This window comes from Meriones unguiculatus (assembly GCF_030254825.1).
Source record: "Meriones unguiculatus strain TT.TT164.6M chromosome Y unlocalized genomic scaffold, Bangor_MerUng_6.1 ChrY_unordered_Scaffold_25, whole genome shotgun sequence".
In the NCBI taxonomy this organism is placed as follows: domain Eukaryota; kingdom Metazoa; phylum Chordata; class Mammalia; order Rodentia; family Muridae; genus Meriones; species Meriones unguiculatus.
In genome coordinates, this window is record NW_026843710.1 from 1790116 (window position 1) to 2078473 (window position 288358).

The 288358-nt window shown below is 38.2% G+C and overlaps 2 non-coding genes across 2 annotated transcripts; one reads left to right on the forward strand and one right to left on the reverse strand.

Moving 5' to 3' along the window:
* Positions 1-136732: 136732 nt before the first annotated feature.
* On the forward strand, positions 136733-136839 carry LOC132651822 (U6 spliceosomal RNA). Its single transcript, XR_009589381.1, has one exon. It is a non-coding gene; the product is annotated as a U6 spliceosomal RNA (small nuclear RNA).
* Positions 136840-276195: 139356 nt separating this feature from the next.
* Positions 276196-276298, reverse strand: LOC132651759 (U6 spliceosomal RNA). Its single transcript, XR_009589323.1, has one exon. It is a non-coding gene; the product is annotated as a U6 spliceosomal RNA (small nuclear RNA).
* Between the last annotated feature and the right edge of the window lie 12060 nt (positions 276299-288358).

Here is a 288358-nt window from a genome sequence, read left to right on the forward strand (position 1 = left end):
TCTGTCTTGTCTCCATTCTTTGCCTCTCTGTCCCCTCATTTACACTCCGTCTTTCACGTGGACCCTTTTCTGTTGGTAAAATGTTCTTTTGAAATGTATGCATCTTACCCTTGTTCACTCAAATGCTGATTTCTCCCCCACCACCCCAATCTCCGGGTTCAATCTGGATATTGCAATGTGATAACAGGCCAAAATAAAACAACCAGCCACTTGAACGTATGACAGGAGTCTACTGCAGAAGACATCTGAAAGACTCTACTTAGCAGTGTTTCAAAGCAGACACTAAGACTCATAACCAAACCTTCAGCAGAGTACAGGGAATCATATGAAAGAAGGGGAGTTATTATGATGGGGAAAGAATAGGAGCTCCACAAGGACCAAATATATCCGGGCACAGTGTCTTTTCTGAGACTGACATTCAACCAAGGACCATGTATGGATATAACCTAGAACCTCTGCTCAGATATAGCCCTTAGTAGCTCAGTAACCAATTGGTTTCCCATAGTAAGGGGAACAAGGACTATTTCTGTCAGGAAACAGTGGCTGGCTTTTCGATCTCCCCACCCCCCAAGGGACGAACAGCCCTGTTAGGCCACAAAGAAGGACTTTTCAGCCTGTCCTGAAGATACCTGATAAAACAGGGTCAGATGAATGGGGAGGAGGTCTCCCCAATCAGTGGAATTAAAAAGGGGAAGGGCGGAGAGGAGGGAGGGAGGGTGGGTGGGATTGGGAGAGATTGAGGGAGCAGGATACAACTGGGAAACAGAGTTAATAAAATGTAACTAATAAGAAAAAAAATTAAATTAAAAAAAAACAGAAAAAAACAAAACAAAACACCTAGCCACAATGGTGTGCAAAGGAAGGAGCCTGAGAACAGGAAAGAGGGAAAGAGTGGGAGAAAAGGGTGAGAGAGTTTGGAGAGAGACAGATCTTGGAACTACATGGAGATGAACTGGACCTAATATTTCACAAAAAGCAAGTATAATGGGTAAAATCTAAATGTTAGGAAACTATGAGGGCTTGGACGTTTAGGAAGGAGTAACTATTGCTCAGCATTGCATTTTAGGTTAACTAAATAAACCCAGTATCTATGTAGTGATTTGGTTATACAGCTGGTTAGGACTAACAGCAGCTTTACCAGAAGATAAATAGACAATACTAAATATTAATAGTCACTTACAACAAATGGCACCAAACTAACCTAAGTATCCAAACCCTTTAAATCATGCTTTATCATAATGTGGTGGAGGTAATAAGCTCCCAGTAATAAAACCCAAACTTAAAACCTAAAATATCGCAGGTAAATTACTGTATTTTTAAGAGAGAATCTTAAACATGCCCAGGAGCAAAAGACAGCCTCCTGTGGGCAGACCTGAGACTTGACAAAACTGGCTGGTGCTATAGTTTATCAGAGGGGTAAACATGGCTCCTTTATACATTGGCTATATACATGGTAAACATAAAGCATGGCTCCTTTATACTTTAGCTGGTTCAAAACTGTCTCAGATCCACAGCCATGGCAGGAAAGAAAGAAAGTGGAGGCAGATAGACCTCTAGACAGAGTTTGGCCTAAATTGCATGTAAAATAAAAAAAAAAAAATATTGCCATGGCAGAGGGTGTTTTAATCCCTTTTGGCTTCATTTTGGCTGCCATAATCATGGATCTGTTTGCAATATGTTTAATGATGTTGAGTCTTCTCCATACCTTCTTCAAGAAAGTTGAAGGAGAAAATGTGGAAAAACAAAAACAAACAAAAAACAAACAAACAAGGATTGGAATACTAAGTTACAGTGAAGAAAAAGTGCACTCCTCCAAATAATTAGATTAATAAAATTCAAAGCACTCTGCCTGTAAGACACTTGTCAGCTCTTTTTGGTAAGGGTCCACCAATTCACTAAAACATCAATAAAAATAATCAACTGGGCTTTGTTATAGCAGAAATTGGCACAACTAACCTCAACCTTAATTTTTTCTTGTCTCTTTGTTTGATTTTCATTTAAAGGCTTTGAGTTATAGTGATACTGATTTGAATATAAGCCTTTATTGCCAAACAGACAGATCTCTGAGTTCAGGATCAAGCTTGTTTACATAATATTAGCCAGAATGGCAACTCCTGCTATTTAGCCATTTGAAGAGATACTCTTAGATTCAAAATGACAAAATTTTCCTAAGGTTACCATGTAAATTCTTTTTTCTTAATAATAGATGTTATGTCCTTATTGATCTAAAGTTGGGATTCACATTATTTTTAGGTTTATGTAAAGAGACAATGTTACACTCCTCTGGAAACTGCCTTATCCTTTTAAACATGAGATACTTTAATGGGGGAAAATGTTGGTCATTCCTATGTAAAAAAAGACAAAAGAGGCTTAAAGATGGCCAAGTACTTGCCAACCTAGTTTAATCTTAAAAACTCAAAAAATATATTTATATGTTTTAAAAGTAAAATTGTACATCCCGTTTCAAAAAGAGGGAAAGCCAAAGAATAGCCAAAACCAAGGTAAAAATCCAGGTACAAGATGCCAAGGATATACTTAATGCTAAGGGTAAGTGTGTTTATATGCTAAGGCTAAGAAAGTTAAGATAAAGTTTGGCTATAAAGGCATAAATGTCCAGTCTCTATAAAAAAGGGGCAAGCCAAAAAATAGCCACTATCAATGTAAAGCCCAGGTACAAGATGTCTAGGATATGCTTAAATGCTAAAGGTAAGAGGGAATTAAAATTAAGTTTGGCTCTAAAGGCATAACTTCCCATTCTATATAAACAAGGAGATAAGACAAATAGCTACAACATATAAATAAATATAGGACTAAACCTCAAATAAGATACAAGACACCTACGGTATGTTTATATTCTGAATTAAAAGAGGAGTTTATATAAAGTTTACTTTAACATGCATTTTTCTGTTGCTCAAGGCAAACAGCTTGTCTTTCTAATGGGAGACTTCTGTAGGGAAATAGGTAGCAACTTAGCCTAATACAACAGGCACACAAGAGCCCAAAAAGATATTTTGATCTATCCAACCTTGTTTTGTTTTCAACATGATTACAATTGTATATATAATAAAAATGGTAACTTATATTGGTAATCATTTTACATGGGAACAACTCTAAAACTGAGACGTAAAAATGTGTCTCCAGACAAAACTTCAACAAATATACTCAAAATATATTAAACTAACCTTTTAATTGATAAAGATTAAATTGGCTTACAATTTAGTTTCTTCCAGCATATATCTTACATTCATATTTTAGAACACTATAATGCTTGTGAGAAATTATATGTTTGCAGAACAAAAGAACTGGACACCAAAGATGCTGGATCAAACCTGATAAAATCATTCTTCAGCATGGTGAGACATTGACACATCTGTTCCAGGATCTTGCATATTCCAGCATTCTGCCTGTTCCTGCCTCAAATGCTTCAATTGCTGTTTCTCATCAAAGCCTGCTCCCAAAATAACTTTGAAGAAAGCTACTAATCTTAATAGTTCCAGGATTGTAGACTGTTCCAAAGAGGACTTTTATTAAGCCTAAAATTTCTCAATATTCAAACACTAAACTACAAATGTTATTGCTTGATTATTTCCCCATTTTTCCCAATTTTATTTGGACCCCTACAGGATTTTTACATGTCCAAAATGTCAGCTACAAAATTTTATTGTCATTGGGAGATGTTTATAATAATGGTCTTTTTCAAAGTGATACAAGGAATATACAAGGATATCATAGGAATAGAAAAAAGGTAACTTATTGAATTTACTCAATTTAGGATTTTGTTTGTTATTCTCAAATAAGGTTATTTTTAACTCATTGGTAAATAATTTTGTTTTAGTAAAATAAGTCTGTTTTTGATACATTGGTATAGGCTTTAGTATATTGATACAAGTCAAGGTTACTTCCAATACTTTTATACTGCTATTAAAAATGGTTAGGGTATTAGGTACTGCAAGTTAATTGCTAGTTATTGTCATCTCAGACACTACTCTACTTTATCACAGGAGTATACATCCTAGGTTCAAGAGAGATAAATGATTTTGTAGGCAGATCAATTACATAAAGATAGGTAGTCTTCAAAAACTTCAGAGACCTACAGAATATGGCATTTAAATGTTCATTTATTATTTTGGAGATTCTTTCACGATGAGACAAGTCATTTCCTGGCAGCACCCTGCCAACTTGAAAGAAGATAATGAGCGTCAAAGAACCTCCATATGGAGATGGCTACAAAAGTGGTAAACAAGCCATTTGGGTAAAGAAATTACCCTTGCTTCAAAAACAACAAATTCTGCTAAAAATGGACAGGCTTAAATGCAGGACAGGTCACCTGCCAAACTCTGCCAAAATAGTATAAACAAGTTCTAAATAGTTCCTGCTTCACATATATGTCTGTCAAATATTCTGAGCCAGAGGGCTGAAGATGATGCTCCAATGTTATAAAGAGTTATGGATGACTGTTCAGGCACCATGCCATCTTTTGTCCATTTTTTATTTTTTGGAAGCTGCTAAAATGCACTTCCTATTTATTCTAATAGCTAATTTTATTTCCTTCTCAAGTCTCTGATGGGGTTGAAGACCAAATAGTTATAGTGACACAATTAAGCTTGAGTTGTTTAGAAGTTAAGAAATCCTTTCATATGGGTAATACCAATAAGGATAAAAGTTAATTTGGGTATAGAAGTTTTAACTTGTCAAGATAGATAGGAGAATCAAATAACTTTCTCCTAAGTTACTAAATACACATGGACTGGACATTTTTCATGTAGATTTTAACTAACATTTTTCATAATTTCATAATTATTATTGTATTGATAGAAAAGAAGACTTTTATTGGACTTAAAGGGGGAAATGTTGGTATAATGTTCTTTTAAATTTATACACCTTAGCCTTGTTCATGCAAATGCTGATTTCTCACCCTAAGTATCTAGGTTAAATCCAGATATTGCATTGTGATAAACAGGCCAAAATAAAACAGCTAGCCACAGTGTTGTGCAAATGGAGGAGCGAAAGGACAGGAAAGAGGGGAGGAGCCAGAGGGCAGGAAATGAGTGGGAGAAAAGGGTGAGAGAGCTGGAGGACAGATCTTCGAATTATGTGGAGATTGACTGGACTTAATATTTCACAGAAAGCAGGTATAATAGGTAAAAAGTAAATGTTAGGAAACTGTTAGGGCTTGGAGGTTTAGGAAGGAGTAACTATTGCCCAGCATTGTATTTTTGGTTAACTAAATAAACCCAGTTTCTGTGTGATAATTTGGTTATACAACTGTTTAGGATTAATGGAAAGCTTTACTAAAGATAATTATTAGTAAATATTAATTTCAGATAAAACACTTTTCATTAAGCCTGAATGATGGGTCAGTTGGTGCCTGAACAAGTGACCTTGAAAATGAGGGACAACATGAGAAAGGCTGATTTTTAGAAGCTGTGGATGCCTAAGAAAAAAATGTGCTTTGTGATGACCAGCAATTGCAGGGAGGAAGACAAGGTAGGCAGGCAGTGAAATCAAGGGGTAGAGAAATAGCAGAATGAAGTTAATGAGGAATTTAAAGTCAATGCTAATAAAAGCAAGGAATTGGGAGAAACACCTTTATCCCCTTTAGTTTGTAAATGAGGATTGTCCCTTGTTCCCAGTTGAAGGTACCATCAATCTGGGAACCTAGGAAATGGAATCTCACAAGCTAAAGCATTACTTGGGGAAATTAGAGCAGCCAAACTGGCAGAAAACAAATACTTCTAAGGTTATTTCAAATGTTCATAATAGAGCTCAAACAGATTTGTGTTGTTTGAGGGCAGAAAATAATTTTAGGAGCTAGATCGTGAGGATGAAATGGAGTCAGAGGAAGAAACTGCCAAGTCTCATAAGTCATTGACTGGCCTCTTGGTCCCTCTGCCCCAGTCGCTTTTGGTGACATATGTGCAAGAGATTTGGGACCACTGCAGGAGGATATTACTGTTCTCTTAAATAAAGTCCAATTAGAAATGGAACAAGTTCAGATATTAACTGAATACAAGAAATTAAAATTACAAAATAATAATAATAATGATAATAATAAAAATAATGACAACAATAATAATAATGATATTGGATTGTTTGAACTGGTAAATTTTAAAGTAGTTTTGACTTTTGAAATTATAAATTTATGATTTCACTTCTAAAGAGGATGCTTTGTTTTAATATTACAAATACAGTTTTTAAAAAATATATAAATGTTTAAAAAGTATGTACCATGCTTGTTTTTTGTCTTTGTCTTTACTTTTTTGTTTTTGTGTGCCAGGCTCTGGTTTTGGTTTGCTCACAAGGTCTGGGAACTTGGAGAGTTTACAATCTGGCTGAGGGAATCTAAAGGACAATCCAATTCACGAGGAAGAGATCCCAAGAGGCCCCTAAAGGTTCTACTCCTTTTGGGACATGGAGAGAGGGTCCCTCAGATCCTATTTTGTTTGATAAGGGGCCTGCTGGAGCCTGCTCTCCATCTGGAATCTTTGGAAAGGGCCAGGGGGGCTCTGCTCCTTCTGGAATCTATTTGTGTGGAGGGGACCGATGAGAGGTTCATTCCTTCTGGAATCTGTGTGACTTGTGTCCAGTAGGGGATGGTCAAGTCTTGGTATTTGGGTATTCTGGTTACTCCAATGTGACAAAGTTGCATTCCTATGTTCCTTATGTGTCTGTGTGTGTTTGTAGGTTTATCTGTAGACTTGAATATTTATAGACAAGAGACAATTTGAATCAACACCTCTGAGTTTGGTCTTGGACCATCTGAGATAATTCAATAAAACATTTTAAAAGGTATTAGGTATTTTAAAATAGTAACCCTTGAGCAGTCTAACAAAGAACTTAAAACAGTTTCTCACAACTTTGGGAAAAATAAAAAAAAAAAAACTTTGTATTTATTTTATTAGGTTTACAAAGAAAAACCAAGCCAAGCTGTTAAAGCCAATTAAACAGAAACTGCAGTTTTTACAATATATCCTGTAACAAAAACTATAAAATATTTTGTTCTTCATGTAAAAAGGCTGGAGACTCTTCAATGCAAAATGTTTGAATATGTGCTTGTACAGGAAAAAAAGGACTATAGTTCCATATTAGCCCAGGGCTATGCAGGGATATATTCAGATCATTGTTAACTATTTTATTTTATTTTTTATTTAACTCTCATTAATTACAATTTATTCATTTTGTATACCCCCATAAGCAGCTCCCTCCTCTCCTGCCAATCCCACCCTCCCTCTCCTTTTGGCATACATGCCCTTCCCCAAGTCCACTGTTAGGGGAGGTCCTCCTCTCCTTCTTTCTGATCTTACTCTATCAGTTCTCATCAGAAGTGGTTACATTGTCATCTTCTGTGGCCTGGTAAGGCTGTTCCCCCCTCAGGAGGAGGTGAACAAAGAGCAGGCCAATCAGATTATGTCAGAGGCAGTCCCTCTTCCCATTACTATGTAAGCCACTTGGACACTGAACTGCCATTGGCTACATCTGTGCTTGGGTTCTAGGTTATCTCCATGAATAGTCCCCTGGTTGGAGTATGAGTCTCTGGGAAGTTACCTGTGTTCAAATTTTCTTGTTCTGTTGCTCTCCTTGTGGAATTCCTGTCCTCTCCAGCTCTTACTATTTCCCACTTCTTACATAAAATTCCATCCACTCTGCCCGACAGTTGGCCATCAGGCTCAGAATCTGCTTTGATAGTCTGCAGAGCAGAGGCTTTCAGAGGCCCTCTGTGGCAGTTTCCTAGATTGTTTCCTGTTTTCTTCTTCAGGCTTTCAGAGGTACTCTGTAGCAGGTTCCTCAGTTGTTTCTTGTTTTCTTCTTCTTCTGATATCCACTTTGCCTTTCAAGATGGGGATCGAGCTTTTAGTTACGGTCCCCTCTCTTGCTTTGTTTCTTTAGATATACAGATTTTAGTGGGTTTATCCTATGTTGCATGTCTATATGAGTGAGTATATACTGTGTGTGTCTTTTTGATTCTGGGACAACTCACTCAGGATGATCCTTTCCAGGTTCCACCATTTACCTACAAATTTCATGATTTCCTCATTTTTCATTGGTGAGTAATATTCCATTGTATGGATATACAACAATTTCTCCATCCATTCTTCAGTTGAGGGACATATGGGCTGTTTCCAGCTTCTGGCTATTAAAAATAAAGCTGCTAAAAACATGGTTGAGCAAATTTCCTTTTCATGTACTTCAGCCTCTTTTCTAGGAGTGGTATGGCTTGATCTTGAGCAAGCACTATTCCTAGTTGTCTGAGAAAGCACCAGATTGATTTCCAGAATGGTTGTACAAGTTTACATTCCCACCAGCAGTGGAGAAGGGTTCCCCTTTCTCCACAACCTCTGCAGCATGTGTTGTCACTTGAGTTTTTTATCTTGGCCATTCTCATGGGTGTAAGGTGAAATCTCAGGGTTGTTTTGATTTGCATTTCCCTAATGGCTAATAGGGTTGAGCATTTCTTTAAGTGCTTCTCTGGCATTTGATATTCCTCTACAGATAGTTCTCTGTTTAGCTCTGTTCCCCATTTTTTAAGTGGTTTACTTGGTTTGCTGCTTTTCAGCTTCTTTAGTTCTTTATATATACTGGATATGAGACCTCTGTTGGATAAAGGGTTGGGGAAGATTCTTTTCTAATCTGTAGGCAGTCATTTTGTTTTGATGACAGTGTCCTTTGCTGTACAGAAGCTTTTCAGTTTCATCACGTCCCATTTATTGATTATTTCTCTTAGAGTCTGTGCTGTCAGTGTTCTGTTCAGGAAGTTTTCTCCTCTACCAATGAGTTCTAGGGTATTCCCGACTTTTTTTCTAGCCAATTTAATGTGTCTGGGTTTATGTTGAGGTCTTTGATCCACTTGGACTTCAGTTTTGTTCAGGGTAGTAAGTATCACTCTATTTTCATTTTTCTATATGTACACATCCAGTTAGACCAGAATCATTTGTTGAAGATGCTATCTTTTTTCCATTGTATGGTTTTGGTGTCTTTGTGAAAGATCAGGTGTCCATAAGTGTGTGGATTTATTTCAGGGTCTTCTATTCTATTCTATTGGTCCACCATTTTGTTTCTATGCCAGTACTGTGCAGTTTTTAAAACTGTTGATATATAGCACAGCTTAAGATCAGGGATGGAGATACCTCCAGAAGATCTTTCATTGTAGAGGATTGTTTTAGCAATTCTGGGTTTCTTGTTATTCCATATGAAGTTGACAATTTTTCTTTCCAGGTCTGTAAAGAATTGTGTTGGTAACTTGATGGGAATTGCATTGAATCTGTAGATTTCTTTTGGTAAAATAGCTGTTTTTACTATGTTAATCCTGCCAAGGCATGAGCATTGGAGATCTTTCCATCTTCTGGTATCTTCTTCTAATTCTTTCTTTAGAGACTTGAAATTTTTTTCATACAAGTCTTTGACTTCCTTGGTTAGGGTTACTCTGAGGTACCTTATGTCATTTGTTGCTATTGTTAAGGGTGTTGTTTCCCTAATTTCTTTCTCAGCCCTTTCGTCTTTTGTATATAGGAGGGCTACTGATTCTTTTGAGTGAATTTTATATCTGGCCACTTTGCTGAGGGTGTTTATTAGCTGTAGGAGTTCCCTGGTAGAGTTTTTTGGGTCACTCACGTATACTATCATATCATCTGCAAATGGTGATAATTTGACTTCTTCCTTTCCAATTTGTTTCCCCTTGACTTTCTTCAACTGTCTTATTGCTCTAGCAAGGTCTTCCAGAACTATGTTGAAGAGATATGGAGAGAGTGGGCATCCCGTCTTGTCCCGGATTTCAGTGGGATTTTTTTAAGTTTGTCTCTGTTCAGTTTGATGTTGGTTATAGGCTTGCTGTATATAGCCTTTACTATGTTTAGATATGTGCCTTGTATCCCTGACCTCTCCAATACTTTAAACATGAATGGATGTTGGATTTTGTCAAATGGTTTTTCAGCATCTAGGGAGATTATCATGTGTTTTTTTTTTTTTCTTTCAGTTTGTTAATATGGTTGATCACATTGGTGGCTTTCCATATATTGAACCACTCCTACATACCTGGGATAAAGCCTACTTGGTCATGGTTGATGATATCTTTGATGTGTTCCTATATTCGATTTGCAATTATTTTGTTGAGTATTTTCGGGTCAATGTTCATAAGGGAGATAGGCCTGAAAATCTCTTTTTTTTTTTTTTTTTTGTTGGTTCTTTGTGAGGTATAGTTACCAGGGTGACTGTGGCTTTATAAAATGAGTTCAGTAATGATCCGTTTCTATTTTGTGGAATAGTTTGAAAAGAACTGAAGTTAGCTCTTCTTTGAAGGTCTGGTAGAATTCTGCGCTGAAACCGCTTTTTTAGATGGGTGACTTTCCATGACAGCTTCTATTTCCTTTGGGGATATAGGACTATTTATTTGTTTTACCTGGTCTGGAATCAGCTTTGGTAATTGGAATTGATCAAGAAAATTGTCCATTTCATTTAGATTTTCAAATTTTGTTGCATATAGACTATTGAAGGAAGACCTAATGATTGTTTGGATTTCCTCAATGTCTGTAGTTATGTTTCCTTTTCATTTCTGATTTTGTTTATTTGAATGGTGTCTCTCTGCCTTTTGTTAGCTTGGCTAAGAGTTTGTCTATCTTGTTGATCTTCTCAAAGAACAAGCTCTTGTTTTCATTGATTCTTTGAATTGTTTTATTTGTTTCTAATTGATTGATTTCAGCCCTGAGTTTGATTATTTCTAGCTGTCTACTTTTTTTTGTTGTGTCTACTTCTTCTTTTTCTCTGGTTTTTAAGTAAGCCATTAAGTTACTTGTATTAGCTGTCTCAAATTTCTACTTGGAGGCACTTAGTGCTATGAACTTTCCTCTTAGCACTGCTTTCATTGTGTCTCACAGGTTTAGGTATATTGTGTCTTTGTTTTCATTGAGTTCTAGGAATATTTTTATTTCTTTTTTTATTTCTTCACTGACAAAGCTATCATTTAGTAGCAAGTTGTTCAGTTTCCATGTGTGTGTGTAGGCTTTTTGTTATTTCTGTTGTTGTTGAGGTCCAGCTTTATTACATGGTGATCAGACAGGATACAAGGAATTATTTCAATCTTCTTATACCTGTTGAGGTTTGCTTTGTGACCAACTATATGGTCTATTTTGGAGAAGGTTCCATGAGGTGCTTAGAAGAAAGTGCTTAGAATTTTTTTTGTGCTTAGGTTTAAGGTTCTGTAAATGTCTGTTAGGTCCATTTGATTCATGACCTCTGTTAAAGATATTGTTTCTTCGTTTAATTTCTGTTTAGTTGACCTGTCCTTTGTTGAGAGTGGGTGTTGAAGTCTCCCACTATTTGTGTGTATGGATCCATGTGTGGTTTAAGTTTTATCAATGTTTCTTTCACAAATGTGAGTGCCCTTGTATTTGGGGCATAGATGTTCAGGATTGTGATGTCTTCTTGGTGGAATTTTCCTTTGATGAGTATGAAGTGTCCTTCCCCATCTCTTTTGATTATTTTGGTTGACTATTTTATCAGCTATTAGAATGGCTACTCCTACTTGCTTCTTGCATCCATTTGCTTGGAAAGCCATCTTCCATCCCTTTACCCTCAGGTAATGTCTATCTTTGTGTCTTAGGTGTGTTTTTTTGTATGCAACAGATTACTGGGTTTTGTTTATGCATCCATTTTGTTAGTCTGTGTCTTTTTATTGGAGAATTTAGTCCCTTGATATTGAGAAAGATTAATGACCAGTGGCTGTTAGATCCTTTGAATTTGATGATGGGTGTGGTGTGCTTGGTTGCTTTTTGTTTTACCGTGGTGAGCTCATTTATTTCCTGTGTTTTCTTGAATGTAGCTAGTTTTCTTTGTAAAGGGTTGTATTTTCCCTTCTAGTGTCTTCTGCAATGCTGGATTTGTTTTTAGGTATTGTTGAAATTTGTTTTTGTCATTGAATATATTGTTTTCTTCGTCTATGACGAATGAGAGTTTTGCGGGGTATAGTAGTCTGGGCTGACATCTGTGTTCTCTTAGGGTCTGCATGATATCCATCCAGGCCCTTCTGGCTTCATAGTTTCTGTTGAAAGGTCAGGTGTGATTCTAATGGGTTTGCCATTATATGTTACTTGGCCTTTTTCCCTTGCAGCTTTTAGTATTTTTGTTGTTGTTGTTGTTGTTGTTCTGTATACTTACTGTATTGATTATTATGTGGCAGGAGGATTTTCTTTTCTGGTCTAATTTATTGGGTGTTCTGTCGGCCTCTTGTATTCTTATTGGCCTCTTCTTTAAGTTGTAGAAATTTTCTTCAATGATTTTGTTGAAAATATTTTCTGGGCCTTGGTGCAGGGAATCTTCTTTTTCCTCTATTCCTATTATTCTTAGGTTTTGTCTTTTTATGTTGTCTTGAATTTCTTGGACAGTCTGTGTCAGGAATTTTTTAGATTTCACATTTTCTTTGACAGATACATCTTTTTCTTCCATTGTATCTTCCACACCTGAGATTCTTTCTTCCATTTTTTGTAGCCTATTGTTATTCTAACCTCTGTAGTTCCTGCTTTCTTCCCTAAGTTCTTTCTCTCCACAATTTCTTCCTGTTGTGTTTTTTTTTTTTTTAATTTTTCCAATTCTATCTTCAGATCTTGAGCTGCTTTCTTGATTTCCTTCACCTGTCTGGCTGTACTTTTCTGTTTTTCCATCAAATCCTTCAGCTGTTTGTTTGAACAATCCACTGTTTCTTTTATTTCATTCAGTGATCTAAGAATTTCCTCTCTTAAAGCCACAAACTGTTTGGCTGCAGCTTCCTCTTTCTTTCTTTCTTTCTTTCTTTCTTTCTTTCTTTCTTTCTTTCTTTTCTTTTTATTTGTTTCCTCTGTTATCTTCTTCATGAGCAAAGATGTTAGGTCACCTTCTTGAGTTTCAATTATGCTGGGGTGTCTAGGGCTATTTGCCCCTGGATAACTGGATTCTGGAGATGCCATAATGCTCTGGCTTTTGTTGTTTTAACTTTTACACTGTCCTCTACCCATTGGACTATCTTAGGTGTTTGATGTTAGTTTCTGGTGGTTCCTGGAATCCTGTGGTGGAGAGAATCCCTTTGGCCAGAAGATGTTTTTTCCTGAAGGAAGCCTTCTCAGCTTTTTGGGTATAGTCACTGGATGACTAGTGTTTTTTAGGAGTTGCTACAGCTCACCTCAGGCATACAGACCTGGGTGGTAACTGTGTTCCTTATTAGCTGAGAGGGCTTTCCATTTCACTGGGAGAAGTCCTGGAGACAGTTGCCCTGCTTCTGGGTTTATTTCTGCAAATTTAGTGATCAGATCAGCTTTTGTAACCTGTGTGTACAGTGGTTTGGTAGGTCTGGTTGCCCCTTGGAGCAATATCTAGGGGTTGATTTCTGGGTTTCCAGTCTTTTGTAGGTCTGAGGTTGGGGCTCTGTGCCCCAGAACCGAAGAGGTAATCTTTGGTGGTTGAGTACCACTCTCCTGGAAACAGCAGGCTATCTGGGGCACAGCAGGTCCCTGGGTTGTGCCAGTCTGTGGGACCTTTTCCTGGGATATACTCGGTGACCTAAGTCCATCCTCTTGGCTTTGTTCCTTGTTCCTTGTGCGGGTTTCTCCAGACAGTGACTCCAAGTCTCTGGTGTCCTGGGGCACACAGTTCTGTCTATGAGGAGTAGTTGGTACAAAGGTCTCTGGGCTGGAGGTGTGCACGCCTGCCTGCTAGTCTGAGGGAGCTGGGTTCCCATAACTCTGTCCTCCCCACTTGGGCCCGGATCCATGATGGCTGGGTGTACTCACCTGTCTGTGTTCTGTGGTCTGCGGTTTGTGAGACTTTCCCCAGGCAAAGCCTAGGTGACCCAAGCAGCACGATTTTCTTCCTTCCCTGTGGGGCTCTCTCCAGACAGGGATTCCAAGGTTCTGTCACACTGGGGCATGCAGCTCATCTGTAGAGGTGAGCTGGGCCTCAGTGGCTTCCCATATGGCTGGGAGCTCAGTTGTGATGGCAGCGGGAACTAGCGGTCTGCCAGATCTTCCAGTGAAAGACTGGGTGACCCATGATCAGTCTTTCAACTTTCTTTCCCCATGGTGTATTCTTGTGACTGGGTCTCTGAGTCTCTGGCACCCTTGCGCCCACCAAACAGCTTGGAAAAGTGATCAGGACACACAGGTGTGTGGCTCCAGCCCCGAGACCCAATGCCCAAGTTACCTAGGATCTCTTTTGGGTTCTGGCTGGGTGGCCTGAGAAAAGACCAGACTGATTCCCTTGCGTGGGAGCCTCCCCTCACCTGGGAAACATGATTGCTGTAGTTTTAGGGCCCAGAGTTTAGTCTCATGGTCACTGCATGGAGAGTGCTATCCTGCTTAGCAGACACAGTGCTCTCCTGGTGCTGCCATTTTGGCTCCCCCACCCCCATTGTTAACTATTATATAAAATATATGCCTGGCTCCCAGTACCTAAATAAATGACTTCATGCTGTTTCTTTCTGGCCTATAGATTCATTAGAGCCAGAATAGTCCGTTTTTGCTGAGGAATACAGGCTAAGTTTAGTTCTCTGTTTAATGTTAAATAAAACTTTAGTCTTTTAATTTTTTGGTGTTAAGTTTTAATACAATATGATAGAAATCATGAGATTTGCTTGTCCCTTTATAAATTATGTTTAATTAAAAGTTTTCCTTTGGTTTTAGTTTAAAAATGCAGATTTAAAGTTATGCTAAGATTATAATTGAGTACAAGATAGACTTTTACCTAGTCTCTTTGTTGAAATTTCTTTTTTTTTTTAAAGTTAAATCTAAAATTGTAACTATAATGTTTTCCTAACAGATCTACCTAAAATTTGGTTATAAAACATACATTTGAAAAATATGACAAATTGAGATTATCACCTCCTGTTTTATAGGATGAAGTTTAGCACAGATTGATAAAGGTAGACAAAGAGTAATTCAAATATGCTGGCCTTCAGACTTGTCAGAGATCTGATAAATATGGCATTTTAACATATGTAGGCTCATATGACAAAGTCCAACCTGTTGAGGCACAAAAAAAATCAAATTAATTCAGTTTTTATAGGTGCAACTTATAGTTTTTCCATTTAAAACAAAAGTTAGCCTAATTGTTGATACTTGAATGGTATTTTCTGATGGTTCATTATCTGGTGTTTCTGCCAATGCTTATAAATTAAATATATATATATATATATATATATATTTTTTTTTCTTTCAAGTGTCTAACACATCTGCACAAATACCAGAGTCATCTGCAGTATTGGTTGTATTTCAAAGTTTTAATAAGCAGTCTTTGAACATTTTTATAGATAGTGCATATGTAGCTCAGTCTTTGCCTAGGTTAGAGACTACAGGTCAAAGTCAGATATCTTGTCAGGCAGCAATTTTACTTCTACAAATTCAAAATGATAAAAAAACTTTCCATTTGTATAGGACATTTGAGGACTCATTCTAATTTTCCAGGACACCCTGTATAAAGGAAATGCATTGGCATATAAAGTCACCAAATGCCACACTAACTCCAGAGCCTATATGAGCATAAAAATGTGCTGAATAAGCATAAAATTATGCTTCTAAGACAAGGAGACATGTTTCCTATGGGAATCCACTCTCTGGAAGTCCCTAGATGTTCCCCCTGGCCATCTACGCCAAAAAGATGTACTCTGAAAATCCTGCTTTTTCAGATGAAGGATTGAATGAGCCATTTGATTTTTTTTCTATGATTCCTGGTACAGCACAACTAACTATTCAAGGAAATATTTTTTTGATAGATTATTAAAAGCTTTAGCAAGAATATAGTAAAAGAAAAATAAATAAAAAATCAGATTTAGTATACCACTGCTAGGTATATACCCAAAATTTGCTCAAGTACACAAAAGGGATACTTGCTCAGCCATGTTTATAGCAGCTTTATTTGTAATAGCCAAAACCTAGAAACAACCCAGATGTCCATCAACGGAGGAATGGGTACAGAAATTGTGGTATTTTTACACAATGGAATACTACTCAGCAATCAAAAAGGAGGAAATCATAAAATTTGCAGGCAAATGGTGGGATCTAGTAAAGATCATTCTGAGTGAAATATCCCAGAAGGAGAAAGACAAACATGGTATATACTCGCTTATATAGACCTATAAGATATGACAAACATAATGAAATCTATACATCTAAAAAAGATAATCAAAAGAGAGGACATGTAGTAAGATAATCAATCCTCATTTAGAAAGATAGATGGTATGTGCATTGAAAGTATGACAGGTGTCTACTACAGAAGGCATCTGAAAGACTCTAACTAGCAGTGTTTCCAAAGCAGATACTAAGACTCATAACCAAAACTTCGTCAGAGTACAGGGAATCATATAAAAGAAGGGGAGTTAATATGATGGGGAAAGGATAGGAGCTCCACAAGGACCAAATATATCTGGGCACGGGGACTTTTCTGATACTGATATTCAACCAAGGACCATGTATGGATATAACCTAGAACATCTGTTTGGATGTAGCCCATGGTAGCTCAGTAACCAATTGTTTTCCATAGTAAGGGGAACAAGGACTATTTCTAATAGGAATTCAATGGCTGGCTCTTTGACCTCCCCACCCCCCAAGGGAGGAGCAGTCCTGTTAGGCCACAGAGGAAGACTTTGCAGCCAGTCCTGAAGATATCTGATAAAACAGGGTCAGATGAATGGGGACTTGGACTTAGAAAGGGGCAGAGTGGAGATGAGGGAGGGAGGGTGGGATTGGAAGGGAATGAGGGAATGGGATACAGCTGGGAAACAGAGTTAATAAAATGTAACTGATAAGAAAAAAATAAAATTAAAAAAAGAATAGAGTAAAAGAAAAATAAGTAATGAATTGGAGTTAGTATTAGAAAGCATTATAAGAATTGAAAAAGAAATAATGGGCTCCTTTTTAGGAAAAAATAGCATAAACAAGTACAGCAGGATTGAGCATGCCTCCCTTTAGTGTCTTGTTTCTAAGGAAGATTATCAATCTTTCACAAGCCATATGGGTGGATGGTTGACTAAGGTGTATTTAGACTTTAATGTAGAAAAAGACTTTGGCAGGTATTTGACTTGGCTTGGAGGACTATTACAGCTCCTGACTTTCCCCTTCACTAGTCAGTGATAATGAAATCACAGTTTGAGATTTTTGTTTCTTGTTTGGGTTGATCAGAAAGTTTCTAGGCTGAGATTTCTTGAGGACACTGCCTTATGCTTGGCTACACTTTCAAGTTAAAACATAAACTTTGTGCCCTTGGTAAAAGTTTGAATGTTTTGAAAAGCATGCCAAATTTAAGGTGCTTTCTTATGAAATCAGTATAAAATTATTAGCCTGACTTCAGTAAAATTGCAGCAAAACCAAAATCATCAAGGTGTCTCTGTCTATCAATTCATCGCTGAAACAGTGTCTTCATGTCCAGAGCCTTGTTCCCCACGGATGCAGGGAATCTGACTGGGCTGGTCCGTGGCAACCAAAGTTTATTGTTCACAGTTAAAAAGAGCCCAGGATGCCCATAGTATGCATCATCTTAATAGTCAAACCTTGAGTCTTCAATATGGATTGAGTAAGGAACAGGCCTGTAGTGTAGTCAAGTCTTACAGTACTTGTCCTCAATTTCAGCCTGTTTCTCAAGCCAGTCCTAAATGATTGTCTTCAATTCAGATATGACAAATGGATATTATTCATATTTCTGAATTTAAACAATTAAATATATATACATGAATGCCTAGATACCTATTCTGGATTTATTTTGCCACTCCTCAACCAGGAAAATCTCCAAAGAATGTTATTGCTCATTGTCTACAGGCTTTTAACATTCTAGGAGTTCCTAAGCAATTTAAAACTGAAAATAGTATAGGATATACTAAGAAATCTTTTAGAATATTTTGTCAACAGCTTCAAGTTTTTCATATGACTAAAATACCTTACAGGCCTCAAGGATAAGGCAAGGTAGAGCATGTCCACGAAACAGTGAAGATTTATTTGCAAAAAACAAAGAAGGGGGAGCTACTCCCCTGGATACCTAAGAATCATCTTAACCATGTTGTTTTCATTCTGAATCTTTAGAATTTGGATAAGCATGGTAAATCTGCCACATATAGATTTTGGCATACAGAAACCAAGAAAACTTTTGCTAAAGTTAAATGAAGGGGTCTTTTACAAAAATCAATGGCAGGGACTGGCCCCTGTACTCATATGGGGACAAGGATCTGTCTATGTTTTTCCACAGGAAACTGTTGCAGCTTGATGGCTGCTGGAACATCTGGTGCAAAAAATGGATGAGGAGTTTCCTCCTGACAATGATAATGATGTCAACAAAGACCCCTGCAGTCAAGATGACTGTTTATTGGGAGTACGTTCCTAATCCATCTCCACTACACCCAGTTTTCTGGAATGATCTGAAAGTTCTTGTTTAAGTCAACAACCTTTGGTTGCTGGGTTTTCCTGCTTTTGAAGGAACACAAGTAAAACAGACTCTTTTCAGGAATAGGAAGAGGTCATCCTCTTTGCTTACCAGAAAGAATATTCATCAGGACTACTTACCAGTCTCTCCTGACCTGGTCATAGGTCGGAATGCCTACTACTCTGAAGTTGGGTTGGCAGCTCAAGCATCCCTTTGCAAACAGATGAAGTGGAACATTGGAGGGATATTATTGTGCCTTCCTACAGGAGTTAAGAATGATAGTCTTACATCTCCAATGAGTTACCCATCCTGTGAGAAAGGTGATCAACTCACTTGATCTTGAATGATGGTTCCTTGAACAAGATGAGTTGGAGTAACACCAAATAACTACTCCTGGGACAATGACCCTAAATTTACAGTCATGGACTGTACTGGTCTATTGTTAAGGATATTAAGAACTTGGTTTCTGATATAGGGAGTCAAAATTCCTTTGTTTTAGAAAAAGCTATTAGTACTTTACTTTGGAAGATTTCAAATAAAAATTGGCAAACCTATGTATGGAAATTGGGGGCTGTGTTGGGATATATGGGCATTCTCTCTGGGAATGCAAGTACCTTTGCTAAGTTAATCCTATACTTCTGTTTGGCATGTGTTAATCTTCTTTATTTACTGCTAATTGGAAACATTATAGGAAGACATTTTAAGAACAATGATATCAATTCAATTCAATGTGTATATAACAATCTTACTAATTGTGTTAGTGCTAATAATAATACTCTTTCAGTGTTAGTTGTTAAGCAACCTGCTTTTGTTAGGATTACTGTTAGGGTTTTAATGATGAGAGATAAAATCCATGACTTAGAATCTGCCAAGAAATGTGGGTTAGAATTTGCCAATACAACCTGGGATATATTTAGTAGTCTCAAGGATGTTCTTTCCATCCTTTGACTCTGTGCTTAAATGGAGACTGACACTTGCAGGTATGGCGGGTATGGGTTTGTTGCCCTGTGCCTGCCTTCCTTGTGTGTTACAGTTCCTTCTTCAACAACTACAACACGTGCAAGTACAGTTGTATAAATTTAAATTAAAGACCTCTAACAACCCCAGTTGATATGGAGGTAAGTCAATGACAGGTCAGAGTAAAATTGTGGTTGTTCAACCTAAGTCAGAATCTCATAAAAATCACATCTGAGACCTAAATGACAAGTAAGGAAAAATGCATATTTTGCCAAACTAATACAGGCTTTCCATAAAACAAGGAAAGGGGGGATCTGAAGGATTCTGGTAATAGGAATTCTGCTTCATGGCCTTGCCAGATGCAGGTCTTTCTAAGTTCTATGTCTCAGAGACTGTCCTTGGCATTCTCTGTAGGCTGGTTGTTCTGAGCCTGAGAAGTAGATAACAAGCTCCCTACAACCTTGGGAACCACACAGCAAACTTTGTGTAACCTTGAGTGAATTCCTGGATGGCTTCCTTGTTGGAATAGATGTGTTGCTACTGTAAAAATATTTTTGCTTGTGTGCTTTGCTTTATAAGTGTTGTTTGCAGGTTCAGTAACATACTTGATTAGGAAACTATCTTGTCTCCATTCTTTGTTCTCCATTTCCACTCCCTCATTCAGTAGTACTCTGTTTGACTAGCCTGCAGTACTGGTCATGTTACCCTGTCCTTAGAGACTCAATACCCTAGGGAAACCTAGACCCTGCGTGTCTATTTTATCAATAAGAATGTGAAGGTATATTTAGTCAGTAAGTCAGTAACTGCTCAGATCAAAGTCACAATCTAGGAAAGTTCAAATCCGAGATTACAGTAGGAGACTACCTTGTCTTTTGGTACATTCCCCGTAATCCTACATCACTTTGAAGCTTCCCTACTTAGGAAGCTGTCCAGTTGAGTAAACATTAATGTTTCAATTCCTACCTTAGATTGTCACAGAGGTAAAGAGGACTAAAGGTATAGGATCTGGAAAAAGGGATGAGATAAAACCTTTTTGGTTGTCACCACTAAGAGTCAGGTTTGCATAGGATCAGAGATACTAAACACTAAGGAAAGTTTGTTCACTCATCTCCATGGAAACCTTAATATTCTCTCAAGTGCTGATTGGCTAAGAGGTAGAATGATGTGATGCAAAAGGTGAAGGGCAGTAAGTGTTTCAGGAGGCTGTTATTAAAAGGGCCAAGTGGATAGCCTGCTTGAGAGAAAACAGAACTTTCTAGTGCCCCATTCCAAAATCTTGGCTGCTGAAAGCACAAAACCCAGAGATGACAGTTCCTGTATCCAAGACTCTTAGCTCAGGAAAAGTGTCACATATTTCTTTCAAGTGTTCATTAATAAAGTTACATTTCCTTGACATGTGACTTACACATTATCACAGATTCCATTATATTTGTTAAATGCACAGATATGTCCTCAGTCAATGAATTAATACAGTGAAAATGCTCCCTGACCAAGGCTACTCTTAGAAAAAAAAAGCCTCTCATTGGCACCTTGCATATATTTTTACATAAACCATGCATGATATCACATCAGCAAGCAGTCATCTTTTTATAGTGCTATAGCAGAACTGAGAGCTTTTCATACTGAAGTACAAGTGGCAGGCAGAGAGAGGAAGTCAAAGAGAGATAGAGGTAGAGAGACATATTGAGAAATAGAGAGACTGAAACAGACAGAAACAAAGATATAAAGTGACAGAGACCAAGAGACAGAGACTCCATTCTGTCTGTTCAATTTCATTGGCACATTAACCTCAAACCACATCCTCCTATAATATAACTCCAAAAGGAATTACATTTTCTAAGTAGGTCATCCATCCTAACACTTCCCAGACTTTTCTTCAGGGGACTAAACATTTACAAAGATGAGCTTCAAGAGGGCATTGCAATTCAAATCACCAGCAAGTAGAAGAAGATGGAGAGTCTTCTAGGCTTCAAGAACAAAGTTATCCTTAAAGTTTGTCATTCAATGCAATGATTAAAGTCCCAGCAACTTCCAAGTACAGAAGAACAGGTTTGACAATCTCCTTTGGGGAAAAAGTGGAATATTTTCATAATGAATTATTTTTCAGCTCAGAAAATGACATCATGATATTTTCAGGCAAATGGATGGAACCAGGAAACATCATCCTGGGTGAAGTAACTAAAATTCAGAAAGACAAATATGGTATGTATTCACTTATTAGGTGGTTTCCTAACAGTCGGGGGATAATGTTCCAAAAGGCTATCTATTCTGAATAAGCAAGTCTTCCAGTAGGGGGATTGGATGGCAGTTAAATGAGTTGTGGAGCCAGGGCATTCTATGAATATTTACAAGCAACCCAGGCCCTTCTTATTAAAATATTTTGTCTCTGCTCTAAACTCATAGATCAGTGCTATGTTCTCAAATCCTCAAAGATGCTTCCTTGTGCATCAAATGGGATTGCATACAGAGACCCACAGTCCAATATTATGCAGAGAGAGATCTAAAAACGCTCAGCTCTACATGGGATTTCCTTATCAAATTCTTCCCCTCCCCTCAGAGTTCTAGGAAGCCTTCAGGAAAGTTGCAGGGAGAGTGTCATATGTAGAGGGAATTGAGAACACAAGGAGAACAATGTCCTGAGAATCAGGCTGTACAGGAAGATGAAGCAGCCAGATTTGATGATACCTGATAAGTAAGGTCAAGTAGAAGGGGGAGGAGGATCTCCCCTATCAGAGAACTCAAGAAAGGTCATAGGAGTAGAAGAATGAGGCTGGTTGTGACTGGAAGAAGAGGGAAGGGGGAGCAGAGAAGATACATGTAAACAAATCATAATAAATAAATAATTTGAAAAACTGTGGTTAAGGCAATGAAGTATAGAGCTCTTCTTGGGCATGGTATCAGACCTCAGCAAAGATGAACTCTTTTTTTAAGGGACTTGGGACTGAGACACTTTGATCATGTTCCAATGAGCAGATGAACAACATATACTTCAATTGAGGTAATTTAAGAAGTATGATAGCTTCTTTGGCGTTGTACCAGACTGCAGCAAAGATGAACTCATTTGTTTTAAGGGACTTGGCATGGAGACACTCTGATTATGTTCCAATGAGTAGATGAACAACATATACTTCAATTGAGGTGATTTAAAAAAAATAGTTTGACACATGGGTAAGAATTTAAACCTGGGAGCAATGGAAAAGGAGTGTAATGTATATTAAATGAAATTCCCAAATAATCAAAAAAATATGTTGACAATTTCATAATGATTTTTAACATGGTAAATAGACTCTGTAAAGGAGGGCATAGTTTGACTTTGTAAGGCATGCTTTCCAGGAACTTATAATGTAGAAGAGAATCATAGCCATGAAATAGTGGTTACCCAGCTACCTCAGACCCCAAGCTCAGGTGGCACCTCTGAACAAGCAATCCTGGCACAAACACTACTTTTAGAGAGTGTTTGTCTTGAGGACACAGCAGAAAACACAGCTGCTCTTGTGTCATGGGTATATAACATGGACTGATTTCTCTGTCCTGATGGCCTAGTTTAACTCTTAACCCCAGGACCAGGAGGATTCCTGACCAAACCAAGAGTAGGACACAGCTGCAGATCCAGCCAGGTCAGCTAAGGCAACCCTACTCAGATAGGGTTGACAACACTAGTGTAGAACAGCATCAGCTGTCAAATAATATTTTGCCCCTTAAACTTTTACTCTTCCCAATCTTTCTCTATTTCAGCCAAAACAGTCCCAGGAATTGTCTGGTTCCTTCTCTTTTCACTGCTCTTAAAGAACAGGGAACCTTAGACCATATGAGCGTATTATATTAGTAAGAATGTGAAGGTACATTTAGTGCATACATGAGTAACTGGCTAGTTCAAAGCCACAACCTGGGAAATTTCAGAACCAATACCACAATAGGAGACCACCTTGTCATTCGGTACATTCCTCTTAATCCCACATTACTTTGAAGCTTCCCTACTTAGCAAACTGAATAATTAAATAAACAGTTTCATTTCCTACCTGACATTGTCACAGAGATAAATAGGAGTAAAGGTGTGGAATCTGGATAAAGGGATGAGATAAAGGCTTGCTGGGTTTCCTAAGAAAAAGTCACCTGTACACAGGATTAGAGGTATTGGACACAGGAAAGTTTGCCTATTCATCTCCATGGAAACCTCAACATTCTTTCAAGGTGCTGAATGGGTGAGAGGGAGAATGATGTCATGCAAAAGGTGAAAGCCAGTAAGAGTTTCAGGAGCCAGTTATTAAAAGGGCCAAGTGTACAGCCTGCTAGAGAGAAAGGCTAAGCAGCCCTATGTGCCTCACTCTGGGCAGCCGAGAGATGACAGTTCCTGTGTCCAAGACTCTTAGTTCAGGAAGTGTCACATATTTCTTTCAAGTGGTCATTAATAATGTTACATTTCCTTGACAAATTACTTTCACTTCATCACAGATTCCATTATTATTTGTTAAATGCATAAATATGTCCTCAGTCAGTGAATTACACACTATGAAAATGATTCCTGACCAAGCCTACTCTTTGAAAGAAACAAAACAAAACAAAGCAAAAATATTTAATTGGGAACTTGCTTATATTTTTACAGAGACCATCCCTGATGTCACATCAACAAGCAGCCAACTTGTTGTAGTCCTTTATCAGAACTGAGAACTTTTCATACCAAAACATAAGTGGCAGGCAGAGAGAGGGAGACAGAGAGAGTGAGAGAGAAAGAGCTCGGTAGACAGATTCAGAAATATTGAGACCGAGACTGACAGAAACAGAGATATAAATTGACATTGACCAAGACACAGAGACTCCCTTCTGTCTTTTTACTTTTATTCATACATCAACCTCCAAGTACAACCTCCTATAATATAAATTCAAAAGGAATTATATATTTTAATTTTTTTTTAAATTTCTATTAATTACAATTTATTCACTTGTTATCTCCCCATAAGCCCCTCCTTTCTCCCCCTCCCATCCTACCTTCTTTCCTCTTTCTCCTTGCATGACTCTCCTGAAGTCCATTGATAGGGGAGGACTTTCTCTTCTTACTTCAAATCCTAGGCTATAAGATCTCATCAGGAGTGGCTACATTGTCTTCCTCTGTGGCCTGGTAAGGCTACTTCCCTGTCAGGGTGAGGTGAATAAAGAGGAGGCTAATCAGTTCATATCAGAGGCAGTTCCTATTCCCATTACTATGGAACTCCCTTGGACACTGAACTGCCATGGTCTACATCAGTGCAGGGATTCTAGGTCATCTCCATGCATGGTGTTGCTCTCCTTGTGGAGCTCCTATCCTCTCCAGATATTACTATTTCCAAATGCTTTCATTAGATCTCATGCACTCTGACTAACAGTTGGCTGTAAGTCTTAGCAATTGCTTTGATAGTCTGAAGAGCAAAGCATTTCAGAAGTCTTCTGTGGCAGGCTGCTATCTTGTTCCCTGTTTTCTCCTTCTGATGTCCATCTTCTTTGTCTTTTGGGATGGGGATTGAGCATTTTAGTCAGAGTCCTCTTGATTAGTTTCTTAAGTGTACAGATATTAGTAGGTTTATCCTATATTATATGTCTAGATGAGTGAATATATACCATGTGTGTCTTTCTGTTTCTGGGATAGCTCACTCAAGATGATCTTTTCCAATTTCCACTATTTACCTACAAATTTCATGATTTCCTTCTTTTTATTGCCGAATAACATTCCATTATGTAGATGTAACACTATTTATATATCCATTCTTCAGTTTTGGAGGATGCACGGGGTTGTTTCCAGGTTCTGGCTATTATAAATAAAGCTGTTACAAACATAGTTGGGTGAATGTTTTCATTATGTACTTCAGCCTCATTTGGATATATGCCTATGAGTAGTATGGCTGGATCTTCAGGAAGCTCTGTTCCTAGTTGTTTATGAAAGTGCCAGATTGATTTCCAGAGTGGTTGTTCAAGTTTACATACCCACCAGCAGTGGTACAAGTTTATAGTCACACCAGCAGTGGAGGAGGGTTACCTTTCTCCACAGCCTCTCCAGCATGTGTTGTCACTTGAGATTTTCATCTTGGCCATTCTAATGGGTGTAAAATCTCAGGGTCATTTTGATTTGTATTTCCTTTCTGGCTAATGCCATTTAGCATTTCTGTAAGTTGTTTTTCTGCCATTCGATATTCCTCTATCAAGAATTCTCCCTTTAGATCTTTTTTCACATTTTTAAATTTAATTACTTGATTTGTTGCCTTTCAACTTCTTTAGTTCTTTATATATACTGGATATTAGCTCTCTGTCAAAAAAAAAAGTCTTGGTGAAGATTGTTTCCCAATCTGTAGGCACTTGTTTTGTTTTAATGACAGTGTCCTTTGCTTTACAGAAGCTTTTCAGTTTTATGAGGTTCCATATACTGATTGTTATTCTTAGAGCCTATGCTATTGGTGTTCTCTTCAGGAAGTTGTCTCTTATGCCAATGAGTTCAGTGTCTTTCCCTCTTTTTCTTCTATCCCATTTAATGTGTCTGGTTTTATGGTGAGGTCTTTGATCCACTTGGACTTTAGTTTTGTGCAGGATGATAAGTATGGATCTATTTGCATTTTTATACATGTAGACAATCAGACCAGCAGCATTTGTTGAAAATGTTATCTTTTTTCCATTGTATGGTTTTGGCATCTTTTTCAAAACTCAATTGTCCATAGTGTGTGGGTTTACTTCTGGGTCTTCTATTCGGTCCCATAGATCCACCATTCTTTTTCTATGCCAGTACTACTCTGATTTTATAACTGTTGCTCTATAGTACAGATTGAAATCAGGGATGGAGAAACCTCCAGAAGGTCTTTCATTGTGGATGACTGTTTTAGCAATTCTGGGTTTCTAGTTTTTCCATATGAATTTGGGAATTTTCTTTCAAGATCTGTAAAGAATTGAGTTGGAAATTTGATGGGAATTGCAGTGAATCTGAGGATTGCTTTTGGTAAGAATGACATTCTTACTAAATTATTTCTGCCAACACATGAAAATGGGAGATCTGGTCCATGTTCTAATATCTTCTTCTAATTCTTTCTTTAGAATCTTGATTTTTTTTTATACAAGTCTTTGACTTGCTTGGTTAGGGTCATACCAAGGTACTTTATCTTTTTGAGGGATACAAGAACACATCAAAGATATCATCCATGATGACCAAGTAGGCTTAATCCCAGGACACAGGGGTGGTTCAATATATGTAAATCCATCAATGTGTACCACCATATTAAAATAATAAAAGAAAAATACACACATCTCCTTGATGCTGAAAAAGCTTTGACAAAATCCAATATCCATTCATGTTTAAAGTATTGGGGAGATTAGGAATGAAAGGTACATATTGAAAAAAAGTAAAAGTAATACACAACAAGCCAATAGCCAACATAAAGCTAAATGGAGATAAACTTACAGCAATCCCACTAAAATCAGGAATAAGGCAAGGCTGCCCACTCTCTCCATATTTTTTCAACAGAGTTCTGGAAGTCCTTGCTAGAGAAATAAGAAAATTGACGAAGATCAAGGGGATAGAAATTAGAAAGGAAGAATTCAGAGTATCACTATTTGCAGATGGTATTATAGTATTCCTTAGTGATCAAAAAATTCTACATGTGAAATCCTACAGCTGATGAACTGTAGCAAAGTGTATGGATACAAAATTAACTCAAAAAATTAGTAGCCCTCCTGTATACAAAAGCCAAAAGGGCTGAGAAAAAAATAGGGAAACAAAATGAATTAAATGATCTAACAAGCCCATATCTCCTAACCCTTTCCAGACATTTCCTTACTGGGGACCCAACATGTAAATTGATGAGCTTCAAGAGGAGTGTGCAATTGAAATTAACAGGAAGTGGAAGAAGATGGAGGGACTTCTAAGCTGAAAGAACATAGTTATCCAGATAGTTTGTCATTCAATATAATGTTTAAAGCCCTAATTATTTCCAAGTTCTAAATAACAGGACTGACAGTCTTCTTTGGGGAAAATGTGGAAGATTTCCCTAATGAAGTATTATTTAGCTAAGAAAATGACAACAAGATGTTTACAGGCAAATGGATGGAATCAGGAAAAATCATCCTTGGTGAAGTAACTAAAATGCAGAAAGACAAATATGTTATGTATTCATTTAAGAGGAAGTCTCTGAATAGTGGGGGATAAAGTTACAATAGGCCATCTATTGTGAACAAAGCAGTGTTTCACTAGGGGATTGAGTGGCAGTCAAAAGAGTTGTTGGGTAAGGGCATCCTACAAAAATTTTCAAGAAACCCAGGCTATTGTTATTAAAATATGTTGATCTCTTCCCTCAAGTGATAGTGCAATGTCATGTTTTGGATCCACAGACATGCTTCCTTCTGCATCAAATGAGATTGCATATACAGGCCCACAGTACAATATGGTGAAGAGAGAGACCTTAAACACCCAGCTATTAATTGGATTTCCCTATGATATTTGCCCTCCACTCAGGGAAGACTGCAGGAGAGTAGGCAGGAAAAGTGTCCTAAGTAAAGGGAATTAAGACACAAGGAGAACAATGCCTTGAGAATCAGGCCATAGAGGAAGATGATAAAGCCAACCTTGATTAGATGAGATAAGCTGAGATCAGAGGGAAGGAAGAGGGTGACCTCTCCAATTAGGGTACTAGAAAGAGAGCATAGGGATATAAGAAGTAGGGTGGGTGGGACTGGAAGGAAGAGAGGGAGGATGCAGCAGAGGAGATAAAAAGTGAGCCAAATATAATAAATAAAAATATAAGAAAATCTGTGATCAACGTGATGAAGTATAGAGCTCTTCAGGAATGATGGCTTTTTCTTGGGGGATGTACCATTGTGAGGAAAGGATAAACTCTCTTTTCTTAAAGGGACTTGGTATGGAGAATCTGGTCATCTTCAATGAGTATGTGAACAACACATAATTCATTTGATGTATTTTAAAGAAAACAAATTAATGAGACACATGGGAAGCAATTTCTACCTGGGAACAATGGAAAAGGAGTGTAATCTATATTATATGAAATTCCCACAAAAGCAATAAAAATAATATGTTGACAACTTTAATAAATGACATTAACATGGAGAAAAGATTGTGCTAAAAAGAGCATAGTTTGACTTTGTAGGGCATGCTTTCTAGGAACACATTATGTACCAGGAATCCTAGCCATGAACCTTACCCAGCTACCACAGACATCATGAGGTTAGGTGGCACCTCTCTGAACAATGGTAGTGGCAGGAACACTGTGTTTAGAGGGTTTGTCCTAGGGATATAACATGAACCCATTTTCTATCCTGAAGGAACATTTTTAAATGAAATCCATAGGAGCAGGACAGTATGTCATTGACCATTGAGTAGGACACAGCTGCCAATCCAGTCCAGTCAGCCAAATAAACCATGCTCATAGTGGTTTGGCAAAACAAGTGTGAAACAGCACCAACTGTCAAATAGTTTATTGCCCCTCAGTTCCCCTTTTACACTCACCGTTCTTTCTCTGTTTCAGCCAAACCAGTCCCAGGAATTACCAGGTTTCCATCTGTTTTCCCTGCTTTTAAAGACTCCTTAACCCAGACAAACCTGTACCCTTCCAAATTATTATATCAATAAGAATATGAAGGTACATTTAGTTAGTATGGCAGTAACTGCTCAGTTCAAGGTCACAACCTAGGAAACTTCAGATCCAAGATCACAGTAGTAGATCATCTTGTCATTTTGTAAATTCTCCTTAATCTTATATCACTGAAGCTTTCCTACTTAGGAAGCTGTCCAACTAAATAATCATTAAAGTTTCATTTCCTAGCTGATATTGTCACAGAGGAAAGCAGGAGTAAATGTGTGGGATCTGGAAAAAGGGATGAGATAAAATTTTGTTTGTATTCACAGGAAAAAGTCACACGTGCACTGAATCAGAGATACTGTGGAAAGTTTGTTTACTCATCTCCATGGAGATGAGATAATCCTCAAGATTCTCTCAGTCACTGATTGGCTGAGAGGCAGAATGATGCCATGAAACAAGTTAAAGCATTTAAGTTTTGTTGTTTTTTTTTTGTTGTTGTTGTTTGTTTTTATACATCGATTGAAGTAAGTGTTGCTCATATACTCCTTGAAATATAATCAAAGTCTCAGTGCCAAGCCTCTTAAAGAAAACTGAGTTTATCATTCCTACACACTGGCACCAACCCAAGAAGAAGCCCTCAGTACTGAAGACCCCTATAATTCATCACCTTGTTCACAGATTTTCTCATGTATTTATTTATTGTGAATTGTTCACTTTGTATCCCCACTGCTGCCTTCTCCCTATTCTCCTTCTAGTCCCACCCACACTCTTTCTTCTATCCTCATGCCCTTTTTCTAGTTCCCTGATAGGGGAGGTCATCCTCACTCTTCTATCTGACCCTAGCTAATCAGGTCTCATCAAGGCTCACTGCATCAAATTCTGATGAGTCTTGTTTATCAGGGCATTGTTTTCCTTTTGTCCTCAGTTCACTTTACTTATGAGACTCTTCCTGCCTCCTCTCCTGCAGGCTTTCCAGAGAACTGAGGGGAGCAAGAATTTCATCCTGAAATCCCTTTTAGACCTGGGTGTTTTAAGGTCTCTCACTGCATAATATAGGACTGCATGTCTCTATATGAAGTACCATTTGATATAGAAGGAAGCATCTCTGTGGATCCGAGAACATGGCACTGATCTATCAGTTGAGGGCAGAGAGCAACATACTTTAATAGCAAGACTGGTTGCTTGAAAATTTCCATAGGATGCCCTGGCACAACAACTCAACTAACTGCCATCCAATCGCCTTCCTTGAAGACTGGTTTGGTCAACATAGATGGCCTATTAGAACTTCATCTTCCACTATTAGTAGACCTCCTAATAAATGAATACATACTACATTTGTCTTTCTGATTTTAGTTACTTCATCCAGGATGATTTCTACTGGTTCCATCCATTTGCCAGAAATTATCATGATGTCATTTTCTTAGCTGAATAAATCTCTGCTATGGAAATATTCTACATTTTCCCCAAAAGAGATTGTCAAACTGTTCTTTAGTCCTTGGAAGTTTCTGGGACTTTACTCATTGTATTGAATGATAAACTTTCAGGATAACTATGTTCTTTTTTTAAATTTTTTATTAAACTTTTATTAATTACACTTTATTCATCTTGTATCCCCCCATAAGCCACTCCTTCCTCCCATTCCATTCCCACCCACCCTCACCTTTCTGCATGCATTCCCCTCCCCAAGTCCACTGATAGAGGAGGTCCACCTCTCCTTCTTTCTGATCTTATTCTATCAGTTCTCATTAGAAGTGGATGCATTGTCATTTTCCGTTCTTTTAGCCTAGAAGACTCATCTTCTTCCACTTCCTGGTAATTTGAATTGCAATGTCACCTTGAAGCTCATCTAATTACATGTTTAGTCCTCAGTGAGTAAATGTCTGGGAAGGGTTAGGAGGTATGGCCTTGTCAGATAATGTAATTCATATTGGAATTATATGATAGCAGGGTGTGCTGCGTGGTTGATATAGGAATGAAAGTGACCAGACAAAATGCAGTCCTTGTCTCTCAGTCTCTCACTTTATAACTTTTTTTCTGTTGGTCTCAATCTCTCTATTTCTGAATCTGTCACCCTAGCTCTTTCTTTCTCTATCTCTCAAAGTCTCACTCTCTCAGCCTGAAGATTGTGGTTCAGTATGAAAAGCCCTCAGTTCTGCTGAAGGACTACAACAGGATGACTGCTTGATGACATGAGATCATGGATAGTCTCTGTAAAAAATATAAACAAGGTCACAATTAAATGCTTTTTCTTCAAAGAATGGCCTCATGATATCATTCTGCCTCTCAGTCAATCAGCAGCTGAGATAATCTTGAGTCTTCCATGCCCTATACCCAGATGTCAAACCTAAACTCCTGTTTACCTCTGTGACAATCTCAAGTAGGAAATTGAACTTTAATATTTATTTAATTACACATCTTCTTAAGTAGGGCATCTTCAAAGTGATTTGGGATTAAGGTGAATGTATAGAATGACAAGGTTGTTTCCTTCTATGGTATTAGATCAGAAATTTCCTAGGTTGTGACTTTGAAGTGAGCAGTTACTTGTGTACTCACCAAATATACCTTCACATTCTTATTGATATAATAGGCTGGCATGGTCTAGGATTCCCTGGAGTATTGAGTCTGTAAGGACAGGGGAAAGAGACTGATACCAGACAATTATTGTGACTTGTTTGGATGACACAGTAAAAGATCATTGTATGTAAAAGGAGAACTGAGGGAAAATTAACTATTTGACAACTTGGTGCTCTTCCAAACTAGTGTTTCCAACCTTCTCTGAGCAGAATTGCCTTGGCTCATCTTACTGCATTGGTATCTGTGTCCTACTCAGTGGTCAGTGATTAACCCTCCTGGTCCTGGGCTTTACAGTTAAAACTGGGCCTTCAGGCCACTGAAATTGATCTGTACTATATGCCTAGGACAGAAGAGGTGCTACCTGAGCTCATGGTGTCTGAGGTAGCTAGGTAACCACTAGTTCATGGCTAGGATTCTTTGCTACCTAATGAGTCCCTGGGAAGCATACTTTACAAAGTAAAACTCTGCCCTTCTTAGCAGAATCTTATCTCCACATTAAAAGTCATTGTAAAAGTTGTCAACATTATTTTTATTGAATATTTGGGAATTTCATATAATATACATTACACTACTCTTCTACTGCTGTCACATTCAAATTCCTATCCATGTGTCAAACTGAAATCTTTTTTTTCTTTAAAATACATCAATTGAAGTATGTGTTGTTCATATACTCATTAGAACATGATCTCAATCTCAGTGCCAATTCCCTTAAAGAAAACTGAGTTCATACTTGTTGCACCCTGACACCACCATCAAGAAGAAGCCATCAGTCTTGAAGAGATCTGTACTTCATCACCTTGATCACAGTTTTTCTTATGTATTTATTTATGACAATTTGTTCCCTTTGTTCCCCTCTGCTGCCCCATCACTCTTCTCCTCCAAGTCCCACCCACACTTTTTCTCCTACTCTTTTTCTAATCTCCTGTGAGGGTAGGTCCTCCTCCCCTCTGATCTGACCCTAGTTTATCAGGTCTCATCAAGGCTGGCTGCATCATCTTCATGTGGCCTGATTCTCAGGGCATTGTTCTCCCTGTGTCCTCAATTCTCTGTACTTATGCTACTTGTCCTGCTTCCACTCCTGCAGGCTTCCCACAGCTCTGAGGGGAGGAAGAATTTCATCAGGAAATCTCATTTAGAGCTGGGTGTTTTAAGGTCTCTCTCTGCATAATATCAGACTGTGGGTCTCTGTATGCAATCCCATTTGATGCAAAAGGAAGAATCTCCATGGATGGAAAAACTAGTTACTAATCAATCATTTCAGGGAACAGGGAAGTGAGCAACTTATTTTAATAACAACAGCCTTTGTTGCTTAAAAATTTCCCACAGAATGCCCAGCCCCAAAAACTCAATTAACTGCCACCCTATCCCCCTAATGGAAGACTGCTTTGGTCACAACAGATGTCCTAGTGGACCTTTATCCCCCATTATTAGGAGACCTCCTAAGAAATAAATACATACCAGATTTGTCTTTCTGCATTTATGTTACTTCATGCAGGATGATTATTCCTGGTTCCATCCATTTGCCTGAAAATATGTTGTCATTTTCTTAGCTGAATTATTCTTTGTTAGGGAAATTCCACATTTTTCCCAAAGGATATTGCCAATCCTGTTCTTTAAAACTGGAAGTTTCTGGGACTTCAATTATTCTATTGAATGACAAACTATAAGGGTAACTATGTTCTTGTAGCCTAGAAGTTTCTCCATCTTCTTCCACACTTTGGTGATTTGAATTGCAATGTCCCCTTGAAGTTCATCTATTTATATATGGAGTCCCTAGAGAAGAAATATCTGGGAATGGTTAGCCATTTTGCCTTCTTAAAGGCAATATGGAGTTATATTATGGGAGGTTGTTATGCCAATGAAAGTGACCAGATGCAATGGCACCTCTGTCTCTTCATCTCTGTCACTTTATATCTTTTCTGTTGGTCTCAGTCTCTCTGTTTCTGAATCTGTCTCTCTAGAACTTTCTTTGTCTCTATCTGTCTCTCTCTCTCTGCCTGCTGTTTGTTGTTCAATATGGAAAGCTCTCAGTTCCACTGAAGGACTACAAAAAGATTACTACTTTCTCATTATTAGTCTGCAATAAAAAGTCAAGGAAAACATGATATTTGCAGGTAAATAGTGGGAACCACTAAAGATCATCCTGATTGAGCTATCCCAGAAGCATGGTACAAAAACTCACTCATATAGATATATAATATAGGATAAACCTACTGAACTCTGTACAACTAAAGAAAATAATCAAGAGGGAGGACTCTGGCTAAAATGTTTAATCCCCATCCCGAATGGCAAAGAGGATGGACATCAGAAGAAGGAGAAAACAGGGAACAAGTTAGGAGCCTACCACAGAGGGCCTTTGAAAGGCTGTCCTGCATACTATAAAAGCAGATGCTGAGACATATGGCCAATTGTTGGATGGATTGCATGGAATCTAATGAAAAAAGTGGGAAATAACAAGATCTTGAGAGGACAGGAGCTCTATAAGGAGAGCAACAGCACCAAAAAATCTGAGCACAGGAGATTTTCCTGAGACTCATACTCCAACCAAGGACCATTCATGGAGATAAACTAAAACCCCTACAGTGATATAGCCCATAGCCCTTCAAAGGGCTATCTTATAGTAATGGGAACAGGGACTGCCTCTGACATGAACTGTTTGGCCTTCTGTTTAATCACATCACCCAGATCGGGGAGCAGCCTTAACAGGCCACAGAGAAAGAGAATGATGCCACTCCTGATGAGATCTAATAGACTAGGATTAGAAGTAAGAGGAGGAAGTTCTCCTCTATCAGTGGACTTGGGGAGAGGCTTGCATTGAGCAGGAGGAAATAAGGTGGGATGGTGAGGGGCTCATGGGGAGATATAAGGTGAGTAAATTGTAATTAATAAAAATTGAAATAAAAAACAAAAAATACATAATTCCTTTTGGATTTATGTTATAGGAGGGTGTGCTTGGAGATTGATATGCCAATAAAAGTGACCAGACAGAAGGGAGTTTTATCTCTCTGCCTCTATCAATTTATATCTCTGTTTCTGTCAGTCTCGGTCTCAGTATTTCTGAATCTGTCTATCTAGCTCTTTTTTCTTTCTCTCTCTGTCTCCCTCTTTCTGCCTGCTGCTGTTCTGCCCAGTTCTCAAACCACCAAAAACCAAAAATTGACTGCACTGTAAATACATGAGGTTCTTTTCATTATAAATCATGGCAAGCTTCAGCTTGGGCTCACCCCCCCCCACTGCTGAAGCTGTGAGAGCTGAGCACCCATGATGAGGTTAGTTGGGTGATTTAAAAATTCTGGTCCCTCCAGGCATGCACAAGGCAGGGGTGATTCCTGCCTAGCAAGCATCTATTGGTCAAAATTCTGCATTTTGAATTGATTTGCTATAAGAAGGTCCCCAAAACATTAATGATCTGGTGTCCCTCCCTAGGGGGATGGGCCAGTTTCCTAGCAGCTGTATCTCTAGTGAGTGGGGAAAGAATGCAGTAAGGCTGGTTATTCCATTCAGGGCATTATTAGCTGGATCTCCCCAGCTAATTCAGGCCATAAACTTTAATAATAACTGCTGATTTTTAATCCTTTGGTCACTCACCATTTGTGTTTTAGTATGAAAAGATCTCAGTTTTGCTGAAGAACTATAAGTTGACTGCTTGCTGACTTGACATCATGGATGGTCTCTGTAAAAACATAAGCAAGGTCCCAATTACATGCTTTTTACAAAGATTTGTCTTAATCAGGGAGATTTTTTACAGTAGTTAGTTGACTGACTGAGAATGTATTTGTGCATTTAACAAATAATAATGGAATCAGTGATAATCTGAAAGTCACATGTCAATGAAATGTGACTTTATTAATGACCACTTGCAAGAAATATGTGATACTTTTCCTGAACTAAGAGTCTTGGAATCAAGAACTGTCATCTCTGGGTTGTGTTTTATCAGCTGCTCAGATTAAGGCATGTAGGACTACTCAGCCTTTCTCACAAGCAGGCTATCTACTTGGCCTTTAAACAACTGGCTCCTGAAACTTAGTGGCTTTCACTTGTTTCCTAACATCATTCTCGATCTCAGCTAATATGCTCCTGACAGAATCTTGAGGTTTCCATGGAGATGAGTAAACAAACTTTCCTCAGTGACCAGTATGTCTGATCCTGTGCACCCATGACTTTTCTTGTGAAACCTAACAAGCATTTATCTCATCCCTTTATCCAGATCCCTTTACTCCTGTTTACCACTGTGAAAATGTCAGGTAGGAAACGAAACTTTTATGTTTATTTAATTGGACAGTTTTCTTAGTAGGGAAGCCTCAAAGGATGTGGGATTAAGGGGCATATCCCAAATGACACAGTGATATTCTATTGTGGTCTTGGTTCTGAAATTTTCCAGGTTGTGACTTAGAACTAGCCAGTTACTCGCATACTCACTAAATGTACCTTCACCTTCTTATTGATATAATTGCCTGATAGGGTCTAAATTTCCCTGGGGTATTGATTCTTTAAGAGAAGGAAAAAGAGAAGACAATTTCTGGGACAGGTTTGGCTAAAACACAGAAATATCAGTGAGAGTAAAAGGAGAAGTGAGGGGAAAATATTATTTAACAGCTGGTGCTCTTCCACACTAGTGCTGTCAAACTTCTATGAGCAGTGTTGCCTTGGATGACCTGTATCTGCTGTATCTGCACCTGTGTCCTACTCTTGGTTCAGTCAGGAACCCTCTGGTCCTGGGGTTTACGGTTAAAATGAGGCCATCAAGACAGAAAAATGGGACCCTATTAAATGCCTAGGACACAAGAGCAGCTATGTTTCCTCCAGACAAACCCTCTAAATATATTAGTAGTGCCAGAACTGTTTGTTCAGAGGTGCCACCTGAGTTCATGGGGTCTGAGATAGCTGTTTAACCACTAGTTCATGTCTGATTCTCTGCTCCACAAGTAGTTCCTGGAAAGCATGCTTTACAAAGTAAAATCTGCCCTCCTTTTGCATAATTTTTATCCATGTTAAAACTCATATGAATTCGTCAACATATTATTTTTACTGATTATTTGTGAATTTTACATAATATACATCATACTCCTTTCCATTGCTCCCAGGTTTAAATTCCTATCCATGTGTCAAACTAATTTTTTTTCTTTAAAATACCTCAATTGAAGTATGTGTTTTTCATACTCATTGGAACAAGATCAGAGGTTCAGTGCAAGTTCCTTAAAGAAAAATGAGTTCATCCTTGCTACAGCCAGGTACCATCCCCAAGAAGAAGCCATCAGTCCTGACTGATGAGTTCTGTACTTCATCACCTTTATTACAGGTTTTCTAATGTATTTATTTATTTCCATTTGTTTGCTTGCATCCCGTCTGCTGCCCATTCATTCTTCTACTTCCAAGTCCACCCAGCCTCCTTCTAACCCTATGCCCTTTCTTGAGTTCCCTGATAAAGGAGGTCCTCCTCTCCCTTCCATCTGACCCTAGCTTATCAGTTGTCATCAAGGCTGGCTCCATCATGTTCCTCTCCAGCCTGATTCTCAGGGCATTGCTCTTGTGTCCTCAATTTCCTCTACTTATGACAATCTTCCTGCCTCCTCTTCAACAGGTTCCCCAGATCTCTAGGAGAATCCCAGTTAGAGCTGGCTGTTGTAAAGTCTCTCTCTACATAATATTGTACTGTGGTCTCTGTATGCAATCCAATCTGATGCAGAATGAAGCATCTCTGTGGATCCAAGAACATGGCAATGATCAATCAGTTGAGGGCAGAGAGCAGCATATTTTTATAACAACAGCCTGGGTTGCTTGAAAAATTCTGTAGGATGAACTGGCCAAACAGCTTAATTCACTGCCACCCAGTCCCCCGACTAGTTTGTTCACAATTACATAGCCTTTTGGAACTTCATCCCCCACTATAAGGAGACCTCCTAATAAATGAATAAATGCTATATTTGTATTTCTACATTTATTTACTTCACCCAGGATGATTTTATCTTCTTCCATCCATTTTATTGAAAATATCATGATATCCTTTTCTTAGCTGCAAAATACTCCATTATGGAAATATTACACATTTTCCCGAAAGGAGAGTGTCAGTCCTATTCTTTAGAACTTGGAAGTTGCTGGGACTTAATTTATTGTATTGAATGACAAACAAAGTTCTTTTAGCCTAGAAGTCAATACATCTTCTTCCACTTCCTGGTGCTTTGAATTATAATGTCCCCTTGAAGTTCATCTATTTGCATGTGTATTTCCTAACTGTGGAAATATCTGGGAAGGGTTAGGAGGTATGGACTTATTAGATAATATATTTCCTGTTGGAATTATACTATAGGAGGGTGTTTTTTGAGATTGATATGCCAATGAAAGCGACCAGACACAATGGAGTCTGTGTCTCTTGGTCTCTTTCACTTTATATCTTTGCTTCTGTTAGTCTCTGTCTCTCTATTTCTGAATCTGTAGCTCTAGCTCTTTTTCTCTCTGTCTCTATAAGTCTCCCTCTGCCAGCTGCTTGTGGATCAGTATGAAAAGCTCATCTGAAGTTCAGTTCATCTGAAGTACTAGAATAGGTTGTCTGCTTCCTGATGTGACATCATGGATAGTCTCTGTAAAAATATAAGCAAGCTACCAATTAAACACTTGGTCAGGGAATGGTTTCCCAGTAAGTAATTCATTGAGTGAGGACATATCTGTACATTTAATAAATATAATGCAATCTGTGTTAATATAATTGTCAAATATCAAGGACATGTGATTTCATTAAACACAACTTGAAAGAAATATGTGACACTCTTCCTGAACTAATAATCTTTGACACAGGAACTATCATCTCTGTGTCTATGCTTTCAGCTGCCCCTAATGAAGCATGTAGTGCTGTTCATCTTTTCTCTCAACAAATCTGTCCATTTGGCCCGTTCGATAACTAGCTACTGAAATTCTTACTGGCTTTTACCTGTTTCATGATATCATTCTCCCTCTCAGCCAATCAACACCTTAGAGAATCCTGAGGTTTCCATGGAGATGAGTAAACAAACTTTCCTCAGTGTCTAGTATCTCTTGTCCAGTGCACATGTGATTTTTTCTTGTGAAAACCAACAGGCCTTTATCCTGTCCCATTAACCAGATCCCACACCTTTACACTTGATTACTATATGACAATGTCAGGTAGGAAATGATACTTTAATGTTTATTTAATTGGACAGCTTGCTAAGTAGGGAAGCTTCAAAGTGATGTGGTTTTAAAGATAATGTACCAAATGATAAGGTGGTTTCCAACTGTGGTCTTGGATCTAAAATTACATAAGTTTTAACATTGAACTGAGCAGTTACTTGCTTAATCACCAAATACACCTTCACATTCTTAATTATATAATAGGCTGGCAGGATCCAGGGTTCCCTGGGGAACTGAGTCTTTAAGATCAGGGAACAGAGAATGAAACTAGACAATAACTGGGACTGGTTTCGCTGAAACAGAGAAAGATCAGTGAGTTTAAAAGGATAACAGACTGGCAATAAACTCTTTGAGAGATGGTATGGTTCCACACTCCTGTTAGTAACCCTCAATGAGCAGGGTTGCCTTGGCTATTATGGCTATATTTTGATCTTGGTCCTACTCAGTGGTCACTGAGCAAGACTATTATTCCTGCTGTTTAAAGTTAAGAATTATCCTTCAGGACAGAGAAATGGGTCTATGCTATATGCTTACCACACTGAGCAGCTGAGTTTCCTGCTGTTGTTCTCCAGAAAAATCCTCTAAATATAGTGACAAGACTGCTTGTTCCAAGATAGCACCTGAGCTCATGTCATCTGACATACCTGGGTAAACACTAGTTCATGGCTAGGATTCTCTTCTATATAATGAGTTCCTAGAAAGCATGCCTTACAAAGTCAAACTCTGCCTTCTTTTATCAAAATCTTTTCTCAATGTTAAAAGTCATTGTTAAAGTTGTCAACATATTATTTTTGTTGCATATGTGTGAATTTAATATAATGTACATTATAGCCTTCTCTATTGATACCAGGTTCAAATTCCTACGCATGGTTCACACTATTTTTTTTTCTTTATACTAAATCAGTTGATGTATTTGTTTTTCATATACTCATTGGAACATGATGAGAGCTCAGTGCCAAGCATCTTACAGAAAACTGAATTCATCCTTGGTGCATTCTCTCATCACCCCCCAAAAGAGGCCATCAGTCCTCAAGAGCTCTATCCTTCATCACCTAGATCACATTTTTTAATGTATTTATTTATTTCAATTTGTTCACTTTGATTCCCCTCTGCTTCCTCTCCTATTCCTCCCAGACCCACACACACTCCTCCTATCCTTATGCATGTTCTAGTTCCCTGATAGGGGAGGTCCTCCTCCCCCTTCTATCTGACCCTAGCTTATCAACTCTCAACAAGGATGGCTGAGTCACGTTCCTCTGCAGCCTGATTCTCAGGACATTGTTCTCGTGTCCTCAATTCCCTCTACTGATGACATTCTTCCTGTCTACTCTCCTACAGGCTTCCCAGAGCTCTGATGGGAGGGAGAATTTCATTGGAAAAGCCCATTTTGAGCTGGGTGTTTTAAGGTCTCTCTCTCCATACTATCAGACTGTGGGTCTCTGTATGCAAACTGATTTGATGCAGAAGGAAGCATATCTATGGATCCAAGAATATTACACTGATCTATCAGTTGAGGACAAAGAGCAAAATATTTTAATAACAAGAGCCTGGGTGCGCTTGAAAATTTCCATGGGATGCCCAGGCCCAACAACTCAATTAACTGCCACCCAATCCCTCTAGTGAAGACTGGTTTGGTCACAATTACATGGCCTATCGGAAATTTATGCCCCACTTTTATGAGACCTCCTAATGAGTGAAAACATACAAGATTTGTATTTCTGCATTTAAGTTACTTCACCCAGGATGATTTTTCTTGGTTCTATTTATTTGCCTGAAAATATCATGATATCATTTTCTTAGCTGAATAAATCTCCATTACGTAAATATTGACATTTTCCCCAAAGGAGATTATCAGTACTGTTCTTTATTACTTGGAGGTTGCTGGGACTTTAATCATTGTATTGAATAACAAACTATAAAGATAACTATGTTCTTTTACTCTTTTAGCCTAGAAGTCCCTCCATCTTCTTCCACTTCCTGGTGATTTAAATTGCAATGTCCCATTGAATTTCATCTATTTACATGTTGAGTCAACAATGTGGAAATATCTGGAAAGGGTTAACATGTATGGTCTTGTTAGATAATATAATTCAAATAGGATTTATATTATAGGAGGGTGTGCTTTGATGTTTATATGCAATAAAAGTGACTAGGCAGAATGTAGTGTCTGTCTCTCAGTATTTGTCACATTATATCTTTGTTTCTCTGTCTCAGTTTCTCTATTTCTGTATCTGTCTCTATAGCTTTCTCTCTGTCCCTCTCAGTTTCCCTGTCTTTGCCTGCCATTTGTGGTTCAGTATGAAATGCTCTCAGTTCTGCCTAAGGATTAAAAAAATATTACTTCTTGATGATGTGACATCATATAAAGTCTCTGTAAAAATATAAGCAAGGTCCCAATTAAGTGCTTTTTGTTTAGAGAATTTCCTTGCTCAAGGAGAATTTTCACAGTAATTCACTGACTGAAGACATATTTGTGCATTTAAAAATTAATAATAGAATCTGTGAAAATATGAAAGTCACATGTCAAAGACGTGAGTGTATTTATGAGCACATGAAAGAAATATGTAACACTTTTCCTGAACTAAGAGACATGGGTACAGGAACTGATATCTCTGGGTTGTACTTTTACGTGCCAAGATTGAGGCATGTAGGGCAGCTCAGATTTTCTCTCATGCAGGCTGTCCACTTGGCCCTTTTAATAACTGGCTCCTGAAACTGTTACTGGATTTCAACTGTTTCATGACATCATTCTCCTGATCATCTGATCAGCACCTGAGAGAATCTTGAGGTTTCCAAGGAGATGAGTAAACAAACTTTCCTCACTGACCAGTATCTCTGATCCTGTGAACATGTGATTTTTCTTGTGAAACCCAACAAGCCTTTATCTCATCTCTTTACCAGATTCCATACCTTTACTCCTGTTTACCCCTGTAACAGTGTCAGGTAGGAAACAAAACTTTAATGTTTATTCAATTGGAAAGATTCTTATGTAGGGAAGCTTTCAAAATGATTAGGATTAAGGGGAATGTTCCAAATGACAAGGAGGTCTCATACTGTGGTCTTGCTTCTGAAATTTCCCAGGTTATGTCTTAGAACTGAGCAGTTACTCACATACTCACTAAATGTAACTATATATATATATGGCAAACCAGCCCTAAGGTTACTTAGGGTATTGAGTCTTTAAGAACAGGGAAAAGAGAAGGAAACCAGACAATTCCTGGGACTAGTTTGGCTGAAACAGAGAAAAATAGGTGAGTGTAAAAGCAGAACTGAGGGGCAATAAACTATTCAACATCTGGTGCTGTTCCACACTAGTTTTGGCAACCCTGTGTGAGCAGGGTTGGCTTGGCTGACATGGGTGAATCAGCGGCTGTGTCCTAACAGTGGTCAGTGAGGAAACCTCTTGGTACTGGGGTTAAAAATTAAAATTGGGCCTTCAGGACAGAGAAATGTGTCTGTGTTATAGGCCTACGATGCAAGAGCATCTGTGTCCTGCAGACTACCCTCTAAATGTAGTGTTAGCACCAGGACTGATTGTTCAGAGGTACAACCTGATCTCATAGGGTCTGAGGTAGCTAGGTAACCATTAGTTCATGGCTAAGATTCTCTGCTACGTAATGTGTTCCTGGAAAGCATGCCTTTCAAAGTCAAACTCTGCCCTCCTTTAGCAAAATCTTTTTTCCATTTTAAAAGTCAGTGTAAAAGTTGTCAACATAATATTTTTATTGATTATGTGGGAATTTCATGTAATATACATTACACTATCTTTCCATTGCTCCCAGGTTCCAATATTTACCCATGTGTCAAACTAATATTTTCTTTTCTTTTATTGAAAATACATCAGTTGAAGTATAAATTGTTGATGTTCTCATTAGAACATGATCAGAGTCTTAGTGCCAAGTCCTTAAAAAAAAAAAAAACCTGAGTGTATACTTGACACACTCTGGCACCACCCCCAAGAAGAATTCATCAGTCCTGAAGAGCTCTATACTTTATCACCTTGATCACAGTTTTTCTTATGTATTTATTTATTATGATTTGTTCACTTTGTATCCCCTCTGCTGTCCCCTCATTCTTCTCCTTCCAGCCCACCCAGCCTCCTTCTTATATGTCTATACCCTTTCTCTAGTTCCCAATAGGGTAGTCCCCCCACTTCTATCTAACCCTAGCTTATCAAGTAGCATCTAGGTTGGCTGCATCATCTTTCTCTAAGGCCTGATTCTCAGGGAATTGTTCTGCTTGTGTATTCAATTCCTTCTACTCATGACATTCTTCCTGCCTCCTCTCCTGCAGGATTCCCAGATCTCTTAGTGGAGGGAAAATTTCATAGGGAAATCCTATTTAAAGCTGGGTGTTTTAAGATCTATCTGAATACTATTGGACTGTTGGTCTCTGTATGCATTTCCATTTAATGTACAAGGAAGCATCTCTGGATTCAAGAACAAGGCATTGATCTATCAGTTGAGGTCAGAGAACAACATATTTCAGTAACAAGAACCTGGGTTGCTTGACAAGTTATGTAGCATGCCCTGGCACCACAATTCTATTCACTGCCATCAAAACCTCTAGTGAAAGACTGGTTTGGTCACAATTACATGGCCTATTGTAAATTTATCCCCCACTATTAGGAGACTTCCTAATAAGTAAATACATACCATATTTGTCTATCTCCATTTTAGTTACTTCACCAAAGATGATTTTTCCTGGTTCCATCTATTTGCCTGAAAATGTCATGATGTCATTTTCTTAGCTGAAGAATAATCCATTATGGAAATATTCCACGTACTGAAAAAGAGATTTTCAGTACTGTACTTTAGTCCTTGGAATTTGATGGGACTTTGATCATTGTATTGAATGTGAAACTGTCAGGATAACTATGTTCTTTTACTCTTTTAGCCTAGAATTCCCTCCATCTTCTTCCACTTGCTGGTGATTTAAATTCCAGTGTCCCCTTAAAGCTTATCTATTTGCTTCTTTAGTCCCCAGTGATCAAAATCCTGGAAAGGATTTGGAGGTATGTCCCTGTTAGATAATATAATTCCTATTGGAGTTATAATATGAGAGGGTGTGCTTTTATGTTGATATGCCAAAGAAAGTGACCAGATAGGATGGAGTCTCTGACTCTCAGTCTCCATCAATTTTTATCCTTGTTTCTTTGGTATTCCTCTCTCTATTTCTGAATCTGTCTCTCTACCATTTCTTTCTCTCTGTCTCTCTCAGTCTCCCTCTCTCTGATATGTGCTGTGTTTCTGTGTGAAAAGCTCTCAGTACTACTGAAGGACTACAACAATTTGAATGCTTGTTGACCTGATATTCTGGATGCTTTCTGTAAAAATATAAGCAAGGTACCAATTAAGCGCGTTTTGTTCATAGATTTGTCTTGGTCAGAGAGCATTTTCCCATTAAGTAATTAACTGACTGAGGACATATCTGTGCATTTAAGAAATAGTAATGGAATCTATGATATGGTGAAAGTCACAGGTCAAGAATATGTGACTTTATTAATGAACACTTGAAAAAAATATATAATAATTTTCCTGAACTAAAAGTCTTGGACACAGGATCTGTCATCTCTGGGTTGTGTGCTTTCAGCTGCCCAGATTGAGGCATGCAGGGCTGCTCAGCCTTTCTCTCAAGTACACTGTCTGCTTAGATATTTTAAAAACTGGCTCCTAAAATTCTTACTGGTTTTCACTATTTCTTGACATCATTCTCCCTCTCAGCCAATCGGCACCTGAGAGAATCTTCAGATTTCCAAAGGGATGAGTAAATGAACTTTTCTCAGTATTCAGTACCAGAGATACTGTGCACATGTAAATTTTTCTTGGAAAACCGAAGAAGCTTTTATCTCATCCCTTCATCCAGATCCCATACCTTTACACCTGTTTACCTCTGAGACAATGTCAGGTTGGAAAAGAAAATTTAATTTTTATTTAATTGCACATCTTCCTAAGTAGAGAAGCTTCAAAGTGATATGGGATTAAGGGGAATGTACTAGATGACAAGGTGGTCTCCTACTGGGCTCTTGCATCTGAAATTTCCTAGGTTGTGACTTAGACCTGAGCAGTTACTTGCATACTGACTAAACGTATCTTCACATTCTTACTGGCATAATAGGCAGGCTACGCCTAGGGTTCCCTGGGGTATAGAGTCTTTAAGAGCAGTGAAAAGAGAAGGACAGCAGACAGTTCTTGGGACTGGTTTGGGTGAAACAGAGAAGGATCAATGAGTGTAAAATAAGACCTGAGGTTAAGATTTTTTTTTCATAACTGGTGCTGTTAAAAACTAGTGTTGCCAAACCTCTATTAGCAGGGTTGCATTGGCTGAACTGGCTGGATCACCAGCTGTTTTCTACTCAGTGTTCAGTTGGGAACCCTCTTGGACCTGGGGTTTACAGTTAAAACTGGGCCTTTAGGATAGAGAAATGGTACCATGTTATATATCTAGGACACAAGAGCAGCTGTGTCTCCCAGAAACAACCTCTAAACATAGTGTTAGTGACAGGACTGATTGTTCAGATGTCATCTGAGCTCATGAAGTTTGAGGTACCTGATAACCACTAGTTCATGGATAGGATTCTCTACTAAAAAATGAGTTCCTTGAAAGCATGTACTTGGTCTCTCTTTTTCTGAATAAGTCTCTCTAGCTTTTTCTCTGTCTCTCTTTGTTTCCTTATCTCTGCCTGCCACTTGTGGTTCAGTATGAAAAGCTCTCAGTTTTGCTGAAGGACTACAACAAGATGACTACTTGCTGACATGATATCCTGAATGGTCTCTGTAAATAATATAAGCAAGGTCCCAAATAAGCGCCTTTTGTTCAAAGAGTTGCCTTGGTCAGGGAGCATTTTCAAAGCAAGTAATTGACTGAGGACATATCTGTTCATTTAATAAATAACAATGGAATTTGTGATAATGTAAAACTCCCAAGTCAAGGACATGTGATTGTTATTGATCACTTGAAAGAAATATGTGACAGTGACACTTTTCCTGAACTTGTCATCCCTGGGTTGTGTGCTTTCAGCTGCCCAGATTGAGACATGGAGGGCTGCTCAGCCTTTCTATCAAGCGCACTGGCTACTTGGCCCTTTTAATAACTGGCTCCTGAAACTCTTACTGGCTCTCACTGGTTTTATGACATCACTGTCTCTCTCATTCAATCAATACCTGGGAGGATTTTGAGGTTTTCAAGGAGATGAGTTAACAAACATTCCAGTATCTCTGATCCTGTGCACATGTGACTTTTTCTTGTGAAACCCAACAAGCCTTTATCTCATCCCTTTTCCAGATCCCACACCTTTACCTCTGTAACAATATCAGGTAGGAAATGAAACTTTATTATTATTGTTTTTACAGCTTCCTAAGTAAGGAAGCTTCAATGTGATGGGGGATTAAAATGAATGTACAGAATGACATGGTGGTCTCTTATTGTGGTCTTAGATATGAAGTTTCACACATTGCAACTTTGAAATGAGCAGTTATTTGCATACTCACTAAAAATATCTTCCCAATCTTATTGATATAATAGGCTGGCAGGGTCTAGAGTTCCCTGGAGTACTGATTCTTTAGGAGCAGAGAAAAGAAAAGAAAACCAGACAATTCCTGGGATTGGTTTGGCTGAAACAGAGAAAGATCAGTGTACATGAAAATGGAACTGAGGGGCACTAAACTGTTTGACAGCTGGTATTGTCCCACACTTGTGTTGGCAACACTCTTAACAGAGTTGCCTTGCCTGACCTGGCTGGAGCAGCAGCTCTGTCCTACTTTTGGGTCAGTGAGGGAACCTCTTGATATTCGGGTTTCAGTTAAAACTGGTAATTCACGACAGAGAAATGGGTCTGTGTTATATGTCTAGGACAAAAGAGCAGCTGTCTGTTCCTGCATATGTCCTCCAGACAAATCCTCTAAACATATTGTTAGTGCCAGGACTCCTTATTCAAGGTGTCACCTGTGCTAATGAGGTCTGAGGTATTTGGGTAACCACTAGTTCATGGCTAGGATTCTCTGTTATATAATGAGTTCCTGGAAAGCATGCCTTACAAAGTAAAACTCTACCCTTATTTATCAGAATCTTTCCTCAATGTTAAAAGTCATTGCAGTCAACATATTATTTTTATTGATGATGTCGGAATTTTTTATAATATGCATTACAGTCTTTTTTTCATTACTCCCAGATTCAAATTACTACCCATATGGCACATAAAAATATTTTTATTTAAAATACATCAATTGAAGAACATGTTGTTCACATACTCATTGAAACATGGTCAGAATCTCAGTGCCAAGTCCCTTAAAGAAAAATGATTTCCCTCTTCCCGCACACTGGCACCACCCCAAGAAGCCTTCAGTCCTGAAAATCTCTATACTTTATCACCTTGATCACAGTTTTTCTTATTTATTATGATTTATTCACTTTATTTCCCCTCTTCTGCCATCTTGCTCTTCTCCTCCCAGTCCCACCAACCCTCCTTCTCCTACCCCTATGCCCTTTCTCTAGTTCCCTCATACAGAGGTCCTCCTACCCCTTCTATCTGACCCTAGCTTATCAGATGTCATCAATCCTGGCTGTATCATCTTCCTTTGAGACCTGATTCTCAGGGCATTGTTATCCTAGTGTCCTCAATTTCATGCCCTTATGACACTCTTCCAGTCTACTCTCCTACAGGCTTCCCAGATCTCTGAGGAGAGGGAGAATTTTATAGGGAAATCCCATTTAGAGCTGGGTGTTTCAAGATCTCTTTCTGCAAAATATAGGACTGTGGGTCTCTGCATTCAATCACATTTGATGCAGAAGATAGCATCTTATGGATTCAAGAACATGGCACTGATATATCATTTGAGAGCAGAGTGAGCAACATATTTTAATATCAACAGCCCTATTGCTTTCAAATTTTAGTAGGATGCCCTAGCCCAACAACTCAATTAACTGCCACTTAATCTCCCTAGTGGAAGACTCGCTTGGTCATAATAGATGGCCTATTGGAATTTTATCCTTCACTATTAGGAGACTTTCTAATAAGTGAACAAATACCATATTTGTCTTTCTGTATTTTATTCACTTCAAGCAGGATGATTTTTCCTGGTTCTTTCCATTTGCCTGAAAATATAACGATGGTATTTTCTTAGCTGAAGAATACTCCGTTAATGTAATATTCCACATTTTCCCAAAAGGAGATTGTCAGTCCAGTTTTTTAGTCCTTGGAATTTTCTAGGACTTCAGTCATTGTATTGAATGACAAACTGTAAAGATAACTATGTTCTTTTCACCTAGAAGTCCCACCATCTTCTTCCACTTCTTGTAATTTGAATTGCAATGTTCATGTGAAACTCATCTATTTACATATTTAGTCCCCAGTGAGAAAATGTCTTGGAAGGGTTAAGAGGTATGGCCTTGGTAGATAATATAATTCCTATTGTAGTTATAATATAGGAGGTTGTACTTTGAGGTTGTTATGGCAATAAATGTGACCAATACAGAATGGAGGCTTTGTTTTTCCATAAGTATAAATGCCAGGACTGATTGTTCATAGGTGCCCCCTGAGCTCATGGGGTCTGAGGTAGCTGGGTAAGTACTAGTTCATGGCTAGGATTCTCTGGTACATAATGAGTTCTTGGAAAGCATGCCTCAAAAAGTCAAACTCAGCCGTCCTTTAGTGGAATCTTTTCTCCATTTTAAAAGTCATTGAAAAAGTTGTCAACATATTATTTTTATGGATTATGGGGGAATTTCATATATTATACATTACAGTCCTTTTCCATTGCTTCCAGGTTCAAATTCCTACCTATGTGTCACATTAAAATATTTATTTTTAAAATACATCAATTGATTGTGTTTTTCATATACTCATTGGAACATAGTCAGAGTCTCAGTGCCAAGTCCGTTAAAAAAAAAAACTGAGTTTATCCTTGCTACACCATGGCAACAACCCCAAGGAGAGGCCATCTGGTCTGAAGAGCTTTATATTTCATCACCTTGCTAACCACTTTTCTTAGGTATTATTTTATTATGAATTTTTAATTTTGTATCCACTCTGCTGCCCCCTCCTTCTTCTCCCAGGATCCTTCTTCTAACCCTATGCCAATATTCTAGTACCTGAGATGTGTTGCTTGAAAATTTCTATAGTACACTTCTGGCCCAAAACTCAATTAACTGACATTCAATCTCCCTACTGGAAGACTGGTTTGGTCACAATAGATGGCCTGTTGGAAATTAATCCCTCCCTATTAGGAGACCTCCTAATAAGTGACTGTACACCATATTTGTCTTTCTACATTTTAGTTACTTCACCTAGGATGATATTTCCTGGTTCCATCCATTTTCCTGAAAATACCATGATGTCATTTTCTTAGCTAAATAATACTCCATTAGGGTAATATTCCACATTTTCCACAAAGGAGATTGTTGGTCCTGTGCTATAGTCTTTGGAATTTGCTGGGACTTTAATTGAAGGACAAATTTTCAGGATAACAATGATCTTTTAGCCTTGAATTCCGTCCATCTTCTTCAACTTCCAGGTGATATGAATTGCAATGTCCCTGGAAGCCCATCTATTTACATGTGGAGACCTAGAGAGGAAATGTCTGAGAAGGATTAGGAGGTATAGTCTTGTTAGATAATATAATTCCTTTTGTTTCCCTAATTTCTTTCTCAGCTCTTTTATCTTTTATATACAGGAGGGCTATTGATTTTTTTTTTGAGTTAATTTGTATCCAGCAACTATTCTGAAGGTGTTTATCAGTGGTAGGAGTTTCCTGGTAGAATTTTTAGTCACTCAGGCATACTAACATGTCATCTGCAAATAGTGATACCTTGACTTCTTTCTTTCCAATTTGTATTTTCTTGATCTCCATCAATTGTCTTATTGCTCTAGCAAGAACTTCCAAAAGTATGTTGAAGAGAAATGGAGAGAGTGTGCACACTTGCCTTGTCCCTAATTTCAGTGTGATGGCTTTAAGTTTTTCTACATTTAGTTTGATTTTGGCTATTGGCTTGCTCTATATTTCATTTACTATATTTAAATATGTGCCTTGTATCCTTGAACTCTCCAATACTTTAAACAGGAGTGTATGTTGGAATTTGTCAAATGCTTTTTCAGCATCTAGGGAGATTATCATTTGTGGGTTTTTTTTCTTTCATTTTCTTAAAATTCAGTTATTCATATTGATGGATTGCCTTATATTGAAGGACCCCTGCATGCCTGGAATGAAGCCTTCTTGGTCATAATGGATAATATCTTTGATGTATTCTTGTGTTAAGTCAAAGACAAAAAGTACCTTGGTATGACCCTAACCAAGCAAGTTATAGACTTGTATGTAAAAAATTTCAAGTCTCTGAATAAAGAATTAGAAGAAGATATCAGAAGATGGAAATATCTCCCATGGTCATGGCTTGGCAGGATAAACATTGCAAAAATGGCCATCTTACAAAAAGCAATTTTCAGATTCAATGCAATTCCCATCAAATTATCAACACAATTGTTTTTTTTTTCAAGAGAAAAATGTTTTTAATATAATTTTATTTATTACAATTTTTTTTACTTTGTAACCCAGCTGTAGCCCCACCTTCCTCCCCTCCCAATCCTGCCATCCCTTTATCCCTCATCTCCTTCCATGTGTCTTCCCCAGTCCACTGTTCTTAACCACTAATGTAATACTCTATCCCTAAACATTTCTGTTTTTTTTTTTTTTTTTTTGAAGCAGGACATTCTCCCAAAGCATGGTTGGATACCATAAAAAGCTAAAATGATACGCTCAGGATGCGAGGCTAAGCACTGCACTCAGGGTCAGCCGCTTTGGACCCAGAGAAGAGCATGTCTGATTGCATGCGGGTTGATGCCTCAGGTCCCGCCTCTGAGAAAAAGGTATCGGACGGGTCTGATGCTCTTTGGGTGGATGACACCTAAATGAACATCTGTACAAAGTCCCAATTTATTTCTAATATCAGAGATCAGACCTCTACTCTTGCCTGATGCATCTAAAACAAATAGGGGGAACTGTAGAGAGCTGCGGAATGCTATGCCTTAAAGATGGAGCTGGTTTCCGCCTTCCACCTTCCCGATGGTGAGTGCTCTCTGTCACGAACAACTCCACATTTGGCTAAGGCCGAGGATCTGGCTTGCTTCCATGTATGTGGACCTATCTGCATTGCCCCCGTGGCACGCCTGGGTTGGCTACCCAGAGGCTATTTAAGCTGTGGGCTGGCTTTCCCCGGGGTCCGAGGATTGTTCAATGTTCCTGAATAAACTGCATTGAAAAAAAAAAACACAATTGTTTATAGATCTTGAAAGAAAAATTCTCAACTTCATAGGGAAAAATAATAAACTCGGAATTGGTAAAACAACCTCTACCTTAAAAGCTCTTCTGGAGAATTCTCAATTGCTGATCTCAAGTTGTACTATAGAGCAACAGCAATAAAAAGTGCATGGTAGGGCATAGAAACCAAATACTGGATTAATGGAACTGAAGAGAAAACCCAGAAATGAACCCACACACTAATGAACACCTGAGTTTTGACAGAGATGCCAAAACCATACAATGGAAAAAAAGATAGCATCTTCAACAAATGGTACTGGTATAACTTGATGTCTACAGGTAGAAAAACAGCACAAAACTAAAATCCAAGTGGATCAAAGACCTCAACATAAAAACCAGACACATTAAATCTGTTAGAAGAAAACGTGGATAAGAACCTTTAACTCATTGGCAAGGGAGACAACTTCCTGAACAGAACACCAACAGCACAGGTTCTAAGAGCAACAATCAGTAAATAGGACCTCATGGAACTGAGAAGATTCTGTAAAATAAAGAACACTGTCATCAAAACAAAACAAATGCCTACAGATTGGGCAAGAATCTTCACCAAGCCTCTACGTGACAGTGGACTATTATCCGGATAGAGAACTAAAGAAGTTGAAAAACAACAAATAAAGTAATCAGATTAAAAATGGGGAACAGAGCTAAATAGAGAATTCTCAATAGAAGAACATCAAATGGCAGAGAAACACTTAAAGAAATGCTCAACTTCCATAGCTATCAGGGAAATACAAATCAAACTGACCCTGAGATTTCACCTCAGATCAAATGGCTAAGATCAAAACCTGAAGTGACAGCACATGCTGGAGGGACTGTGAACAAAGGGGAACACTCCTCCACTGCTGGTGTGAATATAAACTTTAGAAACCCCTCTGGAAATCAATCTGCTGCTTTCTCAGACAACGAGGAATAGCGCTTCCTCAAGATTCAGCCATATCACTCCTAGGCATATATCCAAAAGAGGCTCAAGTCCACAACAGGGACATTTGCTCAACCATGTTTTTAGCAGCATTATTTGTAAAATCCAGAAACTGGAAATAACACATATGCCCCTCTCCCAACTGAAAAATGAATACCGACATTGTGGTAAATCTACACAATGGAGTATTACTCAGCAATAAAAAAAAAAAAAAAGAAATCATGAAATTTGCAGTAAATGGTGGGAACTGGAAAGGATCATCTTGAGTGAGCTATCCCAGAAGCAGAAAGAGAGACATGGTATAGAATCACTCAAGTAGACATAATATTAGATAAACCTACTAAAATCTCTGCATCTAAAGAAAATAGTCAAGAAGGTCAAGAAGGAGGATTCTGACTAAAATGCTCAATCACCATCCTGAAAGGCAAAGAGGATAGACATCAGAAGAAGGAAAAAAGAGGGAACAGGTTAGGAGCCTGCCACAGAGGGCCTCTGAAAGGCTCTGCCCCACAGACTATCAAAGCAGATGCTGGGACGTATGGCCAACTGTTGGGAAGAGTGCATGGAATCTAATGAAAGAAGTGGGAAAAAGTAAGATATAGAGAGGCCAGGAGCTCCACAAGGAAAGCAGCAGAACCAATGAGTCTGAGCACATTCAGGTCTTTCCTGAAACTCATAATCCAATCCAAATATCATGCATGGATGTACTCTAGAAACACTGCACAGATGTAGCCCATGGCAGTTCAGTGTTCATGGGGTTCCATAGTAATGGGAAGGAGGACTGCTTCTGACATGAACTGATTGGCCTGCTCTTTGATCACCTCACACTGACTAGGGAGGAGCCTTATCAATCCACAGAGAATGAGTATCACACTACTCCTGATGAGATCTGATAGACTAGGATCAGAAGAAATCTCACAAGGAAGACCTAACCTATCAGTGCACTTGGGGAAAGACATGCATGGAGAAGGCTGAGAGAAGAACTTATTGGGAAGGGACAAGGGGGCAATAGGGGAATTCAAAGTGAATAAAGTGTAATTCATAAAAGTAAAATAAAAATATTAAAAATATATAATTCCTTTGGAGTTATATTACAAGAGGTGTGCTTTGAGGTTGATATGCCAAAGAAAGTGACCAGAAAGAATGGAGTCTCTGTCTCCCAGTCTTTGTCACTTTATATATTTATTTCTGTTGGTCTGGGTCTCTCTATTTCTGAATCTCTCTCTACTTCTTTCTCACTCTGTCGCTGTCTCCCTCTCTCTGTCTTCCGCTTGTGACTTAGTATGAAAAGCTCTCATTTCTGCTGAAAGACTACCACAAATGACTGCTTGCTGACATAATATCATGGATGGTCTCTGTAAAAATATAAGCAAGGTCCTAATTAAAACATTTTTTGTTCAATGATTTTTCTTGGTCAAAGAACATTTTCACAGTAAGTAATTCACTGACTGAGTACATATCTATGCCTTTAATAAATATGAGTAGAGTCTGTGATAATGGGAAAGTCACTTGTCAAGGACATATGACTTTACTAATGTCTATTTGAAAGAAATATGTGACACTTTTCCTTAACTAAGAGTCTTGGACACAGTAATTGTCATCTCTGGGTTTTCTGTTTTCAGCTGCCCAGATCAAGGCACGTAGGCTCAGCCTTTCTCTCTAGTTTGTTGTCAACTTGGCCCTTTTAACAAATGGATCCTGAAACTCTTATTGGCTTTTACTGTTTCATGACATCATTTTCCCTCCCAGCTAATAAGCACCTGAGAGACACTTGAGGTTTCTAAGGAGATGAGTGAACAAACTTTCCTCACTATGCAGTATCTTTGATCTTGTGTACATGTGACTTTTTCTTGTGAAATCCAACAAGCCTTTATCTTCCCTTTATCCAGATCTCACACCTTTATATCTTTTTTACCTCTGTCACAATGTCAGGTAGGAAATGAACCTTTATGTATACTGGATATGAGTCCTCTGTCAGATAAAGGGTTGGTGAAGATTCTTTCCCAATCTGTAGGCAGTCACTTCGTTTTGATGACTGTATCCTTTGCTTTACAGAGGCTTTTCAGTTTCAGGAAGTTCCATTTATTGATTGTTGCTCTCAGAGCCCATGCTGTTGGTGTTCTGTTCAGGAAGTTCAGGAGGAACTCCAATGAGTTCTAGGGTATTCCCCACTTTTTTTTTTCTAGCCGATTTAATGTGTCTGGTTTTATGTTGAGGCCTTTGATCTACTTGGACCTCAGTTTTGTGCAGGGTGATAAATATGGATCTATTTTCATTTTTCTACATGTAGACATCCAGTTAAACCAGCACCATTTGTTGAAGATGCTATCTTTTTTCCATTGTATGGTTTTGGCACCTTTGTCAACAATCAGGTGTCCATAAGTGTGTGGGTTTATTTCTGGGTCTTCTGTTCAGTTCCATTGATCAACCATTCTGTTTCTATGCCAGGACCATGCAGTTTTTATAACTGTTGCTCTATAGTACAGCTTGAGATCAGGGATGGAGATACCTCCAGAAGATCTCTTATTATAGAAGATTGTTTTAGCAATTCTGGGTTTCTTGTTATTCCATATGAAGTTGAGAATTTTTCTTTCTAGGTCTGTAAAGAATTGTGTTGGCAATTGGATGGGCATTGCATTAAATATGTAGATTGCTTTTGATAAGATGACCAAGCCATGACCATGGGATATCTTTCCATCTTCTCATATCTTCTTCTAATTCTTTCTTCAGAGACTTGAATTTTTTTTCATACAAGTCTTTGACTTGCTTGGTTAGGGTTACACCAAGGTACTTTATGTTATTTGTGGCTATTGTGAAGGGTGTTGTTTCCCTAATTTCATTCTCAGCCTTTTTGTCTTTTGTATACAGGAGTGCTATTGATTTTTTTGAGGTAATTTTGTATCTGGCCAATTTGCTGAATGTGTTTATCAGCTGTAGGAGTTCCCTGGTAGAGTTTTTGGGTTCAATCATCTATACTATGATATCATCTGCAAATGGTGATAATTTGACTTCTTTTCCAATCTGTATTCTCTTGATCTTCTTCAACTGTCTTATTGCTCTAGCAAGGACTTTGAGAACTATGTTGAAGAGATATGGAGAGAGTGGGCAGCCTTGTCTTGTCCCTGATTTGAGTGGGATTGTTTTAAGTTTCTCTCCCTTCAGTTTGATGTTGGCTATAGGCTTGCTGTATATCGCCTTTACTATGCTTAGATATGTGCCTTGTATCTCTGATCTCTCCAATATTTTAAACATGAATGGATATTGGATTTTGTCAAAGGCTTTTTCAGCATCTAAGGAGATTATTATGTAGTTTTATTCTTTCAGTTCCTTAATATGGTGGATCACATTGATGGATATAGTACCACCCCTGCATACTTGGGATGAAGCCTACTTGGTCATAGTGGATAATATCTTTGATGTGTTCTTCGATTCGATTTGAAATATTTTGTTAAGTATTTTTGCATCAATGTTCATATTGGAGATTGGCCTGAAAATCTCTTTCTTTGTTGAGTCTTTGTGAGGTTTAGGTACCAAGGTGACTGTGGCTTCATAGAATGAGTTTGGTAATGTTTCTTCTGTTTCTATTTTGTGGAATAGATTGAAGAGAATTGGTGTTAGCTCTTCTTTGAAGGTCTGGTAGAATTCTGCGCTGAAGCCATCCGGTCCTGAGCTTTTTTTGGATGGGAGACTTTTGATGACTACTTCTATTTCTTTGGGAGATATAGGACTATTTAGTTGATTTACCTGTTCCTGATTCAGCTTTGGTAAGTCAAATCAATCAAGAAAATTGTCCATTTCATTTAGATTTTCAAATTTTGTGGCATATAGACTTTTGAAGTAAGTCCTAATGATTGTTTGGATTTCCTCAGTGTCTGTAGTTATGTCTCCCTTTTCATTTCTGATTTTGTTGATTTGGGTGGTGTCTCTCTGCCTTTTAGTTACCTTGGCTAAGGGTTTGTCGATCTTGTTGATTTTCTCAAAGTACCAGCTCTTGGTTTCAGTGATTCTTTGAATTGTATTATTTGTTTCCAATTGATTGATTTCAGCCCTGAGTTTGATTATTTCAAGCTCTCTTTTCCTTCCTGGTGTGTCTGCTTCTTCTTTTTCATTGTGTCCCACAAGTTTGGGTATGTTGTGTCTTCATTTTCATTGATTTCTAGAATGACTTTAATTTCTTTTTTTATTTCTTCCCTGACCCAGCTGTCATTTAGTAACAAGCTGTTCAGTTTCCATGTGTGTGTAGGCTTTTTGCTATTTCTGTTATTGTTGAGGTCCAGCTTTATTCCATGGTGATCAGACAAGATACAAGGAATTATTTCAGTCTTCTTGTATCTGTTGAGACTTGCTTTGTGACCCACTATATGATCTATTTTGGAGAAGGTTCCATGAGGTGCTGAGAAGAAGGTAAATTATTTTGTGTTTGGGTGTAAAGTTCTGTAAACGTCTGTTAGGTCCATTTGATTCATGACCTCTGTCAGAGACATTGTTTGTTTGTTTAATTTCTGTTTTGTTGCCTGTCCTTTGTTGAGAGTGGGGTGTTGAAGTCTCCCATCATTAATGTGTGGGGACCTATATGTGGTTTAAATTTTATCGATGTTTCTTTCACAAATGTGGGTGCTCTTGTATTCGGGGCATAGATATTCAGTATTGTGATGTCTTCCTTGTGAAATTTTCCTTTGATGAGTATGAAGTGTCCTTCCCCATCTTTTTTGGTTAATTCTGGTTGAAAGTCTATTTTATCAGATATTAGAATGGCTACTCCCATTTGCTTCTTGCATATGTTTGCTTGGAATGTTGTCTTCCAACCCTTTAACCTCAGATAATGTCTACCTTTGTGTCTTAGGTATGTATATTTTTTGCCACAGATTGCTGGGTTTTGTTTATGTATCCATTCTATTAATCTGTGTCTTTTTACTGGAGAGTTGAGTCCATTGATGTTGAGAGAGATTAATGACCAGTGACTGTTAGATCCCTTGATTTTGATGTTGGCTGTGGTCATCAGGTTGTGTGCTTGGTTGTTTTTTGTTTTACTGTAGTTAGCTTAATTATTTCCTGTGTTTTCTTGAAAGAAGCTAATTTTCAGGGGTTGTATTTTCCCTTCCAATGTCTTCTGTAATGCTGGATTTGTGTGTAGGTATTGTTGAAATTTGTTTTTGTCCTTGAATATCTTGTTTTCTCTATCTATGAGGACTGAGAGTTTTGCGGGGTATAGTAGCCTGGGCTGACATCTGTGTTCTCTTAGGGTCTGCATGATATCCATCCAGGCCCTTCTGGTTTTCATAGTCTTTGTTGAAAAGTCAGGTGTGATTGTAATGGGTTTGCCATTATATGTTACTTGACCTTTTCCCTTTCAGCTTTTAGTATTTTTTCTTTGTTCTGTATACTTACTGTTTTGATTATTATGTGGCGTCAGGATTTTCTTTTCTGGCCAAATTTGTTGGGTGTTCTGTAGGCCTCATATATTCTTATTGGCCTCTACTTTAACTTGATTAAATTTTCTTCAATGATTTTGTTGAAAATATTTTCTGGGCGTTGGAGAAGGGAGCCTTCTTTTTTCCTCTATACCTATTATTTTTAGGTTTTGTCTTTTCATATTGTCTTGGATTTCTTGGACGGTCTGTGTCAGGAATTTTTTGGATTTAACATTTTCTTTGACAGATACATTGATTTCTTCCATTGTATCTCCTTCACCTGAGATTCTTTCTTCCATCTCTTGCAGTCTGTTGGTTATGCTTACATCTGTAGTTCCTGTTTTCTTACCTAGATTCTTTCTTTCCATTATTTCCTCCTTAAAAATTTCTTTAATTTTTTCCAATTCTATCTTCAGGTCCTGAGTTGTTTTGCTTACTTCCTTCACCTTTCTGATTGTACTTTCCTGTTTTTCTTTTAGTTCTTTTAATTCTGTTTCTTTTATTTCATTCAGTTCTTTAAGAATTTCCTTTCTAAAGCCCATAAACTGTTTGGCTGCAGCTTCCTCTATTTCTTTACGGATGGCAATATTCTTTTTGAGTTTATCTTCCTCTATGTCTTTACGTATCTTATTTGTTTCCTCTGTTATCATTTTCATGAGTATAGTTGTTAGGTCATCTTCTTGGATTTCAGTTATGCTGAGGTGTCCAGGGCTACTTGCCCCTGGGTAACTGGGTTCTGGAGATGCCATATTGCTCTGTCTTTTGTTGCTTGAGATTTTATGCCCATTGTGATATCTTAGGTATTTGGGGTTATTTTCTGGTGGTTCCTGGGGATCCTGTGGTGGAGAGAATCCCCTTTGCAGAAAGCTGCTTTTTCCTGAAGGATGTCCTCTCAGCTTTTTGGGTATAGTCCCTGGATGGCTGGTGTTTTTTCAGGAGTTGCTGCTGCTCACCTCAGGGATAGAAACCTGAGTGGTAACTGTGGTCTTTGTTAGTCGAGAAGTTTCTCCTCTCACCCAGGGAAGTCCTGAGGACAGCTGCCCTGTTTCTGGGTTTCTTGCTGTAAATTTAATAATCAGCTGCTGTGACCCAGTTGGACATCTGGAGTGCAGCAACTCTTTGGGCCTGTGTCGAGCACAGCTGAGTGATGGCGGCTTGTCCCCACTGGTCTGATAGACTTTTTCTAGGGAAGGATTGGGTGATTTAAGTCAGTACAGGTTCCTTCCTTCCCTGTGGATTCTCTGGAGACAAGGACTCCCAGTCTCTTTTTCTGCTCTGGTGTGCACTGCTCAGTCTCCGCCAGCTGGCTGGCTGCAGAAACTGCCTGTGTCTGGAGCACAGCTGAGTGATGGCAGCCCAGTCTCTGCCAGCTGTCTGGCACACAGAAACTACCTGTGTCTGCCTTTCCAGCCTTTGGGAGCCTGGGTGTCTGCCTAAACTGGGTAATTTTCCCGAGACCTTTTCGGGATGGGGGTGTCAGCTGAGTACTCTGAAATCAGACCAGCTGTTTCCCTCCCTGTGTGTTTTCACCAGAAAGCGAAACTCATTCGCTGGTGCCCTGGTGTCCATAGTTCTATCTCAGGTGGCGAATCAGGCGCGCAGGCAGGCAGGGCTCTGTGCTGGAGCCTGGGTCCCCGGCTCTGGCTCCGGGCTGGCTCCTGGGACATCCATGGAACCCGAGTCTTTTCCAGGGGATGTCTGAGTTATCTAAGGTCAGTCCCAATTGTTTCCTGTAACTTGGGGTTATCTCTCGACTGAAAATTCCAGTCTCTGATAGTGTGGTGCACATGATCAGTCTGGGACCGTGACCAGAGACACTGGCTTGTGGCTCTTGGCTGGGCCTGGGGCTGGCAGCTGGCAGCCAAGTGTCTGGCAGGAACGGGATGTCTTCCATGAACGGGATGTCTTCCACAATTTAGCCGGGTGAGTTAAAAGATTGAATCCCCCACCGTGGGGTATCCTCTCACATGGGAAACACAGTGACTGTGTTTTATGGCTGCGAGTTCTGATTGCTGGTCACTGTGCTGATCCTGCTGCTGCTGCTCAGAATGAGAGTCCTCCTGGCACCGCCATCTTGCCCCACTGGCAATGAATCTTTAATGTTTATTTAATTGGATAGCTTCCTAAGTAGAGATGCTTCAAAGTGAGATTAAGGGGAATGTACACCGAATAACAAGGTAGTCTCCTACCTTGGTCTTGGATCTCAAATTTCCTAGGTTATTACTTTGAACTGAGCAGTTACTTGTATACTCACCAAATGTAACTTCACATTCGTATTGATATAATAGGGTGATTACATGGCCTAGGGTTCCATGGAGTATTAAGTTTTTATCATCAGGGAAAAGAGAAGGAAACCAGGCAATTCCTGGGAATGGTTTGGCTGAAACAGAGAAAGATTGGTAAATGTAAAAGGGTATTACTGACGGGTAATAAGCTATTTGACAGCTGGTGATGTTCCACATTAGAGTTGCCATCATCTATGAGCTGGCTTGCCTTGGCTCTGACCTGTGTGATTAGGCAACTGTGTCCTACTCAGTGGTCAGGGAGAAACCCTCCTATTCATGGGGTTTACAGTTAAAACTGGGAATTCAGGACAGAGAAATTGTTCCATGTTATATGCTTAGGACACAACAGTGGCTGTGTTTCCTGCTGTGGTCCTCCACCCAAAACCTCTAAACATTGTGTTAGTGCCAGGACTACTTGTTTATAGGTGTCACCTGAGAACATGGGATCTGAGATAGCTGGTTAACACTAGTTCATGGCAAGGATTCTCTGCTCCATAATAAGTTCCTGGAGAGAATGCCTTACAAAGTCTAACTCTGCACTTCTTGAGAGGAATCTTTTCTCCATGTTAAAAGTCATTACAAAAGTTGTTAACCTATTATTTTCATTGATTATGTGGGAAATTCATACATACTAATTTTCCATTGCTCCCAGGTTCAAATTCCTTCCCGTGTTTCACAGTAAATTTATTTTTCTTTAAAATACATCAATTCAAGTATGTGTTTTTCATCTATTCATTGAAACATGATCAGAGTCTCAGTGCATAGTTCCTTAAAGAAACATGGTTTTATCCTTAACACACCCTGCCACGCTTCCCCCAAAGAAGAAGTCTTTAGTCCTGAAGAGCTCTATACTTCATCCCCTTGATCACAGGTTTTTTATGCATTTATTTATTATGATTTGTTCACATTGTATCCCCTCTGTTCCCCACTTCCTCTTCTCCTTCTAGTCCCTCCTACCCTCCTTCTTCTACCCCTATATCCTTTCTCTAGTTCCCTGATGAAGGAGGTCCTTCCTCCTCCCCTAGTTTATCATGTCTCATCAAGTCTGGCTGTATCATCTTCATTTGTGGCCTGATTAACAGGGCAATGTTCTCTTTTTGTCTTCAATTGCCTCTACTCTGACACTGTTCCTGCCTCTTCTCCTTCCAGGACCATTCAGTAGCCTTGCTCTACCCCTATGCCCTTTCTCTAGTTCCTTGATAATGGTGGTCCTCCTCCCTCTTCTATGCTATCCTAGCTTATCAGGTCTCATCATATCTGGCTATATCTTCTTCCTTCGGTGTAATTCGTAGGGTATTGTTCTACTTGTGTCCTCAATTCCCTCTATTTAGGACACTCTTACTTCCACCTCACCTATAAGCTTCCCAGAGCTCTGAGGGTAGGGAGAATTTCATAGGCAAATCCCATTTAGAGCTGGGTGTTTTAAGGTCTCTCTCTGCATAATAGTGAACTGTGCATCTCTTTATGCAATCCCATTTGATACAGAAGGATGCATCACTGTGGATAAAAGAAAATGGCACTCATCTGTCATTTGAGGGCAAAGAACAATGTATTTTAATGACAACAGCCTGGATTGCTTGAAAATTTCTGTAGGATAACTGACCAATAACTAAATTCACTGCCATCCAATCTCCCCAATGGAAGACTGGTTTGGTCTCAAGAGATGGCCTATTGGAACTTAATCCCCCACTTTAAGAAGACCTCCTAATAAATGAATACATACAATATTTGTCTTTCTGAATTTTAGATACTTCACCCAAGATGATTTTTCCTGGTTCCAATCATTTGCCTGAAAATATCATGATGTCATTTTCTTGGCTACATAATACTCCATTATGGAAATATTACACATTTTCCCCAAAGGAGATTGTTCATGCTGTTCTTTAGAACTTGGATGTTACTGGGACTTTAATCATTGTATTGAATGGCAAACTATAGGAATAACTATGTATATTCAGCATAGGATTTCCTCCATATTCTTCAACTTCCTGATGATTTGAATTGCAATGTATTCTTGAAGCTCAGCTATTTACATGTTGAGTTACCTGTGAAGAAATGTCTGGCAAGGGTTAGTAGGTATGTCCTTTTCAGATAATATAATTCCTATTGGAGTTATAATATAGGAGAGTTTGTTTTGAGGTTGATATGCCAATGAAAGTTACTAGTGAGAATGCAGTCTCTGTCTCTCAGTCTATGTCATTTTATATCTTTGTTTCAGCTGGCCTTGGTCTCTCTAAATATGAATCAGTCTCTCTATTGCTTTCTCTATCTTTATCTGTTTGTTTCCATCTCTCTGCTTGCTGCTTGTGGTTCAGTATGAAAAGGTATCAGTTCTGCTGAAGGACTACAACAAGAGAACTGCTTGTTGACATGACATCTTGGATGAACTCTGTAAAAATATAAGCAAGGTCCCATTTAAATGCATTTTATTTTAAGAATTGCCTTGTTCAGGGAGGATTTTCACAGCAAGTAATTCACTCTCTGAGGATATATCTGTGCATTGTCAAATAATAAAGGAGTCTATGATGAGGTGAAACTTACAGGTCAAAGACATGTGACTTTTTATTCATCACTTAAAAGAAATATGTGACACCTTTCTTTTATCTGTGAATTGTGTGCTTTCTGCTGCCCAGATTGAGGCATGTAGGGATGCTCAGCCTTTCTCTCAAGTTTGTTGTCCAGTTGGCCCTTTTAATAACTGGTTCCTGAAATTCTTATTGGCTTTTACCTTTTGCATGGCATCATTCTCCTTCTCAGTCAATCACTACCTGAGAGGATCTTGAGCTTTCCATAGAGTTGAGTAAACAAACATTTCTCAGTGTCCAGTATCTGATTCTGTGCATGCTTGACTCTTTCTTGTGAAACCAAACCTGCATTTATCTCATCCCTTTTTCCAGATCCCACCCCTTTACTCCTGTTTACCTCTGTGACAATTTCAGGTAGGAAATAAAACTTTAATGTTTATTTAATTGGACAGCTTCTTAAGTAGGGAAGCTTCAAAGTAATGAGGGAATAAGAGGAATGTACCAAATGACAATGTGGTCTCCTACTGTGCTCTTGGATCTGAAATTCCTAGGTTGCAACTTTGAACTGAGCAGTTACTCATGTACTCACTAAATGGACCTTCACATTCCTATTGATATAATAGGCTAGCAGGGTCTAGAGTACCCTGGGGTACTGAGTCTTTAAGAGCAGGAAAAAGAGAAGTAAACCAGACAATTCCTGGGACTGGTTTGGCTGAGACAGAGAAAGATTAGTGAATGTAAAAGGAAAACTATAGTGCAGGATATTCTTGGACAGCTGGTGCTCTTTCACAGTTGTGTTGCCAACCCTATAAGCAGGGTTACCTTTGCTGACCTGTCTGGATTGATAGCTGTGTCCTACTCAGTGGTCAGGGAGCATTCCTCCTGGTCCTGTTGTTTACAGTTAAAACTGGGCCTTCAGGACAGAGATATGGGTCTATGTTGTATGCCTAGGACAGAAGAGCTGTTGTGTTTCCTTCAGTGGTCCTCCAGACAAACCCTCTAAACATTGTGTTAGTGCCAGGACTATTTGTTCAGGGATGTTGTCTGAGCTCAGAGGGTCTGAGGTAGCTGGGTAACCAATAGTTCATAACTAGGATTCTCTGCTCCATAATGAGTTCCTGGAAAGGATGCCTTATAAAGTCAAACTCTGCCCTCCTTTAGCTGAATCTTTTCTCCATGTGAAAAGTTATTTTAAAAGGTGTGAATATATTATTTTTATTGATTATGTGGGAATTTCATATAATATACATTAAACTCCTTTTCCATTCCTTCCAGATTCAAATTCTAGCCCATATGTCACAATAAAAAAAATTAAATACATCAATTCAAGTATGTGATGTTCATATACTCATTGGAATATGATGAGTACCCCAGTGCCAAATCCCTTAGAATAAACTGAATTCATCCTTGCTGCACTCTGAAACCACCCCTAAGAAGAAGCCATTACTACTTAAGAGCTCAATACTTCCTCATCTTGATCAAAGTTTTTCTAATGCATGTATTTATTATGATTTCTTCAATTTGTATCTCCTCTGCTCCCTCACCTTCTTCTCATTCTAGTCTCACCCACCCTCTTTTTTTCTACTGTTATGACCTTTCTGTAGTTCCCTGATAGAGAAGGGCCTCCTCCCCCTTCTATATGAACCTAGCTTATCATGTCTCATCAAGGCTGGCTGCATCATTTTTCTCTGAAGGCTGATTCTCAGGGCATTGTTATCCTTGTGTTCTCCACTACCTCTACATATGACACTCTCTTTCCATCCTCTCCTGTAGGCTTCCTAAAGCTTTGAGGAAGCTTTAGGAAGAATTTAGGTAGAATTTCATAGGGAAATCCCATTTAGAGCTGGGAGTTTTAAGGTCTCTGTATAATACCAGACTGTGGGTCTCTGCATGCAATTCCATTTGACTCAGAAGGAAGCATCTCGGTGGATCCAAGAAAATGGCACTAATCTATCCATTGAGGACAGAGAGCAAAATATTTTAATAACAACAGCCTGGATTGGTTAAAAATTTCCATAGGATGAAATGGTCGATCACTCAATTAACTGCCACTCAAACCCCCTAGTAGAAGACTGGTTTGGTCACAATAGATTGCCTATAGGAAGCTTATCCCCCATTATTAGGAGATCTCCTAATAAGTGAATACATACCATATTTATATTTCTGCATTTTAGTTCCTTCACCCAGGATGATTTTTGCTGGTTCCGTCCATTTAGCTGAAAATATCATGATGTCATTTCCTTAGCTGAGTAATACTTCATTATGGAAATAGTCCACATTTTTCACAAGGGAGATTGTCAGTCTCTTCTTTAGACACTGGAAGTTGCTGGAATGTTAATCATTGTATTGAATGACAAACTATCAATATAACTATGTTCTGTGAGCCTAGAAGTCCCTCCATCTTCTTCCTTTTCCTGGTGTTCTGCTTTTTTTTTTTTTTTTTGTTTGTTTGTTTTTTTTTATTGAAATGTCCCTTGAAGCTTATATATTTACATGTTTAGTCTCCAGTAAGGAAATGTCTGGTACGGGTTAGGAGGTATGTTCTTGTTAGGTAATATAATTCCTGTTTGAGTTATATTATAGGAGGATGTGTTTTGAGTTTCGTATGCCAATAAAAGTGACCAGAGAGAATTGAGTCTCTGTCTCTCCATCTCTCTCAATTTATATCTTTGTCTCAAATGGTCTCGGACTCTCTATTTCTTAATCTGTATCTCTATCTCTTTCTCATTTTGTCTTTCTCTGTTTCCTTATCTACCTGCCACATGTGGTTCATTATGAAAAGCTCTCAGTTCTACTGAAGGACTATAACAAGATTACAACCTTCCTGACTTGACCTCATGGATGGTCTCTTTAAAAATATAATAAAGGTCTCAATTAAATGCTTTTTGTTCACAAATTTGCCTTGACCAGACAAAGACTCAGAAGCTGTCATCTTGGGTTATATGCTTTCACCTGCCCAGATTGAAGCATATAGGGCTTCTCAGCCTTTCTCTGAAGCACAGTGTCCACAGGGATTTTCTAATAACTCAGTACTGAAACTCTTGCTAGCATTCACCTGTTTCATGACATTATTCTCTCTCTCAGCAATCAGCACCTGAGAGAATTTTTTTTGGCTTTTTTTAAATTTTATTTTTCTTATTACTTACATTTTGTTAACTCTGTGTCCCAGCTGTATCCCACTCCCTCATTCCATCTCCAACCCCACACTCCCTCCCTGGTCTCCTCCCTGCCCCTTTCCAAGTCCACTGATAGGGGAGGACCTCCTCCCCTTTCATTTGACCCTGTTTTATCAGGTATCTTCAGGGCTGGCTGCAAAGTCCTCGTCTGTGGCCTAACAGGACTGCTTCTCCCCTGGGGTGGTGGGGAGGTCAAAGAGCCTGCCCTTGAGATCTTGTTAGAAATAGTCCAGATATATTTGGTCCTTGTGGAGCTCCTATTTTTTCCCCATCAGACTAACTCCCCTTCTTTCTTATGATTCCCTGTACTCTGCCAAAGGTTTGGTCATGAGTCTTTGCTTTGAAAACACTGCTAGTTAGAGTCTTTCAGATGCGCTCAGTAGACTCCTGTCATACGTTCAATGCACATCCCATCTGTCTTTCTAAATGAGGATTGATCATCTTACCCCATGTCCGCTCAATTGATTATCTTTTTTTAAGTACAGGGTCTTTTCTGAGACTGACATTCAACCAAGAACCATGTATGGATATAACCTAGAACCTCCACTCAGATGTAGCCTGTGGTAGCTCAGTAACCAATTGGTTTCCCAAAGTGAGGGGAACAGGGACTATTTCTAACAGGAACTCGATGACTGGCTCTTTGGTCTCCCCACCCCTGAAGGGAGGAACAGTCCTGTTAGGCCACAGAGGAGGGCTTTGCAGCCAGTCCTGAAGATACCTGATAAAACAGGATCAGATGAATGGGGAGGAGGTCCCCCCATCAGTGGACTTGGAAAGGGGCACGGTGGAGATGAGGGAGGGAGGGAGGGAGGGACTGGGAGGGAATGAGGGATCGGGACACGGCTGGGATACAGAGTTAATAAAATGTAACTGATAAAAAAAAATAAAAAAAAATTCATCATCATTAAAAAAAAAAAAAGAAATAGTCCTTGTTCCCCTTACTTTGGAAAACTACTTGTTTACTGAGCTACCACGGGCCACATCTGAGCAGGAGTTCTAGGTTATATCCATAGATGGTCCTTGTTTGAGTGAGTGTCAGTCCCAGAAAAGACCGTGTGCCCAGATATATTTTGTTCTTGTCAAGCTCCTATCCTTTCCATATCATACTAACTCCCCTTCTTTCATATGATTCCCTGCACTCTGCTGAGGTTTTGGTTATGAGTCTTAGTGTCTGCTTTGAAACATTGCTAGGTAGAGAGAAGCCTTTTGCAGTAGACTCCTGTCATATATTCAATGCACATCTCATTTGTCTTTCTAAATGAGGATTGATCATCTTCGCCCCTGCCCCCTTTCTTGATTATCTTCTTTAGGTGTGTAGATTTCATTATGTTTATCATATCTTGTAGGTCTATATAAGCGAGTATAAACCATGTTTGTCTTTCTCCTTCTGGGATACTTCACTAAGAATGATCTCTTCTAGATCCCATTATTTGCCTGCAAATTTCATGATTTCCTACTTTTTGATTGCTGAGTAGTATTCCATTGTGTAAAAACATCACAATTTCTGTATCCATTCCTCTGTTGATGGATATCTGGGTTGTTTCTAGGTTCTGGCTATTACAAATGTAGCTGCTACAAACATGGTTGAACAAATGTCCTTGTTCTGTACTTGAGCAAATTTTGGGTATATACCTAGGTGTACTATAGCTGGGTCTTGTGGTAGCACTACTCCTAATTGTCTGAGAAAGGGCCAGATTGACTTCCAAAGTGGTTGTACCAATTTACATTCCCACCAGCAGTGGAAGAGGGTTCCCCTTTCTCCACAACCTCTCCAGCATGTGTTGTCACTCGAGTTTTTGATCTTGGACATTCTGAGCCAGTATTGAGTCTAGCAGCTTTGCATTGGTTGACCTGGTTGAATCTGTGACTGTATCTTCCTCAGTGGTCTGTGAGGAACCTGCTTTATCCTAGCCTTTAAGGTTAAAATTGTTCTATCGGGACATAGAAATGGGTCAGTGTTATATGCCTAAGAAAAAAGAGCAGCTGTGTCCTCCAGAAAACTTTCTAAATGTAGTGTTAGTGGCCGGATTGCTTGTTTGGAGGTGGGTCCTGAACTTATGGGGTTTGAAGTAGTTGGGTAACCGCTATTCAATGGCGAGAATTCTCTGCTAAAAAATGAGTTCCTAGAAAGCATCAAAATCAAAAGATTTCATTGCCACTGCTCATTAAATGCTCTCCACATCAATGGACTCAATTCTCTAATAAAAAAAAAAACAACAGACTAACAGAATGCATGCGTAAATACCACCCAGCAATCACTTGCATACAAGAAACACACCTACATCACAAAGATAGATGTTACCTGAGGATAAAGGGTTGCAAGACAGCTTTCCAAGCAAATGGACCCAAGAAGCAAGCAGGAGTATCCATTCTAATATCTAATAAAATAGACTTTCAATAAACTTAATCAAAAGAGAAGGGGAAGGACACTACATAGTAATCAAGCTAAAATTCCCCCAGGAAGACATCATAATCCTGAACATCTATGCCCCAAATACAAGGACACACACATTTGTAAAACAAACATTGATAAAACATAAACCACACATAGATCCCCACACATTAATAGTGAGAGACTTCAACAACCCACTCTCTACAAAGCACAGGTCAACAAAACAGAAATTCAACAAAGAGGCAATGTCTCTAAAAGAGGCCATGAATCAAATGGACCTAACAGACATTTACAGAACCTTACACCCAAACACAAAAGAATTTAGTTTCTTCTTGAAACTCATGGAACCAAAATAGACTTTGTTTTGTGGGTCACAAAGCAAGTGTCAAAAGTTAAAAGATGTTTGAAATAATCCCTGGTATCCTATCTCATCACCATGGAATAAAGCTGGACCCCAACAATAACAGTAATATCAAAAAGCCTACACACATATGGAAAATGAACAACTTGCTACTAAATGAAAGCTGGGTTAGGAAAGAAAGAAAGAAAGAAATCAAAGTCTTCTTAGAACTCAATGAAAATGAAGGCACAACATACCCAAACTTGTGGACACAATGAAAGCAGTTCTAAGAGGAAAGTTGATAGTACTAAGTGCCTTCAAGAAGAAATTTGAAACAGCTCATTCAAACAACTTAAAGGCTCCCTTAAAAACCCTAGAAAGAGAAGAATCAGACAACACCAAAAAGGAGTAGGCTACTGGAAATAGTGAAAATCAGAGCTAAAACCAATCAATTAGAAACAAATAATACAATTCAAAGAATCACTGAAACCAAGAGCTGGTTCTTTGAGAAAATCAACAAGATAGACAAACCCTTAGCCAAGGTAACTAAAAGGCAGAGAGACACCATCCAAATCAAGAAAATCAGAAATGAAAAGGAGACATAATGACAGACATTGAGGAAATCCAAACAATCATTAGGAATTACTTCAAAAGTCTATATGCCACAAAATTTGAAAATCTAAATGTAATGGACAATTTTCTTGATTAATTTTACTTAAGAAAGCTGAATCAGGACTAAGTAAATAAAATAGTCCCATATCCCCCAAGGATATAGAAGCACTCATCAAACGTCTCGCATCCAAAAAAAGCCCTGGAGCAGATGGTTTCAGTGCAGAATTCTATCAGACCTTCAAAGAAGAGCTAACTCCAATTCTCTTCAAACTATTCCACAAATTGACACAGAAGGAACATTATTAAACTCATTCTATGAAGCCACAGTCACCTTGGTACCTAAACCTCACAAAGACCCAAAAAAGAAAGAAAATATCAAGCCAATCTTCCTTATGAACATTGACGCAAAAATACTCAACAAAATACTTGCAAAACAAATACAAGAACACATGAAAGATATCATCCACCATGACCAAGTATACTTCGTCTTAGGTATGCAGGGGTGTTTCAATATACGGAAATCTATCATGTGATCCACATATTAACAAAGTGAAAGAAAAAGTGATAATTTTTAAAAATTACCACATGATAATCTCCCTATAGGCTGAAAAATCATTTGACAAAATCCAACATCCATTCATGTTTAAAGTATCGGAGAGATCTGGTATACAAGGCACATATCTAACATAGTGAACAGCAAGCCTGTAGCAAATACTAAACTGAATGGAGAGAAACTTAAAATATTCCCACTGAAATCAGGGACAAGGAAAGGCTGTCCACTCTCTCTGTACCTCTTCAATATAGTTCTGGAAGTCCTTGCTAAAGCAATAAGACAATGGAAGGAGATCAAGGGGATACAAATTGGAAAGGAAGAAGTCAAATTATCACTCTTTGAAATGATATAATAGTGTACATGAGTGACCCCAAAAACTCCACCAGGGAACTTCTACAGCTAATAAACACATTCAGGAAAGTGGCCAGATACAAAATTAATTCAAAAACAAAACAAAACAAAACAAAGCAAAACAACAACAACAACAACAACAACAAAAACAGTAGCCCTCCTGTATACAACAGACAAAAGGGCTAAGAAAGAGATTATCTAAACAACACCTTTCACAATAGCCACAAATGACATAAAGTACCTTGGTGTAACCCATAACCAAGCAAGTCAAAGACTTGTATCAAAAAAATTCAAGTCTGTGAAGGAAGAATTGGAAGATATAAGAAGATGGAAAGATCTCCCAAACTCAAGGTTTGGCAGGATTAACATAATAAAAATGGCCATCTTACCAAAAGCCAACTACAGATTCAATGCAATTCTCATCAAATTACCAACACAATTCTTTAAAGCCCAGGAAAGAAAAATTCTAAACTTCATATGGAATAACAAGAAACCCAGAATTGCTAAAAGAATCTTCTACAATGAAAGATCTTCTGGAGGTATCTCCATCCCTGATCTCAAGCTGTACTATAGAGCAACAGTTACAAAAACTGCATGGTACTGGCATAGAAACAGAATGGTGGAGCAATGGACCCTAACAGAAGACCCAGAAATAAACCCACATAGTTGTGGACACCTGATCTTTGACAAAGATGCCAAGACCATACAAAGGTAAAAAAATAGCATCCTATACAAATTATGCTGGACTAACTGGATGTCTACATGTATAAAAATGCAAATAGAACCATACTTATCTTCGTGCAGAAAACTAGAATTCAAGTGGATCAAAGACCTCAACATAAAAACAGACACATTAAATCAGTTAGAAGAAAAAGTAGGGAACATCCTAGAACTCATTGGTACAGGACACAACTTCCTAAGAGAACACCAACAGCACAGGCTCTAAGAGCAACAATCAATAAATGGGTCCTCATGAAACTGAAAAGCTTCTGTAAAGCAAAGACACCATCATCAAAACAAAACGACTACCTACAGACTTGGAAAGAATCTATACCAACCCTTCATCTGACAGAGGGCTAATATCCTGTATATATAAAGAACTAAATAAGCTGAAAAGCAGCAAACCATGTAATCCAATTAAAAAATGTGGAAGAGAGCTAAACAGAGAACTCTCTGTAGAAGAATATCAAATGGCAAAGAAACACTTAAAGAAATGCTCAATGTCATTAGCCATTAGGGAAATACAAATCAAAATGACTTTGAGATTTCACCTTACATCCATCAGAATGACCAAGATGAAAAATTCAAGAGACAACACATGCTGGATAGGTTGTGGAGAAAGGGGAACCCTCCTCTACTGCTGGTGGGAATGTAAACTTGTACAACCAGTCTGGAAATCAATCTGGTGCTTTCTCAGACAACTAGGAATAGTGCTTCCTCAAGATCCAGCTATATCACTCCTAGGCATATACCAAAAGAGGTTCAAGTACACAGTAAGAACATTTGCTCAACCATGTTTGTAGCAACTTTATTTGTAATACCAAAAGCTGGAAAAATCCCAGATGCCCCAAGACTGAAGAATGGATAAAGAAATTGTGGTACATCTATGAAATAGAACATTACTCAGCAATAGAAAAGAAACAAAAAACAAACAAACAAACAAAAAAAACATGGATATCATTAAATTTGCAGGTAAATGGTGGGAATTGGTAAGGTCATCCTGAGTGAGCTATCCCAGAAGCAGAAAGACACAAATAGTATATAATCATTCATAGAAACATATTAATTTAGGATAAACCTACTAATATCTGTTCAACTACAGAAAGTAATGAACAGGTAGGACTCTGGCTAAAATACTCAATCCCCATCCCAAAAGGCAGGGAGAATGGACATCAGAAGAAGGAGAAAACAGGCAACAAGTTAAGAACCTGCCACAGAGGGCCTCTGAAAGTATCTGCCCTGCAGAGTATCAAAGCAGATTCTGAGCCTTAAGGCCAACTGTTGGACAAAGTGCATGGAATAATGAAAGAAGTGGGAAATAGTAAGATCAGGAAAGAACAGTAGCTCTACAATGAGAGCAACAAAACCAAAAAATCTGAGCACAAGGGTCTTTCTTGAGACTCATACTCCAACACAGTACCTACCAGGCATGGAGATAAACTAGAGCCCCTGCATAGATGTAGTTCATGGCAGTTCAGCGCCTAAGCAGGTTCCATAGAAATGGGAAGAGGAATTGCCTCTGACAAGAACTCATTGCCCTGCTCTTTGATCACCTTACCCTAATGAGGGAGTAGCCTTACCAGGCCATAGAGGAAGACAATGAAGCCATTCCTGATGGGATCTGATAGTCTTGGATTAGATATAATGAGAGGAAGTCCTCCCCTATTAGTGAAATTTTGGAAGTGTATGTATGGAGAAAGGGGAAGGAAGGTGGGAAAGGGAGGGAAGATAAAATGGGTAGGCCGGGCCTAGATTTCCCAGGGGATTGAGTCTTTAGAGAAGGGAAAAGAGAAGCAAACCAAAAACTTTCTGGGACTGGTTTGGCTGAAATAGAGAAAGATCTTTGAGTTTGAAAGAAGAACAAAAGGGCATTGAAGGATTTGACAGCTAGTGCTGTTCCACACTAGGGTTGCCAACCCTCTATGAGCAGTGTGGCTTTGCCTGACCTAGCTGGATTGGCAGCTGTGTCAGACTCATGGTCCATGAGCAATTCTCCTTGTCTTTGGTTACAGTTCAAACTAGTCCTTTAAGACAGAGAAATATGCCCATGTTATATGTCTACTACATAAGAGCAGCTGTGTTTCCTCCTGTTTTCCTCCAGACAATCTCTCTAAACATATTGTTAGTACCAGGACTGCTTATTCACAGGTGCCACCTGAACACATGAAGTCTGAGATAGCAGGGTAAACACTAGTTCATGCCTAGGATTCTCTACTACATAATGTGTTCCTGCAAAGCATGTTTTACAATGTCAAACTCTGCCCTCCTTTAGCTGAATCTTTTCTCCATGTTAAAATTCAGTGTAAAAGTTGTCAAAGTATCATTTTTATTGATTATGTGGGAAATTCATATATTATACATTATTCTCCGGTTCCGTTGCTTCCAGCTTCAAATTCATAATCATGTATCACTCTAATTTTTTTTTCTTTAAAAAATGGGTAGGCCAGGCCTAGATTTCATCCATTGAATAGATTGCATCAATTGAAGTATGTGTTGTTCATATACTCATTGAAACATAATCAGAGTCTCAGTGCAAATCCCTTAAAGTAAGCTGAGTTCGGAGGGAGCCTAGATGGTGGCGCTGGGAGAGCACTGTGTCTGAGAAGCAGGACAGCACTCTCCATGCAGCTACCAGGAGACTGAACTGTGGGCCCTAAAACTACAGCAATCATGTTTCCCAGGTAGGGGGAGGCTCCCACAGCTTGGGAATTGGTCGGGTCCACTCTCGGGCCACCCAGCCAGAAACCGGAAGAGATCCCGGTTAACACTAGCATTGGGTCTCCAGGCTGGAGCCACAAGCCTACATGTCTCAATCACTTTCCAAGGCTAATCGGTGGGCACAAGGGTGCCAGAGACTGGGAGTCTCAGTTGCAAGAAAACCCATGGGGAAGGAAAGTTGCGAGTCTGATCACTGGTCACCCAGTCTTTCCCTGGAAGGTCTCCCTGACCACTGGTACCCACCACCAACACAACTGAGCTCCAGCCGTGCATGCCCAGCTCCAGTGCAACAGAGACTGAGAATCCCTGTCTGGAGAGTGCCCCACAGGGAAGGAAGAAATCGTGCTGCTTGGATCACCTAGGCTTTACCTGGGGAAAGTCTCTCAGACCCCAGACCTCAGAACACAAACAGGCGAATATGCCCAGCCATCACGGATCTTGATCCAAGCAGGGAGCACAGAGTTATTGGGAACCCACTCCTTCAGACTAGCAGGCAGATGCACGTTCTGCCAGCCCAGAGACCTGCTTTGTACCAACTACTCCTTACAGACAGAACTATGTGCCCCAAGATACCAGAGTCTTGGAGTCACTATCTGGAGAAACCTTCACACGGAACAAGGAATGAAGCAAAGGGGATGGACTTAGGCAACCCAGTATATCCCCAGAAAAGGTCCAACAGACTGGCTCAACCCAGAGAACTGCTGTGCCCCAGATAGCCTGCTGTTTCCAGGAGAGCAGTACTCAGCTGTCATAGATTACCTCTTGGGTTCTGGGGCACAGAGCCCCAACCTCAGACCTACAAAAGACCAGGAACCCTAAGATCAACCCCCAGATACTGCTCCAAGGGGCAACCAGTTATCCCTTACAAAACCGACCAAACCATGGGACACACAGGTTACAAAAGCTGATCACTAAATTTACAGCAAGAAACCCAGAAGCAGGGCAGCTGTCTCCAGGACTTCTCCTGGTGAAAGGAGAGCCCTATCAAATAATAAGGACCACAGTTACCACCCAGGTCTCTATGCCTGAGGTGAGCTGTAGCAACTCCTGAAAAACACTAGTCATCCAGTGACTATACCCAAAAAGCTGAGAAGGCTTCCTTCAGGAAAAAAAAAAAAAACATCTTCCAGCCAAATAGATTCTCTCCACCACAGGAGTCCAAGAACAACCAGAAACTAACTTCCATCACCTAAGATAGCCCAATGCGTAGAGGACAGCTAAAAAGTTCAAACAACAAAAGCCAGAGCAATATGGCATCTTCAGAACCCAGTTATCCAGGGGCAAATAACCCTAGACACCCCAGCATAGTTGAAATTCACGAAGATGACCTAACATCTATGCTCATGAAGAAGATAAACAAATAAAGAGGAAACAAATAAAATACAAAAAGAAATAGAGGAAGTTGCAGCCAAACAGTTTGTCAGTTTGTGGCTTTTAGAGAGGAAATGCTTAGATCACTGAATGAAATAAAAGAAACAGAAGATTGTTCAAACAAACAGCTGAAGGACTTGATGGAAAAACAGGAAAATACAGTCAGACAGGTGAAGGAAACCAAGAAAATGGCCCAAGACCTGAAGTTAGAATTGTAAAAAAAAAAAAAAAAAAAAAAAAAAGCTAGAAATTGTGGAGAGAAAAGAGAAAGAACTTAGGGAAGAAAGCAGGAACTACAGAGGTTAGCATAACCAATAGGCTACAAGAAATGGAAGAAAGAATCTCAGGTGTGGAAGATACAATGGAAGAAATAGATGTATCTGTCAAAGAAAATGTTAAATCTAAAAAATTCCTGACACAGACCATCCAAGAAATTCAAAACAACATAAAAAGACAAAACCAAAGAGTAATAGGAATAGAGGAAACAGAAGATTCCCTGCACCAAGGCCCAGAAAATATTGTCAACAAAATCATTGAAAAAAAATTTCCCCAAGTTAAAGTAGAGGCCAATAAGAATACAAGAGGCCTACAGAATACCCAATCATTTAGACCAGAAAAGAAAATCCTCCAGCCAAATAAAAATAAAAAAGTAAGTATACAGAACAAAGAAAAAATACTAAAAGCTGAAAGGGAAAAAGGCCAAGTAACATATAATGGCAAACCCATTAGAATCACACCTGACATTTCAAAAGAGACTATGAAAGCCAGAAGGGCCTAGACATATATCATGCAGACCCTAAGAGAACACAGATGTCAACCCAGGCTACTATACCCAGCAAAACTCTCAGTCCTCATAAATGGAGAAAACAAGATATTCAATGACAAAAACAAATTTCAACAATACCTACAAACAAATCCAGCATTGCGAAGACACGAGAAGGGAAAATACAACCCAAGAAAACTAGCTACATTCAAGAAAATACAGGAAATAAATAACCTCACTACAGTAAAACAAAAAGCAACCAAGCACACAACCATATGACCACACCCAACATCAAATTAAAAGGATCTAACAGCCATGGTCATTAATCTTTCTCAATATCATTTGACTAAATTCTCCAATAAAAAGACACAGACTAACAGAATGGATGCATAAACGAAATCCAGCAATCTGTTGTATACAAGAAACACACCTAAGTCACAAAGATAGACATTACCTGAGGTTAAAGGGATGGAAGACAGCTTTCCAAGCAAATGGATGCAAGAAGCAAGCAGGATTACCCATTGTAATATCTGAAAAAATAAACTTTCAACCAAAATTAACCAAAAGAGATAGGGAAGGACACTTCATACTCATCAAAGGAAAATTCCACCAAGAAGACATCACAATCCTGAACATTTATGCCCCAAATACAAGGGCACCCACATTTGTGAAAGAAACATTGATAAAACTTAAAACACATAGATTCCCAAACACTAATAGTGGGAGACTTCAACACCCCACTCTCAACAAAGGACAGGTCAACTAAACAGAAATTAAACAAAGAAACAATATCTCTAACAGAAGTCATGAATCAAATGGACCTAACAGACAATTACAGAACCTTACACCCAAACACAAAAGAATTCACCTTCTTCTCAGCACCACATGGAACCTTCTTCACAGTAGACCATATAGTTGGTCACAAAGCAAACCTCAACAGATACAAGAAGATTGAAATAATCCCTTATATCCTGTCTAATCACCCTGGAATAAAAACAACAACAGAAATAAAAAAAGCCTACACACACATGGAAACTGAACAACTTGCTACTAAAAGACAGCTGGTTCAGGGAAGAAATAAAGAAAGAAAGTAAAGTCTTCCTAGAACTCAAGGAAAACAAAGACACAACATACCTAAACCTGTGGGACACAATGATAGAAGTGCTAAGAGGAAAGTTCATAGCACTAAGTGCCTTCAAGAAGAAATTTGAGACAGCTCATTCAAGCAACTTAATGGCTCACTTAAAAACCCTAGAAAATGAAGCATCAGACACACCAAAAAGGAGTAGACAGCTAGAAATAATGAAACTCATGGCTGAAATCAATCAATTAGAAACAAATAAAACAATTCAAAGAATCAATGAAACCAAGAGCTGGTTCTTTGAGAAGATCAACAAGATATACAAACCCTTAGCCAAGCTAAATAAAAGGCAGAGAGATACCATCCAAATAACCAAAATCAGAAACGAAAAGGGGGACAACTAGGAATAGTGCTTCCTCAAGATCCAGCCATACCACTCCTGGTTCCATCAATTAGCCTTAAAATTTCATGATGTCATTTTCTTGGATAAATAATAATCCATTATGGAAATATTCCACATTTTCCCCAATGGAGATTGTCAGTCCTGTTCTTCAAAATTTGGAATTTGCTAGGACTTTCATCATTGTATTGAATGACAAAGTATCAGGATAACTATAGTCTTTTAGCCTAGAAACCCCTCTATCTTCTTTTACTTCCTAGGGATTTGAATTGAAATGTCCCCTTGAAGCTCATCCTACAGGTTGAATTCCCAGTAAGGAAATGTCTGTAAAGTGTTAGGAGGTATGGCCTTGTTAGATAATATAATTCCTATTAGAGTTATATTATAAGAGGATGTGCTTTGAGGTTGATATGCTAATGCAAGTGAGCAGACAGAATTGGTCTCTTTCTTTCAGTCTCTGTCAGTTCATATCTTTGTTTCTGTAGGTCTTTGTCTCTCTATTTCTGAATCTGTCTTTCTAGCTCTTTCTCTTTTTGTCTCTCTCATTCTCCCTTTCTCTCCCTGCTGTTTGTGGCTCAGTATTCAAAGCTCTCAGTTCTACTGAAGGACTATAACAATTTTTCTACTTCCTGATGTGACATCCTGGATAGTCTCTGTAAAAATATAAGCAAGGTCTCTCTTAATCACTTTTTGTTAAAAGAATTGCTTTGGTCAGGGAGTGTTTTCCCAGTAAGTAATTCATGGAGTGAGGATATATCTGTGCATTTAAGAAATAATATTGAAATCTGTGATAATATGAAAGTCAAAGTTTATTAGTGCACACTTGAAAGAAATATGTGACACTTTCCCTGAACTAAGAGTCTTGGACACAGGAACTGTCATCTCTTGATTGAAGCATGTAGGGCTGCTCATCCTTTCCCTCAAGTAGGCTATCCACTTGGCCCTTTTAATTGGCTCCAGAGACTCTTGCTGGCTTTCAACTGTTTCATGGCATCAATCTCCCTCTCATCCAATCAGCACCTAATCATTGTGATATCATGATATCATTGTGATATCAAAATAGCAATCAGATGTCATGATGAATTTTCAAGTCATGATGTCATTTGGTGTCATAATATCACTGTGATGTCATCATAGAATTGAGATATAATAATACTATTGTGAAGTCAGAATACTATTGTGAAGTCATAACAATTGATATCATAATAAAATTGAGATGTAATAATACCTTTGAGATGTCATACCACTGTGTTGTCATAATATTATTGGAATGTAATGACAGTGCTTTTAAGTCATAAAACTATTGTGATAGCATAAAAGCATTGTGATGTTATAATACCACTTGCAGGTCATAAAAGGATTATGATGATAAAATAACATTGTGATGTCATTTTACCATTGTGATGTCATAAGTTCATTGTGAAATTATACAATATATCATCATTGCATTTTGATTTCATAAGCAATGTGATATCATGAAAGCATTGTGATGTTAAAATTCCATTTTGATGTCATACCATATTCATGTCTTAATACAATTGTGATGTGAAAATAGCATTGTGATGTCATAATAGAGTTATGATGTCATGAAACCATTGTTATATCATACTACAATTATATTATAATACCATTGTGATGTTATAATACCATTGTGAAATAAGAAGAACTTTGTTACATCATAACATCATTGTGATTTCATCCCAGTATTCTGATGTCATAATAGCATTGGGTTATCAAATAACTTCATGATGTCCTAATGCATTGTGATATCATATTATTGTGAAGTCATAATACCATTTAGATGTTATACCATTGTGATATCATAATAGCTTTGTGAAGTCATAATAGCATTTTGATATCACAATACCCTTGTAATGTAATATCATTTTGATGTCATAATAGCATTTATATGTCACACCATTGTGTTGTCATAATATCAGTTTGAGGGCATAATAGGATTGTTATGTTATCATAGCATTGAGAAGTCCTATTATCATTGCAAAGTCATATTGTTGTGAAGTCATAATAGCATTTTAATGTCAATTCCATTGTGATGTCATAATACAATCATGTCATCATGGCATTGTGATGTCATAACATAATATTGTGATGTCATAATAGAATTGAAAGGTTGGACCGTTGCTATCTTATTATAGCTTTGTGATGAAACAATAGCATTGTGATGTCATCATCACATTATGATGTAATAATAGCATTTCAACATCACAAACCCATTGTCATGTCATACCCCAATCATGTTGTAATACCATTACAAAATCATAACACCATTTTGCTACCATAATAGCATTGTAATATCATAACACAATTGTTATATCATAATATAATAGAGATGACATAAAAGTATTGTGATATCATAATTGCATTTGAAGTAATAATGAAATTGTGATGTCAAAATTCCATTGTGATATCATAATGACAATGTGATGTCATAATAAAATTGTGATGTCATAATACCACTGTACTATTATTACACCATTGTTATGTCATAATACCTTTGTGATGTCATTATAATATTGAGATGTCATGACACATTTGTGATGACATAATATATTTGAGATGTCATAATAAACTGATGTGTATAATAATAAATGTGATGTCATAGTATCATTGAGATGTCACAATAGCATTGTCATAATATCATTGTTAAGTCATAATAGCTTTGTGAATTAATAATACACCTGTGATGTCATAAGAGCATTTTGATGTCATAATATTAATATAATGTCATAATAGCATATTGAGGTCATAACCCATTGTGATGTCATAATGTCATTGTGATGTCATCATAGCATTGCGATGTTGTCATACCATTGTTGCTATAATGTTCTTTTGAAATGTATATATATTACCCTTGTTCATTCAAATGCTTATATTTAACCCTCACTTTCCATTTTCAGTCTGGATATTTCATTGTGATACTTATTCTAAGTATCTTGTCTCAATTTTGTGTAAACAGGTCAGAATAAAGCAACTAGCCACAGTGTTGAACAATGGGAGGAGCAAGAGGGCAGGAAATGAGTGGGAGGAGAGAGGGTGAGGGAGCAGAGATTGGAGAGCAGAGAGGGAGGAGAGATCTTGGAACAGCATGGAGAGAATGAATGAAAACTAAGACTTCACAAAAGGCACATATAATGGGTAAAATATAAATGTTAGAAAATGAGGATAGCTTGAAATTTTGGGAGGGAGTACCTATTGACCAGCATTGTGTTCTAGGTTAACTAAATAAACCCAGTCTCTGTGTGGTGAATTGGTTATACAGCTGTTTAGGATTAACAGCAAGCATTAATAAAAGACAAACCAATAGTAAAAATTAATTATCAACTACAATATACCATTTTGAAGCCATTATACCATTGTGATGTCATAACACTATTGAGATGTGATATCATTTGAAAATATAACAGCACTGTGATGTCATAATAGCAGTGTGATGTTATAATACCATTGGGATGTCATAATACCATTGGCATATCATGACAACATTGTTATGTCAACATACCATGGAGATGCCATAATACCATTGGGATGTCAGCATAGTTTTGTGATGTCATACTATTGTGATGTCATAATACCATTGTAATATAATGATATCATTGGGATGTTTAAACCATGATATAATAGTATTGTGATGTCATAATGCCACTGTGAAGTCAAAATTCCTTTGTGATGTCACACCATAATGATGTCATAATAGAATTATAATGTCATAATACAATAGTGATATAATAACAATGATTTGATGTCATAATTACATTGTTCTGTAATGTTATTATTGTGATATTATAATATGATTGGGATATCATACCATATGAGGTCATAATAACGTTGTAATATCAGAATATCATATTGAGGGAATTAGCCCATTGTGGAGTCATAATGGCATTGGAATTTTAAAATTCCATTGTGATGTCATTATGTCAATTTGATGTATTAATAGCTTCTTAAGGTCATAAGCACATTGTGATGGCATCATAGCATTGTGATGTCATCGTAGCTTTGTGATGTAATAACACACAGTGCAAGGACTGCTTGTTCAGAGGTGCAACCTGAGTTCATGGAGTCTCAGGTAGCTGGGTAACCACTAATTGATGACTAGGATTCTCTGCTACATAATGAGTCCCAGAAAGCATGTCTTACAAAGTCAAACTCTGTCCTCCTCTAGCAGAATCTTTTCTCCATGTTAAAAGTCATTGTGAAAATTTTCAACATATCATTTTTATTGCTTATGTGGGAATTTCATATAATATACATTACACTCCTTTCCATTGTTCCCAGGTTCAAATTCCTACCCATGAATTCACACTATTTTTTAATACATCAATTCAAGTATGTGTTGTTCATATACTCATTGAAACATGATCAGAGTCTCAGTGCAAAGTTCCTTATAGAAATCAGAGTACATCCTTGCTATACCCTGACACCACCCCAAAGAATAAGCCATCAGTCTTGAAGAGCTCTCTACTTCATCCACTTGATCAGAGTTTTCTAATATATTTATTTATTACAATTTGTTCACTTTGTATCCTCTCTCTTATCTGCTCCCTCTTCTCCTTCCAGTCCCACCCATCCTCCTTCTTCTAACCATATGTTCTTCTCTAGTTCCCTAACTCCCCCTTCTATCTAAACCTAGCTTAACAGGTCTCATCAAATCTGTATCCATCATCTTGCTCTGATGCCTGATTCTCAGGGCATTGTTCTCCTTGTGTCATCAGTTCCCTCTAATTGTGGCATTCTTCCTGCCTCCTCTCCTGCAGCCTTCCCAGAGCACTGAGAGGAGGGAGAATTTCATAGGTCAATCTCATTTAGAGCTGGGTGTTCAAGGTCACTCTCTGCATAATATCATATGTGGATCTTTGTATGCAATCCCATTTGATGGAGAAAGAAGCATCTCTGTGGATCTAAGAACATGGCACTGATCTCTCAGTTAAGGGCAGAGATCCACATGTTTTAATAACAACAGCCTGGCTCCCTTGAAAAATTTCCATAGGATGACCTGGCCCAACAACTCAATTACCTGCCACTCAATCCCCCTAGTGGAAGACTGATTTGTTCATAATAGATGGCCAAGTGAACACATACCATATTTGTCCTGCATTTTAATTACTTCACCCAGGATGATTTTTCCTGGTTCCATCCATTTGCCTAAAAATATCATGATGACATTTTCTTAGCTGAATAATACTCCGTTATGGAAATGTTCTGCATTATTCCCAAGGATATTGTCAGTCCTGTTCTCTAGAGCTAGGAAGTTGATGGGATATTAATCATTGTATTTAATGACAAACTATGAGGATAACTATGTTCTTTTAGCCTAGATTTCCTTCCAACTTTTTCCACTTCCTGGTGATTTGAATTGCAATGTCCCCTAAAACTTCTTTATTTACATGTGGAGTCCCCAGTGAGAAAATATTTTATATGGGTTAGAAGTTATGGCCCTGTTAGACAATATAATTCTTATTGGATTCATATTACAGGAGCCTGTGCTTTGAGGTTTTTATGCCAATGATAGTGACCAGACATAACTTAGTCTGTCACTCGGTCTCTGTCACATTTTATCTTAGTTTTTGTCAGTCTAGGTCTCTCTATTTCTGAATCTGTCCTAGCTTTTTCTTTCTCTGGCTCCTTCTTTCTGCCTGCCTCATATGGTTCCATATGAAAATCTCTCAGTTGTGCTAGAGGAGTACAGCAAGTTGACTGCTTGCTGAAATGACATCCTGGATTGTCTTTGTAAAAATATAAGCACTGTCGAATGAAAAGCTTTTTGTTCAAATTTTTGCCTTGGTCAGGAAGCATTTTAACAGTAAGTAATTCACTGACTATGGACATAATAATGGAATCTGTCATAATGGAATAAATAATAATGGAATCTGACCCACATGTCAAGGACACATGACTTTATAAATGAACACTTGAAAGAAATATGTAGCAGTTTTCCTGACCTAAGTGTTTTAGACATAGGAAATAACATCTCTGGGTTGTGTGCTTTCAGCTGTCCAGATTGAGGCATGTAGGGATGCCCAGCCTTTCCCTCAAGCATTCTGTCACTTGGCCCTTTAATAAATGACTCCTGAAACTCTTACTGGCTTTCACTTCTCTCATGACATCATTTTGCCTCTCAGTCAATCAGCACCTTAGTGAATCTCAAGATTTCCATGGACATGAGTATAAAAACTTTTCAAACTGTCCAGTTTCTCCTATCCTGTACACACATGACTTTTCTTGTGAAACCCAACTAGCTTTATCTCATCCCTATATTCAAACCCAACACATTTAATCCTGTTTACTTTTGTGCCAATATCACAGTAAATGACATTCCAAGGAATGTGGGATTAAGGATAATTTACTGAAAGACAAGTTGGTCTCCTAATGTGGTCGTCGATCTGAAATTTTCTAGGTTGTGACTTTGAACTGGACAGTTACTTCCATATTCACTAAATGTACATTCACATTACTATTGATATAATAGGCTGGCAAGGTCTAGGGTTCCCTGGGTCATTGAGCCTTTAAGAGCATGGAAATGAGAAGAAATAAGACAATTCCTGTGACTGGTTTGGCTGAAACAGAGAAAGATTGGTGAGTGTAAAAGGAGAACTGTGGGGCAATAAACTCTTTGACAGTTGGTGCTATTCTACACTAGTGTTGGCAACCCTTGATGAGCAGGGTTGCCTTGGCTGACTGGGTTGTATTAGTAGCTGCATCCTACTCAGTGGTCATTGAGGAAACACTTCTGATCCTGGGGTTTAAATTTCAAAATGAGCCTCAGGACAGAGAAATGGGACAGTTTTATATGTCTAGCACACAGGAGCTGCTGTGTTTCCTACTGTGTTCTTCCAGACAAACTTTCTAAACGTAGTGTTAGTGCCAGAACTACTTGTTCAGAGATCATTGGGTCTGAGGTAGTTGGGTAACCACCAGTTCAAGTCTATGATTCTCTGCTATCTTATGAGTTCCTGAAAAGCATGCCTTACAAAATCATACTCTGCCCTCCATTAGCAGAATCTTTTCTCCAGGTTAAAAGCCATTGTAAAAGTTTTCAACATAATATTTTTTTTGATTATGTGGTAATTTCATAAAACATACATCAATCTACTTTCCCATTGCACCCTAGTTCAAATTCCTACCCATGTGTCACCCTATTTTTTTCTTTAAAATACATATATTAAAGTATGTGTTCTTCATGTACTCATTTGACCAAGATCTGAGGCCAAGTCCCTTAAATAAAACTGAGTTCATCTTTGCTACCCCCTGGCTCCACCCCCAAGAATTAGCCATCCATCCTGAAGACCTCTATACTTCTCAATACTTCATCATCTTGATCACAGTTTTTTATGTATTTTTTATTATTTTTTATTTTTTATTTATTTTTTATTATTTTTTATTGTGTTCAATTTGTATCCTTTCTGCTGCCCCCTCTCCTTTTTTTTCTAGTCCCAACTACCCTCGTTCTTCTTTCCCCTTTCTTTGGGGCATAGGGGAAGAAGAAGAAAGAAGAAGAAGAAGAAGAAGAAGAAGAAGAAGAAGAAGAAGAAGAAGAAGAAGAAGAAGAAGAAGGCTACCTGATAGATGAGGTTCTCCTCCCCCTTCTATCTGACCCTACCTTATCAAGTCACATCATGGCTGGCTGCATCAGCTTCTTTTGTGGCCTGATTCTCAGAGCATTGTCCTCCTTCTGTCCCCAATTCTCTATACTTATGACACGCTTCCTGCTTCCCCTCTGTAGGCTTCCCAGAGCCCTGAGGTGAGACATAATTTCATAGGGAAATGCCATTTAAAGCTGGGATTTCAAGTTTCAAGTTTCAAGTTCTCTCTTGGCATAATAACAGATTGTGGGTGTCTGTATGCAATCCCACTTGATGCAGAAAGAAGCATCTCTGTGTATATAAGAACATGGCACTGATCTATCAGTTGAGGGCAGAGAGAATCATATTTTAATAAAAACAGCATGAGCTACTTGAAAATTTCTGTAGGTTTCCCTGGCCCAATAGTACAATTAACTTCCATCCAATCCCCCTAGTAGAAGACTGGTTTGGTTACAATTAGATGGTGTATGGGAACTTTATCTCCCACAACTAGGAGACCTCATAATGAGTGGAAACATACCATATTTGTCTTTCTGCATTTTAGTTACTTCATCAGAATGATTTTTCCTGGTTCCACATATTTGCCTAAAACTGTCATGATGTAATTTTCTTAGATGAATAATACTCCTTTATGGAAATATTCTGCATATTTTCCCCAAAGGAGAATGTCAGTCCTGTTCTTTAGTACTTGCAAATTGCTGGGACTTTAATCATTGTATTGAATGACAAGCTATCAGGATAACTATGATCTTTTAGCCTAGAAGTCCCTCCATCTTTTTCCACATCCTGGTGATTTGGATTGCAATGTCCCCTTGAAGCTCCTTTATTTACATGTTGAATCCCCAGTGAGGAAATGTCTGTGAAGCGTTAGGAGGTACGGTCTTGTTAGATAATGTAATTCTTCCTATTTGAGTTATATTATAGGAGGGTGCACTTTGAGGGTTTTTTGCCAATGAAAGTGACCAGAGTGAACAGAGTCTCTGTTTCTCTCTCTCTCTCTGTCACTTTGTCTTTGTTTCTGTAGGTCTTGGTATCTCTATTTCTGAATATGTGTCTCTAGTTCTTTCTCTTTCTGTCTCTTTCTGTCTTTCTCCTTTTGCCTTACACTTGTGGTTAAGTTTGAAAATTTCTCAGTTCTGCTGAAAGATCTCTCAGTTCTCTTTCTGTCTCTTTGAAAATCTCTCAGTTCTCTCTCTGTCTCTTTCTGTCTTTCTCTTTTTGCCTTACACTTTTGGTTAAATTTGAAAATCTCTCAGTTCTCCTGAAAGGACTACAACAAGCTGATTGCTTGCTGATATGACATCATGGATAGTCTCTGGAAAAATATAAATAAGGTCCCAATTAAACGCATCTTTTTTTTAAAGAGTTGCCTTGTCAGGGAGCATTTTCCCAGTAAGTAATTCACTGACTGAGGAAGAATCTGTGCTTTTCACAAATAATAATGGAATCTGTAATAATATGAGACTCACATGTCGAGGATAAGTAACTTTATTAATGACCACTTGAAAGAAATATGTGACAATTTAATGGAACGATGAGTGTTGGACACAGGAACTGTCATCTCTGGGTTGTGTGCTTTCAGCTGCCCAGACTGAGGCATGTAGGACTGCTCAATCTTTCCATCAAGCAGGCTCTCCACTTGGCCCTTTTATTAACTGGCTCCAGAAACTCTTCCTGGCTTTCACATGTTTCATGACAACATTCTCCCTTTAGCCAAACAGCACCTAACCTTTGTGAGGTCATAATACCATTGTGATGTCATAACACAATCATATCATAAAATAATTGTGCTGTCATAATAGCATTGTGATGTCATGATGAATTTTGATGTCACATTGCCATTGTGATATCATTATACAATTGTTATATCATCATAGCATTTTGATATGATAATAGAATTGTGATGTAATAATAGCCTTGTGATGTCCTAATAGCATTGTGAAGTTATAACACCATTGTGATAGCATATTAGCATTCTGATGTCATCATAACATTGAGATATTCTGATTTGTCATAACTTTGCGAAGTTGTAATAGCATTGTACTGTCACAATTCCATTGTGATATCATAACCCAGTCATGTTTTTGAGCATTGTGATGTCATAAGATTGTGTTGTCACATTATATCAACAGCATTGTGAATTCATAATAGAATTTTTATGACAAAATTCCATTGTTATGTCATACCACAATCATGTCATAATACCGTGAGATGTCATAATAGCATGTTAATGTCATAATACTATTGTGTAATAATAATACCATTGTCATGTCATTAAAGCATTGTGAAGTCATAAAACCATTGTGATTCCATAATAGCACTGTGAAGTCATCATAGCATTGTGATATCCTAATAGCATTGTGAAGTCATAACAAAATTGTGATGTGGTAAGAGCATTGTGACCATTTTGATGTCATCATAATATTGTGATGTCATCAAACCATTGTGATGTTATAACAGCCATTGTGATGTCATATCATTGTGATGTCATAAGAGCATTATGATGTCATAATACCATTGAGAAGTCATAAAAGCATGGCATTGACATAGTATATTGTGAATTAATAACTCCAGTGTGATAGCATAATCTCATTATGGTGTCTACATAGCATTTTGATGTTATATTAGCATTGTGAAATCATAGTATCATTGGGATGTCATAACATTGTGATGTCATTATGCAATTGAGATATCCTAATTCCAGTTTGCTCTCGTAATAGCATTGTGATGTAATAATAGAATTGTGACATCATAACAACATTGTGATATCATAATACCATTTTGTCTTCATAATAGCATTGTGGTGTCATATTACCATTATGATGTCATAACAGCATTTTGATGATGTCATAATAGCATTATTATGTCAAAATATCTATGTGATGTCATAATAGCATTCTGATTTCAGGTCATTGTGATGTCATAATGGCATTAATATATTATAATAGCAGTGTGATGTCATAATAGCATTTTGATGTTATAATAGTCTTGTGATATCATAATGAATTTTTATGTCATAACACCATTTTGATGACATAACACAATTGTTGTGTCATACCACTGTGATAGCACACCATTGATTTGTTATCATAGTTTTATGAAGTCATAATAGCATTTAGATGTCATACCATTGTTATATCATAATACCATATTGAGGTCATAATTACTTTGTGATATTATAATAGTACTGTGATAGCATAATACTATTGTGATATCATAATGCCATTTTGTGGTCATAATAGCCTTTTGCTGTTATAATAGTCTTGTGATATCAAAGTCCTTCAGGATGGCTATCAAAGTCCTTTACGATGGCGAAATAGCATTGTGATTTCATATCATTGTTATGATCTAAATAGCATTTAGATATCATCATAGAATTGTGATATCATAATAGACTTGCGATGTCTTAAAACCATTGTGATATTATAATACACTTTTGAGGTCATAATGCCATTGTGATGTCATAATACCATTTTGTGGTCATAATAGCATTGTGATGTCTAATAGAATTGTGAAGTCATAAGAACATTGTGATGTCATATCATTGTGATGTCATTATTCCATTGTGATTTCATACCAAAATTATGTCATGATAGCAGTGTAATCTCATATTAGCATTGGGATATCATGATGAATTTTGTTATCATGATGCCATTGTGATGTCATACTAGCAATCTGAATCCTAATATCCTTGTGAATTCATGCAGTTGTGAAGTCATAATAGCATTTTGATGTTAAAATTCCATTGTGATGTCATACCACAATCATCCTGTAATACTAGTGTGATGTTATAATAGCATTGTGATGTGAAAATAAACATTGAAAAGACATAATAGCATTGTGAAGTCATAATAGCATTGTGATGGCATAATTCCATTGGGATATCACAACATTGTAATATCATAATAGCATTGTGATGTGAAAATACCTATGTCATATCATAATAGCATTGTGATTTCATATCATTGTAAATCCTAATAAAATTTAGACATAATAGCATTGTGAAGTCATGATAGCATTTAGATGTCATACCACTGAGATATCATAATAGCATTGTGGTGATAAAATAACATGATGATGTCATAATTGCTTTATGATGTCATTATAGCTTTGTGATGTCATAATACCCTTTTGAAGTCATAATACCTTGTGATGTCACATAATACTATCATGACATCATAATACCATTTTTGAGGTCATAATAACATTTTGATGTCATCATAGAATTGAAATCTAATATTTTTGTAAAGTCATACCTTGGTGAAATCTTAACAGTCATAATAACATTGTAATGTCATAATTCCATTGCAATTTCATAACACACTCATTTCATAATAGCATTGTGAATTTATAAAACAATTGTGATATCATAATAGCATTGTGATATCATAATAGCATTGTGATGTCATACCACAATCTTGTTTTAATAGTTTTGTGAAGTTGTATGAGTATTGGGATGTATTGATGAATTTTAAGTTATGATGCCATTGTGATGTCATCATAACATTGTGAACTCATAACACTATTATGATGTCATAGTACCATTGTGTTGTCATGATACCATTTTGCAGTCATAACAGTTTTTGATGTCATAATAGCATTATGATGTCAAAATACCTTTGTGATGCACACTACAATCATGTTGTAATAGCATTGTTATGTCATAATTACATTTGGATGTCATGATGATTTTGATGTCATTATGCCATTATGATGCCATAATAGCAATGTGATGTACTAATATCATTGTGAAGTCATACCTTTGTGAATCCATACAAGCATTTTAATGTCAAACTTCCATTGTGAAATCATAACACAATTATATCCTAATAGCATTGTGATGTCATTATAACATTGTTATGTCATAATAGCTTTGTGATGTCATAAAATCATTGTTATGTGAAAAATCCATTGTGATGTGATAACACAATCATGGTATCTTAATAGCATTGGGATTTCATGATGACTTTTGATGTAAAAATGACTTTGTGATGTCTTAATAGTATTGTGATGTCATAATAGCATTGCGATTTATAATAACATTGTTTTGTTATAACACCATTGTAATATCATCATAGCATTGCGATCACATAACACCATTGTGATGTCATAATAGCTGTGATGTCATAATAGCCTTGTGATGTCAGTATACTATAGTGATGTCATAATGCCATTATGATGTCATAATAGCTTTGTGGTAGCATAATATCATTGTGATGTCAAAATTACAATGGGGTGTCATACCACAATCATGTTGTAATACCATTGTGATGTCATAATAGCATGGTGTTGTAATTATACCAATTTGAAGTTATAATACCATTGTGATGTATTGAGAGAAGTGTATTGTCAGAATAGCATTGTGAAGTCATAACAGCATTGTGATATCATCATAGTATTGAGATGTCCTAATAATTTAAATCATACTTCATAGCGTGAAGTCATAACAGCATTATTATTTTTTATATTCTTTATTAAATACACTTTATTCACTTTCTATACCACCTGTGTGGTTCCTCCCTCCTCCCATTCCAGTCCTTCCCTTTCTCCCCTCCCATTTCCTTTGTAAGATTCCCTGCACTCTACCCAAAGGTTGGCAATGAGTCTCAGGATCTGTTTTGGTAGTCTGCAGGACAGAGACTTTCAGAGGTCTTCTGTGTCAGGCCAGTGACTTGTTCCCTCTTTTCTCCTTCTTCTGATGTCCACCCCATAATAGTATTATAATGTCATAAATCCAAGACACTCTAAGGAGTCCTAAATAGTTTCTCCTTCACATATATGTCTAATATATTCTGAACCAGAAGGCTGAAGATGGTGCTACAATGTTACAGAGAGCTATGGGTGACTGTTCCATCAACAAATTATTTGTCAGTTTTTTGTTTTGTTTTGTTTTGTTTTGTTTTTTGTTATTTTTTTGGAAGCTGCTAACATGCACTTTCTATTTACTCTAGTAACTAATTTTATTCTTTCTCAAGTCTCTGTTGGGTTGAAGACCAAATAGTTACACTGCCACAATTAAGCATGAGTCATTTAAAAGTTAAAAAATTCTTTCATATAGATAACAGCAATAAGAATAATAGTTAATTTAGGTATAGAACTCTAAATTTTTCAAGATAGATAGGATAATCAGATACTTTCTCCTAAGTTGCTAAATACACATGGATTGGACAATACACATGATTTTACCTAAGCATTTTCATAATTATTATTTTATTGAAATAAAAGGAACCTTTTATTGGACTTAAAGGGGGAAATATTGGTAAAATGTTCTTTTGAAATGTACACACCTTATAAGCCCTTATTCATTCAAATGCTGATTTCTATCCCCTGATTTCTATCTCTCTGATTTCAATCTGGATATTGCATTGTGATATTTATTCTATGCAACCTGTCTCAAATTTGTGTAAACAGGCCAAGATAAAGCAACTAGCCACAATGTTGAGCAAGGAGAGGGGAGGAGCCAGAGTGCAGGAAATGAGTGGGAGGAAAAAAGGGCAAGGGCAGAGCTAGGAGAACAGAGCTGGGAGGGGAACTAGGAACTATGTGGAGAATGAACCAGGCCTAAGATTTCATAAAAAAAAAGCAAGTAAAATGGGTAAAATCTAAATTTTAAAAAAAATATGAGGGCTGTGAGGGAGTAACATTGGCCAGTATTGTGTTCTAGGTTTACTAAATAAAACCAGAATCTCTGTGGTGATTTGGTTATACAGCTCTATAGGATTAACAGTACTTTACCAATATATCAATATATATCAATATATATCAATATATCAATAGTAAATATTAATTGACATATACAACAGAGATGTCATACCATTGTGATGAAATAATAGCATTGTTATGTCATAATAGCATTGTGATGTAATAATACTATGTAAAGTCATAATACCATTGTATATCAGAAAATTTTGTGATGTCATAAGAGCATTATGATGTCATAATAGCACTGAGACGTCATGACACCATTGTGAAAACATAATACCATTGGGATGTGATACTACTATGATATCATAATAGCACAGTGATATCATAATACCATTGTGAAGTCATCCGGTTATGAAGTCAGAATAGCATTGTGATGTTAAAACAGCATTAGTATAATATGATAATACCATTGGGATGTCATGACATCATTTTGATGTCATCGTAGCATAGTAATATCTTAACTCTTGTGATATTGTAATACAGTTGTGATGTCATAATAGCATTCTGATATCATGATAGCATTTTGATGTCATATCATTGTGATGTTCTAAAAATATTGTGAAGCCATACCATTGTGAAGTCATAATAGAATTTTAACATCATAATAACATTGTGAAGTCATATCATTGTGTTTTCATAATAGCATTGACATGTCATACAATTGTGATGTTATAATCATCATTGCATTGTGATGCGGACATTTTGATGTCATAACACAATTGTGCTGCCAAAACACCATTTTGATGTCATATCATTGAGATATCATAAGAGCATTTAGATGTCATAATTTTGTGATGTCATAATAGCATAGAGATGTCATACCATTGTGATGTCATAATAGCATTGTGATGTCATAATACCATTGTCACTTAATAACAGCATTGTGACATCATAATAGCAATGTGATGTCATTATAGCTCTGTGAAGTCAAAATTTCATTGTGATGTCAAATGACAAACATGTAGTAATAGCATTTTGATATCAGAATAGCAATGGGATGTCATGATGAATTTTGATGTCAAGATATGTTTGTGTTGTCATAATACAATATTGTGATCACAAGTTCATTTTAATGTCATAATAGCATTGTGATGTCTTAGCAGCACTGTGATGTTATAATGCCATTGTGATGTCATAAGAACATTATGATATCATAATACCAATGTGATGTCATATTATTTTGATGCCTAATAGCATTTAGATGTCATACGATTGTGATTTTTTAACACCTTTAATTTTTTTCTTTTATTTAAATTCTTTATTAATTACATATTATTTACTTTGTATCTCACCTGTGATCCCCTCCCTCCTCCAATCCCAATCCCTCCCTTCCTCCATCCTCTGTCTGAATGCCCCTCCCCAAGTACACTGATAGAGGAGATCTTTTGTTCCTTCCATCTGACTCTAGTCAATTAGGTCTCATCAGGAGTAGCTGCATTGTCTTCTTCTGTGACCTGGTAATGCTGCTTCCCCTTCAGGGGGAGGTAGAGATCAAGCCAATCAGTTCATGTCAGAGACAGCCCCTGTTCCCATTACAATGAAACCCACTTGGATACAGAATTTCCATGGGCAACATCTGTGTAGGGGTCTTAGATTATTTCCATGCATAGTCCTTGGTTGGAGTATCAGTCTCAGGAAAGACCCCTGTGCTCAGAAATTTTGGTTTTGCTGCTTTCCTTGTGGAGTTCCTGTCCTCTCCAGATCTTACTGTTTCCCACTTAAGACTAAAATTCCCTGAACTCTGCCCAAAGGTTGGCCATAAGATTCATCATCTGCATTGATAGTTGGCAGGGCAGAGCCTTTCAAAGGTCTTCTGTGTCAGGTTCCTGACTTGTTTCATCTTTTTGCCTTCTTCTGATGTCCATCATCTTTGCCTTTCTGGATAGGAGAGATTTAATGTGTCTGGTTTTATATTGATGTCTTTGATCCACTTGGACTTTAGTTTTGTCCATGGTGATAAGTATGGATCTATTTGCATTTTCTACATGGAGACATCCAGTTAGACCAGCACCATTTGTTGAAGATCCTGTCTTTCTTTTCCCCATTGAATGGTAGTGGTATCTTTGTCAAAAATCAGGTGTCCATAAGTGTATCAATTTATGTCAGGGTCTTCTTTTCAATGGCATAGAAATTGACTTGATGCATCAATGGAATAATAAAAAAAAGACCCTGACATAAATCCACACATTTAGATTCTTATTCTAATCAACTGGCTCAACTTTGTGTAAACAGAGCAGAATAAAGCAACTAGCTACAATGTTGAGCACTAGGAGGAGCCAGAGGGAAGGAAATGAGTAGGAGGAGCTAGAGTGCAGGAAGTGAGTGGGAGGAGAGAGGGCAAGGGAGCAGAGCTTGGAGAGCAGAGCTGGAGGAGAGATCTTGGAATAGTGTGGAGAGAATATACCAGACCTAAGACTTCACACAAAGCAATCTATTGGATAAAATCTAAATGATAGGAAACTATGAGCGCTTGAAGGTTTAGGAGGGAGTAAGTATTGACAAGCATTGTGTTCTAAGTTAATTAATTAAACCCAGTCTCTGTGTGGTGAATTGGTTATACAGCTTTTAAGGTTTAACAGCAAGTATTAATAAAAGAAAAACCAATAGTAAATATTAATCATCACCTACAAATTAACATTGTGAAGCATTATACCATTGTGATGTTATAACATCATTGAGATGCCATATCATTGTGAAGATAAAATAGCATTGTGATGTCATTATAGCATTGTGATGTCATCAAAGCATTATGATGTTATAATAGCATTGTTATGTTATCATATCATTGGGATATCATAATACCATTGTGATGTAATGGCACCGTTGTTATGTCAACATACAACATACAATGGTGATGTCATAATACCATTGGAAGGTCATCATAGCATTGTGATGTAATACTATTGTGATGTCATTATACCATTGTGATATGATATCATTGTGATGGCATAAAAGCATCATAATGATATAATAGTATTTTGAGGACAAATGACACTGTGAAGTCAAAATTCCATTGTGATATCATACCACAATGATGTCATAAAAGCATTGTGATGTCATAATATGATTATGATATAACAATAATGTGATGTCATGATAGCATTGTGATGTCAAAATTCCATTGTTGTGTTATATTATTATTGTGATGTTATAATTACAATGTGATATCATACAATATGAGGTCATAATAGAATTGTGATGTAATAATAGCATTGTGATATCATCATTGCATTATGATAATATCATTGTGATGTCAAAATTCCATTCTGCTGTCATACAAGGTGATTTTATTAATGACCTCTTGAAATAAATGTGTTTATAAAATAAAACATTTATTTTGTTTATAATGTTTATTTTTATTTATAAAATTTATATTTTATTTATAAATGTGTTTATAAAATGAATAAAACTGTTCCTGAACTAAGAGTCTTGGATAGGAACTGTCATCTCTGTGTTGTGTGGTATCAGTTGCCCAGATGGAGGTATGTAGGGCTTTTCAGGCTTTCTCTCAAGCAAGCTGTGTCCTATAGAGTGGTCAGTGAGGAATCCTCCTTCTCCTGGGAATTAAAGTTTTACCTGGACCTTCAGGACAGAGAAATGGGTACCTGCTATATGCCTAGGACACAAAAACAGCTGTGTTTCCTTCAGTGGAGGTCCAGACAATTCCTCTACATGTAGTGTTAGTGCCAAGACTGCTTGTTCAGCAGAAACTTTTCTCCACTTCCACAGTCATTGTATAAGTTGTCACATATTATTTTTAATGATTATGTGGGCATTTTATATAATATACATTATACTTCTTTTCCATTGCTCCCATGTTCAAATTCCTTACCATGTATCACAGTATTTTTTTCTTTAAAATACATCAACTGAAGTATGTGTTGTTCATATACTCATTGGAATATGATTAGACTCTTAGTGCCAAGTCCTTTAAAGAAGACTGAGTTCATAGTTACTGAACCCTAGCACCATCTCCAAGAAGAAGCATGAGTCCTGAAGAGCTCTATACTTCATCACCTTTATCACAGTTTTTCTTTTGTATTTACTCATTATACTGTGTTCACTCTGTATCCCCTCTGCTATCCCCTACTTCTTCTTCTTCCAGTCACACACACCCTCCTTCTTCTACCCCTATTCTTTTCTATAATTACCCAGATGAGGGTGGTCCTCCTCCCCCTTCTATCTGACCCATTCTTTTCATGTCTCATTAAGCCTGGCTTCACAATAATATCCTGCAGCTGATTCTCAGGGCATTGTTTTCCTTTTGTCTTCAATTCCCTCTACTCATGACACTCTTCCTGCCTCCTCTACTGCAGGTTCCCAGGGCTCTGAGCAGAGGTAGAATTTCATAGGGAAATCCCATTTAATATTGGCAGTCTTAAAGTCTCTCTGGATAATATTGGACTGTGAGTCTCTGTATGCAATCCCAAATGATACAGAAAGAAGCATCTTTGTTGATACAAGAATGTGACACCAATCTATCAGCTAAGGAAAAAGAGCAATATACCTTACTAACAACAGTTGGGTTTGCTTGCAAATGTCTGTATGATGACCTGGCCCCAACAGCTCAATTAACTGCCAACCAAACCCCCTAGTTTAAGAGTGGTTTGTTTACAATAGATAGCCCTTTGGAACTTTATCCCCCATTATTAGGAGATCTCCTAATAAGTGAATACATACTATATTTGTCTTTCATCATTTTAGTTACTTCACCCAAAATGATTTTTTTCTGGTTCCATCCATTTGCCTGAAAATATCATGATGTCGTTTTCTTAGCTGAATAATACTCCTTTATGGAATTATACACATTTTCTCTAAAGGAGAATGTCAGTCCTATTCTTTAGACCTTGCAAGTTGCTGGGACTTCAATCATTTTATTGAATGACAAACTATCAGGATAACTGTTCTTTTAGCCTTGAAGTCCCTCCAATTTCTTCCACTTGATGGTGATTTGAATTACAATGTCCCCTTGAGGCTCATCTATTTACATGTTTAGTTCCCAGAAAGGAAATATCTTGGAAGGGTTTCGTGATATGGCATTGGTAGAGAATATAATTCCTATTGGAGTTATATTGTGGAGGCTGTGCTTTAAGGTTGATATACCAATGAAGATGACCAGCAGCATGGAGTCTCTGTATTTAGGTCTCTGTCACTTAATATCTTTGTTTCTGTCAGTCTCCGTCTCTCTATTTTTGAATCCATTTCTCTAGCTCTTTCTCTCTCTATCTCTGTCTATCTCTCTCTCTCTACCTGCCTCTTGCGGTTCAGTATGTAAAGCTCTCAGTTCTGGTGAAGGACTACAAGATGACTGCTTGCGGACATAGCATCCTAGAGGGTCTCTGTAAAAGTATAAGCTATGGCCCAATTAAACGCTTTATGTTCAAAGTTTGCCTTGGTCAAGGAGCATTTTCACAATAAGTAATTGACTGAGGACATATCTGTGCATTTAACAAATAATAATGGAATCTGAGATAATATGAAAGTCACGTGACTTTATTAATGACCACTGAAAGAAATATGTGACAGTTTCACTGAACTTATGAGTGTTGGACACAGGAATTGTCATCTCTGGGTTATATGCTTTCAGCTGTGCTCATGTGACATTTTCTTGTGGAACCCAGCAAGCCTTTATCTCATCCTTTGATCCAGATCCCACGCCTTTTCTCCTGTTTAACTCTGAGACAATGTTAAGTATGTAATGAAACTTTAATCTTACTTTATTTAATTGGACAGCATTCTAAGGAGGGAAGATTCAAAGTGATGTGGGAATAAGGGGGAATGCACTGAATGACAAGGTGGTCTCCTACTGTGGTATTGGATCTGTAATTTCCTTGGTAGTGACTTTGAACTGAGCATTTACTGGTGTACTCCCTAAATGGACCTTCATGTTCTTATTGATATAATAGGCTGGCAGGGTCTAGGATTTCCTAGGGTAATGATTCTTTAAGATCAGGGAAAAGAGAAAGAAACCAGTTAATTCCTAGGGCTGGTTTGGCTGAAACAGAGAAAGATTGGTGTCCATAAAAGAACTGAAGGGCAAGATATTATATGACAGCAGGTACTATTCCACACTATTGTTGGCAAACCTCTATGAGCATGGTTGCCTTGGCTGTCCTGGCTGGATAGGCAGCTGTATCCTACTCAGGGATCATTGAACAAGTTTCCTTGTCCTGGGTTTACAGTTAATCTGGGCCATCAGGACAGGGAAATGGGTCGGTGTTGGTGTTATATGCCTAGGATATAAGTACAGCCATGTCACCAGCTGTGGTCCTACAGACAAACCCTCTAAATGGAGTGTTCATTTTTCTGCTTTTTCACAGGTGCCACCTGAGCTCATGGGATCTGAGGTAGCTGGGTAACCACTAGTTCATGGCTAGGATTTTCTGCTACATAATGAGTTCCTGGAAACATTTCTTAGAAGGACAAACTCTGCCCTCCTTTAGTGAAATATTTTCTCCATGTTAAAAGTCATTGTAAAAATTATTAATATATAATTTTTCTTATTTTTTAATGTTAGTTAGTTTGTTAACTTTGTATCCCTCCTGTGTTCTGCTCCCATTTTCCTACCAATCCCACCCTCCCTCCATCATCTCCTCCCTGCCCCTTTCCAAGTCCACTGTTAGGGAAGAACCTCCCCCTCTTCATCTGATACTGGTTTATCAGGTATCTTCAGGACTGGCTGCAAAGTCCTTCTTTGTGGCCTAGCAGGGCTGCTTCTACCTCAAGCATAGGGGGCGGTCAAAGTGTCTGCTATTGAGTTCCTGTCAGAAACAGTCCCTCTTCCCCTTATTGAGGTACCTACTTGGATACTGAGCTACCAAGGGCTACATCTGAGCAGAGGTTGTAGGTTATATCCATACATGGTCCTTGGTTGGAGAAACAGTATCATATAAGAACCCTGTGCCCAGATATATTTGGTCCTTGTAGAGCTCCTGTCTTCTCCCATTCATATTAACTCCCCCCATTTTATAATTCCCTGTACCCTGCCGAAGATTTGGTCGTGTGTCTTAATATCTGCTTTGATACACTGCTATGTAGAGTCTTTCAGAGACCCTCTGTGGTAGGCTCCTGTCCAATATCCATGTTTGCTGCTACATCCAACAGCCTTTCCCTTTGTCTTTCTAAGTAAGGTTTGATCATCAAACTCTGGGTCCCCTTTCTTGTTTATCTTCTTTGGGTGCATAGATTTCAGTATGTTTATCCTATCCTATAGGAATATATAAGAATATACCATGTGTGTCTTTCTGTTTTTTGGATACCTCATTCAGGATGATTGTTTCTAGGTAAAAAACATTTGCCTGCAAATTTCATGATTTCTTCATTTTTAATTGCTGAGTAGTATTACATTGTGTAAAAGTACCACAATTTCTGTATCCATTCCTCAACCGAGGGGCATCTGGGGTGTTTCCAACTTCTGGCAATTATTAATAAAGCTGCTACAAACATAGTTGAACAAATGTCCTTGTTGTGTACTTGAGCATCTTTTGGGTATGCCTAGGAGTGGTATAGCTGGATCTTGAGGAAGCACAATTCCTAATTATCTGAGAAAGCACCAGATTGATTTCCAAAGTGGTTGTACAAGTTTGCATTCCCACCAGCAGTGGAGGAGGGTTCCCCTTTCTCCACAATGTTTCAAGCATGTGTTGTCACTTGAGTTTTTGATCTTGGCCATTATGGTGGGTGTTAGGTGAATTCTCAGGGTCATTTTGAGTTGCATTTCCTGATGGTTTATGATGTTGAGCATTTTTTAAGTGTTTCTCTGCCATTCTGTATTCCTCTACTGAGAATTCTCTGTTTATCTCTGTACCCCATTTTAAATCAAAATGCTGGTTTTGCTGCTTTTTATCTTCTTTAGTTCTTTATATATTCTGGATATCATCTTCTGTCAGATATAGGGTTCATGAAGATCCTTTCCCAGTCTGTAGGCTGTCGTTTTGTTTTGATGACTATGAACTATGCTATACAGAAGCTTTTCAGTTTCATGAGGTCCCCTTTACTGATTGTTGCTCTTAGAGCCTGTGCTGGCATTGTTCCATTCAGGAAGTTGTTTCGTTTGCCAATGAGTTCCAACATCTTACGCAGTTTTTTTTTTCTAACCAATTTAGTGTATCTCTTTTTTATGTTGATTTTTTTGATCCACTTGGATTTAAGTTTGTGTAGCCTGATAAGTATGGATCGTTTTTCATTTTTCTACATGTAGACATTCAGTTGTCCAGCACCATTTGTTGAAGTTGCTCTCTTTTTCCACTGAATGGTTTTGGCTTCTTTGTCAAAAATCAAGTATCCACAGTTGTGTGGGTTTATTTTGGGGTCTTTAATTGGTCCTATTTTATTTCTATGCCAGTACCAAGTATTTTTTATTACTATTGCTCTGTAGTACACCTTGAGATTGGGGATGGAGATGCCTCCAGATGATCTGATGTTGTATAGTATCATTTTGGAAAATCTGGGTTTTTTTTTTTTTGTTTCTCCATATGAAGTTGATAATTTTTCTCTCAAGATCTATGAAGAATTGTGTTGGTATTTTGATGGGAATTGCACTAAATCTGTGGATTGCTTTTGGCAGAATAGCCATTTTCACTATTTTAATCTTACTGATCCATGAGCATGGGACATCTTTCCATCTTCTTATATATTCTTCAATTTCTTTCTTAAGAAATTGAACATTATCTACACAGTAACCCAGCTCTACAGAAGTTATTATAAGGGAAACTGACCCAAAGGAAACAACTACATGTAAGGAAACAGAAAAAAAGGATAACTGCACAACAACAACAACAAAAACCTACAAAAGAAAACAAGCAATGAAATACCACAATACCACCAACCCCACATCAAAATAAAGTCACATTTGTTGGTCACTAGTATTTATGAACATCAATGGATTCAACTCCCCAATAAAAAGACACAGACTAACAGAATGGTTGCAGAAGCAACATCCAACATTCTGTTGCATCCAAGAAACACAGCTATGCAACAAAGATAAACATTACCTCAGAGTAAAGGGTTGGAAAAATGTTTTTCAAGCAAATGGATCCAGAAAAAAATCTGGATTAGCTATCCTACAATCTGATAAAATAGATTTTCAACCAAAATTAATCACAGAAGATAAGAAGGGGCACTACATTCTCATCAAAGGTAAAATCCACCAAGAGGACATCACAATGTTGAACATCTATGCCCCAAATACAGGGGCACATACATGCATGAATAAAACATTATTAAATCTTAAATCACACATTGATCCTAATACCTTAATAGTGGGAGACTTCAACACCACACTCTCAACAAGGGACAGATCAAATAGACAGAAACCAAATGGGGAAATAAAGGAACATTCAGAGTCCCTAAATCAAATGGACCTAATAGACGTCTAAAAATCCATTCACCCAAACACAAAAGAATATGCCTTCCTTTCAGCATCTAATGGAACCTTCTCCAAAATAGACCATATATTTGGTTACAAAGCAGGCCTCAATGATACAAGAAGATTGAAATAATACCTTGTTTTCTATCTGACCAGTATGGACTAAACTAGAACTCAACATCAATAAAAATAGCAATAAGCCTGCACAAACATTTCAACTGAACAATTGCTACACAATGATACCTGGGTTAAGAAAAAAAATAAAGAAATTAAAGACTTTCTAGAATTCAATGAAAATGAAGGAACCAAATAGAAGACACAGCAATAAAACCACATGCGTATAGACACTGAGTTTTGACAAAGATGCCAAAACCATACAATGGAATAAAAAGGATAGCATCTTCAACAAATGGTACTGGTTTAACTGGAAGTCTACATGTACAAACATGCAAATAGATCCATATTTATCACCCCGCACAAACCTAAAGTCCAAATGGATCAAAGATGTCAACATAAAACCAAACACATTAAATCAGTTAGAAGAAAAACTGGGGAAGAGCCTTGAGCCCATTAGCACAAGAGAAAACTTCATGAACAGAACACCAATAGCCTAGGCTCTAAGAGCAAAAACCATTAAATGGGACCTCATGAATTTGATAAGCTTCTGTAAAGCAGAAGACACTCATCAAAACAACACTAATGCCTACACATTGGGAAAGAAGCTTTAGCAATTCTCCATGTGACAGAAGGCTAATATCTAGTATATATAAAGAACTAATGAAGATGAAAAGCAACAAATCAAGTACCCAATTAAAAAATGGGAAACAAAGCTAAAGAGAGATTCTCAATAGAGGAATATCAAATGGCAGAGAAACACTTAAAAAATGGTCAACCTCATTAGCCATCAGGCAAATGCAAATCAACACTGAGATTTCACCTTACACATATCAGAATGGCCAAGATAAAAAACTCAACTGACAATACATGCTGGAGAGGTTGTGGAGAAAAGGGAATCCTCCTCCACTGCTGATGAGAATGTAAACCTGTAAAATCACTTCTGAAATCAATATGGTGCTTTATTCTGCTCTACAACTCTAGGCATATATCCAAAAGAGGCTTAAGTACACAATAAAGACTTTTGTACAACCATGATTGTAGCAGCTTTATTTGTAATAGCCAAACCTGGAAACAACCCAGAAGCCCCCCATCCCCCCTGAAGAATAACAGAATATTACTCAAAAATAAATGTCAAGTAGATTATGAAATTTGCAGGTCAATGGTGGGAACTGGAAAATATCATCCTGAGTGATGCTATTCCAGAAGCAGAAAGACACACATGGTATATATTCACTAACAGACACATAATTTAAAATCTGTACACCTAAAGAAACTAATCAAGAGGAAGAACTCTGGCTAAAATGCTCAATCTTCATTTTGAAAGTCAAAGAGGATGGACATCAGAAGAAGGAGAAAACAGGGATCAAATTAGGAGCCTGCCACAGTTGGCTTCTGAAAGGCTCTGCCCTGCTGACTATCAAAGCACATGCTGAAACTTATGGCTAGCTCTTGGCAAAGTGCATGGAATCTTATGAACAAAATGGGAAATAGTTAAATCTAGAGAGGACAGGAGATCTACAAGGAAAGCAACAGAACCAAAAAAATCTGAGCATAGGGGTTTTTCCTGAGACTCATACTCCAACCAAGTACCATGCATGGATATGACCTAGAATCCCTACACAGATATTGCATTAGGCACTTCTTTGTCAAAGGCACTTCTTTGTCAAAGTGGGTTCCATAGTAATCGGGAGCAAAGACTGCCTCTGATATGAAATGATAGGCCTGCTCTTTGATCACCTCACATTGACGGGGGAGTGGCCTTACCAGCCCATAGAGAAGACCATGCCGCCACTCTTGACGAGATATGATAGACTAACATCTGAAAGAAGGAGCAGAACTCCCCTATCAGTTTTCTTGGGGAGCAGCATGGTGGACAAGAGGGAGGGAAGGTGAAATTGAGAGGGGGGAGGGGTAATTGTGGGATACAAAGTGAATAAAGTGTAATTAGTAAAAAATAAATAAAAAATTATAATTCCTTTTGGAGTCATAATATAGGAGGGTGTGCTTTGAGGTTGATATGCCAATGAAAGTGACCAGACAGAATAGAGTCTCTGTCTCTTGGTTACTGTAACTTTATATCTTTGTTTCTGTCTGTCTAGATGTCTCTATTTCTGAATCTGTCTCTCTAACTCTTTCTCACTCTGTCTCTCTTGATTTCCCTCTCTCTATCTGCTGATTGTGGTTCAGTATGAAATGCCCTCAGTTCTGCTGAAAGACTACAACAAGATAACTCCTTGCTGATGTGACATCCTGGCTAGCCTCTGTAAAAGCAAGTTCACAATTAAGCACTTTTTGTTCAAAGAGTTACCCAGGTCAGGAGCATTTCACAGTACGTGATTCATTTACTGAGGACATATCTATGCATTTAACAGATAATAATGTGATATAGTGATACTCACATCAAGATGGGTGACTTTATTAATGACCACTTGAACGAAATATGTGATACTTTTCCTGAACTAAGAGTCTTGGACAAAATAACTGACATCTCTGGGTTGTATGCTTTCAGCTGCTCAGATTGAGGCATGTAGGGCTTCTCAGACTTTATCTTAAGCAGCCTGTCTTTGGCCCTTTTAATAACTGGCTCCTGAAACACTTACTGGCTTCTGTTTCATGATACCATTCTGCCTCTCAGAGAATCTTGAGGTTTCCATGGAGATGAGTAAACAAACTTTCCTCAGTTTCCAGTATCTCTGATCCTCTGCATACCTGACTTTTTCTTGTGAAATCTAACAAGACTTTATCTCATTCCTTTATCCAGATCTTATACCTTTACTCCTGTTTACCTCTGTGACAAAGTCAGGTAGGAAATGAAACTTTCATGTTTATTTAATTGGACAGCTTCTTAAGTAGGTAAGGTTAAAAGTGAAGTGGGATTAAGGTGAATGCACTGAATGACAAGGTGGTCTCTTACTGTGGTCTTGAATGTTTAATTTCCTATGTTTTGACTTTGAACTGAGCATTTACTTGCATACTCACTAAGTGTACCTTCACATTCTTACTGCTATAATAGGCTGGTAGGGTCTAGGATTCCGTAGGCTATTGAGTCTTTAAGAAGATGGAAAAGAGAAGGAAACCAGACAATTCCTGGGACTAGTTTGGCTAAAAGTGAGAAAGGATGGTGAGTGTAAAAGGAGAGCTGAAAGGCAATAAACTATTTGACAGCTGGAGTTGTTCCACAATTGTGTTGCCAACCCTCAATGAGCAGGGTTGCCTTGGCTGACATGACTAGATAGGCAACTATGTCCTACTCAATTGTGACTGAGGAACCCTCCTGATACTGAGGTTAACCTTTGGCCTTCAGGACAGAGAAATGTGTCTGTGTTTTATGCCTAGGTCAAAAGAGCATATGTGTTTTATTCTGTGGTCCTCCATACAAACCCTCTAAATGTAGTATTATTGCAGGACTGCTTGTTCAGAGGTGCCATCTCAGCTCATGGGGTCTGAGCTATGTCGGTAAACACTAATCCATGTCTCAGATTCTCTACTCCATAATGATTACCTGTAGAGCATACCTTACAAAGTCAAACTCTGCCCTCCTCTGGTGGAAACTTTTCTCCATATTAAAAGTCATTGTAAAATTTTTTAACATATTTTTATTGACTATATGGTAATGTTATATAGCATGCATTAACTCCATTTCCATTGCTCCCAGGGTCAAATTCCTACCCATGTGTCAAAATAATTTTTTTCCTTTACAATACATCAATTTTAGTATGTGCTGTTCATATACTCATTGAAACATGATCAGAGTCTCAGTGACAGGTCCCTTAAAGAAAACTGAATTCATCCTTTCTTCACCCTTGCCCCACCCTTCTTCTGATGAAGAAGCCATCAGTCCAGTAGAGCTCTATACTTCATTGCCTTGATGACATTTTTAATGTATTTCTTTATTATGATTTATTTTGTATCTCCTCTGCTGCACCCCCTCTTCTGCTTCCAGTCCCACCCACTCTCCTTTTTCTACCCTATGCCCTCTCTCTAGTTACCTGATAGGGAAGTCCTCCTCCACCTTCAGTCTGACACTAGTTTATTAGTTATCAACAAGTTTGGCTGCATCATCTTTTTCTATGGCTTGATTCTCAGGTCATTGCTATCCTTGTGTATTCAATTCTCTCTACTTATGAAATTCTTCCTGCCTCATCTCCTGCAGGGCACCCAGAGCTCTGAGGGGAGGCAGAATTTCATAGGGAAATCCCATTTAGAGCTGGGTGTTTTAGGGTCTCTCTTTGGATAATATCAGACTGTGGGTCTCTATATGTAATCCCATTTGATGCAGAAGGAAGCAACTTTTTGGATATAAGAACATGACACAGATCTATCATTTGAGGGCAGAGGGTAACATAATTTAATAACAACAGCCTCAGTTGCTTGAAAATTTCTGTATGATGCTCTGGCCCAACAAATCAATTAAATCCCACCCAATCACACTAGTGGAAGACTGGTTTGGTCACAATAGATGGCTTATTGGAATTTACATCCCGCTATTAGGAGACCTCCTAATATGTGAATACATACCATATATTTCTTTCTGCATTTTAGTTACTTCACCCAGGATGATTTTTTCCTGGACCTATCCATTTTCCTGAAAATATCATGAAATCATTTTCTTAACTGAATAATACTCAATTATGGAAATATTCCACCTTTTTCCCAAAGGATATTGTCAAAGGATATTTCCCAAAGGATATTTTCCCAAAGGATATTTCCCAAAGAACTTTGCTGGGACTTTAATCGTTGTATTGAATGACAAAATATCAGGAAAAGTATCTTCCTTTATCTTAGAAGTCCCCTCATCTTCTTCCACCTCCTGGTGATTTGAATTGCAATGTCCCCTTGAAGGGCATCTATTTACATGTTGAGTCCCTAGTGAGGAAATGTCTGGGAAGTGTGCAGAGTTATGGCCTTTTTAGATAATATAATTCCTGTTTGAGTTATAATAGAGAAGGGTGTGTTTTGAGTTTGATTTGCCAATGAAAGTGACCATACAGAATGGAATCTCTGTCTCTTATTCTCTTATATTTATATATTTGTTTATATTGGTCTCAGTCTCTCAATTTGAATTTGTCTCTAACTCTTTCTCTTTTCCTCTCACTCTCTCTTTCTCTGTCTACCTCTCTCTAAGTGCTGCTTGTGGTACAGTATGAAAAGCTTTCAGTTCTCCTAAAGTACTACCACAAGATGACTGCTTGCAAATCTGTACCTAGATGTTCTCTGTGAAAATACAAGCATGGTTGTCCTGACCTGCATGGCTTCAACGGGTTCCTAAAGAGGGGGTGGAAAGAATGATGTAGAACAAGAGTTTCAAAGAATGAAGGCAAAGTCTGTTTGTGGGATCAACACCTGGTTTATTAGAAGTTTTACCTAACTTATATAGGGAGAAGGCAGAAAAAGGTGGAAGGTTAATTACTGTTTCAGAAGATAGGAAGACTGCTTTCATGAATTAAATATAGCACCTGCAAGATACCGTGAGGATGTTTTCTTAAGATATGTCAAGGATGCTCTAAAACTAACAGATGGATGTCCTCACAAATCTATCTCCCATGATTTAGGGTACTAGGTAACTCTTTCACTAAATAGCTTTAGGTCTTCACTAAATGACCTTTGCTCACTATTTGGCTTTGGCTTCAGTACATATCTTTGTCTCCACTAAATAGCTTTGACTTACTATTTGACTTTGGCTACAATAAATAGCTTTGACTCTCAGCATCTCGTACCTTCTTAAACAATTTAAGAGGCTAGCAGGCAGGTTTTGAGCATGAGTTTTTTTTGCAGATGGTGGGCATTAACCAGAGGGGGGAAGTAGTGACCTGTTCCTCCCAAGGCTTTTTGCAGCCTTTTTGGGTGCCTTATTGGGGAGTAGAGGAAGACCCCTTCAAAACCTGAGGGCATCTTCAGCAGGTAATGGATAGGGGTAATCAGACACCAAGCTCTATGCAATCAGGTGTGCTTCTCAGGGGACTTAGAAGCAGGCAATTGGGTCCTTCCCTTGCAATGACATCTTAAACCCCGTCACAAGTACCCATGCTACAACAGGCAAGCATTTATCTGAGTTTCATGCTATTCTCATGAGAGCCAAATGTAAGCAGTCAAAACCCATGTAATGGACTGTCAGCAGTCTTTCTTGTGCTCAGCTAAGCCTCTGTCAGCCAAATCATGTCTGTGATAATGAATTGTATGAGTTTAGATGTCAGGGCATTTTGCTGTTTTACAAGCCAGTAAGTCTTTTAATGGCCCATGGGCCAAACGATACAAGGAGATGGAGACCCACCAGGAGTCCCATGATTGAAGGAAGGAGGGTGGTGAGCCAGGGAGAGGTTGAAAACAAATTATGAAACCAACTATCCTCTTGTTCTCTTTGTTTCTTTCTGTCTTCTAAGCCTTCTCTAACCTTGGCCATGTTGTCCCTTATAATCCCAGTATAATCTGTGTAAAAGCAGCCCTCTTCCTGAAGGGCAGCACCTAAGCAGTCATCTTGACTAGAGGGCTCTTCTTTGACATCATTAGCATTGTCAGGAGAAAACTCCACATCCACTTGTTGTACCAGGTGTTCCAGTAGCCTTCAAGCTGCATCATTTTCCTGCAAAAAAAAAACACAGACAGATCCTCGTCCCCATATGAGTACAGAGTTGGGTCCATGCCATTGATTTGTTAAACAATTTATCCATTTTACTTTATCAAAAGTTTTTTTTTTGTGTGTGTGTGTGTGTGTGTGTGTGTGTGCGCCAAAATGTATATGTTGCAGTTTTACCATGCTTATCTAAATGTTTTTTTTTAAACATTAGGTCTCCAGGAGAGTTGCTCCCCCTTCTTTGCTTTTTTCAAGTAAATCTTGTTTGTTAGCACACTCTAGCATGCCTTGTCCTTGAGGATTGCAAAGTATTTCAGTTATATGAGAAACTTGAAACTGTTAACAAATCTCTTAAAAGATTTGTTAGTATATCCTGCTCCATTGTCAGTTTTAAATTACTTAGGAACTCGTAGAATATTAAAAGCCTGTAGACAATGAGAAATAACATTTTTTTGCAGTTTCTCCTGGTTGAGGAGTGCCAAAAATAAATCTAGAATAAGTATCAATATGAACATGTACATATTTTATTTTATTTTTTTAAATTTAGGAATATGAGTAATATTAATTTGCCAAATCCGATTAGGAACCTTTAGGACTGACTCCCAAGTGAGAAACAGGCTGAAATTGAGGACAAGTACTGCAAGCCTCTACTATTGTACGTGCCCGTATTTAAGTCTCAAGGTTTGACTACTAAGATGATGCACGTTATGGGCATCCTGGGTACTTTAACTGTGAACAAAACACTTTGGTGGCTTTATCTGTCAACACATTTTCTTTAGACAGGGGTCCTGGCAAATTAGAATGAGCCCTCAAATGTCCTATCAAGTTTCTGTATCAAGTTTTCATTGCATAAAAATAAAACTGCAACAGGGAAAATATTTGGATTTGACCTGCAGTCTCTAACCAAGGCAAAGACAGAGCTACATATGCACTATCTGTAAAAATGTTCAAAGACTACTTATTAAAACTTTGAAACACAGCCAATACTTCAGATAACTCTGCTATTTGTGCAGATGTGCTAGACACTTAAAAATACAATGTTTTTCTTTTATGAGCATAGGCAGCAACACCAGATAGCATTATAGATGGTTTTGAGCCACAATGTAGTTGCTGGGGATGAACTTAGGACATTTAGAAGAAGAGCCAGTGCTCTTAACCTGTGAACCATATCTTCAGACCTCTCTTGGGCTTTCTCCCCAGCTTCCAGACAGCAGGCTCCAGCAGCCCTCTATTCATACAGAATAGGGTCCCAGCAACTCTCCTGTTCCCAAATTTAGGGAGCTTTTAAGGGCCCTTTCTCCAGGAAATGGAGCATCCTTCCAAATTTCTTTGACCAGATTGGAAACTCTCCAAGTTTTCCAGGCCTTGTGAGCAAACCAAACCCAGAAACCAAAACGGACAGCTGGCACAAACAAACAAACAAACAAACAAATAAAAAACACAGAGGCAAAGACAAAAACAACCATGGCACCTACTTTTTAAACATTTAAATATATATACAAAGCATAACCATGTTCATAACCATGTTTCAAAAGTAAGAACTAGATTTAAAACTCAGAATTTATCAGTCACACAATTTAATCTTTAAAACTAGAGGTAGCTCCATCCCTCTGGTTTATGTCCCAGAGCTGACTGAAGTTGATATTGGCTGAAGCCAGTGGGAGGGGCAGGGTAAACTGCCAATCCACTCAGCAGCTCTGCTCAGCTCTGCAGGTGGCAGAGGCAGGTCTTAGGCCAATTGTGAGGTTGTGAGCATTTTCAACTACCCAGTTCTCCTCAAGGCATCCAAGCCTGGCTTGGGAGTGGGAAGGAGACTAATGTAGTGTCCTGTAGTGTCCCTGTTCCTCCTGCTCACCAAGCTACAGCTCTGCCCCATGCCTTCTGCTTGGGCACACCTGAGGGCCTTTTTGTTTGTTTTGGGCAGGAGGTTCCTCTATGCCAAATCAAAATGTAAGGCTGGTGCACAGAAAGGAGGAGCTTTTGTATAAGGAGGCAATAAACAAGGGGCAGCTGCTGAAGCCTGGAAAGACAGGAGGGGTTGCTAGTCTAGGTTACTGTACCTGGCTTTCTCCTCAAGAGAAGTGGCCTTTTCAGTGAAAGGCTAGTCATTAGGGCCATCCTGAGTCTGCAAGTGGAGGGCAGTAAGGGAGGGTTAGAGAGAACAGGCTGCAGGCTGAACTAGATCTGGAGTCTCCAGTTCAGGCATAGGTACGGAGATAGAAAGAGAGAGGGAGCTCAGGAGAGTTGGGGAAGTGCAGTCTCATCCCTACCTAATTCAAGGGCTTTGGGACTGCCTCCATAATCGTTTTTGAGGAACTTTTGAGTTTGAGAAACTACCTCAGCCAAGTCTGGTTGGGAATGTCTGACCTGAAGAATATCATTAATCAATTTCTAATAGGAAAATGCCTGGACAGGCACCTTTTGTGGACCACAAGATTCATAAAATTCTGTAAGACAACTTCCAGCTCTCTGCCAGCATCAATGGTGCCTTCTTGTGGAAACCAGGGGCAAATATTAGTAATAAAAACAAAGAAGCTAACTAAATCCTTTTTCTTAACCCTTATTCCTCACATCTTGAAGGACTCCTTGAGCCCTGTAAGAATAAGTATACTTACACAATTCTTGTCAATTAATTCGTCATTCTGACGTACCTCTCAGATCAAACTCACAGACAGGCAGCTCTTTGGAGATCTCTTTTTTTTTTAAAATTTTCATCAATTACACTTTATTCATTCTGCATCCCCCCATAAGCCCCTCACTCCTCCCCTCCCAATTCCACCCACCCTCCTCCCTCTGCTTGCATGCCACTCCCCAAGTCCACTAATAGGGGAGGTTCTCCTCTCCTTTTTGATCTTAGTCTGTCAGTTCATATCAAAAGTGGCTGCATTGTCCTCTACTATGGCCTGGTAAGGCTGCTCCCCCCCAGAGGGAGGTGATCAAAGAGCAGGCCAATCAGTTTATGTCAGGAGATCTCTTATGCAGGAGTGTTTTAGTTTCCTGGTGGAAACACTGAATCCTATGTATTTTTGTGGCCTATGAAGAACGATGTTCCATCCAATCCTCTGGACCTATAGGTCATGCTGGGTGCCAGAAATGTCCCGAGGGACTTCAGTGGGTCCCTAAAAAGGGGGGTGGAAAGAATGAAGTAGAACAAGAGACACAGGAATGAAGCCCAAGTCTGTTTGTGGGATCAACACCTCATTTATTAGAAATTTTGACCCAACTTATATAGGGAGAAGGCCGGAAAAGGGGGAAGGTTAATTACTGTTGCAGCAGATAGGAAGAGTGCTTTCATGGGTTGAATATTGCACCTGGAAGATCCCATAAAGATGTTTTCTTAAAATATCTCATGGATGCTCTAAAACTAACAGATGAATGTCCCCACTAATTGATCACCCATGATTTAGGGTCCTAGGTAATTCTTTCACTAAATAGCTTTAGGTTTCTATTAAATGAGCTTTGTTCACTATTTGTTTTTGACTCTAATAAATAGCTTTGTCTTCCAGCATATGGTCCCAATTAAACAGTGTGTTCAAAGATTTTCCTTTGACAGGGAGCGTTTTCCCACTAAGTAATTCACTGACTGAGGACATATCTATGCAATTGAGGACATATCTATGCAATTAACAAATACTAATGGAATCTGTGATAATGTGAAACTCATATGTCAAGTACATGTGATTTCAATAAATATTACATGAAAGAAATATGTGATTGCCATCCTGAACTAAGAGTCTTGGACAAAAGAACTGACATCTCTGGGTTGTGTGCTTTAAGCTGCCCAGATTGAGGCATGTAGGGCTGCTCAGGCTTTATTTTAAGCAGCCTGTACTTTTGGCCCTTTTAATAACTGGCTCCTCAAACTCTTACTGGCTCTAACATGTTTCATGACATCATTATGCCTCTCAGACAATCAGTGCCTGAGAGAATCTTCAGGTTTCCATGGAGATGAGTAAACATACTTTCCTCAGTGTTCAGTATCTCTGATCCTTTGCACAGGTGACTTTTTCTTGTGAAACCCAACAAGCCTTTATCTCATCCCTCTATCCAGATCTTACACCTTTACTCCTGTTTACCACTGTGACAATGCCACGTAGTAAGTGAAACTTTAATGATAATTTAACTGGACAGCTTTCTAACAAGGGAAGCTTCAAAGTGATGTGGGAATAAGGAGAATGTACCGAATGACAAAGTTGTTTCCTACTGATGTCTCAGAACTGAAATTTTCTAGGTTGTGACTTTGAACTGAGCAGTTACTTGCATACTCACTAAATGGACCTTCACATTCTTATTGATATAATAGGCTGGCAGGGTGTAGGGTTCCCTGTGGCATTGAGTCTTTAAGAGTAGGGAAAAGAGAAGGAAAGCAGACAATTCCTGGGACTGGTTTGGCTGAAAGAAAGAAAGACCAGTGTATGGCAAAGAAGAACTGAGGGACAATAAATTATTTGACACCTGGAGCTGTTCACACTAGTGTTGCCAATCATCTAAGAGCAGGATGGCCTTGGCCAGTCTGACAAGATTGGCAGATGTGTCCTACTCAGTGGTAAGTGAGGAAACCTCCAGGTCCTGGTGTTTACAGTTAAAACTGGGCCTTCAGGGCAGAGAAATACGTCCATCTTATATTAGGACACCAAAGCAGCTGTGTTTTCTGCTGTGGTCCTCCAGACAAACACTCTAAACAGTGTTAGTGCCAAGGCTCCTTGTTCAAAGGGGCCACCTGACTTCATGTGTTCTGAGGTACCTGGGTAACCACTAGTTCATGGCTAGGATTCTCTGATACATATTGAGTTCCTGGAAAGCATACCTTATAAATTCAAACTCTGCCCTCCTTTAGCTGAAATTATTTTCCATGATAGTTATTATAAAAGTTCTCAACATACTATGTTCATTGATTATGTGGTAATTTCATATAATATACATTAGACTCTTTTTCCATTGCTCCCAGTTTTAAATTTCTACCCATGTCTCACACTAATTTTCTTTCTTTATAATACATCAATTGAAGTATGTGTTCTTCATGTACTCACTGACACATGATCAGATTCTCAGTGCCAAGTCTGTTAAACAAGACTGAATTCATCATTGGTGCATACTGTTACCACCACCAAGGAGAATCCATCAGTCCTGAAGAGCTCTATAATTCATCACAATTGTTGTAATATTATTGTTATGTTATAATAGCATGGAGATGTCATAATACCGGCATGAAGTCATAATACAATTGTGATGTCATCATAGCAATGAGATGTCCTAACATCATTTTAAAGTCATACCATTATGAAGTCATAATAGCATTGTAATATCAAAATTCCATTGTAATATCATAACACATAAGACCATTGTGATGTCATCATAACATTTTGATGTCATCATAGCTTTATGATGTCTAATAGCATTGTGACTTCATATCATTGTGCTGTCATAATAGCATTGTGATGTTATAATAACATTGTGATGTCATAATAGCATTGTGATGTCATAATATCACTATAATATGATAAGAACATTGTAAAGTCATAACACCACTGTGATACCTAATAACATTGTGATGTCATAATACCATTGTGATTTCTTAATTCAATTGTGGTGTCATCATAGCATTTTTAACTCATAACACCATTGTGATATCATAACACCATTAGGAAGTCATATCATTATGATGCCATAACAGCATTTAGATGTCATACCATTGTAATTTCATAATAAAATTGTGATATTATGATACCATTGTGATGTCATAATAAAATTTTGTGGTCATAATGGCATTGTGATGACATAATAGCATTGTAATATTGCAATAGCATTGTAATGTCATAATACCATTTGATGGAATTAATACATTGTGATATCATCATAGCATTGAGATGTCCTAATACCATTTTAAAGTCAGACTGTTGTAAGTCATAATTCCATTGTAATGTTATATAAAAGAATTATGTCATAAAAGCATTGTGATGTTATCATAATATAGTGAAGTCATAATAGAACTGCAATGTCATAAGAACACTGTAACGTGATAAAAGCATTGTAAGGTCATAACAGCACTGTGATACCTAATAGCAGTATGTTATTATATCATTGTGATATTATAATACCCTTTTTATGTCATAATACCATTGTGATGTCATCATAGCATTGTGAAATAATAACACCATTGTGATGTCAGATCATTGGGATGCCATAACAGCATTCAGATGTCATACCATTGTGATGTCATAATACCATTTTATTTTCATAATAGCTTTGTGATGTCATTATACCATTATGACATTATAACAGCATTGTGATTTCACAATAGAATTGTAGTGTCAGAAAAGCATTGTGAAGTCATTACACTATGGTAATAGCACAATAGCACTGTAATGTCATCATAGCATTATGATATCCTAATATCATTGTAAAGTCATACATTTGTGAAGTCAAAAAAGCGTTGTAATGTCATGATTCAATTTTGATGTTATAACACAATCATGTCATAAAAGCATAGTGATATCATTATAACATTGTGTTGTCATAATAGAATTATGATGACATAATAGCATTGCAGTCATGACACCATTGTGATACATTATCAACATAGCCTTGCATTATCAACATAGCATTGTAATGTCATAATACCATTGTGATAAAATAATTGCATTTTGATTTCTTCATAGAATTTAGATATAATAATAGCATTGTAATGTCCTAACAGCATATTGATCTTATAGAACCATTGTGTTGTCTTAGTACCTTTGTGATGTCATGATAGCCTATTAACATAATAATGTGACTATGATGTCATAACACCATTGTGATGTCATTAAAACGGGGGAAGTCATGATGAATTTTCATGTCATGATGCCATTCTGATCTTATAATTGCATTGAAAAGTGATCATAGTACTGTCATGTCATCATACCTTTGTGATACATAATTCCTTTGTAAATAGCATTTTGATGTCATAATACCTTTGTGAAGTCATACCACCATTCAGTAGTCATAATAGCACTCTGCACTCAATAACATTGAAATGTCATACCATTGCCATGTCATAATAGCATTGTGAGGTCATAATAACTTTATGTTGTGCTAATTTCTTTGTGAAGTCATACCACTGTGAATTCAAAATAACATTTCGATGTCAAAATTCCATTATGATGTCATACAACAATCATGCCATAATAGCATTGTGATATCATAAAAACATTGGGATGTCATGATGAATTTTGATGTCATGATGCCTTTGTGATGTCATAATGAAATTGTAATGTGATCATAGCATTGTTATGTCCTATTGTCATGGAAAGTCATAGTGTTTTGAAGTCATAATAGCATTTTGATGTCAAAATTCCATTGTGATGTCATACCTCAATTGTGTCACAATAGAATTGTGATGTCAGAATAGCATTGGATTATCATGATGAATTTTGATTTCTTGATGACATTTTAATGTCATTATAGTATTATGATGTCATCATAGCATTGTGATGTCCTAATATCATTGTGAAGTTATACCATTGTGAAGCCTTAATAGCATTTTGTTGTCAAAATTCCATTATGATATCATACCACAATCATTGTGAAGTCATAAGACCATGATGACATAATACCATTGTGAAGTCATAATACCATGTTGATGTCATAATACATTGTAATGTTATAATAGCATTGTGAAGTCATAACATTGTTGGAATAGCAAAAGAACATTATGATTTTGTCATAGCTTTGAGACATCCTAATATTATAAAGTCCTACCTTTGTGAAGTCATGATACGATTGTATTTCAATTGTGATGTAACAATACAAGTATGATGTCATCAATGCTCAGAACACCATTGTGATTTCATAATACCATTGTAATGTCATATAATCGTGATGTCATAATAGGATTTATATGTCATATCATTGTGATATAATAATAGCTTTTTGATGTTATAATAGCATTGTGAAGTAATAATACTGTTGGGTTGTCATAACACAATATTGAGGTATAATAGCATTGTGATGTCATAATAGGTTTGTGATGTCATAATTGCATTCTAATGTCATAATATCATTTTGATGTCATAATGCCATTTTGAGGTTGTTATATCATATCATAAAGCATTGTGATGTCATAATAATATTGATATGTCATAATAGATTTGTGATGTCTTAACATTATGAAGTCATAATAGCATTGTGGTGTCATTATAGCATTATAATTACCAACCACTGTGATATAATACATTTTTGAAGTCATAATAGAATTTTGTTGTCATAATATCACTTTGAGGTCATGGTAGCATTTTAATGTCATCATAGCATTGAGATGTAATAATATCATTGTAGAGACAAATCCTTGTGAAAACATAATAGCATTGTAATGTTCCATTCACACAATAGTGATATCATAATACCACTGTCATGTCATAATAGCATGGAGGTGTTATATAATGGTGATGTCATAATAGCATTTTTTAATTTTTTCTATTTTTTATTTTTATTATCATTTATATTTTATTAACTCTGTGTCTGTAGAACTTAGAGAAACAATCAGGAATCACAAAGGTAAGCATCACTAACAGAATACAACAGATGGAATAGAGAATCTCTGGTGCTGAAGATACACAGAAATTTGATACTTCTCTTAAAGAAAAAGTAAAATCAGAAAAGTCCCAAACACAAAATATCCAAGAAATCAAGGATGCCATGAAAAGATGAAACCTAAGAATAATAGAAATCTATGTAAAAGAATACTTCAGATTCCAAGGTCCAGAAAATATTTTCAAGAAAATCATAGAAGAAAAATTTTCCCATCTTAAAGATATGTCCATAAATGTACAAGAGACCTACAGAACACCAAATACACTAGACCAGAAAAGAAATATATCATGTCACATTATAGTCAAAATATTAAATTTACAGAAGAAAAGTTATTAAAAGCAGAAATGGAAAATACCATTGTGAAGTCATAATAGCATTGTGATGTCACAATGCCAATGTGATGTCATATAATTGTGAGGATATTATAGAATTGAGATGTGTTACAGTTATGAGGGCTTGAAGGTTTAGGAGAAAGTAACTCTCGGCCAGCATTGTGTTCTAGATTAACTAAATAAAACCAGAAACTGTGTGGTAATTTGGCTATACAGATGTTTAGCAAGCATTAATAAAAGATAAAGCAATAGAAAATATTAATCATCACCTACAACATACCTTTGTGAAGCCATTATACTATTGTGATATCATAGCACCATTGCAATGTCACATCATTGTGAAGATATAATAGCATTGTGATACCATAATATCATGGTTATATCTTAATACTATTGTGGTGTCATATTGCCATTGTGATGGCATAAGCACATTGTGATATCATCATATTGTGATGTCGTAATACCATTTTGATGTCATGATAGCACTGTGATGTCATCATAGCTTTGTGATGAAATAATAGCAATGGGATGTCATCATAGCATTGAGATTAAAAAAACAATTATGAAGTCACAATACCATTATGAAGTAAAAAATGTGATTTTATAATCTAATTGGGATGTAAAAATAATATTGGGATGTCATACCACTGAGATATCATAATACCATTGGAATGTCATAATTGCATTGTGAAGACATGACACCATAGCGATATAATAAAACATTGTGATGTCATAATACCATTGTGAGGTCATAAAAGTATTGTGATGATAGAATAACATTGTGATGTCATTATACCATTGTGATGTCATAATTCCTCTGTGAAATTATGCTATATGATATCATCATTGCATTGTGAGGTCATCATAACATTGTGATGACATCAAAGCATGTGATGTCATAATAGCATTGGAATGTAATGATGAATATTGATGTCATAATACCACTTTGCGGTAATAGCACTGTGCTTTCAAAATATCAAAATTCCATTATGATGTCATACCACAATCATGTGGAAATAGAATTGTGATGTCATAATAGCATTTTGATGTGATCATGACTTTCGATATTATAATAGCATTGTGATGTCATAGAAGAATTGTGAAGTCATACCACCACTGTGATAGAATAATAGCACTGTGTCTTCATCATAGTATTTTGATGTCAAAATATCTTTGTGATGTCCTAATGCATTATGATATCATATCATTGTGAAGTCATAATAGCATTTAGATGTCATAACATTATGATGAAAAAATAGCTTTCTGATGTCATAATAGCATTGTAAGCTCATAACACCATTTTTAGGTCAAAATATCATTGTGATGTCATATCATTTTGATAACATAATAGCACTTAGATGTCATAACATTGTGTTGTCATAATACCATTTTGAGGACATAATAGCATTGTGATGTACCATTGAGATATCCTAATATCATTGTCAAGTCATACAGTTGTGAAGTCATAATAGCATTTTAATGTCAAAATTCCATTGTGGAGGTCCTAAAAACAATCATGTCATAATAGCATTGTGATGTCTTAATACCTTTATGATATAATACCATTGTGAAGTCATAATACTATTGTGATAGTATAATAGCAATGGGAGGCCATGATGTATTTTGATATCATGATGCCTTTGTGATATCATAATAGCATTGTGATGTCATTATACCATAGTGATATCCTAATATCATTGTGAAGTCATACAGATGTGAAGGCATAATAGCATTTTGATATAAAAAATCCATGTGATGTTATACGCTAATCATGTCCTAATAGCATTATGAAGTCATAATACCATTTCTTGATCATAATAGCATTATGATGTCATAATACAATTGTGATATTTAATATAATTGAAAAGTCATACAAGTATTTTGACCTCATAGATGGAGAAAACAAGATATTCAATGACAAAAATTAATTTCAACAATACCTACACACAAATCCAAGGTTAAAGAAGACACTAGAAGGGAAAAGACAACCCAAGAAAAATAGCTACATTCAAGAAAACACAGGAAATAATTAACCTCACTACAGTAAAATAAAAAGCTACAAAACACACAATCTTATGAAAACAGGCAACATCAAAATCAAAGGATCTAACATCCACTGGACATAACATCAATGGACTCATTTGAACAATAAAAAGACACAGACTAAGAGAATGGATGTGTAAACAAAACCCTCCAATCTGTTGCATACAAGAAACTCATCTAAGTCACAAAGATAGACATTACCTAAGGATAAAGGGTTGGAAGATGGCTTTCCAAGCAAATGGATGCAAGATGCAAGCAGGAGTAGCCATTCTAATAGCTGATAAAATAGACTTTTAACCAAAATTGATCAAAAGAGATGGGGAAGGACACTTCATAATCATCAAGGGGAAATTCAAACAAGAAGACATCACAATCCTGAACATCTATTCCCCAAAAACAAGGGCATCCACATTTGTAAAAGAGACATTGATAAAACTTAAACCATACATATATCCCCACACACAAATAGTAGGAGACTTCAACACCCCACTCTCAATAAAGGACAGGTCAACAAAACAGAAATTAAACAAAAAAACAATGTCTCTAAGAGAGGTCATGAATCAAATGGACCTGACAGACATTTACTGAATCTTACACTCCAAAACAAAAGAATTTACCTTTTTCTCAGCACCTCATGGAACCTTCTACAAAATAGACCATATAGTTGGTCACAAAGCAAGCCTCCACAGATGCAAGAAGATTGAAATAATCCCCTGTATCCTGTCTGATCACCATGGAATAAAGCTGGACCTCAACAACAACAGAAATAGCAAAAATCCTACAAACACGGAAACTGAACAACTTACTAATAAATGACATCTGGGTTAGGGAGAAAATAAAGAAATAAAGTAAAGTCATCCTAGAACTCAATGAAAATGAAGACACAACATACCCAAACTTGTAGGACACAATGAAAGCAGTGCTAAGAGGAAAGTTCATAGCACTAAGTGCCTTCAAGAAGAAATTCGAGACAGCGCATTCAAGCAACATAATAGCTCACCTAAAAACCCTAGAAAGAGAAGAAGCAAACACACCAAAAAGGAGTAGAGAGCTGAAAATAATCAAACTCAGGGCTGAAATCAATCAATTAGAAACAATTAAAAGAATCAATGAAACCAAAAGTTGGTTCTTTGAGAAAATCAACAAGATCGACAAATACTTAGCCAAACTCACTAAACAGCAGAGAGACACCAACCAAATCAACAAAATCAGAAAGGAAAAGGGGGACATAACTACAGACACTGAGGAAATCCAAACAATCATTAGGACTTACTTCAAAAGTCTATATGCCACAAAATAAAAAAAAAAAAAAACTAACTGAAATGGACAATTTTCTTGATCAATTAGGCTTACCAAAGCTGAATCAGGACTAGGTAAATTAATTAAATAGTACTATATTCTCCAAGGAAATAGAAGCAGTAATTAAAAGTCTCCCATCCAAAAAAACCCCAGGACCATATGGTTTCAGTGCAAAATTCTACCAGACCTTCAAAGAATAGTTAACTCCAATTCTCTTCAAACCATTCCACAAAATTGAAACAGAAGCAAGATTACCAAACTCATTCTATGAAACCACAGTCACTTTGGTACCTAAACCACACAAAGATACAACAAAGAAAGATAATTTCAAGCCAATCTCCCTCATGAACATTGATGAAAAAATACTCAACAAAATACTTGCAAACCTTGCTGCAGCCATGAATCATCTGAAGGAATGGGCGGGCATGGGAGCGCAGGCCTTCTGGTGTTGGTCTCCTTGGTTTGCCTGTGGTATATATGCAAGATTAGAGTCTCACAACAGTGTGATGCAGCCATGATCATTCAGGCCTTTACAGCCATTGAAGCAGGACATTCTCCCCAAGCATGTTTGGATACCATAAAAAGCTAAAATGATATGCTCAGGATGAGAGGCTAAGCACTGCACTCAGGGTCAGCTGCTTTGGACCCAGAGAAGAGCATGTCTGATTGCATGCGGGTTGATGCCTCAGGTCCCGCCTCTGAGAAAAAGGTATCGGACGGGTCTGATGCTCTTTGGGTGGATGGCACCTAAATGAACATCAGTACAAAGTCCCAATTTATTTCTAATATCAGAGATCAGACCTCTACTCTTGCCTGATGCGTCTAAAACAAAAAGGGGGAACTGTAGAGAGCTGCGGAATGCTATGCCTTAAAGATGAAGCTGGTTTCCGCCTTCCACCTTCCAGATGGTGAGTGCTCTCTGTCACGAACAATTCCATATTTGGCTAAGGCCGAGGATCTGGCTTGCTTCCATGTATGTGGACCTATCTGCATTGCCCCCGTGGCACGCCTGGGTTGGCTACCCAGCTGTGGGCTGGCTTTCCCCGGGGTCCGAGGATTGTTCAATGTTCCTGAATAAACTGCATTGAAAAAAAAATACTTGCAAACCGAATACAAGAATACATCAAAGATATCATCCACTATGACCAAGTAGGCTTCATTCCAGGTATGCAGGGGTAGTTCAATATACAGAAATCCATCAATGTAATCCACAATATTAACAAACTGAAAGAAAAAAAAAAAAACACATGATAATCTCCCTAGATGCTGAAAAAGCATTTGACAAAATCCAACATCCATTCATGTTTAAAGTATTGGAGAGATCAGGGATACAACACACATATCTAAACATAGTAAAGGTGATATACAGCAAGCCTATAGCCAACATGAAACTGAACAGAGAGAAACCTAAAGCAATCCTACTGAAATCAGGTTGAAGACAAGGCTGCCCACTCTCTCCATATCTCTTCAACATAGTTCTGGAAGTCCTGGCTAGAATTCTACCGGGGAACACCTACAGCTGATAAACACCTTCAGCAATGTGTCCAGATACAAAATTGATTCAAAAAAATCAGTAGCCATCCAATATACAAAAGACAAAAGGGCTGAGAGTGAAATTAGCAAGACAAAACCCTTCACAATAGCCACAAATGACATAAAGTACCTTGGAGTAACCCTAGCCAAGCAAATCAAAGACTTGTATGAAAACAATTTCAAGTCTCTGAAGAAAGAATTAGAAGAAGAGATCAGAACATGGAAAGATCTCCTATGCTCATGGCTTGGCAGGATTAAAATAGTAAAAATGGCCATATTACCAAGAGCAATCTACAGATTCAATGCAATTCCCATCAAATTACAAACACAATTCTTTACAGACCTAGAAAGAAAATTTCTCAACTTCATATGGAATAACAAGATACCCAGAATTGCTAAAACAATCCTCTACAATAAAAAATCTTCTGGAGGTATCTCCATCCCTGATATTAAGCTGTGCTTTAGAGCAACAGTAATAAAAACTGCATGATACTGGCATAGAAACAGAATGGTGGATAAATGGAACTGAATAGTGGACCCAGAGATAAACCCACACACTTATGGAAACTTGATCTTTGACGAAGATGCCAAAATCATACAATGGAGAGAAGACATCATCTTCAACAAATGGTGCTCATCCAACTGGATGTCTACATGTAGAAAAATAAAAATAGATATATACTTATCACCCTGCACAAGACTAAAGTCCAAGTGGATCAAAGACCTCAACATAAAACCAGCCACATTGAATTGGTTAGAAAAAGAGGTGGGGAATACCCTTGGAATCCTTGGCACAGGAAACAACTTCCTGAACAGAACAGCAACACCACAGGCTCTAAGAGCAACAATCAATTAATCGGACCTCATGAATTTGATAAGCTTCTGTAAATCAAAGGATACCATCATCAAAACAAAGCAACTGCCTACAGATTGGGAAAGAATCTTCACCAATCCTCTATCTGATAAAGGACTAATATCCAGTATATATGAAGAACGAAAGAAGCTGAAAAGCAGCAAACCAAGTAATCCAATTTAAAAAAATGGGGAACAGAGCTAAACAGAGAATTCTCTGTAGAGGAATATGGAATGGCAGAGAAACACTTAAAGAAATTCTAAATGCCATTAGCCATTAGGGAAATGAAAATCAAAATGACCCTGAGATTTCACCTTACACCCATCAGAATGGCCAAGATGAAAAATTCAAGTGACAACACATGCTGGAGAGGTTGTTGAGAAAGAGGAACCCTTCTCCACTGCTGGTGGGGATGTAAACTTGTACAACCACTCTGGAAAGCAATCTGACGCTTTCTCAGATAGCTAGGAATAGCGCTTCCTGAAGACCTAACCATACCACTCCTAGGCATATATCCAAAAGAGTCTCAAGTACACAAAAATGAAATTTGGTCAACCATGTTTGTAGCAGATTTATTTGTAAAGGCCAGAAGCTGGAAACAGCTCAGATGCCCCTCAACTGAAGAATGGATGCAGAAATTGTGGTACATCTACACAATGGAGTATTACTCAGCAATGAAAAATAAGGAAATCATGAAATTTGCAGGTAAATGGTAGGACCTAGAAAGGATCATCCTGAGTGAGCTGTCTCAGAAGCAGAAAGACACACAGGGTATATAATCACTCATATAGACATAACATAGTATACACCTACTAAAAACTGTACATCTAAAGAAACTAAGCAAAAGAGAGGACCCTGACTAAAATGCTCAATCCCCATCCTAAAAGGCAAAGAAGATGGACATCAGAAGATTAAGAAAACAGTAAACAATCTAGGTATCTGCCACAGAGGGCCTCTGAAAGCCTCTGCCCTGCAGACAATCAAAGAAGACACTGAGATTTATGGCCAACTGTTGGGCAGAGTGCATGGACTCTTATGTAAGAACTGGGAAATAGGAAGAGCTGGAGAGGACAGAAACCATACAAGGAGAACAACAGAACCAGAAAACTTGAACACTGGGAACTTCCCAGAGACTCATACTTCAATCAAGGACTATTCATGGAGATAACCTAGAACCCCTGCACAGATGTAGCACATGATAGTTCAGTGTCCAATGTTTTACATAGTAAAGGGAAGAAGGACTGCCTCTGACATAATCTGACTGGCCTGCTCTTTGATCACCTCCCCCTGAGGGGGGAACAGCCTTACCAGGCCACAGAAGATGACAATGCAGCTACTCCTGAGGTGATCTAATAGACTAATATTAGAAGGAAGGAGAAGAGGACCTCCCCTATCAGTGGACTTGAAGAGGGACATGCATGAGGAAGGGGGAGGAATGGTGGGATAGGGAGGGGAGGAAGGAGGGGTTTATGGGGGAATACCAAATGACTAAAGTGTAATTAATATTAAAAAATAAAAATATTAAAAAATTATTTTTTAATAATTTTTTGAGAACATAGTGAAATTGTGATGTCAAAATTCCACAATAATTTTGTAATGAAAAAGTGAAATCATAAGAGAATTGTGATACCATTTGACTATCCTGACACCATTGTTATTTCATATTACCATAGTGATATCATAATAGCACTGAAATGCCATGACACAATTGTGATGACATGATATATTTGAGATGTCATAATAAACTTGCGATGTCATAATATAAATGTGATGTCATAGTAGTATTGTGATTTCATATCATTAAGTCATAATTGCACTGGAATTAATAATACAATTTTGATGTCATAAAATCATTTTTGATGTTATAAGGGCATTGTAATGTCATAATATCAACATGATGTCATAATATCATTGTCATGTTATAATAGAATGTTGATGTCATGATATCCATGTGATGTCATATTAGCATATTGAGGTCATAACCCAATTGTGATGTCACAATAGCATTGTGATATTATCATAGCACTGTGATGTTATCATACCATTGTTGGTATAATATTCTTTTGAAATTTATGTACATTACCCTTGTTCATTCAAATGCGTAAATTTACCCCTCACTTTCTCTTTTCAATCCAGATATCGAATTGTTATATGTACTCCAAGCATCGTGTCTCAACTTTGTTTAAACAGGCCAGAATAAAGCAATTAGCCACAATTTTGAGCAAAGAGAGGAGCCAGAGGACAGAAAATGAGTGGGAAGTGAAAGGGAGCAGAGCTTGGAGAGCAGAGTGGGAGAAGAAATCCTGTAACAGTTTGGAGAAAATGAACCAGACCTAAGACTTCACAAACAGCAGTGAAGTCTTTTTAACAAGTAAAATCTTAATGCTAGGAAACTATGAGGATTATGAAGGTGTAGGAGGTAGTAACTATTGTCCAGCACTGTGTTATAAGTTAACTAAATAAATTCAGTGTGTGTGGTGAATTGGTTATACAGCTGTTTAGGATTAACAGCAAGCATTAATAAAGATAAACTAATAGTAAATTTTAATCATCACCTACAACTTACCATTATGAAGCCATTATACCATAGTGATGTCTATACACGAATGCGATGTCATATAATTGTGAAGATATCATACCATTGTGGAGGGGCAAGATGGTGGCGCCAGGAGGACTCTCATTCTGAGCAGCAGCACAGCAGGATCAGCACAGTGACCAGCAATCAGATCTCTTGGCCATAAAACACAGTCATTGTGTTTCCCAGGTGAGAGGATACCCCACGGTGGGGGATTCAATCAGCTTTTAACTCACCTGGCTAAACCGCTTAAGAGATCCCTGTTCCACCAGACGCTTGGCTGCCGCCCGCCAGCCCCAACCCCAGCCCAGAGCCACAAGCCAATGTCTCTGGTCACGGTCCCAGACGGAACCATGGGCACCACACTATCAGAGACTAGAATTTTCAGTCGAGAGATAACCTCAGGGTACAGGAAACGATTGGGAACAGCCTTAGGTCACCCAGACATCCCCTGGAAAAGACTTGGGCGGGTTCCATGGGCACCCCAGGAGCCAGCCAGGAGCCAGAGCCAGGGACCCAGGTTCCAGCACAGAGCCCTGCCTGCCTGCACGCCTGATTCACCGCCGGAGATGGAAACGGCGGGTCTGATCTCAGAGCACTCAGCTCACCCCCAACCTGAAAAGGTCCCCGGAAAATTACCCAGCTTAGGGAGGCACTCAGGCTCCCAAAAGCCGCAAAGGCAGACACAGGCAGTTTCTGCGCACCAGACAGCTGGCAGAGACTGAGCCGCCATCACACAGCTGTGCTCCAGGCACAGGCAGTTTCTGTGGCCAGCCAGCTGGCAGACACTGAGCAGTGTGCACCAGGGCAAAAAAAGACACTGGGAGTCCATGTCTCCAGAGAATCCACGGGGAAGGAATGAAACTAATGACCTAAATCACCCAATCCTTCCCTAGAAAAAGTCTAGCAGTCTAATGGTGCGGAGGCGCCAGCACTCAGCTGTGCTCCAGACACAGGCACAAACAGTTGAGGCACGCCTGATGCCCAACTGGGTCACAGCAGCTGACCATTAAATTTACAACAAGAAACCCAGAAACAGGGCAGCTGCCCTCAGGACTTCCCTGGGTGAGAGGAGAACCCTCTCGACTAACAAAGACCACAGTTACCACTCAGGTCTATATCCCTGAGGTGAGCAACTCCTGAAAAAAAACCAGCCATCCAGGGACTATACCCAAAAAGCTGAGAAGACATCCTTCAAGAAAAACCAGCTTTCTGCAAAGGGGATTCTCTCCACCACAGGATCCCCGGGAACCACCAGAAAATAACCCCAAACACCTAAGATAACACAATGGGTAGAGGCCAGCGTAAAAGCTCAAGCAACAAAAGACAGAGCAATATGGCATCTCCAGAACCCAGTTACCCAGGGGCAAATAGCCCTGGATATCCCACCATAACTGAAATCCAAGAAGATGACCTAACAAGTATGCTCATGAAGATGATAACAGAGGAAACAAGACACATACAGACATAGAGGAAGATAAACTCAAAAAGAATATTGCCATCTGTAAAGAAATAGAGGAAGCTGCAACCAAACAGTTTATGGCCTTTAGAAAGGAAATGCTTAAAACACTGAATGAAATGATAGAAACAGAGTTGAAGGAACTAAAAGGAAAACAGGAAAGTACAATCAGACAGGTGAAGGAAGTAAACAAAACAACTCAAGACCTGAAGATAGAATTGCAAAAATTAAAGAAAACACAAATGGAAGAAATAATGGAAAGGAAGAATCTAGGGAAGAAAACAAGAACTACAGAGATAAGCATAACCAACAGACTACAAGAGATGGAAGAAAGAATCTCAGGTATAGAAGATAAAATGGAAGAAATTGATGTATCTGTCAAAGAAAATGTAAAATCCGAAAAATTCCTGACACAGACCGTCCAAGAAATGCAAGACAATATGAAAAGACAAAACCTAAGAATAATAGGTATAGAGGAAAAAGAAGACTCCCTTCTCCAAGGCACAGAAAATATTTTCAACAAAATCATTGAAGAAAATTTCCCCAAGCTAAAGGAGAGGCCAATTAGAATACATGAGGCCTACAGCACACCCAAAAAATTTGACCAGAAAAGAAAATCCTCCTCCCGCCACATAATAATCAAAACATTACGTATACAGAACAAAGAAAATATACTAAAAGCTGCAAGAGAAAAAAGCCAAGTAACATATAATGGCAAACCCATTACAATCACACCTGACTTTTCAACAGAGACTATGAAAGCCAGAAGGGCCTGGACAGATATCATGTAGACCCTAAGAGAACACAGATGTCAGCCCAGGCTACTATAACCTGCAAAACTCTCAGTCCTCATAGATGGAGAAAACAAGATATTCAATGACAAAAACAAATTTCAACAATACCTAGAAACAAATCCAGCATTACAGAAGACACTGGAGGGGAAAATACAACCCAAGAAAGCTAGCTACATTCAAGAAAACACGGGAAATAAACAACCTCACTTCAGTAAAACAAAAAGCAACCAAGCACACAACAGTATGACCACAGCCAACATCAAAATCAAGAGATCTAACAGCCACTGGTCATTAATCTCTCTCAACATCAATGGACTGAACTCTCCAATAAAAAGACACAGATTAACAGAATGGATACGTAAACAAAACCCAGCAATCTGTTGCATACAAGAAACACACCTAAGACACAAAGATAGATATTACCTGAGGGTAAAGTGTTGGAAGACGACTTCCCAAGCAAATGGACCCAAGAAGCAAGCAGGAGTAGCCATTCTAATATCTGATAAAATAGACTTTCAACCAAAATTAATCAAAAGAGATGGGGAAGAACACTTCATACTCATCAAGGGAAAATTCCACCAGGAAGACATCACAATCCTGAACATCTATGCCCAAAATACAAGGGCACCCACATTTGTGAAAGAAACTTTGATAAAATTTAAAGCACATATAGATCCACACACATTAATAGTGGGAGACTTCAACACCCCACTCTCAACAAAGGACAGATCAACAAAACAGAAATTAAACAAAGAAACAATGTCTCTGACAGAGGTCATGAATCAAATGGACCTAACAAACATTTAGAGACCTTTACACCCAAACACAAAAGAATTTACCTTCTTCTCAGCATCTCATGGAACCTTCTCCAAAATAGACCATATAGTGGGTCACAAAGCAAGCCTCGACAGATACAAGAAGATTGAAATAATCCCATGTATCTTGTCTGATCACCATGGAATAAAGCTGGACCTCAACAATAACAGAAATAACAAAAAGCCTACACACACATGGAAACTGAACAACTTCTTAGTAAATGACAGCTGGGTCAGGGAAGAAATAAAGAAAGAAATTAAAGTCTTTCTAGAAATCAAAGAAAATGAAGACACAACATACCCGAACTTGTGGGACACAATAAAAGCAGTGCTAAGAGGACAGCTCATAGCACTAAGTGCCTTCAAGAAGAAATTCGAGACAGCTCATTCAAGCACCCTAATGGCTCACTTAAAAACCCTAGAAAAAGAAAAAGCAGACACACCAAGAAGGAGTAGATGGCTGGAAATAATCAAACTCAGGGCTTAAATCAATCAATTGGAAACAAATAAAACAATTCAAAGAATCAATGAAACCAAGAGCTGGTTCTTTGAGAAAATCAACAAGATCAACAAACCCTTAGCCAGGCTAACTGAAAGGCAGAGAGACATCACCCAAATCAACAAAATCAGAAATGAAAAGGGGGATATAACTACGGACACTGAGGAAATCCAAACAATCATTAGGACTTACTTCAAAAGTCTATATGCCACAAAATTTGAAAATCTAAATGAAATGGACAATTTTCTTGATTGATTTGACTTACCAAAGCTGAATCAGGACCAGGTAAATCAACTAAATAGTCCTATGTCCCCCAAAGAAATAGAAGCGGTCATCAAAAGTCTCCCATCCAAAAAAAGCCCAGGACCAGATGGCTTCAGCACAGAATTCTATCAGACGTTCAAAGAAGAGCTAACACCAATTCTCTTCAAACTATTCCACAAAATAGAAACAGAAGGAAAATTACCAAATTCATTCTATGAAGCCACAGTCACCTTGGTACCTAAACCTCACAAAGACTCAAAAAGAAAGAGAATTTCCGGCCAATCTCCCTTATGAACATTGATGCAAAAATACTTAATAAAATACTTGCAAACCGAATCCAAGAACACATCAAAGATATTATCTACTATGACCAAGTAGGCTTCATCCCAGGTATGCAGGGGTGGTTCAATATATGGAAATCCATCAATGTGATCCACCATATTAACAAACTGAAAGAAAAAAAAAACCACATGATAATCTCGCTAGATGCTGAAAAAGCCTTTGACAAAATCCAACATCCATTCATGTTCAAAGTATTGGAGAGATCAGGGATACAACGCACATATCTAAACATAGTAAAGGCGATATATAGCAAGCCTATAGCCAACATCAAACTGAACGGAGAGAAACTTAAAGCAATCCCACTGAAATCAGGGACAAGACAAGGATGCCCACACTCTCCATATCTCTTCAACATAGTGCTGGAAGTCCTTGCTAGAGCAATAAGACAGTTGAAGGAGATCAAGGGGATACAAATTGGAAAGGAAGAAGTCAAATTATCACTATTTGCAGATGATATGATAGTATATTTGAGTGACCCCAAAAACTCTACCAGGGAACTCCTACTGCTGATAAATACCTTCAGCAAAGTGGCCGGATACAAAATTAACTCAAAAAAATCAGTAGCCATCCTATATACAAAAGACAAAAGGGCTGAGAAAGAAATTAGGGAAACAGCACCCTTCACAATAGCCAAAAATGACATAAGGTACCTCGGAGTAACCCTAACCAAGGAAGTCAAAGACTTGTAGGAAAAAAATTTCAAATCTTTGAAGAAAGAATTAGAAGAAGATATGAGAAGATGGAAAGATCTCCCATGCTCATGGCTTGGCAAGATTAACATAGTAAAAATGGCCATCTTACCAAAAGCAATCTACAGATTCAATGTAATGCCCATCAAATTACCAACACAATTCTTTACAGACCTGGAAAGAAAAATTCTCAACTTCATCTGGAATAACAAGAAACCCAGAATTGCTAAAACAATCCTCTACAATAAAAGATCTTCCGGAGGTATCTCCATCCCTGATCTTAAGCTGTACGATAGAGCAACTGGCATAGAAACAGAATGGTGGATCAATGGAACCGAACAGAGGACCCAGAAATAAACCCACACATGTATGGACACCTGATCTTTGACAAAGATGCCAAAACCATACAATGGAAAAAAGATAGCATCTTCAACAAATGGTGCTGGTCTAACTGGATGTCTACATGTAGAAAAATGAAAATAGATCCATACTTGTCACCCTGCACAAAACTGAAGTCCAAGTGGATCAATGACCTCAACATAAAACCAGACACATTAAATCAGCTTAAAAAAAAAGTGGGAAATACCCTAGAACTCATTGGTACAGGGGAAAACTTTCTGAACAGAACACCAACAGCACAGGCTCTAAGAGCAACAGTCAATAAATGGGACCTCATGAAACTGAAAAGCTTCTGCAAAGCAAAGGACACCGTCATCAAAACAAAGCGACCACATACAGATTGGGAAAGAATCTTCACCAACCCTTTATCTGACAGAGGACTCATATCCAGTACATATAAAGAACTAAAGAAGCTGAAAAGCAGCAAACCAATTAATCCACTTAAAAAATGGGGAACAGAGCTAAACAGAGAATTCTCTGTAGAGGAATACCGAATGGCAGACAAGCACTTAAAGAAATGCTCAACCTCACTAGCCATTAGGGAAATGCAAATCAAAACAACCCTGAGATTTCACCTTACACCCATGAGAATGGCCAAGATCAAAAACTCAAGTGACAACACATGCTGGAGAGGTTGTGGAGAAAGGGGAACCCTTCTCCACTGCTGGTGGGAATGTAAACTTGTACAACCACTCTGGAAATCAATTTAGCGCTTTCTCAGACAACTAGGAATAGCGCTTCCTCAAGATCCAGCCATACCACTACTGGGCATATATCCAAAAGAGGCTCAAGTACACAAAAAGGACATTTGCTCAACCATGTTTGTAGCAGCTTTATTTGTAATAGCCAGAAGCTGGAAACAACCCAGATGCCCCTCAAGTGAAGAATGGATGCAGAAATTGTGGTACATCTACACAATGGAATAGTATTCAGCAATAAAAAATAAGGAAATCATGAAATTCGCAGGTAAATGGTGGGATCTGGAAAGGATCATCCTGAGTGAGTTGTCCCAGAAGCAAAAAGACACACATGGTATATACTCACTCATATAGACATACAACATAGGACAAACCCACTAAAACCTGTGCATCTAAAGAAAATAAGCAAGAGAGAGGACCCTAACTAAAATGTCCAATCCCCATCTGGAAAGGCAAAGAGGATGCACATCAGAAGAAGAAGAAAACAGGAAACAACCTAGGAACCTACCACAGAGGGCCTCTGAAAGCCTCTGCCCTTCAGACTATCAAAGCAGATGCTGAGCCTGATGGGCAACTGTTGGGCAGAGTGAATGGAATTTTAGGTAAGAACTGGGAAATAGTAAGAGCTGGAGAGGACAGGGTCTCCACAAGGAGAGCAACAGAACAAGAAAATTTGAACACAGGGAACTTCCCAGAGACTCATACTTCAACCAAGGACTATTCATGGAGATAACCCAGAACCCCTGCACAGATGTAGCCCATGGCATTTCAGAGTCCAATTGGGTTACATAGTAATGTGAAGAGGGACTGCCTCTGACATAATCTGATTGGCCTGCTCTTTGATCACCTCCCTCTTTGGGGGAGCAGCCTCACCAGGCCATAGTAGAGGACAATGCAGCCACTTTTGATGTGAACTGACAGACTAAGATCAGAAAGGAGAGGAGAACCTCCCCTATTAGTGGACTTGGGGAGTAGCATGCAAGCAGAGGGAGGAGGGAGGGTGGGATTGGGAGAGGAGGAGGGAGGGGCTTATGGGGGGATGTAGAATCAATAAAGTGTAATGGATGAAAAATTAAAAAAAAGAAATTAAAAAAATACCATTGTGATGTCATAATAGTATTGTGATATCAAAATTCCATTGTGATGTCGTATCAATGTGATGTCATAATAGACTATTGAGGTCATAACCCCATCATGATGTCATAATATTATTGTGATGTCAAAAAGCATTGTGATCTCATAAAAGCATTGTGATATCAAAATCCCATTCTGCTGTCATACTAGGCGATTTAATTAATGAACTCTTGAAAGAAATTTGTGACAATATTCCTAGACTAAGAGTCTTGGACACAAGAACTGTCACCTCTGGGTTGTGTGCTTTCAGCTGCCCAGATTGAGGAATGTAGGGCTGCTCAGACTTTCTCTCAAGTAAGTAGTGTCCTACTCAGTATTCAGTGAGGAATCCTCCTGGTTTTGTGGTTTACTGTTATACCATGGCCTTTAGGATACAGAAATGGATACCTGCTATATGCCTAGCATATAAGAGCAGCTTTGCTTCCTTCAGTGGTGCTCCAGACAAACACTCTAAACATGTTTGTTCCAGGACTGCTTGTTGAGCAGAATCTTTTCTCCATTTTCATAGTCATTGCATAAGTTGTCAGCATATTATTTGTACTGATTATTGGGAATTTCATATAAATTACATTACACTCCTTTTCCATTGCTCCCACATTCAAATTCCTACACATCAGTCACAGTTAATTTTTATTCTTTAAAATACATCAATTGAAGTCTGTGTTGTTCATTTACTCAGTGGAACATGATCAGCATCTCAGTGCCAAGTCCCTTAAAAAAACTGAGTTCATCCTTGCCAAACCCTGGCACCACCAAGAAGAAGTCATCAGTCCTAAAGAGTTTTATACTTCATCATCTTGATCACAGTTTTTCGTCTGTACTTATTTATTATGATTTGTTCACTTTGTATCCCCTCTTCTGCCCCATAAGTCTTCTCCTTCCAGTCCCACCCAGGGTCCTTCTTCTACACCTATGTTTTTTTCTAATTGTCCAGATAGGTGTGGTCCTCCTATCCCTTCTATCTGACCCTAGCTCATCAGGGCTCATCAAGGGTGGATTCATCATCATCTACTGCAGCTGATTCTCAGGGCGTTGTTCTCCTTGTGTCCTCAATTACCTCTATTTATGACACTCTATATGCTTGCTTACCTGCAGGCTTCCCAGAGCTCTGAGGGGAGAGACTATATAATAGAGAAAACCCATTTCTAGCTGGTTGTTTTATGGTTTCTCTTTCTTTACTATATGGGACTGTGGGTCTCAGTATTTAATCTCATTTGATGCAGAAAAAAGCATCTCTGTGGATCCAAGGACCTGGTACTGATCTATCGGTTGAGGGCAGAGAGCAGCACATTTTAATAACCACAGTGAAATTTTCTGTAGGATGCCCTGGCCCAACAACTCAATTAACTGCCACCCAATCCCCATAGTGGAACACTGGTAGGGTCACAATAGATGGCCTATTGGAACTTTATCCCCCACTATTAGGAGACCTCCTAATAAGTGATTACAAACCATATTTGTCTTTGTGTATTTTAGTTACTTCACCCAGAATGGTTTTTCCTGGTTCCATCCATTTGTCTGAAAATATTGTGATGTCATTTTCTTAGCTGAATAATTCTCCATTATGGAAATATTCCACATTTTCCAAAGGAGATTGTCAGGCCTGTTCTTCAGTCTTTGGAAGTTGTTGGGCTTTTAATCATTGTATTGAATGAGAAACTTCAGGATTACTATGTTCTTTTAGGCTAGAAGTCCCTCCATCTTATTCTACTTCTTTGTTGTTTGAATTGCAATGTCCCCTTGAAGCTAATCTATTTTCAGGTGGAGTCCTCAGGGGGGAAATGTCTGGGAAGGGTTAGGAGTTATGGCCTTGTTAGATAATATAATAACTTTTGTTTTCCTAATTTCTTTCTCTGCCCTTTTGTCTTTTGTATACAGGAGGCTACTGATGTTTTTGAGTTAATTTTGTAATCAGCCACATTGCTGAAGGTGTTTATCAGCTGTAGAAATTCCCTGGTAGAATTTTTGGGGTCACTTAGGTATACTATCATATCATCTGCAAACAGTGATACTTTGAATTCTTCCTTTCTAATTTCTATCCCATTGATCTATTTCAATTTTCTTGTTGCTCTAGCAAGGATTTCCAGCACTATGTCAAAGAGATATGGAGAGAGTGTGCAGCCTTGCCTTGCCCCCGATTTCAGTGGGGTTGTTTTAAGTTTCTCTCTGTTTAGTTTGATGTTGGCTATAGGCATGCTTTATATTGCCTTTACTATACTTAGATATGTGCCTTTTATCCCTGATCTCTCCAAGACTTTAAACATGAATCAATGATGGATTTTGTCAAGTGCTTTTTTCAGCATCTAAGGAGATTATCATGTGGCTTTTTCTTTCAGATTGTTAATAATGGTGGATCACATTGGTGGATTTCCCTATATTGAATCAACCGGGTATACTTGGCATGGAGCCTACCTGGTCATAGTGGATGATATCTGTGATGTGTTCTTCTATTCACTAAAATGCATATAGTATGGTGCTGTGATACTAACCAATCAAGTCAAAGACTTGTATGAAAAAATTTCAAGACTCAGAAGCAATATTTAGAAGAAGATACCAGATGATGTAAAGATCTCCCATGCTTATTGCATGGCAGTATTACCTTAGTAAAAATGGCCATCTTACCAAAAGCAATTTACACATTCAATGAAATTCCCATCAAATTACCAAAATAATTCTTTACAGACTTTAAAAGAAAAATTCTTGTCTTCATATGGAAAAAGAAGAAAACCAGAATTGCTAAAACAATCTTCTACAATAAATGATATTCTGGAGGTATCTCTATCCCTAATCTCAAGCTGTACATAGAGCAACAGTAATAAAAACTGCATGGTATTGGCAGAGAAACAGAGGGATGGATCTATGTAACTGAAAATAATCTAGAAATAAACCCCCACAATATGCACACCTCATTTTTTGAGAAAGAAACCATAATCATACAATCAAAAAGATCTTCAACATATGGTGCTGGTTTAACTGAGCGTCTACATGTAGAAAAAAAAAAGTAAATATATGCATAATTATCACCCAGCACAAAACTAAAGTCCAACTGGATCAAAGACTCAACATAAAACCAGACACATTAAATCAGTTAGAAGAAACAGTAGGGAACATCCTAGAACTCATTGGTACAGGACACAACTTCCTAAGAGAACACCAACAGCACAGGCTCTAAGAGCAACAAGCAATAAATGGGTCCTCATGAAACTAAAAAGCTTCTGTAAAGCAAAGACACCATCATCAAAACAAAACGACTACCTACAGATTGGGAAAGAATCTTCACCAAGGCTCTATGTGACAGAGGACTAATATCCAGTATATATAACAAACTAAAGAAGTTGAAAAGCAACAAGTCAAGTAATCCAATTAAAAAATGGGGGACTCTAAGTAGCAGTGTTTTCAAAGCAAAGACTCATGACCAAACCTTTGGCAGAGTACAGGGAATCATAAGAAAGAAGGGTAGTCTGATGGGGAAAGGATAGGAGCTCCACAAGGACCAAATATATCTGGGCACAGGGTCTTTTCTGAGACTGACATTCAACCAAGGACCATGTATGGATATAACCTAGAACCTCCACTCAGATGTAGCCTGTGGTAGCTCAGTAACCAATTGGTTTCCCAAAGTGAGGGGAACAGGGACTATTTCTAACAGGAACTCGATGACTGTCTCTTTGGTTTCCCCACCCCCGAAGGGAGGAGCAGTCCTGTTAGGCCACAGAGGAGGGCTTTGCAGCCAGTCCTGAAGATACCTGATAAAACAGGATCAGATGATTGGGGAGGAGGTCCCCCCCATCAGTGGACTTGGAAAAGGGCACGGTGGAGATGAGGGAGGGAGGGAGGGAGGGAGGGAGGGACTGGGAGGGAATGAGGGATCGGGACACGGCTGGGATACAGAGTTAATAAAATGTAACTGATAAAAAAAATAAAACAATAAAAAAATAAATAAATAAATACACACACACAAAAAAATGGGGGACAGAACTAAACAGAGAATTCTTGATAGAGGAATATCAAAAGGCAGAAAAACACTTAAAGAAATTCTCAAAGTCATTAGACATCAGGGAAATGCTAGTCAAAACGACCGTGAGATTTCACCTTACACCTATCAGATTGGCCAAGATCAAAAGCTCAAGTGACAACACATGCTGGAAAAGTTGTGGAAAAAAGGGAGACCTCCTTCACTGCTACTGGAAATATAAACTTTTACAACCACTTTGTACATCAATCAGCACTTTCTCAGACAACTAGGAATAGCGCTTCCTTATGATCTAGCTATACCACTCCTAGATATATAAGCAAATGAGTGAGCTATCCCAGAAGCAGAAACACAAACATGGTACATACTCTCTCACATAGACATATAATGTAGGACAAATCTACGAAATCTGTACAGCTAAGGACTCTGGCTAAAATGCTCAATCCCCATCATGAAATGCAAATAGGATGGACATCAAAAAAAAAAAAAAAAAAAAAAAGGAAAAAACAGAAAACAAGTTAGGAGCCCGAACAGAGGGCCTCTGAAAAGCTTTGCCCTGCAGACTATCAAAACAGATGCTGAGATTTATGGCCATCCGTTGGACAGAGTGCATAGAATCTAAGGAAAGAAGTGGGAAATATTAAGATCTGGAGAGGACAGGAGCTCTACATAGAGAGGAACAGAACCAAAAATCTGAGCACAGGGGTCTTTCCTGAGACTCATATTCCAACCATGTATCATGTATGGAGATAACCTACAAATCCTGCACAGATATAGCCCATGGCAGTTCAGTGTCAAAGATGATTCCATAGTAATGGGAACAGGGACTACTTCTAACATAAACTGATTGGCCTGTTCTTTAAAAACTTTACCCTGATGAGGTAGCAGCATTAACATGCCACAGAAGAAGACAATGTAGCCACCCCTGATTATACTGATAGACTAGGATCAGAAGGATGGAGAGCAAGAACTGCCTTATCAGTGGACTTGGGGAGGGGAATGAGTGGAGAAGGGGGAGTGAAGGTGGGATTGGGAGGGAACAGGTGGTAATGGATAATACAAAGTGAATAAATGTAATTACTAAAATTAAAATAAAACTATTAAAATATATAATTCCTTTTGGATTTATAGTAAAGGAGGGTCCACTTTGTGGTTGATAGGCCAATGAAAGTGACCAGACAGAATGGAGTCTCTGTCTCTCAGTCCTTGTCACTTTATTTTTTTTTCTATTGTTCTTGGTCTCTATTTCTGAATCTGTCTCTCTAACTCTCTCTGTGTCTTTCAGTCTCCCTCTCTCTGCCTGATGCTTCTGGTTCAGTATTAAAAGCTATCAGTTTTGGTGAAGGACTACAACAAGATGATTGCTTGTGGACATGACATCCTGATGATCTCTGTAACAATATTAGCAAGTTCCTAATTTAACACTTTTGATTCAAATATTTGCCTTGACCAGGGAGCATTTTCACAGAAAATATTTCATTGACTAGGACATACCTGTCCATTTAACAAATAATAATGGAATCTCTGATAATGTGAAACTTACAAGTAAAGGAAATGTGATTTTATTAATGACCACTTGTACAAAATATGTGTTGCTCACTTCAGCAGCATATATACAAAAATTGGAATGATACAGAGAATATTAGCATGGCCCCTGTGCAAGAATGGCATGCGAATTCATGAATCATTCCCTATTTTTTTGCAGAAATAAAAGAAAACACAAATAGAGGAATTCGTAGAGAGAAATAACTTAGGGAAGTAAACAGGAACTTCAGAGGAAAGCGTAAGCAATAGGCTATAAGAGATGGAAGAAAGAACCTCAGGTGTGATAGAATGGAAGAAATTACTGTTTCTGTCAAAGAAAATAGTAAATAAAAAAATACCTGACACAGACCATCCAAGAAATTCAAGACAACATAAAAAGACAAACCTAATAATAGGAATAGAGGAAAAAGTAGATTCCCTCCTCCAAGGCCGAGAAAATATTCTCAACAAAATCATTGAAGAAAATTTCTCCAACTTAAAGGAGAGTCCAATAAGAATACAAGAGGCCTAGAGAACACCCAATAAATTAGACCAGAAAAGAAAGTCCTACTGCCATATAATAATCAAAACATTAAATATACAGAACAACAATACTAAAAGCTGCAAAGGGAAAAGCCAAGTAACATATGATGGCAAACATATCAGAATCACACCTGACCTCTAAACAGAGTCTATGGAAGCCAGAAAGGGCCTGGAGAAATATCAAGAAGATCCAAACATAACACAGATGTCAGCCAAGGCTACTATACCCAGCAAAACTCTCAATCCTCATAGTCAGAAAAAACAAGATATTCAGTGACAGAAACAAATTTCAACAATATCTACACACAAATCCAGTATTACAGAAGACACTAGAAGGGAAAATACAACCCAAGAAAACTTGCTACTTTCAAGAAAACTCAGGCAATAATTAACCTTAAAAAAGTAAAACAAAAAGCAACCAAGCACACAAAGTTTTGACCACAGCCAACATCAAAATCAAAGGATCTAAAAGACATTGGTCCTTTATCTCTCTCAACATTAATGGACTCAATTCTCCAATAAAAATACACAAACTAACAGAATGGATCTGTAAACAAGACCGAGCAATCTATTGCATATAAGAAAGATACCTAAGTCACAAAGATGGACATTACCTGAGGGTAACAGTGTGGAAGATGACTTTCCAAGCAAATGGACCCAAGTCCAAAGCCGGAGAAGCCATTCTAATATCTGATAAAATAGACTTTCAACCAAATATGACAAAAAGAGATGGCAAGGACACTTCATATTCATCAATGGAAAATTCCACCATGAAGACATTACAATCATGAACATCTATCCCCCAAATAAAAGGGCACCCACTTTTGTAAAAGAAACATTGATAAAACTTAAACCACACACAGATCCCCACACATTAATAGAGGAAAATTCAACACCCCATTCTCAACAAAGGACAGGTCAACAAAACAGAAATTAAGCAAAGAAACAATGTCTCTAACAGAGGTCATGAATCAATAGACATTTACCAAATGATACACCCAAACACAAAACAATTTACCTTCTTCTAAGCACCTCATGGAACCTTCTCCAAAATAAACCATATAGTTGATCAAAAAAGCAAACCTAAACAGATATAAGAAGTTTGAAACAATCCCTTGTATCCTATATGATCTCCAGAGAATAAAGCTGGACCTCAACAATAATAGAAATAACAAAAAGCCTATACACACATGGATACTGAACAACTTGCTACTAAATGACAGCTAGGTCAGGGAAGAAAGAAAGAAAGAAATTAAAAACTTCCTAAAATTCAATGAAAATATAGACAAAGCATAGCCAAACTTATGGGACACAATGAAAGAAGTGCTAATAAGAAAGTTCATTACACTAAATGCCTTCAAGAAGAAACCCTAGACAGCTCATTTAAGCAACTTAATGGCTCAACTAAAACACTAGAAAAAGAAGAAGCAGACACACTAAAAAGAAGTAGACAGCTGGAAGTAATCAAACACGGGACTGAAATCCATCAATTGGAAACAAAACAATTCAAAGAATCAGTGAAACCAAGAGCTGGTTCTTTGAGAAAATCAACAAGATCGACAAACCCTTAGCCAATCTAACTAAAGGCAGAGAGACACCATCCAAATCACGAAAATGAGAAAAGAAAAGGGGGGAATAACTACAGAGACAGATGAAATCCAAACAATCATTAGGACTTACTTCAAAAGTCTGCATGACACAAAATTTAAAACTCTAAAAGAAATGGAAATTTTCTTTTTTGGTTCCACTTACCAAAGCTAAATCAATACCAGGTAAATCAATTAGAGAGTGTTATAACCCCTAAGGAAAGAGAAGCAATCAAAGAAAGTCTCCAATCCAAAAAAAAAAAAAAAAAAAAAAAATCCAGGGACAAATGATTTCAGCACAGAAATTTACCAGACCTTCAAAGTGAGCTAACTCCATTTCTCTTCAAAATATTCCACAAACTAGAAGGAGAAGGAAAAATACCAAACTCATTCTCTGAAACCACAGTCACCTTGGTACCTAAGCCTCACAAAGACCTAACAAAGAAAGAGAATTTCAGGCCAATCTCCCGCTTGAATACTGATGCAAAAGTACTCAAAAAATGCTTGCAAATCAAATACAAGAACACATCAAAATGTCGTCCACTATAACCAAATAGGCTTCCTTCCAGGTATGCAGGGGTTGATACAGAAATCCATCAATGTAATCCGCCATATTAACAAAGAAATAGAAAATATAAAAACACATGATAATCTCCTTAGATGCTGAAAAGCATTTGAGAAAATCCAACATGCATTCATGTGTAAAGTATTGGATAGATCAGGGATACAAGGCACATATCTAAACATAGTAAAGACAATATAAAACAAGTCTATAGCCAACACCAAAGTAAATGGAAAGAAACTTAAAGCAATCCCTCTGAAATCAGGGACAAGGCAAGGCTACCACTCGCTCCATATCTCTTCAACATAGTTCTGTAAGTTCTTGCTATAGCAATAAGACTGTTGAAGAAGAACAATGGAATACTAATTGGAAAGGAAGAAATCAAATTACCACTATTTGAAGATGATATGAAAGTATACATGATTGACCTCCAAATTTCTACCAGGGAATTTCTATAACTGATAAAATCATTCAGCGAAGTGGTTGGATACAAAATTAACAACAACAACAACAAAAATCAGTAGCCCTCCTGTATAGAAAAGACAAAAGGGCTGAGAATGAAATTAGGGAAAGAACACCCTCCCAATATCCACAAATGACATAAAGTACTTTGATGAAATCCTGACCAAGCAAATCAAAGACCTGTATGAAAAAATTTCAAGTCTCTGAAGAAAGAATTAGAAGAAGAGATTAGAAGTTTAAAAGTTCTCCCATGCTCATGGCTTGGCAGGATTAACATAGTAAAATTGGTCATCTTACCAAAAACAATCTACACATTCAAGGCAATTCTCATCTAATTAACAACACAATTATTTATAGAACTTGAGAGAAAAATTCTCAACTTCAAATGGAATAACAAGAAACCCAGAATTGTTAAAAAAAATCTACACAATAAAAGATCATCTGGAGCTATCTCCATCTTTGATCAAGCTGTAACTATAGAGCAACATTAGTAATAACTTAATGATACTGGTATAGAAACAAGGGGGGTGGATCAATGGAGCCAAACAAGACCCAGAAATATACCCCCACAATTATGGACACCTGAGGTTTGACACAGATGCCAAAACCATACAATGGATAAAAGATATCATCTTCAGATATTGTGCTGGTCTAACCATATGTCTACATGTAGAAAAATTCAAATAGATGCATAGTTATCATCCTACACAAACCTAAAGTCCAAGTGGATCAAAGACCTCAACATGAAACCAGACACATTAAATCAGTTAGAAGAAAAAGAGAAGACCCTAGAACTCATTGATACAGGAGACAACTTCCTGAACAGAACACCAACAGCATAGGCTCTGAGAACAAGTATCAACAAATGGGACATTATGAAACTGAAAAGCTTCTGTAAAGCAAAGGACACCATCATCAAAACAAAACAAATGATACAGATTGGAAAGTATCTTGAACAAGCCATTCTGTCATAGAGGGCCAATATCCAGTATATATAAAGAACTAAAGATGCTAAAAATTAACAAACAAATTAATCTAATTAAAATATTGGGAATAGAGCTTAACAGTGAATTCTCAATAGAGGAATATCAAATGGCAGAGAAACACTTAAGGAATGTTCAAAGTCATTAGCCATTAGGGAAATGCAAACCAAAACAACCCTGAGATTTAAACTTACATCCATCAGAATGGCTAATATCAAAACCTCAAATGACAACATATGCTGGAGAGGTTCTGAAGAAAGGAGAAACCTCCTCCACTGCTGGTGGGAATTTAAAGTTGTACAACCACTCTGGAAATCAATCTGGCTTTTGCTCAGATATCTAAGAATATTGCTTCCTCAAAATGTAGCTATACCACTCCTGGGCATATATCCAAAAGAGGCTCAAGTACACAATAAGGACATTTCCACAACCTTGTTTGTAGCAGCTTTATTTGTAATAGCCAGAAGCTGGAAACAGCCTAGATGCCCCTCAGATGATGAATGGATACAGGAATTGTGGTACATCTACACAATGGAATGTTACTCAGCAATGAAAAATAGGGAAATCATGAAATTTGCAGGTAATGATGGGAACTGGAAAGGATCATCCAGAGTGAGCTCTCCCAGAAGCAGAAAGGAACACACAGTATATAGTCACTCATATAGACATATAATATAGGGTAAACCTACTAAAATCTCTACACCTAAAGAAACTAATCAAGAGGGAGGACCCTGACTAAAGTGCACAATCTCCATCCCAAAAGGCAAAGAGGATGGACTTCAGAAAAAGAAGAAATCAGGGATCAAGTTAGGAACCCGCCACAGAGGTCCTCTGAAAGGTTCTGTCCTGCACAGTATCAAAACAGATGCTGACACTTACAGCCAACTGTTGGGCAATGTATCTGGAATCTTATGTAAAAAGTGGTAAATAGTAAGATATGGAAAGGACAGGAACTCCACAATGAGAGCAATAGTACCAGAAATTTTTATCAAAGGGGTCTTGCCAGAGACTCATACTCCAACTAAATACCATTCATGAAGATTACCTAGAACCCCTGCACAGATGTAGCTCATGGAAGTTTAGTTTCCAAGTGAGTTCCACAGTAATGTAAAGAGGAACTGCTTCTGACATAATCTGATTGGCCTGCTCTTTGATCACTTCCCCCTGGGGGGAGCAGCCTTACAAGGCCACAGAAAACAATTCAGCCACTATTGATGTGACCTTTTAAACTAGGTTCAGAAGGAAGGAGAAAATAACTCTCCTATTAGTGAACTTGGGGAGGGGCATCTGTGGAGAAGGGGGAGGGAAGGTGCGATTGGGAGGGAAGGTGGTTATTGGGGATACAAAGTGAATAAAGTGTAATTAATAAAAGTTAAAAAATAAAAAATATTAAAAAAGAAGAAATTCAAGAAAGCTCATGCAAGCAACTTGATGGCTCACCTAAAAACCCTAGAAGAAAGAAGAAGCAGACACACCAAAAAGGAGTAGACAGCTGGAAATAATCAAACTCAGGGCTTAAACCAGTCAATTAGAAACAAATAAAATAATTGAAGAATCAATGAAACCAAGACCTGATTCTTTGAGAAAATCAACAAGATAGACAAACCCTTTGCCAACCTAACTAAAAGGCAGAGAGACACTATCCAAGTCAACAAACTCAGAAATGAAAAGAGGAAAAAAACTACAGATACTGAAGAAATCCAAACAATTATTAGTACTGACTTCAAAAGTCTGCATGACACAAAATTTGAAACTCTACAGAAATGGACAATTTTCTTGATCTATTCTACTTACCAAAGCTGAATCAAGACCATATTATGATTTCACTGAAGAATTTTACCAGACCTCCAAACACGAGCTACCTCCATTTCTCTTCAAAATATTCCCCAAAATAGAAACAGAAAGAACACTATCAAACACATTCTATGAAGCCACAGTCAACTCCCAAAGACCCAAAAAAGAAAGACAATTTCAGGCCAATCTCCCTTATAAACATTTGTGCAAAAATACTCAACAAAATACTTGCAAACTGAAAACAAGAACACATCAAAGTTATCATCCACAATGACTAAGTAGGCTTCATCCCAGGTATGGAGGGGTAGTCCAATAGATGGAAATCCACCAATATGATCTACCGTATTAACAAACTGAAAGAAAATAAAATACAAATGATATCTCCTTAGATGATGAAAAAGCATTTGAGAAAATCCAAACTCTATTCTTGTTTAAAGTATTGGCTATATCCTGGAAACAAGGCACTTATCTGTACACAGTAAGGGCAATATAGAAAAAGCTGATAGCCAACATCAAACTAAACTGAGAGAAATTTAAAGCAACCCTATTGAAATCAGGGACAAGGCAAGACTCCCCACTCTCTCCATATCTCCTCAACATAGTTTTGGAAGTCCTTGCTAGAACAATAAGACAATTGAAGGGATCAAGGGGATACAAATTTGAAAGGAAAGAGTCAAAGTATCACTATTACAGATGATATGATTTTATACCTGAGTGACTTCAAAAATTTTACCATGGAAATCCTACAGCAGATAAACATTTTCAGCAAAGTGGCAGGATACAAAATTAACTTAAAAAAAACATAATCAGCCTTTCTGCATACAAAAGACAAAAGGGCTGAGAAAGAAATAAGGGAAACAACACACTTAACAAAAGCCACGAAAGACATAACATACAGTGGTGAAATCCTAACCAAGCAGTCAAAGACTTGTATGTAAAAAATTTCAAATCTCTGAAGAAAGAATTAGAAGAAGATATCAGAAGATGGAAAGATCTCCCATCCTCATCGCTTGGCAGGAGTAACATTTAAAAAATGGCCATCTTCTGAAAAGCAATCTACAGACTCAATGCAATTCCCATCAAATTACCAACACAATATTTTACAGACCTTGAAATAAAAATTATCAACTTCATATGGAAAAACAAGAAACCCAGAATTGCTAAAACAATGCTCCCAATAAAAAATCTTCTGGAGGTACCTCCATCCTTGATCTCAAGGTATACTACAGAGCAACAGTAATAAAAACTGAACGATACTGGCAGAGAAACAGAATGATGGATCAATGGAACTGAAAAGAAGACCCAGAAATAAATCCTCACACTTATGGATACCTGAGTTTTGACAAAGATGCCAAAACCATATAATGGAAAAAAATAGCATATTCAACAAATGGTGCTGGATGACTACATGTAGAAAAATGCAAATAGACCCATACCTATCACCCTGAACAAACACAAGTCCAAGTGGATCAAAGACCTTAATATAAAACCAGACACATTAATTCAGTTAGAAGAAAAAAATGGGGAAGAGCCTTGAACTTATTGGTACAGGAGACAACTTCCTGAACAAAACACCACCAGCAAAGGCTCTAAGAGCAACAATCAATAAATGGAAACTCATGATATTGAAATGTTTCTGAAAAGCAAAGGACACTGTCATCAAAACAAAACTATTGCCTACAGATTGGGAAAAAAATCTTCTCCAAGCTTCTATGTGACAGAGAAGTAATATCTAGTATATATAAAGAACTAAAGAACTTGAAAAGCAACAATTCAAGTAATCCAATTAAAATATGGGGAACAGAGATAAACAGATTTCTCAATAGAGTAATATCAGACGGCAGAGAAACACTTAAAGAAATGTTTCACATCATTAGCCATCAGGGAAATGTTAGTCAAAATGACCCTGAGATTTCATTTTACACCCATTGATAATGTGGATCGCACTGATGCATTTCTATATATTGAACCTGCATACCTGGGATCAAGCCTACTTGGTCATAGTGAATGATATCTTTGATGTGTTCTTGTATTTGGTCAAAGACATAAAGTAGCTTGATATGACCCTAACCAAGCAAGTCAAAGACTTGTATGGAAAAAAATTCAAGTCTCTGAAGAAAAAAATAGAAAAATATATTAGAAGATAGAAAGATCTCCCATGCTTATGGCTTGGCAGGCTTAAAATTGTAAAAATGGTCATCTTACCAAAAGCAATGTACAGATTCAATGCAATTCCCATCAAATTACAAGCACATTTTGTTTTTTATAAAACTTGAAAGAAAAATTCTTAACTTCATACGGAAAAACAAGAAACCCCAAGTTGCAAAAATAACCCTCTACAATAAAACATCTTCTGGATGTATCTCTATCACAGGTCTCAAGCTGTAAGATAGGGAAACATTAATAACAACTGCATAGTACTGGAAGAGAAATAGAGGGGTGGATCATTGGAAGTGAAGAGGAGACCCAGGAATAAAAGCACATACTTATGGACACCTGAGTTTTGACAAAGATGCTAAAACCATACATTGGAAAAATGATAGCATCTTCAACAAATGGTGCTTTTCTAACTGAATGTTTACATGTAGAAAAATGCAAATAGATCCATACTTATCACCCTGCACAAAATTATACTCCAAGTGGATCAAAGACTTCAACATAAAACCATAAATATTAAATCAGTTAGAAGAAAAATTGGGGAAAAGCCTTGAACTTTTTGGCACAGGAGACAACTTCCTGAACAGAACACCAACAGCACAGGCTCTAAGAGCAATAATCAGTAAATGTAACCTCATGAAAATGAAAGGTTTTGTAATGTAAAGGACACTGTCATCAAAACAAAACAAATGCCTACACATTGGGAAAGAATCTTTTCGAAGCCTATTTGTGAAAGAGAGCTTATACCATTTATATTTAAAGAACTAAAGAAGCTGAAAAGCAACAAATCAAGTAATCCAATTTAAAAAAAGGGGAACAGAGCTAAACAGAGTGTTATTGATAGAGGAATATTAAATTGCAGTGAAACACTCAATGAAATGGTAAACATCACTAGTGATCAAGAAAATACAAATCAAAACATCCCTGAGATCACACCTTACAACCATCAGAATGGCCAAGATAAAAAAGTCAAGTGACAGCACATGCTGGACAGGTTGTGGAGAAAGGGGAACCGTTCTCCACTGCTGGTGGGAGTGTAACCTTGTACCACTGCTGGTGGGAACGTAAACTTGTGCAACCACTCTGGAAATCAAACTGGCACTTTATCAGACAACTAGGAAAAGTGCTTCCTCAAGATTCATCTATCTACCTCTAGACATATATCCAAAAGAAGCTCAAGAAGTTTAACCTTACTGTTTAGTAAGGACATTTGTTCAACCATGTTTGTATCACCCTTATTTGTAATAGCCAGAACCTGGAAACAACCCATTTGGCCTCTAACTGAAGAATGGATACAGAAATTGTTTAACCTCTAAACAATGGAATATTACTCATCAATAAAAAACAAGGAAATCATGAAATTTTCAGGTAAATGGTGGGAACTGGAAGTGAGGTATCCCAGAACCAGAGACATACAAGGCATATACTTGCTCATATAGGCATATAATATAGGATAAACCTACTAAAATCTGTATACTTAAAGAAACTAATCAAGAGGGAGGATTCTGGCAAAATGCTCAATATCCATCCCAAAAGAAAAACAGGAAGGACATCAGAAGAAGGACAAAACAGAGACCATGTTAGGAGCTTGCCACAGAGGGCCTCTGTAATGCTCTACCTTGAAGACTATCAAGGCAGATGGTGAGAATTATGGCCAACTGTTGTGAGAAATGCATAGATTCTAATGAAAGAAGAGGGAAGTAGTAAAATTTGGAGAGGACAGTAGCTACACAAGGAGAGTAACAGAACCAAAGATCTGACCACAAGATTCTTTCCTTAGACTCATACTCGAACCAAGTACCATTCATGGAAATAAACTAGAACCCCTGCACAAATGTAGCCCATGGCATTTCAAAGTCCAAGGGGGTTCCATAGTAATTGGAACAGGGACTACCCCTGACATGAACTGATTGACCTGATGGTTGAAAATCACACACTGATAAGGTAGCAGCCTTACTAGGCCACAGACAAAGACAATGCAGCCACTCATAATGAGATCTCATGAACTAAGATAAGAAGGAAGGAGAGGAAGTCCTCCCCTATCAGTGGACTTAGGGAAGGGCATGACTGGACAAGGGGGATGGGTGGTGGGATTGGGAGGGGAGGAGAGAGGGTTTTATGGGAGTAAACCACATGAATGAATTATAATTAATAAAAATAAAAAAAAATATAATTCATTTTGGAGTCATATTATAGGAGGGTGAGCTTGGAGGTTGATAAGAAAATAAAAGTGACCAGAGAGATTGGAGTCTCCATCTCTCAGTCTAGGTCAGTTTATACCTTTGTTTCTGTCAGTCTCTGTCTGTCTATTTCTGAATCAGTTTCTCTAGCTCTTTCTCTCTCTTTGTCTCTCTCTGCTACCCTCTCTCTGCCTGCCACTTGTTGTTCAGTATGAAAAGCTCTCAGTTCTTCTGAATGACTACAACAAGATGACTGTTTGCTGACATGACATCCTGGATGGTCTCTTTAAAACTATGAGTAAGATCCCAATTAGACAATTTTTGTTCAAAGATTTGCCTTGGTAAAGGAGCATTTAACCAGTAAGTAATTCACTGACTGAGGACATATCCATGCATTTAACAAATAATAATGGAATCTGTGATAATGTGAAACTCACATGTCAAGGACTGCTGACTTTCTTAAAGACGACTTGAAGAAATATGTGACACTGTTCCTTAATTAAGAGTCTTAGACACAGGAACTGTCATCTTTGTGTTGTGTGTTTTCAGCTGCCCAAATTGAAGCATGAAGTGCAGCTCAGACTTTCTCTCAAGCATGCTCTTTACTTGGTCCTGTTAATAACTGGCTTCTGAAACTCTTACTGCCTTTAACATGTTTAATGACATTAGTCTCTGTCTCAGCGAATCAGTTCCTAAGAGAATCTTGAGGTTTCTACAGTGATGAGTAAACAAACATTCCTCAGGGTCCAGTATCTCTGATTCTGTGCAGACTTGACTCTTTCTTGTGAAACCCAACAAACCTTTATCTCATCCCTTTATCCAGATCCCACACCTTTACTACTGTTTTTCCTCTTTGACAGTATCAGGTAGGAAATGAAACTTTAATGTTTATTGAATTGGAAGATATACATATCTTCCTAAGTAGGGAAGCTTCACAGTGATGTGGGATTAAGGGGAATGTAGCAAATGACAACGTGCTCTCCTACTGTATTCTTGGATTTGAAATTTTCTAGATTGTGACTTTGAATTGAGCATTTACTAGCTTACGCACTAAATGTACCTTCATATTCTTATTGATATAATAGGAAGGCCTGGCCTAGGGTTCCCTGGGGAATTGAGTCTTTCTATCAGGGAAAAGAAAAGGAAACCAGATAATTCTTGGGACTGGTTTGGCTGAAACAGAGAAAGATCTGTGAGTTTAAAAGGAGACCTGAGGGGCAATAAAGGATTTAACAGCTGGTGCTGTTCCACACTAGTGTTGCCAACCCTCTATGAGCAGGGTTGCCTTGTCTGAACTGCTTGCATTGGCAGCTGTGTCCTATTCAGTGGTGACGGAGCAATTCTCTTTGTCTTGGTTTTCAGTTCATCTAGTCTTCCAGGACAGAGAAATATGTCCCTGTTATATGCCTAGGACACATGAGCAGAAGTGTTTCCTGCGGTGGTCCTTCAGGCAAACACTCCAAATGTGATGTTATTGCGAGGACTGCTCATTCAGATATGCCACCTGAGCTCATGATGTCTGAGGTAGCTGTGTAACCACTAGTTCATGGTAGGATTCTCTGTTACAAAATGAGTTCCTGGAAAGTATGCCTTACAAAGTCAAACTCTGTCCTCCTTTAGTGGAATCTTTTCTCCATGTTAAAAGTCATTGTAAAAGTGGTCAACATTTCATTTTTATTGGTTTTGTGGGAAATTCATATACTATGCATTATACTCCTGTTCCATTGCTCCCAGGTTCAAATTCCTACCCATGTGTCACACTAATTTTTTTTATTGAAAATACATTAATTTTAGTATGTGTTGTTCATATACTCATTGAAACATGATCAGAGTCTCAGTGCCAACTCCCTTAAAGAAAAGTGAGTTCATCCTTGCATCACACTGATACCAAACCCAAGAAAATGCCATCAGTCTTGAACATCTGCATAATTCATCAACATGATCAGTTTTTCTTATATATTTATTTATTACATAGTGTTCAATTTGTATACCTTCTCCTTCCCCCTCCCTCTTCTCCTTGCAGTCCCATGCACCCTCCTTCTTCTAGCTCCATGCCCTTTCCCTAGTTCCTTCATAGGGGAGGTCCTCCTCCCCCTTCCATCTGACCCTAGCTTATCAGGATTCATCAAGGCTGTCTGCATCAGCTTCCTCTGAAGTTTGATTCTCAGGGCATTGTTCTCCTTGTGTCCTCAATTTTCCTACTTATGACACTCTTTCTGCCTCCTCTCCTCAGGCTTCTCAGAGCTCTGAGTGGAGAGAGAATTTTATTTAGAGCTGGGTGTTTTTAGTTCTCTCTGTGCATATCAAACTTGGCTCTTTGTATGCAATCACATTTTATGCAGAAGCAAGCATCTCTGGATCCAAAAACATGGCAATGATCAATCAGTTGAGGGCAGAGAGCAGCATATTTTAATAACAACAGCCTCAGTTTCTTGAAAATTTCCATTGAATGCCCTGGCCCAAGAGCTCAATCCACTGTCACCCAATCCACCTAGTAGCAGACTGGTTTTGGTACAATTAGATGGCCTATTGGAACTTTATCCCCCACTATTAGGAGACCTCCTATTCAGTGAATACATTTCTATTTTTTTTTTCTTTCTGTATTTTAGTTACTTTACCCAGGATGATTTTTCCTGGTTTCATCTATTTGCCTGACAATATCATGATGTCATTTTCTTAGTTATTTGAATAATACTCATTATGGAAATATTCCACATTCTTTCCAAAGGAGAATTTCAGTCCTGTTCTGTAGAACTTGGAATTTACTTGGACTTTAATAATTGTATTGAATGAGAAACTATCAGGATAACTATGTTCTTTTAGCAGAGAAGTCCCTCCATCATCTTTTGCTTCCTGGTGATTTGAATTACAATGTCCCCATGAAGCTCATCTATTTACAAGATTAGTCAAAAGTGAGGAAATGCTTGGGAAGGTTTAAGAGGTTTGGCCTTGTTATATAATTACTATTGGAATTACATTGTAGGAGGTTGTGCTTTGAGGTTGATATCCAATGAAAGTGACCAGACAGAATGGATATCATTCTCTCTGCCTCTGTCAATATATATCTTTGTTTCTCTAGGTCTTCATCTCTATTTCCGAATCTGTCTTTGTGGCTCTTTCTCTTGCTGTCTCTCTCAATCTCCCTCTCTCTACCTCCTGCTTGTGGTTCAGTGTGAAAAGCTCTCATTTCTGCTGAATGACTACAAGTTTTCTGCTTGCTGATGTGACATCATAGTCTCTATAAAAATATAAGCAAGGACCCAATTAAATGCTTTTTCTTCAAAAAGTTGCTTTGGTCAGTGTACATTTCCAGTAAGTAATTCACTGACTGAAGACATATCTGTGCATTTTACAAATAATATTGGAATCTTTGATGATGTGAAAGTCACATGTCAGGGACAAAGGGACTTTATTAATGACCACTTGAAAGAAATATGTGACACTTTCCCTGAACTAGGAATCTTGGACACAGGAACAGTCATCTCTCAGTTGTGTGCTTACAGCTGCCCAGATTGAAGCATGTAGGGCTGCTCAGCCTTTCTCTCAAGCAGGCTGTCCACTTGGCTTTTGTAATAACTGGCTCTGTAGACTCTTACTGCCTTCAACTCTTTCATGATATCATTCTCCCTCCCAGCCAATCAGCACCTAAACATTGTCAATTCATTGGGAAGGCATGATGAATCTTGAATTCATGCTGCAATTGTGATGCAATTGTGATGCTGCAATAGTATTATGATGTCATCATAGCATTTAATGTCCTAATATCATTGTGAAGTCTTACTGTTGTGAAGTCATAAGAGATTTTTTTATCTCAAAATTCCATTTGATGTCATAACACAATCATGTTGAAATACCATTGTGAAGTCATAATAGCATTGTGATGTCTTAATAACCTTTTGAAATCCTAATACCATTGGGATGTCAAAATATTGTAATTTAATAATAGTATTATGATGTCATAATATCCTTGTGATTTTGGAATAGCATTGAGATATCATAATAGCATTTTGATGTGATAAGAGCATTGTAATGTCATAATAGAATTGAGATGCCTTAATATCATTGGAAAATCATGTTTTTGTGAACTCATGATAGCATTGTAATATCACAATTCCATTGTGATCTCATAACACAATCCCATGGTAAGAGCATTTTGATGTCATAATAGAATTGTGATGTCATAATAATATTATGATGTCATAAATCCTTTGTGATGAAACAGCATTGTGATTTCAGATCACTGTAATGTCATAATAGCATTGAGATATCATAATAGTATTTTGAAGCCATAAGAGCATTGTGATGTCATAATACCATTGTCATGTCATTGTGATGCCATATTAACATTTTCAGGTCATAATAGCATTGTGATTTCATAATAGCATTATGATGTCATTATAGCTTTGTGATTCTCAAAACTCTTTTGTGATGTCATAAAACAATCATGTCATAATAGCATTTTGACTTCACAATAGCTTTGGGATGCCATGACAAATTTTGATGTCATAAAGCCATTGTTATAACATACTCCCATTGTGATGCCATCAGAGCATTGTGATGTCATAATTCCTTTGTATTGTCATTCTATCATTGTGATGTCAAAATGCCATAGTGATATCATATTAGCATTTTGAGAGTATAATGCAATTGTGATGTCAAAATTCCATTGAGATGACATAATAGCATTTTGAAGCCAATATACCATTGTGATGTCAGCATAGCATAGGTTCAGAGGTACGGTTAGGTTTAGGGTTAGGGTTAGGCCTCTTGTATCTGGGTTTTGACATTTATTTTAGCTATTTTTTGTGCCCTTTTTGATAAAGGTTGGAAAGTTTTGCCTTTTAAACATATGAAGTATAATTTTTGGGTTTTTAGTACTTAATTAGGCTGGTGTGTACTTTGCCAGCTGTAAGCCTCCTGTGTCTGTCTTGCATTACACATGACCAATATTTATCTCCTGTTAAAATATCTCATGTTGAAAGGATAAGTCAGCTTCCAATGCAATGTGACATGTTAATTTTGTCATCATTTAAAAGGTTTTTTTGTTTTTTTTGTTTTTTTTTTTTTTGTTTTTTACATGGAGGTGTGCTGTTTGCATGTTTGGCTGTTTGTCTCCCAGCCTAATTTTGAGTCTTTACATTGACCAACAGAACATAACTCTTAAGCCAAAATGCCCTTTGGTACCAGTTCTTCTGTGGAAGTCCTACTTTCTGAGATTAGCTGGCCTTTTTAGAGCATTGTGACATCATCCCTCCTCATGTAAACCTAAAATTGATGTGAATTCAATCTTTAAAACAGTAAGGACATAACATCTATCATTAAGAAAAAAGAACTTACAAGAAAACCTTCAGGAAAATTTTATCATTTTGAGTCTTGAATATCTCTACAAGTGGCTAAAGAGCAGGAGTTGCCATCCTGGCTTTTATTATGTAAATTAGGCTGATCAGTGACTCACTGATCTTCCTGTTTCTCTTTACTCTGTCTTGGTAGTAAAGGCATGTGCCTTCATCAACTTGTTCAAATTTTTTTTTCTCAAATCGATATAATTATAACATAAAGCCTTTAAATGAAAATAAAACAAAGAGACAAGAAAATTTTAAGTTTTGGATCATTTGTTACTCTGTAACAAGCAAAACCCAGTTTGTTGGTTTTTGGAATTTACTTGATGTTTTAGTGAATTGGTGGACCCTTACCAAATAGAGCTGACAAGTATATTGCAGCCAGAGAACTTTGAACTTTAGCCATTATTAATCTAATTTTTATTAGGAAGAGTGCTCTTTCTATTGTCTGTAACTTAGTATTCCATTCCTTGGCTGATTTCCCTATTTTCTCCTTGCACTTTCTTGGAGAAGTCCTCCAGAAGAGCCACCACTGTTAAATATATTGCAAACAGATCCATGACTATGACAAACAAAACAAATCCAAAGTGTTTTAATACAGCCTCTGCCATGGCATTTCTTTAAATTTTGAATGCAGTTTTAGGCCAAGCTTTGTCTAGATTTCTGAGTGCCTCCATCCTTTCTTTCCAGACATGGCTGCTGAGTTGAGCTCAGCTGAGCCAGCCACAGTATGAGGGTGCCATGTTTGTGTTTACTCCTGTCAGACTGTAGCAGCAGCCAGTTTTGTTGTGTTAAATCTCAGGTTTGTCCACAATAGGCTGTCTTTTCCTCCTGGGCCTGTTTAAGACTTTCTCTTAAAGAGACAGTAATTGACCTAGGAGTGTTTAGTTTTAAGTTTGGGTTATTGGGCTTTTATTACTGTCAGCTTATTCCCCCCAACAGATTATGTTAAAGTATGTGTGGATAAAGTATGTTTAAACATAAACAGATTATGTTTAAAGGGTGTGGATACTTAGATTACTTGGTGGCCATTTATTGTACAGTCAGGTTAGCTAACCTAACTGTTGCTAATTAATAATATTGTTGATAAATATTAATATTTACTATTGAAATATCTTTTAGTTAAGCAATGGTTATTCCTAAACCAGCTCTATATCCCAATCATGACACGGAGACTGGGATTTATTTAATTAACCTAGAACACAATCCCAGGCAATAGTTATTCCATCCTAAACCTTCAAGACTGCATAGATTCCTAACGTTCAGATTTCACTCATTTTATGTGTTTTTAGTCATATCATAGGTATGGTCCATCTCTCCACGTGGTTCCAAGCCCTCTCCTCCTGATTGTCTCCCATTATTCTTTCCTCTTCCTCCCACTATGGACCAGGATGTCCCACCATATTCCTCTCTATTGCTCAGCATTGTAGCTGGTTGTTTTATTGAAAATACAGAGAAGAAATGGTGGCATGTTTGGACAAGCATGAGACAGGTGATGTGGAGGATAAGCATCACAGTGCAATTTCCGAATTGACATCAGAGAGTGGGGGGGACAGAAATATGCATTTGAACGAAAAAGGGTAAATTGTATACATGCCAAAAAAACATTGTACCAACAATTTATTTATTTTACATACATATAATATATATGTATTTTATATACAGTGTTCTGCTTGCATGCCAAAAGAGATAACCAAATCTCATTGTAGATGGTTGTGAGCCACTGTGTGGTTGCTGGAAATTGAAGAAGGACTTCTGTAAGAGTAACCCATTCTCTTAATCTCTGAGGCACCTCTTCAGCCCTGGTCCCAATTTTCTTTAGTTCATATTCCTTAAATTTTCAGTGAGATAATAACATAGTTATATCATAATAGCATTGTGGTGTTATAATACCATGCTGAAATCATAATACGTTTGTGATATCATAATACTAATGTAATGTCATAATAACATTTTGATGTCAGAGTGCCACTGTTAAATTATAAAACCATTGGGATGTCATGATACTAATATGATGTAATAATACCACTGTGATGTCATAATAACATTCTGAACTCATAAAAACACTATAATGTGATATCATTTTGATATCATAATTGCATTGAGATCTCATGACAACAATGTGAGGTCATATTACCTTTGTGATGGCATAATAAAATTGTGATATCATAATACCAATGTGATTCATCATAAAATTGTGATATGATACAATTGTGATATCATAATTCAAGTTTGATATCATCATTGCATTCTAATATCATAATAGCATGGTGATATCATTAAACTATTGTGATGTCATAATTCCATTCTGAGGTCATCATAATTTTGTGATGACAGAATACTCTTGTAAAGTCATACTACCACTGTGATGTCAAAAAGCATTTTGAAGGTAAAATAACATTGTGATGTCATTATATAATTATAATAATAATAATATATAATTGTGATGTCATAATTCCATTGTAATATTATAAGATATGATATAATCATTGCATTGTAATATCATATTAGCATGGTGATATCAAAATAGCATTGTGATATCATCACATAAATGCGATATCTTTGTGAGGTCATACTGTTGTGAAGTCATAATAACATTGTGATGTCATACTTCCATTGTGATTTCATACCACAATTATGTTGTTATGTTATAATTCCATGGTGATGTCATAATACAATTGTGAAGTCCTAATAGCATTGTTATGTAATTTTAGCATTGTAAAGTCATAATAGCATTGTGAAATCCTAACACATATTAGCATAATAGCATTCTAATGTCATCATAGCATTGAGATGTCCTAATTTAATTTTAAAGTTATACTGTTGTGAAGTCAGAATATCATTGTAATATCATAATTCCATTTTGATGTCATAATACAATCATGTTGTAAAAGCATTGTAATGTCATCATACCTTTGTAATGTCATAATACCATTGGGAGATCTTTACACAATTTTGATGTCATCATAGCAATGTAATGTCCTAATATCATTGTGATGTGATAAAAGCTTTAAGATATCATCATAGCATTGTGATGACATCATACCATTGTGATCTCATAATAGCATTGTGATGTCCTAAATTAATTATGAAGTCATACCTTTGGGAAGTTATAATATCATTGTGATGTCATAATTCCATTCTGATATCATAAATCAATCATGTTGCAATAGCATTCTGATGTCATCATAACTTTGTGAGGTCATCATAGCATTGTGATTTCATAAAACGTTATGTCACAATACTATTGTGATGTCTTAAATCATTGTGAAGTCATAACACAATTGTGATAGCATAAAACATTGTGGTGTTGTAATATCATTGTCATGTCATCATAGCATGGTAATATAAAAGAATTGTGATGTGATAAGACAATTGGGATGTCATAACTGTGATTTCTTAGTAGCATTGAGATATCATAATAGCATTGTGAAGTCAAAATAGCATTGTGATGTCATAATTCTATTTTTGAAGTCATGATAACATTGTGATATCATGATAGCATTGTGATGTCTCAAAACCATTGTGAAGTCATCTTGTGAAGTAATAACGCATTGTGATTTTATAATAACATTACTTTTTTATGATACCTTTGGGATGCCATGACACCATTTTGACATTATGAAAGCATTGTGCTACCCTAATATTATTGTGATGTTTATTACCATTGTAAGAGCCTTTAAATATCAAAATTCCATTGTGATATCATACCACAATCATTTCATGACAGCATTGTGATGTCATAATAGCATTGGGATGACATGCTGAATTTTGATGTAAAAATGACAAGGTGTTATCATAATAGCATTGTGATGTCATTATAGAATTGTGATGTTGTAATGCCATTGTGACATCATTGCATAATTGTGATGTCATAATACCATTGTGATATTAATATTCCATTGTGATATCATGGTTCCATTGTGATGTCATTCCACAATCATGTCTTAATAGCATTATGATATCATAATAGGATTGGGATGGCATGATGGATTTTTGTGTCATAATGCCATTGTGATGTCATAATAGCATTTTTGAAGTCATCATAAAATTGTGATGTTGCAATAGCATTTTGATGTCATAGCACAATTGTGATATTGTAATACCATTGTAATGTTGTCTTAGTATTATGTAATAATACCGTTGTAATGTCATAAGAGCATTATGATGTCATACTAGCATTGTGATGATATAACACCATTGTAATATCATAATGCCATTGTGATGTCATAATAGCATTAAGTCATCATTGCATTGTGATATCATGTTAGAATTGTTATGTCATGATACCATTGTGATATCATATTACCACTGTGATGTCATAATACTATGTTTAAGTTATAATAGCATTGTGATGTATAATAATATTGTGATGTCATACTAGCATTGTGAAGTCATAACAGTATTGTGATGCCATAATACCATTGAGATGTCATAATAACAGTGTGATGTCAGATTAGCATTGTGATGACATAATACAATTGTGATGTCATAATTGCATTTTGATATAATGCCATTGTGCCAAAATTACATTTTTTATGTCATAACACAATAATGTTTTAATAACGTTTCTATGTCATACTATTGTGATGTTATAATAGGATTGTGAAATCATAATAACATTGTGACAACATAATAGCATTGTGAAGTCAAAATACCATTTTGATGTCATAATAGCACTGTGAAATAATACCTTGTGATGTCATGCTATTGTAATGCCATTATATCATATGATGTCATAATAGTACTAACATGTCATATGAGCATTGTGATATCAAAATACCATTGTGAAATAATACCTTTATGATGTCATACCATACTGATATCATTATATCATTATGATGTCATAATACCATCATTATGTCATAATAACATAATAGCATTGTGATATCATATGAGCAATATGATGTCAAAATACTATTTTTTCAGGTCATAATACCATTTTGATGCCAAAGTTCCATTGTGATGTCACTCTACAATCATATCGGAATAGCATTGTGATGTTATAATACAATTGTGATGGCATACTATCATTGTGATATCAAAATGCCATTGTGATGTCATAATAGCATTTTGAGGTCATAATGAAATTGTGATTTCAAAATTTCACTGTGATGTCATAATGACAATGTGAAGTCATAATAGAATGATGATATCATAATACCTTTGGGATATCAAGACACCATTGTTATGTCATAATACCATTGTGATGTCATAATAGCACTGAGCTTTCATGACAGCATTGTGATGACATGATACCATTGAGATGTCATAATAAAATTGTGCTGTCATAATAGCATTGAGATGCCATAATATCAATGTGATATAATAATAAAATTATGATCTCATAATACCATTATGAATTAATATTACCATTGTGATGTCATAATAGCATATCGAGGTCATAACCCTATTGTGATGAGATAAGATTATTGTGATATCATCAGAGCATTGTAATGTTGTCATACCATTGTTGGTATAATGTTTTTTTGAAATGTATGTACCTTACCTTGTTTATTCAAATGCTGATTTCTATGCCCCACTCCCTGCTTTCAATATGAAGATGGCATTGTGATACTTATTCTAAGCATCCTCTCTCAACTTTGTGTAAAAATGCCAGAATAAAGTAACTAGCCACAATGTTGAGCAATAGGAGGAGCCAGAGTGCAGGAAATGTGTGGGAAGAAAGAGGGGGCATTGAAGCAGAGCTTGGAGAGCAGAGAAGGAGGAGAGATCTTGAAACAGTGTGGAGAACATGAACCAGACCCAAGACTTCAAAAAAAAAAAGCTAGTATAATGGCTAAAATATAAATATTAGGAAACTATGAGGGCTTGAAGGTTTAGGAGAGAGTAACTATCATTCTGTTCTATGTTAACTAAATAAATCCAGTCTCTATATGATGAATTGATTATACAGCTTTTACGGTTTAACAGTAGGCATTAATAGAAGATAAACCAATAGTAAATATAAATCATCACCTATAACATACCATTGTGAAACCATTATACCATTGTGATGGCATAACACTATTGCGATGTCTAATCATTGTGAAGATATAATAGCATTATGATTTCTAAATAGCACTGTGATATTATAATACATTGGGATGTCATATGCCCTTGCGATATCATGGCCACATAGTTATGTTTTCATACCATGGTGATGTAATAATACCATTGTGAAGTTATCATAGCATTGTGATGTCATACTCTTGGGAAGTCATACTATCATTGTAATATCATGAAATCATTGTGATGTCATAAAACATTGTGATAATATAATAGTATTTTGAGGTCATAATGTCACTGTGAAGTGAAAATTCCTTTGTGATGTCATACCACAATGATTTCATAAAAGCATTGTGTCATAATACGATTGTGATCTCAAAATTCCATTGTGATATCATAATATTAATGTGATATCATAATAGCATATTGAGGTCATAACCCTATTGTTATATCATAATACTATAGTGATGTCATCATAGCATTGTGATGTCATAATACCATTATGATCTCAAAATCTCATTTTGCTGTCATACCAGGCAATTTAATTAATGACCTCTTGAAAGAAATATGTGACCATTCCTGAACTAAGAGACTTGGACAGGAACTGTCATTGCTGGATTGTGTGATATCAGCTACCCAGATTTGGGTATGTAGGGCTGCTCAGGCTTTCTCTCAAGCAAGCTGTGTCCTACTCAGTGGTCAGTGAGAAATTCTCCTGGTCCTGGGGTTTACAGTTATACCTGAGCCTTCAGGACAAAAAATGGGTCCATGGTATATGCCTCAGACACAAGAGCATCTATGTTTACTTCAGTGGTACTCAAGACAAACCCTCTAAACATAGTGTTAGTGCCAGGAGTACTTGTTCAGTGGAATCTTTTATCCATTTGTACAGTCATTGTATAAGTTTTCAATGTATTATTTTTACTGAATGTGTGGGAATTTCATACAATATACAATATACTCCTTTTCCATTGCCCCAGGTTCAAATTCATAACCATGTGTCACACTAAAAAAAAATTTGTTTAAAATACACCAATTCATGTATGTGTTGTTCAACTACTCATTAGAACATGAACAGAGTCTCAGTGACAAGTTCCTTAAAGAAAACTGAGTTCATTGTTGCTGTACCCTGCAAATACTTCCAAGAAGACCATCGGTCCTGAGGAGGTATACTTCACCCCTTTGATTACAGTTTTTCTTTTATATTTATTTGTTTTGGTTTGCTCACTTTTTATTACCTCTGCTGCCCCCTCCCTCTTCTCCTTCCAGTCCCACACACTGTCCTTCACCTACCCCTATGCTCTTTCTTTATTTCCCTGAAAAGGAAGGTTCTCCTCCCTCTTCTATCTGATCCTTGCTCATAAGGTGGTCATTGAGGCTGGCTGTATCATCTTGCTCTGTGGCCTTCATCTCAGGGCATTGTTATCCTTGTGTCCTCAATTTCCTCTACTTAGGACATTCTTCCTGCCTCTTCTCCTGTAGGCTTCCCAGAGCTCTGATGGGAGGGAGAATTTTATAGGGAAATCCTATTTAGAGCTAGTTGTTTTAAGGTCTCTCTGAGCATAATATCCGACTGAGGTTTTCTATAAGCAATTCCATTTAATGCAGGAGGAAGCATCTCTGTGGATTCAAGAACATGGCACTGTTCTATCAGTCAAGGGCAGAGAGCACTATATTTAAATAACAACACCCTGGGTTGCTTGAAAATTTCTCTAGGATGCTCTGGTCCCACAACTCAATTAATTGCCACCCAGTCCCCTGAGTGTAATACAGGCTTGCTTAAAATAAATGGCCAATTGGAACTTTATCTCCCACTATAAGTGAACACATACCATATTTGTCTTTCCGCATTTTAGTTATTTTACCCAGAATGATTTTTCCTGGTTCCATCCATTTGCCTGAAAGTATTATAATGTCCTTTTCTATTTGAATAATACTTCATTATGGAAATATTCCACATTTTCCCCAAAAGAGATTGTCTGTCCTGTCTTTAGATCTTCAAAATTGCTGGGACTTTAGTCATTGTATTGAATGACAATCTCTCAGGATAACTATGTTCTTTTAGTCCAGAATTCCCTCCATCTTCTTCCACTTCTTGGTTATTTGAATTGCAATGTCCACTGGAAGCTCTTCTATTTACAAGATTAGACCACACTGAGGAAATGTCTGGCAAAGTTTAGATGGTATGGCCTTGTTAGATAATGTAATTTCTATTGGAGTTATATTATAGGATGGTGTGCTTTGAGGTTGATATGCCAATGAAAGTGACCAGAAACAATGGATTCTCTGTCTCTCAGTCTTTGTGAATTTCTGTCTTTGTTTTTGTCTGTCTCATTCTATCTCTGAATATTTCTGTGTAAATGTTTCTGTTTCAGTATCCCTCTCTAAGACTGCTGCTTATGGTTCAGTATGAAAAGCTCTCAATTTTTTTGAAGGACTACAACAAGATGACTGCTTGCTGATGTTTCATCCTGAATGATCTCTGTAAAATTTTGAGCAAGGTCACAATTTAAAGAATTTTATTCAAGAATTTGCCTTGGTCATGGAGCATTTTCACAGTAAGTAATTCACTAACTGAGGACATATCTGTGCATTCAACAAATAATAATAGAATATGTAATAATATGAATGTGACATGTCAAGGGCACATGACTTTATTAATAAACACTTGAAAGAAATATCTGACTATTTTCCTGAACTAAGAGATTGGATACAGGAATTGTCATCTCTGGGTTGTGTTCATTCAGCTCTCAGATAGAGGCATGTAGGGCTGCTCAGCCTTTCTTTCAAGCAGGCTGTCTATTTGGACCTTTTAAATACTGGCACCTGAAACTCTCACTGGCTTTAACTTTTTACATGACATTGTTCTCCCTTTCAACCAGCCAGCCTTTGAGAAAATTTTGAGGTTTCCATGGAGATGAGTAAACAAATTTTCTTTAGTGTCCAGTATATCTGATCCTATGCACATGTGACATTTTCTTGTGAAACCCCACAAGCCTTAATTTCATCCCTTTATCCAGATCCCACACCTTTAGTCCTCTTTACCTCTATGACAATTCATGTTGTAAATGAAATTTAAATGTGTTTTTAGTTAGGCAGGTTCCTAACTAGGGAAGCTTGAAAGTTATGAGAGGTTAAGAGGAATGTACGGAAAGAGAAGGTGGTCTCCTACTGTGGTCTTGGTTCTGAAATTCCCTTAGGTTGTGACTTTGAATTGAGCAGTTACTGGCATACTCCCTAAATATACCTTCACATTCTTATTGATATAATAGGCTTGCAGGGCCTTGGGTTCCCTGGGCTACTGAGACTTTAAGAGCAGGAAATAGAGAAGGAAACCAGATAATTCCTGGGACTCTTTTTACTGAAACAGATTAAGAATGGTTAGAATAAAAAGAGAACTTCAGGAAGATAAACTATTTGACAACTGCTGCTGTTCCCCACTAGTCTTGCCAACCCTGAATCTGCAGCTGTGTCCGCATCACTGGTCTGTAAGGAACCCCCTTGTTCCTGGGTTTACAGTTAAAACTGGGCCTTCAGGACAGAGAAATTAGTCCTTGTTAATGATTTGGACACAATAGCAGCTCTGTCCTCCAGCAAACCCCCTAAATGTAATATTAGTGTCAGGATTGCTTGTTGTGGGGTGCCACCTCAGCTCATGGGGTCTGAATTAGTTGGGTAAACATAAGTTCATGGCTAGCATTCTCTGTTACATAATGGGTTCCTAGAAAGCATGCCTTATATAGACAAACTCTGCCCTACTTTAGCAGAATCATTTTTCATGTCATTGTAAAAGTTGTCAACATATAATTTTTATTGCTTATGAGGGAATTTTATATAACATACATTACACTTCTTTTCCATTGCTCCCATGTTCAAATTACTACCCATGTTTCACACTATTTTTTTTTTCTGGAAAATGCATCAAGTGTACATCAAGTATGCATTTTTCATGTACACATTGGAACATGATCAGAGTCTCAGTGTCATGTCCCTTAAGGAAAACTGAGTTCAACCATGCCCCACCCTGCCACCACCCACAAAAAGAAGCCATCAGTCCTGAAGAGCTCTATACTTCATCATCTTGATCACAGATTTTCTTATGTATTTACTTATTACCATGTGTTCCCTTTGTATTTCCTCTGTTGTTCCCTCCCTCTTCTCCTTCCAGTTTCACTCAGACTCTTTCTACTAAATTTATGATCTTTCTCTATTTCCCTGATATGGGAAGCCTTCCTCCACCTTATATCTGGCCCTAGCTCATCATGTATAAACAAGGCTGGCTGCATCATCTTCCTCTGTGGTCTGATTCACAGGGCATTTCTCTCCTTGTGTCCTCAATTCCTTCTACTTATGACACTCCTCCTGCCTCCTCTCCTGCAGGCCTCCCAGAGCTCTGGGGGGAAGAAGAATTTTTTAATGAAATCCTGTTTAGAGCTGGGTATTTAAAGGTCTTTCTCTGCATAATATTGGACTGTGGGTCTCTGTAGGCAATCCCATTTGATGAAAGAGGAAGCATTTCTGTGGATCCAAGAACATGCCACTGATCTATCAGTTGAGGACTGAGAGCAACATATTTTATTAACAACATCCTGGGTTGCTTGACAATTTCTGTAGGATATCCTGGCCAAGAACTTCAATGCTACCTAAACCCCTTTGGAAGATTGGCTTGGTCACAAGAGATGGCCTATTGGAACTTTATCCTGCATTATTAGGAGACCTCCTAATAAGTGAATACATACCATATTTGTCTTTCTGCATTTTATTTACTTTACCCAGGATGATTTTTCCTGATCCTGATCCAGGATCCTTTTACCTGAAAGTATCATGATGTCATTTTCTTAGCTGAATAATTCTCCTTTATGGAAATAATCCACATTTTTCACAAAGGAAATTGTCATTCCCTTTCTTTAGAACTTAGAAGTTGGTGGGACTTTAATCATTGTATTGAATGACAAACTCTCATGATAACTATGTTCTTTTAGCCTAGAAGTACTGCAGGAGCCAGCCAGCAGAGTCTAATGGTTCTTGAGTTGGGAATGAGGATTAATATTAATAAAATAAACACACAGCACACAGGAAACTTTTCAAAGGTCCAGACTTGACAGCCACAGCAAAAGGAAGGCTGCAGAAGCAAGCAATGCGAGCAGCAAGTCTCAAGGCTCTGCCTCTTCCTCTGCATCCAGCCCTCTTCTGAAGTTACTGTTGGCCTGTCTTTTTATTGGAGTTTCTAAGACAGAGTAGCAACATCTCAGAACAATGGTTTAAATTCCACGGGGAGCCTGAGGAAGAGGTGTGATCCTCACAAGCTACCCTCCCTGCTGTCACAAACAAAAGGAGTTGGACTTGCAAATTCTACCCTGCCTTTAGAAAAGGTCCTGTAAAAGCAATCTCTCTGCTGAGATTTAAATATCAAAGCAGCTGCCAGGGGCATCACTCCAGACATGTCCCCTTCTTTTATATTTTTAAAATTTTGACCATAACTTAAGAGTTATGGAACAGAAGATTGTGCCTGTCTTAGGCTGTTTCTCTGGAAAGATATATCCTTATTTATAAGAATATATCCCAGAGAAAAGTTACCCATCATTGACTATCAACCTCTGCTAGGGTAGACCCTGTGATATGATCTTGTGCAGATTAGATCAGATTTGACATACCAAAAGGCCTTCAGGCAGATTTTAGTTGTCACTGATAGGAGTGCATCTCTTATCACAAGCCAAGTCCAAAGTAACACTCCAAAAGTGACTATCAGGTGACTCCCTGTGTAAATTACCAAGTCTGAGAAACATTTAGAGGAACCATAGTAAAAGGCTGTCGAGCAAAAGAACCATTTGAAAGCTTAACATCTCCAAACAGCAAAACAAAAGGAGAATTTACATAGGCAGATATAGAGCCTCCCAAGAGTTCCTGAAGCAAGTCTGTTTTGCTCCGCTGAAAACCAGAGCCAGATTAAAGTTTTGCAGTTAGTTTTCTTTTGATTTTGTTGAGGTTTGTCCTTATTAACAGAATAGTAGAGTTTATTATATAAGAGGTTTCTCTGCATGATGTCTTCTCCTAGGAGCAGAATGAAGCAAGAGCGGGGTCAGGAGCTCAAGTCTAATGCAGCTTTTCAGTCTAGGTCAGGGCAGACTTTATGGTTGTCTGCAGCAGGAATGTCTTCTTTCTAGGGAACAACTCCAGCAAACCTCACCAACCTCTCTGGGATCCATCTGGCTCCTTCTGTGTCCTGTGGAAAAACACAAACATGTCCTCTTCCCCATATTAATAAAGCATCAGGGCCCTGCCATAGTCCAGTAATTGGATATTTCCATTTTACTTGGGCAAAATTATCTTCGGTATTAGGATACCACAATCGATCAGCCACAGAACAGCCTTTTGTATCCACAATTTAAAACTTTAAAATAAAGAGAGCATGATATGACTCCCCCATCTTTTATTTTTTGCAATAGGTTATTAAGAGAACCATGGGCTTGTTCCATAATTTTTTGGCTTTGGGGATTATATGGAATACCCGTTTTATGATTTATATTAATGGAAGGTATACCAGTTGCAGCAAGACACTTTAAGCAATGACTTATAACATGTTTGGTGGCTTCCCCTGTTAAAGGGGTTGCCATGATAAATCCTGAAAAAGTGTCAATTGTTACATGAACATATTTTAGTTTCCCAAATTCTGGGACATGAGTTACATCCATTTGCCACAAATGATTGGGAGTCAAACCTCTAGGATTGACACCATAATGAGGTACATTAAAATGAGGAATTTGTCTAGTGGCTTTACAATTTGTCTAGTGGCTTCTCTGGTAATATTAATTTTTTTTAAGAGCTTGCTATTTTGATGACGTAATGGATGAGGATTTTAAGCCAATTCTTGTTGAGTCAATACAAGCAAACGTGTGGCTAGATCTGCTAAATCATTTCCTAAAGTTAAAGGTCCAGGAAGCCCTGAATGAGCTCTAATATTCCCCATGTAACAAGGCTGCACATGGCTCCAAATACTTTGTTGAATCTCTCTAAACAGATTTTGCATTTGTTTATTAGCTGTATTAACATATGTTACAGTCTCTAGTACTTTTAAAGCTTTAGCTAAATAATGGCTATCAGTGTACAAGTTGAAAGAGGTAGAAACCAAATTTTTAAAGACTGCAGCAACAGCTCGTAATTCTACAACTTGAGCTGAGGCTGGCAATGTTTGCAAGACAAAAGTTTGTTCCTCTAGTACATAAGCAGCTTTCCATTTGAAAATCCATCAGAGAATACTGTTGGAACTTGAGGTAATGGCTTTTGTTTAATTATTTTAGGAAATACAAAAGCATATGTTATACCCAGTTCGCGAGCCCCCAAAAGATCTCCAGGAATCAACTCCGTTGCAAAACACATTAGGGTCTTTATTATTGAAAATTACAAGCTGCAGCTCGGGCCTACACAGCCCCACCGCCAAAGCGGTGGGAGCTGAGAGCGTGCGCCCAGGTTAGTGGGGTGATTTATAGATTCTGGTCCATCCCAGCATGCCCAAGGCAGGGGCAGTTCCTGCCTGGCAAACATCTATTGGTCAAGGTGTTACATTTTGAATCGATTGGCTATAGGAAGGTTCCCAAAACATTGATGACCAGGTGTCCCTCCCTAGGGGGAGGGCCCAGTTTCCTAGCAACTGTATCTCTAGTGGGTGGGGAAAGAACGCAAGGGAGGTAGCTCTCCCCTCAGGGAACTTACTGCTATACCGCGCCTACTCTACATAGTGTTAACAATCACTGCTTATCCTTTGGTCTCTCATTTCCCCCTTTCCCTTGATCATTTGAAGACCCAATCTTGGTTTAAATTCCAGGAGGAGCCTGAGGAAGACGTGTGATCCTCAAAAGCTATCCTACCTGTTGTCACAAACAAAAGGAGATGGACTTGCAAATTCTACCCTGCCTTTAGAGAAGGTCCTGTAAAAGCAGTCCCTTTGCTGAGATTTAAATATCAAAGCAGCTGCCAAAGGCACCGCTCCAGACAATGTCCCTCCAACTTCTTCCACTTCCTGGTGATTTTAATTGTATTGTCCCCTTTAAGCTCATTAATTTACAAGATTAGTCCAGAATGAAGAAATATCTGGGAAAGGTTAAATGATATGGCCTTGTTATATAATGTAATTCCTAATGGAGTTATATTAGAGGATGGTGTGTTTGTTTATATGCCAATGAAAGTGACCAGAAACAATGGAGTCTCTGTCTCTTGCTCTCTGCCACTTCATTTCTTTTTATCTGTCTGTCTCAATCTCTCTAATTCTGAATATGTCTGTCTACCACTTTCTCAGTCTTTCTGCCATTTATGGTTCAGCATGAAAAGCTCTCAGTTCTCCTGCAGGGCTACAACAGAATGACTGCTTGTTGAAGTAACATCCTGGATGGTATCTGTAAAAATGTAAGCAAGATCACAATTTAGAACATTTTGTTCAAAAAGTTGCCTTCAACAGGGAGCATTTTCATAGTAAGTAGTTCACTGACTGAGGACATATCTGTACATTATCGACTATTAAATGAAACTGTGATAAGGTGAAACTCACAGGTCAAAGACACATGAATTTTAATGATCACTTGAAAGAAATTTCTGACACTTTTCCTGAACTAAGAGTTTGGGCACAGGACCTGTCATCTCTGGGTTATGTGCTTTCAGCTGCCCAGATTGAGGCATGAAGTGCTTCTCAGCCTTTCTCTCAAGCAGGCTGTCTACTTGGGCCTTTTAAATACTGGTTCCTGAAACTCTCACTAGCTTTCACCTATTGCATGACATCATTTTCCCTCTCAGCCAATCAGTACCTGAGAGAATATTGAGGTTTCCATGGAGATGAGTAAACAATCTTTCTTTAGTGTCCAGTATCTCTGATTCTGTGCACACGTGACTTTTTCTTGTGTAATACAGCAAGCCTTTATCTCATCCCTTTATTCAGATACCACACCTTTAGTCTTGTTTACCTCTGTGACAATGTCAGGTATAATATGAAACTTTAATGCCTATTTAATTGGAAAGATTCTTTCCTAAGTAGGTTAGCTTAAAAGTGATGTTGGATTAAGGGGAATGTACTGATTAACAAGGTGGTCTCATACTGTGGTCTTGGTTCTGAAATTTCCATGGTTGTGACTTTAAACTGAGCATTTATTACCATGCTCATTAAATGGTCCTTCACATTCTTATTGATATTATAGGCTGGCAGAGTCTAGTATTCCCAGAGCTATTGAGTCTTTAAGAGCATGGAAAAAGAACAAAATCATGTAATTCTGGTACTCTTTCAGCTGAAACAGAGAAATTTTGGTTAGTTTAAAAGGAGAAATGAGGTGATATAAACTATTTGACATCTGGTGTTTTTCCACACTGGTGTTAGCAACCCTCAATGAGCAGGGTTGCCTTGGCTGATCTACGGGATCTGAAGCTTTGTCTTATTCAGTGTCAGTGAGGAACCCTCCTGCTTCTGAGATTTACAGTTAAAACTGGGCCTTTAGGACAGAGCAATTCGTCCCTGTTATATGAGTAGGACACAAGAGCAGCTGTGTTTCCTACTGTGGCCATCCAGAAAAACCCTTTAAATGGAGTGATAGTGCCAGGACTGCTTGTTCAGAAGTGCCACCTGAGCTCATGTGCTCTGAGGTAGGTTTGGTAACTACTTGTTCATGCCTAGGATTCTCCGATACAAAATGAGTTCCTAGAAAGCATGCCTTACAAAGTCAAACTATGCCCTCCTTTAGAGGAATCTTTTTCTCCATTTTAAAAGTCATTGTAAAAGTGGTCAGCATGTTATTTTTACTGATTATGTGAAAATTTCATATATTATACATTACAGTCTTTTTACAATGATCCCATATTGAAATTCCTATCCAATGGTCACTATTTTTTAAATACCTCAATTGAAGTATGTGTTGTTCATGTAGTCATTGGAACATGATCAGAGTCTCAGTGCCAAGTCCCTTAAATAAAACTGATTTCATCATTGCTACACCCTGCCACCATCCCCAAGAAGAAGCCATCAGTCCTGAAGATCTCTATAATTCATCAACTTGATCACTGTTTTTCTTATAAATTTATTTATTATGATTTGTTCACTTTGTATTCCCTGTACTGACACTACTACTCCTTTTTCAAGTCCAACCCCCCTTTTAATCCCTTATGCCCTTTCTGTAGTTCACTGATTCAGAAGGACCTCCTTTCCCTCCTATCTGATCCTAGCTTGTCAGCTCTCTTCAAGGCTGGCTGCATCATCTTCCTCTGTGGTCTGATTCTCAGGGCATTGTTCTCCCTGTGTCCTCAATTCCCTCTGATTATCACACTCTCTCTTCCTCTTCTTCTGCAGACTTTCCAGAGCTCTGAGGGGAGGGAGCATTTCATATTGAAATCCCATGTAGAGCTGAGTGTTTTAAGGTCTCTCACTGTATACTATCAGACAGTGGGTCTCTATGCATTCCCATTTGATGCAGAAGAAAATTTCCCTGTGTGTACAAGAACATGGCACTGATCTATCAGTTCAGGTTGTAGGGCAATATATTTTAATAACAAGAGCCTGGGTTCTTTGAAAATTTCCGTAGGATGCCCTTGCCCACAACTCAATTCACTGCCACTCAATCTCCCTAGTGGAAGACTGCCTTGAAGAGTTCCTATTCAAACTTTATCCCATGCTATTAGGAGAACTCCTAATAAGTGAATACATACCATATTTGTCTTTCTGCATTTTATTTATTTCACAAAGAATGATTTTTTGGGTTCCATACATTTTCCTGAAAATATCATGATGTCATTTTCTTTTTTTTGGGGGGGGGGAACTTTCTTCTTTATTTTTATTAATTACAGTTTATTCACTTTGTATCTCAGCCGTAGCCCCTCCCCCATCTTCTCCCAATCCCACCTTCCCTCCTTCTTCTTCTCCTATGCCCCTCCCCCTGTCCAATGATAGGGGAGGTCCTCCTCCCCTTCCATCTGATCCTAGCCTATCAGGTCTCATCAGGACTGGCTTCTTTGTCTTCTTCTGTACACTGTGAACTCCACTCAGGTGGAGGTGATCAAAGAGCCAGTTCATGAGTTCATGTCAGAGATGGTCCCTGTTCCTATTATTGGGGAACCCTCATAGACACTGAGCTGTCATGGGCTACTTCTGTGAAGGGGTTCTAAGTTATCTCTATGCATGGTCCTTGTTTGGAGTAACAGTCTCAGAAAAGACCCCTGTGCCCAGATTTTTTTGGTTCTGTTGCTCCCCTTGTGGAGCTCCTGTTCCCTCCAGGTCTTTTTATCTCCCCCTTCTTTCATAAGATTCCTTGCACTCTGCCCAAAGTTTGGCTATGCATCTCAGCATATGGTTTGATACCCTGCTGGGTGGAGTCTTTCAGAGGCCCTCTATTGTAGGCTCCTGTCCTGAACCCTTTTTCTCCCTCTTCTGATGTCAATCTCATTTGCCTTTCTGAATAAAGATTGAGCCTCTTACCCAGGGTCCTCCTTCTTGATTAGCTTCCTTAGGTATACAGATTTTAATTTGAGTATTCTATATTATATGTCTAATATCCACTTATAAGTGAGTATATACCATGTGTGTCTTTCTGCTTCTGGGATACCTCACTCAGGATGATCTTTTCTAGACCCCACCATTTGCCTGCAAATTTCATGATTTCTTTGTTTTTAATTGCTGAAAAGTATCCCATTGTGTAAATGTACCACAATTTCTGTATCCACTCCTCCGCTGATGGACATCTGGGTTGTTTCCAGCTTCTGGATATTACAAATAAAGCTGCTACAAACATGGTTGACCAAATGTCCTTGTGTACTTGAGCATCTTTTGGATATAAGCCTAGGAGTGTCATAGCTGGATCTTGAGGAAGCACTATTCCTAAATGTCTGAGAAAAGGCCAGAATGATTTCCAAAGTGGTTGTACAAGTATACATTCCCAAAAGCAATGGAGGAGGGTTCCTCTTTCTCCACATCCTATCCAGCTGTGTTGTCACTTGGGTTTTTTATCTTAGCCATTCTGATGGGTGTAAGGTGAAATCTCAGGGTTGTTTTGATTTGCATTTCTGTGATGGCTAAGCCTGTTGAGCATTTCTTTAAGTGTTTCTATGCCAATTCGATGTTCCTCTATTGAGAATTCTGTGTTTAGCTCTGAATCCCATTTTTTAATTGGGTTACTTGATTTGTTGCTGTTTTACTTCTTAAGTTCTTTATGTATTCTGGATATTAGCCCTCTGTCAGATATAGGGTTGGTGAAGATCCTTTCCCAAGCTGTAAGCTGTCATTTTGTTCTGGCAACAGTGTCCTTTGCTTTACAGAAGCTTTTCAGTTTCATGAGGTCCTGTTTATTGGTTGTTGCTCTTAGAGCCTGTGCTGTTGGGGTTCTGTTAGGAACTTGTCTCCTGTGCCAATAAGTTCAAGCTTCTTCTGTGGGAAACTTTCATGACTTAATGATTGGTGTGGAAGAGCCCAAGTCATTGTGGGCAGTGCAGTCCCTGGGCAGGTGGTCCTGGTGCACATACAAAAGAAAGCTGAACAAGCCATATGGAGCAAGCCAGTAAGCAAGTATTTTATTTAAAAAGTTTGTGTCAGTATTCATCAAAGATATTGACCTATAATTTTCTTTTTTATTGAGTCTTTTCTGGTTTAGGTATTAGTTTAACAGTGGTATCATAGAAAGAATGTGAGGATGTTCCTTATCTATTTTGCAGAATCACTTGAAGAGTATTTGATGTTAGTTCTTTAAAGGTCTGGCAGAATTCTGCACTGAATCCATCTGGCCTGGGCTTTTTTTAACTGGAGATTCTTTTATTTTTTTTTTTTTTCAATGCAGTTTATTCAGGAACATTGAACAATCCTCGGACCCCGGGGAAAGCCAGCCCACAGCTTAAATAGCCTCTGGGTAGCCAACACAGGCATGCCACGTGGGCAATGCAGATAGGTCCACATACATGGAAGCAAGCCAGATCTTCAGCCTTAGCCAAATGTGGAATTGTTCGTGACAGAGAACACTCACCATCAGGAAGGTGGATGGCGGAAACCAGCTCCATCTTTAAGGCACAGCATTCCGCAGCTCTCTACAGTTCCCCCTTTTTGTTTTGGACGCATCAGGCAAGAGTAGAGGTCTGATCTCTGATATTAGAAATAAATTGGGACTTTGTACCGATGTTCATTTAGGTGTCATCCACCCAAAGAGCATCAGACCCGTCCAATACCTTTTTCTCAGAGGCGGGACCTGGGGCATCAACCCGCATGCAACCAGACATGCTCTTCTCTGGGTCCAAAGCGGCTGACCCTGAGTGCAGTGCTTAGCCTCGCATCCTGAGCATAACATTTCAGCTTTTTATGGTATCCAACCATGCTTGGGGAGAATGTCCTGCTTCAATGGCTGCAAATGCCTGAATGATCATGGCTGCATCACACTGTTGTGAGACTCTAATCTTGCATATATACCACAGGCAAACCAAGGAGACCAACACCAGAGGCCTGCTAACGCTCCCATGCCCGCCCATTCCTTTAGATGATTCATGGCTGCAGCAATCCATGATGATAATCCTGTGGCTAGTCCTGCGTCCACTCTGGTAGAATTTACTGTGACAATGGCCACTCTCAGCTGCTCCATCGTAGTATCGAATTCTCCAGTCCAATTACCTAAAATATAGTTCGACAATTGTTTAGACAGATTTGTAGCACAGGAAAAATTCTCATGTTATATGCTAGTGACTCAAAGTCCATCATATTTTCATTGACAGCCAAGTTGAGCGATTTGCCATAGGGTATCAATTTGCTCCTGCACGAGGTCAATCCTCTGATTGAACACCATCAAGCTTCCATTTAGTTGAGCATTAATTCCTTTATGTACAACTAAGTCATGAGCTACATTGGCTAAATGATCGTTCAGGGTCTGAGCAGTCTGCCCAGTATGACTCATGGCTAATGCCCCGGTGGTAGCTCCAACAGCTGCCAATGAGATGGTAGTAACAATGGTGGCTGTAGTTCCAAGATCCCTTTTCTGTCTGAAGAGAGTCATAGCGTGAGGGACATCAATGGGCACAGGCACGCAGTGAGGCATGCGAGTAACCAGGGCATACCTAAATTTACTAACATTCCAGCATTGGGCAAAAAAGCAAGTATCATTACCACAATTACTTGGCTCTATCTGGCTAATAATAAATAAAAATGGGGGATATAGACAAACAGGTGTGGGCTTATAGGAAATATTATGAGAAGCCTTAACCCCCTCTTTGGAACATCCTGCGTCATCAGTTCTAAAACTAGCAGTGGTGGTGTCCGAGGTCTGAGTAGGTTCAGGAGACCATTGCCCCCAGGGGCAAGACGTGCTCCATGCCAATTGACTAACTCCATGTTTTCCTCCAATTTTGAAAGTCATTTAAGGTTCTTAAATTATTTTTTTCTTTTTTTTTAAAATTTTTCATCAATTACACTTTATGCATTCTGCATCCCCCTATAAGCCCCTCCCTTCCAATCCTACCCTCCCTCCTCCCTCTGCTTGCATGCCACTCCCCAAGTCCACTAATAGGGGAGGTTCTCCTCTCTTTTCTGATCTTAGTCTGTCAGTTCACATCAAAAGTGGCTGCATTGTCCTCTACTATGGCCTGGTAAGGCTGCTCCCCCCCAGAGGGAGGTGATCAAAGAGCAGTTGAATAATACTCCATTATGTAAATAATCTACATTTTTCACAAAGGAGATTGTCAGTCCCTTTCTTTAGAACTTGGAATTTGCTGGGACTTTAATCATCATATTTGAATGACAAACTCTCAGGATAACTATGTTCTTTTAGCCTAAAATTTCCTCTAACTTCTTCCACTTCCTGGTGATTTGAATTGCAATGTCCTCTTGAACCTCATTTATTTACAAGGTTAGTCCACAATGAGGAAATTTCTGGGAAAGTTTAGATGATATGGCCTTGTAGGATAATGTAATTCTTAATGGAGTTATATTATAGGATGGTGTGCTTTAAGGTTGATATGCTAATATAACTGACCAGACACAAAGGATTCACTGTCTCTTGGATTCTGTGACTTTATGTTTTTGTTTCTGAAGGTCTCACTCAGTCTCTCTATTTCTGTATCTCTCTCTTTAGCTCTTTGTTTCTCTGCCTGCCATTTGTGGTTCAGTATCAATTGCTCTCAGTTTACCTGAAGGACTACAACAAGATCAGTGCTTGCTGACATGACATCATGGATGGTCTCTCTCAAAATATAAGCAAGGTCCCAATTAAAAGCTCTCTGTAAAAGAGTTGCCTTTGTCAGGGAGCATTTGACAGTAAGCAATTCATTGACTGAGGACATGTCTGTCAATTTAACAAATAATAATGGAATCTGTGATAATGTAAAAGTAACATGTCAAGGACAGTTGACTTTATTAATGGCCACTTGAAAGAAATAGGTGACTTTTTTTTTAACTAAGATTCTTGGACACAGGAACTGTCATCTTTGGGTTATTTGCTTTAGCTGCCCATATTGAGGCCTGTCACAATGACTGCCATTTTACTCCAACAGGCTGTCCACTTGACCCATAATTGGCTCCTGAAACTCTTACTGGCTTTCACCTGTTTCATGACATCATTCTCCCACTCAGCCAATCAGAACCTGAGAGAATCTTGAGGTTTCCACAAAGAGGACAAAACAAAAATTCCTCATTGTCCTTTATCTCTGATCCTGTGCACATATGACTTTTTTTTTTGTGTGTGTGAAACCCAACAAGACTTAATTTTATCCATTTATTCAGATTCTACACCTTTATTCCAGTTTATCTCTAAGACAATGTCTGGCAGGAAATGAAAATTTAATGTGTATTTTGACATCTTCCAAAATAGGGAACTTCAAAGTGATGTGGGATTAAGGGGAATGTACCCAATGACAATGTGTTCTCCTACTATGGTTTTGGATCTGAAATTTCCTAGGTTGTGACTTTGAACTGAGCAGTTACTCCTGTCCTCACTAAATGTACCTTCACATTGTTATTGATATAATAATAGGCTGGCAAGGTCTACGGTTCTCTGGGGTATTGAGTATTTAAGATCTGGGAAAATGATAGGAGACCAGACCTTTTCTAGGACTGTTTTGGCTGAAACAGAGATTCAGATTGTTGAGTGTAAAACGAGAACTGACATTCAATAAACTTTTTGACAGATGATGCTCCTAATAAGTGAATACATACCATATTTTCCATCTGCGTTTTAATTACTTCACCCAGGATGATTTTTCCTGGTTCTATCCATTTGTCTTGAAATACCATGATGTCATTTTCTTAGCTTAATAATACTCCATTATGGAAATATTTCACATTTTTCCCGAAGGAGATTGACAGGCCTGTTCTTTAGTACCTGGAAGTTTCTGGGACTTTAATCAATGTATTGAATGGCAAACTTTCAGGATAACTATGTTCTTTTAGCCCAAAAGTCCCTTCCTCTTCTTCCAATTACCAGTAGTTTGCAATACAATGTCCTCTTGAAGACCATTATTTACGTGTGGAGTCCCCAGTGAGAAAATGTTTGGGAAGGATTATGAGTTAAGGCATAGTTAGATAATATAATTCCTTTTTGTTTCCTTAATTTCTTTTTCAGCCCTATTGTCTTTTGTATACAGGAGGGCTACTGATATTTTGAGTTAATTTGTATCCAGCCACTGTGCTGAAGTTGTTTATCAACTGTAGGATTTCCCTGGTAGAATTTTTGAGGTCATTCAGGCATAGTATCATATCATTTGCAAATAGTGATAGTTAGACTTCTTTGTTTCTGATTTCTATCACCCTGAAATACTTCAATTGTCTTACGGCTCTAGCAAGGACTTCTAGATCTATGTTGAAGAGACGTGGAGAGAGTGGGCAGCCTTGCCTTTTCCCTGATTTCAGTGGAATTGCTTTAAGTTTCTCTCCATTTAGGTTGCTGTTGGTTATAGGCTTATTATATATTTACATATGTGCCTGTGTCTTTAATCTCTCCAAGACTTTAAACATGAATGAATGTTGCATTTTGTCAAATGCTTTTTCAGCTTATAAGGAAATTATCAGGATTTTTTTTCCAGTTTGTTATATGGTTGATCACATTGATGTATTTCTATATACTGAACCACCTGCATACCTGGGATCAAACCTCCTTGGTCATTATGGATGATATATTCGATGTGTTCTTATATTCGGTCAAAGACATAAAGTACATTGGTATGACCCTAACCAAGCAAGTCAAAATTAAAAAAAAAATTTCAACTAGAATTAGAAGAAGATATCAGAAGATGGAAAGATCTTCCAATATCATGGTTTGGCATTCTTAGCATAGTAAAAATGGCCCTTTTACCAAAACCAATGTACAGATTCAATGTAATACCCATAAAAGTACCAAATCAATTCATTACCGACCTGGAAAGAAAAATTCTCAACTTCATATGGAAAAACAAGAAACCCAGAATTGCTAAAACAATCCTCAACAATAAAAGATCTTTAGGAGGTATTTCCATCTTTGATTTCAAGTTGTAGTATAAAGCAACAGTAACCAAAACTTCATGTTACTTGCATAGAAACAGAATGGTGGATCAACATAACTGAATAGAAGACCCAGAAATAAACCCACACACTTAAGGACACCTGATTTCTATACAATGATTTTTATACATTCTATAAAACTATACAATGAAAAAAATGTTAACATCTTCAATAAATGGTGCTGGTGTAACTGGGTGTACACATGTAGAAAAATGTAAATAGATCCATATTAATCAGCCTGTACAAAACTAAGGTCCAAGTGGATCAAAGACCTCAACATAAAACCAAACACATTAAAATGATTAGAAGAAAAAGTGGGGAAGAATCTTGAACTCATTGGCATAGGAGATAACTTCCTGAACAGAATACCAACAGCATAGGCTCTAAGAGCAAAAGTCAGTAAATGGGACCTCATGAAACTGAAATGCTTTTGTAAAGCCAAGGAAAGTGTCCTCAAAACAAAACGAATGCCTACAGATTGGGAAAGAATCTTCACAAAGCCTCTATGTGACACAGGGCTAATATAAAGTATATATAAAGAACTAAACAGATTGATAAGCAACAAATCAAGTAATCCATTTAAAAAATGGGGAACAGTCCTAAACAGAGAATTCTCTATAGAGGAATATCAAATGGCAAAGAAATACTTAAAAAGAAATGCTCAACCTCATTAGCCATCAGGGAATTGCAAATCAAAATGTCTCTGAGATTTCATCTTTTACCCATCAGAATGGCCCAGATCAAAAACACAAGTGACAATACATGCTGGAGAGATTTTGGAAAAAGGAGAACCCTCCTCCACTGCTGCTGCAGATGTAAATATTTACAACCTCTCTGTAAATCAATCTGGTGCTTTCTCAGACAACTAGGAATAGTGCTTCTTCAAGATTCCACTATACCCCTCCTAATCATATATCCAAAATAGGATCAAGTACACATAAGGACATTTGCTCAAAGATGGTTGTAGCAGCTTTATTTGTAATAGCCAGAAGCTGGAAACAAACCAGATGCCCTCTAACTGAAGCATGGATACAGAAGTTGTGGTATATCTACACAATAGAATATTACTCAGCAAAAAAAAAAAAAAAAAAAAAGGAAATCATTAAATTTGCAGGCAAATGATGGGAAGTGGAAGTGAGCTATCCCAGAAGCACAAAGACACAAGGGATATACTGACTCATATACACATATAATATAGGATACACCTACCACAATCTGTACACCTAAAGAAAATAATAAATTGGCAGGACTCTGGCTAAAATGCTCAATCCCTATCCCAAAAGACAAAGAGGATGGACATCAGAAGAAGGAGAAAACAGGGAACAACTTAGGAGCCTGCCAAAGAAGGCCTCTGAAAGCCTCTGCCCTGCACACTATCAAAGCAGATGCTAAGACTCATGGCAAACTGTTGGGCAAGTAGATGGAATCTAATGAAAGAAGTGGGAAATAGTAAGATCTGGAGAGGACAGGAGCTCCAAAAAGTAAGCAATAAAACCCAAAAATCTGGGCACAGTGGTGTTTCCTGAGAGTCATGGCAGTTCAGTGCCCAAGTGGGTTCAACCATAATGGAAACAGGGCCTGCCTCTGACATGAACTGATTTGCCTGCTCTTTGAGCACCTCACCCTGATGTGGAAGCAGCCTTACCAGGCTACAGAAGAAGACAATGCAGCCACTCCTGATGAGATCTGATAGACTAGGATTAGAAGTAGGAGAGAAAGTCCTCTGAACTTCCTGGACTTGGGAAGGGGCATGCATGGAATAGGGGGACAGAAGGTAGGATACAGAGGGAAGAAATGAGGGGTTTATGGGGAGATACAAAGTGATAAATTGCAATTAATGAAAATTAAAATAAAATATTGAAATATATAATTCTCTTTGGCATTATATTTTAGGAGGTATGCTTGAAAGTTGATACACTTATAAAAGTGTACAGAAGGGAGTCTGTATCTCAGTACAGGTCAATTTATATCTTTGTTTCTGTAGGTCTTTGTCTCAACATGTTTCTGAAACTGTTTCTCTAGCTCTTTGCTCTCTTTTCTCTGTCTCCATCTCTCTGCCTGTCACTTGTGGTTCAGTATAAAAAGTATCAGCTCTGCTGAAGGATTGCAACAATTTGACTGCTTGGTGACATGACATCAGGGATTGTCTCTATAAAAATATAAGCAAGGTCCCAATTAAACACTTTTTGTTCAAAGATTTGCCTTGGTCAGGGAACATTTTTACAGGAAGTAATACACTGACTGAAGACCTGTCTGTGTATTTAAAAGTAATAATGGTATCTGTGATAATGTGAAAATCACATGTCAAGGATACCTGACCTTATTAATGACCACTTGAAAGAAATATGTGACACTTTCCCTGAACTAATTGTCTTGGACACAATAACTGTCATCTCTAATTTGTGTGCTTTCAGCTTGCCAGATGGAGGCATTTCTCTCAAGCAGGCTGTTCACTTGGCCCTTTTAATAACTGGCTCCTGAAACTCTTACTGCCCTTCACCTGTTTCATGACATCATTCTCCATTTTATCCAATCAGAACCTGAGAGAATTTTGAGGTTTCATGGAGATGAGTAAACAAACTTCCCAGTGTCCAGTATCTCTGAACCTGTGCACATGCAACATTTTCTTGTGAAACCCAACTTTATATCATCCCTTTATCTAGATCCCACACCTTTTTCCTTTTTATCTCTGTGACATTGTCAGGTGGGAAATGAAACTTTACTGTTTATTTACTTGGACAGCTTCCTAAGTAGGGAAGCTTCAAAGTGATGTGGGACTAAGGGGAATGTACCAAATGAAAAGGTGGTATCCTACTGTGGTTTTGGAACTGACATATCCTAGGTTGAGACTTTATACTGAACAGTTACTCCTATACTCACTAAATGAACCTTCACATTCTTACTGATATAAAAGCCTGATAGGGTCTAGGGTTCCCTGTGGTACTGAGTCCTCAAGAGTGGAGAAAAGAGAAGGAAACCAGACAATTCCTAGAATTGGTTTGACTATACTCTTTTAGCCTAGTGGTTCCTCCATCTTCTTCCACTTCCCAGCGGTTTGAATTGCAATGTTCCCTTGAACCTCTTTACATGTTTAGTCCCAGTGAGGCAATGTCTGGAATGTTTGGTGGTATGGTCTTGTTAGATAAGATAATTCCTTTAATTTCTTTTTTTTCCAAATTTTTACTTGGTCCTTTGTCTTTTCAATACAGGAGGTGTACATATTTATTTTTTTTTTAGTAAATTTTTTATCCAACCACTTTGCTAAAGTTATTTATTAGGTGTAGGAGTTACCATGTAGAATTTTTGGGGTCACATGTGTATACTATCATATCATCTTCAAACAGTGATGCTTTTTCCTTTCTGATTTTGTATCATATTGATCTCTGTAAATTGCTCTAGCAAAGATTTCCAGAACTATGTTGAACAGATAGAGAGAAAGTGGACAGCTTTGCTTTGTCTCTGATTTAAATGGGATTGCTTTAAGTTTCTCTCTGTTTAGTTTGATGTTGGCTATAGGCTTGTTATATCTTGCCTTTACTATATTTAAATATGTACCTTGTATCCCTGATCTCTCCAATATTTTAAACATGACTGAATTTTGGATTTTCTCAAATGATTTTTCAGCATCTAAGGTGATTATCATGTGTTTTTTTCTTTTAGTTTGTTAATATGTTGGGTCACATTGATGGAAATCCATATATTGAACCTGAGAAGAAGCCTCCTTGGATGTAGTGAATGATATATTTAATGTGTTCTTGTATTAATTCAAAGACATAAAGTACCTTGGTGTGACCCTAACCAAGCAAGTAAAAGACTTGTCTGAAAAACAAAAATTCAAGTCTCTGAAGAAAGAATTAAAAGAAGATATCAGAAGAAGGAAAGATCACCCATGCTTATGGCTTTCAGGCTTAGCAGTGTAAAAATGGTCATCTTATCTAAAGCAATCTACAGATTCAATGCAATTCCCATCAAATTACCAACACAATTCTTTATAGAACTTGAAAGAAATATTTTCACCTTCATATGGAAGAATTAGAACCCAGAATTGCTAAAACAATCCTCTATTATAAAAGATCTTCTGGAAGTATCTCCATCCTTGATCTCAGGCTGTACTATTGAGCAACAAGAATAACAACTGCATGGTACTGTCATAGAAACAGAATGGTTGGTCAATGGAAGTGAATAGAAGACCCAGAAATAAACCCACAAACTTATGGACACCTGATCTTTGGCAAAGATGCCAAAACCATACAATGGAAAAAAGTTAGCATTTTCAACATATGTTGTTGGTCTAACTGGATGTCTACATGTAGAAAAATGAAAACAGATCCACACTTATCAGCCTGCAAAAAACTAAAGTCCAAGCAGAAGAAAAAACCCAACTTAAAACCAGAAACTTTAAATCATTAGAAGAAAAGCTGGGGAAGAGCCCTGAACTCATTGGCACAGGAGACAACTTCCTGAACAGAACACCAACATCACAGGCTCTAAGAGCAACAATCAATAAATGGGACCTAATGAAACTGAAAAGCTTCTGTAAAGCAAAGAACACTGTCATCAAAAAACAAACAAACAAACAAAACAAACAAACAAAAAAAAAACAAAATGCAAATACCTACATATTGGGAAAGACTCTTCATCAAGTCTCAATATGACAAAGGACTAATGTCCAGTATATACAAAAACTAAACAAGTTGATAAGCATCAAAAGAAGTAATCCAATAAATAAATGGGAAACAGAGCTAAACAGAAAATTCTCTATAGAAAAATATTAAATGGCAGAGAATCACTTAAAGAAATGCTCAATGTCATTAGCCATCAGAGAAGTGCAACTCAAAAATGACCCTGAGATTTCACTTTTACATCTATAAGAATGGCCAAGATCAAAAACTCAAGTGACAACACATGCTAGAGAGGTTGTGGAGAAAGAGGAACACTCCTCCACTGCTGGTGGGAATGTAAACTTATACAACTACTCTGGAAATTAATATGGCCCTTTCTCAGGCAAGTAGGAATAAGGCTTCCTCAAGATCCAGCTATACTACTCCTAGGAATTATATCCAAAAGAGGCTAAAGGACAAAAATAAAGACTTTTGCTCAACCATATTTGTAGCAGCTTTATTTGTAGTAGCCTGAACCAGGAAACAACCAGATGCCACCCAACTCAAGAATGGATACGGAAATTATGGTACATCTTCACAAAGGAATATTACTCAGCAATAAAAACAAAAGTATGGAATTCATGAGATTTGCAGGTAAATGGTGGGAACTGAAAAGATCATCCTGTGTGAGCTGTCCCAGAAGCATAAAGACACACACTGTGTTATGTACTCACTCATATAGACATATGATATAGGATACACCTACTAAAATATGTACACCTAAAGAAATTAATCAAGAGGGAGAACTCTGGCTAAAATGTTCAGTCCCTACCTTGAAAGGTAAAGAGGATGGAAATGAGAAGGAGAAGACAGGGACCAAGTTAGGAGCCTGCCACAAGAGGGCCTCTGAAAGGTTCTGCCCTGCACACTACTAAAGCAGATGCTGAGACTTTTGGCCAACTGTTGGGCAGAATACAAGGAATATAATGAAAGAAGTAGGAAATAGTAATATTTGGAGAGGACAGGAGCTCCAAAAGGAGAGAAACAGAACCAAAAAAAATCTGAGCACAGGGTTTTTTCCTGAGACTTATACTCCAACCTTGTAATATGCATGGAGGTATCCTAGAAATCCTGAACAAATGTAGCCCATGGAACTCCTTTGTTCAAGTGAGCATAGTAATGGGAACAGGGACTGCCTCTGACATGAATAGATTGGTCTGTTCATTGATCATCTCACCCTAATGTGGGAGCAGCCTTACCAGGCCACAGAAGAAGACAATACAGCCACTCCTAATGAGATCTAATAGACTAGCATCAGAAGAAAGGAGAAGATCTCTCCTATTGGTTGTCTTTGGGAGTAGCTTGGTGAGAGGGGGTTTGAGAGGGGTGAAGGCATTATTGTGGGATACAAAGTGAACAAAGTATAATTAATAAATAATTAAAATAAATATTAAAAAATTATAATTCCTTTTGGAGTTATATTATAGGAGGGTGTTCTTTGAGGTTGATGACCCAAGGAAATGGAACAGACAGAATGGAGTCTCTGTCTCTCATTTTTGTCAATTTATATCTTTGTTTCTATTGGTCTCAGTATAACTCTTTTTGAATCTATTTCTCTCTCTGTCTCTCTCAGTCTATGTCTCTTTGCCTGCCACTTTTAGTTCAGTATGAAAAGCTCTCATTTCTGCTGAAGGAGTACAACAAGATGACTCCTTGTTGACATGAAATTCTGGATGGTCTCTGTAAAAATATAAGCAAGGTACCAAGTAAATGCTTTTTATTCAAAGAGTTGCCTTGATCAGAGAGCATTTTACCAGTAAGTAATTCACTGACTGAGGCCATATCTGTGCATTTAAGAAATAATAATGGAACTGTGATAATGTGACTGTAACATGTCAAGGACCCATGACTTTATTAAAAATCACTTAAAAGAAATATGTGACACTTTTTCTGAACTAAGAGTCTTGAAACAGGAACTGTCATATCTGGATTCTGTGCTTTCAGCTGCACAGATTGAGGCATGCAGGGCTGCTCAGCCTTTCTCAAAAGCAGGATATCCACTTGGCCCTTTTATTAACTGGGTCCTACAATTCTTACTGGCTCTCACTTGTTTCATGACATCATTTCCCTCTCATCCAATCAGAACCTGAGAGAATCTTGAGATTTCCCTGGAGATTAGTAAACAAAATTTCCTCATTGTCCAATATCTCTGATCCTGTCCAAGTGACTTGATTTTGTGAAACGAAAGAAGCCTTTATTTCATCCTTTTATCCAGATTTACTCCTGTTTACCTCTGTGACAATGTCACCTAGGAAATGAAGCTTTAATTTTTATTGATTTGGACAGCTTCCTAAGTAGGGAAGCTTCAATGTGATGTGGGATTAAGGGGAATGAACTGAATGACAAGGTGGCCTCTTAACCTGGTCTTGGATCTGAAATTTCCTAGGTTGTGAATTTGAATGTAGCAGTTACTTGTGTACTTACTAAATGTACCTTCACATTCTTATTGATATCACAGGCTGGCAGGGTCTAGTGTTCCCTGGAGAGAAGGAAAAAGAGAAGAAAATCAGACAATTCTTTGGACTGGTTTGGCTGAAACAGAGAGGGATAGGTGAGTGTAAAAGGTGAACTGAGGGGCAAGATATAATTTCCCAGGAATAACATCACTAGTGTGGTGTAATTCCACACTAGTTTTGCCAACCCTTTATGAGCAAGGTTGCCTTGGCTTACCTTGTTGGATCTGCAGCTGTGTCCTACTTAGTGGTCAGTGAGGAACCTTCCTGCTCCTGGGGTTTACAGTAAAAACTGGGACTTCCTGACAGAGAAATGGGCCCATGTTATATTCCTAGGACATAAGAGCAGCTGTGTTTCCTGTGTGGTCCTCCAGACAAACTCTATAAATGTACTGTTAGTGCCAGGACTGGTTGTTCAGAAGTGCCACTTGATCTCATGTGTCTGAGGTAGCTGGCTAATCACTAGTTCATGACTAGGATTTTCTGCTGCATAATGAGTTCCCGGAAAGCATGACTCACAAACTCAAAATCTCCCTCTTTAGCTTAATCTCTTCTCCATTTCAAAATTCATTACACTCCTTTTCCATTGCTTCCAGGTTCAAATTTCCACCCATGGTTCACAGTTTTTTTTTTTTTTTTTCACTTTAAAATACATCAGTTCAAGTATGTGTCCTTCATACATTCACTGGAACATGATCCGAGTCTCAGCCAAGTCCCTTATTGAAGACTGAGTTCATTCTTGCTGAACCCTCAAACTACTCCCAAGAAGAAGTCATCAGTCCTGAAGTGCTCTATACTTCATCACCTTGATCACAGTTTTCCTTATGTATTTATTTATTATGATTTGTTTACATTGTATCCCCTCTGCTACCCCCTCACTCACTTCCAACCAAACCCACAAAGTCTCATGGATCAGTTAGTATAAAAGGGATTATTTCAATCTTATATCTGTTGAGGCTCACATTGTGGCCAACTATATGGTCTATTTTGGAGACAGTTCCTTGAGGTGCAGAGAAGAAGGTAAATTATTTTGTGTTTGGTGTAAGATTCTTTAAATGTCTGTCAGGTCCATTTGATTCATGACCTCTGTTAGAGACATTGTTTCTTTGTTTAATTTCTCTTTTGTTTACCTGTCCTTTGTTGAAAGTGGGGTGTTGAAATCTCCCACTATTAATGTGTGGAGATCTATGTGTGGTTTAAGTTTTATCCATGTTTCTTTTACAAATGTGGGTGCCCTTGTATTTGGGGCATAGATGTTTAGGATTGTGATGTCTTCCTGGTGGAATTTTCCCTTGATGAGTATGAAGTGTCCTTCCCCATCTCTTTGATTAATTTTGGTTGAAAGTCTATTTTATTAGACATTAGAACGCCTACTTCTGCTTTCTTCTTGGGTCCAGTTGCTAGGAAACCCATCTTCCAAATCTGTATCCTCAAGTAATGTCTATCTCTGTGACTTAGGTGTGTTTCTTGTATGCAAGAGATTGCTGTTAGTCTATGTCTTTTTATTGGAGAATTGATTCCATTAATGTTGAGAGAGATTAATGACCATTGGCTGTTAGATCCTGTGTGTTTGATGTTGGCTGTGGAAGTAAGTTTGTTTGTTTCGTTGCTTTTTGTTTTACTGTAGTGAGGTTAATTATTTCATGTAATATAAAAGTAGCTAGTTTTCTTGGGTTGTATTTTCCATTCTAGTGTCTTCTGTAACACTGGACTTGTGTATAGGTATTGTTGAAATTTGTTTTTTTCTTTGAATATCTATGAGGATATTCAAAGAAAATATATCTCAATCCATCTATGAGGATTGAGAGTTTTGCTGGGTATAGTTGCCTGGGCTGATATCTGTGTTCTCTTAGGGTCTGCATGATATCCATCCAGGCCCATAGTCTCTGTTAAAAATTCAGGTGTGATTCTAATGAGTTTGCCATTATATGTTACTTGGCCTTTTTTTCCTTTTCAGCTTTTTGTATTTTTTCTTTGTTCTGGTTACTTACTGTCTTGATTTTTATGTTGTAGTAGATTTTCCTTTCTGGTCTAATTTATTGGGTGTTCTTTAGGCCTCTTGTATTCTTATTGCCCTCTCCTTTAAGTGGGGAAAATTTTCTTCAATGATTTTATTGAAAATAATTTCTGGGCCTTGGAGGAGGAAAACTTCTTTTTCTTCTATTCCTATTATTCTTAGTTTGTTGTTGTTGTTGTTGTTTTTATGCTGTCTTGAATTTCTTGTATGGTTTCTGCCAAGAATTTTTTAGATTTAACAATATCTTTTACAGATACAGCGATTTCTTCCAGTGTATCTTCCACACCTTAGATTCTTTCTTCCATCTCTTGTAGTCTATTGGTTATGCTTTCCTCTGTATTTCTTGTTTTCTTCCCTAAGTTTTTCTCTCCACAATTTCCTCCATTTGTGTTTTCTTTAGTTTTTCCAATTCTATTTTCAGGTCTTGAGCCATTTATTGATTTCCTTCACCTGTCTGACTGTATTTACCTGTTTTTCCTTCTATTCCTTCAGCTGTTTGTTTGAACAATCCTCTGTTTCTTTTATTCCTTTTAGTGATTTAAGTATTTCCTCTCTAAAGGCCACAAACTGTTTGACTGCAACTTCCTGTATTTCTTCATGGATGGCCATAAACTGTTTGTTTTTATCTTCCTGTGTTTCTTTACAAATGGCCATTATCTGTTTATCTTCCTCTAGGTCTTTACACATTTTATTTGTTTCCTCTGTTACCTCTTCATGAGCATAGATATCAGCTCATCTTCTTGAATTTCAATTATGCTGGGTTGTGGAGGGCTACTTGCCCCTGGATAACTGGGTTCTGGAAGTGCCATATTGCTTTGTCTTTTGTTGGTTGAGCTTTTACCCTGGCCTCTACCCATTGGGATATCTTAGATGTTTGGAGTTAGGATCTGGTGGTTCCTGGAATCCTGTGGTGGACAGAATCTCCTTGGTGGGAAGATGGTTTTTCCTGAAAGAATCCTCCTCAGCTTTTGGGGTATAGTCACTGTATGTCCAGTGTATTTCAAGAGTTTCCACAGCTCACCTCGGTTGTAGAGACCTGACTGGTATCTCTGGTCCTTGTTAGTCAAGAGTGTTCTCTCATTCAGAGAAGTCTTGGAGACAGCTGCCCTGCTTCTGGGTTTCTTGCTGTATATTTAGTAAGTTGCTTTTGAAACTTGTGTATCCTGTGGTTTGGTCAGTTTTGTTAGGTATTAAATGGTTGCCCCTTGGAGCAGTATCTGGGGGTTGATCTCAGGGATCCCGGGCTTTTGTAGGTGTGAGCTTTGGGCTCTCTGCCCCAGTACCCAAGCAGTAATCTGTGGTGGTTCAGTAATGCCCTCTTGGTAACTACAGGCTATACCACTGGTGCACAGCAGATCCCTGGGTTAGGTCAGTTTGTGAGACTTTTTCCAGGGATATACGGTGTGGACAAATCCATCCCTTTGCTTCATTCCCTGTGAGGATTTCTCACAACAGTGACTCCAAATCTCTGGTGTCCTGAGTCACAAAGTTAAGGTCTCTCTCTGTATAATATTGGATTCTGGGTGTCTATAAGCAGTAACTTTTCATACATAAAGAAGAATCTCTGTGCATTCAAAAACATGGCACTGGTGTCTCAGTTGAAGACAGACAACAACGCATGTTAATAACAACAGCCTGGGTTGCTTGAAAATTTCTGTGGGATGCCATTGCATAATTCAGTACACCCAATCCTTTTAGTAGAAGACTGGTATGGTCACAATTAGATTGCCTATTGGAACTTAATCCCCCACTATTAGGAGACATCTTAATAAGTGAGACATACTATATTTGTCTTTCTGCATTTTACTTACTTCACCCAGGATAATTTTTCCTGGTTTCATCCATTTGCCTGAAAATATCATGATGTCATTTTCTAAACTGAATAATACTTTCTTATGGAAATATTTCACATTTTCCCCAAAAGAGATTGTCAGTCCTGTTCTTTAGAACTTGGAAGTTTCTGGAACTTTGATCATTGAATTGAATGACAAACTATCAGGATAAGTATGTTCTTTTGGTCTAGAAGTCCCTCCACCTTCTTCCACTTTCTGGTGATTTGAATTGCAATGTCCCCTTGAAGCCCATCTATTTACATGCTTAGTTGCCAGTGAGGAAATGCCTGGGAAGGGTGAGAAGGTATGGCTTTGTTAGATAATATAATTTATATTGGATTGATAGTATAGGAGGGTATGCTTTGAGGTTGATATGCCAATGAAAGGGACCAGACAGAATGGAGTCTGTGTCTCTCATTCTCTTACTTTCCAAATTTTTTTTTGTCAGTCTCGATATCTCTATTTCTGAATCGGTCACTCTAGCACTTTCCCTCTCTGTCTCTCTCAGACTCTCTCTCATCCTGCTGCTTCTGGTATATTACAATAGAATATTACTCAGCAATAAAAACCAGGAACTCATAAAATTTGCAGGTAAATGGTTGGAATGGGAAGTGAGCTATCCCAGAAGCAGAAAGACAGACATGATATATCCTCACTCATAGTGACATATAATATAGAATACACCTACTAAAATCTAAACATGTAAATAAAATAATCAAGAAGGATGACTCTGGCTAAAATGCTCAATCTCCATCTCTAAAGGCAAAGAGGATGATATCAGAAATAAGAAAAACTATGGAACAAATTAGGATCCTGCCACAGTGTGCCTCTGAAAGGCTCTGCCTTGCAGACTATCAAAGCAGATGCTGAGACTCATGGCCAACTGTTGGGCAGAGTGCATGGAATCTAATGAATGATGTGGGAAATAGTTAAGTGAACAGGAGCTCCACAAGAAAAGCAACAGAAAAAAAAAAAAAAAAAAAAAAAAAACAGAGCACAGGGTACTTTCTTGGGACTCATACTGCAACCAAGTACCATTCATGGAACAGCCTTACCAGGCCACAGAAGAAATTGCAGCCACTCCTGATGAGATCTGATAGACTTGTATCAGAATGAAGAAGAGGAAGACCTCTGCTATCAGTAGAATTAGGTAGGGGCAAGAGTGGACAAGTGGAAGAGATGTTGGGACTGGGAGGGGAGGAGTTTATGGGTATACAAAGTGAATGAAGTGTAATTAATAAAAATTAACATGAAAAAATATTAAAAAAATACAATTCCTTTAGGTGTTATAATATAGGAGGGTGTGCTTAGAGTTTGATATTCCAATAAAAGTGACTAAAGAAAATGGAGTCTCTGTTTCTCCATCTCTATCATTTTATATCTTTGTTTCTGTCAGCCTCTATGTTAATAATATTTCTGAGTTTGTTTCTCTGGCTCTTTTTCTCTCTTACTCTCTGTCACCCTCTGTCTTCCTGCTGCTTTTGGTAAAGTTTGAAAAGCTCTCACTTGTGCTGAATGATTACAACTGCTTGCCGACATGATATCCTAGATGGTATCTGTAAAATTATAACCAAGAACCGATTAAACACTTTTTGTTCAAAGATTTGCCTTGGTAAGAGAGCATTTTACCAGTATGTAATTCACTGACTGAGGACATATCTGTGCATTCAACAAATAATAATGGAATCTGTGATAACGTGAAAATCACATGTCAAGGACTGCTGACTTTCTTAAAGACCACGTGAAGAAATATGTGACACTTTTCCTGAACTGATAGTCTTGGATACAGGAACTGTCATCCCTGGGTTCTGTGCTTTCAGGATGCCAAACTGAAGCATGAAGTGCGGCTCAGACTTTCTCTCAAGCACGCTCTTCACTTGGTCCTTTTAATAACTGGCTCCTGTAACACAGTCTTTCACCTGTTTCATGACATCATTCTCCCTCTCTGCCAATCAGCACCTGAGGGAATCTTGAGGTTTCCATGGAGATAAGTAAACAAACTGTGCTCAGTGTCCAGTACCTCTGATCCTGTGACATTTTCTTGTGAATCCCAACAAACCTTTATCTCATCCCTTTATACAGACTCCACACATTTACTACTGTTTACATGTGTGACAATCAGCTAGGAAATGAAACTTTAATGTTTATTTTACTGGACAGTTTCCTAAGTAGGCAAGCTTGGAAATGATGTGGGATTAAGGGGAATGTACCAAATGAAAAGTTGGTCTCCTGCTGTGGTGTTGGATCTGAATTTTCCTAGGTTGTGACTTTGAACTGAGCATTTACTCATGTACTCACTAATTTTACCTTTACATTCTTATTGATATAATAGACTGGCAGGGTCTAGGGTTACCTGGGGTATTGAGACTTTAAGAGCAGGGAAAAGAGAAGGAAACCATACAGTTCCTGGGACTGGTTTGGCTGAAAGAGAGAAATATCAGTGTATGTAAAAAAGAACTGAGATGCAATAAACTCTTTGACAGCTAGTGTTGCCAAACCTATATGTGAAGGGTTGCCTTTGCTGACCTGGCCTGATTGGCAGATATGTACTACTCCGTGGTCATTGTGGAACTCTACTGGTCCTGGGGTTTACAGTTAAAACTGGGCCTTCAGGACAGAGAAATGGGTCTGAGTTATATGCCTAGAACAAAAGAGCAGCTAGGTTTCTTGCAGTTGTCCTCCAGACAAACACTGGAAAGATAGTGTTAACACCATGACTGCTGGTTAAATGGTGCTCTCTTTGCTCATGGTGTCTGAGGTAATCACTAGCTCATGGCTAGGATTCTCTGCTACACATTGAGTTACTGGAAAGCATGCCTTACAAAGTCAAACTCTACCCTCCTTCAGTGAAATCTTTTCTACATTTTATGTCTTTGTAAAAGTTGTCAACATAATATTTTTATTGTTTATGTAGGAATATTATATTGCACTCCTTTTCCATTGCTCCCAGGATCAAATTTCTACCCATGTGTCACACTAAATTTTTTTGTCTTTAAAATACATCAATTGAAGTATGTGTTGTTCATGTACTCATTAAAACATGGTCAGGAACTCATTGCCAAGTCCATTAAAGAAAATTCACTTCATTATTGCCAAACCCTGACACCACCAAGAAGAAGTCATCAGTCCTAAAGAGTTTTATACTTCATCACCTTGATCACAGTTTTTCTTATGTATTTATTTATTACAATTTGTTCACTCTATATCCCCTCTGCTGCCCCCTCCCTCTTCTCCTTTCAGTCCAACCTACCCTCCTTTTTCCACCCCTATGCCCTTTCTCTAGTTCCCTGACAAGGGAGGCCCTCCATGTCCTTCAATCTGAACCTAGCTAAACAGGTCTCATCAACACTGGCTGCATCATCTACCTTTGTGGCATGATTCTCAAGACATTTCTCTCCTTGTGTAATCAATTTCCTGTACTTATGACAGTCTTCCTTCCACTTTTCCTTCAGCTTTCCCAGAGCTCTGAGGAAAGGGAGAATTTCATAGGGAAATACCATGTATAACTGTGTGTTTTAAGGTCTCTCTGTGCATAATATCAGACTGTGGGTCTCTGTATGCAATTCCATTTGATGCATAAGGAAGCTTCTCTGTGGATCCAAGGATATGGCAATGATCAATCATCTGAGGGGAGAGAGCAACATATTTTTATAACAACAGCCTGAGTTGCTTTAAAATTTCCATAGGATGCCATGGCCAGACAACTCAATTAACTGCCAGCCAATACCCCATCTGGAGGACTGTTTTGGATACAGTGCATGACCAATTGGAGCTTTATCCCCAAATATAAATAGACCCCCGACCTCCGTGTAAGTGAATACATACTGAAATTTTCATTCTGCATTTTAGTTGCTTCACCAGGATTATTTTTCCTAAGTCCATCCATTTGCCTACAAATATCACGATGTAATTTTCTTGGGTGAAAAACCCTCTGTAATGGAAATATTCCACACTTTCCCCAAAGAAAGTTGTCAGTTGTCTTCTTTAGTCCGTGTATGTTGCTGGGATTTTAATCATTGTATTGAATAACAAAATATCAGGTAAATATGTTATTTTAGCCTAAAAGTCCCTTCATCTTTTTCTACTTCCTGGTGATTTGAATTGTAATGTCCCCTCGAAGCCCATCTATTTACATGTGAAGTACCCAGTGATGAAATGTCTGGTTATGGTTAGGAGATATGACCTTCTTAGATAATATATTTCCTATTGGAGTTATAGTATAGGAGGCTGTGCATTGAAGTTGATATGGCAATGAAAGTGACCAGTCACAATTGAGTCTCTGTCTCTTTATCTATGCCACTTTATACATTTTTTTCTGTTGTTCTCCATCTCTTTATTTGTGAATCTGTCAGTTTAGCTATTATCTCTCTCTTTCTCTCTCAGTCTCCCTCTTTTGGCCTGCCATTTGTGGTTTTATATGAAAAGCTCTCAGTTCTGCTGGAAGACTACAACAAGGTGACTGCTTGCTGACATGACATCATGGATGGTCTCTGTAAAAATATAAGCAAGGTTCCAAATAAATGCTTTTTGTTCAAAGAGTTGCCTTCATCAGGGAGCATTTTCCCAGTAAGTTATTTCCTGACTGAGGACATATCTGTGCATTTAACAAATAATAATGGGACTGTGATAATGTGAAACTCACATATCAAGGACTGCTGACTTTCTTAAAGACAACTTGAAGAAATATGTGACACTTTTACTGAAGTAAGAGTCTTGGAAACAGGAACTGTCATCTCTGGGTTGTGTGCTTTCAGTTGCCCAGATTGAGGCTTATAGGGCTGCTCAGCATTTCTCTCAAGCAGGATGTCTACTTGGCCATTTTAATTATTGGATCCTGACACTCTTACTGGCTTTTACCTGTTTAATGACATCATTCTTCTACTCAGCCAATCATCACCTGAGAATCTTGAGGTTTCCATGGTGATGAGAAAACAAATAAATTTTCCTCAGTGTCCAAGATCTCTGATCCTGTGCACATGACTTTTTCTTTGAAACCCAACAAACCTTTATCTCATCCCTTTATCTAGATCCCACATCTTTACTCCTTTTTACCTCTATGAGAATATTAGGTAGGAAATTAAACTTTAATGTTTATTTAATTGGACAGTTTCCTAAGTAGGGAAGCTTAAAAGTGATGTGGGATATAGGGTAATGTGCCGAATTAAAAGGTGGTTTATTGTGGTCTTCAATCTAAATTTTCCTAGGTTGTGACTTTGAGCAGTTACTGGCATATGGAAAAAAATGTACCTTTACATTCTTATTGATATAATAGGACGGCATGGTCTAGGTTACCCTGGGTGTTGAATCTTTAAGAGTAGGGAAAAGGAAAGGTAACCTGTCAGTCCTACAGTCTGTCTTACAGGGTGCATCGAAAAAAGGGAGTGTAAATGCAGGGAGAGATATGCAAAAAATGGATACAAGATAGTTTCCTGTTCAAGTCTCAGTTTACTGAACATGCAAACAACACTTATAAAGCAAAGGGTACAAGTAATTTTTTTTTCAAATAAGGAACATTTGTTCCACCTAGCAAGGCATCCAGGAATTCACTCAAGGTTACACAAAGATTGCTGTCTGGTTCCAAATGTTGCAGGGAGCTTGCTTTCTACTTCTCAGGCTCACAATACCTTGCTTGCAGGGACTGGCAAGGAAAGTCTCTGAGACATGGAACTTTAATAAGACCCACATCTGCCATGACCATGAAGACACAATTCCAATTTCCAGACTCCTTCAGATCCCCCTTCTTTGTTTTATGGAGAGCCTGTCTTAGCTTGGCAAAATGTGAACTAACAGCTGTTTCTAAAACAAAGGAATTTTGACTGCCTATAACAGAAGCCAAGTTTTTAATACCTTTAACAATAGACCAGTCCAGTCCATTACTATAAATACAGCGTCATTTTCCCAGGAGTAGATGGTGGGCATTTCTCCGAAGCATCTCGTCCAAAGAACCATCAGTTAAGGACAAGTGTGTTGATCCTCTTTCCCACAGGGTGCTTAACTCATTGGATATGTAAAACTGTCTTAATTAACTTCTGTAGGAAGGGACAATAATATCTCTCTAATGTTCTACATAGTCTGATTCCAAAGGGAGGCTTGAGCTGCTACTTCAACTTTAGAGTAATAGGCATTCTGACCTATGAAATGGATAAGGAAGACCGGTAAGCAGTCCTGATGAATACTCTCTCTGGCAAAGCAAAGTGACCTCTTTCTATTCCTGAAATGTTGAGTGCCTGTTTTACTTGTGATTGTTCAAAAGCAGGAAAACTCAGCAACCAAATGCTGACATAAACAAGGACTTCTGGATCATCCCAGGAAACTGGATATAGCAGAGGTGGATTGAAACATATGCCCAATAAACAGTCATATTGACTGAAGGGGTCTTCATTGGCATCATTATCATTGTTAGGAGAAAGCTCCTCATCCACTTGTTGAACCAGATGTTCCAATATCCATCAAGCTCAAGCTACATCATTTTCCTGCAGAAAAACACAGACAGATCCTTTGAGTACAGGGTCGGGTCCATGTGATTGACATGTTAAAGGATCCCTTATTTTTACGTTAGCAAAAGTTTTCTTGGTTTCTGTCTTCCAAAATCTACCTGCTGCAGATTTATCATGCTCATCTAAATTTAAAAAAATTTGGATGAAAATTACATGATCAAGATGATTCTTAAGTATCCAGGGAAGTATCTCCCCCATCTTTTATTTATTTATTTATTTATTTATTTATTTATTTATTTTTTATTTACAAATGAATCTTAATTGTATAATGGGCATGCTCTACCATGCCTTTTCCTTGAGGATTGTAAGGTACTTTACTTATATGTGAAACTTGAAACTGTTGACAAAATCTTTTAAAAGTCTTGTTAGCATATCCTGTTCCATTGTCAGTTTTTAATTGCTTAGGAACTCCTAGAACACTAAAAGCCTGTAGACAAGGAGAAATAGCATACTTTGCAGCATTTCCTATTTGAGGAAAAGTATAAATAAATCCAGAATAGGTATCTATGCAAACATGTTCATATTTTAATTGTTTAAATTCAGAAATATGAGAAATATCCATTTGCCAAGTTTGGTTTTGAGCCAATCCTCCAGGATTGACTCCCAAATGAGGAACAGGCAGAAATTGAGGACAAGTACCGCAAGCCTTGACTATAGTACAGGTCTGTTCCTTAGTATATCCATATTAAATTTCAAGGTTTTACAATTAAAATGATGCATTTTATGGGCATCCTGGAATCTTTTTAAATTTGAACAATAAACTTAAGTACCTTTATCTGCCAATGCATTTCCTTTAGACAGCAGTCCTGGCAAATTAGAATGAGCCCTAAAATGTCCTATGAACACCTCTACTCTTGCCTGATGAGTCTAAAACAAAAAGGGGGAACTGTAGAGAGCTGCGTAATGCCACGCCTTAAAGATGGAGCTGGTTTCCGCCTTCCACCTTCCCGATGGTGAGTGCTCTCTGTCACAAACACCTCCATATTTGGCTAAGGCTGATGATTTGGCTTGCTTGCGTGTATGTGGACCTATCTGCATTTCCCACGTGGCACGCTGGGGTTGGTTACCCAGAGGCTATTTAAGTTGTGGGCTGGCTTTCCCCAGGGTCAGAAGATTGTTCAAGGTTCCTGAATAAACTGCATTGAAAAAAAAGATGTCCTATAAAAAAAGGGAAAGTTTTTTTTTGTAACATATTTTGAATTTGTAAAAATAAAATTCCAGCAGGAGAAGATGTCTGAGTTTGACCTGCAGCCTCTAACCTAGGCAAAGACTGAACACTATCTGTATGTACTCTTTGTAAAAATGTTCAAAGACTGCGTATTGAAACTTTGAAACACAGCCAATACTGCAGATAACTCTGCTCTTTGTGCAGATATGTTAGATATTTGAAAAGATAATGTTTTTCTTTTATAAGCATAGGCAGCAACACCAGATAATGAACTTCAGTAAATACCATTAAAGTATCAACAATTGGGCTGGCTTCTCTTTTAAATGGAAAAACTGTAAGTTGCACCTATAAAAGCTGAATTAATTTGTTTTTTTTCTTCTGTGCCTCAACAGGTTGGACTCAGACATAATAAGCTTATATATGTTAAAATGCCATATTTATCAGATCTCTGACAAGTCTGTGGTCCAGCATTTTCTTACTCTTTGTCTATTTTTATCATCTGCTCTAAATTTTATCCTATAAAACACTATGTTATAATCTCAATTTTGGCATATGTTTCAAGTGTATATTTTACAACAAAATTTTAGGTGGATTCATATAGGCAAACTTTATGGTTACCGATTTTAGACTTAACCTTAAAACAAAACATCCTAAACCAAGAGACTAGGTAAAACTCAATCTTGTACTCAGCTATAATAATTAGCATAACTTTAAACCTGCTCTTTTGAAACTGAAATCAAAGCAAAAAAACTTTTAATGAAAGCTAATTTTAATTGGAATAGCAACTATTATTAATCCTATCATATTGTATGTATTAAAATTCATAGCAAAAAATTAAAGGATAAAAGTTTTATTTAACATTAAACAGAGAACTAAACTTAGCCTGTAGCCCTCAACAAAAATAGACTATTCTGGCTGAACCAAATCTATAGACCAGTGAGGAACTTTCCTAGTTCTGGTGATTACATTTAAAACTGGGTCTTCAGGACAGTGAAATGAGTCTGTTTTATATGCCTAGGACTCAAGAGCAGCTGTGTTTCCAGCTGTGGTCCTCCATGCTAATCCTTAAATGTAGTGTTAGTGCTAGGACTGCTTGTTCAGATGTGCTACATGAACTCTTGCTGTCTGAGGTAGGTGGGGTAAACTCTAGTCCATGGCTAGCATTCTCTGATACATAATGAGATTCCTCAAAAGCATGCCTTACACAGTCAAACTCTGACCTACTTTAACATAGTCTTTTCTTTATGTTAAAGTCATTGTAAAAGCTGTCAACATATTATTTTTTATTATGCTGTAATTGCATATAATTTACCTTACACTCCTTTTCCATTGTTCCCAGGTTCAAATTTCTACCCATGTGTCAAACTAAACTTTTTTTCTTTAAAATACATCAGTTCAAATATGTGTTATTCATATCCTCATGGGAACATGATCATAGAGTCATTGCCAAATCCCTTAAAGAAAACTGAGTTCATACTGCACCCTGACACCACCCCCAAGAAGAAGCCATCAGTCCTGAAGAGGTCTATACTTCATCCCCTTGATCACAGTTTTTCTTATGAATTTATTTATTAGGAGTTTTTTTACATTGTATCTCCTCTGCTGCTCCCTGCCTTTTCACCTTTCAATCCTACCCATCCTCCTTCTTCTATCACTATGGCCTTTCTCTAGTTCCCCGAGAGGGGAGGGCCTATTACATCTTCTATCTGATGCTAGCTTACCAGGTCTCAGCAAGGACATCTGCATTATCATCTTCTGTGTCCTGATTCTCAGGGTATTGTACTCCTTTTGTCCTCAATTCTTTCTACTTATGACAGCCTTCATGGCTCATCTCCTGCAGGTTTCCCAGAGTCTGAGGGGAGGGAGAATTTCAGAGTGAAATCCAATTTAGTGATGCATGCTTTAAGGTCTCTCTGTACAATATCCGACTGTGGATTTCTGTATGCATTTCCATTTGATGCAGGAGGAAGCATCTCTATGGATGCAAGAACTTGCCACTGATCTATCAGTTGAGGGAAGAGAGCAATATATTTTAATAACAACAGCATGTGTTGCTTTAAAATGTCTGTAGGATGTCCTGGCACCAACTAATTTAACTGTCACCCAATCACCCTTGTGGAAGACAGATTTCATGAAAATAGATGGACTATTGGAACTTTATCTACCACTGTTTAGATACCTCATAATAATTGAATACATACCATATTTGTCTTTCTGCATTTTAGTTACTTTACCTAGGTGACTTTTCCTGGTTCCTTCTATTTGCCTGAAAATATCATGATGTCATTTTCTTAGCTGAATAATACTCCATTATGGAAATGTTCCATATTTTCTCCACAGAGTTTGTCAGTCCTGTTATTTAGTGCGTGGAATTTGCTGGGACTTTAATCATTGTATTGGATGACAAACTATCGGGATAACTGTGTTCTTTTAGACTACAAGTCCCTCCATCTTCTTCCACTTCCTGATAATTTGAATTGCAAGGTCCATGTGAAGCTCTTCTGTTTACGTGTTGAGGAAATGTCTGGAAAGCATTAGGATGTATGGCCTTGTTAGATAATATAATTTCTTTTGTTTCCCTAATTTCTTTCTTAGCCCTTCTATCTTTTCTATACAGGAGAGATACTGATTTTTTTTTTTTTTTTTTTTTTGTATCTAGCCACTTTGCTGAAGGTGTTTATCAGCTGAAGGAATTCCCTGGTAGAATTTTTGGGGTCACTCAGGTATAGTATCATATCATCAGCAAATAGTGATACTTTGACTTGTTCATATCTGATTCATTTCCCCTTGATCTCCTTCAGTTCCCTTATCTGATTCATTTCTCCTTGATCTCCTTCAATTCTCCTTGCTCTGGCAAGGACTTCCAGAACTATGCTGAAGAGATATGGAGAGAGTGGCAGCCTTGCCTTGTCCTTGATTTCAATGGGATTGCTTTACTTTTCTCTCCCTTTAGTTTGATGTTGGCTATAGGCTTGCTGTATATTGCCTTAATTATATTTAGTTATTTGCACTGTATCCTGATCTCTACAATACTTTAGACATGATTGGATATTGGATTTCATCAATTTTTTTTCAGCATCAAAGGAGATTTTCATGTGGTTTTCTTTTTCTTTTTCTTTTCTTTTTTTTTTTTTTTTTTTGTAATATGGCAGATCACTTTGAAGTTTTTCCATATATTGTACCACCCCTGAATACCTGGGATGAAGCCTACTTGGTCATACTGGATGATAACTTTAATGTGTTCTTGTATTCTGCCAAAAACCTAAAGTACCATGGGATGACCCTAGACAAGCAAGTCAAAGACTTGTATGAAAAAAAATTTCAAGTCTTTGAAGAAATAATTAAAGAAGATATCAGAAGATGGAAAGATCTCCCATGCTCAAGGCTTTGCAGGCTTACCATTGTAAAAATGGCGATCTTACCAAAAGCAATCTACAGACTCAATGCAATTTCCATCAAATTACCAACACAATTCTTTAAGGAACTTGAAAGAAAAATTCTCAAATTCATATGGAAAAACAAGAAACCAAGAATTGTTAAAACAGTCCTCTACAATAAAGACTTTATGGAGGAATCTCCATCCCTGATCTCAAGGTGTATTATAGAGTAACAGTAATGAAAACTGCATTGTGCTAGCAAAGAAACAGAAAGGTGGATCAATGAACCAGAATAGAAGAAACTGAAATAAACACACATACTTATGTACACCTGATTTTGACAAAGATGCCAAAACCATTCAATGGAAAAAGATAGTATCTTCAACAAATAGTGCTGGTCTAGCTGGATGTCTACATGTAGAAAAAAGCTAATAGGTCCATACTTATCACCCTGCAGAAAATTAAAGTTCAAGTGGATCAAAGACCTCAACAGAAAACTAGACACATTAAATTGGTTAGAAGAAAAAGTGGGGAAGAGCCTTGATCTTAGTGGCACAGGAGACAACTTCCTGAACAGAACACCAACAGCACAGGCTCTAAGAGAAACAATCTGTTAAATGGGACCTAATGATCTGAAAATCTCCTGTAAAGCAAAGGACACTATGAACAAAACAACACAATTTCTTAGAGATTGTGAAAAATCTTCACCAAGCCTCTATGTGACAGAGGACTAATATCCAGTACAAATAAAGAACTAAAGAAGGTGAAAATAAACAATTCAAGTTATCCAAATTAAGAAACAAACAAACAAACAAACAAACAAACAATGGGGAACAGAACAAAACAGAGAATTCTGGATAGAGGAATAACAGAGAAACAATTAAAGAAATGCTCAATGTCATTAACCATCAGGGAAATGCAAATCAAAATGACCCTGAGATTTCACCTTACACCCATCAGAATGGCCAAGATTAAAATCTCAAGTGACAGGCTGGAAAGGTTGTGGAGAAAGGGGAACTCTCTTGCACTGCTGGTGGGAATGTAAACATTTACCAATGCTGGAGGAAATGTAAACTTATACAACCAGTCTGGAAATCAATCTGGTGCTTTCTCAGACAACTAGGAAGAGTGCTTCTTCAAGATTCAGCTATACCACTCCTAGACATGTATCCAAAAGAGGCTCAAGTACACAATAAAGACACTTGCTCAACCATATTTGTGGCAGCTTTATTTGTAGTAGCCACAGCCTGGAAATAACCCATATGACCCCCAACTGAATAATAGATACAGAAATTGTGGTGAATCTACACAATGGAATATTATTCAGCAATAAAATAAAATAAAATAAATTAAAAACACAAAAAAATCATAAAATTTGCAGATAAATGGTGGAAACTGTAAGTGAGTTATCCCAAAAGCAGAAAGACACACACTGTATACTCTCACTCATATAGATATATAATAATAGAAAAGCCTACTGAAATCTGTATACCTAAAGAAACTAATCAAGTGGGAAGACTTTGGGTAAAAGGCTCAATCTCCATCCAAAAAGACAAAGAGGAAGGACATCAGAAGAAGGATAAAACGTGGAACAAATTAAGAGCCTGCCACAGAGTGCCTCTGAAAGGCTCTGCCCTGCAGACTTTCAAAGCACATGCTGAGACTTTTGGCCAACTGTTGGGCAGAGTGAAAGGAATCTAATGAAAGAAGTCAGAAATAGTAAGATTTGGAAAGGACAGGAGCTCTCAAGGAGAGCAACAGATCCAAAAAATCTGAGCACAGGACTCTTTCCTGATACTCATATTCTAAGCAAGTACCATGCATGGAGATAACCTAAACCCCTGCACAGATATAGCCCATGGCAGTTCAGTGTACAAGGGGTTCCATAGAAATGGGTACAGGGACCACATCTGACAAGATATGATTGGCCTTCTCTTTGATCATCTCACCCTGATAAGGGAGTAGCCTCACCAGGCCACAGAGGAAGACAGTACAGCTACTTCTGATGAGATCTGAAAGACTAGGAACACAAATAAGAGGAAGATTTCCCCTATCAGTGTATTTGGGTAAGAGCATGTGTGAAGAAGGGGGAGGGAAAGTGGGATGGGGAGGGATATATGGGAGAATTCAAAGTGAATAAAATAAAATTCATTAATTTTATTTTAATTAATAGTTAAATAATTAATAAAAATTAAAATAAAAATATTGAAAAAATATAATTCCTTTTGGAGTTATCATAGGAGGGTGTGCTTTCATTTGCTGGTCAAACTGGATGTCTCTATGCAGAAAAATGAAAATAGATTCATATTTATCACCGTGCACAAACCTAAAGTCCAAGTGGATTAAAGACCTCAACATAAAACCAGATACTCATTTGATATGCCAATGAAAGTGACTAGACAGAATGGAGTCTCTTTCTCAGTATCTGTCACTTTTTATATTTTATTTTGTTTGTCTCTGTCTGTATATTTTTGAATCTGTCTCTCTCGCACTTTATCTGTATCTGTCATTCTCCTTTTCTGTTCCTGCTGCTTGTGGTTAAGTTTGAAAAGTCATCGGTTCTGCTGATTTACCACAACAAGACTACTGCTTGCTGATTTGATAACATGGATGGTTACTGTAAAAATATGAGCAAGGTCCAAATTAAATGCTTTTTGTTCAAAGAGTTGCCTTGGTCAGATAGCATTTTCACAGTAAGTAATTCACTGACTGTGGACATATCTGTTCATTTAACAAATAATAATGGAATCTGTGATAATGTGAAACTCACATGTCAAGGACATGTGTATTTATTAATGACCACTTGAAAGAAATATGTGATACTTTTATGGAAATAAGAGTCTTGGACACAGGAACTGTCATGTCTGTGTTGTGTACTTTCAGCTGCCCAGATTAAAGCATGTATTGCTCAGCATTTCTTTCAAGCATGTTGTCCACTTGGCCCAGTTAGTATCTGGCACCTAAAACTCATACTGGCTCCCAACTGTATCCTGACTTCATTCTCCAGCTCAGCCAATAAGCACTTGAGAGAAGCATGAGGTTTCCATGGAGATGAGTAAACAAACTTTCCTCTCTGTCCAGTATTTCTGATACTGTGCACTCGGGGAATTTTCTTAGAAACCCAGCAAGCCTTTATCTCATCCCTTTATCCAGACCCAACATCTTTATTCCTTTTCACCTCTGTGACAAAGTGAGGTAGAAAATGAAACTTTAATGTTTATTTATTAGGACAGCTTCCTAAGTAGGGAAGATTCAAAGGGATGTGAGATTAAGGGGAATGTATTTAATGACAAGGTGATCTCCCACTGTTGTCTTGGATCTGAAATATCCTAGGTTGTGACTTTGAACTGAGCAGTTGCTGGTGTACTCACTATATGAATCTTTACATTCTTTTTTTCTGATTTTTATTTTTTTTTATTAATTACACTTTATTCAATTTGTTTCCCCCTGTGGTTCCCTCCTGCCTCCCTTCCCAATCTCTTCCTTCCTTCATCCTCTGGCTGCATCATCATCCTACGTGACCTCATTCTCAGAGCATTGTTTCCTTGTGTCCTCAATTTCCTCTACTAATTACACTCTTCCTGCCTCCTGTCCTGCAGGCTTCCCAGAGGACTGAGATGAGAGAGAATTTCATTGGGAAATCCCATTTAGAGCTGGGTGTTTTAATGTTTCTCTTTGCATAATATCAGACTCTGGGTCTCTGTATGTTATACCATTTCATACAGAAGAAAGCATCTCTGTGGATCCAAGAAGATGGTACTAATCTGTCAGTTGAGGGCAGGGAGAAACATATTTTAATAACAATAGCATGTGTTGCTTTAAAATTTCTGAAGGATGTCCTGACCCAACAACTCAAATAACTGCCATCCAATCCCACTAGTTTGAAGACTGGTTTGGTTACAATAGATTTCCTATTGGAACTTTATCCCCCTCTGTCAGGAAACCTCCTAATAAGTGAATACACACCATATTTGTCTTTGTGAATTTCAGTTACTTCTCCCAGTATGATTTTTTCTGGTTCCATCCATTTGCCTGAAAATAATATGATGTCATATTTTTTTTAGCAGAATAATACTTCGTTATGGATTAATCTATATTTTCCCCAAAGGAGATTATCAGTCCTGTTCTTTAGAACTTAGAAGTTGCTGGGACTTTAATCATTGTAATGAATGACAGGCTAAAAGGATAACTGTGTTCTTTTAGCCTAGAAGTTCCTCCATCTTCTTTCACTTCCTGGTGACATTGAATTTCAATGTACCCTTGAAGCTCATCTATTTACTCGTTTTGTCCTCAGTGAGGAAATGTCAGGGAAGGCCTAGGAGGTATGATCTTGTTAGATAATATAATTGGAAGTATATTACAGGAGAGTGTGCTGTGAGGTTGATATTCTAATGAAAGTGACCAGACTAAATGGAGTCATTGTCTCTAGGTCTATGTCACATTTAATCATTGTTCTCTTGGCCTTTGTCTTTCCCTCTTTCTGAATCTGTCTCTCTAGCATGTTCTGTCTTTGTTTCTGTCTATATACTCTCTGCCTGCTTCTTGTTGTTCAGTGTGAAAAGCTCTCACTTCTGCTGAAGGAGTACAGTATTTGCTGACCTGATATCATGGATGGTCTTTGTAAAAATACAAGATAGGACCCAATTAAACACTTTTTGTTCAAATAATTGCCTTGGTCAGGGAGAGTTTTCCAACTAAATAATTCGCTGACTGTGGACATATCTGTGCATTTAACAAATAATAATGGAATCTATGATAATGTGAAAGTCACATGTCGGAAAAGTGACTTTACTAAAGACCACATGAAAGAAAGATGTGACACTATTCCTGAACTAAGAGTCTTGGACCCAGGAACTGTCATCTCTGGGTTGTGTGCTTTCAGCTGCCCAGATTGAGGCATGTAAGACTCTCTACCCTTTCTCTCAAGCACACTGTCCACTTGGCCCTTTTAATAACTGCCTCCTGAAAATGTTACTGGCTTTCCCCTCTTACATGACATCTTTCTCCAACTCAGCCAATCAGCACCTGAGAGAATCTTGAGGTTACCAACAATATTAGGGAAAAAAAAAAAAAAAAAACCTTTCCTTAGTGTCCAAGATCTCTGATCCTGTGCACACGTGACTTTTTCTTGTAAATCCCAACAAGCCTTTATCTCATCCATTTATCCAGACCCCACACCTTTACACCTTTTTTCCCCTCTGTGATAGTGTCAGATAGGGAAAAAAACAAAACAAAACAACAACAACAACAAAAAACTTTAATGTTCATTTAATTAGACAGCTTCCTAAGTAGGATAGCTTCAAAGTGGTATGTGATTAAGTGGAATGTAAGGAATGACAAGGTAATCTCCTACTGTAATCTTGGATTTGAAATTTCATAGGTTGTGACTTTGAAATGAGCAGTTACTCAGGTCCTCACTAAATGTACATTCACATTCTTATTGATATAATAGCCTGGCAGGGTCTAGGGTTCCCTGGGGTACTGAGTCTTTAAGAGCAGGAAAAAGAGAAGGAAAGCAGACTATTTCTGGGACTGGTTAGGCTGAAACAGACAAAGGTCAGTAAGTTTAAAAGCAGAACTGAGAGGCATTAAACTTTTTGACAGCTGGTGATGTTCCATACTAGTGTTGCCAATCCTCTATGAGCAGGATTGTCTTGGATGACACGCCTGGATTGGCAGCTATATCCTACTCAGTGGTCAGTGAACAAGCATCCTGGTCCTGGGGTTTAAAGTCAAAACTGGGTCTATTGGAAATTTAACCTCTCTCCCTGCCATTAGGAGACCTCCTAATAAGTGAATACATACCATATGTGTCTTTCTTCATCTTTGTTACTTCACCCAGGATGATTTTTCCTGGTTTCATCAATTTGCCTGAAAAAAGCCTGATATCATGTTCTCAGCTGAATAATACTCCCTTATGGAAATTTCACATTTTCATCAATGGAGATTCAGTCTTGTTCATAGTCCTTGAAAGTTGCTGGGATTTTAATCATTGTATTGAATGAAAAACTATCAGGATAACAATGTTATTTTAGCCTAGAAGTCCCTTCATCTTCTTTCATTTCTTGGTGATTTGAATTGAAATATACTCTTGAAACTCCTCTATTTACAGGTGGAATCTCTAGTAAGAAATGTCTGGAAAAAGGTTAGGATGTATAGCCTTGTTAGATAATATAATTCATATTGGAGTTATATTATAGGAGGTTCTTGTTTGAGGTCAATATGCCAATGTAAATGACTAGAGAGGATCGAGTCTCTATCACTAGGTCTCTGTCACTTTCTGTCTTTGTTTGCATTGGTCTTGAACTCTTTATTTCTGAATATCTCTCTAGCTTTTTGTATCTTTCTCTCTGTGTCCTCTCTTCGTGCTGCTTGTGGTTCAGTATGAAAAGCTCTCAGTGCTGCCGAAGTACTACAAGATGACTGCTTGCTGACTTGACATCCTGAATGGTCTCTATAAAAATATAAGCAAGGTCCCAATTAAATGCTTTTGTTCAAAGAGTTGCTTCATCAGGGAGCATTTTCACAGGAAGTAATTCACTGACTGGGGACATATCTATGCATTTAACAAATAATAATGGAATCTGTGATAATGTGAAACTCACATGTCAAGGACACATGACTTTATTAATGACCACTTGAAAGAATTTTGGGAAACTATTCCAGAATTAAGAGTCTTGGACACAGGAACTGCCATGGATGTGTTTTCAGCTGCTGAGATTGAGTCATGTAGGGCTGCAGTCTTTCTCTTAAGGAAGTTGTCCACTTGGCCTTTTTAATAAGTGACTTTGAAACTCTCAATCTCTTTCATCTGTTTCATGACATCATTTTGATTATTAGCCAATCAGCACCTGAGAGAATCTTGAGGTTTCCATGGAGATGAGTAAACAAACTTTCCTCAGTGTCCAGTAACTCTTATACTGTGCACATGTGACATTTTCTTGTGAAACCCAACAAGCCTTCATTTCATCCCTTTATCCAGATCCCACAACTTTACTCCTATTTACCTCTGTGACAATGTCAGGTAGGATATGAAAATTTAATGTTTATTTAATTGAACAGCTTCCAAATTAGGCAACCTTCAAAGTGATATGGAATTAAGGGTAAGGTACTCAATGACAAAGTCTCCTACTGTGGTCTTGGATCTGAAGTATCCTTGGCTGTGACTTTGAACTGAGAAGTTACTCACATACTTACTTAAATGGACCTTCATATCCTTATTGGTATAATAGGCTATCAGGGTCTAGCGTTCCCTGGGCTATTTTAAGAGCAGGAAAATAGATGCAAATTATAAAATTCCTGGCATGTTCGGTGTACATAAAAGGAGAGGTGAAAGGCAATAAAATCTTTGGCAGCTGGTTCTGTTCCACACTATAATTGCCAACCCATTGCCTTGCCTGACCTGTCTGGATTATCTACTCTGATTAATTACTCAGTAGTTAATCCTCCATATCCAGGGTTTTAAGTTGAAAATGGGCTTTCAGGACAGAGAAATGTGTCTGTGTTATATGCCTAAGACAAAAGAGCAGCTGTGTTACCTGTTCTGGTCCTCCAGAAAAACCCTATAAACATAGTATTAGAGCCAGGACTGCTTGATCCAAGGTGCCTCCTGAGCTTCTGGGGTCTGAGGGAACTGGGTAACACTAGTTTATGGCTAGGATCCTCTGCTACATAATGAGTTTCTGGAAAGCATGCCTTACAAACTCAAACTCTGCACTCGTTGAGAGGAATCCTTTCTCCATGTTATAAGTCACTATAGAAGTGTTTAACCTACTATTTTTATTGCTTATGTAGAAATTCCATATTATATACTATGTTTCCATTGTTCCAGGTTCAAATTCCTACCCATGTATCACCGCAATTTTTTTTTCTTTAAAATACATCAATTCGGAGGTCCAAAATGGCAGGACTGGGATAACACTGTGTCTGAAAAGCGGGACAACACACTCCGTGCAGTGACCAGGAGACTGAACTCTGGGCCCAGAAACAACAGCTATCATCATGTTTCCCAGGTGAGGGAAGGCTCCCACGGAGTGGGAATTGGTCGGGTCCGCTGTGGGCTTCCCAGCCAGAACCAGGAAGAAATCCCGAGTAATGTGGGCTCTGGGTCTCCTGGCTTGTACCGAAAGCCTTCATGTCCAGATCACGTTCCCAGGGTGATTCGTGGGCACAACAGTGACAGAGACTGGGCGTCTCAGTTGAAAAAAAAAAAAAAAAAAAAAAAAAAAAAAACACGGGGAAGGAAAGTTGGAAAGTTGCAAGACTGATCACGGGTAACCCAGTCTTTCACTGGAAGGTCTCGCTGACCTTGGGTACCGCCACCATCACAACTGAGCTCCCGTCACTCACGGAGAGCAGCTGTGAGCCCAGCTCAAAATTCCTACTCCCTCTTGGGAGGAGGCAGGAGGCGGCCAGCAGAATCTGCCACAGACCACATTGTCTGTACCCCAACCTGAGATCAGGGCTGAGAAAACACAATCCTTTCAGGCACTCCCCCAAATGCCACCATAACACTGCCGTGGCAGAATGGAAGGATAAAGAGGCACACAGCTGCTTCACAGTGCTGGAACTCCAGTGCTGCCGGCTGCACATAGCAAAGAAGCTACAGCTCGGGATCTGGGACTGTGGTCATTCTACACGTCCTGAGATTCTCCTGGGTACAGCGCAATAAGGTCTAGCAGCAAGTTCTATTAAGGGCGCCCCCCTGCCCCAACCCCTGGCAGAAAAACCCCGGCTCAGGATCGGACTGAGAAGCCCCAACCCCTTCTGGCACTCCCTTGAGAGCACCTCTATAAGCTTGCCCAAGTGGAGGGGAAGGTCAGAGGGGAAGGACAGAGAGACAGCCTGCCAAGGACACAGCACTCTCTCTCCAGCTCACCCAGCAGCCCCTAGCAGAGAAATCCAAGCTCTGGATCTGAGGACACTCAACCCTACCTGGTACTCTCTCGGGGTCAGCAAACATAAGTTCTACCACCAGGCTGCTTCTGGCAGAGAGATCTGGGCCTGGGATCTGGGATTGAGAACACTCAACCTAACTCTTTCCGGCACCACCCCGGGACCAGTCAAAATAACCTCTCCTGGCAGACGGAAAGGACAAAGAGGCAGCATACAGGAAAGTTGGACACCAAGTCCTGCGGCCACAGTGTCACAGAGCTGAGTGTTAGCCTACCCATGCACTTGCCGCAGCAGGAACAAATCAGAGAGTAGTGAGCAAGGGGAACCCCTGTGTATTCCAACTGGTCCTGCAAGAGAGTGAGTGAGCCTTCTAGGGTTTGCCCCAGACCCAGGGCCTCACCACAGAAGCAAACAGATGAGATCCCTGCCATCAACACCCCTAGTGTGGGTATCATAGGGATTCTTGGGATAGCGACCCCAACATTGAAGCCTCTGTCTTGTGGGTCTACCAATGTAATCCAGGCAAACAATCCCTGGATCTTAGAAAGAACTGTGTAATAGTGGCTTGCAGGCCACTGCAATAGTCAGAGAATCTGTGCGTGCACACTGCACCCACTAAAAGTGCACGGGAATAGCGCCAGTGTCACATTCCTTACTTAGGCAAAACTGAAACCACAGTGCACACTCCCAAACCAGTGAACCTCTCTCATCTTCCTGAAAAAACAGTCCAGAAAACAGAAAGAGAGGATCATAGTCCGAACTACAATCTCGAGGAACAAACAGTGAGGATTATAAATAACCAAATGGCTAGAGGCAGACGTAGGAACACTCCCAACCAAAATCAGGACATAATGACCTCACCAGCAACCCCACAAAACCATGGACACTTCAATTCACTAGATATACAAGAAAAAAAAAAAACCTCAAAACTGTTTCACCAGCTATTAGAGGCCCAAAAAGATGAAATGAACAAAGCCCTCAGAGAAATAGCCAAAGAAATCAAGACTAACCAAGAGGAAACAAATCATGCTCTCAGAGAAATGACCATGAGAATTGAGGCAAACAAAGAAGAAATGCACAAAGCTCTCAAAGAAATGTCCAACAAATGAAGGCAAATAAACAAGAAATAAACAAAGCTCTCATAGAAATACAGGCAATTATACCCAAAGAAGTAGAGGCACAATTAGTGATACATAGAGAGGAAACAGACAAAAAAATAGAAGCTGTCATTGAAAAGCAGGACTCCACATTCAAACAGATGAAGGAAATGGTGCAAGACATAAAAACAGAATTAGAATCAATAAAGAAAACACAAGTAGAGGAAAACCAGGAGCTGGAGAACATAGAGAAAAGATCAGGAACTACAAAGGTAAGCATCACCAACAGAATACAAGAGATGGAAGAAAGAATCTCAGGAGCCTAAGATACACTTGCGGAAACTGACACATCTCTCAAAGAAAAAATAAAATCAGAAAAATTCCAAACACAAAACATCCAAGAAATCAAGGACACCATAAAAAGACAAAACCTAAGATTAATAGCAGTAGAAGAAAAAGAAGACATCAGGCTCAAAGGTCCAGAAAATATTTTCAAGAAAATTATAGAAGAAAACTTTCCCAACTTAAAGAAGGAGATGGCCATAAATATACAAGAGGCCTACAGAACACCAAATAGACTAGACAAGAAAAGGAATTCTTCACGTCACATCATAGTCAAAACACTGAACCTACAGAACAAAGAAAAAATTCTAAAAGCAGTAAGGGATAAAGGCCAAGTAACATATGAAGGTAGACCTATCAGAATCACACCAGATTTCTCAACAGAAACTATGAAAGCCAGAAGGGCTTCGGCAGAAATCATACAGTCCTTAAGGGACCAAAGATTCCAACTCAGACTACTATACTCAGCAAAACTTTCAATCAACATAGGCGAAGAATTCAAAATATTCCATGACAAAACCAAATTTAATCAATATCTACATAGTAACCCAGCTCTATAGAAGTTACTAGAAGGGAACCTCCAAACCAAAGAAAACAACTACATCCAAGGAAACAGAGGAAATAGATAACTACACAACAACAACAACAACAACAAAAACCCAAGAGAATACAAGCAATAAAACTCAGTGACACCACCAACGCCATATCTAAAGTAAGTAACAATTGTTGGTCACTAGTTTCTATCAACATCAAAGGACTCAACTCCCCAATAAAAAGACACAGACTAACAGAATGGTTGCGGAAACAGGATCCATCATTCTGTTGCATCCAAGAAACACACCTATGCAACAAAGATAAACACTACCTCAGAGTAAAGGGCTGGAAAAATGTCTTTCAAGCAAATGGTTCCAGAAAACAAGCTGGAGTAGCCATCCTAATATCTAATAAAATAGACTTTCAACCCAAGTTAATCAAAAAAGATAAGGAGGGCCACTATATTCTCATCAAAGAAAAAATCCACCAAGAGGACATCACAATTTCTAATATCTATGCCCCAAATACAAGAGCACCTAAAGGAAACAATATTAAAGCTTAATCCAAACATTGATCCTAATACGTAATAGTGGGAGACTTCAACACTCCACTCTCACCAAGGGACAGATCAACTAGACAGAAAACAAATAGGGAAATAAAAAGACTTACAGAGACCCTAAATCAAATGGACCTAATAGATGTCTACAGATCTTTTCATTCAAACTGAAAAGAGTATACCTTCTTTTCAGCACCACATGGAACCTTCTCCAAAATAGACCATATAGTTGATCATAAAGCAAGCCTCAACAGATACAAAAAGATTGAAATAATCCCTTGTATTCTATCTGACCACCATGGACTAAAGCTAGACCTCAACAACAACAGAAATAAAAAACAGTCTACACGCACTTGGAAACTGAACTACTTGTTACTCAATGACAGCTGGGTTAAAGAAGAAATAAAGAAAGAAATTAAAGACTTCCTAGAATTCAATGAAAATGAAGGCACAACATGCCCAAATTTAGGGGACACATTGAAAGCAGTGCTCAGAGGAAAATTTATAGCACTAAGTACCTGCAAGAAGAAATTCGTAACATCACATAAAAACAACTTAATGGCCCAACTGAAAACTCTAGAAAAAAAAAAAGAAGCAGATACACCCAAGAGGAGCAGAAGGCTGGAAATAATCAAACTCAGGGCTGAAATCAATCAATTAGAAACAAAACTATTCAAAAAATCAATGAAACAAAAAGCTGGTTCTTTGAGAAAATCAACAAGATAGACAAACCCTTAGCCAAACTATCTAAAAAGAAAAGAGAATCTATCCAAATCAACAAAATCAGAGATGAAAAGGGTGACATAACTACAGTCACTAAGGAAATTCAAACAATCATTATGTCATACTACAAAAGCCTATATGCCACAAAATTTGAAAACCTAAAAGAAATGGACAATTTTCTTGATAGATTCCATCTTCCAACATTAAGTCAAGATGAGGTAGAAAGACTGAATAGCACTATATCCTCCAAGGAAATTGAAGCTGTCATTCACAGTATCCCCTCCAAAATAAAGCCCTGGGCCAGATGGTTTCAGCACGGAATTCTACCAGAACTTCAAAGAAGTGCTAACACCAATTCTCCTCAAACTATTCCACAAAATAGAAACAGAAGGTACATTACCAAACTCATTCTATGAAGTGACAGTCACCCTGATACCTAAACCACACAAAGACCCAACAAAAAAAGAGAACTTCAGATCTTATCTCTCTTATGAACATCGACGCAAAAATACTCAATAAAATACTTGCAAACCGAATCCAAGAACACATCAAAGATATCATCCACCACGACCAAGTAGGCTTCATCCCAGGCATGCAAGGGTGGTTCAACATATGGAAATCCATCAATATAATCCACCACATAAACAAACTGAAGGAGAAAAACCACATGATCATCTCCTTAGATGCTGAAAAAACATTTGACAAAGTCCAACACCCATTCATGTTTAAAGTCTTGGAGAGATCAGGAATACAAGGCACATATCTAAACATAGTAAAGGCAATATACAGCAAGCCTATAGCCAACATCAAACTCAATGGAGAGAAACTTAAATCAATCCCACTGAAATCAGGGACAAGACAAGGCTGCCCCCTCTCTCCATACCTCTTCAACATAGTACTTGAAATCCTAGCCAGAGCAATAAGACAACTCAAGGAGATCAAGGGGACACAAATCAGGAAGGAAAAGGTCAAAGTGTCACTATTTGCAGATGATATGATAGTATATATGAGCGACCCCAAAAATTCAAGCAGAGAACTCCTCCAGCTGATAAACACTTTCAGCAAAGTGGCAGGATACAAAATCAACTCAAAAATTCAGAATCCCTCCTGTGTACCAAAGACAAAAGGGCCGTGAAAGAAATTAGGGAAACATCACCCTTCACAATAGCCACTAATAACATAAAGTACCTTGGGGTGACACTTGCCAAGCAAGTGAAAGACCTGTTTGAGAAAAACTTCAAGTCTCTGAACAAAGAAATTGAAGAAGATATCAGAAGATGGAAAGATCTCCTGTACTCATGGATTGGTAGGATTAACATTGTGAAAATGGCCATCCTGCCAAAAGCAATCTACAGATTCAATGCAATTCCCATCAAAATACCAACTCAGTTCTTTACAGACCTGGAAAAAAAGATTCTCAGCTTCATATGGAGGAACGAAAAACCCAGAATCTCCAAAACAATCCTGTACAACAACAGATTATCTGGAGGTATCTCCATCCCCGATCTCAGGTTGTACTACAGAGCAATAGTAATAAAAACTGCATGGTATTGGCATAAAAAGAGAAAGGAGGATCAATGGAACCACATAGAATACCCAGAAATAAACCCACACACCTTTGAATACTCAATTTTTTAAAAAGAAGCCAAAACCATTCAATGCAAAAAAAGACAGCATCTTCAACAAATGGTGCTGGTCCAACTGGATGTCCACATGCAGAAAAATGAAAATGAATCTATGTTTATCACCCTGCACAAAACTAAAGTCCAAGTGGATCAAAGACCTCAGAATAAAACCAGATTCTCTAAATCTGTTAGAAGAAAAATTGGGGAACAGCCTAGAACTCATTGGCACAGGAGACAACTTCCTGAACAGAACACCAACAGCACAGGCTCTAAGAGCAACAATCAATAAATGTGACCTTATGAAACTGAAAAGCTTCTGTAAAGCAAAGGACACCGTCATCAAAACAAAGCGACTGCCTACAGATTGAGAAAAAATCTTCACTAACCCTTTATCTGACAGAGGACTAATATCCAATATATACAAAGAACTAAAGAACCTGAAAAGCAGCAAACCAAGTAATCCAATTAAAAAATGGGGAAGAGAGCTAAACAGAGAATTCGCAACAGAGAAATATCGAATGGCAGAGAAACACTTAAAGAAATGCTCATCCTCATCAGCCATCAGGGAAATGCAAATCAAAACGACCCTGAGATATCACCTTAAACCCATCAGAATGGCCAAGATGAAAAACTCAAGTGACAACACATGCTGGAGAGGTTATAGAGAAAGGGGAACCCTCTTCCACTGCTGGTGGGAATGTAAACTGGTACAACGACTCTGGAAAATCTATCTGGTGCTTTCTAAGACAATTAGGAATAGTGCTTCCTCAAGACCCAGCTATACCACTGCTAGGTATATACCCAAAGTTTGCTCAAGTACACAAAAGGGATACTTGCTCAACCATGTTTATAGCAGCTTTATTTGTAATAGCCAGAACCTGGAAACAACTCAGATGTCCATCAATGGAGGAATGGATACAGAAATTGTGGTATTTTTATACAATGGAATACTACCGAGCAATCAAAACGGAGGAAATCATGAAATTTGCAAGCAAATGGTGGGATCTAGAAAAGATCATTCTGAGTGAAATATCCCAGAAGTATAAAGATAAACATGGTATATACTCACTTATATAGACCTATAAGATATGATAAACATAATGAAATCTATACACCTAAAAAAGATAATCAAGAGAGCGGACATGGGGTAATATGATCAATCCTCATTTAGAAAGACAGATGGGATGTGCATTGAACGTATGACAGGAGCCTACTGAGCGCATCTGAAAGACTCTAACTAGCAGTGTTTTCAAAGCAAAGACTCATGACCAAACCTTTGGTAGAGTACAGGGAATCATAAGAAAGAAGGGGAGTTAGTCGTTAGTCTGATGGGGGAAGGATAGGAGCTCCACAAGGACCAAATATATCTGGGCACAGGGTCTTTTCTGAGACTGACATTCAACCAAGGACAATGTATGGATATAACCTACAACCTCCACTCAGTTGTAGCCTGTGGTAGCTCAGGTCTCCCAATTGGTTTCCCAAAGTGAGGGGAACAAGGACTATTTCTAACAGGTACTCAATGACTGGCTCTTTGGCCTCCCCCCCCATGGGAGGAACAGTCCTGTTAGGTCACAGAGGAGGGCTTTGCAGCCAGTCCTGAAGATACCTGATTAAAAAGGATCAGATGAATGGGGAAGGGGTCCCCCCAATCAGTGGACTTGGAAAGGGGCGGGGTGGAGATGTGGGAGGGAGGGAGGGAGGGAGGGACTGGGAGGGAATGAGGGATCAGGACATGGCTGGGATACAGAGTCAATAAAATGTAACTGATAAGAAAAAAAATAAAATTCAAAAAAAAAAAGAATAAATAAATAAATAAATAATTCCATGAAAAAAACAATACATCAATACAAGTATGTATTCTTCATCTACTCATTGGAACATGATCAGAGTCTCAGTGCAAACTCTCTTAAAGAAAACTGAGTTCATTCTTGCCAAACCCAGTGAACACGCCCAAGAAGAAGCCTTTAGTCCTGAAGAGCTCTATACTTCATTCACTTAATCACAGTTTTCTTATGTAGTTATTTATTAAGATTTGTTCACATTGTATTCCCTCTGCTGCCCCCGCCCTTTTCCATTCTGACCTATGCTCCTCCTTCTACCCCTATATCCTCTCTCTAGTTATAGGGGAGGTCCTTCTCCTCCCCCTTCTATCTGAACCTATTTTATCAGGTCTCATCAAGGCTGGCTGCATCATCTTCCTCTGCAGCCTGATTCTCAGGGCATGTTCTCCTGTGTTCTCAATTACCTCTACTTATGAAACTCTACTTACATCCTCTCCTTTATCCCCTCTACCCCAGAATTCTCAGGGGAGGGAGAATTCCATAGGGAAATCCCATTGAGTGCTGTGTGTTTTAAGGTCTCTCTGTGCTAATATCGGACCATGCTAATATATATATATATATATATATATATATATTTCCATTTGATGTAGATTAGGCATCTTTGTGGATACAAGTACATGGCACTGAATAATCATTTGAGAGAAGGGAGCAACATATTTTAATAACAACAGCCTGGGTTTCTTGACAATTTTCATAGGATTCCCTTGCCCAACAACTGAATTAACTTACTCCCAATCCCCCTAGTGGAAGACCGATTTGTTTACAATAGATGGTCTATTGGGAGTTTATCCACAATGTTAGGAGACCTCCTAATAAGTGAATACATACTATATTTGTCTTTTTGAATTTTATTAACGTCAACCGGGATGTTTTTTCCTAGTTCCAAACATTTGTCTGAAAATATGATGTCATTTTCTCAAATGAATAATACTCTGTTATGGAAATATTCCACATTTTATCCAAAGGATATTGTCAGCCCTATTATTTAGTCCTAGGAAGTTGTTGGGAATTTAATCATTGTATTGAATGACAAACTATCAGGATAACTATGTTCTTTTTGCTGAGAAGTCTCTCCATCTTCTTCCACTTCTTGGTAATTTCAATTGCAAATCCCATTGAAACTCCTCTATTTACATGTTTAGTCTCCAGTTAGGAAATGTCTGGGAAGAGTTAGGTCTATAGCCTTTTTAGATTATATAATTTCTTTTGTTTCCCTAATTATTTTTTAGCCCATTTGTGTTTTGTATACAGGAGGGCAAATGATTTTTCTGAGTTAATTTGTATCTAGTCACTTTGCTGAAGGTGTCTATCAGCTGTAGGAGTTCCCTGGTAGAATTTTTTTGGTCACTCAGGTATACTATCATAGCATATGCAAATAGTGATATTTTTATTTCTTCATTTTACATTTCCATCCCCTTCATCTTCTTCAATTGTTTTATTGCTCTAACAAGGACTTCTAGAACTGTGTTGAAGAGATATGGAGAGAGTGGGCAGCCTTGCCTTTTTGCTGAATTCAATGAGATTGCTTTAAGTTTCTCTCTATTGAGTTTGATGTTGGCTATAGGCTGGCTGTATATTGCCTTTACTATGTTTAGATATGTGCCTTGTATTCCTGATCTCTCCAAGACTTTAAACATGAATGGACATTGGATTTCATGCATCAAAGAAGATTATCATTTTTTTCCTTCATTTTCTTAAATTATGGTATATCACATTGAAGGATTTCCATATATTGAACCACCACAGCATACCTGAGATGAAGCCTACTTGGTCATAATGAATGATGTCTTTGATGTGTTCTTATATTCAGTCACAGACATTCAGTACCTTGGTGTGACCCTATCCAAGCAAGTCAAAGACTTGTATGAAAAAAGTATCAAGTCTCTGAAGAATGAATTAGAATAGGATATCAGAAGACTGGCAGATCTCCCGTGCACATGGCTTGGCACACTTAGAATTGGAAAAATGGCCATCTTATCAAAAACAAACTACAGATTCAATGCAATTCCCATGAAAGTACCCATAATTTTTTACAGACCTTGAAAAATTATCAACTTCACATGAAAATACAAGAAACCTAGAATTGCTAAACTAATCTTCTATAATAAAAGATCATCTGGAGGTATCACTATCCCTGATTTCAAGGTGTTTTATAAACTAACAGTAATAAAAGTGTTTTATACTGGCATAGAAACGAAATGGGGGATCAATGGACCCAAATAGAAGAAACAGAAATAAACCCACACACATATGGATGACTGATTTTTGACAAAGATGCAAAACCATACAATGAAAAAAAAAGACAGCATCTTCAATAACTGGTGGTAGACTAACTGGATGTCTACATATAGAAAAATGCAAATAGATCCATACTTATCACCCTGCACAAATCTAATGTCCATGTGTATCAAAGACCTCAACATAAAACCAGACACATTAAATTGGTTAAAAGAAAAAGTGGGGAAGAACTTTGACCTCATTGGCATAGAGACAACTTCCTGAACATACCACCAACAGCACAAGCTCTAAGAGCAACAATCAGTAAATGGGGACCTCATGAAACTGAAAAGTTTCTGTAAATCAAAGGACACTCTCATCAAAACAAAGTGACTGCCTACAGATTGGGAAAGAGTCTTCACCAACCCTTTATCTGACAGAGGTCTCATATCCAGTATATATAAAGAATTAAAGAAGCTGAAAAGCAGCAAACCAAGTAATCCATTTAAAAAATGGGGGACAGAGCTAAACAGAATTCTCAATAGAGGAATATCAAATGGCAGAGAAGCACTTAAAGAAATGCTCAACCTCACTAGCCATTAAGGAAACGCAAATCAAAACAACCCTGTGATTTCACCTTACACCCATCAGAATGGCCAAGATAAAATACTCAAATGACAAACCATGCTGGAGAGGTTGTGGAGAAAGGGGAACCCTTCTCCACTGCTGGTGGGAATGTAAACTTGTACAACCACTCTGGAAATCAATTTGGCACTTTCTCAGTCAACTAAGAATAGCGCTTCCTCAAGATCCAGCCATATCACTCCTAGGCATATATCCAAAAGAGGCTCAAGTACACAAAAAGACATTTGTTCATCCATGTTTGTAAGAGCTTTATTTGTAATAGCCAGAATGTGGAAACAACCCAGATGCCCCTCAACTGAAGAATGGATGCATAAATTGTGGTACATCTATACAACAGAGTATTACTCAGCAATGAAAAATAACTAAATCATGAAATTTGCAAGTAAGTGTTGGGACCTGGAAAGGATCATCCTGAGTGAGTTGTCCCAGAAGCAAAAAGACACATGGTATATACTCACTCATATAGACATAAAATAGGACAAACCCACTAAAATCTGTGCATCTAAAGAAACTAAGCAAGAGAGAGGACCCTAACTAAAATGTTCAATCCCCATCCTGAAAGGCAAAAAGCATGGACATCAGAAGAAGAAGAAATCAGGAAACAACCTAGGAACCTGCTACAGAGGGCCTCTGAAAGCCAGAAGAAAGCAGGAAACAAACTAGGAACCTGCCACAGACGGCCTCTGAAAGCCTCTGCCCTGCAGACTATCAAAGCAGATGCTGAGCCTGATGGCCAACAGTTGGGCAGAGTGAGTGGAATTTTTTTTTCTTTTTTTAATTTACAAAATAATTTTTTTTTCAATGCAGTTTATTCAGGAACATTGAACAATCCTCGGACCCCGGGGAAAGCCAGTCCACAGCTTAAATAGCCTCTGGGTAGCCAACCCAGGCGTGCCACGGGGGCAATGCAGATAGGTCCACATACATGGAAGCAAGCCAGATCCTCGGCCTTAGCCAAATGTGGAGTTGTTCGTGACAGAGAGCACTCACCATCGGGAAGGTGGAAGGCGGAAACCAGCTCCATCTTTAAGGCATAGCATTCCGCAGCTCTCAACAGTTCCCCCTTTTTGTTTTAGATGCATCAGGCAAGAGTAGAGGTCTGATCTCTGATATTAGAAATAAATTGGGACTTTGTACAGATGTTCATTTAGGTGTCATCCACCCAAAGAGCATCAGACCCGTCTGATACCTTTTTCTCAGAGGCGGGACCTGGGGCATCAACCCGCATGCAATCAGACATGCTCTTCTCTGGGTCCAAAGCGGCTGACCCTGAGTGCAGTGCTTGGAATTTTATGTAAAAAGTGGGAAATAGTAAGAGTTAGAGAGGACAGGAACTCCACAAGGAGAGGAACAGAATAAGAAACTTTAAACACAGGGAACTTCCCAGAGACTCATACTCCAACCAAGGACTATTCATGGAGATAACCTAGAATCCCTGCACAGATGTAGCCCATGGCAGTTCAGTGTCCAAGTGGGTTACATAATAATGGGAAGAGGAACTGCCTTTGACATAATGTGATTGGCCTGCTCTTTGATCACCTCCCCCTGAAGGGGAAGCAGCCTTACCATGCAACAGAAGAAGACAATGCAGCCACTTTTGATGAGAAATGATCGACTAAGACCAGAAAGAAGGAGAGGAGGACCTCCCTTATCAGTGGACTTGGAAAGGGGCATGCATGCAGAAAGGGGAGGGAGGGTGGGATTGGGATAGAAGGAGGGAGGGGCTTATGGGGGGATACAAAATGAATAAAGTGTAATTAATAAAAAAAAAATCTCAAGTGACAGCACAGCCTGGAAAGGGTAGGGAGAAAAAGGAACCCTCCTCCACTGCTGGTGGCAATGTAAACTTGTACAACCACTCTGGTAATCTATCTGGTGCTTTCTCGGACAACTAGGAATAGTGCTTCTGCAATTTCCAGTTATACCACTCCTAGGAATATATCCAAAAGTGCCTAAAGTACATAATAAGGGCATTTGTTCAACCATGTTTAAATAAACAAGCTTTATTTGTAATAGCCAGAATCTGGAAACAACCCAGGTGTCCCCAACTGAGGAATGGATACAGAAATTGTGTTACATCTGCACAATGGAATATTACTCAGAAAAAAAAAAAAAAAAACAGTGAAAGTATGAAATTTGCAAGTAAATAGTTGGAACTGGAAGTGAGCTCTCCCAAGAAGCAGAAAGATGCACATGGTTCATTCTCACTCATATAGACACATAATATAGTATAAACCTACTAAAATCTGTGTACCTAAAGGAACTAATCAAGAGGGAGGACTGGCTAAAATGCTCATTTCCTATCCCAAAAGGCAAAGAGGACAGACATCAGAAGAAGGAGAAAACAGGGAACAAGTTAGGAGCTTGCCACAAAAGTCCTCTGAAAGGCTCTGCACTGCAGACTATCAAAGCAGATGCTGAGACTTAAGGACAACTATTGGACAGAGTTCATGAAATCTAAGAGGTGGGAAATAGCAAGATCTAGAGAAGACAGGAGCTCCACAAGGAGAGCAACAGAACCAAAAATCTGGGCACAGTGGTCTTTTTTGAGACTCATACTCAAACCAAATACCATGCATGGAGATAAGCTAAGACCCCTACGCAGATGTAGTCCATGGCAGTTCAGTGTCAAATGGGATTCCATAGTAATGGGAAAAGGGATAGCCTCTGACATGAACTGATTTGCCTGCTCTTTGATCACCTCACCCTGATGGTGAGCAGTTTTACCAGGCCACAGAGGAAGACAATGCAGACACTCCTGATTAGACTGATAGCCTTGGATCAGAAGCATAGAGAGGAAGACCTACCCTATCAGTGGACTTGTAGAGTGGCATGCATGGAGAAGTGGGAGGAAAGGTGGAAAGGAAGAAATTAAAGCATGAATGATGAGTAAACAAATTTTCCTCATTTTTCAATATCTCTGATCCTGTGCACAGGTGACTTTTTCTTGTGAAACCAAACAAGCCTTTATCTCATCCCTTTATCCAGATCACACAAGGGTACTACTTTTTACATCTGTGACAATATAAGGTAGGAAATGAAAATTTAATATTTGACTTGACAGTTTCCTAAGTAGGGAAGCTTCACCATGATGTGGATTAAGGGGAATGTAACACATAGCAAAGTAGTCTTATAGTGTGGTCTTTGATCTGAAATTTCCTGGGTTGTGACATTAAACTGAGCAGTTACTGTGTACTCAACACATGTACCTTCACATTCTTATTGATATAATAGGCTGACATGTTCTAGGGTTCCCTGGGATATTGAGTCTTTAGGAGCAGGGAAAGAGAATTAAACCAGCGAATTCCTGGGACTGGTTTGGCTGAAACAGAGAAAGATCAGTGAGTGTAATAGGAGAACTAAGGGGCAATAAATTCTTTGACAGCAGGTGCTGTTCCACACTAGTGTTTGCAACCCTCTATGAACAGGGCTGCCTTGGGTGACCTGGCTGGACTGGCAGCTGTGTCCTACTCAGTGGTCAGTGAGGAACCATCCTGGTCTTGGGGTTTACAGTTCAAACTGTTCCTTCAGGACAGAAAAATGGGTCCATGTTATATGCCTAGAACACAAGAGCAACTATGTTTCTTGCTGTGGTCTTCTAGACAAACCCTCTAAATGTAGTATTAGTGCCAGTATTGCTTGTTCAGAGGGCCATCTGAGCTCATGAGGTCTGAGGTAGCTGGGTAAGCACTAGTACATGGCTAGGATTCTCTGCTACTTAATGAGTTCCTTGGAAAGTATGCCTTACAAATTCAATCTCTGCCGTCAATTAATGGAATCTTTTCTTCATGTTACAAGTCATTATAAAAGTTGTCAACATATTATTTTTATTGACTATGTGGGGATTTTATATAATATACATTACACTCCTTTTCCATTGGTCCCAGGTTCAAATTCCTACCCATGTGTCCCAAATCTTTACTCCTGTTTACCTCTGTGACAATGTCAGTTAGGAAATGAAACTTTAATGTTTATTTAACTGGACAGCTTCCTAAGTAGGAAAGCTTCAAAGTGATGTGGGATTAAGGTGAATGTATTGAATGACAAGGTGGTCTTATAATGTGGTCTAGGTTGTGACTTTTAACTTAGCAGTTACTCTCATACTCATAAAAGTACCTTCACATTCTTATTATTATAATAGGTTGGTTGGGTCTAAGGGTAATGTGTACTAAGAGCAGGGGAAAGAGAAGCAAACCATATAATTCCTGGGACTGGTGTAGGTGAAAGAGAGAAAGATTGGTGTATGTAAAAGGAGAATTGAGGGGCAATAAACTTTTTGACAGCTAGTGTTGTTCCACACTAGTGTTGGCAACCCTGTATGAGCAGGGTTACCTTAGCTGACCTGGCTGGATCTGCAGCTATGTCCTACTCAGTGGTCATAGAGAAATCCTCCTGGTCTTGGGGTTAATAATTAAAACTGGTCATTTAGGACAGAGGAATGGGTCCATGTTCTATGCCTAGGACACAAGACAGAAGTGTTTCTTGATGTTGTCCTCCAGGAACAAACAAACAAACATCTAAACATAGTGTTAGTGCCAGAACTGCTTGTACATAAGTGCCACCTGAGCTCATGGGGTCTGAGATAGCTGGGTAACCACTAGTTCATGGCTAGGATACTCTGCTACATAATGAGTTCATGGATAGAATGCCTTATACAGTCAAACTCTGCCAACATTTAGTGGAATCTATTTGTCATGTAAAAGTTGTCAACATTTTATTTTTATTGATTATGTGGGAGTATCATATGCTATACATTATACTGCTTTTGATTGCTCCCTACAACATGAGTTACACTATTTTTTTTTCTTTAAAATACATCAAATCTAGTATATGTTGTTCATATACTCATTGGAACATGACCAGAATCACAGTGCCAAGTCCCTTAATGAAAACTGAGTTCATCCTTGCCACACCCTGGCACTATCCCCAAGAAGAAGACATCAGTCCTGAAGATCTTTATATTTCATCACCTTGATCACAGTTTTTCTAATGTATTTATTTACTATGAATTTTTATATTTGTATCCTCCTCCCTCTTCTCCTTCCAATCCCATCCACCCTTCTTCTTTTACCTCTTATGTACTCTCTCTAGTTTCCTGATAGTGGCAGTCCTCTTCCCCTACTATCTGACCCTAGCTATCAAGTCTCAACAAAGCTGGCTGCAACTTCTTCCTCTGTGGCCTGATTATTAGGGCATTGTTTCCCTTGTGTCCTCAATTCCTTCTACTTTTGACAGTCTTCCTGCCTCCTCTCCAGCTGAAAAGGAGCTTCTGAAAGCTATAAGAGGAGGGAGAATATCAAATAGAAATCCTATTTAGACCTGGGTTTGTCATGGTCTCTCTCCCTCTGCAAACTATCAGACTGTGGGTCTCTATATGCAATCCCATTTGTTGCAGAAGGAAGCATCTCTGTGAATGCAAGACCAACACACGGATATATGAGTTGAGGGCAGAGAGCAACATATTTTAATAACAGCAGCCTGGGTTGCTTAAAAATTTCTGTATGATGCCCTGGTTCAATGGCAAAATTCACTGCCACCAAATCGCACTTGTGAAAGACTGGTTTGGTCACAATAGAAGGCCTAATGGAACTTTAACCCCCAATATTAGGAGACCTCCTAATAAGCGAATAGATACTGTATTTGTCTTTCTACGTTTTACTTACTTCATTCAGGATGATTTCTCCTGGTTTCATCCACTTGCCTGAAATTATCATGATGTCATTTTCTTAGCTGAATAATACTTCATTATAGAAATATTCCATATTTTCCCCAAAGGAGATTGTCAGTCCTGTTCTTTAGTCCTTGGAAGTTGCTGGAACTTTGATCATTGTATTGAACGACAAACTATCAGGATAACTATGTTCTTTTAGCCTAGAAGTCCCTCCATCTTCTTCCTCTTCTTGGTGATTTGAACTGCAATGACTCCTTGAAGCTCATCTATTTACATTTTGAGTCTGCAGTGAGGCAATGTCTGAGAAGTGTTTAGAGGTATGGCCTGGTAGATAACATAATTTCTGTTCAATTTATAATATGGGAGGGTGTGGTTTGAGGTTGATAAGTCATTGAAAGTTACAAGAAAGAATGAAGTCTCTGTCTCTCAGTCTCTGTTACTTTATATATTTGTATATGTTGGCCTCAGTCTCTCTATCTGAATTTGTTTCTCTAACTCATTATCTGTTTGTGAGTGTCTGTCTGTCTACCACTCTCTGCCTGCTGCTTGCAGTAGAGTATGAAAAGCTCTCAGTTCTCCTGAAGTATTACAACAAGATGACTGCTTTCACATGTGTACCTAAATGGTCACTGTAAAAATATAAGCAAGGTCCCAATTAAATATTTGGTGTTTAAAATTTTGCCTTTCTCAGGGAGCATTTCCCACTAAGTAATTCACGGACTGAGGATATATCTGTGCTTTTAACAAATAATAATTCAATCTGTGAAAATGTGGAACTCACATGTCATGGACACATGACTTTATTAAGGACTACTAGAAAGAAGTATGTGACAGCTTTCCTGAACTTAGAGTCTTGTACACAAGAACTGACATCTGTGTTTTCAGTTGCAGTTTGAGGCATTTCAGGTTGACCACCCTTTCTCTCAAGCAGGCTGTCCACTTGGCACTTTTAATAACTGACTCCTTAAACTTTTACTGGCTTGAACTTGTTTCATGACACCATTCTGCCTCTAAGCCAATAAGCACCTGAGAGAATCTTGAGGTTTCCATGGAGGTGAGTAAAGAAACTTACTTCAGTTTCCAGTATCTCTGATCCTGTGCACAGGTGACTTTTTCTTGTAAAACTCAACAAGACTTGAATCTCATCCCTTTATCCAGAACCCATACCTTTAATCTTGTTTACTTCTGTGATCATGTTATATAGGAAATGTAACTTCAATGTTTATTTAACTGGACAGCTTTCTAAGTAGGCAAGCTTCAAAGTGATGTGGGATTAAGAGGAATGCACCAAAAGACAAGGTAGTCTCATAATGTAGTCTTAGATCTGAGATTTTCTAAGTTTTGACTTTGAACTGAGCAGTTACATCCTCACTAAATATACCATCACATTCTTATTGATATAATAGACTGGCAGGGTCTAGAGAGCAAGGAGAAGAGAAATGAAACAGACAATTCCTGGGACTTGGGTGAAACAGAGAATATATCTAAAAGAACTGAGGGACAATAAAATCTTTGACAGCTAGTGCTATTCCACCCTAGTGCTGGCAGCCGTTTATGAGCAGGGTTGCCTTGGCTGACCTGGCTGGATGGGCAGGTGTGTCCTACTCAGTGGTCATTGAGCAATCCTCCTGGTCCTGGGGTTTACAAAGAAAACTGGTCATTTAAGACAGAGAAATGGGTCCATGTACCTAGGAAACAAGAGCAGTTGTGTTTCTTGATGTTGTCCTCCAGAAAACCATCTAAACATAGAGTTAGTGTCAGAACTTCCTGTTCAGAAGGGCACCCTGAGCTCATCGGGTCTTAGATAGCTGGGTAACCACTGTTCATGGCTAGGATTCTCTGCCACATAACGAGTTCCTGTAAAGAATTCCTTACACAGTCAAACTCTGCGTTCCTTTAATGGAATCTTTTCTCCATTATAAAAGTCATTGTAAAAGTTGTCAATATATTATTTTTGTTGATTATATGGAAATTTCATAAAATATACATTATACTTCCTTTCCATTACTTCCAGGTTCAAATTCTAACCCATGAGTCAAACTATTTTTCTTTTGTTGTTTAAAATACATCAATTCTAGTATGTTTTTGTGTATTCATTGGAACGTGATCATAGTCTCAAGCCAAGTCCTTAAAGTCCTTAAACACTTAAAGTCTCAAGCTGGAATCACCATCAAGAAGCTATCAATTCATCTCCTTCAGGGAAAACATCGAACATTTTCATAACAGAGTATTATTCAGCTAAGAAAATGACATCAAGATATTTTTCAGCTAAATGATAGAGCCAGGAAAAATCATACTACATGAAGTAACTAAAATGCATAAAGACAAATTTGTTATGTATTCACTTATAAGGAGGTCTCCTAATTGTGGGGAATTAAGTTCCATTAGACCATCTATTATGACCAAACCAGTCTTCGACTAAGGAGAATGGATGACAGTTATTTGAGTTGTTGGTTCAGGGCATCCTATGGAAATTGACAAGCAACTGAGGCTGTTGTTATTAAAATATGTTGCTCTCTGCCCTCAGGTGATAGATTATTGCCATGTTCTTGGATCCACAGAGCTGCTTCCTTCTGCATCAAATGGGATTACATACATAGACCCAAAGTCCAATATTATGCAGATTGAGAGCATGAAACACACATCTCTAAATGGGATTTCCCAATGGAATTTTCGCTCCCTTCAGAGCTCTGGGAAGCCTGCAGGAGAGGATGCAGGAAGAGTGTCATGAGTAGAGGGAATTGAGGACACAGGAGAACAATGACCTGAGAATCAGGCCATAGAGGAAGATGATGTAGCCAGCCTTGATTAGACCTGATAACCTAGGTTCAAATAGAAAGGAGTGGTGGACCTCCCCTATCAGGGAACTAGAGAGAGGGCATAGGGCTCAGAGAGCAGGGGTGGGTGGGACTGGAAGGTAAAGAAGGAGGGGGCATTAGAGGAGATAAAATGTGAACAAATCATAATAAATAAATACATAAGAAAACTGTGATACAGGTGATAAAGTATAGAGCTCTTCAGGAGTGATATCTTCTTCTTGGGTGGTGCCACATTGCCTCAAGGATGAACTCAGTTTCTACTAAAAGACTTGGCACTTAGACTCTAATCATGTGCTAATGATTAGATGAACAGCACATACTTAAATTGATGTATTAAAGAAAAAATTAGAGTGGCACATGGGTAAGAATTTGAATGTGGGAGCAGTGGAAAAGGAGTGTTATGTATATTATATAAAATTCCCACATAGCAATAAAAATAATATGCTGACAAAATTTTCCAATGGCTTTTAACAAGAAGAAAAGATTCTGCGAAAGTAGGGCAGAGTTTTTCTTTGTAAGGCATGCTTTCCAGGAACTCATTATGTAGCAGAGAATCCTAGCCATGAACTAGTGTTTACCCAGCTACCTCAGACCACATGAGCACAGGTGGCACCACTGAACTAGCAGTTCTAGCCCATTACATTACATTTAGAGGGTTTGTCTGCAGGACCACAACAGGAAACACAGCTGCTCTTGTTTCCTAGGCATAGAACATGGACCCATTTCACTATCCTAAAGGCCCATTTTAAATGTACAAACCAGGACCAGGAGGGTTCCTTACTGACTACTGAGTAGGACATAGCTGCCAATCCAGCCAGGTTATTCAAGGCAACTCTACTCATATAGGATGACAACACTAGTGTGGAATAGAACTAGCTTTCAAATAGTTTATTTCCCCCATTTTTCCTTTTACACTCGCAGATTTTTCTCTTTTTCAGCTAAAACAGTCTCAGAAATTGTCTGGTTTCTAAGGATTCTAGTAATTGGAATTCTGCCTCATGGTCTTGGCAGATGAGGTTCTTATCTGAGTCAGAGAAGTAGATAACAAGCTCCTGCATCCTTGGGAACTAGACCACAAACTTTGTGTAACCTTGAGTGAATTCCTGGATGCATTGCCAAGTCACACAGATGAGTTGCTACTGTATTTTTTTTCTTGTATTATTTGCTTTATAAGTGGTGTTTGCTCATTCAGTAAAGTGAGACTTGATCATAAATCTGTCTTGTCTCTGTTCTTCGTGTCTCTGTCCCCCTATATCGATACAAATTCAAGGTTACTTCCAATACTTTTAAACTGCTGTTAAAATCTTGTGAGGGTATTAGGTAATGCAAGTTAATTGCTAGTTATTAAACTCATAGTCATGTCAGACACTAGTCTACTTTATCAAAGAGTATACATCCTAGGTTTAAAGACAGATATGATTTTGTAGACAGATAGATTACATAAAGATAGATAGTCTTCAATAACTTCAGAGACCTACAGACTAAGGCATTTAAAAGTGTCTATATTATTTTAAAGCTTCTTTGATGATAAGACAAGTCATTTCCTGCAGCACCCTGCCTACCTGAAGGAAGATAATGAGCACCAAAGAACCTCCATAATGAGATGGTTACAAATGTGGCAAACAAGCCACTCAAGTAAAGAAAACACCCTGCTTCATAACAGAAACATTCTGCTAAAAGCTTTAAGCCGGACAAGTAGACTGCTGAACTCTGCTAAAACAGGGTAAGCAAGTCCCAAAATGTTCCTGTTTCACATAAGTATCTGTCAAATATTTGGAGCTAGAATGCTGAAGGTGATGCTCGAACATTATAAAGACTTATGGTGACTGTTCAGGCAACAAACCATCTCTGTCAATTTTTTATCTTTTGGAAACTGCTAACATGCACATCCTATTTACTCTAATAACTAATTTTATTCCCTTCTTAAGTATGTGATGGGGTAAAGACCAAATAGCTATAGTGCCAGAAATAATTTTGAGTTGTTTGGAAGTTAAGAAATCCTTGCATATAGGTAATCCAATAAACATAAAAGTTGATTTAGGTATAGAACTTCTAACTTGTCAAGATAGATAGGATAATCAGATAACTTTTTCCAATGATGCTAAATAACAAGAACTGAATATTGCACATAAGGATTTTACCTAATAGTTTTCATAATTTCATAATTATAATTGTATTGAAAGAAAAGTGTCCTTTTATTGGACTTAAAGGGGAAAATGTTGGTATAATGTTCTTTTGAAATGTATACACCTAACCCTTGTTCATTCAAATACTGATTTCTTCCCCATCCCCCAGTCTTTGGTTTCAATCCAGATATAGCATTGTGTGATAAAGAGGCCAAAATAGAACAACTAATCACAATGTTGTGCAAAGGGAGGGCCAGAAGACAGGAAAAGAGGGGAGGAGCCAGAGGGCAGGAAATGAGTAGGAGAAAAGGGTAAGAGAGCTTGGAGAGAGAGCGGGAGAACAGGTCTTGGAAATATGTGGAGTTGGACTGAATATAATATTTCACAAAAAGCAAGTATAATGGGTAAACTCTAAATGTTAGGAAACTATGATGGCTTGGAGGTTTAGGAGGGAATAACTATTGCGCAGCATTGTGTTCTAGGTTAACTAAACAAACTAATGTCTGTGTGATGATTTGGTTATACAGCTTTTTAGGATTAACAACAATCTTTACTAAAGATAATTATTAGTATATACTAATCTCACACACAACACTTTTCAACAAACCCGAAGGTTGGATCAGTTGGTGTCTGAAAAAGAGACCTTGAGAATGAGGGGCAACATGAGAATGGCTGATTTTTGGAGCTCCAGATGCCTAAGAAAATATGTGCTTTGTGATGCCCCCAATGCCAGGAGGAAGACAGGTAGGCAGTGTTAGTATTTTGGAACACAACCTGCTCCTGGGTTACCCAGCAATTTATGATGTAATCATGTGTTGCCGGCCAGGTGGCCAGACATGAAAGGCATGGTAACCTTGCCCCTAAAAGGGCTAACCCTGACACATGGTCTCTCTCTTACTCTCTCTTGCTTTCTCTTACACTCTTACACTCTCTTTCTCTCTCTCTCTCTTCCTCGCTCTCTTGGGGTGCCCCCCTTTCCCTTTCTCTCTCCCCACCATATCCTGCTTTCCCTTCTTCCATACCCACCTAATAAACCTCTTGCAGAGAATATTGCTTGACCAGCCTCATGCTTTTAATAACTAACATTGGTGTGTCAGCTATAATAGGGCTGTCCTAGAAAAGCTACGAACCCTTTTGTACTCTGCACAGAATGGTTACAACTGATTTTCTCTGCTCTGCGCCCAAAAATTGAGCCCTAATGTAAAGCATAAGCTTGCTCCTGTGCTCAGACCCCCTGGGTCCATGGCCACACAGGTGAGCTGCTCTCTCAGTCCTCTCTGTTTTCCAGGGCTGCTTTGGCTCTCCCCAGGCTTAGATCCCTGTGCATAGAACACAACCATCTGCAGTGGCCACTGGAGACACAGTGGCTGCATCTGGACCCTTCAGCCCCAGTGAAACAGACCTAAGTGAAACCTTTTACCATTCCTTTAGCTAAAGCACAGTAAATGTTCATAGCAGTTTTAATTATGTCTCATGGTAAATAACTAAATACAAAGGTCCCTCTCAAAAGAAATATTTGAGAGATGTCTTAAGGTTAATAAATACAAGTTATACATGTTTGAGAGTCTAAAAATGTGTCTTTTTAGGTTGATAACACAAGTTATAAATGTTTGAGGGTCTAAAAAAATGTTTTAAAGTTGGTAATTGCAAGTTATAATGGTCACAAGGTCTAAGGTGATTTAAGGTATCTTAAATAGGTAAAATGGCTTAATATTTTCTCCTGTTTTTATGCTACTGTTGTATTGACTGTCCAGAGTTTTGACCTTTATCAAAACTATAGGGCTCTAATTTATTAATCTGACTCTGGTACAAAAACATTCCACTATACCATGTACTATTATGGTTCTAAGCTCAAGACTGTAGGCCTCCATAATGTGTATGCTTATATTAAAGGTTAAGATCAAGTGAGTTTCCCTTTTACTTCATGAAAGGCTTTTTCATTTTCAGAGATCAACTTAAAAATACTCATGCTATTAACACAAATATGTATGACTACTGCCATTTTCTACAATGCACAGTACAATTGTAATAGTAACATGTCTAAAGTTTTATCTTCTTCCTAAAACTTAAAAGTAATTCTTGTAAGCTGCAGAAAGTCCACCTAAATCCACCTCACAGGACAATTGGACTCCAGATAAGTACTGCATTTATTGACTATCTCAAAAGGTGGGACTCCTCCCCTTTTCCTGGTTTTGGGACTTTCTTTCCTGGAGACCAGACTGCTATTTACTGCATGAAACCACTGGCTGGATTGGTGAGTTCCCCTTATTGACCAGCCACTAGATTGGTGAGTTCACTCCATTTTCTCAACATAAATACATGTCTTGGTAGGGGAAGCTTGACTGCAGAGCTCCAGCAACTTCATATTATCTTCTGAGATGGAGGAACCTCCCACTCCCAGCCATAGCCTTAACTGTCTAGGTTTGATCCTCTATGCTGACCTCCATTTTAGGGCCATACTCTCCCTTGGGTGGTGTGTCCCCTCTAGAACATGTTTCCTCTCCCCCTTGCTCGCTTGCTCAGGGGAAGGTCCTCACTTGCAGAAGGTTTTTTCTCCCCCTCTCTTACATGCAAGACCTAGTGCTAGGCAAACTGTCATGCTCCAGCCATGCCCCTTGGGCACCGCACCCTGGTTTCTGGCCAAAAGATGACCAGCTATTGGACCAGATAGCACCCCTTTTGATCAGAGTCACACCTTGCCATTGGAATACCTCTGGAGGATTGTTGACTTCTCTGCCCCCAATAGGAGATGCCTAGATGCCCATCCCTCCAGACAGGATGTCCTCTGGAGAATTTCAGGTTTCTACACCTAGTGCCAGCTGGCACCAGGGCCTCTGAGTTTAGATTCTGTAACCAAACCTCACCTCAATGACAGATTGAAAACAAAGCCTTCTTTAAAAATTGCCAGTGATTGGGTAAATAAATGTCCCCCAGGTATACAGAGATTCCCATGTACAAGCTTTATGGATCCAAACCTTCTATTCCTGTTTGCTCTCCCAAGTTTTCAATGTATACCTACAGTACCTACAGAATTTTGTCCATAACTTACTCAACTCTATATTTTGCCTATATATGTGTTTCAGTGTCCTGCCAGACACAGATGTTTCTTATGGCCAAAACAGTGCCAAAGCAGCAACAGGTGTTCTACTCTGACCTCATAGACTTCCAACAAGCTGCAGGTGTTCAACTCTGACCTCACAGACTTCCAACAAGCTGGACCTGCACCTTCCTTCCCAATCATGGATGTTCTTGCAGACCCTGGAAAGTGTCAAAACAGCCTATTCTTCTGGACTTGGCCAACATTTCAGCTTTTTTACTTTTCTATAGCACTCCCAGTATCAGAAGGAAGTAGCCAGAAGAGAATCTATGCCTGTTATTCACTTGTTAACAAAGGCTCAAATGCTGTGCTTCAGAACCAGGACAAGCAGCTCCAGGGTCTCCCAGCAGTCCCCAGCCCCTATCTCCTGCCTTGCATGGCTGGCAACTCTCTCTATTGACAATCCTCCACCCTAAATTTTCCATGGCAGAGGCTTCCTTTACTCTTGACCTTGAAATCTGACCATTTTGGTGCTATAATTCTTCTCTCTCTCAAACTCTTGCATGACAACCAAGAGCTGCTTCCAATGAGCCTAAATTTATGTACTTTAACTTACCTTATAAAAAGCAGCCCAAACTCATATTTTTAATTATAGAAAAAGGGAGGAATGTTAGTATTTTGGAACACTGCTCCTGGGTTACCCAGAAACTTATGATGTAATCATGTGTCGCCAGCCAGGTGGCCACACCTGGAAGGCATGGTTACCTTGCTGACCCTGACACATGGTTGCTCTCTTACCCTTGCTCTCTTACTTTCTTTTACACTCTCTTTTTTTTCTCTCTCTCTCCCACACTCTCTTGGGGTGCCCCCACTTTCCCTTTCTTTCTTCACACCATGTCCTACTCCCCTCTTCCCCCCTCCCTCCTAATAAACCTCTCACAGAGAATATTGGTTGACTCATGCTTTTTAATAATAACATTACACGTCCATTTGCCTGAAAATATTATAATGTCATTTTCTTGGCTGTATAATACTCCATTATGGAAATATTCCACATTTTCCCCAAAGGAGATTGTCAGACCTGTTCTTTAATCCTTAGAATTTGGTGTGACTTTAATGATTGCACTGAATGACAAAATTTCAGAATAACAATATTCTTTCAGCCTAAAATTCCCTCCATCTTCTTCTACTTTCTGTTGATTTGAATTGCAATGTCCCCTTGATTCCCATGTTGAGTCCCCACTGAGGAAATGTCTGGTTAGGGTTAAGATGTACCTACTTGTTCCATAGTGTAATTCCTTTTGTTTGACTAATTTCTTTCTCAGCCATTTTATCTTTTATATAAAGGAGGACTACTGATTTTTTGAGTTAATTTTGTACCCAGCTACTTTTTGAAGGTGTTTATCAGCTGTAGGGCTTCTCTGGTAGAATTTTTGGGGTCACTCAGGTATATTATCATCTATAAACAAGGATACTTTGAAATCTATCTTTCTGACTTGTATCCTCTTGTTCTCATTCAGTTTTTGTGTTGCTCTAGAAAGGACTTCCAGAACTATGTTGAAAATATATGGAGACAGTGGGCAGCCTTGCATGTCCCTGATTTAAGTGTGATGGCTTTAAGTTTCTCTCAGTTTAGTTTGATGTTGGTTATAGGGTTGCTGTATATTCCCTTATCTATATTTAGATATGTGCCTTGTATCCCTGATCTCTCCACTACTTTAAAGCTGAATTGATGTTGGATTTTGTCTAATGCATATTCAGCATCTAAGGTGATTTTTCATGTGTTTCTTTTTTCTTTCATTTTTTTAATGTGGTGGATCACATTGATGGATTTCCATATATTGAAGCACCCCTGCATGCCTGGAATGAAGCCTACTTGGTCATAGTAGATGATCTCTTTGATGTGTTCTTGTATTTGGTCAAAAACATAAAGTACCTTGGTGTGAATCTAACCAAGTAAGTCAAGACTTGTATGAAAAAAATTTCAAGACTCTGAAGAAAGAATTAGAAGAAGATATCAGAAGATGGACAGATCTCCCATGATCATGGCTGGTCAGGCTTAACATAGTGAAAATGGCCATCTTAACAAAAGCAATCTACAGATTCAATGCAATTCCCATCAAACTACCAACACAATCATTACAGATCTTGAAAGAAAAATTCTCAACTCCATATGGAAAAATTAGAACCCAGAATTGCTAAAATAATCCTCTATAATAAAATATCTTTTGGAGTTATCTCCATCCAAGGTGTGTTGTAGAGCAACAGTATTAAAAAATGCATGGTACTGATATAGAAACAGAAGGGTGGATCAATGGAACTGAATGCAAGACCCAGAAATAAAAGCAAACACTTATAGACATCTGAGTTTTGACAAAGATGGCAAAACCATACCATGGAAAAAAGGTAGCATCTTCAACAAATGGTGCTGGTCTAACTGGATGTGTACATGTAGAAAATGCAAATAGATTCATACTTATCACTCTGCACAAAACTAAAGTCCAAGTGGATCAAAGATCACAACATGAAACCAGACATATTAAATAGGTTAGAAAAAAAAGTTGGTAACTCATTGGTACAGACAACTTCCTGAACAGAATACCAAACAGCACAGTTTTTAACAGTAACAATTAGTAAATGGACCTTATGAAACTGAAAAACTTCTGTAAAGCAAAGGACACTGTCATCAAAACAAAATGAATGTCTACAGATTGCCAAAGACTCTTCACCAACCCTATATCTGACAGAGGGCTAATATCCAGTATCTATAAAGAACTACAGAAGTTGAAAAGCAACAAATGAAGTAATCCAATTAAAAAAATAAGGAACAGCTAAAGAGAGAATACTTGATAGAGGAATATAGAATGGCAGAGAAACACTTAAAGAAATGCACAACATCATTAGCCATCAGGGAAATGCATATCAAAATGACACTGAGATATTGTCTTAAACCCATCAGAATGGCCAAGATCAAAAACTCAAGTGACAACACATGCTGAAGAGATTATGGAGAAAGTGAACCCTCCTCCATTATTGGTGGGAATGTAAACTTGTACAACCACTCTGAAAATCAATCTGGCAAAGCTCAGACAATTAGTAATAGCTCTATCCCAAGATTCAGTTAATCCACTCCTAGGCATATACCCAAAAGAGTCTTAAGTACACAATAAGGATGCTCAAGCATGTTTATAGCAGCTTCATTTGTAATAGCCAGAACATAGAAACAACCCAGATGTCCCCCCTCTGAAGTAAAATATGGATACAGAAATAGTGGTACATCTACACAATGGAATATTACTCAGCAACAAAAAAAAAAAAAAAAAAAGAAAGAAAGAAAGACAAAAAAGCAAAGAAAAGAAATAATGAAATTTTCAGGTAAATGGTGGGAACTGGAAAGGATCATCTGGAGTGAGTTATTCCAGAACCAAAAAGACACCATGGTATATACTCACTAATAGACATATAAGATAAACCTAATAAAATCTGTACATCTAAAGAAAATAATCAAGAGGGAGGACTCTGGCTAAAATGCTCAATCCCCAACCTAAAATGCAAAGAAGATGCACTTTAGAAGAATCAGAAAAGAGCAAACAAGTTAGGAGCTTGCCACAGAGGTCCCTGAAAGGTTCTGCCCTGCAGAATACCAAAGCAGATGCTGAGGCATATGGCCAACTGTTGGGTAGATTGCATGGAATCTAATGAAAGAGGTGGGAAATAGTAAGATCTAGAGAGGACAGGAGATCCACAAGAAGAGCAACAAAACCAAAAAAAAATCTGAGCACAGGGGTCTTTCCTGAGACTCATGCTCCAACCAAGTACCATGCATGGAGATAACCTAGGACTCCTGCAGAGATGTACACCATAGAATTTCAGTGTCCAAGGGTTTTCCATAGTAATTGGAACAGGAACCGCCTCTGACATGGACTGGCCTGCTTTTGATCACCTCTCCCTGACTGGGGAGCAACCAACTTTACCAGGCCACAGAGGAAGACAATGCAGCCACTCCTGATGTGATCTGATAGACTAGCATCAGAGGGAAGGAAAAGAAGAACTCTTCTTTCAGTGGACTTGAGGAAAGTCATATGTGGAGAATAGGGAGAGAATGTGGAAATGGGAAGGGGAGGAGGAGAATTTTATGGGAGAATACAAAGTGAATACAGAATAATTAACAAAAATTAAAATGAAAAATATTAAAATTATGTAATTCCTTTTGGATTTATGTTATAGGAGTTGTGTTTTGAGGTTGATATGCCAATAAATGTTACCAGAAAGAATGGAGTCTCTTTCTCATTATCTGTCACTTTAAATCTTTGTTTCTGTTTGTCTAGGTATCTCTATTTCTGAATCTATCTCTCTAGGTCTTTTTTCCTCTCTCTCTCCCTCTGCTTGCTGTCTGTGATTCAGTATGAAAATATTTCAATTCTGCTGAAGAACTACAATAAGATCACTGCTTGCTGACATGGCATCCTGGATGTTCTTTGTAAAAATATAGCCAAGGTCCCAATTAAAAGTTTTTATTCAAAGATTTGCCTTTGTCAGGGAGCTTTTACCCACTAAGTCATTCATTGACTCAGGGCATATTTGTGCTTTTAACAAGTAATAATGGAATCGGTGGTAATGTGAAACTCACATATCAAGGCACATGAATTTATTAATTACGCCATTGAAAAAAGTATGTGACACTTTTCCTGAACTAAAAGTCTTGGCACAGGAACTGTAATCTCTGGGTTGTGTGCTTTCAGCTGCATAGATTGAGTACTATGTGCAGATTCAGCTGCATGTAGGACTGCTCAGCCTTTCTCTTAAGCAGGCCGGCCCTTGGCCCTTTTAGTAACTGGCTCCTGGATCACTTAATGGCTTTAAGCATTTTGTCACTCAGCCAATTAGTGCCTAAAAGAGCCTTGAGGTTTCCATAGAGATGAGTAAACAAACTTTCCTCTGTGTCCAGGATCTGATCCTGGAAATATGTGACTTTTTCTTGGGAAACCTAAGAAGCCTTTATTTCATCTTTTTATCCAGATACTACACCTTTATTCCTGTTTACCTGTGTGACAAAGTCAGCTAGGAAATGAAACTTTAATTTTTTTTTTAATTGGACAGCTTCCTAAGTATGAAAGCTTCAAAGTGATGTGGGATTAAGGGGAATGTACAGAATGACAAGGTGGTCTCATCTTGTGTTTTGGATTTGAAATTTTCTGAAATTATGTCATTGACCTGAGCAGTTACTCCTGAACTCACTAAATGTACCTTCATATTCTCATTGATGTAATAGGCTGGCAGGATCTAGGGTTCTCTGGTGTATTGAATCTTTAAGATCAAGGAAAAGAGAAGGAAACCAGATAATTCCTGGGACTGGGTTGGGTGAAAGAGAGAAATATCTGTGTATGTAAAAGCAGAACAGAGGGGAAATAAACAATTTGACAGTGCTGTTCCACAATAGTGTTGCCAACCTTCTATGAGTAGGGTTGCTTTGGCTGACCTGGATGGATTACCAGTTGTGTCCTACTCAGTGGTCATTGAGAAATCCTCCTGGTCCTGGGTTTTATATTCAAAACTGGTCATTTAGGACAGAGAAATTAGTCAGTGTTATATGGCTAGAACACGAGACAGAAATGTTTCTTGATGTTGTCCTCCAAACAAACCAACTAAACATAGTGTTAGTCAGTGAGTGCCAAAACTGCTTGTTCAGTAGTGCCATCTGAGCTCATGTGGTCTGTGGTAGCAGGGTAAAAACTAGTTAATGACTAGGACACTCTGCTACATAATGAGTTTCTGGAAAGCATGCCTTACACAGTCAAACTCTGCCCTCCTTTAGTGGAATATTTTCTCCATGTTAAAAGTCATTGTAAAAGTTGTCTATATATTATTTTATTAATTATGTTGGAATTTCAAATAATATACATCATACTCCTTTTCCATTGATCCCAGGTTTATATTCATAGCCATGTGTCACAGTATTATTTTTTTCTTTAAAAGTCATCAATTGTAATATGTGTTGTTTATCATTGGAATAGGATCAGAATCTCAGTGCCAAATCTCTTAAAGAAATCTGAGTTCATCCTTGCCGCACACTGAAACCACTTCCAGAAGAAGCCATTAGTTCTGAAGAGCTTTAAACTTCAACACCTTGATCACAGTATTTCTTATGTATATATTTATTTCGATTCGGTCACCTTGGATCCCCTGTGCTGCGCCCTCCCTCTTCTCTTTCCAGTCCACCAACACTCCTTCTTCTACCCCTATGCTATCTGTCTAGTTCATTGATAGGGGAGGTCCTCCTCCCTCTTTTATCTGACCCTAGCTTATCAAGTCCAACCAAGCTGGTTTCATCATTTTCTGCAGCTTGATTCTCGTTGTATCCTCCATTACCTCTACGTATGACACTCTTCCTACCTCTTCTCCTTCAGGCTTCCCAGGACTCTGAGGGGAGTGATAATTTCATTTATTTATTATCATAATTTCCAATTAGAGTTGTATGTTTTAAGGTCTCTCTGTTCATAATATTGGACTTTGGTTCTGTGTATGAAATTGCATTTGATGCAGAAGGAAGCAACTTTGTGGATCCAAAAATATGAGTGCAGAGAGCAACATATTTTAATAAAAACCTGGGTTGTTTTAAAATTTCTGCATGATGGCCTGGCCCAACAAGTCAATTAATTGCTACCCAATTACACTAGTGGAAGACTGGTTTGGTCACAATAGTTGTCCTTTTGGAACTTTAGCCCCAATATTAGACCTCCTAACATGTAAATACATACCATATTTGTCTTTCTGCATTTTAGTTATTTTACCCATGATGATTTTTCCTGATTCCATCCATTTGGCTGAAAATATGTTGTTGTCGTTTTCTTAGCTGAATAACACTCCTTTATGGAAGTATACACATTTTCCCAAAAGGATAATGTCAGTCCTGTCCTTTAGACCTTGGAAGTTGCTGGGATTTTAATCATTGTATTGCATGACAAACTATCAGGATAACTATTTTTTTTTTTTTTTAGCCTAGAAGTCCCTCCATTTTGTTCCACTTCCTGGTGATTTAAATTGCAATGTCCCCTTGAAGTCCGTCTATTTACGTGTTGACTCCCCAGTGAGGAAATGTCTGGGAAGTGTTAGGAGGTACTCCATTGTTAGATAATACAATTCCTGTGAAAGTTATAAGAGGGTGTGCTTTGAGGTTGATTTGCCAATGAAAGTGGCCAGACAGAATGGAGTTTCTGTCTCTCAGTCTCTCTTACTGTATATATTTGTTTATATCCATCTTGGTCACTCTATCTGAATCTGTCTCTCAAACTCTCTCTCTCTCTCTCTCTCTCTCTCTCTCTCTCTCTCTGTTTGTAAACCTCTCTCTGCCTACTGCTTATGGTACAGTATGGAAAGCTCTCCATTCTCCTGAATTACTACAACAAGATGATGCTTTGTAGATGTGTACCTAGATGTTCTGTGTAAAAACATAACCAAGGCCCTAATTGAACAGTTTGTGTTCAAAGATTTGACTTTGTCAGGGAGCATTTTCCACTAAGTAATTCACTGAATTGGGGCATAACTTTGCTTTGACAAATAATAATGGAAACTGTCATAATGTGAAACTCACATGTCAAGGACATAGGACTTTATTAATGATCACTTGAAAGAAATATGTGACACTTTTCCAGAACTGAGAGTCTTGGACACAAGAACTCTTATCTCTGGATTGTGTGCTTTCAATTGCACAGATTCAGGCATATAGGGCTGCTCAGACTTTTTCTCAAGCAGGCTGTCACCCTGGTCCTTTCATAACTAACTCCTGAAACACTTACTGACTTTAACCTCTTTTATGATACAGTCCTCCCTCTCATCCAATCAGAACCTAAGTGAATCTTGAGGTTTCCATGGAGATGAGTAAACAAACTTTCCTCACTGTCCAGTATGTCTGATCCTGTGCATATGTGACTTATTCTTGTGAAAACCAATAAGCCTGTGTCTCATCCCTTTTTTTAGATCCTACACCTTTACTCCTGTTTACCTTTGTGACAATGTCAGGTAGGATATGGAATTTTAATGTTTATTTGATTTGACATCTTCCTAAGTATGAAAGCTTCAGAGTGATGTGAGATTAAGGGCAATGTAATGAATGGCAAGATGGTCTCAATCTGTGGTCTTGGATGTGAAAGTTTCTAGGTATGGCATTGACCTGAGCAGTTACTCCTAAACTCACTAAATGTAACTTAACATTTTTCTTGATATAATAGGCTGGCAGGACTTTATTGAGACTTTAAGAGCAGTGAAAATAGTAGGAAACCAGATAATTTCTGGGACTGGTTGGGCTGAAATAGAGAAAGATAGGTGAGTGAAAGAGAACTGAGGGACAATTAACTATTTGACATCTGGGGCTGTTCCACACTAGGATTAGCAACCCTCTGTATAGGGTTGCTTTGACTGACCTGTCTAGCTCAGCTTCTGCTGTCTCCTTGCCAGTGGTCAGTGAGTAATCCTCCTGGTCCTGAGATTACAGTTAAAACTGGGCCTTCAGGAAAGAATAATGCATACATCTTATATGCCTAGTACACAAGAGCAACAGTGTTTCCTGCTGTGGTCTTCCAGGTGAACCCTCTAAACATAGTGCTAGTGTCAGGAATTCTTGTTCACAGGTGCCACCTGAGCTCATGTGAACTGACATAACTGAGTAAAATCTAGTTCTTGACTAGGATTCCCGGCTACAGAATGAGTTCCTGGAAAGCTTGCCTTTCAATGACAAAATCTGCCCTCCTTTTGTGGAATTTTTTTTCCATGTAAGAGTCATTGTAAAAGTTGTCAACATATTATTTTTATTTCTTTTTGTTTTCACTTTTAAATCATCTTTATTTAGGCATATCATCTGTAAATTGCTCAAAAGTGTGCATGCATCATATATGAGTAATACAATGACACTCATGTATTTTTTAATGAAAACTCTTCTGAATTATGAGGTTTCACTCTGATTTTACTAAATTATGTTTATGTTAAACAAATGCTCATAAATTTCTGTGATTCAAGTTTGAGAGTATTCAACATTTGACTGATTTTCATCCACTTATGTGCTATTTTGCAGCGTATACACTTTATTTGAAGACTTTCCAAATTTTGAAGAGTTGGATATACTTTGACTGATTGTCCATTTAAGCAAAGTGATTATTTTTTTTTCATCAATTACACTTTATTCATTCTGCATCCCCCCATAAGCCCCTCCCTTCTCCCCTCCCCATCCCATGCTCCCTCCTCCCTCTGCATGAGCGCCACTCCCCAAGTCCACTGATAGGGAGGTTCTCCTCTCCTTTCTGATCCAGTTCACATCAAAAGTGGCTGCATTGTCCTCTACTATGGCCTGGTAAGGCTGCTCCCCCCCAGGGGGAGGTGATCAAAGAGCAGGCCAATCAGATTATGTCAGAGGCAGTCCCTCTTCACATTACTATGTAACCCAATTGGACTCTGAACTGCCCTGGGCTACATCTGTGCAGGGGGTCTAGGTTATGTGGAATTTCATATATTGTACATTACACTCCTTTTCCATTGAGCCCAGGTTCAACTTCTTACCCATGTGTCACACTAAAATATTTTTTTTTCTTTTAAATACATCAGTTGAAGTATGTGTTGTTCATATATTCATTGGAACAAGATCAGAGTCTCAGTGCAAAGATCAGAAAAGAAAACTGAGTTAATCCTTGTGGCACCCTGGCATCAACCCCCAAAAGAAGCCAACAGTCCTGAAGAGCTCTATACATCATCACCTTCATCACAGTTTTTCTTATGTATTATTTATCACTATTTGTTCATTTTGTATGCCCTCTGCTACGTACTCTGTCTTCTCATTCCAGTCCTACAAACTCTCCTTCTTGTAACCTTATACCCATTCTCTATTTCTCTGATAGGGGAGGTGGTCCTTGTCATTCTATCTGACCCTAGCTTATGAGGTCTCACCAAGACTCTCTGCATCATCTTCCTCTGTGGCCTGAATCTCAGGGCATTGTTCTCCTTCTGTCCTTAATTCCCTATGCTTAGGACAATCTACCTACCTCCTCTCAGGCAGGCTTAGCAGAGAATTGAGGGAAGGTAGAATTTCAAAGGGAAATCCCATTTAGAGGTGGGTGTTTTAAGGTCTCTCTCTGAATAATATTGGATTGTGGCTCTATGTATCCATTCCCATTTGATGCAGAAGGAAGGATCTCTGTGGATCCAAGAAGATGTTACTGATCTATCAGTTGAGTGCATAGAGCAACATATTTTACAACAGCAGCATGGGTTCCTTTAAAATTTTTGTAGGATGTGCTGCCCAACAACTCAAATAACTGCCACCCAATTCTCCTAATGGAAGACTAGTTTGTTCACAATTAAATGGCCTATTGGAACTTTATCCACCATTATTAGGAGACCTCCTAATAAGAGAATACATACCATATTTGTTTTTCTGGGTTTTAGTTACTTCACCGAGGATGATTTTTTCCTTGTTCCATCCATTTGCCTGAAAATATCATAATGTCATTTTCTTATCTGAATAATAGTTTGTTATGGAAATATTCCACATTTTCCCAAATGGAGATTCTCAGTCCTGTTCTTTAGATCTTAGGAGTTGATGGGACTTTAATCATTGTATTGAACGAAAAACTATCAGGATAACTTTGTCCTTTTAGCCTAGAAGTTCCTCCATCTATTTCTAATTTCTGGTGATTTAAATTACAATGACCCCTTGAAGCTCATCTATTTATATTTTTAGTCCCCAGTGAGTAAATGTCTGGTAAGGCCTTGTTAGATAATATAATTCTAATTATATTACAGGAGGGTGTACTGTGAGGTTGATATGCCAATGAAAATGACCAGACAGAATATATTCTTTGTCTCTAGGTATCTGTCACATACGCTCTTTGTTTCTGTTGGTCTCAGTCTCTCTATTATTTCTGAATCTGTCTCTCTCTTGCTCTTTCTCTCTCTGTCTCAGTCTGTCTCCCTCTCTCTGCCTGCTGCTTGTGGTTCAGTATTAAAAGCCCTCAGTTTTTCTGTAGGAGTACAACCAGATGAGTGCTTGATGATGTGACATCATTGATGGTCTCCATAAAAATATAAGCAAGGTACTAATTAAATGCTCTTAGTTCAAAGAGATGCCCTGGTAAAGGAGCATTTTCACACTAAGTAATTCACTGGCTGAGGTCTTATCTGTGCATTTAACAAATGAAAATGGAATCTGCTTAATGTAAAACTCACATGTCAAGGACAATTGACTTTATTAATAACCACCAGAAAGAAATATGTGATACTTTTCCTGAACTAAGAGTCTTAGACACAGGAACTGACATCTCATTGGCCTGTGCTTTCAGCTGCCCAGATTGAGGCATGTAGGGCTGACCACACTTTCTCTCAAGCATGCTGTCCATTTGGCCCTTTTAATATATGGCTCCTGAAACTCTTATTGGCTTTCACCTCTTTTATGACATCATTCTCTCTCTCAGGAAATCAGCACCTTAGAGAATATTGAGATTTCCATGGAGATGAGTAAACAAACTTTCCTCAGCATCCATTATCTCTGATCCTTTGCAAACATGACCTTTTCTTGTGAAACCTAACAAGCCATTATCTCATCCCTTTATGCAGATCCCCCATCTTTACTCCTGTTTGCCTCTGTGACAATGTCATGTAGGAAATGAATATTTAATGTTTATTTAATAGGACAGATTCCTAATAAAGGAAGCTTTAAAGTGGTGAGGGATTAAGGGGAATGTTCTGAATGACAAGGTGGTCTCCTATTGTGGTCTTGGATCTGAAATTCCCTAGGTTGTGACTTTGAACTGAGCAATTCCTGACGTACTCGCTATATTAACTTCCACATTCTTATTGATATAATAGTCTGGCAGGGTGTAGGGGTCCTTGGGGTATTGAGTCATTATGAGAAGGATAATAAAAAGAAAACCAGACAATTGCTGGGACTGATTTTGCTGATATAGAATATGATTGGTGTATGTCAATGGAGAACTGATTATCAATACACTTTTTGACAGCTGGTGCTCTTCCACAATAGTTTTGTCAACCCTCTCTAATTAGGCTTGCATTGACTGACCTGGCTAGATCAGTAGCTGTGTCCTCCTGAGTGGTTACTGAGGAACCCTCCGTTTCTGGAGTTTACAGTTAAAACTGGGCCTTCAGGACAGAGAAATTAATCCATTTTATATGCTTATGACACATCTGTGTCCTTCATACAAAATCTCTAGAAGTATTGTTAGTGCCAGAAATGCTTGATCAGAGGTGCCACCTGAGGTCATGGTGTCAGAGGTAGCTGGGTAACCACTAGTGCATGTACAGGATTCTGTGGTACTTAATGAGTTCCTGGAAAGCATGCCATACAATGTCAGAAATCTGTCCTCCTTTAGCAGAATCATTTCTCTATGTTAAAAGTCATTGTAAAATTGTCAACATATTATTTTTATTGATTATGTAATTTCACATAATATACTTGACACTCACATGTCAAGGAAAATTGACTTTATTAATTACCACCAGAAAGAAATATGTGATACTTTTCCTGAACTAAGGAATGAATGAAAAACTATCAGGATAACTTTGTCCTTTTAGCCTAGAAGTTCCTCCATCTATTTCTAATTTCTGGTGATTTAAAATACAATGACCCCTATTTATATTTTTAGTCCCCAGTGAGGAAATGTCTGGTAAGGCCTAGGAGGTATGGCCTTGTTAGATAATATTGATTTCTATTGATACCAGGTTCAAATATCTACCCATGTGTAACACTAAAAAAAAATGTATTTTTAAAATACATCAATTGAACTATGTGTTGTTCACATACTCATTGAAATATGAACAGAGTCTCAGGGCCAAGTCTCTTAAAGAAAACTGAGTTCATCCTTGCCATACCCTGTCACACCCACAAGAAGAAGCCATCAGTCCTAAAGATATCTACACTTCATCACCTTGATAACAGTTTTTCTCATGTATTTATTTACTACGATTTGTTCACTTTGTTTCCCCTCTGCTGCCCCTCCCTCTTTTCCTTACAGTCCCATAGTCTACCCTCCTTTTTCTATCCCTCAGCCCTTTCTCTATTTCCCAGATAGGGTAGGTTCCCCCCTTCTCTCTTACCTTAGCATATCAAGTCTCATCAAATCTGACTGCATTATCTTCCCGAGCAGCCTGATTCTCAGGCATTGTTCTGCTTGTGTCCTCGATTCCCCCTACTTATGACAGACTTCCTGCCTCCACTCCTTCAGTCTGCACAGAGCACTGAGGTGAGAGAAAAATTCATAGGGAAATCCCATTTAGAACTGGGTATTTTAAGGTCTTTCTCTACATAATATCAGATGTGGGTATCTGTATGCAATCCCAGTTGATGCAGAAGGAAACATCTCTGTGGATACAAAAACATGGCAACGATCTAACAGGTGAGGGCAGAGAGCAACATATTTAAATAACAACAGTGGTGATTGCTTGACAATTTTCATAGGATGCCCTGGCCCAACAACCCAATTAACTGACATCCAATCCCTATAGTGGAAGACAGTTTTGGTCACAATTAGATGGCCTATTATAACTTTATCCACCACTATTAGGAGACTTCCTTATAAGTGAATACATATCATATTTATTTTTCTGCATTTTAGTTGCTTCAACCAGGATGATTTTTCCTGGTTCCATCTATTTGCCTGAAAATATCATGTTCTCATTTTTTTAGCAGAAAAATATTCCATTATGGAAATATTCCACATTTATCCCAAAGAAGATTGTTCATCCTGTTCTTTAGTTGTTGGAAGTTGCTGGAACTTTAATCATTGTATTGAATGACAAACTATCAGGATAACTATGTTCTTTTTCCAGAATTCCCTCCATCTTCTTCCATTTCCTGGTGATTTGAGATGCAATGTACACTTGAAGCTCATCTATTTAAATGTGGAGACACTGGTGAAAAAATGTCTGGGAAGGGTTATGAGGTATGGCCCTTTTAGATAAAATAATTGCATGTGGAGTTATATTATAGGATAGTGTGTTTGAAGGTTGATATGGCAATGAAAGTGACCAGACACACTGGAGTCTCTGTCTCTTGGTCTCTGTCACTTTATGTCTTGTTTCTGCTGGTCTCAGTCTCTCTATTTCTGAAACTGACTCTATGCCTCTTTTTTTTCTCTCTCTCTGTCTGTCTCCCTTTTCTGCCTATTGCTTGTGGTATGAAAAGCTCTCAGTTCTGCGTAAAACCAGATGACTTCTTGCTGATGTGATATCCTGGATGAGCTCTGTAAAAATATAAACAAGGTCCCAATTAAGCACTTTTTATTCAAAAATTTGCCTTCATAACAGATCATTTTCCCAGTAAGCAATTCACTGACTGAGGACATATATGCACACTTAAAAAGTAATAATGGAATCTGTGATAATGTGAAAGTCAGATGTCAAGGACACATGACTTTATTAATGACCACTTTAAAGAAATATGATACACTTTTCCTGAACTAAGAGTCTTGGACACAGGAACTGTCATCTCTGGGTTGTGTGCTTTCAGCTGCCCAGATTGAGGCATGTAGGGCTGCTCAGCCTTTCTCTCTTGCAGGCTTTCGACTTGGCACTTTTTATGTCTGGCTTTTGAATCTCTTAATGGCTTCCACCTGTTGCATGACATCATTCCATCTCTCAGCACCTGAGAGAATCCTGAGGTTTCCATGGAGATGAGTAAACAAACTTTCCTCAATATCCAGTATCTCTGATCCTGTACAGATACGACTTTTTCTTGTGAAATCCAGCAAGCCTGTGTCTCATCTTTTATCCAGATCTCACAACCTTTCCTATTTATCTCTGTGACAAGGTTAGGTAGGAAATAAAACTTTAATGTTTATTTAATTGGACAGCTTCCTAAGTAGGGAAGCTTCAATGGGATGTGGGGTAAAGGGGAATGTATTGAATGACAAGGTGTCTTCTACTGTGCTCTTGGATCTGAAATTTCCTAGGTTGTGACTTTGAACTGAGCAGTTCCTTGTGAACTCACTAAATATACCTTCACATTCTTATTAATATAATAGGTTCTCATGTTCCAGGGTTCTCTGGTGTATTGAGCCTTTATGAGCAGGAAAAAGAGAAGGAAATGAGAAAATTTCTGGGACTGTTTGACTTAAACAGAAAAATATTGGTGAGTGTTAAATGAGAATTGAGGGGCAGTAAACTCTTTGAGTGCTGGTGCTATTCCACACTAGTCTTGGCAAACCTCTATGAGCAGGATTGCCTTGGCTGACCTGATTGGATAGATAGCTGTGGTGTACATAGTGTTCACTGAGGAATCCTCCTGGTCCTGGTGATTGCAGTTAAAACTGGGCCTTCAGTACAGAGAAATGGGTTGGTGTTATAAATCTAGAATACAAAAGCAGCTGCATTTTCTGCTGTGGTTCTCCAGATAAACACTCTGCATGTAGTGTTATTGCCAGGAATGATACTTTAGAGGTGTCACCTAAGCTTGTGAGGTCTGGGTAACCTCTAGATCATTGCTAGGATACTCTGCTACAAAATGAATTCCTGGAAAGCATACATTACAAAGTCTAAATCTGCCCTCCTTTACTGGAATCTTTTCTCCATGTTAAGAGTCATTGTAAAAGTCATCAACATATTATTTTTATTGATTATGTGGGAATTTCATTAAATATACATTACATTCCCTTTCCATTGCTCCCTGGCTCAAATTCCTTCCCCTCTGTCACACTGATTTTTTTTTCTTTAAAATACACCAATTCAAGTATGTGTTGTTCATATACTCGCGAGAACATGATCAGAGTCTCAGTGCCAAGTCTCTAAACAAAAACTGAGTTCTTCCTTGCTGCACCCTGGCAGTCCCCTACCAAGAAGAATCCATCAGACCTGAGGTGCTCTATACTTTATCACCTTGATCATAATTTTTTTATGTATTAACTTATTATGATTTTTTCACTTGGTATCTTCTCTGCTGCCCCCTCCTTCTTCTCCTTCCAGTACACCCAGCCTCACTTTTCTACCCCTATGTCCTTTCTATAATTTTCCTGATAAGGGAGGTCCTGCTCCCCCTTATAACTGACCCTAGCTTATCAGTTTTCCTCAAGGCTGGCTGCATCATTTTCCTCAGCAATCTGATTCTCAGGTCATTGTTCTCCTTGTGTCCTCAATTCCCACTAATTATGACACTCTTCATGCCTCCTCACCTGCAAGATTACCAGAGCTACGAGGGGAGAAAAAATCCCATTTAGAGCTTGGTGTTTTACGGTCTCTCTCTACATAATACCGTACTGTGTGGCTCTGCATGCAATCACATTTGATGCAGAAGGAAGCATCTTTGTGTAAACAAGAATATGCCACTGATCTATCAGTTGAGGGCACAGAAAAAATATTTTAATAATAACAGCCTGGGTTGTTTAAAAATTTCTGTAGGATGCCCTGGCCCAACAACTCAATTAACTGCCACCCAATCACCCTAGTTGAAGGTTGGTTTGGTTACAATAGATGGCCTATGGGAACTTTATCACCCAGTACTGTTAGGCCACAGAGGAGGACTTTGCAGCCAGTCCGGAAAATACCTGACAAAAGCGAGTCATATGAAAGGGGAGGGTGTCCTCCCCTATTAGTGGACTTGGAAAGGGGCAGGGAGGAGATGAGGGAGGGTGGGATTGGGGAGGGAATGGGGGATACAGCTGGGATACAGAATTAACAAAATGTAACTAATGAGAAAAATAAAATTATGGAAAAAAAAAGAGACATCCTAATATGTGAGTACATACCATGTTTATCTTTCAGTATTTTAGTTACTTTACCCACAATGATTTTTCCTGGTTCCATCCATTTAGCTGAAAAATATCTTGATGTCATTTTCTTACCAGACTAATACTCCTCTGCTATGGAAAGGTTCCACATTTTACTCCAAAAGAGATTGTCAGTCCTATTCTTTTGTCCTTGGAAGTTGCTGGGATTTTACTCATTGTATTGAATGAGAAACTATCAATATAACTATGTTCTTTTATCCTAGAAGTTCCTCCATCTTCTTTCACTTCCTAGTAATTTAAAACACAAAGTCCCCTTGAAACTCCTCTATTTACATGTGGAGTCCCCAGTAAAGAAATGTCTGATTAGGGTTAGGAGTTATGGCCTTGTTACATAATATAATTCCTATTGTAGTTATATTCTAGAATTGTTTACTCTGAGGTTGATATGGCAAAGAAAGTGACCAGACATAATGGAGTCTCTGTCACTCGGTCTCTCTCACTTTATATCTTTGTTTCTATCTTCATCTCTCTATTTCTGAATCTGTTTCTCTAGCTCTTTCTTTTTCTCCGTCTGTCTACCTGCCACTTGTGGTTAAGTGTAAAAAGCTCTCAGTTCTGCTGAAGGACTACAACAAGATGACTGCTGTCTGCCTTGACTTATTAAATGGTCTCTGTAAAAATATAAGCAAGGTCCCAATTCAATGCTTTATGTTCAAAGAGTTGCCTTGGTTAGGAAGTATTTTCACAGAAAGTAATTCACTTACTGAGGACATATCTGTGCATTTAACAAATAATAATGGACTCTGAGATAATGTGAAACTCACATGTCAAGGACAAGTAACTTAATTAATGACCACTTGAAAGAAATATGTGAGACTTTTCCTGATCTTTGATATCTCAGTTGTGTGCTTTCAGCTGCCCAGATAGAAGCTTGTAAGGCTGGTCAGTCTTTCTCTCAAACACAATGTTCACTTGGCCATATTAATAAATGACTCTGAAACTCTTACTGGCTTTCACCTGTCTCTTTGCATCATTCTTCCTCTCAGCCAATCAGCACCTGAGAGAAGGTTGACTTTTCCATTAACATGAGTATACAAACTTTCCTCACTGATACTGTGCACACGTGACCTTTTCTTGTGAAACCAAACAAGCCTTTATCCCATCCCTATATCCAGATCCCACACCTTTACTACTGTTTACCTTTGTGACAATGTCAGGTAGGAAATGAAACTTTAATGTTCACTTAATAAGACAGCTTCCTATGTAGGGAAGATTGAAAGTGATGTGGGATTAAGAGGAATGTACCAAAAGACAAGGTGGTCTCCTACTGTGGTCTTAGATGTAATTTCCTAGGTTGTGACTTTGACCTGAGCAGTATACTGACTAATTGTAACTTCACATTCTTATTGATATAATAGGCTGATAGTGTCTAGGGTTCCCCGTGGTACTGAGTTTTTAAGAACTGGAAAAGAGAAGCAAACCAGAAAATTCCTGGGATTTGTTAGCTAAAACAGAGTAAGATTGGTGTATAGAAAAGGAGAACTAAAGGGTAATAAAGTGTTTGACAGCTGGTGATGTTCCACCATATTTTTGCCAACCCTCTATGACCACAGTTGCCTTGACTGACCTCAGTAGATGTCAGCTCTGTCCTACTCAGTAGTCAGTGAGCAATCCTCCTGATGCAGGGGTTTAAAGTTAAAACTGGGCCTTCAGGACAGAGAAATGGTTCCATTTTATATGGCTAGGACACAAAAGCAGCTGGGTTTTCTGTTATGATCCTCCAGACAAACCCCCTAAAGATAGTGTTAGAACCAGGACTGCTTGATCCAAGGTGCCACTTGAGCTCATGAAGTTTGAGGTAGTTGGGTAACCACCAGTTTATGGCTAGTATTCTCTGCTACATATTGAGTTCCTGGAAAGCATTCCTTACAAAGTCAATCTCTGCCTCCTTGAGAGTAATCTTTTCCCCATGTTAAATTTCAATATAAAAGTTGTTAATCTACTATTTTTATTTGTTATATGGAAAATTCATATAATATACTACTTTTCCATTGTTCCAAGGCTCAAATTCTTTCCCATGTATCACAGTCAACATTTTTTTTTATTCTATAAAGAACATCATTTCAAGTATGTGTTTTTCATCTACTCATTGGAAAATGATCAGATTCTCAGTGCAAAGTCCCTAAAGAAAAGTGAGTTCATCCTAGCCATACCCTGGGACACCCTCAAAGAAGAAGACATCAGTCCTGAAGTGCTCTATACTTTATCACCTTGATCACAGTTTTTCTTCTATATTTATTTATTATAATTTGGTCACTTTTTACCCCTTCTGATGCCCCCTCCCTCTTCTAATTCCAGTCCAAAATACCCTCCTTCTTCTACCCCTAGCACCTTTCTCTAGTTTCCTGATAGATGTGGTCCTCCTCCCCTTTCTATTGACACTAGCTTCTAAGGTCTCATCAAATCTGGCTGCATCTTCTTTTGTGGTCTGATTCTTAGGGAATTTTTTCTCCTTGTGTTCTCATTTGCCTCTACTTATGACACTCTTCTTACATCTGTCATATAGACTTCCTTGAGCTCTGAGGGGAGGAAGAATTTCATAGGGTAATCCCATTCTGTGCTAGGTGTTTCATGGTCTCTCTCTGCATAATATCAGACTGTGGGTCTCTGAATGCAATTCCTTTTCATGCAGAAGGAAACATCTCTGTGGATGCAAGAACTTTGCACTGATCTATCAGCTGAGAGCAGAGAGCAACATATTTTAGTAACAACAGCCTGGGTTGCTTGAAAATTTCCATAGAATGCCCTGGCACAACAACTCAATTAATTGCCCCCCAATTCCACTAGGGGAAGCCTTGTTTGGTCACAAAAGATGTTTATTGGAATTTTATCCTCCACTATTAGGAGACATCCTAACAAATAACAAATTACACACTATAATTGCATTTCTACATTTATTTACTTCACTGAGGATGAATTTTCCTGGTTCCATGTTTTTGCCTGAAAATATCATGATGTCATTTTCTTAACTGAATAATACTCTATTATGGAAAGATTCACATTGTCCCAAAAGTTTATTTTCAGTCCTATTCTTTTGTCCTTGGAAGTTGCTGGGACTTACACTCATTATATTGAATGAGAAACTTTCAGGATAACTTTGGTCACTTAGCCTAGAAGTCCGTCCAACTTCTTCCACTTTTTGGTGATTTTAATTGCAATATCCCCTTAAGCTTATCTATTTACATGTTATGTACCCAGTGAGGAAATGTCTCTGAAGGGTTAGGAGGTATGACCTTGTTAGATAATACAATTCCTATTAGACTTATACTAAAGGAGGGTGTGCTGTGAGGTTGATATGCCAATGAAAGTGACTAGATAGAATGGAGTCTCTCTCTGTCTCTGTCAATTTGTATCTTTGTTTCTGTTGGTCTTGGTCTCTCTATTTCTGAATCTGGCTCTCTAGTCTTTCTCTCTCTGTGTTGGTCTGTATCCCTCTCTCGGTCTGCTACTTGTGGTTCAGTATGAAAAGCTATCAGTTCTGTTGAAGGACTACAATAAGATCACTGCTTGCTGAAGTGACATCTTAGATTCTCTCTGTAAAAATATGAGCGAGTTTTCAATTCAACCTTTATTGTTCACATAATTACCTTGATCAAGGATCATTTTCACAGTAAGTAATTCACTGACTGAGGACATATTATCAAATATTAATGGAACCTGTGATTTTAAGTGAAACTTACAGATCAAAGACATGTGATTTTTAATGATCATGTGAAAGAAATTGTGACACTTTTCCTGAATGAAGAGTCCTGGACACAGGATCTTTGATCTATGGATTGTGTGCTTTCAGCTGTCCAGATAGCAGCATGTAGGGCTAATCACACTTTGTCACAAGCAGGCTGTCCACTTGGTCCTTTTAATAACTGGCTCCTGAAACTCTAACTGGCTTTATCTTGCTGCATGACATCATTCTCCCTCTCAACCAATGAGTACCTGAGAGAATTTTGAGGTTTAGCTGGAGATGAGTAAACAAACTTTCCTCAGTGTCCATTATCTCTGATCCTGTGTCCAAGTGACTTTTTCTTGTGAAACCCAACTAGCCTTTATCTCAACCCTTTATCCAGATCCCACACCTTTACTCCTGTTTACCTCTGTAACAATATCAGTTAGGAAATGAAAATTAAATCTTTATTTAATTGGATAGCTTCTAAGTAGGGAACCTTCAAAGTAATGTGGGATTAAGGGGAATATACAGAATGAAAAGGTGGTCTCCTACTGTGCTCTTGGAACTGAAATTCCTAGGTTTTAACTTTGAATTGATACATGTACTCACTAAATGTATCTCCACATTCTTATTGATATAATAAGCTAGCAGGGCCTGGGTTTCCCTGGGGTACTGAGACTCTAAGAGCAGGGAAAATAGAAGGAAACCAGGTAATTCCTGGGACTGCTTTGGCTAAAGCAGAGAAAGTTTGGTGTCTGTAAAACGAAAACTGAGAGGCAGTAAACTCTTTCACAGCTGGTGCTGTTTCACACTTTTGTTGCCAACCTGGTATGAGCAGGTATGAGCATGTTTGCCTTCACTCTCCTGGCTGGATTAGCAGCTGTGTCTTTTTCAGTGGTCAGTGTGGAACCCTCCTCATCCTAGTGATTGCAGTTAAACCTGGGCCTTTCAAGACAGGGAAAGGTCTGTGTTATATGCCTAGGACAGAAAAGGAGCTGTGTTTCCTGCTGTGGTCCTGTAGAAAAATCCTCTAAACATACTGTTGTTCCAGGACTGCTTGGTCAGAGGTGCCACATGAGCTCATGTGGTCTGAGGTAGTTGGGTAACCACTAATTCTTGGCTACGATTCTTTGTTACACAATGAGTTCCTGGAAAGCATGTCTTACAAAGACAAACTCTGCCTTATTTTAGCAGAATCTTTCTCCATGTTAAAGGTCAATATAAAAGTTGTCAATATATATATATTTCTTACTTATGTGCTAATGTAATATACATTATACTCTTTCATTTTCACAGCTTCAAATTCCTACCATGTGTCTCACTAATATTTTTCTTTAAAATTCATCAATTTTAAGATGTGTTGTTTATATGCTCATTAGAACATGATTAAAGTGTCAGTGCAAAGTCCCTTAAAGAAAATTGAATTCATCCTTGATGCACACTGACATCACCCAAAGAAGCCATCATTCCTGAAAAGCCCTATATGTCAACACCTTGTTCAGAGTTTTTTTTTATGTATTTATTTATTATGATTTATTCACTTTGTTTTCCCTTTGATGCTCCCTCTTTTTTTCTCCCAGTCTTGCCTACAGTCCTTCTCTGACCTTAGGCCCTTTCTAAATTTCTGTGATAAGTGAGGTCCTCGTCCCCCTTCTAATTGACTCTAGCTAATCAGGGCTTATCATGGCTGTCTATATCATCTTCCTCTGTGGTCTGATTCTCAGGGTTTTGTTCTTGTGTCCTCACTTCCCTCTAATTATGACACTCTCTGCCTACTGTCCTGTAGGTTTCCTAGAGCTCTGAGGGGAGGGATAATTTAATATTGTAACCTCATTTAGAGCTGGATGTTTAAATTCTCTCTGTGCATAATATGGTTCTCAGTATGCAATCCAATTTGATGCAGAAGTAACATTGCACTGATCTATCTTTTGAGGGAGAGAGCAACATTTTTTAATAACAACAGCCTGGGTTGCTTGAAAATTTCTGAAGGATGTCCTGCATCCACAACTCAATTAACTGACACCCAATCTTCCTCATGGGACACTGGTTTGGTCTCAATAGATGGCCTATTGTAACTTTATCCCTCACTATTAGTAGATATCCTAATAAGTGAATACATTACATATTTGTTTGTTTGTTTTTTTGCATTTTAGTTACTTCACCCAGGATGATTTTTCCTGATTCCATCCTTTTGCCAGAATTATGATATCATTTTCTTAGTTGAAGAATCCTTTATTATTGAAATATTCTGAATTTTCCCCAAAGAGTTTGTTTGTCATGTTCTTTAGTCCTTGAAGGGTTCTGGAACATTATTCATTGTATTGAATGACAAACTTTCAGGATAACTATGATCTTTTAGCCTAGAAGTTCCTCCATTTTCTTCCACTTCTGGTGATTTGAATTCCACTGTCTTTTTGAAGCTCATCAATTTACATGTGGGTTCCCAGTAAGGAAATGTCTGGGAAGGAATAGGAGGCATGTCCCTGTTAGATAATTTAATTCTTATTATATTATAGTAGGAGTTATATTATAGTAGGGTGTGCTGTGAGGTTGTTTTCCCAAAGAAAGTGACCAGACAGAATGGAGTCTCTGTCTCTCAGTCTCTGTCACATTATATCTTTGTTTCTGTTGGTCTACTTTTCACTATTTAGGAATCTGTCTCTATAGCTCTTTCTCCCCAGTGAGTAAATATCTGGGAATGTGGGATTAAGAGGATATGTCGAATAACAAGGTGGTCTCCTACTGTGGTCTTGGATCTAAATTTTCTTAGGTTGTGAATTTGAACTGAGCAGTTACTAGCATACTGACTAAATGTACCTTCACATTCTTATTGATATAATAGAATGGCAGGGTCTAGGGTCTGGAGTAATGAGTTTTTAAGAGCAGGGAAAAGAGAAGGTAACCTAACAGTTCTGCAGGCTAGTCTAACAGGTTCTAACTAAAAGAGGGACTGTAAATGGAGGGACACAGATGAGAAGAATGAAAACAAGACAGATTCCTGATCAAGTCTCAGTTTACTGAACATGCAAAAATGCTTAAAAAACAAAGGGTACAAGGAAATTTTTTTTTTTCACAATAGCAACACATCTGTGCCACCTGGCAAGGCATCCAGCAATTCACTCAGGTTTGTTCTCTGTTTCCCAAGTTTGTAGGGAGATTGCTATCTACTTCTCAGGCTCAGAACACCCCACTTGAAGAGACCACCAAGGACAGTCTCTGAGCCATGGAACTTACATAAGACCCACATCTGCCATGGCCAGGAAGCAGAATTACAATTACCAGACTCCTTCAGTTTCCCCTTCTTTGTTTTAAGGTGAGCCTGTCTTAGATTGGAAAAATGTCCATTTTTCCTTACTTATCATCAAGGTCTGGGATGCAATTTTTATGAGTCTCTGTCTTAGGTTGGAAAAACCACTATTTTACTTTTGCATGTCATTGACTTACCTCCATATGAAATGAGGTTGTTAGAGATCTTTATTTTAAACTCATGCAACTGTACTTGTACACACTGAAGTTGTTGAAAAACTAACTGTAACACAGAAGGAAGGCAGGCACAGGCCAACAAACCAATACTCGTAAGTATCAGTCCCCACTTAAGCACAGAGTCAAAGGACGGAAAGCATATCCTGAGGCTGCTTAATATATCCCAGACTGTATTGGCCAATTATAACCTAGGTTTCTTGGCAAATTGTATGTTATGGATCTTATTTCCTATCTTTAACATAGCCAATGAGAAGATTTTTCTAGACCAAACACCAGCAATGAAATTCTGAACCTGAGTCCAATTAAATTGTTTCATTATACCAAGAAGAAGAACTCTTAACAGGAATCATAACAAAAGCAGGTTGCTTAACAACTAATACAACTAAGAGTATTATTATTAGCACTACCACAGTTATTAAGATTGTAATACATACATTCAATTGAATAGGTATCATTGTTCTTAAAATGTCTTACTACAATTTTTCCAATTAGCAGTAAATAAGGAAGATTAATACATGCCAAAACAGAAGTATACTTGAAAAATTTAGCAAAACTACTTGTATTCCCAGAGAGAATACCAATATATCCCAACGCAGCCCCAATTTCCATACATAGGTTTGCCAATTTGAATTTTAATTTCTTCAAAGTCCAGCACCAAAGTATTTTTCTAAAACAAAGGAATTTTGATTTCCTTTACAAGAAGCCAAATACTTAATGCCCTTAAGGATAGACCAGTCCAGTATGTAAATGCAAGGTCAGAGTCCAACGAGTAGATGGTGGACATTTATTCGATGTATCTTGTCCAAGGAACCATCAGTCCAGGACAAGTATGTTGATCCCCTTTCTCCCAGGATGGGTAACTCATTGGAATTGTAAGACTGTCATACTTAACTCCCTTAGGAAGGGACAATAATATGCCTTCAATGTTCCCCTTTCCCTGGTTGCAAAGGGAGTGTTCAGCTGCCATCCCAACATTAGAGTGTCCCTATGACCTAGACATGGGACACTGGTAAGCTGTCCTGATGGATACTCTCTCTGTTAAAACAAAGAGGATGACCTCTCCCTATTCCTGAAAAGTTAAGTGTCTGTTTTACTTGTTTTCCTTCAAAAGCAGGAAAACCCTAAAACCAAGCATTGTTGATATAAACAAGGACTTCTGGATCATCCTAGGAAACTGGATGTACTAGAGATAAATTAGCAATGTAATCCCAATCAACACAGGAGGGGTCTTCACTGAAATCCTTATCATTAATATGAGGAAACTCCTCATCCACTTGTCATGCCAGATTTTCCAGTAGCCATTGAGCTGCATTATTTTCCTGTGGAAAAAGACAGACATATCCTCATCCCCATGTGAGTATAGGGTTGGATCCATGCCATTGATTTATTAACGGATTCCTCCATTTTACTTTAGCAAAATTTTTCTTGGTTTCTTTGAGCCAAAATATATCTGCTGCAGATTTACCATACTTATCTAAATTTTAAAAATTCAGAATGAAAACAACATGGTTATGATGATTCTTAGGTGTCCAGGGGAGTAGCTCACCTCCAAATAAATAAATCTTAATTGTATAGCAGGTGTGCGCTACTATGCCTTGTCCTTGAGGATTGTAAGTTATTTTAGTTATATGAAAAACTTGAAACTGTTGACAAAAACTTATAAGTGACTTGTTAGTATATCCTGTACAATTTGTTTATTTTATATTGCTTGGGAACTCCTAGAACATTAAAAGCATGTAGATAAGGAGAAATAACATTCTTTGCAGCTTTTCCTGGTTGAGGCATGGCAAAAATAAATCCAGAATAGGTATCTAGGCAAACCTGTATATATTTTAATCGTTTAAATTCAGGAATATGAGTAATATCCATTTGCCAAATCTGATTTGGAAACTATCCTTTAGGATTGACTCCCAAATGAGGAACAGGGTGAAATTGAGGACAAGTACTGCAAGCCTTGACTATACTATGGGCCTGTTCCTTAGTCAATACACACTTATGTCTCAAGGTTTGACTATTAAGATGATGCATAATATGGGCATCCTAGGCTCTTTTTAACTGTGAACAATATACTTTGGTGATTTTATATGGCAATGAATTTCCTTCAGACGGGTCCTGCCAACTTAGAATGAGCACTCAAATTTCCTATAAAAAAGGAAAAAAAAGTATCAAAATTTGAATTTGTAAAACTAAAATTCCAGCAGGAGATGTCTGAATTTGACCTGCATTCTCTAACCAAGGCAAAAATTGAGCTAAATGTTCAAATACTGCTTTTTAAAACTTTGAAACACAGATAACTCTGATATTTTCACAGAGGTGTTAGTCACTGGAAAATATATTGTTTTTCTTTTATAAGCACAGGCAACAACACCAGATAATGAACCATCAGTAAATACCGTTAAAGTATCAACAATTGGGCTAACTTTCGTTTTAAATGGAAAAGCTAGAGGGGGGCGGAGCCAAGATGGCGACTAGCACACACAGTTTCTGAGCGGTGGGATACCTGATCTTCTGAGTTGGAGAATGGAAGGACCCCCAACCCAGGAAAACCACAGCGAGGCTTTCTGAACACCAGAGAACATCGCAGGAGGTGAAAACTTTGGCCTCCGGTCACCCGGAGACTTGCTTGGGGAAGGAGAGAAACGATCCTTTGTTCTTGCGGCACTCCCTTCCCCCAGACCTCCTTCCTCCTCTGCACAGCGGCACAGCTGACTCATCTTTCTCAGCGCAGACCTAACTGCCTGGGGTATACAGCCGCTGAGACGGAGCCCCAAGCACTTTAGCAGCAGACAAAAGCCAGCAGTACGTGCCCCGGAGTCCCAGATTCGCGCAGCGGCTGCGCCATCCTCCCAGGGCACGAATCTGCTAGACACCATACTAGCTCCGCAGGATCGCCATCAGTGACGGTGCGGCCCGCCCAATCCCACAGTGACAGAGAATACGCTATATACTCACCAAAACCAGGCAGAAACGGCATACAACCTGGACACACCAGGCGCTGGGCCTCCCAAGCTTGGAGAGCACAACGAAGAGATCCCAGGACTTCCCAGAAAGCTTTGGGACTGGCAACCCAGTCTCCAGTTACAGGGGGACGTGGAGGCGGAGCAGCACTGAACTGGCAGGGCACCACAGCCCTCCAGATTAAGACTAACCAGGGCCAAACCAGAGAACAGAGAGCCTGGTTGCCCCATCCCTGCTGAAGTGACCACCCTGAAATCTCCAGCTGCAGCAAGACCTCAGAGCCTGGCAGTGACAGCAGCACAGAACTGGCGGAGCACATCGAGGAAGCGGGGCCAAACCAGAGAGCAGAGAGCCCCGGATACCACGATCTCGGCCAGGAGACCTGCCTGTAAGTGAGTGCATCCTTGAGAATCTGCAGTTCCCCAGATCCTGGGTCCTTCTAAATCAGAAGCCAGGCATCGAACCCCCCTCCCACCCACATACCCACTTTGGGAAACAGAGGGGCACTAGGGGCATTGAAGTTCCTGCCCTGTGGGCCTGATTGAGGAGCTAAGACAGTTAATGCCAGAAATTGCGCTGCGATCATCATTAGCGCCTGCGACATATACAGTGCAGAGCCCCTCCCACACACTCAAGGGTTCAACATTAGCCATCACTCTGTCCCTCGAGAAACTCATCCACGCACACTTACACACACAGACACGCACGCGCGCGCACACACACACACACACACACACGCTTGCATTTGCCCCGTTTGCGCCTGCGTACTTTCCTCCCACAGGTACAGCTAGTCCTCAGCACACGCTAAGAGTGCTCAGCTTCCTGAAGAACTCTCCAGACACCAGAGAGAGACAGCACCAGTCTGATCTGCAGAATCCAAAAACAAACAGGGAAGGTTTCAGATAAGCCAATGGCCAGAGGTAGGCGAAAGAACACTTCCAACATAAATCAGGACATCATGACTTCACCAGCAAACGCCAAAATCGGTGGATACACCAATTCAGCAGAAGCACAGGAAAATGATTTTAAAGCCATGCTTGCCCAATTATTTGAGGCTCATAAGGAGGAAATGAACAAGTCTGTCAAAGAGATGGCCAGTCAATTGGAGGCAAAGAAAGAAGAAATAGACAATATCCTTAAAGAAACACAGGCAAACATAGCCAAACAAATAGATACACAAGTAGAGGAAAAATTAGTGGCATATAAGAAGGAAATGAAAAAAGAAATAGAGGCCATCGTAGAGAGACAGGAATCCAAATTCAAACACATGAAAGAAATGGTGCAAGGCATGAAAACAGAATTAGAATCAATAAAGAAAACACAAAATGAGAAAACCCTTGAGCTGGAGAACTTGGAGAAAAGATCAGGAACCACAAAAGTAAGCATCACCAACAGAATACAAGAGATGGAAGAGAGAATCTCTGGAGCTGAAGACACACTTGCAGAAATGGATACTTCTCTCAAAGAAAAAGTAAAATCAGAAAAGTTCCAATCACAAAATATCCAAGAAATCAAGGATGCTATGAAAAGACAAAATCTAAGAATAATAGGAATTCATGAAAAAGAAGACTCCAGACTCCAAGGTCCAGAAAATATTTTCAAGAAAATCATAGAAGAAAATTTTCCCAACTTAAAGAAAGAGATGTCCATAAATATACAAGAGGCCTACAGAACTCCAAATAGACTAGACCAGAAAAGAAACACATCACGTCACATCATAGTCAAAACACTAAATCTACAGAACAAAGAAAAGATATTAAAAGCAGCAAGGGAAAAAGGCCAAGTAACATATGAAGGTAGACCTATCAGAATCACGCCGGACTTCTCATCAGAAACTATGAAAGCCAGAAGGGCCTGGGCAAGTATCATGGAGACTCTAAGAGATCACAAATGTCAACCCAGACTACTATACCCTGCAAAGCTTTCAATCAACATAGATGGAGAAAACAAAATATTCCATGACAAAACTAAATTTATACAATATCTACACAGCAAACCATCCCTACAGAAGATACTAGAAGGAAAACTCCAATCCAATGAAAACAAATTCACCCAAGAAAACAGGGCATACAGATAATGTCCCAACAAAAATGAAAAGAAAACAAGCAATGAAACTGAGTTAGATCATCGACTCCATTACAAAAGGAACTAACATGCATTGGTCACTATTATCTATCAATATCAATGGACTCAACTCACCAATAAAAAGACACAGGCTAACAGAATGGTTAAGGAAACAGGATCCAACATTCTGTTGCATCCAAGAAACACACCTATGCAACAAAGACAAACACTACCTCAGAGTAAAGGGCTGGAAAACTATTTTTCAAGCAAACGGTTCCAGAAAACAAGCTGGAGTAGCCATCCTAATATCTAATAAAATAGACTTTCAACCCAAGTTAATAAAAAAAGATAAGGAGGGCCACTATATTCTCATCAAAGGAAAAATCCACCAAGAGGACATCACAATCTTGAATATCTATGCCCCAAATACAAGAGCACCGACATTCGTAAATGAAACATTATTAAAGCTTAAATCATACATTGATCCTAATACCTTAATAGTCGGAGACTTCAACACTCCGCTCTCACCAAGGGACAGATCAACTAGACAGACACCAAATAGGGAAATAAAAGCACTCACAGAATCCCTAAATCAAATGGACCTAATAGACGTCTACAGATCATTTCACCCAAACTCAAAAGAGTACACCTTCTTTTCAGCACCGCATGGAACCTTTTCCAAAATAGACCATATAGTGGGCCACAAAGCAAGCCTCAACAGATACAAAAGGATTGAAATAATCCCTTGTATACTATCTGACCACCATGGACTAAAGCTCGACCTCAACAACAACAGAAACAACAAAAAGCCGACACGCACATGGAAACTGAACAACTTACTACTCAATGACAGCTGGGTTAAGGAAGAAATAAAGAAAGAAATTAAAGACTTCCTAGAATTCAATGAAAAGGAAGGCACAACATACGCAAATTTATGGGACACATTGAAAGCAGTGCTCAGAGGAAAATTTATAGCACTAAGTGCCTGCAAGAAGAAATTCGTAACATCACATACAAACAACTTAATGGCCCAACTGAAAACCCTAGAAAAAAAAGAAGCAGATACACCCAAGAGGAGCAGACGGCTAGAAATAATCAAACTAAGGGCTGAAATCAATCAACTAGAAACAAATAAAACTATCCAAAGAATCAATGAAACAAAAAGCTGGTTCTTTGAGAAAATCAACAAGATAGACAAACCCTTAGCCAAACTAACTAAAAAGCAGAGAGAAACTATCCAGATGAGCAAAATCAGAAATGAAAATGGGGACATAACCACAGACATTGAGGAAATCCAAACAATTATTAGGTCATACTACAAAAGCCTATATGCCACAAAATTTGAGAATCTGAATGAAATGGATAATTTTCTTGAAAGATTCCATCTACCAAAACTAAGTCAAGATCAGGTAGAAAGACTGAATAGCCCTATATCTCCCAAGGAAATCGAAGCAGTTATTAACAATCTCCCCTCCAAAAAAAGCCCTGGACCAGATGGCTTCAGCACAGAATTCTACAAGACCTTCAAAGAAGTGCTAACTCCAATTCTCCTCAAGCTATTCCACAAAATAGAAACAGAAGGAACACTACCAAACTCATTCTATGAAGCCACAGTCACCTTAATACCTAAACCACACAAAGACGCAACAAAAAAAGAGAACTTTAGGCCTATCTCTCTTATGAACATTGACACAAAAATACTTAATAAAATACTTGCAAACCGAATCCAAGAACACATCAAAGATATCATCCACCATGACCAAGTAGGCTTCATCCCAGGCATGCAAGGGTGGTTCAACATACGGAAATCCATCAATGTAATCCACCACATAAACAAACTGAAGGAGAAAAACCACATGATCATCTCCTTAGACGCCGAAAAAGCATTTGACAAAGTCCAACACCCATTCATGTTTAAAGTCTTGGAGAGATCAGGGATACAAGGCACATACCTAAACATAGTAAAGGCAATATATAGCAAGCCTATAGCTAACATCAAACTCAATGGAGAGAAACTTAAATCAATCCCACTGAAATCAGGGACAAGACAAGGCTGTCCATTGTCCCCATATCTCTTCAACATAGTACTTGAAGTCCTAGCCAGAGCAATAAGACAACTAAAGGAGATCAAGGGGATACAAATCGGAAAGGAAGAGGTCAAAGTGTCACTATTTGCAGATGATATGATAGTATACATGAGCGACCCCAAAAATTCAACCAGAGAACTCCTTCAGCTGATAAACACTTTCAGCAAAGTGGCAGGATACAAAATCAACTCAAAAAAATCAGAAGCCCTCCTATATACCAAAGACAAAAAGGCTGAGAAAGAAATTAGGGAAACAACACCCTTCACAATAGCCACTAATAACATAAAGTACCTTGGTGTGACTCTAACCAAGCAAGTGAAAGACCTGTTTGAGAAAAACTTCAAGTCTCTGAAGAAAGAAATCGAAGAAGATATCAGAAGATGGAAAGATCTCCCGTGCTCATGGATTGGTAGGATTAACATTGTGAAAATGGCCATACTGCCAAAAGCAATCTACAGATTCAATGCAATTCCCATCAAAATACCAACTCAATTCTTTACAGACCTTGAAAAAAAGATTCTCAGCTTCATATGGAGAAACAAAAAACCCAGAATCTCCAAAACGATCCTGTACAACAACAGATCATCTGGAGGTATCTCCATTCCTGATCTCAAGCTGTACTACAGGGCAACAGTAATAAAAACTGCATGGTATTGGCATAGAAACAGAAAGGAGGATCAATGGAACCGCATAGAAGACCCAGAACTAAATCCACACACCTATGAATACTCGATATTCGACAAAGAAGCCAATTCCATTCAATGGAAAAAAGACAGCATCTTCAACAAATGGTGCTGGACCAACTGGATGTCTACATGCAGAAAAATGAAAATAGATCCATATTTATCACCCTGCACAAAACTAAAGTCAAAGTGGATCAAGGACCTCAACATAAAACCAGATACCCTAAATCAATTGGAAAAAAAAGTGGGGAACAGCCTAGAACTCATTGGCACAGGAGACAACTTCCTGAACAGAACACCAACAGCACAGGCTCTAAGAGCAACAATCAATAAATGGGACCTCATGAAACTGAAAAGTTTCTGTAAAGCAAAGGATACCATCGTCAAAACAAAACGACTGCCTACAGATTGGGAAAGAATCTTCACTAACCCTTTATCTGACAGAGGACTAATATCCAGTATATACAAAGAACTAAAGAAGCTGAAAAGCAGCAAACCAAGTAATCCAATTAAAAAATGGGGAACAGAGCTAAACAGAGAATTCTCGACAGAGGAATATCGAATGGCAGAAAAACACTTAAAGAAATGCTCATCCTCATTAGCCATCAGGGAAATGCAAATCAAAACGACCCTGAGATATCACCTTACACCCATCAGAATGGCCAAGATGAAAAACTCAAGCGATAACACATGCTGGAGAGGATGTGGAGAAAGAGGAACCCTCCTCCACTGCTGGTGGGAATGTAAACTGGTACAACCACTCTGGAAAGATATCTGGCGCTTTCTAAGACAAATAGGAATAGTGCTTCCTCCAGACCCAGCTATACCACTGCTAGGTATATACCCAAAGTTTGTTCAAGTACACAAAAAGGACACTTGCTCAATCATGTTTATAGCAGCTCTATTTGTAATAGCCAGAACCTGGAAACAACCCAGATGTCCATCAACGCTGGAATGGGTACAGAAATTGTGGTATTTTTATACAATGGAATACTACTCAGCAATCAAAAAGGAGGAAATCATGAAATTTGCAGGCAAATGGTGGGATCTAGAAAAGATCATTCTGAGTGAAATATCCCAGAAGGAGAAAGACAAACATGGGATATACTCACTTATATAGATCTATAAGATATGATAAACATAATGAAATCTATACACCTAAAAAAGATAATCAATTGAGTGGACATGGGGTAAGATGATCAATCCTCATTTAGAAAGACAGATGGGATGTGCATTGAACGTATGACAGGAGTCTACTGAGCGCATCTGAAAGACTCTAACTAGCAGTGTTTTCAAAGCAAAGACTCATGACCAAACCTTTGGCAGAGTACAGGGAATCATAAGAAAGAAGGGGAGTTAGTCTGATGGGGAAAGGATAGGAGCTCCACAAGGACCAAATATATCTGGGCACAGGGTCTTTTCTGAGACTGACATTCAACCAAGGACCATGTATGGATATAACCTAGAACCTCCACTCAGATGTAGCCTGTGGTAGCTCAGTAACCAATTGGTTTCCCAAAGTGAGGGGAACAGGGACTATTTCTAACAGGAACTCAATGACTGGCTCTTTGGTCTCCCCACCCCCGAAGGGAGGAGCAGTCCTGTTAGGCCACAGAGGAGGGCTTTGCAGCCAGTCCTGAAGATACCTGATAAAACAGGATCAGATGAATGGGGAGGAGGTCCCCCCTATCAGTGGACTTGGAAAGGGGCACGATGGAGATGAGGGAGGGAGGGAGGGACTGGGAGGGAATGAGGGATCGGGACATGGCTGGGATACAGAGTTAATAAAATGTAAATGATAAAAATAAATAAATAAAAAATAAATAAATAAATAAATAACAATAAATAAATAAATAAATAAATAAATGGAAAAGCTATTGGTTGCCCCAATAAAAACTGAATTAATTTTTTATTTTATTTGTGTGTGTGTGTGTGTGTGTGTGTGTGTGTGTGTGTGTGTGCAACCCTTTGGATTCTGTCATAATAAGCTTACCATATGTTAAAATGCCATATTTTTCTCATCTCTGACAAGTCTGACAGGCCAGCATATTTGAGTTACCCTTTGTCTACCTTTATCATCTGCTCTAAACTTCATCCTATAAAACAGGATCTTGTTATCTCAGTTTTGGCATACTTTTTTTTTAAGTATATGTTTTAGAACCAAATTTTAGGTATATTTATATAGGAAAACTTTATGGTTACCCATTTTAGATTTAACATTAAAAAACAACCTAAACAAAGAAACTAGGTAAATCTCAATCTTGTACTCAACTATAATCTTTAGCATGACTTTAAATATGCACTTTTTAAGCTAAAATCAAAACAAAACTTTTAATTAAACATAATTTATAAATTGGCCAGCAAATCTTATTAATCCTTTCAAATTGTATTAAAACTTAACAGTAAAAAATTAAAGGATAAAAGTTTTATTTAACATTAAACAGAGAAGTAAACTTAGCCTGTAGCCCTCAGCAGAAATGGACTATTCTGGCCGTACCAAATCTATAGCCAAGAAAGAAACAGCATTAAATCATTTTTAGGTACTAGCAACAAAGCATATATTTTATACAATAGTTAACAATGATATGAATACAACCCTGCATAATCCTGGGCTAACATGGAACTGCAGTCGTTTTTTCCCTGTAAAAGAGCATAAGCATACATTTTGCATTGAAAAATCTCCAGGCTTTATAAATGAAGAACAACATATTTTATAGTTTTTCTTTAAAGGATATATTGTAATTACTTAAGGTTTGTTTAATTGGCTTAAACAGCATGGCTTGGTTCTACTTTGTAAACTTAATAAAATAAATATCAATGTTTTTAATTTCCCCCAAAGGGTTGAGAAACTGTTTTAATTTCTTTGTTAGACTGCCCAAGGTTTACTCTTTTAAAATACCTGATAACTTTTAAAATATTTTATAGAATTTACCTCTGATTGTCCAGGACCAAACTCAGAGGTGTTGCTTCAAATTGTCTCATGTCTAAACATATACAAGTCTACAGATAAGCCTACACACACACAGAGATAAATAAGGAACATAGATATCTGACATTGTCACCTTGGAGTAACCAGAATACCCAAGTACCGGGACTTGACCAGCCCCTACCAGGCACAAGTCCCACAGACTCCAGAAGGAGGGAGCTCCTCATGGGTCCTCTCCACACACATAGATTCCAGAAGGAGCAGAGGCTCCATGGCCCTTTCCACAGATTCCAGATGGAAAACAGACCCCAGTATTGCACAGAATATGTTCCCAATGACCTTCTCTCATGTTCCCAAAAAGAGTAGAACCTTTATGGCTCCTTTTCTTGGAACTGGAGCTTCCTCCAGATATCCTCGATCACATTGGAAACTCCCCAATTTCCCAGACCTCACGAGCCAGGGAACAAACCAAAATCTGAAACCAAAACAAAAGCTGGCAGACAAAAACAAAACAAAAAAATAGAAAGACAAAAAACAAATACAGTACTTGCTCTTTAAACATTTAAATATTTTTTTTTCAAACCTGTTTTTGTATTATTAAAACAAAGCATCCTCTTAGGAGTGAAACCATAAAGCACATTTATAATTTTAAAAGTGAAAACCAGACTTTAAAATTTACCAGTCCAAAAAATCCAATTTTATTATTATTATTCATTATTATTATCTTTATTATTATTATTATTTTGTAATTTAAATTTCTCTAATTCCCTTAATACATGAACTGGTTCCCTTTCTAATTGGACTTTCTCTTGGAGAACAGTAATACCGTGGTCCCATATTTCCCTCCACATGTGGCAGGAAAAGCCACAGGGGCAGAGGGCATAGGAGAACAGTCTGAATTATGAGACTTGGCAATTTCTTCCTCTGAGTCCATTTCATCCTCACTATCTAGATCTTGAATTATTTTCTGCTCTCAAAATACTCAAATCTGTATGAGCTCCTTGATGAATATTTTCAATAACCTTAGAAGTCCTTTTTTTTTTTTTTCTGCCCATTTGGCTGCTCTAATTTCCCCAAGTAACTATAGTAACTATTTAGCTTGTGAGATTTCTTTTTCACAAGTCTCCAGATTGATGGCACCTTCAACTTGGAACCCGGGACAAACTTCATTTACAAACTAAAGGGTATAAGGATGTTTCTTCCAATTCCTCACCTTTATTAGCATTGACTTTAAATTCCTCATTAACATTTCCCTTATATATCTCTGTCCCATAATTTCACTGCCTGTCTACCTTGTCTTTCTCCCTGGAATGGGTAGTCATCAAGAAGCACATTTTTTCTTATGCATCCAGAGTTCCAAAAAACAGCCTTTCCCATGTTGCCCTTTGTTTTCAAGGTCCCTTGTTCTGGTGCCAACTGACCCATCCTTCGGGCTTGTCAAAAAGTTTTGTATGTGATATTAATATTTACTAACAGTTATCTTTAATAAAGCTTGCTGTTAATCCTAAACGCCTGTATAACCAAATCACCACAAAGACACTGGGTTTATTTAGTTAACCTAGGTGGGTAATTTTTACTCCCTCCTAAACGTCCTAGCACTTATAATTTCCTAACATTTAGGAAATTTTACCCATTATATTTGCTTTTGGTGAAACATATCCAGTCCATCTCCACATAGTTCTGAGATTTGTCCTCCAGCTATCTCTCCAAGCTCTCTCACCCTTTTCTCCCACTCCTATTTTGCCCTCTGGCTCTTCCTCTCTTTCTTGCCCTCTGCCTCCTCCTTTTGCACAACATTGTGGCTAGTTGTTTTATTTTGGCCTGTTTATCACAATGCAATATCCGAATTGAACCCAGAGACTTGGGGTTGGGGGAGAAATCATCATTTGAATGAACAAGGGTAAGGTGTATACATTTCAAAAGAATATTATACCAAAATTTCCCCCTTTAAGTCCAATAAAAGGCCCCTTTTCTTACAATACAATAATAATTATGAAATTATGAAAACTATTAGGTAAAATCTACATGTGCAATGTCCAGTCCATGTGTATTTAGCAACTTAGGAAAAAGTTATCTGATTATCCTATCTATCTTGACAAGTTAAAAGTTTTATACCAAAATTAACTTTTATCCCTGTTGGTATTGTTCTGCCCAGTTCACAAACCCCAAAAGACCAGGAATAACTAGACTCTGATGTAAATACATGAGGTTCATTTTATTACAAATTACAAGCTGCAGCTTGGGCCCAAACCCCCCACCACGGAAGAGGTGAAAGCTGAGAGACCCATGCTCATGTTAGTTGTATGATTTAAGGATTCTGGTCCATCCCAGCATGCCCAAGGAAGGGGCGATTATTGCCTGGCAAGCATCTATTGATCAAAATGCTACATTTTGAATTGATTGGCCCCCATACCATTAATGATTTGATGTCCCTCCCTGGGAAGATGGGCCCATTTCCTAGCAACTGTATCTCTAGTGCATTGGGAAAGAATGCAGTAAGGCAGGTTCTTCCCCTCATGGCATTCCTGGACCTCTCCATCCAGCTAGTTCAGGTCTTAAACTTTATTAATATCTGCTGATTTTTAATCTTTTGGTCTTTCAGGTATTACCTATATGAAAAAATTTCTTAGCTTCTAAACAACTCAGGCTTGATTGTGGCACTATAACTATTTGGTCTTCAACCCCATCAGAGACTTGAAAAGGAAATAAAATTAGCTGTTAGAGTAAATACAAAGTGCATGTTATCAGCTTCCTAAAAATAAAAAAAATTAACAGAGATGGTTTGCTGCCTGAACAATCACTCACATAACTCTTTATAACATTGGAGCATCATCTTCAGCTTTCAGGCTGAGAATATTTGCCAAATGTATAAGTGAAGCTGGAATTACTTAGGAATTGCTTACCCTGACTTGCGAGTTCCACAGTCAACTTGTCATGAATTTAAGCTTGCAGAATTTCTCTGTTGTCAAGCAAGTGTAATTTCTTTACCCAAGTGGCTTTTTGACACATTTGTAGTCATCTTCATATGGAGGTTCTTCGATGCTCCTTATCTTCTTTCAGGTAGGTGGGGTGCTGCCAGGAAATGAGTTGTCTCATTATCAAAGAAACTTTAAAATAATAAAGACACTTTTAAATGTTATAGTCTGTAGGTCTCTGAAAATTTTGAAGACTACCTATCTTTATGTAATCTATCTGTCTACAAAACCACATCTATCTGTTAAACATAGAATTTATACTCCTGTGATAAAATACACTAGTGTCTGACATGACTATGAGTTGACTAACTAGCAATTAACTTGCATTACCTAATACCCTAACCATTTTTAATAGCAGTTTAAAAATATTGGAAGTAATATTGAATTTGTATAAATAATCTAAAGCTTATACCAATATATCAAAAGTAGACTTAGTTTTTCATCATTGTACAAAATCCTTTACCAATGAGTTAAAAATAACCTTAATTGAGAATAACAAATAAAACCCTAAATTGAGTAGATTCAATAATCTACCTTTTTTCTATTCCTATAAGATATCCCTGTATATTCCTTGTTTCACTTTGAATAAGACCATTAATAATAAACATCTACCAATGACAATAAAATTGTGTAGCCAGAACAAACAACCAAAAACATACCCAAACCCCTTTAAGGAAAATTGGACACCATTCTCATGAATTTAATACATAATACATTTTGAAGATATTAAAGCCAAGAATTTATTGGCCAAGTATTGTTGAAGTTTTGGCTGGAGACACATTTTTATGTCTCAGGCAGTTCTAGAATTGTTTGCATATAAAGAGATTAGCAATAAAAGTTACCATTTTTATTGTACATACAATCATTATAATGTTAAAATCAAAACAAGGTTGGATAGATCAAAATATCCTTTTGGGCTCTTGCATGCCTGTTGTATTAGGCCAAGTTGCTACCTATTTCCACAGAGAAGCCTCCCATTAGAGAGACAAGCTGGTTGCCTTGAGCAATAGAAAACACATGTTTTAAGTAAACTTTATATAAACTCCTTTTTAAATTCAGAATATAAACATATCATAGTTATCTTGTACCTATTTTAAGGTTTATATTTATATATATATATATTGTAGCTATTTGTCTTATTCCATTTTTTATATAGAATGGGTAGTTATGCCTTTATAGCCAAACTTAATATTAACTCCCTCTTACCTTTAGCATTTAAGCATACCCTTGTACCTGGGCTTTAGATTGATATTGGCTATTTTTTTGGCTTGCCCTTTTTTTTTATACAGACTGGACAGCAATGCCTTTATAGCTGAACTTTATATAAACTCTGTTAGCATTAGCATATAAACTCTGTTACCCTTAGGGTTAATTATATCTTAGGCATCTTGTACCTGGATTTTTATATTGGTTTTGGCTACTCTCTGGCTTGCCCTCTTTTTCATATGGGATGGACAGTTTTGTTTTTTAAACATATGAATATAATTTTTGAATTTTTAAGACTAAACTAGGTTGGCATATACTTTGCCATTTTTAAGCATCTTGTGTCTTTTTTTACATAGGCATAATGGTTTTTTTCCCCATGAAAATATTTAATTTTTAAAAGCATATGGTAGTTTCCACATCAGTGTGATATTATCTCTCTTTATGTAAACCTAAAAATGATGTGAATCCCACCTTTAGATTAGTAAGGACATATCTAATATCTGTCATTAAGAAAAAAATAATTTACATGGTAACCTTAGGAAAACTTTGTCATTTTTAGAGTATCTCTGCAAAAGGCTAAACAGCAGGAGTTGACATCCTGGCTTTTATTATCTAAATAAGATTAATCCTGAACTCAGAGATCTGCATATTTCTTTTGTTACATTATTGTTTTTTTATTAATTACAGTTTATTCACTTTGTATCCCCTCATAAGCCTCTCCCTCCTCCCCTGCTGATCCCACGTCCCTCCCCATTCTTCACACATGCCCCTCCTCAAGTTCACTGATAGGAGAGGTCCTCCTCTCTTTCCTTCTGATCTTAGTCTATCAGATTTCATCAGGAGTGGCTGCATTGTCATCTTGTGTGGTCTAGTGAGGCTGCTCCCCCTTCAGTGGGAGATGATCAAAGAGCAGGCCAATTAGATTATGTCAGAGGCAATCCCTCTTCCCATTACTATGTAACCCACTTGGACACAAAACTGCCATGGGCTACATCCGTGCAGGGGTTCTAAGTTATCTCCATGCATGGTACTTGGTGGGAGTATGAATCTCTGGGAAGACACCTGTTTTCAAATTTTCTGGTTCAGTTGCTCTCCTTGTGGAGTTCCTGGCCTCTCCCTATCTTACTATTTCCCACTTCTTTCATTATATTCCATGCACTCTGCCCAGCAGTTGGCCATAAGTTTCAGCTTCTGATTTGATAGTCTGTAGGGCAGAGACTTTTAGAGGCCCTCTGTGGCAGGTTCCTAACTTATTTTCTGTTTTCTGCTACTTCTGATGTCCATCCTCTTTGCCTTTTGGGACATGGATTGAGCATTTTAGTTAGGGTACTCACTCTTGATTAGTTTCTTTAGGTGTACAAATTTTAGTAGGTTTATTCTTTATTATATGTGTATATGAGTGAGTATATACTCTGTGTGTCTTTCTGCTTCTGGGAGTGCTCACTCTGGATGATCCTTTTCAGTTCCCACCATTACTTAAAATTTCATGATTTTCTTATTTTTCATTTCTGATTAATATTCCATTGTGTAGATGTACCACAATTTCTGTATCCATTTTTCAATTGAGGGGCATCTGGGCTGTTTCTAGCTTCTGGCTATTATAAATAAAGCTGCTACAAACATGATTGGCCAAATGTCCTTATCCTGTACTTGAACCTCTTTTGGATATATGCGTAGGAGTGGTATGGCTGGATCTTGAGGAAGCATTATTCATGGTTGTCTGGGAAAGCAGCCGATTCATTTTCAAAGTGGTTGTACAAGTTTACATTCCTACCAGCAGTAGAGGAAGGTTTTCCTTTCTCCACAGCCTCTCCAGCGTGAGTTTTTCATCTTGGCCATTCTGATGGGTGTAAGGTGACATCTCAGAGTCATTTTGATTTGCATTTCCCTAATGGCTAATGATGTTGAGCATTTCTTTAAGTGTTTTTCTGCCATCTGATATTCCTGGACAGAGAACTCTCTGTTTAGCTCTGTTTCCCATTTTTTAATTGGATTACTTGGTTTGCTGCTTTTTGGGTTCTTTAGTTTTTTATATATACTGGATATTAGCCCTCTGTCAGATAAAGGGTTGGTGAAGATTCTTTCCCAATCTGTAGGCAGTCATTTTGTTTTGATGATGGTGTCCTTTGATTTACAGAAGATGTTCAGTTTCATGACGTCCCATTTATTGATTGTTGCTCTCAGAGCCTTTGATGTTGGTGTTCTGTTCAGGAAGTTGTCTCCTGTGCCAATGAGTTCAAGGCTCTTCCCCACTTTTTCTTTTAACTGATTTAATGTATCTGGGTATACTTTGTGTTGGCAATAAAGGCATGCAACTTCACCAACTTGTTCAGATATTTATATATATTTTTGAAATCAGTATCATTTTAATTCAAAGCATTTAAATGAAAATCAAAGAGACCAGAAAATTTTAATTTTGGGGTTTATGTCAATTTTTATTAATTACACTTTATTCACTTTGCCTCCCCCCATAGACTCCTCACTCCACCCCTCCCAGTCCCACCTTTCTACCCCAATCTTTGTGCATGCTACTCCTCAAATTCACTGAGAGGGGACATCTTCCTTTCTTTCCTTCTGAACCTAATCTATCAGAACTCAAAAGGAGTGGCTCCATCATCATCTTCTGTGGTCTGGTAAGGCTGCTTCTCCGTCAGGGGGAAGTGATCAAATATAATTCTAATCAGTTCATGTCAGAGGCAGTCCCTATTCCCAATGCTATAGAATCCACTTGGACACTTAACTGCCATGGGCTACATCTCCATGAGTGTTACTTGTTAGTAATATAGACCTCAGGAATGAACCTTGTGCTCTAATGTTTTGGTTCTGTTGCTTTTCTTGTGTAGGTCTAGAGATTTTATTAGGTTTATCCTGCAATATATATCTATATGAGTGAGTATACACCTTGTGTATCTTTCTGCTTCTAGGATAGCTCACTTACGATGATCCTTCCTAGTTCCCACGATGTACCTGCAAATTTCATGATTTCCTTGTTTTTTTTTTTTGTTTTTGTTTTTTTTTTTGGTTTGTTTGTTTGATTTATAGCTAAGTAATCTTCCAATGTTCTATTGTTCAGATGTATCACAATTTCTGTATCCATTCTCAGTTGAGGGGCATCTGGATTGATTCCAGGTCTGGCTATTACAAATAAAGCTGCTACAAACACGTATGAGCAAATATCTCTATTGTGTACTTGAGTCCCATTTTGATATATGCCTAGGTTGTGTTGTAGTGTTATTCTTAGTTGTCTTAAAAAGCACCAGATTGATTTCCAGACTGGTTGTACAAGTTTATATTCCCTCCAGCAGTGGAGGAGGGTTCCCCTTTTTCGACAACCTCTTCCAGCATGTGTTGTCACTTGAGGTGTTTTTTTTTTTTTTTTTTTTTTTTTTTTTTATCTTGGTCATTCTGATGGGTGTAGGGTGCAATCTCAGGTTCCTTTCATGTGCAATTCCCTAATAGCTAATGACACTGAGCATTTCTTTCAGTGTTTCTCTGCCTTTTGATATTCCTCTATCAAGAAATCACTGTTTAGCTCTGTTCCCCATTTTTTAATTGGATTACTTGATTTGGAGCTTTCTCAACTTCCTTACTTCTTCATATATACTGAATATTAGCTCTCTGTCAGATAAAGGGTGGGGGAAGTTTCTTTCCCAAGATGTAGGCATTTGTTTTGTTTTGATGAATGTATCCTTTGCTTTCAGAAAGCTTTTCACCTTCATGAGGTCCCATTTATTGATTTTTGCCTGTGCTGTTGGTATTCTTTTGAGGAAATTGTCTCCTGTGCCAATGAGTACAAGGCTCCTCTCCACTTTTTCTTCCAACTGTTTTAATGTGTCAGGCTATATTGTGATGTCTTTGATCCACATGGACATTAGTTTTGTGCAAATAGTGGATCTCTTTGCATCTTTCTACATGTAGACTTCCAGTTACACCAGCACCATTTGTTGAAGATGCTATCATTTTTTATTATATGGTTTTGGAATCTTTGTCAAAACTCAGGTGTCCATAAGTGTGTTGGTTTATTTCTGGGTCTTCAATTGGGTTCCATTGATCCAACTTTTTGTTTCTATGAAAGTACCACACAGTTTTTATTGCTTTTGCTCTATAGTACAGCTTAAGGTCAGGGATGGAGATAACTCCAGAAGATCTTTTATTGTAGAGCATTGTTTTATTAATTCTGGGCTTCTTGTTTTTTCCATAGATTTGTGTTGGTTATTTGATGGGAACTGCATTGAATCTGTAGATTGCTTTTGGTTATTTGGCCATTTATACAATATTAAACATCTCAAGTCATGAGCACGGGAGATCTTTCCATCTTCTGATATCTTCTTCTCACTCTTTCTTCAGAGACCTGATTTTTTTTTATTTAAAAATCTTTGACTTGCTTGGTTATGATAACACCAAGGTACATTGTCTTTTGTGACTTTGTGAAGTGTGTTCTTTTCCTAATTTCTTTCTCACCCCTTTTCTTTTGTATACAAAAGGGCTACTGATTTTTTATTTTAATTTATTTAGTTAATTTTGTATCCTGCCACTTTGATGAATGTGTTTATTAGTTGTAGATGTTTGCTGGTAGAATTTTTGTGGTCACTCAAGCATACTATCATATCATCTGCAAATAGTAATACTTTGACTTCTTCCTTTTCAATTAGTATCCCATTAATCTTCAATTTTCTTATTGCTCTAACAAGGACATCCAGAACTATGTTGAAGAAATATGGAGTGAGTGGGCAGTCATGCCTTGTCCCTGATTTCAGTGGGATTAATTTAAGTTTCTCTATGTTTAGTTTGATGATGGCTATAGGCTTGCTGTATATTGCATATGGGATTTCGTCAAATGCTTTTTCAGCATCTAAGGAGATTATCATGCATTTTTTTCTTTCAATTTATTAATATGCTAGATCACATTGATGAATTTCCACATATTGAACCAACCCCTGCAGAAATTGGGATGAAGTCTACTTGGTGATGGTCGATGAGATCTTTGATATGTTCTTGTATTTGTTTTGCAATTATTATTTTTTTTTGTATTTTTGCATCAATGTTCATAAGGGTAATTGGCCTGAAATTCTCTTTTCTTGTTGAGTCTTTGTGAGGTTTAGGTACCAAGGTGACTATGGCTTCATAGAATGAGTTTGATAGAGTTCCCTCTGTTTCTATTTTGTGGAAGTCTTTGAAGAGAACTGGAATTAGCACTTCTTTGAAGGTCTGGTAGAATTCTGTGCTGAATCTATCTTGTCCTAGGCCATTTTGCATGGAAAATTTTGATGACCACTTCTACTTCCATAGGGGATATTGGACTATTTAATTGATTTACCTGCTCTTGATTCAGCTTTGGTAAGTGGAATCAATCAAGAAAATTGTCCATTTTTTTTTTTTTTAATTTTCAAATTTTGTGGCATACAGACTTTTGAAGTAAGTCCTAATGATTGTTTGGATTTCCTCGGTGTCTGATGTCATGTCCCCTTTATTAAGTTCTGATTTTGTTGATTTGGATGGCGTCTCTCTGCCTTTTAGTTAGTTTGGCTAAGGGTTTGTCTGTCTTGTTGATTTTCTCAAAGAACCAGCTCTTGGTTTCATTGATTCTTTGAATTGTTTTATTTGTTTCTAATTGATTGACTTCAGCTGAGTTTGGTTATTTCCCACCATCTGCTCCTTTTTGGTGTGTCTGCTTCCTTTTTTTTTCCTAGGGTTTGGAGATTAGCCATTAAGTTGCTTGAATGAGAGGTCTCTAATTACTTCTTAAAGGCACTTGGCGCTATGAACTTTCCTCTTAGGACTGCTTTTATCGTTTCCCATAAGTTTGGATATGTTGTGCCTTCATATTCATTGAATTCTAGGAAGACTTTAATTTCTTTATTTCTTCCCAGACGCAGCTATCTTTTTGTAGCAAGTTATTCAGTTTCCATGTGTGTGTAGGCTTTTTGCTATTTCTGTTGATGTTGAGGTCCAGCTTTATTCCATGGTGGTCAGATAAGATACAAGGGATTATTTCAATCTTTTTGTATTTGTTGATGCTCACATTATGACCAACTATATGGTCTATTTTGGAGAATGTTCCTTGAGATGCTGAGAAAAAGGTAAATTATTCTATCATGGGGTGTATTGTTCTGTAAATGTCTGTTAGGTCCATGTGATTCACGACCTCTGTAAGAGACATTGTTTCATTGCTTAATTTCTGTTTTGTTGAACTGTGTTTCCATGATGGTGGGGTCTTGTGGTCTCCGACTATTAATGTGTGGGCATATATGTTTGGTTTAAGTTTTATCAATATTTCTTTTACATATGTGCCCTTGAATTTGGGGCGTAGATGTTTAGAATTTGTGATTTCTTCCTGGTGATGGTGGAATTTTCCCTTGATGAGTATGAAGTGTCCCTGCCTATCTCTTTTTTTATTAATTTTTGTTAAAAGTCTATTTTCTCAGTTGTTAGAAAGGCTACTCCTGCTTGCTTCTTGGGTCCATTTGCTTGGAAAGCCATCTTCCAGCCCTTTACACTCAGGTAATGTTTATCTTTGTGACTTAAATGTGTTTCTCTATGCAACAATTTCTAGGTCTTGTTTATGCATCCATTCTGTTAGTCTGGGTATTCTTATTGGAGAAAAGAGTCCACTGATGTTGAGAGAGACTTATGACCAGTGGCTGTTAGCTCCTTCAATTTTGATGTTGGCTGTGGTAATAAGTTTGTGTGCTTGGTTGGTTTTTGCTTTACTGTAGTAAGGTTAAATTTGTCCAGTGTTTTCTTGAAAGTAGCTAGTTTTCTTGGGTTGTATTTTTTCTTCTAGTATATTCTCTAACACTGGATTTGTGTGTAGGTGTTGAAATTTGTTTCTGTCATTGAATATCTTATTTTCTCCATCTATGAAGATGGAGAGTATTGCTGGGTATAGTAGCATGGGGTGACATCTCTGTTCTCTTAGGGCTTGCATGATATTTATCCAGGCTCTTCTGGTTTTCATAGTCTCTGTTGAGAAGTCAGGTGCGATACTCATGGGTTTGCCATTATATGTTAGTTGGCCTTTTTCTCTTGCATCTTTTAATATTTTTTTTTTCTTTTTTGTGAATTTACTCTTTTGATTATTAGGTTGCATGAAGGTTTTCTTCTCTGGACTAATTTATTGGGTGTTCTGTAGAACTCTTATATACTTATTGGCCTCTCCTTTAAGTTGGCGAAATTTTCTTCAATGATTTTGTTAAAAATATTTTCTGGGTCTTGGAGGAGGGAATCTTATTTTTCCTCTATTCCTATTATTCTTAGGCTTTGCCATTTTATTTTGTCTTGAATTTCTTGGATGGTCTATGTCAGGAATTTTTTATATTTAACATTTTCTTTTAAAGATACCTTGATGTCTTCCATTTGATTTTCTGCACCTGAGATTCTTTCTTCCATCTCTTGTAGTCTATTGTATATGCTTACTTCTGTAGTTCCTGTTTTCTTCCCTCAGTTTTTCTCTCCACAATTTCTTCTTAGTTTTTTCTTTAATTTCTCCAACAAAAATATGGAACCCTACATGAATTTGCATGTCATCCTTAAGCAGGGGCCATGCTAATCTTCTCTGTATCGTTCCAATTTTAATATATTTTCTGCCTAAGTGAGCATCACATATTTCTTTCAAATGGTCATTAATAAAGTCACATGTACTTGACTTCTGAGTTTTACATTATCAGAGATACAATTATTAATTGTTAAATGCACAGATATGTCCTTATTCAGTGACTTATTTTCTGTAAAAATACTCCCTAAACAAGGCAAATTTTTGAAGAAAAAGTGTTTAATTGGGACATTGCTTGTATTTTTAAAGAGACCATCCATGATGTCAAGTCAGCATGCAGTCATCTTGTTGTAGTCCTTCATCAAAACTGAGAACTTTTCATACTGAACCACAAGCAGTAGCCAGAGAGGAAACTGAAAGAGACCAAGAGTGAGATTTAGAATCATATTCAGAAATAGAGAAACTGAGGCCATCAGATACAAAGATATAAAGTGAAAGAGAACTAGAGACAGAGATACCATTCTGTCTGGTCACTTTCATTGGCATATAAAGTTCAAAGCACACCCTCCTATAATATAAATCGAAAAGGAATTATGTTTTTTTAATATTTTTAGTTTAATTTTTAATAATTACACTTTATTCACTTTTTTTTCCTCCATAAAATCCCACATGCTGCCAAGCACACCATATGTCTCCATCCTCCACGCATGCCTTCCACAAGTCCACTGAAAGGGGAGGGCTTCCTCTCCTTCCTTCTGATCCTTGTCTATCAGATCTCATCAGGAGTGGCTGTATTTTCTTTTTCTGTGACCAAGTAAGGCTGCTAGTTAGGGTGAGGTGATTAAAAAACAGCCCAATCAGCTCATTTCAGAGGCAGTCCCTGTTCACATTATTACGGAACCCACATGGACACTGAACTGCCATGGGCTATATCTGTACAGGGGTTCTAGGGTTTCTCCTTATATGGTACTTGGTTGGAATATGAGTTTCAGGAAAGACCCCTGTGCTCAGAATTTGGTTTTGCTGATCTCCTTGTGAAGGTCCTGGCCTCTCAAGATCTTACTATTTCCCACTTCTTTCATTAGATTCCATGCATTCTGCCCAGCAGTTAGACATAAGTTTCAGCACCTGCATTTATAGTCTGCAGGGCAGAGCCTTTCAGAGGCTCTCTGTGGCAGGCTCCTAACTTGTTCCCTGTTTTCTGCTACTTCTGATGTCCATCCTCTTTGCCTTTTGGGATGGGGATTGAGCATTTTAGCCAGACTCCTCCCCCTTGATCAGTTTTCTTTGATGTACAGATTTTAGTAGATTTATACTACATTATATGTATATGAGTGAGTATATGCCCTGTGTGTCTTTCTGCTTCTGGGATAACTCACTCAGGATGATCCTTTCCAGTTCCCACCATTGAACTAAAAATTTTATAATTTCCTTGTTTTTATATTTTTTTTGAGTTATTATATTTCATTGTGTAGATGTACCACAATTTCTGTATCCATTTTCACTTGGGGAAGGGCAAAGGGGTTGTTTCAATTGTCTGGCTATTACAAATAAAGCTGCTACAAATGTGGTTGGGTTAAATGTCCTTATTGTGTACTTGAGCTTCTTTTGGATATGCCTAGGAGTGGTATAGCTGAATCTTGAGGAAGCATTATTCTTAGTTGTCTGAGTTAGTGTCATATTGATTTCCTGAGTGGTTGTACAAGTTTACATTTCTGCCAGCAGGAAGAAAGGTTCCATTTTCTCCACAATCTCTGTAGCATGTGCTGTCACTTGAGTTTTTGATCTTGGCCATTCTCGTAAGGTGTAATCTTACATAGTTGTAAGGTGACATCTCAGGGATGTTTTGATTTGTATTTCCCTGATGGCAAATGACATTGCACATTTCTTTCAGTGTTTGTCTGCCATTCGATATACCCATATTGAGAATTCTCTGTTTAGCTCTGTTCCCCATTTTTTAATTGGATTCCTTGATTTGTTGCTTTCCAACTTCCTTAGTTCTTTATATATACTGGATATCAGCCTCTGTCACATAAAGGGTTTATGAAGTCTCAATCTGTAGGTATTTGTTTCTTTTGTCCTTTGCTTTACACAAGCTTTTCAGTTTCATGAGGTCCCATTTACTGATTGTTGCTCTTGAGCCTATGCTGTTGCTGTTCTGTTCAGGAAGTTGTCTCCTGTGCCAATGAATTAAAGGCTCTTTCCCACTTTTTCTTCAAACTGATTTAATATATCTCTTTTTATGTTGAGGTCTTTCATCCACTTGGACTTTAGTTTTGTGGAGGTGATAATTATGGATCTATTTGCATTTTTCTTCATATAGACATCCATTTAGATCAGCACCATTTGTTGAAGATGCTATCTTTTTTCCATTGTATGATTTTGGAATCTTTGTCAAAAATCAGGTTCCATAAGTATGTTTGTTTCTGGGTTATTTGTCCAGTTCCATTGATCCACCATTTTGTTTCTATGCCAGTACCATGCAGTGTTTATTACAGTTGCTCTATAGTATAGCTTGTCATCAGGGATGGAGATACCTCCAGAAGATCTTTCCTGGTATGGAGTATTTTAGCATTTCTGTTTTTTTTTTTTCTTCCTTTCTTTTTTTTTCCTTTTCCATATGAAGTTGAGATTTTTTTCATTCAAGTTTTGTAAAAAAATTTGTTGGTAATTTGATGGGAATTGCAATGAATATGTAGATTGCTTTTCATAAGATGGCCTTTTTTCTTTTTTTATTTATTTTATTTTTCTTTATTAATTACACATTACTCACTTTGTATCCCCCCATGGTTTCCTTCCTTCTCCTGTCCCAATCCCTCCATTCCTCCACCCTCTGCAGGCATGCTGCTCCCCAAGTCCACTGATAGGGGAGGACTTCTTTTCTTTCCTTCTGATCCTAGTCAATTAGGTCTCATCAGAAGTGGCTGCCTTGTCTTCTTCTGTGCCCTGTAATGCTGCTTCCCCCTCAGGGGGAGGTAATTAAAGAGCAGGCCAATCAATTCATGTCATAGACAGTCCCTGTTCTTATCACAATGGACCCACTTGTATACTGAACTGCCTTGTGGTGTGCAGGGGTCTTAGGTTATCTCCATCCATAGTACTTGGTTGGAATAGCAGTCTCAAGAAAGACCCCTGTGCTCAGATTTTTTGGTTCCGTTGCTCTCCTTATGGAGTTCCTGTCCTCTCCAGATCTCACTGTTTCACACTTCTTTCCTAAGATTCCCTGCACTCTGCCCAAAGGTTGCCCATAAGTATCAGTATTTACCTTGATCATCTGCAGGGCAGAGCTTTTCAGATGTCCTCTATGTCAGGCTCCTGACTTGTTCCCTCTTTTCTCCTTCTTCTGATGTCCAGCCTCTTTGACTTTCTGGATAGGAATTGAGCAATTTAGCAAGAGTCTTCCCTCCTGATTAGTTTCTTTAGGTTTACAGATTTTAATAGGTTTGTCCTATATTATATGTCTATATGAGTGAGTATATACTGTGTGCATCCCTCTGCTTCTGGGATAGCTCATTCAGGATGATCTTTTCCAGGTCCCACCATTTACTTGAAAATTTCATGATTTCCTTGCTTTTTATTGCTCAGTAATATTCCATTGTGTACATATACCACAATTTGTGCATCCATTCCTCCACTGAGGGGCATCTGGGCTGTTTCCAGCTTCTGGTTATTACAAATAAGGCTTCTACAAACATGGTCGAGCAAATGTCCTCATTGTGTATTTGAGCCTCTTTTGGATATATGCATAGGAGTGGTATAGCTGGATCTTGAGGAAGTGCTATTCCTAGTTGTCTGAAAAAGCACCAGATTGCTTTCCAGAGTGGTTGTACAAGATTACATTCCCACCAGCAGTGGAGGAGGGTTCCCCTTTCTCTACAACTTCTCCAGCCTGTGTTCTCTCTTGAGTTTTTGATCTTAGCCATTCTGATGGGTGTAAGGTGAAATCTTAGGATTGTTTTGATTTGCCTTTCCCTGATGGCTAATGAGGTTGAGCATATCTTTGGGTGTTGTTCTGCCATTTGATATTCCTCTGCAGAGAATTCTGTGTTTAGCTCTGTATCCCATTTTTTTTAAATTGGATTACTTTATTTTTTGCTGTTTAACTTCTTTAGTTCTTTATATATACTGGATATTAGCCTTCTGTCTGATATAGGGTTGGTGAAGTTCTTTTCCCAATCTGTAGACTGTTGTTTTGTTCTGAGGACAGTATTCTTTGCTTTACAGAAGCTTTTCAGTTTCATGAGGTCCCATTTATCAATTGTTGATCTTAGAGCCTGCGCTGTTGGTGTTCTGGTCAGGAAGTTGTCTCCTGTGCCAATGAGTTCAAGGGTATTCCTCACTTTTGAACCTAACCAAGCAAGTCAAAAACATGCATGAAACAATATTCCATTTTCTGAAGAAAGAATTAGAAGAAGATATCAGAAGATGGAAAGATCTCCCATGCTCATGGCTTAGCAGGATTAACATAGTAAAAATGGCCATCTTACCAAAAGCAATCTACAGATTCAATGCAATTCCCATCACATTAGCAACACAATTCTTTACAGACCTTTAAAGAAAAATTCTCACCTTCATATGGAAGAACAAGAAACCCAGAATTGCTAATACAAGTCTCTACAGTAAAAGATCTTTAACGAGGTATCTCCATCCCTGATCTCAAGCTGTACTATGGAGCAACAATACTAAAAACTGCATGGTACTGGCATAGAAACAGACTGGTGGATCAATGGAATTGAATAAAAGACCCTGACATTAATCTACACACTTATGGTCACCTGATTTTTGAAAAGATGCCTAATCTATTTAATGGAAAAAAAGACAGCATCTTCAACAAATGGTGCTGGTCTAACTGGAAGTCTACATATAGAAAAATGCAAATAGATCCATACCTATCACAGTGCACAAAACTAAAGATCAAAACCTCAATATTAGACACACTAAACCACTTAGTTGGCCAATTTTGAATGTTAAGCCTGCCAAACCATAAGCATGGCAGATTTTCCATCTTCTAACACCTCCTTCTAATTCTTTCTTCAGAGACTTGAATTTTTATTTTCATACAATTCTTTGGCTTGCTTGGTTAGGGTCTTTGACTGAATAAAAGAACACATTAAAAATATCATCCACTATGACCAGTAGGCTTCATCCCAGGTATTCAAGGTTCAATATATGAAATCCCATCAATGTGATCCACCATATTAACAAACTGAAAAAAAAATCTGGTAATCTTCTTAGATACTGAAAACACATTTGACAAAATCCAACCTCCATTTATATTTAAAGTATTGGAGATATCAGGGATATAAAGCATATAGCCAACATCAAACTAAATAGAGAGAAATTCAAAGCAATCCAACTGTAATCAGGGACAAGGAAAGGCTACCTACTCTCTCCATATCTCTTCATCATAGTTCTGGAAGTCCTTGCTCAATCAATAAAATAATTGTAGATAATCAAGTAGATAGAGAATGAAGAAATTAAAATATAACTATTGGCAGATGATATCATAATATACATGAGTGAACAATTAAAATTCTACATGGGAACTCCTAAATCTCATAAACACATTTGGCACAGTGACTGCCAAATTAACTCAAAAAAATAGTAACCCTCCTGTATACAAAAGATAAAAGAGCTGAAAAAGAAATTGGAGAAACAAAAGATAATATATTATCTAACAAAGTCAACCTCCTAACCATTCCCAACCATTTCCTCACTGGGGACTCAAAATGTAAATAGATGAGCTTCAGAAGGATTTGAAATTCAAAACATCCTGAAGTAGAAGTAGATGAGTGGACTCCTATGCAAAAAGTATAAAGTTATCCTGATAGTTTGTCATTCAATACAACGATTAAAGTCCCAACAATTTCCAAGGACTAAAGAATAGGACTGACAATATTTTGGGTGGAAAACTTGGAATATTTCCATAATGGAGTATTATTCATCAAAAAAAAATGACATTATGATATTTTCAGGCAAATTGTTGGAACAAGAAAAATCATCCTTGTTGAAGTTACTAAAATTCAAAAAGACAAATATGGTATGTATCACTTATTAGGAGGTCTTCTAACATTGTGGGAAAAAGTTCTTAAAGGCAATAGTTATTCCATCCTAAACCTCCAAGACCTCATAGATTCTTCATACACTCATTGGAATTTGTTCAGATTCTCAGTGCCAAGGCCATTAAGAAAATTGAGTTCATCCTTACCACACCATGTCACCACCCTTAAGATGAAGACATCAGTCCTGAAGAACTCTATACTTCATCCCCTTAATCACAGTTTTACTTATGTATTTATTTATTATGATGTGTTCACTTTGTATTCCTTCTGCTGCCCTCTCCTTTTCCTTCCAATCCCACCCAGTGTCCTCCATCTGCCCCTATGTCCTTTCTGTAGTTCCCTGATAAGTGAGGTCCTCCTCCCCCTTCTATCTGACACTATCTCATCAGGTATCACCACATCTGGCTGCATCATCTTCCTGTGTGGCCTAATTCCCAGGACATTTTTACCCTTGTGTCTTCAATTGCCTCTAATTATGACACCCTTCTTGCCTCCTCTTCTGCAAGCTTCCCAGAAATCTGAGGTGAGGGTGAATTTCATAGTGAAATCCTATTTAGAGTTGGATATTTTAAGGTTTCTCTCTGCATAATAATCTGATTCTGGCTCTGTGTATGCAGTAGCATTTGATGCAGAAGGCAGCTTTTCTGTGGATGCAAAAACATGGCTCTGATCTTTCAGTTGAGGGTAGAGAGCAACATATTTTAATAACAACAGCCTGTGAACTTGAAAATTTCCGAGGATGGCCTCTTCCAACATTTCACAATAGGCACTTTATCCCCCACTTTTAAGAGACCATCTAATAAGTGAATACATATCTTTTTTGTCTTTCCGCATTGTAGTTATTTCACCCAGTATGATTTTTCCTGGTTCCATCCATTCACCTGAAATATCTTGATGTCATTTTCTTTGCTGAATAATACTTTGTTATGGAAATATTCCACATTTTTCTCAAAGAAGATTGTCAGTCCTGTTCTTTATAACTTGGAAGTTGCTGGGACTTTAATCATTGTATTGAATGACAAACTATCACAATAACTATGTTCTTTTAGTCAAGAAGTCTCTCCACATCTTTCACTTCCTGGTGATTTGAATTGCATTGTCCTCTTGAAGCTCTCTATTTACATGTAGAGTCCCAAGTGACGAAATATATGTGAAGCATTAGGAGTTATGGCCACGTTAGAGAATATAATTCTTATTGAGGTTATATTAAAGGAGAGTGTGCTTTGAGGAATCTTTGATAATGTGAAGCACACATGTCAAGGCCACCTGAATGTTTAATGAACACTTGAACAAAATATATGACTATTTTCCTTAACTAAGAATCTTGGACACAGGAACTGTCATCTCTGGATTGTGTGCTCTCAGCTGCCCAATTTGAGAAAGATCTGCTCAGGCTTTCTCTCAAGCATTCTGTCCACTTAGCCCATTTGATAACTGGCTCCAAAAACTTTTACTGGCTTTCATCTGTTTCTTGACATCATTCTCCCTCTCAGCCAATCAGCACCTGAGAAAATCTTGAGGTTTCCATGGAGATGCATGAACTTTCCTCAGTGTCCAGTATCTCTGACCTTGTGCACATATGACTTTTTCTTCTGAAACACAGCATCACTTTATCCAGATCCCACACCTTAACAAATCCTGTTTAGCTCTGTGACAGTCAGGTAGGAAATGAAACTTCAATCTTACTTCATTTAATTGGGCAGCTTCCTAAGTATGGAAGCTTCAAAGTTATATGGGATTGGGGGAATATACCGAATGAGAAGATGGTCTCCTACTGTGGTTTTGGATCTGAAATATCCTAGGTTGTGACTTTGACCTGAGCATTTACTGGCATACTCACTAAATGGACCTTCATATTTTATTGATATAATAATTTGACAGGGTGTAGGTTCCCTGGGTTATTTAGTCTTTAACAGCAGGGAAAGAAAATGAAACCAGACAATTCCTGGGACTGGTTTGGCTGAAACAGAGAAAGAAAGTGACTGTAAAAAGAGAATTGAAGGGCAATAAAATCTTTGACAGCTATTGCTTTACCATACTTGTTTTGTCAACCCTCTGAGAGCAGCGTTGTCTTGGCTGACCTGGCTAGAAGTGCAGCTGCATCCTACTCTGTGGTCAGGGAGGAACCCTCCTTTCTCCTAGGGATTTCACTTAAAAATTTTTCTTCAGGACATATATATGGGTGAAAGACTCCCAGGAGCCTATCTAGACGGGGAGACCCCGCTTCCCAAGGAACAGCGAGACCAGCCTTCGGATGCAAGCCGCAAGAGGCATATTTTGATACACGGGTACCCGGGGCGACCAAGCCTATCGGAGGACTTGCGCGCCTCTTGGTTGGGGTGACGGGTTTTTATAGGGCTCGGGAGCAGGAGGCGCGGTTACAGAAGCGAGAAGCATAGTTACAGGGGTCTGATTGGGTGGTTTGAACAAAGCCGTAGTTAAGTCACGTACCCAGAACAGGGAAGGCAGGAAGGCAGATTGTGAGCCGAGTCACGTACCCACCCGGAACAGCGAGGTAGCTATCCCCTCAGGGAACTTACTGCTATACCGCGCCTACTCTACATAACAATCGCTGCTTATCTTTTGGTCTCTCATGGGTCAGTGTTATATGCCTAGGATATAAGAGCAGCTGTGTTCCTGCTGTGGTTCTCCAGAAAAATCCTCTAAACTTAGTGTTCATGCCAGGACTGCTTGTTCAGAGGTGCCATCTGAGCTCATGATGTCTAAGGTAGCTGAGTAACCACTAATTCATTGTTAGCATTCTCTGCTACATAAAGAGTTCCTGGAAAGCATGCCTTACAAAGTCAAACTCTGACATTTTTAGCAGAATCTTTTCTTCAAGTTAATGTCATTATTAAAGTTGTCAACATATTTTTATTGCTTTTGTGGGAATTTCATATAATATAAATTATATTTCTTTTCCATTGCTTCCAGGTAAAATACCTTCCCATGTGTGTTAGGAAATGTGCCTTTGTGAAGATTACACAATCGGTTCACAAATCACACCATGAGACCTGTTCCACATGGGAGGCTTATTAGGGGAAGGGAAAAGGGGTCGAAGAGAGAAGAGGCAGAAGTGGGGGCTCCAGGAGTTCTCTTATTTGGTGAACCAGGGCATGTGCAGGTAGTTTCAGGTGGTCAGCATGTGGTCTGGTACCATAGTGCAAACTCCTGACCAACAAGCGGGCAGACGATGGTAGAATGAGTTCCACAAAGAATCAAGATATTATTGGCGGTAGGGCATTGGGGTTGAGATTAGGTTTCAAGGATTACAGTTTTATTACAATCTAAGGAACTTAGCATTCCTACAAAGTGTGTGGAACGTGAAACATTGACTCCAGGTGTCCACAGTTTTGGCTGGGCCTTAGCAATGGGCCAGTTGAGGCAATATTGCCCAGTGGTTAGCATACCACAATCCAGAGTTGCAGTCATCTGTCGTTGTGCCCAAATCTTCTCGGAGACCTTGGGGGACCTACTGCCAGGATTGCGGGACTTCCTGTCACAATAAGCTTACACATGTTAAAATGCCTAATTCAAAGTGTGTCCCAGAAGCCTTGAAACTGCTTGCCATGCCAAAGAGGGAGATATGAGAAAGGTAGGGGGTAGTGGCAACATAAGAGTCAGGGCAGTTAGTAAATGGTGAAGTGAGGTTGCTTGACATAGTCACTTCAGCGGCTGTCAGTGATACCTGTGACTTGGTCCTCTGTGGTATACATAGCCAGCAAGCTTTAAAATGGCCCAGTTGGGTCACATTAAGGAGATTATAGGCTGAGGTCAGAGTTGTAGGAGATTAAAAGACAGGTTTGTGTTATTCATGAGAGGGGATGTTAGAGAGGTAAAAATCTTATAGGAGTGTTTAATTATCTTTTCTACTTCTCCCATTCCCAGATTTTGGGTAACTGGGACATATTTTCTCTGGATAAGGATAGTAGTTATCAGTAGATTGAGTGTGTAGCAGCAGTAAAGTTTTCCAAGGATGCCAGCTTTCCATCTGGCATCCCACCTGTATAGTCTTTTTATACAGGTGAAGGAACTTCTTTTGTGCTAGTGAGTGGATTTGGCAAGACCAGTATGGGCCACCTCCATACCTGTCTGGTCATTTTTTGCAATAATCCTTTGTTTGATCAAAGAGAAAGCAAACAAAAATTCTATCAAATAAGAGGGGAGAGATAGAAGATGGGGTGATGGCTATCTCAATCAGCTCCCGACAGCCGCCCATAGAAGAATTTGTCAACCTTATTAGGAGAGATTGTTTATTATCAATGATGGTTTCTTGAACCTCAAATCTCCATACATATGGATTACCTTTAGCAGAAATAGGCAAGAGGGAGAGGAGAAAAAATATATATATATTCAATCCAGTAGGGTTGAAAACTGCTCCTGTTGTGAGGCCTCATTCTTCTGGAACTGGAGACAGGGTGGTTGATTTTGGCATCTTTTTGGAGCTTGAGGGAGCAAGGTCCTGTTGGAGTTGATATGTAGAAAGGGGCGTTCTCTTGAGGAGAGGGGGTGAAAGGCTTAAGGTGGGATAGATGAATCCAGTGAGGGAAGCCCTCAAGATTAGCAGCTGTGGGGGTCACAAGAATCAATTTGAAAGGGCCCTGCCACTTTGAGAAAGAGTTGGGGAATTTTGGTTTGGAGGGGAGAGGAGGACCTGGTCCCCAATGTTAATAGGAGATGGACAGGGGTTACTATATGGCCATGGTAAAGAGTGGTCAGTAAAGACCCATAGAAGGGAACAGAGATGACAGAGTAAGGGAGTATGCAGGTGGTCAGAGAGAGGAGAGGAGTTAGTTCAAAGGAGTTAGGACCGGAGATGAGCTCAAAAGGTAAAATAGACAGAGGTTTTTTTTTTTTTTTTTTTTCCTCTTTTTTTTTTGTGGAGAGCTTGCAGCCTGAAGAGAGCCAAGGGGAGGAGTTTTACCCAATTGAGGTGAAGCTCTTGTGATATTTTAACAAGAGTGTTTTTTAGGGATCAATTAGTTAGTTCTATCTTTCCTGAGGACTGGAGATGGTATGGGATATGACAATACCAAGGAATGTTAAGGGCTTTATATAAGGTCTGGGAAATCTGAGAAGTGAACTCAGGGCCATTATTTGAGTGAAGGAAGATAGGAATTCCAAAACGTGGGATAATCTCAAGAAGAAGGAGATCAGAAACTATCTGAACTCTTTTGTTAATAGTGGGGAAAGCCTCCACCCATCTTGAGAATATGTCCTCAAAAACCAGGAGGTACTGGACACATTTGACTGCTGGCACATGAGTAAAATAAAGTTCCCAGTAAGTCCCAGGGAGAGAGCCTCTAACTTGGTGGGTAGGGAAAGGGGGTTATGGTATCCTGAGTTAGGATATGAGGTCTAGCAGATCTTACAAGAAGCAGTAATGGTCTTTAGGAAGCATTAAGTCCTCAGAGGTAGGCTGCAGGTGAGCTCTAACAAAGTTAGACAAAACTTGACTGTTAGGATGGAAGAGCTGGTGTAGATAGGACAGGATTTGACAAGTGTCAGGAGATTACAGGGAAGATGTGGGTTGCAGTGTGAGGATGTTTTCTGGTGGGAGGGAGGAATATGGGCCTTTTAGGGCTGCAGCCTTAGCTGCCTCATCAGCCTGGCCATTCCCTTTGGAAACTATGGCATCATCCTTCTGGTGGGAACAGTAGTGGACTACTCCCATGTCTGTGGGAAGATGGGAGGCTTCTAGCATTGCCATAATTTGGCCTGCATTGGTTATTGATCCTTCTTTTGCTAAGCAACCCACTCTCTCTCCAGATGTCAGCTTAGGAGAGAAGACTAAGAAAAGTACATTTAGAGTCTCTATAGATATTAAGGGATTATCCCTGGGCTAATTGGAAAGCTTGGGTAAGAGCTATTAGTTCAGCCTTTTGATTACTGGTTTTGGCAGGGAGAGCTTGTGCTTCAACCACTTCAGTATCCAACACTATGGCATAACCTGCTTTTAGAGCTCCCTTGTGTACAAAGGAGCTGCCATCTCTGTACGAGGTATAGACAGCCTGAGACAATGTGCCCTACTGTGTGTGAGGGGTGGGGCAATAGTTTCTCTAAAGTTTTAGTGCAAGAGTGAGATGGGGCATAGTCAGAGT